General features: G+C 39.9%; 1 protein-coding gene and 1 pseudogene across 8 annotated transcripts; one reads left to right on the forward strand and one right to left on the reverse strand.

The window, feature by feature from the left end:
* The first annotated feature begins 47,161 nt into the window (after nucleotides 1-47,161).
* Nucleotides 47,162-47,603, forward strand: LOC107130321 (NADH dehydrogenase [ubiquinone] 1 beta subcomplex subunit 3 pseudogene; annotated as a pseudogene).
* Nucleotides 47,604-83,742: 36,139 nt separating this feature from the next.
* DDHD1 (DDHD domain containing 1) lies at nucleotides 83,743-207,778 on the reverse strand. 8 transcript variants are annotated; one of them, XM_015453797.4, is made up of 15 exons: nucleotides 206,769-207,778; nucleotides 148,214-148,387; nucleotides 147,561-147,581; nucleotides 140,538-140,639; nucleotides 138,139-138,267; nucleotides 136,638-136,785; nucleotides 118,753-118,859; nucleotides 113,150-113,256; nucleotides 102,958-103,220; nucleotides 101,153-101,228; nucleotides 98,495-98,644; nucleotides 95,378-95,630; nucleotides 94,168-94,359; nucleotides 91,574-91,657; nucleotides 83,743-86,721 (listed from the first exon to the last, which is right to left on the reverse strand). In XM_015453797.4, the coding sequence occupies exons 1-15, from the start codon at nucleotides 207,601-207,603 to the stop codon at nucleotides 86,540-86,542; spliced, it is 2,823 nt and encodes a 940-aa protein (XP_015309283.1). In that variant the 5' UTR covers nucleotides 207,604-207,778; the 3' UTR covers nucleotides 83,743-86,539. The 8 variants fall into 8 exon arrangements, with proteins under 8 accessions (XP_015309283.1, XP_015309284.1, XP_015309286.1 ...); XM_015453798.4 differs by lacking the exon at nucleotides 147,561-147,581; XM_015453800.4 differs by lacking the exon at nucleotides 140,538-140,639.
* Nucleotides 207,779-230,635: the final 22,857 nt, after the last annotated feature.

The following is a 230,635-nucleotide window of genomic DNA, read 5'->3' on the forward strand; positions in this document are numbered from 1 at the left end:
GGAGTAGGCCTATCAGAAGTGAGTATGGAATGCTCACCAGCCAGGAGAAGAAAGGAATAAATGCCAAGGAGATGCTCGGGATTGGTGAGCACAGAGTGAAACCAGACCAGGAAGGACAGAAGTTTAGACTCTGAAGTTTAAAAAAAAAAAAAAAAGAGGAGCCATTTAAAAATTGGTTTGTGGGCCAGGCACAATGGCTCATGCAATCCTAGCACTTTGGGAGGCTGAGGCGGGTGGATCACGAGGTCAGGAGTTCGAGACCAACCTGGCCAACATGGTGAAACCCCGTCTCTACGAAATATACAAAAATTAGCCTGGCGTGGTGGTGCGCACCTGTAATCCCAGCCACTGGGGAGGCTGAGGCAGGAAAATCCCTTGAACCCGGGAGGTGGAGGTTGCAGTGAGCCAAGATCGTGCCACTCCAGCCTGGGTAACAGAGCAAGACTCTATCTCAAAAAAAAAAAAAGTTGGTGTGTGGTAGTAATATTATGAAAGCAATGTTCAAGTAAGATTAATCTGGTAAAAACATGCATGATGGTTTGAAAGAGCTAGGGACTAGAATCTGAAAGGTTGGTTTGGAACCTGTTCACAACCTTAGATGTAAGGAAAAAAACTTTTGGTTGGTAAGAAAAATAATAGGGGGTAGAAGATGCAGGGGATTTCAAAAATAGTATTAACAAAAAGTTTCTGAGCATTTTTGATGTTCCAGGCACTGTCAAGTTACTTTAAATGTTCCTTATGATAACCCTTAGTTTTTATTACTATCCTTATTTAGTGTGAGTTCACTGATGGACAGATTGGTTATCTGATTATACAACTTCTCCTAAGCCACACAGTTGGTATATGGAAGATCTGGGACTAAAACCTAGGTCTAAAAACAGATGGTCATAAATGCTTCAAAGTGTTTACGCTGAGGTAACTGGAATAACAGGGGTACTCCTGGACAGGGAAATGGAAGTTTAAAGGAGATGATTTCAGGGAGCCAGGTAAAGATGAAGAGCTTTTAAAAAGAAATATTGAACTTGGGGTGAAAGCATCACATTCAGTGGAAATGCTTAGAGGACAATTAGATAAGAAGGCTGGCAGTCTTGTGAGAGGATCAGATCACACAGAGAAGTCATTAACATAGAGGTGAGCCCTAATGGATGGCTCAGAGTCCCCAAATGAGGCTGCCCCGTGGGTCACTGTTCCCCACAGGCAAAAGTAGGAAGAAGAGTTATCTAAGGTAATAGAGAAGAAAGGATCAGAGCTGAGAAAGGAATTGGATTAGTTAGGCAAGCCAAAAAAAAAAAAAAAAAAAAAAAGAAGAAAGAAAGAAACTATTTCAAGAAAGAAAGGTTGGTCAACAGTATCAAATGACACAGAAACGTTCAGGAAAATAGTGACTGGCAAAAATTACTCTTAACCTTGCAGAGGACAATTCTAGAGCTGATGGAAAACAGATTTCCAAGAGTTAAAGAAGAAAAAGGGAGGTTTGCCAGGCAAAGGAAAGCAAGAAATAAGATGGTAATTTGGAAGTACACCAGAAACAAAGACACTTCTCAAAGCAAAGGAGACCTAAGCATGAGTAAAGACTATGAAAAATGTAAGGGGGATTTAGATTGATTCGTGATTATCAGGAAGAACAAAGAAAGAAAAAAAGAAAATATAAGGGGAAACATTTGTTTAAAAGATTCCTCATCGGGATAATTCCAAAGATTCAGGAGGAAATAGGAAAAGCCCTTGCCAAGCTAGAAGAAATACACATCAGTTTTCAAGAATAGAATTGGGTTGTTGGAAGGCTGTAACCATCTTATAAAAGTGGAAAGGCACAAGAGGCTAGAGTAAGTCGGTCACAAATGTATTTAAACAAATACTGTCAATATTAGTCAACGAGAGGGTGGGGCTGCTTGAGTTATTGTGCTGATCGGATGGAAGCCCTTCCCAGGTCAGATCTGGGCCAGGATGTAAGAAAGGAAGGATGTGATTGAGATTAGTTTCAGTACAACTGGGGCGGAGAGAGTCAGAGGCCGTAGAGAAATCAGCGGTGACAGCACAGAGGTGCATTTGCCAGCTAGAGGTGCTGCTGCCACTTATGAGAGTCACTGGAAATCCACAGGCCAAGAAGCCAGTCCTCACAGCTGCCTTCATCCTACAATGCTTGATCAGTGTTTCCTTATTAATAAACATGCTAGGCTTCTCCCTGATTTTTAGTGTTATTTATTGTCTAGCTGGTTCCTCCTAGTTTTGGGTGGCAGGTAAACTGCTGACTCTCAAACCCATTCTGAGAAATGTTCCCTACCGTTTGTCCTTTGTAACACAATGTTCTCTTTAAATGCATAAACCCTCTATTCTTTCCCAGGAGTTGCAATTCCACTAAAAGAGCCAAACCAGAAAGTCATCTAAAATTTCAACTGCCCTAGGGCCAACTCAGTACACCTTGGAAGGACAGAAGTGCATTTTATCTACTAGCTCTTAAGAGGGTGCTCTCAGGTGACAGAGAACAGAATAGCAGCTGAACATTGCCATCTGGTGCCTGGGAGGTGTCACTGTGTAAACCTTTCCTCTCTCTTGAACTAAATTCAACAAATAATTCTTTAAGAATTTAGGCCCAGCGCAGTGGCTCTCAAGCCTGTAATCCCAGCACTTTAGGAGGCCAGGCGGGGGACAAGGGGCTGTGGCGGATCACTGGCATCCAGGAGTTTGAGATCAGCCTGGCCAACATGGTAAGACTCCGTCTCCACCCAAAATACAGAAAATTAGCTGGGCATGGTGGTGTTCCGCTGTAGTCCCAGCTACCTGAGAGGCCGAGGTGGGAGGATGACTTGAGCCCAGGAGGTGAAAGCTGCAGTGAGCTGTGATCGTGTCACTGTACTCCAGCCTGGGCAACAGAGTGAGACTTTGTATCAAAAAAAAAAAAAAAAAAAAAAAAGCAAAAGAAAGAAGAAAATGAAAGAAAGAATTTAGGCTGGGTGTGGTGGCTCATGCGTCTATCCCAGTACTATGGTTTGGGAGGCCAAGGTGCAAGGATCACTTGAGGCCAGGAGTTCAGACCAGCCTGGGCCACAGAGTGAGATACTATCTCTAAAATAAAGCAAAATAAATACAAGAATTCAGTAAGCAAATGAAAATGTGTCCCTACACCTATTAAAAGATAAACCCTTGACCAGGGGTGGTGGCTCAGGCCTGTAATCCCTTGGAGGGATTACTTGGAGCACTTGGAGAAGCCAAGTCAAGTGGATTGCTTGAGCCCAGGAGTTCAAAACCAGCCTAGGCAACATGAGGAGACCCCCCCTCGCTATAAAAAAATTTTAAAACTTAGCCGGGCATGGTAGCATGCACCCATTGTCCTAGCTACTTGGGATGCTGCAGTGGGAGGATCACTTGAGTCTGAGTCTGGGAGGTCGAGGCTGCAGTGAGCCATAATCGCACCACTGTACTCCAGCCTGGGTGACAGAGTGAGACCCTGTCTCAAAAAAAAAGATAACTCTTCGTTTTTAAGTTCCGTATCATTTCCATCACCATATAAACAGATTCTACTATCTCCCATTTAAATACATAAAGAAACGAATCTCTTGATCACATATCTCCCTATATTTTTACTTCTGTGGTTCCCGTAAACACAAAACCACTCAAATGAATGGCCTATATATATTTTTACTTTCTCAATTTTTGATTACTTTAAAACTCACCCCCAAATTTGCATCTGAAGAAAACATGTCACCTCAAAATATGCTTCTTTTTTTTTCACATCTGCATGAATCAAAACTGGCTCTTTGACATAAAAATTATTTTTGAGTTGAAGGCAATTCAGATGCAGCAGAGGAAAAGCTCTCTCTATCCAACCTCCTTTTCTGCCTAAAGACAGGGTATAAATTCTCCTTTGCTGGAGACCACTTGAGACTCTTACCAACCAAACATGGCACCAGAGGGATCTGCAAACAAACTTTATTCTGTTAGTTTCTTCCAATATATTTACCTTTCCTTAGAAGTCTAAAATTGCTTTTCTTTGTCCATTCTCTACAAATGTATTGTTCTTTTCGAAGATGCTGTATATGCTTTATAAGCCATCGATTTGAGTTACTTTTCATTGAAATTTCTCCCAGATGATGTGTGCTATATGCATTAATCAAATTGTTAGCTTTCCTTTTGTTAATCTGTCTTTTGTTATAGGTATCCCAGCTAAGAACTACGAGGGGTTGAGGGAAAATTATTTTTCCTCCCTAATACCTCTTTCCGTCACTCCACTGAGTCAGTTTTTTAATATCACCAATAATTTTCATGTTGCAAAAGAAATCGTGCCCTTTCCATCCTTTTCTTTGAATTCTCTCAGCCACTTGCCCACTCCCTCTTTCTAAACACACACTCCTCTTGGAGTCTGGACATTGCCATCTCTGAGCTTTTCCTCTACCTCTCTGTCCTCGCTTTTCAGACTTCCTTGCTGGCTCCTCCTCTAGCTAATCTCTGAAGTTGTCATGCTGTAGTACTCTGTCCAGGACCTCTTTTCTTCTCTACGTACATTCTGTCTCCAGCTGATCTCCTCATACCTTGAGGCTTGAAATACTATCTCTCTGTTGATGATTTCCCAACCTCTAGCCCAGACCTGTCCTTGAAGCTCCAGACCTGTAGATCCATGTGTAGTAGTAGGCACTTCAAACTAAAATGTGCAGTGTGAGACTCTGGACTTTTCCTCCAATGTCTACTTCTGCCCCAGTATTTTTCATCTCATCAGATAATATCACCATTCAACCCATTTGCTCAACTTATAAACTCGGAGTCAACCTTGATTTTCTACTTTCCTTTGCTGCCCGTCTGCAATGACTAGTTTAACACTACATCCTGTTGGTCTGTCTCTAAAACAGATCCCAAATTGATCCACTTTTCTCCACCTCCACCACCCCACCCTAATCTTAGCTACTGTCTTCTCACTTATATTATTTATTCAGTATCCTCCTAATTGGCCTCTCTGATCTTTCCCCCTCCAATCCATTTCTCTACACAGCAGCCAGAGTGATCCTTTAAATCTGTAACTCACAACGTTTACTCTTCTCTTAATAACATCAGTAGCTTTCCATCACACTTAGAATAGAATCCAAACTCCTTTATCATGGCTTGAAAGGCCTCACAGGATCTGGCCAGTCTACCTTGCTGACCTCTTGCTCACTGTATCCAGTCATTCAGGACTCCTTACTTTTCCATCTTAGCACATACCATTCCCTTAGCCCCGAGGCTTTTCCCTGCCTCTTCCTGTGGCTCCATGTTTCTCAGCCCCAGTATCATCCCTCAGCAAGGCTTTTCCTGGCCAGGTAGTCTGTAGTAGCCTTTACCACACTGCATCCCCACTGCCCCATTACTTTCTATTTCCTCATTTGCTTGTTTTCTCCTATAAAACTTATCAAGAATTGAAAATTATCACATTTGTTTGTTAGCTTATGTTATTGTCTGGCTCTGTGTCCCCACCCAAATCTCATCTCAAATTGTAATCCCCATGTGTCAAGGGAGGGAAGTGATTGGATCAAGGGGGCGGTCTTCCCCTACTGTTCTCGTGATGAGGCATGAGTTTTCATGAGATCTGATGGTATTATAAGTGTCTGGCATTCCCCTGCTTGCACTCACTCTCCTGCCACCATGTGAAGAAGGATGTGTTTGCTTCCCCTTCCGTTATGATTGTAAGTTTCCTGAGGCTTCTCAGCCAAGTGGAACTATGAGTTAATTGAAGCTCTTTTCTTTATAAATTACCCAGTCTTAAGTATTTCTTTATAGCAGTGTGAAAACGGACTAATACAGCATATTTGTCTTCATCCCAGCCAGCCTTCCTTTCTACCATTATAAGAGCTCCTTGAAGGGAGAGACTTTCCAGTTCCATGCACTGGCACTGTTCCAGCTCTGTGGGCACAATTCATGTCATGATCACGTAAATAGAGGTCCCTAAGGCTTCCAGTGTTGGTCTACTTTGTTCACAGCCATATCTCCCAAGCACTTAGCACAGTACCTGGCACATGACTGGTGCTCAACAAAAATTTGATGGATGAGTGAAAGAATGAAAGGGTACTTATCTTGGATTCTATGCCACTAAGAAAATTAAACTCTTAAAGACTATTAGAACCAAGAGCATCAGCGGGACATATAAATATTCATGTGCTTCTCAGCCCCACATGCTTATTTTGTAGTGTGCTCTGATCTTTGAGCTGTAACCAAATATATCAATGTGCATAGATCCTGTCCTCATCGTCCTCGTAGACACTGTCCTTCAATCTTGTCTACTATCTTTGATTAGTCAACCCTGGCCCTTTGCAACCTAGCCTCACTCCTCATTCTCCTATGACTTCATCTCCTATTTCCTATTGAAATTGAAGCCACCAGGGAATAACTCCCTTGATTTACTCTACCAAACCTTCCGGCCTGTCGAAATCCACACAAGATGGTCTCTCCTCCTTTCCTGCTATTAGGCAGAAGAGGTGTTCATGTTCTTATCAAAGATTAATCCATCTGTGCCCACATCCCATTTCCTCCTATTCTCAATAGATTCTCCCGTGTTTTCTCCTGCATCTTTAAACTCTCTCCTTGACCCAGAGGCTTCTTATCTGCACTTAAATGCGCTCAAGTCTTTCCCATCATTTGAGAGGCTAGAGAAGAACTCAGAAAGCCCTCCTTAGACTTTACTGTCTCCTTTCCTGTTGTTCTTCCCTTCATAGTCAAACTTCTCCAAAAAGTTTTAAGCATTGTTTATACTCACTGTCTCCATTTCCTCTTACTGTCTTACTATATTTAATTTTTTTATTTTTAATTTTTGTGAGTAAGAGTAGGTGTATATATTTATGGAGTACATGAGATATTTTGATACAGGCATGCAGTGCGTAATGATAACATGGAAAATGAGGTATCCATCTCCTCAAGCATTTATCCTTTGTGTTACAAACAATCCAATTACACTCTTTTAGCTATTTTTAAAATGTACAATTATTATTGACTTTAGTCATGCTGTTGTGCTGTCAAATAGTAGGTCTCATTCATTCATCCTTTTTTTTTTCTTCTGAGATGGGGTCTCACTCTGTTGCCCAGGCTGGAGGGCAGTGGAACAATTCCGGCTCACTGCAACCTCAGCCTCCTGGGCTCAAGTCATGCTGCCACCTAAGCTTCTAGAGTAGCTGGGACCACAGGTGCACACCATCATGATAATTTTTTGTAGAAATGGATAATTTTTTGTAGAAATGCGGTTTCACCATGTTGCCCAGGTTTGTCTTGAACCTCTCAGCTCAAGTAATCCGCCCATCTTGGCCTCCCAAAGTACTGAGATTTTAGGTGTGAGCCACTGCTCCTGGACTTCTCCATTCTTTCTATTTTTTTGTGTGTCCATTAACTGTCTCCACCTCTCCACCTCCCCTGTCACCACCCCCCATCAACCCCAGCCACTACCCTTTCCAGTCTCTGATAACAAACCTTCTATTCATGGACTCAGTGTCCATGAGTTCAATTGTTTTGATTTTTATATCTCACAAGTAAGTGAGAACATGCAATGTTTGTCTTTCTGTGCCTGGCTTATTTCACTTAACACAATGACCTCCAGTTCCATCCATGTTATTGCAAATGACAGGATCTCATTCTTTTTTTTTTAATGGTTGAATAGTACTCCATTGTGCATATGTACCACATTTTCTTTATCCATGCATTTGTTGATGGACACTTAGGTTGCTTCCAAATCTTGGCTATTGTGAACAGTGCTGCAACAAATGGGATTCTGCAGACATCTATTCAATATACTGATTGCCTTTCTTTTGGGTATATACCCAGCAGTGGGATTACTGGATCATATGGTAGCTCTATTTTTAGTTTTTTGAGGAACCTCCAAACTGTTCTCCATAGTGGTTGTACTAATTTACATTCCCACCCAGAGTGTACGAGGGTTCCCTTTTCTCCACATTTCACCAGCATTTGTTATTGCTTGTCTTTTGGATATAAGCCATTTTAACTGGGGTGAGATGATATCTCATCATGGTTTTGATTTGTATTTCTCTGATGCTCAATGATATTGAGCACCTTTTCATATGCCTGTTTGACATTTGTATATCTTCTTTTGAGAAATATCTACTCAAATTTTTTGCCCGTTTTTTGATTGGATTGTTAGATTTTTTCCTATAGAGTTGTTTGAGCTGCTTTTATATTCTAGCTATTAATCCCTTGTCAGAAGGGTAGTTTGCAAATATTTTCTCCTATTCAATGAGTTGTCTCTTCACGTTGTTGATTATTTCCTTTGCTGTGCAGAAGCTTTTGAACTTGATGTGACACCATTTGTCCATTTTTGCTCTGGGTCGCTTGTGCCTGTGGGGTATTTCTCAAAAAATTTTTGCCCAGACCATTGTCCTGGAGAGTTTACACAATGTTTTCTTGTCATAGTTTCATAGTATGAGGCCTTATATGTAAGTCTTTTTTTTTTTTTTTTTTTTTTGAGACAGAGTCTTGCTCTCTCACCCAAGCTGGAGTACAGTGGTACAATCTTGGCTCACTGCAACATCTACCTCCTGGGTTCAAGTGATTCTTGTGTCTCAGCCTCCTGAATAGCTGGGATTACAGGTGTGCACCACCACAATTGGCTAATTTTTGTATTTTTGATAGAGATGGGGTTTTGCTATGTTGGCCAGGCTGGTCTCAAACTTCAGGCCTCAAGCAATCCACCTGCCTTGGCCTCCCAAAGTGCTGGGATTACTGGTGTGAGCCACCACACCTGACCAGATTTAAGTATTTAATCCATTTTGAATTGATTTTTGTATATGGTGAGAGATAGGGGTCTAGTTTTTCTGCATATGGATATCCACTTTTCCAAGGATTACTGAAGAGACTATCTTTTCTCCAGTGTATGTTCTCGGCACCTCTGTCAAAAATGAGTTCACTGTAATGTGTGAATTTTTTCCTGGGTTCTCTATTCTGTTCCATTGGTCTATGTGTCTGTTTTTATGCCAGTACCCTGCCATTTTGGTTACTGTAGCTCTGTATAATAATTTGAAGTCAGGTAGTGTGACTCCTCCAGTTTTGTTCTTTCTGCTTAGGATAGCTTTGGCTATTCTGTGTCTGTTCTGGTTCCATATAAGTTTTAGGATTTTTTTTTTCTATTTCTCTGAAGAATGTCATTGGTATTTTGTTAGGGATTGCATTAAATCTGTAGGTTGCTTTGGGTAGTATGGACATTTTATTTTATTTATTTTTTTGAGATGGAGTCTTGCTCTGTCACCCAGGCTGGAGTGCAGTGGCATGATCTTGGCTCACTGCAACCTCCGCCTCCTGGGTTCAAGTGATTCTCCTGCTTCAGCCTCCCAAGTAGCTGAGATTATAGGCATGCACCACCATGCCCAGCTAATTTTTTGTATTTTTAGTAGAGATGGCGTTTCACCATGTTGGCCAGACTGGTCTTGAACTCCTGACCTCAAGTAATCCACCTGCCTCGGACTCCCAAAGTGCTGAGATTACAGGCGTGAGGCACCGCACTCAGCCCAAGACTTGTTTTTTTGATCTAATATATGGTCTATCCTTGAGAATGATTAATGTGCTGAGGAAAACAAAATGTATTCTGCAGCCATTGGATGAAATGCTCCGTAAATATCTATTTGATCCATTTGGTCTATAGTGCAGATTAAGCCTGATGTTTCCTTTGTTGATTTTCTGCTGGGATGATCTAGCCAATGCTGAAGGCGAGGTATTGAAGTCCAGCTATTATTGTAACAGGGTCTATCTCTCTTTTTAGCTTTGATAATATTTCCTTTATATATATATGAGTACTTTAGTATTCGGGGCATAGATATTTACACTTGTTATATTCTCTTGCTGAATTGACCTCTTTATTATTATATAGTGACCTCATTTGTGTCTTCATATAGTTTTTGTCTTGAAATCTATTTTGTCTGATATAACTATAGGTACTCCTGCTCTTTTTGGTTTCCATTGGCATGGAATATCTTTTTCTCTTTCTTCATCAGTCTATGTGTGCCTTTATAGGTAAAGTGTGTTTCTTGTAGGCAACAGATCAATTAGTCTTTTTATTTATTTATTTATTTTTTTAATTCAGCTACTCTGTGTCTTCTGATTGGAGAGTTTAGTCCATTTACATTCCCTGTTATTACCGATAAGTAAAACTTACTCCTGCCATTTTGTTATTTGTTTTCTGGTTGTTTCGTGGTCTTCTGTTCCTTCTTTCTTTCCTTCTTGTCTTTCTTTAGTGAAAGTAATTTTGTCTGGAGATATGATTTAGTTTCTTGCTTTTTATTTTTTGTATATTTGTTGTATCCTTTTTGATTTGAGGTTACCGTGAGGCTTGCAAACACTATCTGATAACCCATGATTTTCAGCTGATAACAACCTAACACTGTTGGCATAAGCAAACAAACAAGCAAAAAGGAAACTAATAAAAACTCTATCCATTAATTGCATCCACCCACTTTTTAATTTTTGTTGTTTCTATTTATATCTTACTGTACTGTCTATGCCTTGAAACATTGTTGTAGTTCTTGTTTTTAACTAGTTCATTATTTGGTCTTTCTACTTAGGATAAGAATAGTTTATGTATCACAGTTACAGTGTTATAACTTTCTGTGTTTTTCTATGTGCTTACTATTACCAGTGAGTTTTGTACCTTCTGGTGATTTCATATTGCTCATTAGTGTCTTTTTGTTTTTGATCGAAGAACTCCCTTTAACATTTCTTGTAGAACAGGTTTAGTGTTGATGAAACCCCTCAGCTTTGTTTGTCTGGGAAAGTCTTTATTTCTCCTTCATGCTTGAAGGATATTTTCACTGGATATACTATTCTAAGGTAAAGTTTTATTCCTTCAGCACTTTAAACATGTCATACCATTCTATCCTGGCCTGTAATGTTTCCACTGAAAAGTCTGCTGCCAGATGTATTGGAATTCCATTGTATGTTATTTGTTTCTCTTCTCTTGTTGCTTTTAGAATACTTTCTCTATCCTTGGTCTGTGGAAGTTTGATTATTAAATGATTTGAAGTAATCTTCTTTAGGGTAAATCTGCTTGGTATTCTAGAACCTCTTATACTTGCATATTGATATCTTTCTCTAGGTTAGGGAAATTCTCTGTTATTATCCCTTTGAATACACTTTTGACCTCTGTCTCTTTGTCTACCTCCTCTTTAAGGCCAATAACTCTTAGATTTGCCCCTTTCAGGCTATTTTCTAGACGCTGTGGGTGGGCTTCATTGTTCTTTATTCTTTTATCTGCTCTGACCGTATATTTTCAAATAGCCTGTCTTCGGGCTCACTAATTCTTTCTTCTGCTTGATCAATTCTACTATTAAAAGACTCTGATGCATTCTTCAGGATGTCAATTGCATTTTTCAGCTCCAGAATTTCTGCTTGATTGTTTTTAATTATTTCAATCTTGGTAAATTTATCTGATAGAATTCTGAATTCCTTCTCTGTGTTATATTGAATTTATTTGAGTTTCCTCAAATCAGCTATTTTGAATTTTCTGTCTGAAATGCCATATGTTTATTTCTGTTTCTCCAGGGTCAGTCCCTGGTGACTTATTTAGTTTATTTGGTAAGGTCATGTTTCCCTGGAATATCTTGATCCTTGTAAATATTCATCTGTGTCTAGGCATTGAAAAATTAGGTATTTATTGTAGTCTTCACTGTCTGGGCTTGTTTGTATCCATCCTTCCTGGGAAAGCTTTCCAGATATTTGAAGAGACTTGTGTGTTGTGATCTCAGCTGTATCTGCTTCAGGGGCAACCCAAGGTCAGTAATGGTGTGGTTCTTGCAGACTCGTACGCATACCATGTTGATGGTCTTTGATAAGATCTGGGAGAATTATCTGTATTTCCAGGCATAGACTCTTGTTCTCTTCCCTTATTTTCTTCCAAACAAATGGAGTCTCTCTCTCTCTCTCTCTGCCCTGCACCACCTGATGCTGGAGGTGGAGTTACACAAGCACCCCTGTGGCCACCATCACTATGACTGTTTGGGTCAGACCTAAAGCCTGCAATGCACTTAGTCTTACCCAAGGCCTGCTGTAATCACTCCCTGACTACTGACTATGTTTGCTCAAGACCTTGGGGCTCTACAATAAGCAGGCAGCAAAGCTAACTAGGCATGTGTCCTTCCCTTCATGGTGGCGAGTTAGCCCAGTCCCAGGGCAGGTCCAGTGGTGCCATCTGGGAACCAGAGATTAGAGTCAAAAACCTTGGAAGTCTACCTGGTGTTCTATTATATCGTAGTTCAGCTGACACTCAAACCACAGATGCAGTCCTTCCCACTCTTCCCTCCCCTTTTCCAAAGGCAGAGGAGCCTCACCCTGTGGCCACCACCACCACAGGCCCACGAGGAGTACTGCCAGACTACTGCGGTATTCTCTTAAGGTACAAGGGCTCTTTAGTTATCTTGTGGTGAAAACTACCTGGCCTGGGGCTCATCATTCAGGACAGTGAGCTCCCCTCTGGCCCAGGGCAGGTCCAGAAATGATTTCCAAAAGCCAAGTTTTAGAATCCGGGACCCCAAGAACCTACTTGGTGCTCTACTGTACTGTGGCCGAGCTGGTACCTGAGATGCAAGACCAAGTCCCCTTTACTTTTCCCCTCTGTTTTTGTCAAGCAGGAGTCTCACCCATAACCACCACAGCCAGGAATGTCCTGAGTCTCACCTGAAGCCAGCAAATCTCAGAGGCTCACTCAAGGCTCTCAACATAGTACTTGGGTAGTGCTGCTGGTTATCCAGGGCTCAAGGGCTCTTCAGTTAGCAGGTGATGAATTCTGTCAGGACTGGGTCCTTTCCTTCAAGGCAACAGGTTCTCTTCTGGCCCAGGGCAATGTCTAGAAATGTCACCTGGGAACTAAGTTCTAGAAAGAGGGCTTCACAACTCTGACTGGTTCCTTCTCCTGCTGTGGCTGAGCTGGTATTCAAGATGCAAGACAAAATCCTTAGCACTCTTCCCTCTCCTCTCCTCTCCTCAAGTGGAAGGAAGGTGCCTCTTTTGGAGCTGTGAACCGTGCAGCCTGGGGTGAGGGGAGGGGTGATGCCAGCATTCCACTAGATGCCCGGGCTGGTGTCTCAGTAGGTTGCATCACCCCATCTAGTGGTTCTGAGCCCAGTTTAGCACTAGCACTCATGTAAAAGTTGCAGTTCTTATGGCCTAGACTGCATTTCCAGTTTATTAAGAGCCCCAGAACACTTTAGCTTGTGGTGGTGATTGCAGGGATTGGCAATTCCCCTCCAACTAAGGCTGATTTAAATGCTCCCTCTGCAGGTGGACATCAGCTGAGTTTGGTCCAGTTTTCCTTTCTGAATTTTAGTCTTTATAAAGGTGTTTTCTTGTATAAATAGTTGTTCAATTGGTGTCCTTGTGGGGTTGAAGGGGGCAGGGAGGATAAGTGGAGACATTTATTCTACCATCTTGCTCCACTGTCTTATGATTGAACTCATTTCTTCATTGTTTACACTTCCTTACTCCACTGAAATGACTCATGTTGTGGTTTGAATTATCTCCATGTCACTGAATTCAAAGGACATTTTAAAACCCCATCTTTATTGATTTCTTGGCAGTTTTTGATACTGGTAACCACTTCCTATTTGTAACATTTCTCTTGCTTTCTGTGTCACCATATTTTCCTGTTTCTACTTTGCTTCTTCTCAGACTCCTTTGCTGGGTTACCTTTATCATCATGATCTTGATTAGGTAGAGTCTTTGAGGCTGTATCTGAACACCCTTCTCTTATTCAAGGATCTCCTTCTAGGAGTTCCGTCCATCACAAAATCCCATTGTTACACTGAAGAAACAGTGTCTGTCCCACTCACCACCCTACTCTTGTTTTTTATTTGTTTGTTTGTTTTTGTTTTGAGGCAGGGTCTCACTCCATTGCCCAGGCTAGAGTACAATGGTGTGATCACAACTCACTGCAGCCTCAACTTCCTAAGCCCAAGAAATCCTCCTACCTCAGCCTCCAAAGTATCTGGGACCACAGGCCTGTGCCACCATACCCAGCTAATTTTTAAATTTTTTGTAGAGATGGGGTCTCCTATGCTGCCCAGGCTTGTCTCAAACTCCTGGGCTCAAGCAATCCACCCCAGTCAGCCTCCCAAAGTGTTGGGATTACAGATGTGAGCCACTGTGCCCAGTGGCTCGTTTTATCCTGAAGACTTACCAGTGTGTGGCACAAAATTAGATACCTGATAAATGTGTGTTGAATGATTGACTGAATGAATGGCTAGTACCCTTTCATTTATGACTTGATCAAGCATTATCTGATAAATTCTCAGATTTTCAATCATCTTTGTGCCATCTACTTTTGACATATTTTTATTTTACATTCCTTCTAGTCTTCTTCCTTTCATAAAGTTTACTTTTTTCATTTCATCTTTGGGACAATGGCATTCTCCATGTAATACCACAGACTACTCTCCCTTAATTTTGTCTGAGTTTAGCTTTTAAAGTCTATTCCTTCCTACCAAAACATTCATCTTAATATTCTAACTATAGGAAAGTCTCCTTTTATAATAGGGCTTTGTATTTTCAAGTCACAATATTCCTTGATATCCATCCTTGAAGCCTATAAAGGCTTTTAATTGCAGGCTTCCATTGCCCTTTCACTTTTGAAGAAGGTGAACATATGAAAACATACTCAATAACAGTGCATTTCTGAGATTTAATCGCTCCTCATAAATTTATTTTTAGTGTGTGAGAAAATGGTAAAGAAGGCACTTCCTCTCTTTCCCCATAACTTTAAGTCTCTGTCCATTCGTTGACTACACCGATGGGGGAGTCACTAATTTTATTGCTTAGAGCCCAGATTATTAGTTGGGATAGTGCTGCTAATCGGCAACCTAAAGTGTGTGCCTATAGTGTGTGCCTATAGTACCCTAAAGTGTGTGCCTATAGACAGTCTGTTGTCTTGTGGTAAGTATCCTATACCTGGGGCAGGCTCAACACCTTCCTCCCTTCCACGCCATGTGGCTTCCAGGGTCTCAGGACCCTTTTATTTGGGCAAAAGAAATGAGATCTTGCCTGCACTTTCAGCAGAAACTACATTCTCCAATCCAGGTAGGGACCACTTCCCTCTTTGTGGGAGTATCAAGCGCTTGCTCAGCTATTAATGAAGTAGAACATTGTTTTGCATTTTGAGTTTTCTTTTCATGTGGCCAGAGCCAATTGAGTAGGAAGGATGCTTGGCAGTGCAGGATCTGGGCATTTCTGGGTCTCTTGTTTAATATGCTCAAAATAAGAGTATAAACTTTTACCTCCAATCTCTAATAACACACTTGTTTCTTTAGGAACTCTGAATTATAATTTCAGAGCTTATGCCATAAGGGTTTCACTTCTTGGCAGAATCTTTAAAATGAATAATAGAAAAGTCTCAATAAGTCTTCCAGTCTGTCTCCCCCAAACCAGAACAGGATCATTTCCTACATTAGGTCCAGCTAATGTTTTATCTGATTTAATTTTTAATATTTTGGATGATGACTTTCACAATTTCCCTGAGGAGGCCCTTTCATAATTTAATATTTATCTTCCAGACAGGGAGTGTTTCCAGTAATCAGCCTAAATTTTTAAATTTCATTTTGTTCTCTTGGAGATTAAATATTTCCTCTCTGTGAAAAGTTAACATTTTCAAATATGGTATTAATATACCAAACAGTTCCCCAGTATGCAATCTATTTCTTTAATCTCTTCAAAGAAATTAATAGTTCTAACCATTCGTTGTTGTTCTTCAGAGATGGGGTCTTGTGATTTTGTCCAGGCTGGTCTTGAACCTTCGGGCACAAGCTCAAGCAATCCCCTAACCTTGGCCTCCTGAGTATCTGAGATTGCAGGTGGAAACCACTGTGCCTATTCCTAGCCATTTATTTCTATTGCTTTTCTGAATACAGATCATTTTCTTCTATCCTTTTATCATCTATATGAACTAAATTTTCTACTGTGGTCTCCTTTTTTTTTTTTTAAGTGTCTTTTATGTGGTTTTTTTGTGATAAAATGTACACAACATAAAATTTACCATTTTAACTTTCTTTTTGTTTTAGCTTTTTAGAATTGAAATTTTAAACATTTACAAAAGCTGAAAAATACTGTATTATTCAACTTGAATAATTATTAATATGTGGTCAGTCTTTTAAAATTATTTTAACCTTCTTTGTTTTATTTTTTGAGGCAGGGTCTTGCTCTGTTGCCCAGGATGGAGTACAGAAGCACAATTACAGCTCACTGCAGCCTCAACCTCCCTGAGCTCAAGCGATTCTCCTACCTTAGCCTCCCAAGTAGCTGAAACTACAGGCCCATGCCACCACGCTTGGCTGACTTTTGTACTTTCTAAAGAGGGAGGATTTTGCCATGTTGCCCACGCTGGTCTCGAACTCCTGAGTTTAAACAAACCACCTGCCTCGGCCTCCCAAAGTGCTGGGATTACAGGCATGAGCCACCATGCCCAGCCAATAAGCATTTTAACCATTTTTAAATGTACATTTCAGTGGCATTAAGTACATTCACATTATTGTACCACCATCACCACTCTCCATCTCCAGAGTCTTTCATCTTCCCAAACTGAAACTTTATTCTAGTAAACTCTATTCTAGTAAAGTCCTCATTCTCCCAACCCCAGTTCCAGTGGAAAGTAGAATCACTATTCTATTTTCTGTTGCTATGAATTTGACTATTTTAGGTACTTTGTCTAAGTTCATTCTTGTTTTTTCAAAAGAAATAACACTTCTGAACTCTAACATGTAGTAATTTTAGATGACAAAAATAACAATAACCTTATTACAGCCATATTGATTCAGGATGATATGAAAAATATTAAACAACTGGCACGACAGGGGCACTGGGCAATTGGAACGAAGCCCAGCCTAGTCAGAGTGGATGACTGATGGACCAGACCAGAGCGCACAGCTGCACAGCAACCCTTTATCTATTACATAACTCACCCTAATGCTGCTATTTGCTTTGTGGCATTTTTAGATATTTTCTTTTCATTTAATAGTTACACAGCTGGCTTTATTGGCTCACTGGATTTTTTGCAGACCTAGTGAAATTATAAATTCCTTAAAGTACTTGGGGGAGAGAAATACAATATATGTATCTCTATATATGTATACATATATCTCAAGGAGAGTGCTGTCGTGACCAGCCACAGAAAACTCCACTGGAGTAGTCCTGTGGATGACAGAATTGAAAACTTGGAGTAAAAAAGCATTTTGATGTGTAAATTCTAACAGGAGTTAAGAGTTAGAATTTATGGTGATAAGCAAAAGAAACACATTTTTACAAAGGCTCCTAAGAGATAGTAGCCTGGGGAAAAGTCAAATCACGACTTTCATATAAATATATAGTAGACATAGGTTAAAAATGTATTTAACTCATTAATGAGTAAAGCAGCAGAATGGTTCAGTTGATTCAAAGAGAATCTAGAAAGCTGATCTATAGGATTGGTGGAAAAAAAAAAAAAGCTCCTGGAGGAAGATGGCAGAATGAGATACAAAACTGGTAAATGTCCTACAGGGCAATAAAGTCATAACCTTTGAGGTTATCTTATTAACGGGACAAAAATCATTATCAGTTTTTTACAAGGTAATATTGAACTTTACAGAGTCCAGGCTCTAATCATCAGTAAATGGTAAATCAAACAAGATTATATCTTCTAGAGAATCTAGAGTCTTAGGCAGGTGTGTTAGATAATGATCTATTATGATATTGAAAGGCCATATAGTACTTTCTGTTTTATTTGCAAGTTTTGGACTTTAAAAAAAAAAAGGTGTATAGAGGCCAGGTGCAGCGGCTCACACCTGTAATCCCAGCACTTTGGGAGGCCGAGATGGGCGGATCACCTGAGATCAGGAGTTCGAGACCAGCCTGGCCAACATGGTGAAACCCTGTCTCTACTAAAAATACAAAAATTAGCCAGCTGTGGTGGCGGCCGCCTGTAATCCCAACTACTCGGGAGGCTGAGGCAAGAGAATGACTTGAACCTGAGAGGCGGAGGTTGCAGTGAGCCGAGATGGGGCCATTGCACTCCAGCCTGGGGGACGAGAGAGAGACTTCGCCTCAAAAAAAAAAAAAAAAAAGTATATAGAAAACATGATTCCTCAAATTTCCCCACTATCATTACTGAAGACATGTTGACTTGGTGGAAAATTCTTCCTACCAGAATGAAGTCCCTATAGATTGGGAGAAGACCTGAATGGAGGCTGACCACATTTTTTGTATCTCTAATCATGTTGGCCAGAAACTCCAGCATTAGATAGTTACAAAGCCTAACCTTAGACAGTTATACTATCTGCCTTTAATGAGTCATAGTATCTAGATCTGACATTTGGGTACCAGATATAATTTCTTGTTATGCTACCAGTGCCATGGAAATACCACAAAAACAGTGCTACAAACATCCATGTATCCTTGACTTAGATTCACTAATTGTTAACATTTTATACATTTGTTTTATCACTTTTTTCACACTCCCATAAATATATTTTCTTCTTGAATCATTTGAACATTACAGTATATATCATGAAATTTCACTTCTAAACACTATACTGTATACTAAAAACAAGGACTTTGTTTTGTAGTGGATACTACAAAACTCTATCCAGATCCCTATTCAGGAATGAAGAGCTCATTCTCTCGTAGTTTTTGGAGTATCACCGGCAGACTGCCCTTAGCTTCTTTGGAAATTGTCTTGGCTGAAGAGACTCTGAGCTCAAGCTCACATCCCACCACCCCATTAGGGCCATCTGCATCCGATGACTGATGTGCAGGTCTAAGGCCTGGGTTGCTTTCTTACTCCAGAAACCTGAAGGGCCAGACCAGCTTCAGCTCCCCAAGGTGCCAGCTGAGGTCTTTCTTGAGTCTGCTTTGCAGCTCAAACTTTCTCTCTGCCCAGTTCTGCCTGGCTTTCTTCCAGTCTCTTGCACAGGTATTGATCCCAAGAACATTTCCTCATAAAATTCATGCACAACAATCTCCACTTTACACTCTGCTTCTTAGGAATCTCACCTGTGCATTTGGTGCCAGAAGGAGCTTGAAAGAGCTGAAACTGTTATTGGTTTTAGTGAGTCATTCCAGAATCTTAGCATCATGACAATTAAAAAGATTTTCTCATGCTAGACTCAAAACTCTCCTGTTTCAACAGACTCCCAGATATGTTAAATGAAAAAAGCAAGATACAGAATGTTGTATATCATGAGGTTCCATTTTCAAAAAGCAAAATGGAGCAATACAGTTACAGACATGCTTACTTTTAATAGAATATCTTTGTAAGGAAATAAAACAAATATGTGACAGAGGTTGCCTCTGGGAGAGAAGGCTAGGGGCTTGGGAATAGAGGAAATAGAGGACTTATTTTTTTATTGTAAGTCCTTCAATAATATTGTAATTTCTATCATGCACTGTAAGACTGCCTTTTTTTTTTTTTTTTTTTTTTGAGGAATGTAGGAAACACAGTAAAACAAAATGGTAGTGGTTGTTAATTCTGGGTTGTTAATTCTGGGTGGTAGAAATGTAGGTTTTGTTATTTTTTTTTTGTAGTTTATAAAATTAAAATTTCAAAAACCAAAAGGCTATGAAAAAAAATTTTTTTTAGAGGCAGGGTCTTGCTCTGCTACCCAGGCTGAAGTGCAGCGGTGCAATCATAGCTCACTGCAGCCTCGAACTCCTGGGCTCAAGCAACCTCCTGCCTCAGCCTCCCAAGTAGCTAGATCTATGGGTGTGCACCACCATGCCTGGCTAATTTTTAATTTTTTTTTTTTTTGTAGAGATAGGGATCTCGATACATTGCCCAGGCTGGTCTCAAGTGATCCTCCCATCTTGGCCTCCCAAAGTGCTGGGATTACAGGCATAAGCCACCAGGCCCAGCCCCATCTGTTTAAACTTAATTAATTAATTCATTAATTTTTTTTTTTAGATGGAGTCTCGCTCTGTTGCCCAGGCTGGAGTGCAGTGGCACAATCTTGGCTCTCCGCAAGCTCCGCCTCCTGGGTTCACACCATTCTCCTGCCTCAGCCTCCCAAGTAGCTGGGACTACAGGCGCCCGCCACTACGCCTGGCTAATTTTTTGTATTTTCAGTAGAGATGGGGTTTCACCGTGTTAGCCAGGATGGTCTCGATCTCCTGACCTCATGATCCACCCGCCTCGGCCTCCCACAGTGCTGGGATTACAGGTGTGAGCCACCGTGCCCACCCAGAGGGTAGGTTGTTTCTTATCCACTCCTTTGGTTTCTATGACAAAGGATTTTCCCAATAAACTCAGCCTCTGTTGGTGCCTCTTATTCCTCCCTATGGATAGAGATGGAGTGGGCCACTCAGCTAGTGAATATGGGAAAGGATCTTGAGGCTGGTGGTGGTAGAGGCATAGCCTGGCCCCACTGTCTTCTCCTCCCTTGGAAACACATTCTGTTCTTCCTCTTGGGGTGACTTCCATGGGGGCCCGTCCAGTGGGCCAGAATTCTACTGTGTGTAGAATTTCCAGCACAGTGGAGACTGAGTCAATGAGGCTGCCTGATTTGGGTTTTTACTGGGGATACCCATGTTTCTGCACATCTAAGCCTCATTTTTCAAAAACTGTGTTGATTGGAAAACTGACATTTTGATCTCCATCTGATTCCTTCCGGCATATCTTAACTCTCAGTTGGTTCTAAACCCAGTCAGGGAAAAGAGAAGTCTTACTTCTGGGTCCCCCACCTCAAACCTGAACATCATTTAACAAATCTTTTTGTGGCACGTATTGTGGAAAAGACAGTTGAGACCTGAAGCATGAAGCAGAGTAAATGCCAAGAAGAAGATATGGTAAGAATTTCCAGGTTGAAGGAGGAAGGCCCTGTGGTGGGGGGACATGCAGATGTGAGATCTTGAAGGCAGGCTGGGGAGCTGGATGCAGAGAGGGAGGAGGATATGCGTCCAGTGGGGGCTGATGTAGGCAGGCAGGGGCCACATTTATCCTAAGGCCAGTGGAAAAGCCATGGGAGAACTCTGCATTGTGAATGATCACTTCGGCTGTTCTGAAGGAGACCAAAATGAATGTGGATAGGCGAGTCAAATCTAGAGGATTTATGATCTCTGTGTGGCTGGAAGTGACAGCAGTGGATGTGAAGAGGACAGATTTGAGAGATATTTAGGAGGCCAACTGATCCAAACTTTGTGATGGATTGGATGTCGGCAATAAGAAAGATGGAAACGTTACAGTAAGTCCTGGGTTTTCAGCTTGCATAACTGAGAGAATGGGAAGCACCGTTCAATGACTTCAGGAGCAAAGGAAGACCCCAGGTATTGAGAGAGAAAGAACATGTGTTCAGTTCGGATATGTTGAGTCTGTGGTGCCTTTGAAACGTCCAAGTGGAGAGAGAGAGAGAGATGATACATTTATATATGATGTGATATATATAGTAATGTATCATATATATTACTATATATAGTGTAAACTATATATATGCTAATTATACTATATTATTTATACTATATATAATATATAATATACTATATATAGTGTAAATTAAAGACCAGGATGTAGGGAGATGACCTCGGGAGAAAATATAGCTAGATGGAGATGAGAAGGTGACCCAACACTGAGCCATGGAGTTCTCTAACAAGTAGAGGTCAGATAGGGAGAAGTAACCTGTAAGACAGACTGAATAGAAGCAGCCAGAGAGGCGAGAAGAAAGCAGGAGAGTGTGAAAGGCAAAACAAAGGATGTTTCCAGAGAATGTCTGTTGTACTGAACTGGATAGCTAACAAAATGGCTCTGCACCATCCATCCTAATTGTTATCCCTGTTTATGCAGGTTCTCGGAAATTGCTTTAATTTTTGCTTCCTACCTGTTTCAGTCTGTTCAGACTGCCATAGCAAAATCCCTTAGACTGGGTAATTTACAAACTAGAGAAATTTATTGCTCACAGTTCTAGAGGCTGGGAAGTCCAGGATCAACTTGCTAGCAGATTTGGTGTCTGTTGAGGGCCCATTTCTCATAGATGGTGCCTTCTTGTTGTGTCCTCAAGAGGACAGAAGGGGTAAACAGTCTCCCTTGGTCCTCTTTTATAAGGGCACTAATCCCATTTGAGGAGGCAGAGTCCTCATGACCTTATCACCTCCCAAAAGCCCCACCTCTTAATACTAGCACATTGAGGATTACGTTTCAACATGTGGATTTGGGAAGGACACGAACATTCAGACCACAGCACTACCTATGCTAGAAAATAACTTGCTTCACATTCTGTGTGCTCAATGCTCACTAATGATAACTCCATCCAAATATGCTGGAAGTTTTTGGCATTACTTCCTCCACTTTAGGAAAGAGAATGAACTTCTGAAGCTTGTAGGCAGGGCCTCTCGGGGGCAAATAATAGGTGGAAAGCAATGCAAGCTCCAAAGCTCTGGAAACCTGGTGGGCTGCACTAACTGACAGGCTAGAAAGGATAAAAGAAAATGGTTTGCAAACACTTTGTTTTGCATTTAAGAGTCTGAATTTTGTGAGCTGATGCAGCCCTGATATGATTTGGCTCTGTGTCCCCACACAAATCTCATGTTGAATTGTAATCCCCAATGTTGGAGGTGGGGCCTGGTGGGAAGTTATTGGATCATGGAGGTGGATTTCTTATGAATGGTTCAGCACCATCCCCTTGGTGCTGTTCTCATGATAGTGAGTGAATGAGTCCTCAAAAGATCTGGTTATTTAAAAGTGTGTAGCACCTGCCCCCAGCCTTGCTCCTACTTCTCCTGACATGTAAGACGTGCCTGCTTCCCCTTCATCTTCTGCCACCATTGTATGTTTCCCAAGGCCTTTCCAGATGCCAAGCAGATCCCAGCATCATGCTTCCTTCACAGCCTGTGGAACTGTGAGCCAATTAAACCTCTTTTCTTTATAAATTACTCAGTCTCAGGTATTTCTTTATAGCAATGCTAAATGGACTAATACATGTCCCAAATGCTATAAAAATGACAACCTGGAGTACTTACTGTGGATTTCCCATTACCAACAGTTTATGACTCAGAACAACAGGGTGTCATCATTTGAGGGAAGGCATGAAACATGAGGGGTTGTTATGGTGTGACAGGGGCCTGGAGTGACAGGGCAGGTAGAGTGACATCTACTCACCTTTCTCAGTATGTCTAGATGACACTTGCTGGGAATATGAATGAGAATTAGTACAGCCCCTGTTTTCTCCCTTGTGCTCATTTTTGGTTCAGGGCTTTTTGGGGGTGGAAAAAGTGTCAGCCATCAATACTCTTTTGTATTTATTTGTTGCTATTAGAGCAAGAATTGTAAAAACTGGGTGGCACAATCAGTTGTAAACTTCCCGAGTTTTGGAACTTTTGTTTTGTTCACTGCTATAACCACAGTGCCTTCTGAGGCATTGTGGACTCAGTAAGTATGTATTCTGTAAATGAAAGAATAAAGGATACTCTTAATCAATTACATAAATAGAGAAATATGCTATCAACTGAAACAGAACCACTGAAATTATGCCCCCTGCCAAGGACGCAAAGTGAACTAAAATGAAGAGCTTGCTATAGCCAGTTGGATCCTTGCCATTCTGCCTGCTGTGCAAATGGCAGAGCTTGATTAGATTAACTCCTCAGTTGATGTCATGCATACTAATAAGGCAGAAAACCACAGAGAGGGAACAACTAGCACAGGCTGTGTACTCAGGAGACACTCAGCAAATTTTTTTCTCATTTTTCTCTTTTTAGAGACAGGGTCTCACTCTGTCACCCAGGCTGTAGTGCAGTGGCGTGATCATAGCTCACCACAGCCTTGAACCCCTGGGTTCAAGTGATTCTCTGGCCTCAGCCTCTCTAGTAGCTGGGACTGCAGGAGTGTGCCATTGGCTAATTTTTCTTTTATCTTTTTTAAGAGACAGGGTCTTGCTATATTGCCCAGGGTGGTCTCAAACTCTTGGCCTCAAGTGATTCTCCTGCCTCGGCCTGCCAAAATGCTGAGATTACAGGTGTGAATAATCACATTTGACCCTCAGTTTTGGCTCACTGATGACTATTTGAATCCTTACCAAAGTATTTAAATCTAAATGCCTGATGTTTTGTCTTCTGGGATACATCATGAATTAGCCTTGCTTGCAGCAGCTTCTGAGGACTAATATATTCTTGAAAACTGGAAAAAGGCCAACTTAATGTCTTACTGAATGAAGGATGAAAGGGACGACCTTGAAAATTATTAAGCTTGCAGCAATACCTTGAAAAGTAGTGCAGTAAATCAGCAGATGTCAATTTAGAAATGCTGAGAAGGGAACAAAGCATAAGGCATGGCTTTGTAATAAACGATTCTTGTCTGACTTATCCAATTTCCTTCTGGGCAGATGTTTAAGACTGGTTGAAGGAAAGGGAGCAATAAATAAAACAATTTTTTAAACCTATCAAGAATGTTCATTTTGTCTTGTATAGTAATTTTAAATGAGAAAAACATATTCTAGGCAGATATATTGGTAGGAGAATTAAATTCCAAGAAAAATCATTGTCAACTGCATAGAAACGGGTTGACAATGGGACTTCAAAAGTATTGAGTTCTACTGACTCTACCTTCAATTATGCAAAGCATATTCATTGAAAACTTACTTTTTTGCAGGCACTATTCTAGATGCTGGGGACATAACGCTGAACAAAACAGATTACAATCCTTGCTCCCATGGAGCTTACATTCTAGAGGGAGAATGGCAAATATACATATGATATATTAGATAATGTTAAGTGTTAAGAAGGGGAAAATAGGCAGGTAAGTGAGATAGAAAATGTAGGCACAAGGATGGGCGCAGTGGCTCACACCTGTAATCCCAGCACTTTTGGAGGCAGAGGCGGGTGGACCACTTGAGGCCAGGAGTTTAACACCAGCCTGGCCAACATGATGAAACCCTGTCGCTACTAAAAATACAAAAATCAGCCAGGTGTGGTGGCAGGTGCCTGTAATCCTAGCTACTTGGGAGGTTGAGGCACAAGAATTGCTTGAGCTGGGGAGGCGGAGGTTGCAGTGAGCTGAGATCACATCACTGCACTCCAGCCTGGGCGACAGAGTGAGACTGCATTTCAGAAAGAGAGAGAGAGAGAGAGAGAGAGAGAGAGAGAGAGAGAGAGAGAGAGAGAGAGAGAGAAATGAAGGAAGGAAGGAAGGAGAGAAAGGGAGAAAGAGAGACAGAGAGAGAGAGAGAGAAAGAAAGAAAAGATAAGAAAAGAAAAAGAAAGAAAGAAAATGTGGGCACAAAGTGGGTGTATATATTTATGGGGTACATGAGATATTTTAATACAGGCATAAGATGCATAATAACCACATTAGGGTAAATGGGGTATCCATCACCTCAAGCATTTATCCTTTCTTTGTGTTATAAACAATCAAATTATACTCTTTTAGTTATTTTAAAATGTACTCTAAATTATCGTTGACTGTAGTCACCCTATTGTGCTATCAAATACTAGATTTTATTCATTCTATCTAATATATTTTTTGTATTCATTAACCATCCCCACTCCCTCCAACAACCTTTCTCAGACTGTGGTAACCATCCTTCTACCCTCTATCTCCACGAGTTTATTGTTTTAATTTTTAGATCCCACAAATAAGTGAGAACATAAGAAGTTTGTCTTCTTGTGCCTGGATTATTTCACTCAATACAATGTCCTTCAATTCCATCAGCATTGTTGCAAATGACTGATCTTATTCTTTTTATGGTGGAATAGAACTCCATTGTGTATATGTACTACCTTTTTTAAAATCCATTTGTCTGTTGACAGACAGTTGGATTGCTTCCAAATCTTGGCTATATTTGTCAATAGTGCTGCAATAAACATGGGAGTGCAGATATCTCTTTGATATACTAATTTCCTTTTTTTCAGGTATATACATAGCCATGGGATTACTGGATCATATGGTAGCTCTATTTTTAGCCTTTTGAGGAATCTCCAAACTGTTCTCCACGGTGGTTGTGTTAATTTACATTCCCACCAACAGTGCACAAGGGTTCCCTTTTCTCCACATCCTTGCCAACATTCGTTGTTGCCTGTCTTTTGGTTAAAAGCCATTTTAACTAGAATGAGGTGATATCTTATCGTAGTTTTGATTTACATTTTTCTGATGATCTGAGCACTGTTTCATATACCTGTTTGCCATTTGTACATCTTCTTTTGAGAAATGTCTGTTCAGATTTCTTGCACATTTATTTATTTTTACTTTTTTTAAACGGATAAAGTAGGATGCAGTTTTGCATATTTAAAAACTGGATTATTGGCCAGGCATGGTGGCTCACCCTTGTAATCCCGAAACTTTGGGAGACTGAGGTGGGTGGATCGCTTGAGCTCAGGAGTTCAAGACCACTTTGGGCTACATGGCGAAACTCCATCTCTACAAAAAATACAAAAATAAGCCGAGCATGGTGTCGCGTGCCTGTAGTACCAGCTACTTAATAGGCTGAGATGGGAGAATGGCTTGCAAGATTGGCTTGCAAGGATGCCTTGCATATCTGGCTAAAGATTTGTCTATTTTCTTCAACTTTTCAAAAGCCCAACATTTCTTTCACTCATCTTTCATATTTTTTAAAATTTCAAATTCTTTTATTTCTGCTCTGTTCTTTATTATTTCTTCTATTAATCTTGGGTTTGGTTTGCTCTTTCTTTTCTAGTTGTTTATTTGAAGTTTTTCTACTTTTTTGATGTAGGCATTTATTGTTATAAACTTACCCCTTAGTACTGCTTTCACTGTATCCCATAGACTTTGGTATGTTGTGTTTCCATTATCATTTGTTTCAAGAAATTTTTCAATTTCCTTCTTAATTTCTTCATTGACACACTGATCATTCAGGAGCATATTGCTTAATTTCCATGTGTTTGTATAGTTTCCAAAATTCCTCTTGTTGATTACTAATTTTATTCCATTGTGGTCAGAGAAGATGCTTGATATTATTTCAGTTTTTTTTCGAATTTTGTTAAGACTTGTTTTGTGGCCTAACATAGGATCTATCCTCGAGAATGATCCATGTGCTTGCTCAGGAAAGCCGTATGTATTCCGTAGTCATTGACTGAAATGTTCTGTAAATATTTGTTAGGTCCATTTGGTCTATACTGCAGACTAAATCTGATGTTTCTTTGTTGATTTTCTGCCTGTGTGATCTGTCCAGTGCTTCAAGTGGGGTATTTAAATCTCCAGCTGTTATTGTATTGGGGTCTTTTTTTTTTTTTAGCTCTAATAATATTTGCTTCATATATGTGAGTTGTCTGGTGCTGGGTGCATAGATATTTACAATTGTGATATCCTTTTGCTGAACTGATCCCTTTATCATTATATAGTGACCTTCTTTGTCTCTTCTTAGCATTTTTGTCTTGAAATCTATTTTGTCTGATGTAAGTATAGGTAGTCCCGTTCTTTTTTGGTTTTCATTGACATGGAATATCTTTTTCTATCCCTTTATTTTAATAGGTGAGGTGTGTTTTTTTAACAGGCAACAGATCAATGGATTTTGTTTCATTTTAAGTCCATTCAGCCACTCTATGTCTTTTGATTGGAGAGTTTAGTCCACTTATATTCAATGTAAGTAAGGACTTACTATGGTCGTTTTTAAAATTTGTTTTCTGGTTGTTTTGTGGTCTTCTCTTCTTTCTTTCCTTCCTGTCTTTCTTTTAGTGATGATGATTTTCTCTGGTGGTATGTTTTAATTTCTTGCTTTTTATTTTTAGTGTATCTGTTGTATGTTTTTTGATTTGTGGTTACAATGAGGATTGCAAATGATATCTTATAACCCATTATTTTAAACCTATGACTTATTTATTTATTTATTTTTGAAGACAGAGTCTCACTCTTGCTTAGGCTGGAGTGCAGTGGCATGATCTCGGCTCACTGCAACCCCCACCTCCCAGGTTCAAGCAATTCTCATGCCTTAGCCTCCCGAGTGGCTGGAATTACAGGTGTGGGCCACCATGCCCAGCCAATTTTTGTATTTTTAGTAGAGATGAGGTTTTGCCATGTTGCCTAGGTTGGTTTCAAACTCCTGGGCCCAAGTGATCCACCTGCCTTGGCCTTTCAAAGCACTGGGATTACAGGCATGAGCCCCTGTGCCCAGCCACTCATGATTGCATAAACAAACAAACAAACAAAGATAAAACTAATAAAAACTCTACACCTCTACATTTTAACTTCATCCCCTACTTTTTAACTTTTGTTTTCATTTATACCTTATTATACTATCTATGCCTTGAGATGTTGCTGTAGTTATTATTTGTGATAGGCTCATCTTTTAGTCTTTCTACTTAAGACATGAGTAGTTTGCACACCACAATTAGAGTGTTATAATATTCTGGGTTTTTTTTTTTGGTGTACTTACTATTACCAGTGAGTTTTGTACTTCTGGTGATTTCATATTGTTCATTGACGTCCTTTTTTTCAGATTGAAGAATTCCCTTTAGCATTTCTTGTAGCACATGTCTAGTGTTGATAAAATCCCTCAGCTTTTGTTTTTCTGGGAAAGTCTTTATTTCTCCTTCATGTTTGTGGAATATTTTCACCAGATATACTACTCTAGGGTAAAAGTTTTTTTCCTTCCACACTTTAAATACGTCAGGCCTTTCTCTCTGGGACTATAAAATTTCCACTGAGAAGTCTGCTGCCAGATGTACTGGAGTTCTTTAGTATGTTATTTGTTTCTTTTCTCTTGCTGCCTTTAGGATCCCTTCTTTATCCTTAAGCTTTGGGAGTTTGACTATGAAATGCTGGAGGTAGTCTTCTTTGGGTTAAATCTGCTTGGTGCTCTACAATCTTCTTGTACTTGAATATTGATATCTTTTTTGGGAAGTTTTCTGTTATTATTCCTTTGATTAAACTTTCTGCCCCAATCTCTTTCTTTTGAGGCTATTTTCTAGATCTTGTAGGCATGCTTCATTCTTCTTTATTCTTTTATCTCCTTTTACTGTGCATTTTCAAATAGTTTGTCTTCAAGCTCACCAATTGTTTCTTCTGCTTGACCAATTTTGCTATTAAAAGACTCTGATGCATTCATCATATGCCAGTTGCATTTTTCAGCTCCAGAATTTCGGCTTGATTCTTTTTAATTATTTCAATCTCTTTGTTAAATTTATCTGGTTGGATTCTGAATTCCTTCTCGGTGTTATTTTGAATTTTTTTGAGCTTCCTCAAAACAGTTGTTTTGAATTCTCTGTCTGAAAGGTCACATATCTTGGTCTCTCTGGGACTGGTCACTAGTGTCTTATTTAGTTTGTTTGGTGAAGTCATATTTTCCTGAAAGGTCTTAATGCTTGTAGATATTTGTCAGTGTCTGGGCATTGAAGGGTTAGGAACTTATTGTATTCTTCCCAATCTAGGCTTGTTTGGACTTTTGCATCTTGGGAAGGCTTTCCAAGGGACTTGGGTGTTGTGACCTGTCTTTGGTCACTGCAGCTGTACATGTGTTAGGGGGTACGCCCATGCCCAGTAATGCCATGGTTCTTGTAGACTCATAGAGGTACCATCTTGGTGGTCTTGAATAAGATCTGGGAGAATTCCTGGGATTACCAGGCAGAGACTCTTGTTCTCTTCCCTTACTTTCTCCCAAACAAACAGTCTCTCTCTCTCTCTCTCTCTCTCTCTCTCTCTCTCTGTGCAGAGCTATGAGACCAAGGTTGTGAGACTCAGTGCTGTTCTGCCTTCAGTGTCCACTGCCTGGCTACTGCCTATGTTCACTCAAGGCCCAAGGGCTCTATAATCAGCAGGTGGTGAATCCATCCAGGCTTGTGTTTTTCCCATCAAGGAGGTAACTTCTGCCTTGGACAGGTCCAGATATACTGCCTGGGAGCCAGGGCCTGGAGTCAGGAACCCTAGGAATTTACCTGGTGCCGTGGATCCAAGCCACAGGATAAAGTTCTTCTCACTCTTCCTTCCCCTTTCCTCAACAAGTGAGTCTTTCCCCACGGCCATCACTGTTCCAGGCCCACAGTGAGCCCTACATGACTCCTACCAATGTTCACTGAAGGCCCAAGGTCTCTTCAGTCAGTTTGTTGAATGCTGCCAGGCCTCAGTTTCCCCTTCAGGGTAGTGGTCTCATCCTCAGACCTAGGGTGGGTCTAAAAATGTCTTCCAGTAGCCAAGGCCTTGAATCAAGGATCCCAGCAGCTGGCTTGGCCTTCTACTCCACTGTGGCCAAGCTGGTACTCAAGCTGCAAGACAAAGTCCCCTTTACTCTTCCTTCACTTTTTTTCAAGCAGAAGGAGCATCTCCCCATAGCCACCACAGCTGGGAATGTGCTGGGTCACACCTGAAGCTAGCGTGGCTCTGAGTTCTGCCCAAGGCCCACAGCAAGTTCTGCCTCGCTACCACTGCTGATTATTTGGGGCCCAAGGGCTCTTTAGTCAGCTAATGATGAATCCTGCCATGATTGGGTGCTTCCCTTTAAGGCAGGGGGTTCCTTTCTGGCCCAGGGGTGTCTAGAAATGTCATCTGGGAACTGGGGCCTGGAATAGGGACCTCAGGATTCTACCTGTTACCCTGTCCTGCTGTGGCTGAGCTGGTATCCAAGTTGCAAGACAAAGTCCTCTTTACTCTTCCCTCTTCTCTGCTCAAATGGAAGTAAGGAGTCTTTCCTGGAGCTGGGAGCTGCACTGCCTGGGGTTGGGGGAGGGTGACTCAAGCACTCCTTAAACCCCCAAGCTGTGTCTCACTAGGTTGTATGTACCCCAAGTCCACTGACTCTGAGCCTAGCACAGCACCAATACTTGCCCAGGAATTACAGTCCTTATGGCCTAAACCAGCAGTCCCCTGTCTTTTTGGCATCAGGAACTGGTTTCATGGAAGACATTTTTTCCGTGGACCAGAGGTGGGAGAAGGTTTTGGGATAAAACTGTTCCACCTCAGATTGTCAGGCATTAGTTAGATTCTCATAAAAAGCATGCACCCAGATCCCTTGTTGTATGGTTTGCAATAGTGTTCACGTTGCTATGAGAATCTAATGCTGCCGCTGATCTGACATGAGGTGGAGCTCAGGCGGTAATGCTTACTCGGCCACCGCTCACCTCCTCCTGTGTGGCCGGGTTCCTAACAGGCCATGGACTGGTACCGGTCCATGGCCCAGGGATTAAGGACCCCTGACCTAGACTGCCTTTCAAGTTTATTCAGGACCCCAGAGCATGTTAGCCTGCAGTGGCAGGGCTTGCCAGAACTCAGGTTCCAACCACTGGGATGAATAAGTCCACTCTGGCTAGGGCTGGTCTAAATGCTCCCTCCTGGGTGCTGGCTGACTTCTGCCCTGGGTTGCTTTCTGCTGTGACCAGACAGCACTGAGTTCCAATGCAAAGTCCCACGGTCACTGTGCTCTTCCTCCCCTAAGCACACAGATTCTCTCTCTGCACCATGTGACCACTGCCAGGGGATGGGGAATGGGTGGTGGAGGCAATTCAAGATGGTCTTCTGTACTCTCTTCCGTGCCTCTTTCAGGAATATGAAGTTAAAACCAGGTACTGTGATTGCTCACCTGATTTTTGGTTCTTATGAAAGTGCTTTTTTCGGTGTGTGTGGATAGCTGTTAAATTTGATGTTTTTGTGGGGTAGGGGGTAATTGCTGGAGGCATCTATTCAGCCATCTTGCCCTGCCTCCCTCTCAGGTTTACAATTTTAAATAGAATGGCTGCAGTACAGTGTTATAAGAAGGCAATATGTGTGTAGAGACTTGAATAAGGTGAGAAAGGGAGCCACACAGATGTTTGGGGAAGAGTATTTCAGAGATGAAAATAGCATATGCAAAGGTCCCAAGGCAGGAACATGTTTGGTGTTTTGCATTGAGACTAGAACAGAGTGAGTAGAAGTTGAGGTCAGAGAGGTAGCAGGGGCCAGATCATGACAATTTACTATTTTTGGCAATGACTACTGAATGTACAAGACTAGATAGCTCTTTGTATTTGGGGACAGTACTCCATAATGTAAGTCTTGGTAGGAGGTAGAATACCCTCAGCCCCAACCTTTCAAGTTGAAAGGACCCTCTCTCTACTTCCTGGTAGATAAAGGAGCAAATAGAATTGGTTATTCCTATCCAGGACTTGGAGCCATCAAGGAGAAGAAAAATCAACCCTGCAGGCTGAGGAATGGTGGTGCTGACAGCTCTGCAGAAACAGTGCCTACTGCACAGTGTGTACAGCACCAGCAGCAGTGCCCTGTCCAGTGTCCTTGTGATATCACTGTGGCTATGCCTTCCTGCCCAGCCTTCCTTAGAGTCTGCCCATATTCCGAGTTTACTTATTTAACCTTCGTACCTTCTGTAAGCTACTTGATAAGCCAACAACACAACAAAACCTTTCTGCTTAAGTTAGCTAGAATTGCTTCGTATGCCTTGGAACCAAAAACACTGACTGCTACACACAGAACTCAGGATTATAACTTGAGACATTCTTTACCAGATAATGTATTAATTAATGAGGAGATGGACATACAGGGAGAAAACAAACTAATGCTAGATTCATTACTACTGCCTAGAACTGGGATTTATATTAAATTACCAACTAACATAAAATAAGTCTATATAGTGTGGTAGCTCATGTTTCCAAAGAGGGCTGCAACACCATCTCCCATCTTGCACAATCTATTACGCTGTGACTCTGCCACTCCCCGCACTCCCCCAGCAGGACGGGAATATGTTTCCTCTCCCCTGGAATCTGGGCTGGCCCTGGGTCCTGTTTGGACAAATAAAATGTAGCAGAAGTGATGTGGTATAATTTCCAAGGCTGGGTCTCCATCTTGGAAGCCAGCTGCCATGTGAAAATCCCATTCTATGGGAGACAGACAACTAGAGAGAAGACTGAAGACACTTGGAACATTCCAGTCCTGGCCAAACTCACAGCTGAATGCAGCTCAATGAGTGAGCTCAGCTAATGTTACATGAAGCAAAAGGACCAGCCAGCTCAGCCCAGTCCAAATTTCTGATCCACAGAATCTTGAGCTAACAAATCATTGTTGTTTTAAGCTACTAAGTTTCGGGTTTTTTTGCTACACAGCAATAGATAACTGAAACATACAGATATTGTCACAGTAAAAATTTTTAAGCACTTAATTGCATATAGTTTCAGTCATGAGCTAACAAAGATGTGTGTGTGTGTGTGTGTGTGTGTGTGTGTGTGTGTAACATCTGTCTACCAGGGCCTTTACTTTGTAGTAGATAGAACTCTCCCAAGCACAAAAGTAAAATACTTAGACTATGGGAGAAAATCACAGAATTGAGATATAGTTAATACCGTATTTAGATTAAATATAGGACAAAGATAAGTGGTATGTGTCTGTCTGTGTGTTGGGGAAAGGTCAAGGAGATTTCTGGTACAACTGAAGGGGAAGAAAGGAGAAAAGGAAAAGCAGCCAACAGAAAAGTTCACTTTTCTTTCAGAACCATATGCCAAGCTCAGGGCTTTGAACTCGAGAAGCACTAGAATTAAGTTTATTGGACTAAACCACGTTCAATTATAGATCATATAAAATGTCATTCATCTACTACTACATCCTTCAGTAGAAATTGTCAGAAACATGATTTTGCCAGTTTTGCTCACTGATCCATGCCCAGTGACTGAAACTGGGCCTACCTCATAGGTAGTCACTGAAAACTTATGGCAGAAAATAAACACAAAGGCAAACAGCAATATACTTAAAAATGTTTACCTAATAAATATCAGAAGTGTAATAGAGGTCATCCAACTTAGGGTTTCCAAACTGACGACTGGTTAGATCAGAAGAGGTGGAGTGAGTTGATGGAAGAGCATTCCAGAAACCTGTAAAATAGATACATATCGTTACCAGAAACTCAAAAAGGGTTAGGAAGGCTAGCACTCCAAATAAAGCCAATGTTTGTAAAAACTATGCATAAAAGCGTTTTTAAACCTGTGTTTCTTAGCAACGGTTTCCTCTAACTTAGACCTCTAATTTTACCTGCAACTTTTTCTTTTCTCCTATTTCCTTTACTCAGAAAACAATCTTCATATTGGTAAGTATAAGATATACATGTGAAGAGCTCAGGCACGTTGAGCATCTCACGTCCCTTGGCTTTACATGAGTTTACGCCTCTGGACCCTGCAAGAAAGCTTTGGTCAAGGGTAGCATGGCCTCACTGAGTGTCCGCAGTTGGATCTTCTTCAGTGGGTCTGGAGGGCCAGTCACCCTGATCGGAGGTGAGTCTGTGTCTTACGGGTTTATTCTTGAGCCCAGGTATTATTTGGGCTAAGCAGCTTCATAACGAGCCCTATTAGCCCCCTTTGAGGAAATGTGCTTTTATAAGCTGGTGGTAAGTCTCAGCAGTATTCGACTGGCCCTTTCCAACCCATCACTCTGTCCTCTGGCAGAGGTAGCACACCCCACGCCTGAGGGCTCTCCTCACTAGGCAGCCTTGCCAACCAGGCCCTGCCAAACAGGCTGCACAGGAGGGGTGGCTGGATGGAATTTCTCCTTTGGTCAGATGGGATGCCAGTCTCCACAGCATCACGTATGCACAAGATAAACACAGAGAATCCTGTACTTGTCTGTTCTGTACTGGGGAACAGTCAGAAAACCACCAAGTGACCTCTCAGCCTCTGGAATGAGGCAAGTTTTGAAACTGATGCATACCTTCCTCAAAAGGCCAATGGTACACCGGTTGTGGATAGACATGCTGAGCCTTTCTCCTTTTTATAGACCTCTGCTGCATGAGCATCTCCAATACAGTTTAAAATATTACTGGTCATCAAAAGTACCAAAATGAGTGAGCTTTTTCCCCAAGAACTCTGGAATGCTGCTTTGGTTAAATGACCTTGGCAGAAGCTAGGAAGTTTACACATACGCTGCCTGCTCCATTGAAATGAACTCATACTCTGCTCTATCTTGCAACATTCTTATGGATAAATGCCCAGAAATGAACTCATTAAGTTGAATAATTTTTCAGGCTATTGATCTATTGTCTAACCTTAATTTATCCTTTAGCAAATGTCACATATTGGTTGGCCCACTGATTAAAAGAAACACTTTTTGAAATGTACAAAAAGTTAAAAGATTTATACATTGAATTATATGGCATCATATCAAAATTAAATGTGTCATTTAAGCACTATTTTCAGAAAATATTAGAAGTAACTCAAATGTCTATTCATAAAAGTTTTGTTAAATAAATTATGATATATCCAGATGATGGAATACTATGCAGCTGTTCAAAAGAATTAGGAAGCAACAGGTAAGGAAAGGTTTTCCAAACATGTTTAAAAAATATTCAGTTAAAAAAAGCAAAGCCCAGAAAAATATGTCATGCTTTGATAAAGAAGGCAGAAATGTAAGAATGGGCAGGGTGTGGTGGCTCATGCCTATAATCCCAACACTTTGGGAGGTTTAGGTGGGTGGATCACTTCAGCCCAGGAGCTCGAGACCAGCCTGGGCAACATGGCAAAATCCTGTCTCTACAAAAAATAAAAAAATTAGTCAGGTGTGGTGGTGTGCACCTGTGGTCCCAGCTACTTGGGAGGCTGAGCTGGGAGGATCACTTGAGCCTGGGAAGGGAAGGTTGCAGTGGGCCATGATTGAACCACTGCATTCCAGCCTGGGCAACAGAGCAAGACCTTGTATATATATATATATATAAAAAGACATTTAAGAATACATATTCATAATTTGCTTCTATGTGTTTTAAACAACTCTGGAACTAAGTATATGTAAGAAATTAAGAAGAATGGTTACCTATGGAGTGAAGGAACTGGGAAAATGGGAGCCATGGGTTAGGGTGGGTTTCACTGTATAATTTTTTATATATTTTGGTTTTGACCCATGACAACATATTACCTATTTAAGAATCTAAATTAGACCAGGCACGGTGGCTCATGCCTGTAATCCCAGAACTTTGGGAAGCTGAGGCAGGTGGATCATCTGAGGTCAGGAGTTCGACATCAGCCTGGCCAACATAGTGAAACCCCATCTACTAAAAATACAAAAAAAAACTAGCCAGGCATGGTGGTCAGCGCCTGTAGTCCCAGCTACTCAGGAGGGTGAGGCAGGAGAATTGCTCGAACTTAGGAGGTGGAGGTTGCAGTGAGCCGAGATCACGCCACTGCACTCCAGCCTGGGCAACAGAGTGAGACTCCATCTCAAAAAAAAAAAAAAAAATTAGCCGGGCGTGGTGGCGGGCACCTGTAACCTAACTTCAGCTACTCAGGAGGTTGAGGCAGGAGAATCACTTGAACCCAGGAGGTGGAGGTTGCAGTAAGCTGAGATCACATCATTGCACTCCAGCCTGGGCAACAGAGCAAGACTCTGTTTCAAAAAACAAACAAACAAACAAACACAACAACAAAGAACACAAAAACCAAAAACCAAAAACAAAAAACTAAATTAAAAAAATACATGTGTATGAGACAAACTTCAGTAATTCAGTTTCTAGTCAATGGGAATCTGTGGTGAGTGGATCATGTTAAAGGCAGGGGTGATGATTTATTTCTTCATTCCATGGGGAAGACAGAGGCTCAGAAACTCCGGAATAGAAGCAGGGCTCTTCTCCCGAGTCTCCAGCTCATGTAGAGAAGCGAATGGGAAAAAAAGGACATGCCCCTCTCCTTATCCCTGCTTTATCCATGTCCTCCAAAGGAATTTCAGTGTTCTTGCAAGTTTTTAACAAAAGCCTAAAACCACTGGAGATGTGTGCATTCAGTAAACATTTGTCAAGTACCAAGTATGAAGATTCAAACATAAAGAGTAGCCCATCCCAGTCCTTTAGAGAAACACAGTCCAGGAGTTGGGGCGGGCAGGCAGGCACAGGTAGGCCCGTCACGGGACAGCAGAGAAGCGGCTACTGCAGCCTTTGAAGGTGAATAGATGTGTGGGTGGTGAGGGGCGTGTCGGGGGTGTAGGCAATGGGGAAAGAGTTTTTCAGCAGGACAGGTGAGCTGAGTTTTCTAAGACCACCAGGAGTAAAGTGAAAAGGAAGGTGGGAGGGAATTCCAGAGACAGGGTCACAGAGTCACCATCCTCCTGCCTTGTGGGGTGGGGGAGAAGTAAGGGGAGGGCAAGGAAATGACCATGGGAGGATAGGAGACAGAGACCAGATTATGAAGGGCATTGAATGCCAGGCTAAGGAAGCTGGATTCTGATCTAGACACTAAGGGGACTTACATGTTAGGTTTGGGTTGTGAAGATAGGTGAACCTGGAGATGCTGAAAATTCAAGGTACCACTGAAAGAGGGAGATGTAATAATTTGCCTGTGAATTATTGCTTGTGATTGTTTCTGATTGCCCTAAAATGTACAACAGGCTTGCTAGGTTCTGGAAATATACTATGTGCAATATTTGGTATTAGTATTTTTGAGAATGAAGACAGAGAATGATTGTCTTGGTCAGAGTGCTAACAGAAAGCAGATGCACACTCAGCGGAGGACAATTCTAGGAAGGTTTATTTATAGAGGGACGTGACAAAGTTGAGCATAGGGCAAAGTCCCTGTAAGGGATGCTGTAGTAACCTGGGTTTGTAGCAGCCTGGCCAACACCACAGCCCTACGCCCAAAGGGACAAGGGCAGGGAACCCATGCCTGAATCCAGGAGCCAGAGAGCTGTGTGAAACAGGCCAGTGGAGAGGAGCAATGAACTTCTGTTAGGAGACGCAGCCAGCCCGACAGATCTCGCAGGGAGCAAACCAGGGCAAGAAATATTCTGACCTCCTCCTCCTCCCTCCTTTTCATTTCCTAGCAGTCAGAGGGCTCAGAGGCCCAGAGATGTGGGTCAGTCTTCAGGATACAGAAGGAGGGAGCTCAGGTCTAGAGGGGCAAATGAAAGGTATCTGGCATACATATTATAAGTGCATTTCCCTCGACTTATCCTTTCTTTTGTCCACCCCCTTGCAAAGAAAAACAAAAGAGAAAAATTTTGCTAGGCAAGTATGTAAGTTAGGAAAAGCCAGCCACGGTACCAAACTGACCTTAAAATGTATGATGGCTCAAATACCGTAGAGTTTATTTCTTGTTCAGGTAACAGTACTGGGTACACCTCACAGGCCAGCAGAGTGCCTCCTTCATTTGGGCACCCGGGCTGACGGAGGCTCTGCTGTTTATAACTGGTGGCTTTCAAGCTTTCAGGGTTGCCCTGGGGGTCATCTTCATTCCAGCCAGCTGCAAAGAGCAAAGAAGATGAAGCATGGGAAGTTGTAATGGGGCAGACCTGGAAGTGGCACACATCACTCCAGCTCATTCCATTGGCTGGACTCAGCCACGTGGCCACTCCTCCCCGTCAGAGTGGCTGGGGCATGTGGTCTAGCCATGAGCTCAGGAAGAAGAGAACATGGTAAGGAAGCAGCTAGCATCTCTGCCACAGCATGTAAGTAATGTCCGTCAGCAAGATCGGTTTGCACTAAGTAATAGACTAAACTCTTGAAAGACCCACACTACTCTGAATGGTTTCAGCTCTTAACAGTGAAAATTGTCAAGTGTAGTGCAGTGCATGGACCAAATCACTAAATAGCTGAATTGGCTGAAAATGTAAAATTTTAATTTCAAAATGTATAGCTTCTTTATTTTACTTTCCTTACAGTAAAACCTCTCTCCGCTTCCAATTTATTCCTCGTATTTGATGTTGTCATCCTTCCATAATGTATGTGAATGAACCCAGTCAGGTCTTTGAAAGTTGCTAAGAGCACATCAGAAATAGACAGTACCGGCTGGGCACAGTGGCTCACGCCTGTAATCCCAGCACTTTAGGAGGCTGAGGTGGGCGGATCACTTGAGGTTGGGAGTTCGAGACCAGCCTGGCCAACATGGTGAAACTCCATCTCTACTAAAAATAAAAAAATTAGCTGGGCCTGGTGGCACAGGCCTGTAATCCCAGTGACTCAGGAGGCTGAGACAGGAGAATCGCTTGAACCAGGGAGGCAGAGCTTGTAGTGAGCCAAGATCATGCCACAGCACCCCAGCCTGGGCAACAGAGTGAGACTCTGTCTTAAAAAAAAAAAAAGAAAGAAAGAAATAGACACTACCAATAATCAAAGAAGTTGACAGCGTAAGAGGAAAAAACTTGTCTGTTTAGATGACCTGGAAGTATGGTTATGGAATTGTAATAGAGTCCATCATGGATCCATTAACAACATTAATCATCCCTATGACTTTTACCACATAAGCTGTCCTCTTGAAGCTCCCAAACACAGCGATTCACCCCTTCCACGTGGGTTGCTGTGTGCTACTATTGCTCCCATCAGTGTGAATCGTACATATATACCCAGTTACAGGTTCGTCGCCCTCTTGAGAGCAGGTTCCCACCTTATGGCTTTTATAAATCCTTAGCCTCTAACACATTACAAAGCACATGCAGGCAATACATTTGAATGAAAGAAAGAATGAATGAGCATTAATGACTGCAGTTTTATTTTGGGTCTCCAGAAATACTGACAGATGTAGTAATGATCATTATCTTTAAACTTCACATTCACAGGTAAGCCTATCTCAGCTTTCCATTTGGTAAAAAAAATAAGCAACCCAAAATGGCCTGTGTCCTGGGATCCCTGCCTTTTTTTTAATTTTTATTTTTTTAAAGGAGACTAATTGTAACAATCATTACAGCCTGCCTTCACTTTTATTCAACCACATTACAGAAGGTACAAAGGTACCCTCACAATTCAAACAAAGTTATAACAAAGAAATTAAATAAGTGAAGAAAGAATATATTTGATTTGCAAACAGGTTTCAGGCAGTAGCAACATAACAAAGCACCAATATTTCATATGCAAAACTGTTAATAGTAATACCACAGTTCTTTATATAAACAAATTAATAGTTTGATTTTGATTAAGCAATTGGTGGTCAAAAGATACTTTTATGTAACTCGGTGACAGCTACATCACAGTTTATAGAAGCAATAGGAATTCTATGCCATTTTTTTCTTTAACTGTGTGTTTGTGTGTGTTTAAGTAAAGAAAGGCATAAGATTAAAAAAAAAAAACTTAAACAGCATGAGGACAAAAATGCTTCTGTCCTCTAATCTAATGCTTTGTTCCTCTAATCTAGTCCCTATCACCAGAGGCATCAAATGATACTCCTTCTTGTATACCCTGAATTTAGAATTCTCAGCATTTATAAGCAGGGTTGTGTTTATTTTTTAATTTTATTTTTTTGAGACAGGGTCTTACTGTGTAGCACAGGCTGGAGTGCAGTGTCACTATCACGGCTCAGTGCAGCCTTCAACTCCCAGGTTCAAGCAATCCTTCTATCTCAGCCTCCTGAGTAGCTGGGACCACAGGTGCACATCACCATGCCGAGCTAATTTTTTTTTTTTTTGGAGACAGAATTTCATTCTGTTGCTCAGGCTGGAGTGCAGTGGCGTGATCTTAGCTCACTGTAACCTCTGCCTCCCAGGTTCAAGCGATTCTCCTGCCTCAGCCTCCCAGGTAGCTGGGATTACAGGCGTGAGAGCCACCATGCCCAGCTAATTTTTGTATTTTTATAGAGATGGGGTTTTGCCATGTTGGCCAGGCTGGTCTTAAACTCCTGACCTTAAGCAATCCTCCTGCCTGAGAAAGCGTTGGGATTACAGGCGTAAGCCACGGTGCCAGGCCTGCAGGTTATTTTTAAAAAGTTACACATGCGGTTAGCAATATGAAAAAATGGTCTGAGTCATCAATTGTTAGGTAAATAATGGAAACGATCCTTCTTGATCACTTATAATCAGAGGCCCAAGGGATGGGGGTCTCTGATACAGATGTATCCCGTGTTAGTTTGCTAAGGGTGCCTTAACAAATTACCACGAACTGGGTGATTTAAAACCACAGAAATGTCTTCTTTCATGGTTCTGGAGGCCGGAAGTGTGAAATGAAGGTGTTGGCAGTGCCTCTCTCTCTCTGAGGCCTGACAGGAGGATCCTTCCTTGCCTCTTTCAGCTTCTGGTGGCTTCGGGTGTTCGCTGGTTGGTGGCAGCAAAACTCCCATTACTGCCTCCAGCTGCACACAGACTGCTCTTTATGTGTCTCTGTGTTTCAAATCTCCCTCTCCTCTTAGAAGGGTACCAGTCATTGGATTTAGAGCTCACTCAAAATCCAGCATCATTTCATCTGTGTGCAAATGGAGTCCCGTCTTTGTCACTTCCAGAAAGCCTGTGAAAGCTACCCCTTCCCAGCTACCCTGCCATGAGGAAAATGCCTTGCTCCAAGCCCCAGCCACTCTGCCATCCTCCTTAAGGCTCACTCACATCATCCTCTGTGCTGGGCCTGAAGCACAAAAGCTTCTTTACGTTTCATTGTGGGAAGAAGAGCACTAAGGACCACTCAGACTTTTAGAAACAACCAACATCCAACAAATTTAGCACATACAACACAACGAGTAATTAAGCTGGGAGCGGGGGGACTCTGTTGTAACATTTCCTTCTGCCCTCCACAGGAGCAATGGGCTTTGAATATAGAGAGAAGTCTCCACTCCACCCAGCCTTCATTTATTTACTCAGGATGCCACTTGGATTTCAGTTTTTATCCCTAGGGCATCCTAAGGGCCTTTGGAATCACTGTGAAATTTGGAAAGAAACATTGGGTGTTTCACACCCGGTATTCATCTGTTCATTCTTAAGGGACAGGCAGGCACTATGGTAAGATGTTGGATGCGAGAAGCCAATTTCCACCCCAAAGCACTCCACACACTCCAGTGATGGATGACAGACATGTAAACAGACAGATAGGACAGGAGGTGGGGAGTGTAAGGATGGGTATCTGAAAGCAATATTGTGGGTTGTCCCTGCTTCTGGAGTATGACAGTTACTACAAGGGTGGCTTTCCCCAGGCAATGCTGTTGCTGCCTGTTTTGAAGCTAATCGCATCTTTTGATAGTTTAGAGTCCTGGATGAACTACGAACTCATTCATAAGGTAATGAGACCTACTAGTTTTGAATATCCTCAAAAATAAATGATTGTAATTAATCCAATGTAGAAGTTACAACAAAAAAGCTAAAATAAGAAAAACACAGAAACTGACTCAAAATGGTTTCTAAAATAAGGAATGTATTAACTCATATAATAAGAAGTCCAAAGATTGACAGGCTCAACAACATCACCCATTACCCCTAGTTTTCCTGCCTCTCTTTGCTATTTTCCATAGGCTTCATCTGAACGCTGGTTCCCTTTGTCTTCCTATCATGACCCATAGCAATTTTGGCCGCATAAGTCCTTGTGTGTATCCACTAGGTGAGAGAGCAAGTAAACATCCTGGTAGACCAATTTAGTTCACATGCCTGCCCCTGGATCCATACCTCTCACCGAAGGGAATGCCATGTGCTGTTTTGTTCAAATCTAGATGACTGAACGCTGGCAAAAGAGGAGAGAAGGAATTACTGAAATTAGTTTAGGCCAATCAGAGTCCATGCCTTGAGTGGGAATTGGGGATACAGTCTTCTTCTCCTGAATCTCCTTGGCTGTTGAAGACGCGTGCGGGACTGCTGGATGGATTAATGAAGCTCAGGTTCTGTTAGGAAGGAGGGAAAGGAGAACCATAAAGGATAACTGCAAACCCTGATCTACAATAATGAGGAAGGGCTTCCAGTAAAAATCAGTGAGGGCTGGTGAAGACCCCAGGATGGAACCTACAGCCTGAGTCCCAGACACATTCTCCTACATGGTGTATCACGAGGGGGCACTCAACACTCCCTGGTTAGAAGTGATGGGCACAGGATGCTTAGGCTGGCTGTAGGAGTTTCCAGGGGACACTGCGGAGTGGTAGGGGGAGGTGAGATTAAATGAAGAAGTACACAATCTTGCTCTAGTTGTAGGAAACAGTCTGTCAGGGAAGCAAAGTAGGGAAAAATTACCTGTGACTTGTGAACAGTCTCACAGTTGTTGATTGCTGCTGACTAGGGAACAGAAAGGGCATCACACATATACCAGACACACCCACACCCTTGTGTTACAAGGAACCAAAAAGAATTTTTGCCAGCGGAGAACACCAGTTTAGTCCCTCCTGCACTGAAACCTCCTACCCGTTGCTCTTCTGGGAATACCCATCTCATGTCTGGTTCTGCCCTTACTAGTTGTATGTTCTTGGAAAGTTGTTTAGCCTCTCTCTATTTCAGTTTGCTCTTACGTAAAAATGGGATAATAATAGTACCTACACTCATAGGGTTGTTGTGAGGGTTAAGTAAGTTAATAAATGTTAACAGTTAGAAAGTTACCTAGAACTTAGTAAGCATAAAGTGATGATAATGGTGATTGGCTGGGCATGGTGGCTCACACTTATAATCTCAGCTGTCTGGGAGGCAGAGGTGGGAGGATCACTTGAGCCCAGGAGTTGGAGACCAGCCTGGGAAACATAGTGAGATCCCATCTCTCCAAAACAAAACAAAAAAAGAAGGCAAAGGATGATGCTGGTTAAAAGAAGAGTAATATAAAATGAACTCTCTGTGTGTGTGTGTGTGTGTGTAAAAAGAGAGGAGCAAGAAAAAAAGAATGGACAAAATAGAGTAATACTGCAATTGAGCTATGGACATTTTGAACAAACCTAAATCTGCGTGTTGTCATGAACCAGTGACTCCTGTGTACCTCCCGTTTTCTTCCTTTTTGAACAGGAATGCCTCTAGCTGCTATCCTTCTCCTGTTCCACCATTGTACATTGGGTGTGTGAGGCAAACAACTTGTTTCATTTTTTTTTTTTCATTTCATAGTTTTGCAAGTCCGCAGGAAGAGGAATTGTGCTCCAGGAGCTGGACTTAATGAGTTACACCTGAGGAGCCTCATCCGTACACCTGGACCTGATTTAGATGATGAGGTTTTGGCCCTCAAAGTGACTCTGTAATGGAATAAGACTTTTGGAGGACTTGAGATGGGGTAGATGTATTTTGCATATGGGAAGGACATGGATCACTGGGGGCCAGAGTGTGGATTATGGCAGACAGGCTACATGGCTCCCAGTGAGCCCCACTGATATGGTTAGGCTCTGTGTCCCCACCCAAATCTCACCGCGAATTGTAATCCCCAGGTGTTGAGGGAAGGACCTGGTGGAAGGTGATTGGATCATGAAGGTGGTTTCCCCCATGTTGTTCTCATGATAGTGAGTGAGTTCTCATGAGATCTGATGGTTTTATAAGGGGCTCTTCCCTCTTCTCTCTCTCCTGCCACCTTGTGAAGAAGGTGCTTGCTTGTCCTTTGCCTTCCATCATGATTTTAAGTTTCCTGAGGCCTCCTCAGTCATACAGAACTATGAGTCAATTAAACCTCTTTCCTTTATAAATTACCCAGTCTCAGGGAAGTTCTTTATAACAGTGTGAGAATAGACTGATATACCCACCTCCTAGCATTCTCACCTTGTATAATCTCCTCCCCTTGAGTGGGAATGGAACCTGTGACTTGCTTCTACCAATAGGACATGGTATAGGAGATGGAAGGTCACTTCTGTGATTACTTTAGGTAAGACTGTAACTTCCATCTTGCCAGAAGACTCCATTGATTTTGCCCCGGCTGGCTTTGATGAAGCTGCCAATGTGGAGAGGCCCATGTAGCAAGAAACTCAGGGAGCCCCCTGAGAGAAGGCTAGGAAGGAGCTGAGTTCCTCCACCTGACAAGCAACAATGAACTGAATCCTGCCAACAACCATGTGAACTTGAAGGCAAGTCCTTCTCCAGTTGAGCCTTCAGTGAAACCCCAGGCTTGGCTGACACTGTCATCACAGTTTTGTAAAAGACCCTAAAACAGAGGATCCTGCTCACCTGTGCCTGAATTCCTGGCCCAATAAATGGTGTTGCATCTACCAGAGAGCCAGCTAGAAAAAGATGTCAGTGGAGGCCTACTTATCTCATCACTACAATAAATTCTGGCTGGATTGCAGATATAAATACTCAGCACAAAATAATAAATCTTTGAGTAGAATATATCGTGAAAATTTTTCATAATTTCAAGGGAAATACTATCTAAATGATAAACTTTCTAGAGGCCAAGAATGAAAAGGTAAATTCAAAAACATAAAACTGGAAAGACTTCTGTATAAAACAAACACTGTAAATATGGAGGGAAGAAGCAGCAAATCGGGGAAAAACCCCTCCCATATATACATGAACAAAACGCGATTTTTCCTGATATGTAGAGTTCAACAAGTCAAACAGCAATGTGATAGAAAACAGGCAGAGAACATGGTTCACAGAACAGAACATGCAAGTGGCTCTCAAACACAGGCAAAGATGGTCGACATTTGATAAAGATGAAACCAAATTAAAATTATGATAAGGTATCATTATTTAACCTATCAGTTGGGATAGGTAAAAAAGTTGGAATATTCTGTGCTAAGGGATGGGGAAACAGGCCCTCTCCTTTTGTTTGAGACACAGTCTCACCCTGTCACCAGGCTGGAGTGCAGTGGTGCGATCTCGGCTCACTGCAACCTCTACCTCCCAGGTTCAAGTGATTCTCCTGCCTCAGCCCCAGAGTAGCTGGCACTACAGGTATATGTCACCACACCTGGCTAATTTTTTTTTTTTTGTATTAGTAGAGACAAGGTTTCTTCGCCATGTTGGTCAGGTTGGTCTCGAACCTGACCTCAGGCCATCCGCCTGCCTCAGCCTCCCAAAGTGCTGGGATTACAGGCGTGAGCCACCACACCGGACCGGAAACAGGTACTCCCATACCTATGCATATAAATTGGTACAATCTCTATGAAGGGCAATTTGACAAAATATCTATCAAAATATCCAAATTTGACATAGAAATCTCACCTCTAGAAATTTTACCCACACATGATATATTTGAAAAGATTGTCACTGAAGCACAGTTTGTAATAGGGAAAGATGGAAAATAACCAACATGTAAATAAACAGGGTACTGTTTAAATGTCTAGTGAAAATGAACACATAAGGCAGTTCTGTTTGTACCGACACGAAGCAGTTTTCAAACAGAGAGGAGAATATTGTGTATTGTATGCCATTTGTATAAAAACAATTACATATACCAGACGTGCTTATACATGCAAAGAATATTTCTGGAAAAATACACAAGAAACTTGCTTCCAGGAAGAACTAGGTGGCAGGGGAAAACAGAAGTTAGACACTTATTTTACAGTTTTTTGAATATTTGGGACGAATATTATGAATAGATTCTCTATGCACAATTGTTAATACGAAAATGAAAAGGAGGTAATGTTTTGACACCCAAAGCCTCTCTCCAGGACTTAAAAGGGAGGGGTGTTTTCTAGGCAAGAAAGAACCAGTGAATGCCCCTCTGTGGGTGCAAAAGGAGAGAACGCCCACTGCATTTGAAAAGTACATCTTAAAATAGTGCGTTGCAAAGCTCAGTGGGCTCAGCCCTTTATGATTGTTGGTTAGAAGACTGTCAGGGATCATTTTCCAAATGCCAGCTTACAATCCCCTGTCATCCAGAAAGTTCTTATTCCTGGGAGAATTTTTAGAATTTAGAGAATGGCTAGTAGGGCTGACAGCCCCACGCAAAGCCGGTGGGGAAGCTTCAGAGGAGTGGTCCCCGTGCAGCTATTTCTCATCGTTTTCTTTCCTCGTTCCAGCCAGTGCTACCGGTCCTCTTTCCTGGGTCCAGCCTTTGACATAAACTGTGCAGCTGAGACCCCTGACCTCTCTCCCCGCTTCCCTGTCTTACTTAAGCCTGGAACAGCTCTTGCTGGCACCTCTGCAGCTGTGACTCATTGCAAATGCTTTGCATTCCGGGATGTTCTTCAGGGTTTTGGGTCTCCCCTGTGGCTCAAAGAACCAGGCAAGTTGAAAGGGAGGAGTAAAACAGGCCCTGCAGCTGCCAAAACATTGCAGATGTGAGGCGGGAAATTGTTAGGAAAACGGAAAAGGTTTTGTGCTGGAAGGACCCCAGCCAGTTGCTCCCTCGCTTGGGCCTGCTTGTAGCTGGAGCAGAGCTAGGGGATTCCTCTGTGGAAGCTGAGTCAACTGTGGGTTGTCCCAGCCCCCATGAGGTTCCATTCACAGACCCAGAGGCACCACACCCCATCTGGAGACCATCTTCATGTGTCCATGAAGGACTGGGTTAAAGCCACTCTGGAAAGCAGAAATGAGGGTGTCATCTAGAAGTATTGTTTGTCTCAAGTGTTGTTAGTTTACCTTTACGTCACTGGAATGATTTTGTCAGCTTGTTCCGCCTCCTCACCACCTTCAGCTGTACACAATTTATGTTTATAGTCAGGTCAACTGACATCTACTCTTATGACAGCTGTGTTCTTCCCTGCCCCTTAAAGCTATGAGACCGTATGTTGAAGGTCTTTAGGTAAAAGAAATTAGTGTCTAGCTGTCCAGGTTAATTCAATGGAGATGGGGGAGGGTAAGCTGTGCCCTCTCATCTTCACTTCTTTCCTGATCCTCTATAAAGACTCCAGTGAGGCATCATTTTAAAAACCTTTTAAATAAACTTTATCAATGTAAACTTACGTATAAGAAAACACACCCGGGTTGGCTCCGGTTGTAGAGCTGAGTGTCCTGAGAGGTCAGATTGCTGTCAGACATGGCTCATGAACATGGACACAGTAAAATGGAACTTCCAGATTGTAAACAATGGAAGATAGAGGGGACACCATTAGAAACTGTCAAGAAGTTGGCTGCACGAGGGCTAAGGGATCCATGGGGCCGTGATGAAGCTTGGAGATATGTGAGTGGCTTTGCAAACAATGGTTCCTCTACTGGTGCATTATTACAAGGATTCAAATGGGGATTTGCTGCATTTGTGGGAGCTGTAGGAGCTGAATATTATCTGGAGTCCCTGAATAAAGATAAGCATCACTGAAGATAATACCTGGAAGTATCACAGTGGTTTCTTAACTCTCCAAAATAAGATTTCTTCACTGTAGCCTACTTGTCTGGCTTGTCCCTTAAAGAAATTAGTAAGATTTAATAAAGTAAAATATATGCAAAAAAACCTCACTCCTTTTTGGTGTATAATGTTATGAATTTTTTGACAAATCTACATACCCATGTAAAGCATAATTTGAAGCCAATGGCTTAATAGACATGAAAACAATGAAATAAATGCACATGGTGGGGTCAACAGTATTTCATATTCACCTACATTTCTCTCACCCTGTGGGTGCAACATCATCACATGTTAAGGCTCCTTTGCTATCAAACAATATTCAATATAGTTTTACTTGGATTTCATAGGAGGAAACAACTTGGATTGAACAGAAAAAAAATATGAAGTAAAGTGGGAAGAGAAAAAATTGCCAGTTTTAAAAAAATTTTTGTTTTACTTTAGTTCAGGGATACATGTGCAGAACGTGTAGGTTTGTTACATAGGCTAGATTTCAAATAATTTTTTTTCTGTATAACAAGTATTAGCTCTTAAAAGTTCTTTCCGAAATTAAGAAATTTCGGAAGTAATGATGCTTTTTTTTGTGAACCACACATTTCAATTTTATACATTGACTGACTTCCACAAAAAAATGAGGATTATCATACTTCCTCTCCTTACATTACCCTCTCCTCAACTTTCATGTTTTTATTTTTATTTATTTATTTTTGAGACTGAGTTTTGCTCTTGCTGTCCAGGCTGGAGTGCAGTGGCGCAATCTTGGCTCACTCAAACTCCGCCTCCCAGATTCAAGCGATTCTCCTGCCTCAGCCTCCTGAGTAGCTGGGATTACAGGCACCTGCCACCATGCCTGCCTAATTTTGTATTTTTAGTAGAGACGGGGTTTCTCCATGTTGGTCAGGCTGGTCTCGAACTCCTGACCTCAGGTGATCCACCCACCTTGGCCTACCAAAGTGCTGAGATTACAGGCATGAGCCACCGTGCCCGGCCCACCAAAACCTTTTATGTGGCTTCTGCTCCTTTATTTCTTTCTCGAAGTCTTCTCTTAATTGCCAGGATATCATCAAGTAGTTTCTCTAAGAGGGGCTCATGGATGCTGTGTTTCCTGATGTTTTTCTTGCTTGCGAGAGTCCTCTTTGCCCATGTGTGGGAACTTACTTGCATAAGATCCTTGGGTTACACTCCATTAGCCATTGGTTCACTGTCTTCTGCCATTAAGTTCTGAGGTCAGCCTGTCCCCTGCATATAATGTGTTGTTATTTGTCTGAATGCTTGAAGAATTCTTTATTTTTGAATTTCAATAGGTAGGTCAAGATATGTCTTAATATTGAATGTTCTATGTTGAAGTAGTTTGAAACACAACGTGTTCTTTAATTCTGCAGAGTCGCTTTTCTTTGTTTCAGGGATGTTCTCTTGAATATTTTTCTGTTCAATTTGTTGGGCTTTCTACTTCAGAGACACAATTTGTCATTATATTACTTCATCTTCATCTAGTTCTCACTTCTTTCTATTGTAGAGGAGGAAAAGTAATTTTCTCTACCTTTCATAGTTCTTAGTGAGATTCTTATAATCAAAGACAGATTAACAAGAGAAAAACAGAGGTTGATTAACATGTATACCTCAGGAATACATGGGAAATACACAGAGAAATGAGTCAATCTCAAAGAAGTGGCTTTGAATTCAGCCTTATATACTATAGTTCACTGAAACAAACAGGTGCGGGGAAGTCCAGTTATGGAGAGGTAACCAGGGAAAGCATGGGTAAACTAGGGTAAGGTTTGTTATGTGGATTTAAGTTGGTGCCTTCTCCATTGACAAGAGTCTTTTGTTATTCAGAGTCATCCTCTCCTCCTGGTACAGAGAGAAGTCATCCTTACAAATGGAATTTTCCTTTATATTTTCCTTACAAGACAGTAATTTGTTTTCAGAGCTAGTCCTTTGCTGTTGCTCAAAATAATCCTTGTGCCAAAAAGGCATATTTTGGGTGGCATATTCTGGTCTCCTATAGCCATATTTCAGATGTTATATTTTGGTCTCCTACACCACTTTATTTATTTGAGACAGGGTTTCACTCTGCCACCCAGGCTGGAGTGCAGTGGTGCAATCTCGGCTCACTGCAGCCTTGACCTCCCAGGCTCCAGCAATCCTTCCACGTCAGCCTCCTAAGTAGCTGGGACTACAGGTGCATGCCACCACACCTGGCTAATTTTTGTATTTTTTGGTAGAGACGGGGTCTTGCCATATTTCCCAGGCTAGTCTCAAACTTCTGGGCTCAAGTGATCCTCCTGCTTCAGCCTCCAAGTAGCTGAGACCACGCCTACCACACCCAGGTAATTTAAAAAATTTTTTGTAGAGACAGGGTCTTGCTATGTTGCTCAGGCTTGTCTGCAACTCCTGGTCTTAAGTGATCCTCTCTCCTTGGCCTCCCAAAGTGCTGGGATTACAGGTGTGAGCCACCTCACCTGGCCTAGTTTGTTTTTTTTGATTTTTTGTTTTTTTTTTGAGACAGGGTCTCACTCTGTCACCCAGGCTGGAATGCATTGTTGCAATCATGGCTCACTGTAGCCTCTACCTCCCACCCTCAAGTGATCCTCCCACCTTAGCCTCTCAAGTACCTGGGACCACAGGTGAGAGCCACCATGCCCAGTTAATTTTTTTTTTTTTTTTTTTTGTAGAGATGGGGGTCTCCCTGTATTGTTCAGACTGGTCTTGGATTCCTGGACTCAAAGCAATCCTCCCACCTCAGCCTCCCAAAGTGTTGGGATGACAGTCATGAGCCACCATGCCCACCTAAATTGCAGCCTTGGTTAGACTCTTTGGGCTCTGCTTTCCTGAAATTTTGTTAAATATCTTGTACTAGTTTTGTTTTGCCCAGCTGGAGGCTGTATCCTATTCTTAGGTTGGAATGGCTGAGTGGGGAGAAGGCATACTCTCAAGTTTAGGATTATTTAGTGAAGAAGTTAAGGACATGTCACCCCAAAAACATATGCTGCTTTGTTGTTTATTTTGAGCTGAAGGCACTTGAAAAACAGCAGAAGCAGGAAGGGCTCTCCGATCTACCCTTTTCTACATAAATACAGGCCATAAAATTCCCCATAAGAAAGGAGCCCTCCCTGTACAAGGAAGAGAAAAACATCCTTAACACCAGAGACTGGGAATCAACACCGAAATCGATCTGTATAAACTTACTAAAGCAACCCTTATCATCCACTAGTTTTACCTCCCTCCCAATATATTTCCTGGTCACTTCCCCACAATTTACTGTCCCTACCCCAATCCCCTTTGTCTGGTCAAAACTTCAAAAAGTTATCATTGCTTTGACTAGAAGGTACAAAACCTTTTCTACTCTGTTCAACGTCTTCGGGTCTTCGTTTTCTGGTGAAGGGTTCCATGTGCATCTAAAAATTTAATAAAACTTGTATACTTCTATCCTATTAATCTGTCTTGTCAGTTTAATTCTTAGGCCTATTGGAGATCCTAGAGGGTAGAGGAGAATTTTTTCCCTCCCCAACAGTTCTGGTGATGAGGAGGGAATTTCACTGCTTGCCTTGGTTACTGTAGCTGAGAGATCTTGGGACCTTTGACAAAAGCCAGCAGAGGGTAGAAATTCTTACCACTTCAGTGTCCTAGATCTCTGCCTGCAGGGTCTGGTTGAAGCAAGACTGATGAGTCTGTTTTTTTCTTTCTACACTTACATTAGCGGAGAAAATATTTGTGTGAAGTCATTCTTTGGGTGTGGCAACTTTGGCATTTTCTGTTTCAAGTATTCTTGTTTTCTATTTGATCCCACTCTTCCCAGAGATGGTCATTGTTTTCCTTTGTCTTCATCTTTTGTGTCATATGCTACTAGGGGGAACCCAGGTCTAGGGCCTGTAGTCCTGTGTTCGAACTGGCCTCATGGACTGGTGAGTGCACACTTCTCACCAGATTGGTGTCTGTTTAGATAATCTTTGTATGGGTCCCTGAAGCAAAAACAAGATGAGATTCTTTTACTTGTGTTATGTCCTAAAAGCTTGGCTTTGTGACCAGTGAGAATATTCTCTCTGGGCCCCTCTAGTTCAGGGCAGTAAGTGTTGGCTTGCTTTGTGTCAGGTGGCCGGCCTACAGGGTGGAAGCCTGAGACATGTGATGACAGGTAGCATTCTCTTTGTTGGAACATGCCAGCTTCCAGGGCAGGTCCCAGTCCATAAGGGCCATTTGTTTTCTCAATCTTCTTTGTTTTATTAGTACTGGGAATATCCCATCCTAGGGTTGCCCCCCTGGTGCTACAGATTGGTGGGTCTGTGGCTGGAGGTGTCCCATGTCTTGTGACAGACCAGAGACACCATTTTCGTAAACACAATTCACACTGCTGGTGACAGCAAAGGTCTTTGCTTTCCTAGGCCACCTCTGGGTGTGAACTTTTTAGGATCATGTGGGTGCATCTTCTACACTCACTCTAGGGATGCCTTTTGCATCCAGGGTAAAGATTTATTCTAAGCCTGGAAAGTTATTTCACAGTCTTTCCATGAAAAGGTTTATTGGTTTCAGTTGCTATTGAAATAAACACATTCTTGGATATCCTATTGGTCAATGGCCAGATGGTGGATCCTTTGAAATGGAAAAACTTCCCTATTTGAAAAAAATTTTCTCATCCAAAACAACTGTCCTATTGGCACTATGGAAAGATCACATTGTAAAGAGGACGTAGAGGAGGGTAACAGCTAGCTTTAGGGAAGAACAGATTTAAAACAAAAGTTAAAGTCCACACACACTACAAATCCTCCTTCTCCATCCACTTATGCTTCCCTGCTCCCCCAACTCCCTGTCCCTGACCCTCCAGAAGATCTTTTAGATCTCTGGGCCCCTGGCTTGAATCACCCTCCTCAAAATACGGCCCCTTCTCTTCAGCAAAATCCTTTAACTCGTAAAAGTTTTCCAGCTTTTTAGAAAATCCCTTAAACATTCAGCTGCCTGCTTTAACTTCCCTTTCCTGGGAAGATTACAGAGCACCCTCTGGCCTGATCTTCAGGCCTGGGGTATACAGGTTGCCTGTGTAAATGCTGATAGCCAGGAAGTCAATCTGGCCCAGGCTCCAAATAGACTCCTCCTACTTCCCAGGGTTCTGCAAACTCCGTCAACTCCAGATCTTTCTGTGCCGTGACCCCTGTGAATGTTATACTGGATCCCCACCACAAAGGATTTGTCTCCAGACTGCACTAGACCCTTTATTTTATTTTAAAAAATGTATATATTTTTTGAGACGGAGTTTTGCTCTTGTTGCCCAGGCTGGAGTGCAGTGGTGTAATCTCAGCTCACTGCAACGTCCACCTCCCGGGTTCAAGTGATTCTCCTGCCTCAGCTCCTGAGCAGCTGGGATTACATGTATGTACCACCATGTCCGGCTAATTTTGTATTTTTAGTAGAGACGGGGTTTCACCATGTTGGCCAGGCTGGTCTTGAACTCCTGACCTCAGGTGATCCGCCTGCCTTGGCCTCCCAAACTGCTGGGATTATAGGTGTGAGCCACCGTGCCTGGCCTAAATGTTTTTTATTAGTACAAATTTATGGGGTAGTGTGAAATTTTTAAATGTATATATAATGCATAGTGATCAAGTCAGTATTTAGGCTGTCCATCTCCTGAGTATAACATATTTTTGTTTACTACACTCACTCTGCTATGAAACCTTAAATTTCTTCCTTCTGTCTAATTTTGTGTTTGTACTCTTTAACCCACTTCTCTTCATCATCCCTCTTCCTCCCACTCACCCTTACCAGTCACTGTTATTTATCTTTTCACATTCTACCTTCATGTGATCAAATTTTTTAGCCCCTACATATAAGTGAGAACATGTAATACTTGTCTTTTTGTGCCTGGCTTATCTCACTTAAGATGATGACCTCCAGTTCCACCCATGTGGCTGTAAATGACAGGATTCCATTCTTTTTTATGACTGAGTAGTACTCCACATTTCTTTATCCATTCATCTGTTGATGGATATTTAGGTTGATGTTGTATAGCAGCAGGTGTTTTAAATTACAAAGCCCTTTGGTCCCCACTTTCAGAAGATTCTACCAGATTTAGAGAGGAGTTAGAAGGATTGGTAGCCACTCATAATCCCACTCACAGGGACCTCAACTGGCCACTAAGATGTGTTCTTCCTACCTGTGATGATACTGTAGTCATTAGACAGGCCCCCTGACTCTAGGGGAACCAACTCTTCCCTACCCACCTCCACCCAGGAAATAGGTGGCTGGAACTACTTCTAGACCCTAGTGCAAGAGACCAGGAAATGGCTCAGCTAGAGGCCAGTATTCCATGCCTAATGGAGATGATGAGAGGCTTTTCTCCCCAAGGTGAATTGGTCTCAGGTTGAAGCATACACTCAAAGGAAGGAGAATCTCCTAAGGTTCTTATGGAATACTTTATACAAACTTTTAAAAGCCACACTGCATTAAACCAGGAAACCCTAGAACATAGAAATCTTTTAATTTCTGGCTTGGTTGGAAATCTTCTCCCTGATATGAAGAGGGAAATTCAGAATACTGTGGCTGCCTGGGTGAGTCAGTCTCTGAGTGTTATTACAGAAGCAGCTATGCAATTCTTTGAAAATAGCTTGCAGAAAATAAGAAGAAAAAAATTAAAACTGACAGCTCTGCCTTCTAAATCTAGTATTTACAGAAACAAAGCTGTGACTCTAAGAGTAACTCAAAATCCCCTCATTTTTCTTACCGACCACAGTGCCTGCCTTGTTTGCCTCCAGATGTCTGCAGATGTTTAAAAAACCAGGACACTGGAAAAACAACTGTCCTGCACTTCAAAGAAAGATGAAGAAGAAAGAAAAAGTGGGGTCCGTAGATCCCACCATCCTCAGAAGTTTCATTTTCCCCTTCTGAGGGATAATACCCCATTAACTGATGGGGTCAGCTGATCCTCAGCCACACCCCCAAACCCATCATTAAACTTTAAGCAGAGGCTTGGGAACTGGATTTCTTAATTGACACTGGTTCGACTTCTTCTACCATAACACCCAGAGGATTTATTTTTACCTGTCACCTCTGAATCTATTTAAGTTGTCAGAGTCTGTGGGCAACCTATTTCACTGCCCATGTCTTAGGCCACCCCAGTATAATTAGGCCCTCTCAACATTGTGCTTTTGTACTTTCTGACTCCTTACCAGCAAATCTTTCCAGAAGAGATTCTAATGCAAGTTTCACGTAAGCATATGATGTAATGAGAAAGATGTTTTTATTTTCCTGCCCTCGGAACAAACCTAAAACTTTCTACTTTCCTTAATGGAAACCCATCTCCATTTAAAATGCAACCTTAAAAGATGCCCGAACTAGTCTTTGGGCCTTGCATGTAAATGACGCTGGCTTGCTACTAAGCACAGGGCCTGCGCACGCCGCCTGGGAATGAAACAAACCTTTCCCACCAGTAGCCCACAATCTTCTCTTACGAGATGCAATGCGAGGAATCAAACATATAATTGACTGTTTTTTACAGCAGGCTGCTGGGGTCTTTATTTCTTCACCCTGTAGCACCCCAAGCTTGCCAGGAAAGAAAGAAGAGAAATTTGATTCTGATGGGGTTGGGAAGTGGGGTGGGGGAATCACTTCTATCCAATTGTACAAGATCCAAGAGCCAAAAGCAATTCCTTTGTAATTCCTTGCTACCCTACCCCATAGTCCCTAATCCAGCTACCATTCTTACCTGGATTCCTGCTGACACAGCCTGGTTTACAATAATTGACCTCTGCTCGATTCCATTGCACCCTGACTAGACATTTCTCTTTGCATTTACATATGAGAGAGACAATTAACATGGACTCACATTCCTCAGGGATATCGTTAGTCTCCCTTAATGCTTTCCCAGGTCTTTAAAACCCACTTAGACTCTTTAGCCCTTACCCAAGGCTCCACTCTTGTGCCATATGCTGATGATCTCCTCTGAGCCTTAATATTAGCATTGTTCATACCCACTGCCCTTGGCTTACCTAATTTTGACAACCTTTTCCTCTGTATTGCCATAAAAATAATGAGATAGCTGCAGGTATTCTAAGACAACTTTTTGGATCTCAAATATGTCCTATAGCATATTTCTCATGTCAGTTAGAACCTGTGGTAGCAAGTGTGCCCTCACGCCTGTGTGTAGTTACTGCAGCTGCCACCCTAATTGGCAAAGGCAGTACTCTTATACTAGAATCCTCCATTTATCTCTATGGTCCCTGTACTGTGTCTGTCTGCTTTCTTATAAGTTTATAAAACACAGGACCTCTCTACATGATGACAGACCACTTCAGAAAAGCCCGTTAACCATCCCTCCATCATGTTACATCACTTTAACACTTTCAATCCAGCTACTCTACTGCCTCTCCCTGTTGACGAAGAGCTTCATTCCATTTCTCATCATTCCTTGACGCTGTAGAAATGGTCTCAAAGCCATGAGCGAACCTCTTAGCTACCCCTTTGGACAACCCAGACTTACTTCTATTTTGTGATGGCTCTTGTAGATGAAATTTCCAGGGAAACATAACAATGGCTAGTTTTCCCACATGAAACACTTGAGGTGTGCTCTTTGCTCGCTGTAAGATCAGCCCAAGCTGCTGAACCAATAGCTGTCACTCAAGTTCGCACACTGGCAAAAGAAAAAATGGCCACTCTTTACACTGACTCCAGATATACCTTTGGAGTCTGCCATACGGTTGGCATAACCTGGAAATGCCTTGAATTTTTAACTTCTGCTGGTGCTTCTATTGCCAATGGGCATATAATTGTTGATCTGTTACAGGCTATTTTCCCCCTACTAAAATTGCTATTGCTTATTGTTCAGCCCATACTAAGGAGTTTGGTATTATATCTCTTGGGAACAATAGGGCTGACAAAGCTGCTAAATACACAGCCAAAAATGGGCCACTTTTTTTTTTTTTAATCTAGTTTCTAAACCTACCTTTATCTCTAGCTGATACTATTCATTATCAGGCAGATGCTCCATGATCTGAAAAGACAAATGGATACAAAAGCATTCAAAACAATGATCAGATGGATTATATTGGGCCAAAAGGTTTTCCTACGGCCCCCATTCTTTCAGCCTTTTGGCTTGCACTTTTCTCCCATCAAATGGGATGTATGTGCAGAAGGAGGATAGTTAAGGACCTACAAGATAAATGGAGGCCAGGTGCAGTGGCTCACGCCTGTAATCCCAGCACTTTGGGAAGCTGAGGTGGGTGGATCACCTGAGGTCAGGAGTTCGAGACTAGCCTGGCCAACATGGTAAAACCCCATCTCTATTAAAAATACAAAAAATTCACTGAGAATGGTGGCGGGCACCTGTAATCTCAGCTGCCTGGGACGCTGAGGCAGGAGAATTGTTTGAACTGGGAGGTAGAGATTGCAGTGAGCCGAGATTGTGCCACTGCACTCCAGCCTGGGCAACAGCAGCAAAACTCTGGCACCCACAAAATTTCTGGCCAAATTATTTCCCAGTGTACTGCTTGTAAATCTCACCAAATTTCTGGAGGAAACCAATATTCCTCAGGAAGTCCTCGAGGCCTACATTGCCTCTTGTGGCACTCCAAGTGGATTTCATAGATTTATCTCCATCTTTAGGTTACTCTTACTGTTTGCTTATTGTTTCTATGTTTAGTGGATAGACTGAATGCCATCTGACTAGATGTGCTGATGCCACAACAGCGGTGAATAAACGAATAGCTAAGATTATTCTTTGTTTTGGCATTCCTTTATGAATTGAGCCAGACCAAGGAATTCATTTTACAGCAGAAATAAACCACTTGCTTGCAAAAACTTTGGGATATTCATTAACATTTCATACCCTGATCATCCTTTATCTTCAGGGCAAGTGGAACAGAAAAATCTAGACATGAAAAGGACTTTGGGGAAAGAAGCATTGGAGGGACTGGGTTGTTTTCACTGCCCTAGTGAGCATGAGATTGAGTGTGGTGTGGGGAGGGCTTTAGGAGCTGAGGTGGCTGTGCTTGGCGGGGGGTTGGGGAACCACAATCCTCCAGAGAAAGCAGAGAAAGTAGAAGTTCCCCTACATCTTTAAAAAATATTTTATTTAAAAAATTTTTAGAGATAGGGTCTTGCTCTGTCACCCAGGCTGGAGTGCAGTGGTGTGACCTTGACCTCCTGGGCTCAAATGATCCTCCTACCTCAGCCTCCCAAGTAATTAGGACTACAGGCATGTACCACCACACCCAGTTAATTATTTTATTTTTTGTACAGATGGGCATCTTACCATGTTGCCCAGGCTGGTCATGAACTCTTCCTGCCTCAGCCTCCCAAACTGTTGGGATTATGGGTGTGAGCCACCATGCCCAGTCTCCCATGCTTTCTAAATCAAGTCTTCAGGCAGCAGAAGCCTCATCTTCAAACGGAGACAAGTGGTGAGTTACTGGCCCATCTGAATGACTTACTGTTTGTTCACTGATTAGCAGAAGAGTCCAGGACAAATGCCTGTGAGAATAAATGTGGAGTCATCAAAAAGGAGCACGTACTGGCTGCAGCAAAGGGAATTCTAAAGAACAGAGGCTCAAAATCAACACATTGTTGAAAATTGTATGATGCATTGTCTTCAGTGGTAACAGGTTGTAAAAGCACTTTTTATGAATCCATTAATATTATGGATTATTAAAATATTGGCTAGTTAAAAACAAAAAACTTTAGGAAAATTCTGTCAAGAGACCGCACTGAAATGGCCTGAAACGTTCCCCTAAATACATAAAACCTGGAATACCTGAAATAGAAGGCATGAATTAACCCCTTTTGAAACAATACTTGGTTGTCCTGTGCCTAGTGGTATCTCTAAGCCTTCTGTTCTTGAATTGAGTGAACCATTATGGAGACTTAAGCGAACAATTTGATGCTATGACTAGTTATATACAGGAACTGACTAGTATACTTCGAACATATCAGCAGGTAAAAATGACACGGCCTCTGCCAACTGACAATGCTTGCCATCTCTTTTGACCAGGAGATCTATGTACATCACGGTTTTTAGAAGACATCACCTAGCTAGGAAGGACCTTATGAAGTACTGCTAACAATTTATGCCACTATCTGAATAAGATAAAAATCCTCATGGACTCCTGCAAGCCATGCTAAGCTAGGTCAGCAGTCTTAGGACAATTGAGAGACCCCAGATCAACACTCTCGGGACAATTTGGAAGACCATCCCTGCAAGTGACCTTAAAGTAAGGATTTCCAGGGTTAATCCCCAGGCCCTGGAAGCAGACAACATCATGAAGTAGACAGTTTTTTTCTAAGGTCATTAAGAAACTTCACTTCCACTGATTTCCTCCCCCATTACGTCTTCCTACTCCAAAACAAAAACAAAAATATCTCTTCCTTTTAATGAAGACTCCTTTTCTTTGGCCATTTATTTAAAGGCTGACTGGAGATTGCTCCTCTCAATCTATCCTGTTTTCACTCTGATTCTCCACTATGGGCTCTCTTCCAAACTCTATTAAGCTTTTATAAACTCTTCCTGTTTTCTCAACAGGCCAAGCAGAAACCTGACATTCTCCTACACCAGTTTCCCAAACCCTGGCATATTAGTTAATCAGATTGCTGGCTATGTCCAACATCTAGATCACACAAAAACTAGGCCAGGTGCGATGGCTCATGCCTGTAATCCCAGCACTTTGGGAGGCCGAGGCGGGCGGATCACCTAAGGTCAGGAGTTCGAGACCAGCCTAGCCAACATGGTGAAACCCTGTCTCTACTAAAAATACAAAAATTAGCTGCTGTCGTGGTGCATACCTGTGATCCTAGCTGCTTGGGAGGCTGAGGCAGGCGAATTGCTTGAACCCAGGAGGCAGAGGTTGCAGTGAGCCAAGATTGAGCCATTGTACTTCAGCCTAGGTGACAGAGCAAGACTCCGTCTCAAAAAAAAAAAAAAAAAAACCCAAAAAACCTGAACCAATTTTAATTCCTGTCAAGGAATGACAGGTACTTGCAAAAAGCTGGTAGACCAAGACTGGAAAATAGATCTATGACAAGATATGGCATTTATCACCAAGGAAACAACGTCACTCTACTTCTCCTTTTGGTGAATTACTTGGGTATGGAAAAACTTTCAGGGAAGCTCAAGGACTGTCCTGTGCTCAGGTAAAGTCATTAGAAGGGAATTTTCTCCTTTGTCTTGAAAACAGGAGTGGTGCTGGGCCTTTCCTGTGTGACATACCAAGGCAAGACATACCCTGTGGTTTGATTTCACAGGCAGCATCCTCAAGCCTCTTATGAAGGTCATAAATGGTCCTGACACTGATTCTTATGGTACAAACAATTGTCAAATTACCAGATGTTACAGCTGAGCCACAAGCCACCCTTGTGTAACCTTGGGTAGCTCATCTGCTTTCCTCACTAGGCTGCCAAGTAAGCTGGTGACCCACGAAAGCTGGTTGGTGGCATAGTTTGAAGACCTGAGAGCCAGAGAGCCAATGGTGTGGATTCCACTGTGGATCTAAAGACCTGGGAACCAGGAGTACTGAGGGCAGGAGAAGATAAATGCCTCAGCTCAAGCAGTCAGGCAGAGGGAGTGAATCCTTCCTTCCTCTACTCGGGCCCTCAATGGATTGGATGGTGCACATTCACATTGCGGAGGATAATTTCCTTTACTCAGTCTATCAATTCAAATGCAAATCTCTTCTGGAAATACCCTCACAGGCACCCCCCAGGAGTCATATTTAACCAGATATTTGGGCATTCCATGATCAAGTCAAGGTGACACATCAAATTAACTGTCACAGGATCTGACAAAACTTTTCTTAATACCTCTTATTTAAATGGCAGGATGGAAGTCTGTGTACTGGGTTATTCAGCAATTAAGAGGACCATAGCTGGTTGGTTAGCCATTTTGTTAAGATTAGTGTATGTTCTTTAAATTAGAGGAAAGCCTGGTTACAATGATTGCTTCTGACCCTATCTTGTGCAATTCTTTGAGTCTGGAGAAGCACAAAAGACTATCTAAAAAAGTGTGTAGCAGCAGAAACCTGGAAGTGTAAGCTCACTGGATGGCAAAATCATTACTTGAGAGAGATGATTCTCAAGTGATGAGCCCAAATTAACAAAGTGAAATTTTAAATATTTTATATATATATTTATATATTTTATATATAGAAATATTTTAATATATTTATATAAAAATATATTTATAGATATTTATTTATATAAAATATAAAAAAAAATATATATATTTTTGAGATAGGGTCTTGCTCTGTTGCCCAGGCTGGAGTGCAGTGGCAAGACATCTGCTCAGTGCAACCCTTCCGGGCTCAGGTGATCCTCCCACCTCAGCCTCCCAACTAGCTGGGATTACAGGTATGTGTCACCATGCCTGGCTAAGTTTTTAATTTTTTTTTTAGAGGTGGGGATTTGCCATGTTGCCCAGGCTGGTCTCAAACTCCTGGGCTCAAGTGATCTACCTGCCTTGGCCTCCCATGTCATGAAGACATAAGCCATTGTGCCTGGCCTATAATAGATATTCATAATTTAGGTGGTCCAGCATCCAAACTCTTTTATTTATTTATTTATTTATTTATTTTGAGACAGAGTCTTGCTATGTCACTCAGGCTGGAGTGCGGTGGTGTGATCACAGCGCACTGTAACCTTGATCTCCCAGGCTCAAGTGATCCTCCTACCTCAGCCTCCCGAGTAGCTGGAACTACTTGTGGGTACCACCACACTTGCCTTTTTTCTTTGTAGAGACGAGGTCTCACTGTGTTGCCCAGGTGATCTTGAACTCTTAGACTCACGTGATCCTTCTGCCTTGGCCTCCCAAAGTGTTGGGATTACAGGTTTGAGCCACTGTGCCCAGCCTAAACTCACCTTATATGTGCATATATTACTTGCAAATTCTTCTAGCTTCTATGTGGAATGTTGAGAATTGAAATACTTGAAGATATTTTGCATTTGTGAGAAATAAAAATATTGAAGGTAATTAAACCCTTTTGTTAGCCTGTATTAGATTGGTGCAAAAGTTTACCTTCAATGGCAAAAACTGCAATTACTTTTGCACCAACCTAATATATAAACTGGTTCTACAACTCCCAGGATCCATTGGCATCAAGAATTGAGAGAGGTTCTGGGGAAATGGAGGCCTTCTCACCTTTAACTCTCCTTGGCACAGCACAAAGGACCAAGGCTTCTCCCTGGGAAATACAATCTGGGTACTCAGTACTGGCAGGATTTAGAGTCAAACAAGAGCTTCATTCAGGCTAATGAGAGTTGGTACAAGTAATATTGCTGTAAGGATTCTTCTGACTACTGAGCATGCATATTAACCAGCTTAACTTTTGTTCCTTGTTTTTGCAGTTATGGCAAGTGATCTGGGTTAAGCCATCTTCCTTCCTCCTTTTTCTGTTTCGTGACACTTATTTCTGTAGTCTAATTGAGCTGCACCAACAGAACAGACTGTGAGCTCTTATGGTGGGAGTGGGGAGGTGGAAGGAGAGAGGCTTGGCTTATTGAGTTTTCTCTATCACCTCGGACAACTGCAATCACAGAGGAAATTACTGTTGGATTGAATTGAACCAAACTGGCATGGAACTATCTGACCCATAAGATGAAAACCACATACAAACAAGGAATGCTTGTGTTGGGGTTCAGAGAAAGATCCCTAAAATATGACCCTTTGTCATGCTGAATGAAAGAAGCAGGCTCAAGGTCTCTCTGACCTCCCTGCCCGCTTCTCTTTCAATAGTCTCTCTCTCCCAAAGCACAGGATGTAGCTCTTCTCGGAAGTTCCCTTATCTACCTAGAAACTGGACCCATGAAAGAGAAACACAGTTGTCTTTGATCTCCTCCCTGAAATTTCATAAACCAGAGATTAAAACTCGTATCACCAAGGAAGAGGCTGAAAATTAAACACCACATCTAGAGCTCAGCTGAACTTTTTTTCCAAACTATTTTCTGTTCTCTGGTTCCATTCAATTCCCCAAAATAATTATGTGGTAGTCATTGCCTGAGCATTGGACCCATTCATTTCCCCTAAAAATCATTTGTTACCTACTATAGTTTGGATATTTGACCCTCCAAACTTCCTGTTGATTTTTTTTTTTTGGACACAGAGTCTCACTTGTTGCTCAGGCTAGACTGCAGTGGCACAATCTTGGCTCACTGTAACCTCCACTCCTAAGTTTGAGTAATTCTCTTGCCTCAGCCTTCTGAGTAGCTGGGACTACAGGCGCACAACACCATGCCCAGCTAATTTTTGTATTTTTAGTATGGACAGGGTTTCACCATGTTGGCCAGGCTGCTCTCGAACTCCTGACCTCAGGTGATCTGCCTGCCTCGGCCTCCCAAAGTGCTGGGATTACAGGCATGAGCCACTGTGCCTGACCTTCATTTTGAAATTTTATCCCTAATGATGGAGGTAGGGTCTAATGGGAGGTGTCTGGGTCATGGGATGGATCCCTCATGAATGGCTTGGTGCTGTCCTTGAGGTAATGAGTGAGTTCTCACTCTATTAGCCCTCAAGAGTTTCCCCAAGAGCTAGTTGTTCAGAAGAGCCTGGCATATCCCTCCCATTTTCCTTGTTTCCTCTCTCATCATATGATCTCTGCACACGGGTTTTCCTTTACTTTTCACCGTAAGTGGAAGCAGCCTGAGGCCCTCACCAGAAGCTGAGCAGGTACCAGTGCCATGCTTCTTGTATAGCCTGCAGAATTGTAAGCCAAATAAACCTCTTTTAGTTATAAATTACTCAGCCTTGGGTATTCCTTTATAGCAACACAAATGGACTAAGACACTACCCCTCAAAATGGCCATATTTCCCCCATCTCCTTTCCCCCTATGAAGAAAGGTATATAAGCATATGGACCTCATTAGGTTGTTAATCATTCTCCTGCAATTCCCCTGTGCTTATGCATATTAAATAAACATGTATACCTTTTTCTCCTAATAATCTGCTTATCAGCATTCATTTTCAGTGAACCTTTAGAGGGTAAAGGGGAAACTTTCCCTTGGTCTCTATACTTGCTAGATATTTAAACAATTAAATTAATAGATAAAGCGACTTTCAACAGGGAGAGAAGCTGGGAATGTGTTTTTCCTTGATCTTCATATTATAGCCTGAACTATTGTATAATAATTTATTAAAAATTAAGGGATGCCAGGCACAGTGGCTCATGCCTATAATCCCAGTACTATGGGAGGCTGAGGCGTTTGGATCACCTGAGGTCAGGAGTTTGAGACTAGCTTGGCCAACATGGTGAAACCCCGTCTCTACTAAAAATACAATTAGCTGGTGTGGTGGCAGATGCCTGTAATCCCAGCTGCTTGGGAAGCTGAGGCAGGAGAATCGCTTGAACCCAGGAGGTGGAGGTTGCAATGAGCTGAAGTTGCACCATTGCACTCCAACCTGGGCAACAAGAGCAAAACTCCATCTCAAAAAAAAAAAAAAAAAAAAGAAAAAAAAGGAGGGGGGTGGTTGCAGAGGAAAGCCAGCTTAAGGAAAGTCAATTAAATGGGCATTAAAAAAACTCCCATTTTTAAATGAGTGTGGTGGCTTATGCCTGTAATCCAAGCACTTTGAAAGGCCAAGGTGGACAGACTGCTTGAGTCCAGGAGTTCAAGCCCAGCCTGGGCAACATGGAGAAACCCCATCTCTACTAAAAATACAAAAATTAGCCAGGCATGGTGGCGCATGCCTGTAGTTCCAGTACTTTGAGAGGCCGAGGAGGGCAGATCACGAAGTCAAGAGATCAAGACCTTCCTGGCCAACATGGTGAAACCCCATCTCTACTAAAAATACAAAAATTAGCTGGGCATGGTGGTGCATGTCTATAATCCCAGCTACTTAGGGGGCTGAGGCAGGAGAATCTCTTGAGCCCAGGAAGTCGAGGCTGCAGTGAGCCAAGATCATACCACTGCACTACAGCTGGGTGACAAAGAGAGACCCTGACTCAAAACCCAGAAAACCCCCAAAATTCCTATTGTCACATTAGGTATGTGTTGCTTCGAAAAAAATAATCAACATTCCAAAACCACAAGCCCTAGAAGTTAAACTTGTAATTATACTTACCTAAAGAAAGAAAATTAAGGACTTCATTCCACCTTTGCTCACCAAATTTAATTCTCCTTTAATTTTTAAAAATTCTTCATATGGAGAAGAATAAAGATAGCACATTAATTTTTATTTAAACAGTTCCTGAAATGCTACAGTGGGCATGAACTGGCATTATTGCACCTAATACAGCAAAGGAGAGAAATGCATAAAGATAAAAGTAGTTACTTAAAAACCAGAAAACAGAAAAATAGTACTAATAAATAAAACCAAAAGCTAAAAAAAGAAGCTTATCTTCATTGTTTCAAAAGAAGAAAACAAATATACTAAAAATAGGCAATAGAAATAGGTTAATTACCACAGATATAGGGAAAATTAGCAGACTTAAGCTAATTTTACTTAGTACTACGCAAAATAGTTTCTATGATGAAAGTGGATGATTTTCTAGTAGATATTAATTGCCAATGTTGTCCTCACAAGAGATAGACAATCAAAATACAGCATTCGTTGTGAGAGAAATGTGGAAAGTTGTCGGCCTCCTTACCAAAAATAAACAATGCTCCAGTCACAGATAATTTTACTAGTAAATTCTACTAACATTTAAATAACAGATAAAATCAAATGTTCTAGAGTATGCCGAAAAGAACAGCCTCAAGGCTCTCATGACAAATCCAGCCTATAATTGATTTCAAAACTCAACAAAAGTAACAAAAAACCCCACAGACCAGTAGCACTTATGAATATGTAGAGGAGGGAAAAGTTTTACCTTCTTAGGTTTAGTAGCTGAGGCCTTTGAATTAAACTGTGAATAGATGGATTAACAAGAGAAAGGCATACACATTTTATTGATGTTAATATTTTTATGTGCATGAGGGCTTCACAGAAAAGAAGAGAAAACCCAAAACAGCAGTTAGACTTAGAAGTTTATATACCATTTTAACAAAGAGTGATACATTGTGAAGTGACTAGATGAAAAAGGGAGTTGGGCTTCTACAGATGATGAATTGTGAAAAGGTGACTAGAAAACATATGGGGAACTAAAGAAAGATAAGAGTTATTTTAGTAAGGTCTGTTTGTGCAGACTTTTTTTTTTTTTTTGAGACAGTTTTACTCTTGTTGCCCTGGCTGGAGTGCAATGGCACAATCTCGGCTCACTGCAAACCTCTGCCTCCTGGGTTTAAGTGATTCTCCTGCCTCAGCCTCCCAAGTTGCTGGGATTACAGGTGCCCACCACCATGTCCAGGTAATTTTTGTATATTTAGTAGAGACAGGGTTTTGTCATGTTGGCCAGGCTGGTCTCAAACTCCTGACCTCTACCTGCCTCAGCCTCCCAAAGTGCTGGGATCACAAATGTGAGCCACTGAGCCTGGCCTGTTTGTGCAGATTTATTTGGGTGCTGATTTTCTGTCCCTGGTGATAAGGTTGCTCTCCTTATCATGGTACAACAGAGGAGATACCTTCACAAGGAAAATTTATGTTACTTTACAAAGAGAAATTTATGCCCTGCTTTTGGGAAATAAAGATTATTCAATTAAAAATGATTGTTTCTTTCTTTATGTATGGAGAAAAAATGGTTGGACAGTTAACTGAGTGAACTTTTTTTTTGACAGTCTCACTCTTTCATCCAGGCTGGAATGCAGTGGTGTAATCATGGCTCACTGCAGCCTCAACTTCCTAGGCTCAAGCGATCCTCCCACCTCAGCCTTCCGAGTAGCTGAGACTAAAGGTGTGTACCACCACGCCCAGCTAATTTTTGTAGAGACAAGGTTTCACCACGTTGCCTAGGCTAGTCTTGAACCCCTGGGCTCAAGCAATCCTTCTGCCTCAGCCTCCCAAAGTGTGGAGATTACAGGCGTGAGCCACCGTGCCTGACCTGAGTGACTATCTTAAAATACGAGATTGTGTCCCCCTACTTCACTCTGTATACTGTTAAATAATTCAAACCTAAAGCTGTTAGAACTTTAAATTATTTTGAGACTCGGGAGCAATGTGACTATGTGGCCTGAGTCACAGCATGAAACTGCAACTTCTCTTTGATTATAGATTAAATATCTTCCAAATTCTTGTCCTGTAAATGATTGAGAAAGATCAAATAGCATCAGAGATCAAACCTCTCAAGACCATTACCCCTCCTTATAGGATGTGAAAGCAATCTTCATTGGAATATAGCAAGCTGTAACCAGTCAAATCACTATAATGTATGTACTGACTTTGTATGGGGAATGTTGCAACTCTGTTAACCCTTTTCCCGTTTTGAAAAAACACGTGTGGCTCACTGCCAGGACTCACTTAATTTTATATAAACACACTCTTTGAGGCTGAAGCAAATCTGATTTTCAATGTGAAAATAAAATATTAAAAAACTTCTTGGAGTTATTTCTAAACAGAACATCAGAATTGTCTGAATCATTAGAATTGTCTATTTTGGAAAAATCATTCATCAAATTAATCTTTGGCCAACAACAGTTTGAGAATGATGTTAACATCACATATAGGAATGCTACGTTTTCTAGGATTTGAAATTTTCAGTGACTGAGAATGACTATATTTTATAAATGAAAACACCACTACTAAAAACAGAGTGCTGTAAATAGAATGATGTCTTTTGTTTCCAAAGTCGATATACTAGAGTGATGCAAAAATAATAAAGTGAGATATTCTGTGGCAAAGTTTTCTGGGGGTAAAAACTGTAACCACAAGCACTGCTGGTGAGTATTTTTGGGACAAATGGGAAAAGGGTTAAACATCTCTGTCTCTGCCTATATAAGAGAAATCTTAACTTTCTCACTTTGGGATGCTGACCCATTCTTTTGGAGTCTGTGTTTACTGGATGGTCATCAAGATTTGTGCTTGAATAAACTCCATAGTTAATCTTATGTTTTGAATCTCATTATTTAAGGTTGACAATACCAAAATAAATTTGAGATAAAGATTTAAATGTAAACAAACTAATTCACAAAAGTACTAGACAAAAACATGGGAAGATTTTTATGAGCAAATTCTTTTTTTTTTTTAATTATACTTTAAGTTCTAGGGTACATGTGCACAACATGCAAGTTTGTTACATATGTATACATGTGCCATGTTGGTGTGCTGCACCCATTAACTTGTCATTTACATTAGGTATATCTCCTAATGCTATCCCTCCCCTCTCCCTCCTCCCCACAATAGGATGCGGTGTGTGATGTTCCCCTTCCTGTGTCCAAGTGATCTCATTGTTCAATTCCCACCTATGAGTGAGAACATGCAGTATTTGGTTTTCTGTTCTTGCAATAGTTTGCTGAGAATGATGGTTTCCAGCTGCATCCATGTCCCTACAAAGGACATGAACTCATCCTTTTTTATGGCTGCATAGTATTCCATGGTGTATATGTGCCACCTTTTCTTAATCCAGTCTGTCACTGATGGACATTTGGGTTGATTCCAAGTCTTTGCTATTGTGAAGAGTGCCACAATGAACATACGTGTGCATGTGTCTTTATAACAGCATGACTTATAATGCTTTGGGTATATCCCCAGTAACGGGATGGCTGGGTCAAATGCTATTTCTAGTTCTAGATCCCTGAGGAATCGCCACACTGTTTTCCACAATGGTTGAACTAGTTTACAGTCCCACCAACAGTGTAAAAGTGTTCCTATTTCTCCACATCCTCTCTAGCACCTGTTGTTTCCTGATTTTTTAATGATTGCCATTCTAACTGGTGTGAGATGGTATCTCATTGTCGTTTTGATTTGCATTTCTCTGATGGTGAGTGATGATGAGCATTTTTTCATGTGTCTGTTGGCTGTATGAATGTCTTCTTTTGAGAAGTGTCTGTTCATATCCTTTGCCCACTTTTTGATGGGGTTGTTTTTTTCTTATAAATTTGATTGAGTGAGCAAATTCTTAGAAAGGTCTTTGGAGGAAGCAAGTATTTAAAAAATCTCAGGAGAAACTGGAAGTCTTGAGAAGCCGAATTTTCTGACCATGCTTTGGAGACTCGGTTAGCTTGAACTTAAGTGTGTTGCCTATTTCTAGTCTCATGACACAGGTCTTGAATGGAGGAACGTATAACCCAGATGTCAGCTGAAGCACCTTTTCCTTTGAAATTCAAATAAAATTAGCTTGAACTCTTGTGTCCCTCCTCAGGAAAATCTGGGTGATTTATGCATTTTCCAGTTACCTCAGTATTTGGAGAATTTATATTTATTTTAGAGATTGAGTCTGTATTCCCCAGGCTGGATTTAAGATCCTGGGCTCAAGCAATCCTCTTGCCTCAGCCTCCCAAGTAGGTGAGACTACAGATGTGTGCCACTGTGCCTCCCCATGTGCTGTTACTCTCCTGCATTGCTTTGTCCCAACTGAGGACTCTCAGCCTTTTCCCCCTCAGCCCCCCTCAAAACAATAATACTTACACAAGGCATTTGTGTATGAAACAAACTTTACTGAAGGCTGCTTGGTTTCCCTTTCCCTTTTCAGAGCTTTTTTCTTTTCACATGTTCCTATCTTAAACTTACCTGCTTCTGTGATTTTCTACTCTTCACTTCTTTCTTTATATGCAGAACTATTTTTAAGTTTGGGGTACATGTGCAGGTTTGTTACAAAGTAAACCTGTGTCATGTGGGTTTGTTGGTACAGATTGTTTCATCACCCAGGTATTAAACCCAGTTCCTATTAGTTACTTTTCCTGATGCTCTCCCTCCTCCCACCCTCACTCTCCACCCTCCGATAGGCCCCGGTGTGTGTTGTTCCTTTGTATGTGTCCATGTGTTCTCATCATTTAGCTCCCACTTATGAGAACACGTTGTATTTGGTTTTTCTGTTGCTGCATTAGTTTGCTAAGGATAATGGTCTCCAGCTCCATTCATGTCCCTGCAAAGGACATGATCTCATTCTTTTTTATGGCTGCATAGTATTCCATGGTATATATGTACTACATTTTCTTTATCCAGTCTATCATTGATGGGCATTTAGGTTGATTCCACATCTTTGCTATTGTGAACAGTGCTGCACTGAACAGACACATGCATGTGTCTTCATGATAGAATGATTTATATTTCTTTGGGTATATACCCAGTAATGGGAATTGCTGGGTCAAATGGTAGTTCTGTCTTTAGGTCTTTGAGGACCTAAATATTGTCTTCCAAAATAGTTGAACTAATTTACACTCCCACCAACAGTGTATAAGCATTCCTTTTTCTCCACAACCTCACCAGCATGTTATTTTTTGACTTTTTAATAATAGCCAGTGCAGAACTATTTTGATTCTTCTTTTCCAGACCTGCCCTGCCCCATCTCAAAACTCATTAGTGTGTTTTGCAAAACAACGGCTCATCTAAGGAATATGAACCTTGAGCTATAAGGAGAAGTGCAGTCAAAGGCTTTTCTTTTCAGCCTTTCTGAAGAAAAGCATGGGGAAAGATAGTTAAATCATCCTACTTTTAAAGATTGATCCTTTATTCCTCTAATTCTGAGTAAGCCATTTCTTTCCTAATCGCACATCCTACAATCTCCTATCTGCCTCTGGGTTAGTAAACATGTTAATATTGCTCAATACTCTCAAAAGAATAAGGAACATTTAAGTTCCTTGGTATGTAGATTAGTATGTAAAATTATCAGAGATTATTCCTGTTATTTCTGCTACTAATGCTTTTTGTTTCTTAAAAGATAAAACACAGTTTTGAATAGGTAACTCATGCAATTAAATATTCAAAAGGCACACAAAAAAAGTATATATAGCTAAAAGTAAGCATACCTTCTACTCCTGTCCCTCAGTTATCTAATTCTCTTTTGCAGAGGTAACCACTAAGACTAATTTCTTGTTTCATCTTTCAGAGGTATTATATCCTGTGTCTTCCTAACTGCCTATAAATGGCACACATTCTAAACACTCTACAATCTACACATCCTGTTTTGCATTTGGGTTTTCATACAGCTTGGGGACTGTGCCGTACCTGTACATATAGAACTGCCTTATCTTTCTTTAATCTTTAGGCTATACACAATTCCACTTTATAGAGGCACCATTATTTCTTTAGCTACTCCCGATCCATGGAATTTACATTGCTTTTAATCTTTTGCTGTCACTAACAATTCTGTAACTACTTTATATGTAAGTCATTTTTCAGGAGTGGTAATATTTGAAGGACAGATTTGTAGAAGCAGAATGGTTAGGTGAAAGGGTATGGGCATTTTCAGCTTTGATAGATATTGCCAAACTACCCTCCAAAAATGTTGTACCTACTCATATTTCCACCAGCAAATGTTTGGGAGTAACTTTTCTTGTACCCTCACCAACAGAGAATGTTATGAAGCCTTTAGAACTTTGTCACTCTTATAGATGAAAAGTGGTAGGTCACTGATTTTTATCTTAGATTCTTCTTATAAATGATTTGAAATGCATTTATCATATACTAAAATTGGCTATGTATCTATTTCTCAGCTTTCTCATCTATTCTATTGGTCTCTCTTGTCTCTTCATACACTATTACTCTAGTGTTTTGATCACAACAGCATTATACTATGTTTTACTATCTAGTTGGCCAATTGTCCTCATTACTCCTTTCCCTCTTGGAAATTTCCTGAATATTCTTATTTTTTCTATACAAATTTAAGACACAGCTTGCCCACTTCCAAAAAAGATCCTGTTGCATTTTTGAGATTGTATCGTATTAACAGATTATTTAGGATACTATCACTCACTTGGTAAAGCTTACTGTTGAAGCTTATCATTTGTCCATATGCTTTGAGTTACATCTTCCTTGTGCTTATCACAACAGTGATGCCTTACCTAAAATGTTGTCTTATTAATTCTTTACAACAACCTTGGGAAACAGGTAGGGTAGTTAGAAGATTAGGGATTAGCTCAAGATTATATATGATAGATTATCCTAATCCAGTTTTATGTCTACTACTTGGTAATACTTCCACAGATATTTCATAACAAATTAAAAAGACAAAATAGACTTTCCTACTAAGGGTTATATTTCCCTATTGCAAAAAGCCAGCAATATGCAAGCACAATTCTGCAGTGTATTTCTTGTGTGACAATCTGTGGCCAAGCACTGTGGAATGCATTCCAATCGTGGATTAACAATCTCAAAAGAATGTTGAAACCAGAGTTGGCTTGAATGTTGTACAATGACACCAAGGATCTTGGCCCAATTCCCAGGTTTTCCCTTTTAGGTTTTCTAGAAAGTTCGATTATGCCTGGGAATTTGCAGAATATGGCACTTGGATCAGTGACTTCCTGAATATGACATTGAGATCAATGGCATTTGTCTGCCTGAAAGATTTTGGACTATGATTTTTAGATATATTGCAGTTATAAATAAGTTCTCTTATTTATAATGGTACTCAGGAAGCCTTGACACAGGGTACAAAGAGGAAGAGGAGTTTGTGAATTGCTTATGGAAGGCAAAGATCTTGAAAGAAAGTTATTTTGTGAATAGTGAGTTGCATACCTGGGCACACTGACATTCCAGCTGGAGGATCTTCAAGTCTTTAAAAAAAGATCTAGTGGATTAAAATCTATCTTTAATGCCTCATTTGACAAATGGCCACTCACCAAGCGTCAGCCAGACTGGGTCCCTCTTCCCATCGTCCCTCTTCCCATCGTCCTAGTTCAGTTGAGAGCTGACAAAGAGCCTGCATTAGTTACTGAATTATTTTTGAGGATAAAACTATGTGTTGACTTGAGCGTATTTTTGGATTACATTTCCAAAACAAATAATGCATTCATTTTGCTGTAGTCAAACTTTTCTCAATGCCATGAGTAATTAAGAGCTGACTTAAAATTTTAAAAAGATGTATAGCAGTATGATATACATACCTGGGTAAGTTTGAGTTTTCTGCCACCATATAAATGAGAACATTCGTTAGCTTGTCCCTCTGCAACAAAGACTACTGTGTTCTAAACTAGAATGTTATGCAAGAATCTGAACAGCATACAGTTTACTGAAAGCTCAGCCTGTATAGTGACAACCAAAAACTAGGACAAAGGTTAAAAGCAAAAACTTGGGGCAAGTTCTAAGCAATAAAGTTAAAGGCATATGGGTGATCAAATATTTACCAAAGCAGAGACCAGGTTGTAAAATCTGGCTAGTAAAAGTGTAAAGATGAGTTGTGATTGACATGGCTATTCAATTCAATGAACTCATTGGTTTGTTGAGCATTAAGAATGTTGCCAAAATCATGAAATTATACCGCTTTGAACAGAGATGAGGTGGCATGATGGTGTAACATATAATGTGCCTTTTATTCCCACTATAAAGGCAACCCCTCAAGCTATAAATATTAACTATTTGTACATGAGAAATTATTGAAAGGTGAAGCAAAATAGGCAGCAAAAAGAAACTGTTACATTAAATTAAGCATAAAGCATATCAAGTTAGGAGAGCATTTTCAATTCTAGGAAAATGACCAAATACAGATTTCATAATTCTCCACATATATTTATATTTTAGAGACAGGGTCTTGCTCTGTTGTCCAGGCTGGAGTGCAGTGGTGCAATCATAGCTCACTTGCAGACTAGAACTCCTAGATTCAAGTGATCCTCCCACCTCAGCCTCCTGAATAGCTAGGACTACAGGTGTGTGCCACCACACCTGGCTAATTAAAAAAAAAAAATTGTAGAGAGGAGGTCTTACTATGTTGCCCAGGCTGGTCCTGAAGGCCTGGGCTCCTGTAATCTTGTCTTGGCCTTCCAAAGGGCTTAGGATTTCAGGCGTGGCTACCACATGTGGCAGATTGTCCTTATATTTATAGAATTTGTCTCAACTGAGTTATATGAGGAACACTTTTTACAAACAGACCATGCTGAGTCTTAACATGTACCTTAAGTATCATTAAGTGCTGTGGTTACAAGACTCAGCAAATCTCAAATAAACAGAAATCTGAGTCTGACAAACCTCTCAGAGAAACGTAAAATATGATTCCAAAACTAAAGGGTATTCCAGTTCCTTTTGATGACAATTTTTAAAATTTAAGATTTGCGGACTCATTAAGGACCTCTGTATAGCTGAGAACCTGAGTGTCTTAGTTTTACATACACATACAAATAAAACATATATGACACGTATGCCACATATATGTCATATGTGTGATTCTGAAGAACCTTTGAAAGATTTCAGGGTCTTTTTTCTGGAAAAGACTTCACACTGTTAAAAATGTGGCTCCAGGATGATTATGACAGATTATAATACAGGATATTTTCAGACTTAAACCTGGGGAGTGTGAATTGAACCATTCCCAGGACTATGTTATTCCTAGATAAGAATATTTAGCTGTTGTATGTACTGGAAGGAATACAGGTAAGATTATATTCACTGTGAAAATCACTTGTCAAGATACCAGCCATTCTGCTCAAAGCCCAGAAGAGGCAAAGCAGGATGTGCTCATCTTGGTTTCTTCTTCCACGTGAAAGGTTTCTCTCTATTCCACTCGTGCAAACTATAGTTATTTTACTAGTAACTGAGATCACTAGCGGGGGAGTAGGCTAGACTTTTGACTGAGTTACAATTATCAGGCCTCTATATACAGACGTTTATGTGGAGTCTGGTCTCAAGGCCCATGTAGAAGGTGTTCCCAAACATTAAGCTGGGAGAGGCAGCAGAGTACAGGATTAAGCATAGACATACCACGGCTCCACCATTAACTCATAGCTGTGTGACTGTGGTTACCTAACCTTTCTGTGCCTTGGTTTCCTTGTGGAAAGTTAAGAGCTAACAATGGTATTTCCCTCATAGGGATACTGCGGACATTAAATGAGGGGATGTATCTAAAGCACCTACAGTGCCAGGTAGATAGCAAACCTTCAGTAATGTTAACAGTGATGTTAATACAAGCTGCACAATTAAGGATTTAATAAATTTTGCAAGCTAGTAAGCTCTCACTCCTATACACATAGCCACATCCTTAAATCTTTTTACAGTTGATAGGGGGAAAAAATGAGAATTCTTTGAAACAGGTGGTGTTAGCAAATATTTAAAGCCACTGATCTTGTTGAGAAAAATGCTCAGTCTTTGATGTATCAGCAATGAGTATTCTCTACTTTGGCATTACTATAAGGAGCCAGACTCGACCCCTAAATAAGATGCCCCAGTAGTCTCCATAGATTAAGTAACTTTCCACCATTACTATCTGTGGGAGGGGTTTATCTCCCACATTAGTTCTCCCTCTTCACTGTGTTGTGGTTTTCTCTCCCCACAGAAATAGTTTTTAGTACATTAGTCACACCTTAAAATGCATTTATAGACTGGTAGAAACTGGTGATCCTTAGCTTCCAAAATAGTTGCATTTCTAAAGTTAATAGCTATTTATTTAAAACTTGGAATACATTCCCTTCCTTATAAACAAAACACAACAACAAACGTTGTAGTATCCCTCACAAAAGCAAACTAATTGATCACCATTTTCCACAAACCTCATCTTTTTCTCCTTTGCTTGTTTTCCCTTCCATTTTATTTCAGTTGCAGAATGAGTGAATCATAAATTACTGTCTGGCTTAGAGACAAAATAGTCTGCAGCTTGAAGGCATTGAGAAAGCACTGGGAATGTGTCTTTTTTCCAACTGCAACTCATTGCTGACTTCAAAATAAATGAAAGTTCAATACATGGAAGTTTTCAGGGTGAGGGGACAGCAAATGCAAAGGTAGAGAGGGGTGAACATGCACTGTTATGTTTAGGGAACACCATAGGGCAAGGAGGAAATACTTCTTGGTTTCTGTAGGAAACTGCCACTGAGTTACTATGGGACCAAGTTGGGAAGTGCCTGCAATTATAAATATTTTGTTAGGGATTTTAGCACACGTTAATGTAACAGTTTTTTAAAATAGCACACCCCAGTTCTGCATTCAAGTTCACCATGACATATAATTTCTACTCTTCTGCCTTGCCCCACAAGCTACTAATTTTTCTTTCTTTGGCTGTGGAGAAAGAATGTTCCTTTAGTCTTTTGGTTCCAGGTAGGGTTTGCCCTTTCTCAAGGCTTCTCCCAATTCAGCAATTCTCATTATTTTGGTCAGAGTTTCCCATGCAGGCAAAGATTTTTGTATTTTTAAAATTCATGGTTGTTCCCAGCACTTAGAGCCTGGTTTATATACCAGTGTAGACATAATTCAGTAAATTTAAGCACCTACAGTGTACTGTGGAGGGTCTGGTGATGATTAGGATTTCTCCCCTGCTTTAAAGAACTTACACACACAAGTGGGAGACTATAATGAAACCCCAAATCAAGGCAAAAATGAAGCCAGTGCAATTATTGAGAAGCACATTTTTTTTAATAAAAAATATTTTCAACTTTTCATTTAGAAACAATGGGTAAATGTGCAAGTTTGTGACAAGGGTATATTGTGTGATGCCGAGGTTTGAGGTACAGATCCCATCACCCAGGTACCCAATAGGTAGTGAGCATAGTACCCAATAGGTAATTTTTCAACCTATCCTTCTGCCCTCCTCACCCATACAGTGTTCTACTCTGCAGTGTCTGTTGTTCCCACCTTTGCATCCTCAGGTACTCAATGTTTAGCTCCCATTTGTGAGAACATACAGTACTTGGTACCTTCTGTTCTTAATTTGCTTAGATTATGGCTTCCAGCTGCATCCACGTGGCTGGCTGCAAAGGACATGATTTTGTTCTTTTTAGGGCTGCATAGTACTCCATGATTTATATGTACCACATTTTCTTTATCCAGTCCACTGTTGATGGGCAGCCAGGTTGATCTGTCTTTGCTACTGTGAATAGCACTGTGATGACCATATGTGCTTTTGGTAGAAGGATTTATTTTCTTTTGGGTATAGACCCAGTAATGGGATTGCTGGGTTGAATGGTAGATCTGTTTAAAGTTATTTGAGAAATCTCCAAACTGCTTTCCACAGTGACTGAACTAATTTACATTCCCACCAACAGTGTATAAATGTTCTTTTCTCTGAAGCCTTACTGGCATGCTACTAGACTTCTTTACAACAGCCATTCTAACTGGTGTAAGATGGTATCTCATTGTGGTTTTGATTTGCGTTTCTCTGATGATTAGTGATGAGCATTTTTTCATATGATTGTTGGTTGCTTGTATGTCTTCTTTTGAGAAGCGTCTGTTCATGCCCTTCACCCATTTTTTAATGGGGTTGTTTTTTGCTTGTTAAGTTCCTTATTGATTCTGGGTATCAGATCTTTGTTGGATGTCTAGTTTGCAAATATTTTCTCCAATTCTGTATGTTGTCTGTTTATTCTGTTGATAGTGTCTTTTGCTATGCAGAATGCTTTAGTTTAATTAGGTCCCGACTTGCCAATTTTTGTTTTGTTGCAATTGCCTTTGGGGATTTAGCCAAAAGTTCTTTGCCAAGGCTGAAGTTGATAAGGGTATTTCCTAGGTTTTCTTCTAGGATTGTTATAGTTTGAGGTCTTACATTTAAATCTTTAATCCATCTTGAGTTAATTTTCATATACGGTGAAAGGTGGGTGTGTGTGTGGGGGTCCAGTTTCATTCTTCTGCATATGGCTAGCCAGTTATCCCAACATCATTTATTTAATAGGGATAAAATCCAACTTCCCTCATGATAAAAACCCTCAACAGACGAGGCATCAAAGGAACATACCTCAAAATAATACGAGCCATCTACAACTGACCCACAGACATCATACTGAATGAGCAAAAGCTGGAACTATTGGCCGGGCGCGGTGGCTCAAGCCTTTAATCCCAGCACTTTGGGAGGCCGAGACGGGTGGATCACGAGGTCAGGAGATCGAGACCATCCTGGCTAACATGGTGAAACCCCGTCTCTACTAAAAAATAACAAAAAACTAGCCGGGCGATGTGGTGGACGCCTGTAGTCCCAGCTACTCGGGAGGCTGAGGCAGGAGAATGGCGTGAACCTGGGAGGCGGAGCTTGCAGTGAGCTGAGATCCGGCCACTGCACTCCAGCCTGGGCGACAGAGCAAGACTCCGTCTCAAAAAAAAAAAAAAAAAAAAAAAAGCTGGAACTATTCCTTTTGAGAACTGGAATAAGAAGAGGATGCCCAGTCTCATCACTCTCATTCAACTTAGAGCAATCAGGCAAGAGAAATAAATAAAAGGCATCCAATTGGGAAAAGAAATCAAACTAGCTCTCTTTGCTGATACGATTTTACACCTAGAAACCCCCAAAGACTCTGCCAAAAGCTCCTAGCCTGATAAACAACTTTAGTCAAGTTTCAGAATACAAAATCAATGCACAAAAATTAGGAGCATTTCTATACACCAATAATGTTCAAGCTGAGAGCAAATCAAGAACCCAATACCCATTTGCAATAGCCATTAAAAAAAACTGAAATACTTACGAATACACCTAACCAAGGAGGAGAAAGATCTCTACAAGGAGAACTACAAAACATGGCAGAAAGAAATCAGGGATGAAACCAAAAAATGGAAAAACATTCCATGTTCATGGACTGGAAGAATCAATATAGTTAAAAAATGGCCATATTGCCCAAAGCAATTTACAGAATCAATGCTGTCCTATCAAACTACCAACTTCATTTTCCACAGAGGTTAGAAAATTTTCACAGAATTAGAAAACAACTATTCTAAAATTCAGATGGAACCAAAGAGCGAGCCTCAATAGCCAAAGCAACCCAAAGCAGAAAGAACAAAGTCAGCAGCATCACACAGATGTGGCTTCAAACTGTAAGACCACAGTAACCAAAACAGCATGACACTGGTACGAAAACAAGACACATAGACCAATGGAACAAAATAAAGAACACAGAAATAAAGCTGCACACCTACAGCCAATAGATCTTCAGCAAAACTGATACAAACAAGCAATGGGGAAAGGAACACATCATTAATGGGGGCTCACAAGCAGTAATTAATTTCAACCAGGGGATCACAAGACATTATCTTCAAAGACAACTCCATTAGGAATATGGAGGTAATTTTTTGTTAAATGATTATTAATTTGAACTCTTTTGGATCCAAGACAGAGATCCACCTCAGAATAGTGTAAGCAAATAAAAGTACAACTGATCTGGAGGCGATACTCACTTCAGTTCTCCAGGAACATTGGCTCATTTCTTGTGTAGGCTTCCTTTTCATGGCAGATGCACATAATCCATGTCCCAGGAAAGGGTGGAGTTTTGCCATGGATGGCTCCATCCTCATATCACCCCATGTGCCACTGGATTGTGTTTAACAGCCATAGAAGGCTCCCTGCACATCAGGGCCACCAAATAAAATCCTATGGAAGGCTTCTGCCCTATCTTGTTAGGGTCCTGTGCCTATTTCTTGTCTAATCACTGTGGCTTATGGGGTGGTAAATAAGGTCTGATCTGAGTCATGTACTCATCTCCTGGCCATGGTGCACAGTGCTATGATTGAGCTGTTGGTGCTTACAGGGACTCACACAAAGCAGAAAATAATTTTAACTAGGAGCAGGAAAGGGTTCAAGAAGACGTATGGAATTGGGTAGGAGAGGATCCAAAAGGAGGGGAAATAGGATGCTGGGCAGACAAAAACAGGTAGCCACTACAATAACTAAAATGCAAGCATTTTAAGGCAAATGGAATGTAGTTTATTTTAGCAAAAATATAATTTGATTGTTGAAGGTAGGCAGAGGAGAAGCAGGCAGGAGAGTCAGGTTGGGCAGGCTGTGGGGAGCCTTGAGTGACAGACGGCATCATCAAAGGGCTTTGGTTGTCTTCAGACCTATGTGTCCCTATCCCCTTTCTCAGAAACAATGCCTCTGAAATGTCTAAGCTGTCACACTGTCATGATCATGCACAAATGTCTTTCCTTTCACACGTTTACCTTTTCTTTCCTCTAATAGTCAGTACACTGTCCCATCTCAATTCTATATGTAGTCCCTATAACCTGGCCACTTATTTCTCATCTAAGGTCAGTACCACCTCAGGGAATTGCTTTTGTTCAGCACTGAAATTCCTGGACTCTTAAAAAACAAGCACCTAAAACTTGACTTTTTAAGTCACTTTGGTAGCAAAGGTGGGGGAATGGGAAGGTGAGTGGAAATGTAGTAGGAGTAGGTCTCTATCTGCACAGGTTCTTGGAGTTAGCCTGAAGACCTCAGAGCTTTGGTCATTGACTGAAGTCTGGACTGAGAAATTGTGAATGCACCATAATCAGAATATGCCTATCTTTTCTTATATATAAGTGTACTTTATCCTCTGATGTTTTAGAGGGAGTTGTGGCCACCAGCCTTCCTAGTAGAACGGAATGTGGTAGCCATAGCTGATGAATAGGGAGATCTTTTAATCTTCATAAACTTTTTGGAAGAGTTACCACGAACTGTATGATGAGGATTATTTTCCCCAGAATGCTTAGAACAGACTAGTCTGAGGTTGCTCACCGTAGGGCACAACTACTTCTTTCGGGTGAGCAAGATAACAGATCAATTCAGCTAGAGAAACACAGTATAATGCAGGATAAAACATTTACCTCTCATTTCTTCGAAATTATTAAATGTGCGTGCATCAGTTCCAGCTGAGAAAAATCAGAATTGGACAATGCTACAATAAAAGTTTAAAGTTTCTGTCATCCAAACTGATCACTGCAGAGAAAACAGAAATAATGCATGCTTCAGTAAAACCGAAGATCCTGAGAAAACTAACCTGCCTTGGCTATTGAAAATAAGAAGTAACAAAGAAAAGGAAAAAGAAAAAGCCTGCCTTCAGAGACTTGTGATTGCAGTCACTGACAACTTTTAGTAGTGTTAGGGAGAGTGAACGTAAGAAGTCTCAGGAGCTGAAAGAAAGGAAACAAGGGTCTCAGGAGAGTCATGGTGCCAGCTGCTTCTGAGAAATGTCCCTATGAGCAAAAATTCTCCATCTTCTTACTGGCAACGTTGGGATTATGGCAGCCTTAGAACCAGAAAATGGTTATAATTTTTTGTCATGAAGCTCAAAGGGAAACAAAAAGTTTGAGACATCAAGCAGGGACCAAGGTGGGTGTGGGTACAGTCAAGGGAAGGTATGAGTGACGCTCCTAGATATTCAATGTCTTCCAGGAGAAAGCACTAAAGGTCGAGTGTTAACATACTTGTTTTTCATCTTACTCCAACAGAAGACCAGATGTAATCTTCCTAAAGAATATTCCCCAACATATCCTGACAACTCTTGGGTGGAGAGGAAGCAAGTTGTACCATGCTACATATAAATGAAAAACCATAAGGTAGCAGACAATACTAAGCATGCACCCACCCCTATTCAAACACAAAGGCAGAGTAAAAGTTCACGCTAACAATCTACCAAGGGACTATTTTTGGGGCACACACACACACACACACACACACCCAAAAAAACAAAACACAAAAGTAAGAACTCTTCTTGTAGTCTCCAAAAAGGATAGTACTTAAATTTTAAATTTCTGAGTTAACCTATGTTGAAACAGTTTTGGAAGTGACCTATTTGTCATGAATTGATAAAAGGCCAACACATAAACACTACGGAAAGGAATGTTAAACATTAGTTAATACTGTGTAACTTGTTTCCTTAAGTTTGCATTTGTCACCAGAATAGAAAACTAACAAAATATTTCCTGGACATTTTAATTTTTTTTCTTGATTTTCTTTTTGTTGTTTTGTATTTCTTTTTCTTTTTCCTAGGTATTTTGAATCTGAGGCATAAGAGGAAGTCTGTCCAGACCTGATAGTGTACTCTTATGAGAGTCTGGAAGGAAGAAGGGACCAACTGGGAACTCAAGCCTATAGCCATGTGTTAACAGCTTGTTGAGTAAAGGATCAGATTACAGAGCTGTGTGTGTGGAGGGGAGGGTGGGGGACAAAAATGAAGACAGGCAGTTTCTGCCCTTTAGGAGGAGTTTCCTATCAATTAGGGGAAACAGTCTGATATAAGACATAGTTGGGAATCAGGGGACTAGGTTCTAATTCTGATTCTGTCATTGATTGGCCATGTGATTGTATAGGGTGGAATTGGTCACTTACGAACTGAAGGAATCACATGAGGAGGTGAAACTGTAAAATTAAGGAATTAAATGTGATAGCATTTCTCTAGGTAAATGCCAAATTAAAAAATATGGTTAAATAAATTTGGAGGCCCCCACGCAGCACCAGATAGATTCACAGAGCATTTAGTGTAGCAAAGGCTACCAAAGCCCTGCTGTAAGGGAAACTAAGTCAATTCCTAAACTTAGTTTTTGACATGACACCTGTTAATATTTGCAGAATATTATTTAGAAAAGAATGGTCTCTATGCCCCTTCCAGCTTTAAAATTCCATCAATATTTTTTACTTTACTACTTCCCTCAGTTGTCGCTGTATTTAGTCTTTCATGGAGTCTGCTGCCCTTCACTTTACTTTTCATGACCTTTACTGCTATTTAAATGCTGACATGATACTATAACAGGGTTGGATTAAATGATCTCTAAAAATCTGTACAAACCCGGAAATTTTACAGTTCTTTGAAAACTATCACAAGCATCTACTGAAGACCGAAAGTATATAACCCAGGCTGTCACCAACTCAGCACTAACATTTACTAAATGAGACCTTTGAGATTCTTACGTTTTAAGTTCAGCCAGAGTACCATCAGATTCCTGGCAGAGCCTTGAGGCACAGGAATGACAGAAGAGTACAGATAAGGGATAGAAAACTTCAGAATAACTACAGAGGTCAACTACCCCAAACACAGTTTAGTAAAACTTAGTTTCTTTTTTTCTTTTTCTTTTTTTTGAGACGGAGTCTCGCTCTGTCTCCCAGGCTGGAGTGCAGTGGCCGGATCTCAGCTCACTGCAAGCTCTGCCTCCCGGGTCCACGCCATTCTCCTGCCTCAGCCTCCCGAGTAGCTGGGACTACAGGCGCCCGCCACCTCACCCGGCTAGTTTTTTTTGCATTTTTTAGTAGAGACGGGGTTTCACTGTGTTAGCCAGGATGGTCTCGATCTCCTGACCTCATGATCCACCCGTCTCGGCCTCCCAAAGTGCTGGGATTACAGGCTTGAGCCACCGCGCCCGGCCCTTTTTCTAGCATATGATTGCTACATTCTTTTTTGCTCTGCCTTGATCTTTAATATCTTACGTTGTTTTAGAAGAGCAATTTTAATACATACACTCAAATTAGTTTTCTCTATTGTCCACATGCCTTACTCATTAGCTGAGAAGAGAGAAATACCAATCTAATTGATCAAAAAGAAATTTATTTACTTGTCTTCTACTACAGACTTTACAGTAAAATTTCTTGGCTTGATCTGATTCCACTGGAAGGGGCTCATGTACTAACACTGGAATGAACAGAGGCACCAGCTCTGATACTGCACTGACAATTTCTTTTCCTTTTGTCTACTGGTTAGGTGATGCAAAGCTGGAGTATGGTGTGTTAAGTTTCTTGTAGACTAGGATGCTTTAGCTCCCAATGAGGAAACAGAGAGAAAAAAGAGACTAAGGATGAATGATTACACGTCTGAGGCCTTTAGTGTGAGTATTCAGCATGAAGCATGTTCAGTGTGAGTACTTCAAAACATAACAGATGCCATTTAACAGAAAGAAGTAAAACATAAGATTCCTAAGGCTTGCTTCACATACAAAAGAGCAGTTATGAGAACATCCAGTGTGTGTGTGTGTGTGTGTGTGTGTGTGTGTGTGTGTGTATACATATATACATATATTTTTTTGATACAGGGTTCAGCTCTGTCACCCAAGGTGGAGTACAGTGGTGCAATCTTGGCTCACTGAAGCCTTTACCTCCCCTCAATCCTACCTACTTCAGCCTCCTCAGTAGCTGGGACCACAGATGTGTGAAAACACACCCAGCTAATTTTTGTATTTTTTGTAGAGACTGGGTTTCACCATGTTGTCCAGGTTGGTCTTCAACTATTGGGCTCAAGCAGTCTTCCCTGCTTGGCCTCCTAAAGTGCTGGGATTACAGGCATGAGCTGCCACACCTGGCCAAAATCCAGTGTATTTTTAAATTGTGTCCTAAAATACAGTAACACTGGATTATAAACAAAATTACTCTTGAAAAGAAAGTATGAACATAAGGCTTAGCAAGACTAATTTTAAAGTAAAAACAAAGCTAGATTTAATCTAAGACATTCTTACTCTAACCGTCAATAATTCTTGGGAACCTAACTAAAGTTCAGTGATCTAATCAGTACTCGGGAGAATCATCATAGCATGTACACAAAATAGAGAATAAAATTTTAATGGTATCAAAAACAAAACTTTTTTTGGCCGATTTAGCACTTGCTGGAATAAAGTTGCAAAATGTTACTCAGTAACTGACTTAGCTTCTAATCAAGCCAGAATGACACACAGTCTGTATATTAAGTATATACAAATACATCCAATATTAACATGCACAGACATAGAAACAAGGATACTACAAAACCAAAATCACCATCTCTACTGATGAAATAATGAACTGAAAACAAAACATCCATCCAGTAGTCCAGAACATCTTATTTTTGAAAAGGTTTCGAATATTGCTCTTTCCAAGAATTCAAATAAACTCCAGATGGTTAAATTTGACTGTTTTCTCCATATGAAAAAAAGAAAGCAGGCATATTCCCCTGGCTATAGGAACACACCTTTTACTCAGTGATATCAAATTAAAAGGTTTGACATAATTTCACTCTTCTCAGGTAAAAAGGGCTCTTCATATTCTAGTGGTTACGAATAAATCCCATAAAGTTCTTATGCATTTGAGTGTCATACCACCTACAGCAACATATGCTCAAGTACCTTTAACGATACAGTCATATAGCATGAGTTTAATTTTCCTGAGAACTAAATTAGATCTACAAAATAAACAGGCTATGAAAATGACCTGAGTTCATAGGAATCTCTAAGTTAGAGATTACTTTAGCTTTGCTAAGATTTCATCAAAAGCCTTTTATAGCAAGGGTTTCTTAGTGAGTCACATACTTGGTCATGGAGCCTTGGAATTTTTTTTAAACATTAAAAACAAGTGCTTTATGTTGTTGTGCAAATTCAACAAAAGGCCAAAGCAGCCAACAGTACTGAAGTGCTAAGTAAAACCTACAAGTAAGTCACAGATTCTACTATGTTATGAAGAAAGGAGGAGGTGAGAGATACAGCTGACCAACTTTGCTCCCAGTTTGACAATGATTATTGAGAAGCTAAGCAATTCCTTGCAAGATAAGAAAAGACAGCACCTTAAGTGGAACCTAGTGGAAACCACTCAGAAGTGAGGGTTGTGTGCAACAGGGATGGCTACTGATCCCCTCTAGGTAACTCCTCTTTTGTGTGAGAATCCAAGAACCTAGAAATCAGGCAGGGAAACACTGGGTTCATGGTCATTTATCCTAATTATGAATTGCAACTTCTGTTATTATTGTTTGCAAACTACTAAAGATCACATGTGAATTAAGTCATTGAACAGCATATAAAAGAGTATGGTCTGGCTTCAACCCAAGCTTTTCTTTTTTAGAGACAGGGTCTGGCTCTGTCACCCAGGCTGGAGTGCACTGGTGCGATCAGAGCTCACTGCAGCTTCGAACTTTTGGGCTCGGGTGATCCTCCCACCTCAGCATCTCGAGTAGCTGGGACTACAGGTGTACACCACTACAAGTGGCTAATTTTTGTCATTTTTTGCAGAGAAGGGGGTCTCACTATGTTGCCCAAGCTGGTCTTGAAATCCTGGGCTCAAGTGATCCTCCCACCTTGGCCTCCCAAAGTGTTAGGATTACAGGCATGAGCCACGGTGACCAGCCCAATCCAAGCTTTTCTGATTTGTGATGTAATCTAATTCAAGGCACTTTAAATGTTTTGGTGCCTTGGTGTATTAACATGTAACATGAGAACAAGATTTATTTACTTACCTCAAGGAGCTAGTACATGGGTTATTGAATGTACTCCTCTTAAACTTTGAGCCCCTCAGATGAAAAGCACTGTGGAAACAATTACAGCTGAAGAAAACCCTTCCAATGCCTCAGAATCCTGACTTACTGTGCCTTGTGTCTCAATGGCACATTTAGAAACAATGTGCACTAGTTAGTGGCATCCCATTCCTTCATATATGTTGTTTGGCACACAAATGTTTGCACATTTAAAACAGCTGTCATACTACCTATTCAAAAGCATTTACTAGTTTTCTAATAAAGCTAATGAAATGTACCCATTATGGAGTACTCTGTGTCAAGTTTAGAGAAACTTTAGCTTCCCCTGAAGTACATGTAACATAATAAAAAGTTTATTTAAAAAATTGAACTAGTGTTGTATGAAGCCATAAGTTTTTAATGAAAAAAGAAAATAATGTATGCCACAGTGTCTATATATTCATCTGAAGAGTACAAAGATGGAGTTCTGAGAAAAAAGGGTTTAACACTATAGAAAATAAATCTGGCTCTTAAATTATGTTCAAAGCAAACATTAAAAGTCATGTCTCATACATTGAAATAAAGCAATTAGAGGTAATAAATTATAAATACAGTAGTTCAAATATTGTTTTAAGCATTAGTTTTTCCTAAACAAGTTAAATTCAAAACATTTTAAATCTGTTATATTTTTTCAAAGGGATGTAAAAATGAAAGCCTTCATAGAAATCTAAAACAATGATACCACCTTGCGATCTCCATATAGAATATGCTGAACCTTGATCATTTTTAATTTATAACATACTTTGGTTAATACATTATGTTCCATATGCCTTTATATTTGGGAGGAATCAGATTGTGATTTGTAGCCTTTACATGCAGTTTACCCAAACCTTCTTCACATCCAGGTCTTGCTTGATTCTCTGGAGAAGGTTTTGTCAGACTCATAATTAGAATGATAGAAACTGTAAATAACTTCTTCAGAACTGAAAACTTTTTTTTTTTTAAATAAAGTGCTTTTAAATTCAAATATCTGTTGCCCTAAACAAAACTAAAATATACTTTAACCCTGAAATCTCCATATCTTGACACACACATTTTAACAGGAAAAAAAAATCAGTTTTAGGCCATTCATGTCCTTCGAGAGTTCAGATTGGATCTAAATTGGGTTTTGCATCATTATCGTGCTCATGTTTGTACATGAAGGTTAAAAGAAAAAGGGCAACATCCAAAGATGACCAATAGGCAGTATGCGACGTGACAGCTGACCAATAACGGCTCTCCACAAGGCCTTCTCTGAGTTCAAAATCAATCCTGTGATCCAACTCCACTAAAAAGAAAAGAAGTTAAACAAATGAATACAGATTACAATAAAATATGTTCTATATAGACTTACTAGAGTTGAGAGTAAAAATTTAGCTAAATAGAAGTGATTCTGTCACTTTTTAAAAAAGTGACTTTCCATTATCATCTTATAAGAAAAACACTTAAAAGAGTCTCAGTAGTATAGGATTCTATTTGTGAAGTTCTTTCCTTTGTATGCTAAAGTTAATATGAAATAATAAAGGAAGACAAAAAAAATCCCTTGGTATATCATAGAACATTTTCAGAGTTAAAAATACTGCTTTCAAAACTTGGCATTACCATTTAATCCTTGTGCCTAATCTGTAAAATAAGGAAAACACCCCTCTTGAAGATTTAAGGGCCAGGCTTACATGCAATAATGCCCGTGGGAGTGCAAGAGATCATTCAATCTCCTCCTTAGGGAGGCCCTATATATCCACTGGTTGTGTGGGGGATATGTTAGAAGATAACCATCTGTGTACAGTCCTAGAATGCTTTCTTCTCTACTAGGCTGAATGCCTCACAGGCAACCCCCATAAACCCTAGTCTCCATCCAATCAGCAGGGTCTAACATGTGCCTGGGACATACAAATGCTCATTAAGTGTTTGTTCAACAAAAGAAGAACATGCAGGGTGGCTGGGAAAGTTAAACGGGGAGGAGCAGTGGTGATTCTTGGGAGGAAGGACTTTGCTTGTAACACTGCTGTCCACAAACAATTCAGTGAATTCAATCAGCTATTTTCTAAAACCCACAGAAAGTCTTTGCAATACCTGTTAGAGAAAAATCACCTTAATAAATCAAGGCTCTAAGAAAATTTCAGTGAACTCATTTAATAAATCCTTAGAGATAAACACTTAAGAAAAATGACATCTTGATCTTTAGGAACTCCTTTAAGACTGTTAATAAGCCATACAGTGTTCTGAAGGGTCTATGTTACAAACAAAACAAAAATACTCAAATCGTTACCAACCAGACACTGTAAAGTCTGCCCCTGAACAAGCACCACAAGGATTTTAAGAGTAAAACTGGCACAAATTAAGAAGGAGATTGGAGAAAAAGTTGGGTTTTGATTTATAATGGGAATTTGGCAATCATATATAGGAAATCATAATACTCTAGGGAAATACTTCATATAAATGCTTAGTTAATGCTTATTTTAAATAGGTATTTTGTGAAAATACCATTTGGTAATTTAAAAATGCTTATACAGTTGTTATTTTTCTGTTCAATTATGCTCTTCTTACAAGGTATGTTCATAAATCTAGCTACACATTTTCAGAGAAGGTTTACACTTAAGTGGTATAAATACCAATTAGGTTATAAAATACTTGTGAAATACATTGACCTGGGATTTTTACTAAGTTTTTTGGGCTGCTTTTTTTTTTTTGTTTCGAGACAGAGTCTCGCACTGTCACCCAGGCTGGAATGCAGTGGCACAATCTTTGCTCACTGAAACCTCCCTCTCCCCGGTTCAAGTGATTCTCCGGCCTCAGCCTCCCAAGTAGCTAGGATTACAGGTGCCCGCCACCACACCCAGCTAATTTTTTTGTATTTTTAGTAGAGATGGGGTTTCACTATGTTGACCAGGATGGTCTTGAACTCCTGACCTTGTGATCCACCTGCCTCAGCCTCCCAAAGTGCTGGGATTACAGGCGTGAGCTACCGTGCCTGGCCTGGACTGCATTTTAAAATTTAAATTACAATAAGCTAATCAATAACAAGTCAGAAATAGCTGAAATCCATGTGGACTAGTGAGTTAGTAAATGTCCTAATCTTTTGTATTCCATGGGACATTTGTATTAGATTTGTAGGTACATTCTGACACAACAGACAGGAAGATAAAAATAGAACAAGAAACTGGAATGCTCAAGCACAATGAAGATGAGTCAAGATGAATTACAAAGGAAAAAGAAGATGAAAAACAGATGGGAAATGTGTTAATATTAGTGAAGACCAAAAAGTTATAATTTTTAAGAATTCACTTTCAAATGCCACTCCATAATGTTTTCCTAGTCCAACACTTTTCAGTTATAATTCTGTTTTTTAAGTCAAAGAAAGGAAGATATTTCCTGTTTATAACACGTGTTATTTGGCTCCACTTTGATTTTATGTTCCTGAAATTCTTCTTAATGTGCTATTACTGTCTTACAACACTGCCTTTGAGTAGACACTCAAATGTTAAATTTCATTCTTGTCCTATATTATGTGCCCGTATCATTTTATCACTTAAAGGGACTTTACTCGGTGTCACTAACCAGATTGGCTCCCTCTATCCTTCTATACTTATCTATAGGTTGTCTCCATCAAAATGGGTATTAGGAAGCTAGCTTGTACTTGATGAACCTGTTTCAGTTTCTTGTCCTCCCTGAAGAAGTTTATTCCAGGCAGTCTGGCTGTCAGTACAGGGGACCTCACATGTATGTTGGTTATACAGGTGGATGGATGAAACTAGGTGGGCCTATGTTCCATCTTTTCTCTCTCTTAGGTAGATCACGGAGTTCCCAAGGGAGTGAGGGTCTATCTGGCAGCACCATTCTATATGTGTTGTGAGATCAGCTCTTGGCCAAAGTAGACTCAAATCTACATGGAGTAGCCTAGGACCTACTTTCTCATTATTACCATCTCAAGAATGGGTGTTGTCATACAGGTTGGTAGTTTTTCCCTGCTTTCTCTAGCTGAGCTAGGTCAAAAAAAAAAAAAAAAAAAAAGGAGAACATAAAATCATCACTCCTTTTTCTCTCTGGAATGCCCAAGTGACAGAATTTCTCTATCCATAAAAAAAAGAATCAGGTTTCTAAACAGTTGAAGAGAAGTAAAAATGAGAAAAGAAACTGTGTTTTTAAACAATCATCAACTCTGCTTAAACTGTTTTAAAACATGGATTATTTTCTTTCTGGGGTGTCACATACATGGGCTTATTTCTTTCCCTGTTCTCCAAAGTAGAGTATCTGCCACATTCCATGTGGAAGTGCTTGACAATCAAGGAATCTCCATAGTGTGAAGGTCAAGTGTCATCAGTAGTGTGCTTTCATCAGAGAATTATTGTGTGCACAAGGCTTGTCAACAGACATATAATTAGTAATTATAATATATGGTAGAATGTGATGAACCACAAAGCAGAGATACAGTGAAGGACTCTCTGTTCTAAGGAATGAAAGATGGCTTTCACCTGGAGAAATCATAAAAGGCTCTCTGGAAGGAGGAGGATTTGGACATGTAGAGATGAAAAGACATTGCAGGGAGAACAAACAGCATGAGTAAAACCGCAGAGGTGGGAAGCATGGGGCACGAAGGGAAATATGTTAGTTTTCTTGAGAAAAACCAGGAATGATTAAAACAGAGTAGTTCTGACTTTGACTAGAAAATTTTGTCAAACCAAATTGTGAAGGGTCCAACAAATCTAGCCATTCATTTCTCCGTATGAATGATTGAGACCTTTCTCCAGGTGAAAGCAATCTTTCATTCCTTAGAACTGAGAGTCCTTTAGTATACCTCTGTTTTGTGGTTCATCACATTCTACCATATATGATAATTACTTATGCAGTTATCTACCTTCCCTACTAGAGTTTATGCTCTCTAGAAAATAGATAATTTTCACACTAGCATCTTTATAGGCAGAATTGAAATTTGTTTCATCTTATCTTTTCTAGTGATTACCATGGTCTCTTGGCTCAAGGTAAACAGTGAAGTAAACAATTGTTGAGTGAATAAAAACAGGAAGTGCAAAAAGAAGCCATATAGATATTACCACCAGAATCATTTTGTGTAGTTATGATTACAGGTTTAACTGCTTAGGTAGCTAGGTAGGATGGTTTTGAGATATTGGATATATGGGCTACTTGGTTGCAGGACAAATATATGAGTGAATTAATTTTCCTTTCTCCAACCAAAAATGCAAACAACATAAATAAAATTCTTTCTTTATGAAAGAGGCTGGCTTGGGCAGAGACCAGAGAGAGCACTTACGTAAGATAATTTCTTAAGGGGAATTCACTGAGTTAGATCAACACAAACTGAAGTAGTAAAAGAGTTTTTTTTTTTTAATTGAAAAAAATTTATGAAAATTGGTGATCAAATAAAGAAACTGTAAAATGAGATGTGGTTAAAACATTAAAAAAAAACAAAAAACAAAAAACAAACAAACCGCAAAATGCTGTAACATGATTTGTCAAAGACAAAATCCAGTATTTTTTTTTTTTTTTTAAAAGAGAAGCTGTGGAAAAAGGAATCAGAAGTTCGTCATAAAAATAATTTTAAACTGCTAAAGTTAATCCATAGTGATACATTTAGAATATACTGAAAATTAAGAGATTAAAAATATCTCTTACATCTAAGAATACTGTTTTTTAAAGTGAATGTACTCCCCTAAACTACATTAAATATTTGTGTTGAAAGCAATCAGCTATGACATACCTACAACGCTAAGTGGTAAATTTACTGATACCTGAAATAACCAAGAATGATTACATTCTTTGTACTATTAGAAACCCTTTTATATCTAAATGTATTAAATGAAAAGAAATAGCAAACCTCTTTGGAGCCTTTAGGACAATAAAGAAGAAAGAAAATGACCTTATGCTTTTCTTCAGGTTCCTTCTTTGTAGAAGTATACATGAGTATACTTTAGCACATTAAGTGGCTACTCAATTTTCAGGTTTTAGAACCACTACCATTTAAGATTAGAACATATGGGAAGAAAATACACATAAAATAGTCTATAATGGTAACACTGAAGCTGATCTCATAGAAGAACTGATCCAATTTTTCAATGAGCAGAAGAACTCTAAGTAGATCATTTTTATAGTATTCTGAATGCTATTCCTGACATATACCATACCGAGGGCATTATCTTTATTCTGCATTACATTTTCCGGAAAAAGAAGTTGTGGGAGATTAAAGAACGATTCTTGAAGTCTGAAATCTGTGAAAAAAAAACACAAGATGCTGTAAAGCGTTGGCTGATGATTAAAAATGGCCTTCAATGATGTAGTGGCCAAAAGTTAGAACACCACTCCCAAATAAGTTGACTAAATCTAGCACACATAAAGTCGTACACATCTAAATTTTTGTAAGGAGCTCTTTCATGGAAAATGTATGCATAAGTAACTTGAAATATAATCTCATAATATGTTAACACCCAGATATTCCCCAAATTCATAGCTAATTTAGTTCCTAACCTAGTTGCAAAACAATGCTAAAAGAAACAGATCTTTGCATTATATGTTAGAAAAGAAGTCTAGACTTTTCAAAAGAAATGAAGAATAGCTATGTAAGATGCTTCAACTGGATGAAAATAAAATAGGTTTCAATTGACAACACTCATTCTTCACATAAAGAAACAGATCATGAATTCTAAGCCTGTGCCCCATTTTACCCTCAAATAGCAAGTGAATCAAAGTCGGTAGCTTCAGAATAAAGGTTATCTAGAAGAAATGAGGCAACCAATGTAAGTAGAAGGAAGGAGGGAAGTCAGAATCACCTAATTACAATGACCACATTTCAGAAAGAAGATTTAATGAAGAAAAGTTTTATGATTTGCACGATATAGCCAAGACACAGCACTTACGACGAGAAATTATGATGATTACACAGATTGCGTTATTGAAGCAAGCCAAATAATTAGTAAAGCAAATCTTGGGAACAGGATTTAAAAGGCAGAATCTTATTATAATTAATAGTCTAATTTTAATAGTTATATCTATATCTAGAGGTGAATATGTATAATATGTATAATATGTTAAGTATGGGTAATATATGAATATGTGTAAGACTCAATGATTACTTCACATTGCGTCTTGCTGACAACAAATTTACCATCTGGACTATCAAAGAATTTATGTGTAAGAATGACATAGTATGTATTTTGTTAAGCTCTCAAAATAAAAAGATGCAATACAGCTATGCACTTCTACTAACTGCTGTTCTGGAAGAAAAAACTGGGTGTTTCTCTATTATTTTGAAATTACGACGTTAAACAGAAAAAAAAAAAACTAAAAAGGTTTTATTCCCTCAGATCCTATAGATTCTATATATAAGCTTTCATTACCTTTTTCTGGGGGGTTAAACCCCTGTTCTTCTTGCTCCCTCCCTCACTCTATGTTTACCAGCACTACTGTTGTGTATTAATGACATTACAGAAAACCATGACTTTTTATCTGCTACCTTACAAAATTCTTTGAAATTAATTTTTCTCAGGAGTTAGTTTTCTTGACATCTGCATGTCACAACAGAATTTTGTATTTTCACAGTCACATTTTTGATATTAAGTAGAAACAAGTCAGAAATAGTATGAGAACTCTTATAGGAAAACTAAAATATATTTAATGCAAATATCAAAGTCTAAAAAAGAATTTTCCAGACTTGCAACTATAAAATTTTAGATACCGAGTCTGGCACAGATAGAATTTAATTAAAAATGCTGTTCCCCAAGTAGGAATGTTCAACCCTATTAATAATTCATCCTGGAGTGGAGTTGACTATGGAAGAATTAGTCAGCCTCTAGGAGTGTCACACCTGAACTTTCTAAGGATGGATGGCAATGAATGCCATCATTTTACAATTTAGAGTAGCAGACACAGTAAGAACACAACATGATAAGTAACAAATATAATCTGTTAAAAAATTTCTAGAGAAAGAAAAGTTTTCTCCCTGCTATAGTTACAGAAAAGGAGTAGCTAGTTTCAGAATTTATATTTCTTTATAGGTGTCGATGAAAAAATAGGACTTGATGTTTTAGTTTTATTTTACTAGACACCTAAAAATAATGTTGAAGTTCAGACTCTTGGAAGTAAATATATACTAAGTGTATTAGTGTTTCACAACTACTCAACATTTCAAACTTTATAAGTCCACTGGAGAAAGCTTAAATAAAGATCCATTATAATGCTAAGTCCAACATAACTATCCATTTATTTACTCATTTTTTCAATATCTGCTTTACACTAGGTAACTGGGATAGAATTGGAAGCCATTCAGCAGATCCAATAAAATTTCTAAGCTTTGAATAGAAGCAGGATGACTTTGGTATAGCAGTTTTTAAAGTCTCAAGACCAGATACCGCACAGATCTAAAGCAATAATTACATGATTTTTGAGACTGAGAAGATCATATTAGTAAGAATCTACTTTATGAACTTTAGGGGGTACTTACCCTAAAGAGATTTGTTTTATGTTTGATGTTTAAGACCCTGTGCCACAAGGCCCTAATTATTAATATTCTATTAATCCACCAATGCAGAAAGTAAAACTGCATTTTCCTGCAAATTACTGTTAAAAATATAAGCAGAAGGAAAGCATTTTTTTCTTTCAAAGCTAAGGCACACTTTAGATCTTAGAGTTGACTAGCTAGTATTAATATCTTATACCTCCCCCCTGCCCTCCCCAAGTTTTAAAAGATACAGTATAAACTTAAGGAAATAATGTATGAACTAACATGCAGAATCAAGGAAGCCAGAACTGCTATGTGGAAGGGTCTGTGTTGCCACGGTGGTAGCAGAAGGTGAGGCGACTGGTTTCTTCTCATCTTCCATTGAGTCTTTTGATGTTTCAGATGACGGTGTTGTAGATGAACGTCCAAATCTTGAGAACAACATTCCTCCAAGTCCCTTTCCAATGCTAGCAGCCCCTGTATTTCACAAAGCAGGGTAGTCATTCTGTTGAATTACACCACACGCTAAGCTAAAGAGCACCACCCATAATTACAGCCAACTGGCAGAGGGATCAAACCCTAGTCATGTTTTTCCAGGGTGGGAACATAAGAAAATTATAACTTATATTGCAGGTTTCTAAATAAAAATGGTGAATAGAAAGACAGTTGTATAAGCTCTAGGAATATAACATAGGAATATATAAACAAAGGAATCAAGATTCTATTTTATTCAAGTGATCATGGTTTATTAAAATATTTGGCAAGATTAAAATCTTTAATAAAAGAACCATGCTATTGATATGAGTATAGATTTACTATTGATATACTTACTACTGAATTTAAATGGATATGTAAGAAAAAGCCATCAACAATGTATTAATATGAGAAAGTGAAACAGCAAAAGAGTCCAGCAGATACAGCCTATTTATAGTGCCACCTTGTGGGACTTTATATTAAGGCAACTTGTAACCAAAGGCAATGGATAGATTCAAATAGCACATAATCCAGTTCCAGTGATACAGCCAAACACTGTGCTAGTACTGGAGATCATTCAAAGAAAAATTAAACATCCTTGTTGCCCTCAGGAATCACATAGTTTGAGAGACTTTTAGAATAGATCAGAGAACTGGTTGGTAGGCGCACCCTCTGACACAAGTGCTTTCTTATTTCACAGATGAGCAAGTAGAGCATTAAAAACTATATTATTTGTTCAAGATCTCGCAGCAAGTGGTAGGATCAAGATTAAAACGAGGAACTTAGAACAGCTTTTACTGTCCATCCAGCTATCTCATATTCTAAAACTATAAGATCTGATCTAATCAGAGACCTTTGAGCTTTTTGGGCCTCAAATATGAACACTGGGAGGGTAGTTAATTCTAGACACAGGGATTAACTATTGGGAGTTTCCTAATACATAGAATGCTTCTAGTTCCCCAAACTTCATGTCTATAAAAGTGCTTATATGCATAGATAAGGAATACTTAAGATAAATTACCTAGTATGCTTGCTTTGCCTATATTTGTTATAGATTCTCCATAGTGTCGGCGGGACAAGACTGGTGAGGTCACGGGGCTTGGTATGGTTGAAATGCCTTCATTCTCTGAAACTGAGGTAGGTTCTTTAGCTGGGTTGAGAAAGCTTGGCTTCATATGTTCATAAGGTAGAGGATTTGAAGTATTGTACCAGTGGATCTGGACAGGTGAAATGTTGCTGTAGTGTTTCAGTATTAATGGTTCTAATCTATAAGCCTTGATTAAAAAAAAAATTCGAAGAAACACAGCGTTAAAGCACAATGCTTGGATTTTAATAAACTGTTCTTACTCTACTGCATGCTATGTAAGCCTCAGAGACGGAATTTAATTAAAAAACAACAGTTATTTCAAACATGTATTTCTATTTGTTCACTGTTAATATACAGTTGGTCTAATGATGAGATTATGAAAAACAGTCTAGGCTAATAATGTCTATCAATTAATTTTTCAGAGAAATATTTTTATTATGTTCTGATATCATGTAACAATTAGATTTATTTAGTCTCATGAGCAAAGTTGAAGTAGTAGATGGTAATCCTGGGAAACAGCAAACAAAGCCAATTTTTAATATTTTAGGAGCTCTATTTAAGCTCTACCCTTAGCTCTATTTTAAAATAGATTGATATAGTAACAGCATAAATCAGATGCCAACATAAGAGCATCTGTCTGATGTGAAGTAGCGATGAGACAGCAGAAAAGGCAATGGATATGGCATCGGCATCCCCCAATTCATATTCTGGCTTCTACCACTTACTTTTTAATTTATATTTTTCAAAAATTTTATTTTTTAAGATGGAGATAGGGTCTCACTATGGTGCCCAGACTGGTCTCGAACTCCTGGGCTCAGGCAATCCTCCCACCTCAACCTCCCAAAGTGTTGGGATAACAGGCACGAGCCACTGTGCCCGGCCTCTGTCACTTATTAATCGCATGATGCTTGTCAAGTCACTAGGTCTCAGAGCCCTTAGTTTCCTGAGATGTAGAAAGGAGGTAACATCACCTCTCTTTTTTTTTTTTGTGATGGAGTCTCACTCTGTCGCCCAGGCTGGAGTACAGTGGGGCGATCTCGGCTCACTGCAACCTCCGTTCCCGGGTTCACGCCATTCTCCTGCCTCAGCCTCCCGAATAGCTGGGACTACAGGCGCCCACCACCATGCCCTGCTAATTTTTTTTGTATTTTTAGTAGAGACGGGGTTTCACCATGTTAGCCAGGATGGTCTCGATCTCCTGACCTCGTAATCCGCCCACCTCGGCCTCTCAAAGTGCTGGGGTTACAGGCGTGAGCCACGGTGCCTGGCCAACACTTCCTTTCTTACAGAGATGTGAGAAAGAACAGATAACATTTGTAAAAACTGCCTTGCACCTTTCTGACATAAACTATTTAACAAAGTATTAATTTTTAAAAAAATCACAGAGAAAGTATAAAATGAATAATAAAAATGTATGAGTTTGGAACCCTTCTTTAAAGTTACAACAAAGTTTAAGATATACAAAGGACAGGGCTCAGAGCAGACCTATGGACTGAAATTCACTTTCAAGTTATGAGACCATGAATAAAATGAGTATATGTTAATGAAATGCTTATTGTCTAGCTGGGTGTATATATATATTTTACTTAATCCTAACAATCCTAGAAGGCAAAATATTATTATCTACATCATACTGATAAGATACAGTCTCAGAAATAACTTGGCCAGGATTGTGCAGTTTGTATTTGAATCTTATATTAAACTTCCAGTTCAGTGAAGTTATATAGCAGTTGTAAGTCTTTATATGGGAGATTTTCTAAAATTCAAATGGTTAGTCAATGTTATATTTATTTGGTACTAGCTAAAAGGATCCTTTAAAAGACTTTCCACAATTATATAAAGCTATTTTTTCAGAGAATAAATGCTATTTAAAATAGTTTAATATTCAGTTAAACCAGCCTTGTCCCAAAGAAGTTTTAAGGGGACATTTTTCTTGTTTAAAAATCTTACTTGGCATTACACTGTTTACCAGGATGCAAGGTTCTTCCATTAAAAAAAATATTTACAGCATAAACATAATAGAGAATAGAAAAATCCAACATTTTACAATTCTATTAGGCTATAATAAAGTTTTATTTTGATGTTTAATATTTGAATATTTTCATTTTTCAGAGAGCCTACAAAACACATTCCAATATTGTAGCATATTTTAGATAAAAAAAGTATTTAGAGCAGGATTTTTAAGATTTATGGTTTCTAGGTTACTGGTATTACAATTGGTTAAGGTTTGAAAGTCCAGTAGACTCCTGTCTCTTATATTAATTGTCTGGGAATAATATTTTTACATTATGTTCTTGTATTACAAATGCAACATAACCAGACCATCTCTAAGGTATTTTATCTCATGAGCTCTAAATTAACCAAAACACACGTTTAATAATCAGATAAATGAAGTGTTATTCATTGATTCCATGGCACCTTGTAAGATGTCTTAGATAGATTTTTATTTTTTGGAGACGGAGTCTCACTGTGTTGCCCAGGCTGGAGTGCAGTGGCACAATCTCAGCTAATCGCAACTTCTGCATCCCAGGTTTAAGCGATACTATTGCCTCAGCCTCCTGAGTAGCTGGGATTACAGCCTTGCCCAGCTAATTTTTTGTATTTTAGTAGAGACGAAGTTTCACCATGTTGCCCAGGCTAGTCTTGAACTTGAGCTCAGGCAATCTGCCTGCCTTGGCCTCCCAAAGTGTTGGGATTATAGCCATGAACACCGCGCCTGGCTTTTTTTTTTTTTTGAGATGGAGTCTCACTACTCTGTCACCCAAGCGGGAGTGCAGTGGCATGATCCTGGCTCATTCTAACCTCCACCTCTCAGGTTCAAGTGATTCTCCTGCCTTACAGGCACGCACTACCATGCCCAGCTAATTTTTTGTATTTTTAGTAGAGACGAGGTTTCGCCATGTTGGTCAGGCTGGTCTTGAACTCCTGACCTCTGGTGATCTGCCCACCTCAGCCTCCCAAAGTGCTGGGACTACAGGCGTGAGCCACAGCTGATAGATTCTTTTTAGGAACAATTTGACATTGAGAAAAAGAGTCTATATTGCAACTCACCACTGGATCTGTAGGATGAAAAATATTTAGTAACCGGTTACAAATCTCTCTAGGCAAAATATGGTCTTGACTTCCAGTATTTCCTGGGCGGATGCCACGCAACGCCAAGAAAACTGCTAATGGGGATCCCATACAGAAGAAATTCTCAACCTAAAATGATAAAGTCATCTTAAAGTTTAAAAATGGTGAAGTGTTATTTTTCAACAAAATTTGGGCATGACAATATATGGCAAAATACAAATAATAAAATTATCTCTGAGTATATTCATTTTTAATAAGAGTTATCCAGATGGGCTCTGCTACCCCTTAACCATTCTAGAATAATCTATTTCCATGAGATACTTCATTATCTTTAAATCTAACACAAGTTGAATACAAGGAAGATAAGGATCATTTTCTTAAATATTTGTATACACTAATCAAATATTTATTGAGGTACTACTTTGTGCGAAGTAATACGCTAGGTGCTGTGATGGATATAAAGACCAATAAGGCACAGCTTCTGCACCCAAAGTTTACAGTCCTGTGGGTAAAGCAGAATAAAATATGTGCATAACAGAGGGAAAGAATGCTTTAAGAGAGTGAAAAAAATAATTCCAACTTTGAAGGCTTTACAGAGGAGGTAGCATTTGCATTGGCCAGTAAAAGACGAAAAAGTTTTCTACAGCTGAGGCTGGATATTGGTGCTGGAAAGAATAACATTCCAGACTGAGAACCAAATGAACTAAAACCAAGAGGGAAATAATTTGGTTTATTTTATTTCATTATTATTTTTTGAGACGGAGTCTCGCTCTGTCACTCAGGCTGGAGTGCAGTGGTGGTGCAATCTCAGCTCACTGCAAGCTCCGCCTCCAGGGTTCACGCTGTTCTCCTGCCTCAGCCTCCCGAGTAGCTGGGACCACAGGTGCCCTCCACCGAGCCCGGCTAATTTTTTTTTTGTATTTTTAGTAGAGACAGGGTTTTACCGTATTAGTTAGGATAGTCTCGATCTCCTGACCTCGTGATCCGCTGGCCTCGGCCTCCCAAAGTGCTGGGATTACAGGCGTGAGCCACGGTGCCCGGCCATAACCTGGTTTATTTTTGAGAATAAAAAGTCTGATAGGCTGGGTGCGGTGGCTCACACTTGTAATCCCAGCACTTTGGGAGGCTGAAGTGGGTGGATCACAAGATCAGGAGTTCGAGAGCAGCCTAGCCAACATGGTGAAACCCCATCTCTACTAAAAATACAAAAATTAGCTGGGCGTGGTGGCAGGCGCCTGTAAAACCAGCTACTCGGGAGGCTGAGGCAGGAGAATCGCTTGAACTGGAGAGGCAGAGGTTGCAGTGAGCCAAGATCACGCCACTGCACTCCAGCCTGGGCGACAGGGCAAGACTCCGTCTCAAAAAAAAAAAAAAAAATAATAATGATGGTAGAGATGAAACTCAAATTCTACAATGGGATTACTCCAAAGACCATACTCTTATGGCTTTTAAAAATATGTTATAACTTACCATATGGTTTTAAATGTATGGTGTGTGTGTGCATGTGTGTGTGTGTATATATATATATCTTAAACACTTTGTAAGTAATGGAGATAGATTCAATTAAAAAACTCCTCATGTTTTAAAGCAATTTCTGCATCATTCCACATCTTAACCTGTGTGTTAAGTTCTTGTGATAAAAGAAACACATTTCAAGAAGAGGTAATATAGTATACTAGACATGAGCAAATATTCAACAAGAAATGAGTATTAGGAAACTTATGACATTTCCCACTTAACACTGCAAACAAGTTATTTGTTATTCAGCTACAGGGTATGTCCTTTCCGATAGTCTAGTCAATGCTGACACCTCTGCCACATTTTCCTAAAACACTGCTTTCATCAGGTAATTATGATACTTAAAAATCCTGCAAAGCTTCCCAATGCCCATATCAAATACAAGTTGATTATTTCTAGCTATTCCTGCTCTCTTACTGTCTCCTTGTTCTGACTCCTGTATATTCTAGCTAAACTAAGTTTGCTCGCCCAGCTCCAAGCTAACCCTGTGCACCTCTGTCTTGTGCTTTTGTCATACATTGTTCATCCACTGAAATGCCAGCTTTCCATCCCTGGAATCATTTTACACATATACTTCCTCTGATTTTTTCTCACCACTGACCAACTAAGTGGTCATTATGATTTCTTAATTCTAAATAGTAAATATTTCTCATCAGTCTCTATTTTTCTTTACCACTATTCTAGATTAGTTGATGTTTCTTGGGGTATATGAAGTTATACCCCTCCATGCCTCTGTTTATGCCATTCCTCTTACACAGGATAGCATCTCTCCTTTCTTTCGCTTGGCAATATCTAATTTACTGAGACCAAGTACAAATATCACTCCTTTGTAAACCTTTGCAGGCAAAGTTAGAACCTCCCTCTCGTACATATATTGTTCTGTATACTGATAATAGCATTAATAATACTGTGTTGTACAACCTGAGGACTGGGGAACTGACTTGTCTATTCTTTTCTTTGTACAACCAGAAACTAGCAGTGTCCAACATATAGTATATGTTGAATAAATATTTATTTTGAAAGAACAATAAACTTTCATTTGAATCCTAACGGCATATTTCAAATGACGTTAAAAAAATACTGAGATCAATGTTGAAGAACACATTGCTCTTTCCTTACCTTAAATTTTAAGGCAGGTGTTTGTGTCATAGATGATGCTTTCAATCCATGCAGCCGTTCTTCTATTTCCTTCAGCCTAAGAAGGGGCATGAGATTATATACACATACATATTTATAATTTCATAAATATTAGATGCTTGCTAGCTTACTAAAGTATAAAGATGCAGATGATGATGGCCCATTATCTCTCACATTAATCCTGGTTGACAGTATTTAATAAATGTCTCTGCCACAGTACAGAAAGTGTATAAAAATTTATGAAATAATAAGTAAAACTACCCCCAGTTGTCATGATACCTGCTGTTAATAGCTTTTTTTGTAGTAAAATGTGAGTCACATACAAGCACATATACACCTTTAAAAAAATTATACCAAATGGTTAATACCATATATACTGTTCTATCTCTCTTTTCTATACTTAAGACTTTAGAGATCTTTTCATTTCATTGCCTCCTGACCTATTTCAATTTTTTTTAACAACTATGACTGTCCAAAATACAGGGGAACCATAGTCTAACCCTTCTCTGTGATGAACATCATTTTCAATTACAATGTTTCATAGCTACTTACATTTAGTAAATATGGAATTAAGTTATTATTATTATTATTATTATTTTTTAAAGCTATAGTTGGCCAGGCACAGTAGCTCGTGTCTGGAATCCCAGCACTTTGGGTGGCTCAGGTGGGTGGATCACTTAAGGTCAGGAGTTCAAGACCAGTCTGGCCAACATGGTGAAACCTCATCTCTACTAAAAATACAAAAATGAGCCGGGCGTGGTAGCAGATGCCTGCAATTCCAGCTACTGGGGAGGCGGGGGCAGGAGAATCACTTGAACCTGGAAGACAGAGGTTGTAGTGAGCTGAGATTGTGCCACTGCACTCCAGCCTGGGCAACAGAGCAAGACTCCGTCTCCCCCCCCCAAAAATCTGTTATTTTCCATGCTTTTTTTTTTTTTTTAAGTTTTACTGGATTTATACATCTAAAATGCTGCTCCAGTCTTGCCAAACATGACATTTTATTTCAAAGCTATCAATTATTTTGACACTATATTTATGTGTCTAGCCTATGGTCCTTAAGATTCTAAATGAAATCCTTAGTTAACATCTATAAGACAAAAACAAAACGAGTAAAACTTTTAGTCAATTAGCACATTTGTTTTAATACACTAGTAAATTATCAAAATGAATGATTTTTCTTTGTTATATTAGAATTAATCAGATAAAGAGAACAAAGAAGATAAGGCATGTAACTAGAGATGAAGATAGGAATGTAGCAAATAATTAAAAGATAGTATCGGGAAGGCTACAAATGATTAAATAATTATAAAATCTATTTATAATTATATAACAAATATAATTATGTTTATATATATAACATACGTAAAAAAATATTTGCCAAAAAAAGTGCTTAAAAATTATTTTCAGAACAATAAGAAAGGTAGAAACCCACCTCGAAAGGTCAGTAAAACTACGAAAGATTATAAACTGGTAAACATTTTCAATAAGGATTCTATGCAGTGACTAAGCTTGGAATAAACTTTACATTTCACTCCTAACAAATTGTGAAGAAAAGATGAAAGGAAAACAAGGAGAATAACAAAAGAATTTATTTTATACTACAGGAAAATGCATGTAATTAGCACGAAAATCAACAGTCTCTAGCTTGATTACGCATGGTATGTAGTAATCGTTGTATCCTAAACAATGCATTATTTCTTTATCATGAAATTCTTAGTTTTCTCCTAAGAGGTTCAGTAATTCCATAAAGACATTTAAAAATTTTTCAAAAGATTAGGATATTTTACCGTCGTTTTGTTATATAGAGTTCATCGAGAAGATGTCGTTCTTCATAGCTCATCCATCGTTCATCAGGCAACTCTTCTTCCTTTTGCAGCAACTGTTCATAGAGTCGAACTGGATTCCAGCCAGTCATTATGTCATAAGTAATTACACATCCCAAGGAATGTGATACTATTGAGACTTTACCCCCTTTTTCTTCAAAGTCTGGATTCCGAGAACAGAAAAGGGAATATAATCGATTCAGCTCTTGCTGAAGGCCTTTAACTAGCTGTTTGAAATAAGAAAACATTATCATATTAGAGTTGGCACTGACTACTATACACTTATTCTAAACTCAAATACATTAAGGTAGAAAAACATACATTACTGATTAAACATACCTAGGTTATTAAAACTAACTTAGGTCTTTCAAAATCTTGCAGGAATGAAGGTATACATACTATTATAATCCATATCATCACTAAGAATATAGGCAGATATTACATAGATCCTTTTGTAGTCCTTAAACCTAAAACTGTATAAGCCAGTAGTTCCCTAGATTAAAAAAAAAAAAAAACAAAGTTCTACGCAGATACCAGTAAGATTTTCAAAGACCCCTGCAAATTTCTTTTTTGTTGTAACTTACCTACATGCAATTCTAAATTTTTGTACCTTGCAGATTTTAGTCAGTAAATTTTAGAAAATGAGTATCTGGGCTTATGATAATAGGTATACTAACATATTATAAATTATTGTGCTTTTAGATAGAGTAATATAATAAAAGGCCACTGTATGATTGAAGAAAAAACTAAAGTTGATCTACTGGATATTTCAAAATTCCCACTAAGTTGGCAATACAGATATAAAAGTAAAAAGTTGCTTTCTATGTCTGGAAAGCAGGGCTATTTTAAGTTTAGAGGTTAATAATGTGGGGAGTATTTTCGTAATTTTTCTTTTTAAAACTTCTTTCTTTGAAATTAAGCTTTAACAAATATTACTAAAATATTCCATAAAGTCAGAATAAGGTTCTCTTGTTACTCAAACCCATCCTGGGCCCTGACCTGTGTTTTAAGGCAGTCTTCTCTTCTTCCTACCACTGCTTACTTCTATTTGATTATGAATTTCCTGCTGGATGTTCAATTTCTCATTTCAGTACTTCTTAATATACCAGCTGCTACTATGACATATAAATATTAGTTATTTGTTGCTTCCATTTTCAGGCTTGTTACTATGTCTCAAGAGAAAACTAGCCACTATCAACTTTTATTGAAAATTCTTTATCTGCTGACACAACCTGAAAATCATTCTTTATATACTTTATGATTGGCACGGTTAGCAGTGACATGAATAAAGGGATGATGGTCTCTGTTGACATCTCAGAGCTTCACAATGCAATACTGGTTAAAGCTAAAGGTCTAGTCAAAGCTCTGAAACTATCATGTCTGATGAAATATATTCAGCTGATGAAGAAAGAAAAGGATAAGACAAGCTTGCAGCATGTGGAAGGATGATAGGCTGCCTTTTCTCTAGGGAGAAATGCCAAAGTTTTATTTTAATTAGACTCTTTTTTTCATCAGGAAGTAAAAAAGAATTACACGCTTTAGTGCAATGGTTCTCCAATTTGCAACATGCATCAGAATAACCCGGAGGGCTTGTTAAATACAGATTTCTAGGTACCATCCCAGACTTTTTGATCCCGAAGTGCTGAGATGTGGCCTGGGAATTTGCATTTCATTATGCTCCCAGAAGATGTTGATGCTACTGGCCTGAGGACCACACCTTAGAAACTACTGATTTAATGGCAATGTACATAAACATCTTCTAAGACATGGGTTGTAAGTAAAACTCTAATTAATATAGTTTCAGGAATATGCAGTGTGAAATACTATATTGCTGTTTGAAGGGAGCTATAATATGCTTTGGATTTGGCTTTGATAACAATATCAACCAATCCTTAAAATTTCATTATTTTCCTGATTTACAATCTACATGAGGTAGGTACAGAGAAGGCTAACACTTAGATAAAATAATTTCCTTTAAAAGCAACAGTTCTTAATCGTTTTTATTTTTGAAGACCTTGATTTTAAGACTTGTACCATGTAAATCTCAAAGCACTAACAGATACATACTTTAGTACTCTGATAAAACGTACCCAATCTTTTTGTTTTTATAAAATACCAGCCTACTCCCATATTAAAGTTTTTTTTTTAAAAAGGAAATAACACTACCAGTAATCTATTTCATATTCAAAAATTTTAAAACATCTCTCACTACACCAAATACTTCATTAGTTTGTCAATCACATATGGGTAAAAAAACAAGATCAAATTATCTAAGGCAGAGAAAGTCTATTTGACACTAAAATATTTCACTATGGAATGAGGCATAGCACGGACAGTTTCTGAAGAGCTGATGATGTCATCTGTTTTAATAATTATACACTTGAATAGAAATGGCCTTTGTATTTCCTTATTAGAGCATATCTGGATATGGTAGCATTTTCTTTTTCTATTGCTTATGCATATATATGGGACATCTGTGGTCAGACATTATGATTCTGAAAGCCAACTTTTTAAACAGCTTTGTACTACCTCTAAATGCTTCTGTATCTCATCTGCTCATCAGTGAAAGGAGAAATTCATATCTATGTTGTATCCAACAAGTTTACTCTAATTGGAATTTCTTTTCCTTCTTGTTTCTGATCCAATTATATTCTCCCAATTAGGATCCCTTTGTGACCAACTGTATTCATTTGGGACATCTCAGCCAAGATTAACAATATACCCTGGGATCTTAACTTTATTATCTATTAGATATACAATATGATCTAATCAAGTCAGCAAACCTCTTAAACAGTAAGCACTGGATAGCTTTTTAAAAGTTTAAAACAATTTCTAATTTCCATGACCACTGCTCAAGAGTAAAAATTTATGAAGGAAATGAACATAAGGAGGAAAAACCAGGGAGTTTCAAGAGTTGAGTCCAAACACACAAAATATGGCTGAGGAATAGAGTTAGTCCTTTGCTCTCCCTGCTTCAAGAAATTGTGATGAGAAAATGTAATTTAGAGAGTTCTAGTCATATATATCAATTAAATAATTCAAATAATGTCAAGATACAGCTAGGACAATTCTCTATATAATTCTTCATTTTAAAAAGCTATTGAAAAGAGAGTTCAGATTTACACAAGATGTACAGTTCTCTCTGGATTCCTTGTGTTACTTTAGGGTTGAAGTAAGGGCCAAAGGCTCTCTGATGATCTCTTGATAGTCTGAAATTAATTTTTTTGGTTGATTTTTTAAAACTGGTCCTCAGAAAGTCATCTGAGAAGTACTGATTAATATACACAACTTTTCCCCTAACCGTGACTTTTCAGGAATTATTAGGAAAACCATTAATTAGGGTTCTCCCATGAGCATGTAAGAATGTGGGAGTTAAAAGGGACCTCAGCGATGATCTAATTTAAACTGCTATGAAGCTAGGAGTCCCTTCAGTAGCATCCCTGAGAAATGGTCACTCAGTCTCTACTTTAGTGCATATCTCCATTTTTAAAGTGTCCACTTCTATCTTTAGAGACAGCTTTGTTACTACACAGCTCCGTACAGTAAACAAACATGTTCCTTCCCATATTTTCTATCCACTGACATTTACTTTTTAGACTTAACAGAATAAGTCTATTAAAAATATGGTGGCCCTTGAAATACATAAATACAAATATACACATAATCAATCATAACTTGAATGTCTAAGGACCATGAATTGTACTGGAAACTTTATACACATTTCATCTTTAATCCTAATGACAAACTTTATCTACATATTTTATCCCATTTTATAAGTGGGGAAGATAAGAAAGTGAGAAATTTGATCTCAGAACACAGAGCTGGTTAAGTGGCAGGTTTTGTTGTTGTCGTTGTTTTTGTTTTTGTTTTTTTTTAGATGGAGTTTCCCTCTGCCACCCAGGCTGGAGTGTAGTGGTGCGATCTCAGCTCACCACAACCTCCGCCTCCCAGGTTCAAGTGATTCTCCTGCCTCAGCCCTTGAGTAGCTGAGATTACAGGTGTGCACCACCATGCCTGGCTAATTTTTGTATTTTTAGTAGAGACGGGGTTTCACCATGTTGGTCGGGCTGGTCTCGAATTCCTGACCTCAAGTGATCTGCCTGCCTTGGCTTCCCAAAGTGCTGGGATTATAGAAGTGGCAGGCTTTGAATCTCCATCTATTTGACTACAAAGGCTCAGAGAAGAAGGGAGGAAAAGGCTCTTTGAAATGCCTCACCAATAAACCAAACAATGTTCATTCACCAGGCATGTGACTTACTCCAAATCATTCCTTCTCTAAGGAAACATATACTTTTAAATAATTTATCCTAGAATATTGCCTAACACCAATCTCATGTTAATGGATTTTAATTTACAGAATCAACTTCTCTTTTTAAAAATAGGAATACGCCAGGCACAGTGGCTCACACCTGTAATCCCAGCACTTTGGAAGGCTGAGGTGGGAGGATCACTTGAAGTCAGGAGTTCAAGACCAGCCTGGGCAACATCGTGAAACCCTGTCTTTACTAAAAACACAAAAACTGGCTGGGTGTATTGGTGCGTACCTGTAGCCCCAGCTGTTCAGGAGCCTGAGGCATAAGAATCACTTGAGGCCAGAAGACGGAGGCTGCAGTGAGCTGAGATCGTACCATTGCACTCCGGCCTCAGTGATACCCTGTCTCCAAAAAAAAAAAAAAAAAAAAGTTTGCCCTCCTCTCACTTAGGAAGCATCCCTTTTGTTCTTCACAATGCCTTAAGCAGTGTTTTCCCAGAATTCCTGGGATAGTATCAAGTAGGGGAACTGTTAAAAATACAAAATCACAGGCTCCATCTCAGAACCACCGAATGAGAATCTCTGGGAGATCTGGGAAACTATTCCTTTTCTTTTTTTTTTTTTTTAAATGAGATGGGCTCTCCCTCTGTGGCCCAGGCTGGAGTGCAATGGCGTGACCTCGGCTAACTGCAACCTCCGCCTCCCGGGTTCAAGAGATTGTTCTGCCTTGCCCTCACGAGTAGCTGGGACTACAGGTGTCTGTCACCATGATTGGCTAATTTTTCTATTTTTAGCAGAGATGGAGTTTTGCCACGTTGGCCAGGCTGGTCTGAACTTCCAGCCTCAAGTGATCTGCCCGTCTCGGCCTCCCAAAGTGCTGGGATTACTAGCATGAGCCACCATGTCCGGCCTCTTTTCTTTTTTTGAGACGGAGTCTCGCTCTGTCACCCAGGCTGGAGTGCAGTGGCGCGATCTCGGCTCACTGCAAGCTCCGCCTCCCGGGTTCATGCCATTCTCCTGCCTCAGCCTCCCAAGTAGCTGGGATTACAGGCACTTGCCACCACGCATGGCTAATTTTGTATTTTTAGTAGAGATGGGGTTTCTCCATGTTGGTCAGGCTGGTCTCAAACTCCCAACCTAAGGTGATTCACCTGCCTCGGCCTCTCAAAGTGTTGGGATTACAGGTGTAAGCCACCGAGCCCGGCACGGCCACCTCTCATTTGAAAATAATTTCAAATACAGAAAATGTTGCAAAATAAAAATAACACAAAGATCACTCATATAACCTTTACCCAGGTTCACATATTGTTAGCATTGTATCCCACTTGGTTTATTCACTTGTTCTGTTTCTATGATAAACACATAAACCCTTACCTTTTTTGGGAATCATTTGAGGATACATTATATATGTCACGGTCTTTTACCCCTAAATTCTTCAATTTAGATATGGCATTAGCTATATGTCTCTTTAGCATCCTTTAATCAGGAACATTTTCCGCAGCCACTATGCCTTTATGATACTGATTTTCTTTTTCTTTTTTTTTGAGACGGGGTCTCACTGTCACCCAGGTTGGAGTACAGTGGTGTGAGAACAGCTCACTGCAGCCTCGACCTCCCAGGCTCAAGGAATCCTTTCTGGCCTCAGCATTCCGAGCAGCTGGGACTACAGGCCCAAACCACCATACATGGCTAATTTTTAAAAAATTATTTTTGGCAGAGACAGGGTCTGGCTATGTTGTCCAGGCTGGTCTAGAACTCCAGGGCTCAAATGATCCTCCTACCTTGGCCTCACAAAGGGCTGGGATTACAGGCATGTGCCACTGAACCCAGCCTGATAATGATATTTTTAAAGAATACAGTGTCATTCCTACTTTTTATTACAACATCCTCATTTTGTGTTTGTCTGATGTTTCCTCATTGTCAGAATACTGTATAAGTGATATGTTCTCCTCTGTATGTCATATCCAGAGGTGCATAATGTCCATCTGCTCCTCAGGAATACCCAGTTTAGGTATTGCTTGATTTCTCCAGTGTATAATTATTGTTGCTCTTTCTTAAATGAATAATCAGTTTGTGGGGATATACTTTATGACCATGTAAATATCCTGCTCCTCATCAAAATACTGCCTTCAATTTAGTATCCATCAATTTGTGTCCAGTCTTCTCTTACCTAATCCTACCATGATAGCTGTAAAATGGTTTTCCAACTCCAGGATTCCCTCCATCAGCTGGCCTTTGGCATTCTACTGTAAGCAAGGATTCTCCTTTCTCCCCATGTATTTATTTATAGTCAATATGAACTTCTAATAATTTTTTCAATGATTTATAAATAATACTTTTGGTGCTCAAATTGTTCCAGATTTGGCCAGTGAGAGCTGCTTAATTTGGCACTGTGTTCCTGTGACCTACCCCATAATTCTTTTGAGCATCTTCCTACCTTCTGTCATAACAAGTTGTTCCAGCCCCAGAATCAGCCATTTTCCTGAGGAACCCTGATTTTCCTCAGTGGGAAATAATAGTGCTAGAGGAAGAGATCTGGGTGCTAGGTGTGCTCGATTAGGGTGTCTTTGCTTATTGGCCACTTCGGTGGGCAAGGTTAGGAAGTACATGCGTGAACAGGCATACCCTGTTTTATGGCACTTTGTAGACACTGCATTTACAAATTGAAGGTTTGTGGCAACCCTGAGCTGAGTAAATCTACTGTTGCCACTTTTCCAACAGTGCTCACTTCATGTCTGTGTGTATTTTATAGCAATAAAGTATTTTAAAATTAAGGTATGTATACTTGTTTAGACATAATGCTGTTGCACACTTAACAGAATACAGTATAGCATAACCATAATTTTCTATGCACTGGGAAACCAAAAAATTGGCATGACTTGCTTTATTGTTTTTATTGCTTTATTGTGACATTCACTTTATTGCGGTGGTCTGAAACCAAATCTACAGTATCTCTGAGGTATGCCTGCATATATACATATTCACTTACATATATAAGTAATACTCACAACACACATGCATATTTTAGAAATTGTTGAATTTACAATGATACCCTCAAATTCCAGTACCCGCCACCCCTACCCTGGGTTTATTTTTGCTGTTATTTTTAATGAGTATAGAAATGATTCTCATCAGGGATGTTTGAAAATCACTGCTAAAGATTGCTGATGAATTTCAGTCACAAGTTCTCATGCTCTCCCATGAAATTCATCTGGATCAAAAGACAAACTAATTCAAAGGACCAGGTGTTCCCTTTGCCCCCCATTTATCATAGACATTGGTTCCCTCTTCCTACTACCTATTTTATTCAGTTCCATTCTGAGGACAATTATCTTTCCACATGTAAGAGCATTACAGAAAGTGACCATTTGCTCAGTCACCACTAGCCAATGACCAGAGCTTTGAGCCCTCTTAGGGGTACCACCAGCCACATATATGCAGGTATGTGTATGCGTATGGTAACATGTGCTCTGATATCCTCCTCCCTGCACTCTCACTGGTTTCACTTCTAATATTATAGTCTGTGCTATACAACTCCAGAAGGGAATCGTAAACATACCAAAAATTTACAAGTATAATTCATTATTTTATGTTCTACTCTCTTCCCCTACAAAAATCTGCTTCCCCTTCCTCCATTTATAGTTAATATGAGAACCATCTACGAGTTGCCTAAGCTAGAAATTGTAAGCATCATCTGTCTCTTCCCTTCCTGTATCACCCATAACAAATCATTTCAAGACCACTTAATTCTATCATATTTTGAATCTATCTCTTCTCTTTATTCCTATTAACACTATTTTGGGTTAGAACTTTGTTATCGCTCACTTGAATTTATAAAGATAGAATTGGGGTATGGGATATAACTGTTTTTTCCTTTTTTCATCCTCAAGAACATAAAAATATTGGAGAGAAATGAGACACAAACAACACTATCTGTTATTCCTTTGCCAAGTCTATGCCACTTTACTAGCTTAAAAAAACAAAATGTGTCAAAATGTGCTCAGAAAATATTTGGCAAATTACATTTATAAGTTAATACATATAAAACAATAAACCTGTTAACTCTGAAATACTTTACATGTCTATTATAAAGATAGTTATAGGTTATGGAACCTTAAGAAATCTAAGATCTTTATACAGAAAACATATACACAAAATCCTACTGTCAGGCTCCACTCCATACTTAGTTTTTCAAAGCTTAGTTAGGAATATTTTTAGATTAAAAAAATTGATTAAAAAAAGCTCCCACAGAAAACATCAAACCCTTCTTTCTCTTATGAAAGCAAAGGTATCTATAGGCAGCAACATGTCTGTTTCAGCATTGAAGAATTTTACTCAGAATTCAAAAACTAAAATGATTTGATATTATAGTACCTGTAATAATAGTAATTCTTGACTGCCGTGTGCCACATGTTAATATAACTATTACCTCAATTAATCTTTACAAGAATGCTATGAAGTAGCTACTTGTTAGAATATCCACTTTGCAGATAGAGAAGCCATACAGAAATTAAGTGTTACAGTGGGACTGGAATCAGGCAGTCTATCTCTAGAGCGCATATACACTTTGCAAAAAGTAATTTCTACTGCATGGTTTTTAGAACAAAAATTGGGGCCACATATGACTATGATGAAATATGGAAATGTAATTTATCTTAAGTACTATAACAATAAGCCTAAATGCTTTTTTCAGAGGGAAAAAAAGAGTAATTGCAAAAATTTCCATGGATTTCTCTTCCTTCCACACATTTCATAAATATGGACCTATGTACTGTAATATTTTAACCTTTCTTGAAGGCAGAGACTCCCCCTTATACAAGATCCTTGTACAGTATCTTATATATAGTTCTCAATAAACACATTTTCAATAAACATGTAGACCATATTCTTAGCTCAAAACACCTTTAGCCAGCTGATTCAGTATACATAAATATTATCAAATCTTACCTGGGATTCCTGATAAATAAATTTTACCAACGTGACAGATCTTACTTTCAAACACTTGTACTAATTTTCCCTGTCTCCCTGCTAATGAAGGGTAAGAGTCTGCAGTAAAGTGGCCCCCTGTTAGCCTGTGTTTGGCACAGAGTAGGGGCTCACTAAATATTTACTGATTAAAGGCCCAGGAAAGTCAAAATAATCAGCCAATAAATAACAGAGAGACTGGCTATCTCATGAACACAGAGGAGAGAAGTGGTAAACAGTGTAAGCTGTGAAGCTATATTGCCTGGGTTCAAATACTGGCTCTGCCACTTATTAAGCGAGACACAATGAGCAAGCCTTAAAATCTCTCTTGGCATCAGTTTCCTCATTCTTCAAATGAGGATACTAATCATACCTACTTCACAGGATTTTTTAAAATAAGGATTAAACAAGTTAACACGTTAGGCAATTAACAAATGTTAGTTATTCCTACTAAACAGAATTCCTTTCCCTCTTATCAATAAAGTGACAAAATGCATTTGGTGGAGATTCTCTCATCTTCTTGAATAAACCTTCACCTCTTGCCCTAGTGTTACTCTTGGGAGGCATCGGCTCCACTACCATTTGAAAACTGTACGAATTCATTACAGAAGTGAAGCAATAAATGTCCATCATATACAAAAAATGTAAAGGACATTTTATGTCTAAAACTCTTTTGTGAAGACAACAGTCACAGATATAATCAGATTTATGAACACTGTTACTTCTCAAAGAGCTATTTTCTAACCAGTCCCCCACCTGAGACTATCTGTTTCATTAACGGTCCTAATGTCTTGTTTGAAGACTATCAAATTTATTAAAAGTAGGCTATTTCTAATGAATTCCTGTAATTTCTCATTTGCTTAAAAAAATGTAAAAATTCAGGACATTTGTAAGTTATCACTAAAAAATACCCACCAGCAAGATAATCATGATACTTACTTCATCTCTATAAAGCGGACTAGTATAATACATTATGTCCATTGCACTGCTGTTCAGCATATCCCTTAAACCTCGTACTTTGTCAGGAGTAATGGAATCAACAGTGTCTACAAAAACAAGCAAAAAAACCAAGTAAATTGAACTTATAGAAAGTCTCTGTTATACGGAAATAATAGCGAAGAAAATTACATTGCCTGAAATAGTAACTATTTAACATTTAAATATTCAAGACCAGCTTTGGCTCTAATGAATCTTCCCTTCCTGTAAAATACCACAAGAAAAAAACAGTAAAAGACAAAATAGGAGATGAAAAGAAACATTAAAGGATGAAAGCCGTTATCAAATCTATAAAGCGTCACCCTTTTTTGTATATTATGGCTTTTGTATGAAATTCAGGGGTACCCAGAGCAAAACGAGGCCACATATTTTAGAACAAGTGTCAAAACACAATCCCAAGTCTTTTTGTACCTCCTTTTCTGTTTCCTCTCCTTTTTGAGATGGAGTTTTGCTCTGTCCTCCAGGCTGGAGGGCAGTGGGGTGATCTCGGTTCACTGGCTCAAGTAATTCTCCTGCATCAGCTTCCTGAGTAGCTGGGATTACAGGCGCATGTCACCTGCCCAGCTACTTTTTGTATTTTTAGTAGAGATGGGGTTTTACCATGTTGGCCAGGCTGGTCTCTAACTCCTAACCTCAAGTGATCTGTCTGCCTAGGCCTCCCAGAGTGCTGGGATTACAGTTGTGAGGCATGCACCTAGCCTGTTTTTTTGATCTATGCACCTTCAGCTTGGCAATACACATGTAGACTGCCTAGAGCCACTGGTGGCAACCAGCAACAAATCAAAAAGTCATCCTACAATTTGCATCTATCTTTAGTGAGCCAAAGATTCTGTGGGCAAGAACTGTCAGATCACAAATATGCACAAAGGCAAATAAATCAGCAATTTTATCAGTAAACAAGATAAAGGTGGTATAATTTACTCTCTTGAAAAAAATTGCTACATAAACTGATTTTCAAACCAGTACACCCTTCCACGAGTTATGCTAACCTATGGAAATTCTACCATGGAAAGATTATTCTATTAGACACCTAATAAAATTATTAGAGATACGGAAAATTTTACATTTCTTATAGAAATACAAAGCACTATACTTGGATGAATACTGTGATTTGAAAGCACAAGGAGAACAGAAGGCATATAATTTTAGTGAAACAAAATTTCTTTTATTCCTTTTCACTTTATTGGCTTAGGTTATTTTATTTATTCCTCCACTATGTAATAATAACAGGAAGGCAAAGACAAGCAAAAGTTCTTTTTTTTTTCAAAATTGTAAAGGGAAATATTGTTGCTGTTTGTGGTTGTACAACATATTTACAGGCTGTACCTATTTTTAAATTGTAAAAGTGAAAGGTGTACTACCATGCTGATCTGAAAATACTTCAAATGTCATTTTAATGCATTTCCAAAAAAAGTTTTTACTGTGAAATACAGACACATATAAATAAAGGTATTTAATTATGAATGGGCAGTTTAAAGAATAATTCATAAAAAGAAAAACATGTTCATACCATCTAGTTTAAGAATACTGCCAGTATCTTACAAACCCACCATATATTCTGAAATGATCACAGGCCTCTCTAGCAGAGAGAGAGAAGTAACTACAGGTAAGAGGTTTGTATTAATTGTGCTTTTCCTTTTCCTTATAGATTTACTACATGTCCAATAATATTAATAACTGTACCCAATTACTTCTACAGAATTTACTATGTGCCAGAGCCTAAGTATTTTACCTCATTCTGACCACTGTGTAAACTGAGGTATTATCTATGGTTTGCTTGCACCCTTCCACCTAATCTTATGTTTCTGAGATTCATCCAAGTTGATGCATATAGCTGCAATCCACTCTTTTTCACTGTTGTATAATATGCCACTCTATACCTATATCAAAATTTATCCATTCTCTTTCTAGAGTTATTTGAGTTTCTGGTTTTTTGCTACTACTTATAAATCATGATCCTAAATAACACTGTTTTACATGTCTCCTGGTGCACATGTTTAAGAGTTTCTTTAGAGTATATCTCTAAGAAGTGGAACTACTGTGTCAAAGGGCACATGCACCTTCAACTTTATAAGATGATGTTAAATCTTCCAAAGTGACTATACCAAGTTTCATTCCCAACAATAGTGAATGAAAACTCTCACTACTATACAACCCCAACAACACTTGGTATTGTCACTTTCTTAAATTTTTGCTTGATGGGTATGAACGATACTTCACTGTGGCTTTAATTTGCATCTCCTTGATTACTAGAAAAAAATATACATACATAAATTTAAAAAATCTTTTCTTTCCCACTTAAGTTTCTTGTCGTTTATTCTGGATATGAAACCTTTGGTGGTTATATCTGTTGCTCTGTTATAACATCTTTTTCTCAGTTTGTGGCTTGTCTTTCTTTTTTTATGGTCTACTGGTAAAGAGAAGTCCTTAATTTTAATCTAATCAAATTTGTTAGTTTATAGTTGCATTTTTTTTGTATATTAAGAATTCTTTCCCTGCACCTTGAGGTTGTAAAGGTAGTGTTTTGTATATTTTTCTAAAAAGTTTTAAGGTCTTGGCTTTCATATTATCATGTTTTTGATCCATGTGAAATGTGAAGTAGAGATCATTTTTTACTTTTTTCCCCCATAGGACACCCAGTTACCACATGCCATTTATGGAACGGGCCATCCTTTCACCAACGATCTGTAATGCCAGGTATGACAGGTTTCCTGTTTAGGGAATCTCTAATCCGGTACACAGGTCTATTTGCCTATCCTTGTGCCAAGGATATTTACAGAAGTTTGAATACAGTACTAGGTATGGCTACCTAGTAGGTCAAGACTCTACCCCTCAAATCCGTCATTCTGTGTTTCGGCTATTTTCAGACCTTTGTTCCTTTTTTATTTCTTTTTTTTTTTTTTTTTTAATTTTATGGGTACATAGGAGGTATATACATTTATGGGGTACATGAGATATTTTGATACAGGCATGTAATACATAGTAATCACATCATGGAAAATAGGGTATCCACCCCCTCGAGCATTTATCCTTTGTGTTACAAACAATCCAGTACTACTCTTTTAGTTATTTAAAAATGTACCACTAATTTATTATTGATTATAGTCACCCTGTTGTGCAATCAAATACTAGGTCTTATTCATTCTATTTTTTTGTACTTATTAACCATCCCCACCTCCCCAGTATCCTTCCCAGCCTCTGATAACCAGCCTGCTCTCTATCTCCGTAAGTTGTTTTGATCCAACAAATGAGAACATCTGCTGTTTGTCTTTCTGTGCCTGAGTATATAATGACCTCCCGTTCCATCCATGTTGTTTCAAATGACAGGATCTCATTCTTTTTTATGGCCAAATAGTCATCCATTGTACATATGTACTACATTTTCTTTATCCATGCATTTGTTGATAGACACTTAGGTTGCTTCCAAATCTTGGCTATTGTAAACAGTGCTGTAACAAACACAGGATGCTGCAGACATCTATTCAATATACTGACTGCCTTTCTTTTTAATGTATACCCAGCAGTGGGATTACTGGATCATATGGTAGCTCTATTTTTAGTTTTTCGAGGAACCTCCAAGCTGTTCTCCATAGTGGTTGTACTAACTTACATTCCTACCGACAGCGTACGAGGGTTCCCTTTTCTCCACATTTCACCAGCATTTGTTACTGCCTGTCTTTTGGATATAAGCCATTTTAACTAGGGTGAGATATGTCATTGTAGTTCTGATTTGCCTTTCACTGATGATCAATGACGTTGGCACCTTTTCATATGCCTGTTTGCCATTTGTATGTTGTCTTTTGAGAAATACCTACCAAATCTTTTGCCCATTTTTTGGATAAGATTATTAGATTTTTTTTCCTATACAGTTGAGCTCCTTATATATTCTGGTTATTAATCTCTTGTCAGATGGGTAATCTGCAAATATTTTATCACATTCCGTGTGCTGTCTCTTGACTTTGATTGTTTAGCCCTTTGTTCTTTGATAATCATTTCAGAATCAGTTTGTCAAGTTTCATGGAAAAACTCTGGAAATCCTGATTGGAATTACATGGAATCTATAGATCGATTTGGGAGAATCCACACCTCTAGAATAACGAATTTTCCAATCTAAGGAAATTATCTTTAAGTTGTGTTTAAGGTCTTTTAATTGTTTAATTTGTAACATAAATATACTTCTTTTGCTAGATTTATTTCTTGGAACTTTATATTTTTGATGCTATTTGTCTGTTCTTGGTATACGGAAATGCAATTATGTTTATATATGGAATTTCTATGTCACAACCCTAATAAATTACTTTATTAATTCTAATAATTTTTTTTTTCTTTTTCTTTTTTCCCAGATATGGGGTCTCTGTTACCTAGGCTGGAGTGCAGTGGTTATTCACAGGTGTTATCCCACTAATGATCATCACAGGAGTTTTGGCCTGCTTTTTCTCCAACCTGGGCTCTTTCACCTCTCCCTGCCCCTGAAAGGTCATCATATTGATAGTGAACTTGGTGTGAACACCTGCTTGGCATAGTGCACTACAGCACAAAACTCCTGGACTCAAGTGATCCTCCTGCCTATGCCTCCGAGTAGCTGGGACTACAGCCACATGCCACTCTGCCCGGCCTAATAATTTTTCTGTATATTCTTTTGTATATTCTGAGTAGACAACCATATGACCTACAAATCAAAACAGATGTTTCTGAGTCTTTGTAACTATTATTTCTTTTTCTTATCTTACTGCACTAAGACTTTCAAGCAGAATGTTTAAATTATAAGAGTGGATATCTTTGGCTTATTCCTGATTTAAAGGAAATGGTTTTAGCCTTTCATTGCCAAAGAACACAATGATGTGTGCTGTAGGTAGATACCCTTTTAAAATTATTTTTAAATTTACACACAATAAAATTGACTCGCATGTGTAGTTTTACGTAACTACTGCCAGGATCAGGATATTGAACTGTTCCATCACCCTGAAAAACTTCTACATGCTGTTCCTATAAATTCAAATCCTCCCTGCTTCCCCTAACTCCTGCTAACCAATGATCTGTTCTCTGTCCCTGAAGTTTTGCTTTTTCCAAAATGTCATGAAAATGGAAGCATAAAGTATATAAACTTTCAAGACTGGCTTTTTTTTTTTTTTTTTTTTTTTTGAGACAGGGTTTCACTCTGTTATCCAGGCTGGAGTGCAGTGGCACAATCTTGGCTCACTGCAACCTCTGTCTGTCTCCTGGGTTCAAGTGATTCTCGTGTCTCAGCCTCCCAAGTAGCTGGGATTACAGATGCCCTCACAATCCACAGAGGGCATGCATGAAAACAGTGCTATCTATGAAATCTATATAGTGGTTCAAATGATATTAGTCAGTATAATTATTTTAGAAATCAATGGATTTTATTTTCTCAAATAATCTAGAACAAAGGGTGAGTATACCTCAAGACAATTAAATGGAAGACACTATGTTCTCAATGAACAAGAAGTATTTTCTAAAACTTTCTGCATTTGTTTTGGTAAAAGTTTGTCATTGGCTAAATCATTCAATTTTTAAACAAAATATACCTCCATCAAGAGTAAGTTTTGACCGCCACTCAACAGGCAGAAATTCAACATGTGTTGCATGGTTGGAAAAATGCCTTTCTTCTATTTTTCTTGCAGCCTCTCTCATCCTAAACAAACAAACAAAAATGCAAACAAAGCTTTATGAGAATAACTTCACATATAAATGTATATGAGATAGAATGTGTTTAATCATAACACTTCCATTTGCTTATAGCTTTGTCCTAAATTTGCCATCTACGATTTCAAATATTCCAAGCTTTTACATTATATTCTAAATAATTATACATAAGAATTTTCAGTAGACAAAATGGCATAATGAATACCTCAGTGCCATCACCCAGCTCCAAATATTAGCAAGTCATGACCTATCTTGTTTCATCTATTGCTCTCTTCATCCTTTCCATAATATAAATTTTAAAATTTTATTTAAAATATGAAGATACTATTAAATTGACTCTTTTCCCCCTTTTGGTGTCAGTTATATAAATTTTAGCACATGTGCAGATTTGTGATTAGTATTACACAATTCAGAACAGTTCATCCAGAAAAACTCCCTCATGCTATTCCTTTAGGAGTCACTCCCTTCTCCCATATTTAAAAACAAATCCTAGATATTGCATTATTTTGTCTGTAGATAGTTTAGTATATATTTCTAAAATATAAGAAAAACATAACCTATTCAGTATTATCATACCAAAGAAATTAATCATTGCTTAATTTCAGCAAATACGTAGTTCAGTGGTCCTATTTTTCCAGTTGGACTATAAATATTATTTTATAATATTAAAATTTTTTTACGCTTGTTTAAACTGAGCTCTAAATACAATCCATGCACTGCAATTAGAAGACATCTGTCTACTACAGGCCCCTTTCTCTATTTTGCCTTGTAAAGGCATACCTTGTTTTACTGCATTCATTTTTTTAAAAAAATTGCACTCTGCAGATATTACCTTTTTCTCCACTTTTTAAAAAACTGAAGGTCTGTGGCAACCTTGCATGAAGCAAATCTATTAGTGCATTTTTCCAATAGCATGTGCTCACTCTGTGTCCATCACATTTTGTAATCCTCACAATATTTCAAACTTTCTCATTATTATTACATCCACTCTGGCGAACTGCACCTGTATAAGATGAGCTTAATCGATAAATGTATGTGGTCTGACTTCCACTGACTGGCTATTTCCCAACCTTTCTCCTGCTCCGAGGGCTTCCGTATTATCCCTGAGACACAACAATATTGAGATTAGGGCACTTAATAATTCCATACTGGCCTCTAGGTGATCAAGTGAAAGGAAGAGTCGCACATCTCTCACTTCAAATAAAAAACCAGAAATGATTGAGCTTAGTGAGGGAGGTATGTCAAAAGCCAAGCATGCCAAAAGCTGAACCTCTTGCACCGGTTAGCCACTTTGTGAATGTAAAGGAAAAGTTCTTGAAGGAGATTAAAAGTACTACTCCAGTGAACACACAAATAAGAAAATGAAAAAACCTTATTGTTGATAAGGAGAAAGTTTTAGTGGTCTGGATAGAAGATCAAAACAGCTACAACTTTTCCTTCATTTAAGCCAAAGCCTAATCCAGAGCAAGCCTTAACTCTTTTCAATTCTAAAAGACTGAGAGAAGCAAAGAAGCTACAGAAGAAAAGTTTGAAGCTAGCAGGTTAGTGCATGAGGTTTAAGGAAAGAAGCTGCCTCCATAACATAAAAGTGTAAGGTAAGTGCTAATGTAGAAGCTTCATCAAGTTAAGAAGATCTAGCCAAGATAATCAATGAAGGTTGCTACCTTAAACATATTCTCAACGTAGACAAAAAAGCCTTCTAATGGAAAAAGATGCCTAGGACTTTCATAGTTAGAAAGAAGAAGTCGATGCCTGGCTTCAAAGCTTCAAAGGACAGGCTGACTCTCTTGTGAAGAGCTAACACAACTGGTAACTTAAAGTTGAAGCCAATGCTCACTGACCATCCCAAATATCCTAGGGCCCTTAAGAATTATACTAAATCTACTGTGCCTGTGCTCTATAAATGGAACAACAAAGCCTGGATAGCAGCACATCTTTTTTTACAGCATGGCTTACTGAATATTTTAAGCCCACTGTTGACACCTACTGCTCAGAAAAAAAAAAAATGATTTCTTTCAAATGATTACTGCCTACTGACAATGTACCTGGTCACTCAAGAGCTCTGATGGAGACGTTCAAGGAGATGAATGTTGTTTTCATGCCTGCTAACACAACATCCACTCTGCAGCCCATGGATCAAGGAGTAATTTTAACTTTCGAGCCTTACATTTAAGAAACAAATTTTATAATGCTATAGCTGCTACAGATAGTGGATGAATCTGGGCAAAGTAAAGTGAAAATATTCTGGAAAGAACTCGTCATTCTAGATGCCATTAAGAACATTTGTGATTCAGTAATTCATGGGGGGTGAAAATCTCAACATTCCAGAAGTTTGGAAGAAATGGATTCCAACCTCATAAATGACTTTGAGGGGCCCAAGACTTCAGTGAGGAAGTGACTGCAGATGTATTGGAAATAGCAAGAGAACTAAAATAAGAAGAGTGTGAAGATGTGACTGAATTGTTGCAATTTCATGAGAAAACTTCAGAGGATGAGTAGTTGCTTCTTATGGATGAACAAAGAAAGTGGTTTGAGATGGACTCTTGGTGAAGATGTGAATATCGCTGAAATGGCAACAAAGAATTCAGAATATGCCATAAACTTAGTTGATAAGGCAGTGGTAGGGTTTGAGAGGATTGATTCAAATTTTCCAGTTAAGTTCTACAGTGGGTAAAATGCTCTCAAACTGCATTGCATGTTACAGGGAAATCTTTCTGAAAGGAAGAATCAATTGATGTGGCTAACTTCATTGTTGTCTTATTTTAAGAAATTGCCACAACCACCCCAAACTTTGACAACTACCATCCTGATCAGTCAGCAGCCATCAACATGGAGGCAAGACCCTTCAACAGCAAAAAGATGCTGTGAACTCACTGCAGCCTCAGATAACTGGTTAGCAACGTTTAGCAGCACAGCATTTTAAAATTAAGATATGTACATCGATTTTTAAAGACATTATGCTATCACATACTTAACAGTTTACAGTGTAGTGTAAACATAACTTTTATATGCACTGAGAAGCCAATTTGTGCAACTTGTTAATTATGGTATTTGCTTTATTGCAGTGGTATGGAACCAAATCCACAATATCTTTGAGGTATACCTGTAATTTTGTGTTTATGTTTCCTATAAAGTTACTCAGAGTCCGATTTTCATTCATTGCATCCCTATGGTGTTAACATGTTCTTTGTCCTGTTTCCTATAATTTGGTAGTTAGTTATAAGGGCTTCATCAGATTCAAGCTCTGTTCTGGTGAGACTACTACTCCACATGTACATAGGTACATACAACTCTTCTCTTTTTGGTGATGATAGTAGTTACTGATGATCATTGTTTAAATCCATTAGTTTTCATGGTGGCAAAAGCGCCTTTTATATTCCATCACTCTTCATTTGTTTATAGACTTATACTTCTAGAAAAAGAAATTTCCTTACATTAAATATTTAGCTGCACTGGGGTATAACCAAATAGTTTCTGCATGAACTGAGGCACAGTTAACCTAGAAAAGGCAGGATAAATGGTTAATTCTTCCCCTTTATTAACAGTTCTCAAAATAACAAGTTATTAGGTTTTATATATTTTGATATCATTACTAATTCACAGATTTAAGCAAATTTGGTGCATATCAATCCACTGTAGTTATTATCCTTACCAAGGTTCAAATTGTCTCCTATTTTAGGTCTGTGAATCTCTTCAAGTTGCTTTTGACACAACTTCACTAGTTTTTTTTTTTTTAAAACAACTGTGGCTTTTAATATATTCAAAGACTTATGCAACCATCACCATTATCTAATTTCGTTAACACTTTCATCACCCCAGACTCATTAGCAGTCACTCTCTATCCCTCTTCCTCCCACCCACCGGCACCCACTAATCTACTTTCAGCAGATTTGTCTATTTGAGTATTTCATATAAATAGAATCATACAATATGCGGACTTTTGTGTCTGGCTTTTCAGTTAGTGTAATGTTTTCAAGTCTCATCTATGTTGCATCATAAATCGGTACTTCATTGCTTTTCATTGTTGAATAGTATTTCATTATATGGATATGCCACTTTTGCTTACCACTCATCAGCTGATGGATGTTTGGGTTGCTTCCATCTTTTTGGCTATCATGAATAATGCTTCTACGAACATTCTTTAACAAGTTTCTGTGGTCATACATTTTCAGATCTCTTGGGTATACACATAACGATATCGCTGGCTCATACACTAACTTTAACTTTTGGGAGAACTGCCAAACTCTTTCCAAAGCAGCTGTACTATTTTCTAATCTCACGAGAAACATGTAAGGGTTGCGATTTTTCTTCATCCTAGCTAATACTTGTTAATTTCCATCCTTTCGGTAAGAGTTATCCTAGTGGGTATAAAGTGGTACCTTTAAAGTGGTAGTGTTCAAGGTCACATCTCTCTAATAACTAAAGATGCTGACCATCTTTTCACAAGTTTATTGGCCATTTGTATATCCTATTTGGACAAATGCCTACTCAAATCCTTTACCCATTTAAAAAAAACTGGGGTCTTCCTTTTTTAAAAACTGTTGAGTTGTAAGAGTACTTTATATATTCTGGATCCTAGACCTTTATCAGATACGTGGTTTGCTAATATTTTCTCCCATTCTGAGGGTTATCTTCATTTTCTTCAGTGTCCTTTGAAGAACAAAAGGACTTTCTACTTATAGTAGCATGCCATCTGCAAACAGAGATAGTTTTATCTCTTCCATTCTAATCTAGATGTCTTTTATTTCTTTTGATTAATTGCTGTGGCTGAAATGCACAGTACAAATGCTGAACAGAAGTGGTGAGAGTGGATATCTTTGTCTTGTTCCTGATCTCAAGGAGCAGCTTTCAGTCTTTCACTATTAAAGAATAAGTTTAGCCACAGGCTTTTTGTAGATGCCCTTTACCAGATTGAGAAAGTTGCCTTCTGTTTCTAATTTCCTGAGTGCTTTTATTATGAAAGTATGTTGAGATTTTGTCAAATGTCTTTTCTGTGTCTGAAAGTCACATGATGTGGTTTTTTTTTTTTTTTCCTTCATTCTACATGTGGTGGATTACCTTGATTAAAAAAAAAAAAAAAAGTTGACCCTATCTTGCATTCCTGGGATAAATGCCACTTAGTCATGGTATATAACCATTTATATATGTTGCTGGATTCAGTTTGTTGGCATTTCATTGAGATTTCTGTGGTCTGTATTCAGCAAGGGATACTGGTATAGTTTTCTTTTCCTCATGATGCTTTCATTGGTTTTTGGTATCAGGGTAATACTGGCTTCATAGAATGAGCTGGGAAATCTTCCTTCCTTTTCTATTTTTTAGAGAGTTTGTAGAGAAGTGGTGCTAATTCTTCTCTATTTTTTTTAAAAAGACATGATCTTACTATGTGGCCCAGGCTGAAGTGCAATGGCTATTCACTGGAACAGTCGTGTACTATAGCCTGGAGCTTCTGTGCTCAAGCAATCCTCCTGCCTCAGCCTTCCATGAAGCTGAGACTGCAGACACATGCCAATGCACCCAGCTTAATTCTTCTTTTGATGTTTGGTAGAATTAACCAGTGCAATCTTCGGGTCCTGGGCTTTTGTTGTTTTGGTGGGAAGTGTTTTGATTATTAATCCAAACGCTGTACTTGTTATAGGTCTCCTCAGACTTCCTATTTCTTACTCGTTACCAGATCAGTTTTCCCAGTTTGTGTCTGTCTTGGAAAGTGATTACTAAACAGTTTTGGTAGTTTGTTTCTAGAAATTTGTTCATTTCATCTAGGTTATACACTCTGTAGCACAGAATTGTGCATAGTATTCCCTTATAATCCTTTTTATTTCTCTAAGGTTGGTGGTAGTAATGTCTCCTCTTTTACTTTTGATTTTAGTAATTTGAATCTTCTTTTTCTCTTGGTCTAGTTAAAAGGTTCTCAACTTTGTGAATCTTTTCAAATAACCAGAGTAATACACAGAGATCTTCTTTATTTTACAACTGCATACTACTCCATTATATAGACAATAGCTGTAGTTTATCAACCTATCTCTTACTGATGAACATTTGAGTAGTTTCCTACGTGATGCTGCAATCAAAAGCCTTGTGCACGTCCTTTTATTTTTGCTGATATTTTTTTGGGATAGAGTCCTGGAACTAGGTTTTCTGGGTCAAAGGATAAATACATATGTAATTTTGATAGATACTGCCACATACTCATTTTCATTGCATTCCATCAGCTGTATAAGAACATCTATTACCTACAGCCTGGCCAAAAAAGCATGTCGTCAAATTTTGAACGTGTGCTAATCTGATAGTTAAGAAATGACATCTGTTTGGGTGCGTTGCTCATGCCTATAAACCCAGCACTTTGGGAGGCCGAGGCAGGCAGATCACTTGAGGTCAGGAGTCTGAGACCAGCTTGGCCAACATGGTAAAATCCAGACTCTACTAAAAAAACACAAAAATTAGTTGGGTGTGGTGGTGCGCACCTGTAGTCCCTCCCAGCTATTTGGGAGGCTGAGGCAGAAGAATCGCTTGAACCCGGGAGGTAGAGGCCGCAGTGAACCAAGATTGCGCCACTGCACTCCAGTCTGAGTGACAGAACAAAACTCTCTCCAAAAAAAAAAAAAAAAAAGACTTTTCATACGGTGAACAGCCATTTCCTTTTCTAGGAACTACTTGCTTATATCTTTAGCCCGTTTTCCCATAAGGTGGTTGAACATATTTTTATTTTTAGCATGATTTCACATATTAAGAATCCTTCATCTATAAGTTGAAAATGTTTTCTTTCAGTTCAACTTAGTTTTTCTTTGCCATATTTTTTTTCTAGATGATATAATATTTATCAATATTTTTCCTTATTTCTTGTGGATCAAGTCATAGAATAGTTTTCTCTATTCCTAAGTTCTAGAAGAATTCAAGCTCTCCTTTAAAAAAAATCCCTAATACTTGTATAATTTCATTTCTTTTCCTTCCCCCTGGCCTTTTTTTGTTTGTTTGTTTAGAGATGAGGTCTTGCTATGTTGCCCCAGCTGAAGTGCAGTGGCTATTCATAGGTGTGGTCATAGGGCACTATAGCCTCGAATTCCTGGGCTCAAGCGATTCTCCTGCTTCAGCCTCCCAAGTAGCTAGGAAAGTAGCTAGGACTATAGGCATGTGCTACCATGTCCTGGTTTCATTTCTTTCACTTAAATGTAATCCAATTGAAATTTATCCTTGTGTGAGCAATGGATCCAATTTATTTTTTTTCTATATGCAAATCTAGCTATCCCAATAGTACTTGTTGAAAAGTCTATCTTCATTTTCAGTATATTTTAAAAGGCATTACATTATAATTATGTTTATTGATTGCATATCCCCAAAGTTGGCATTTTAAGAAGCCTAAATAGATTCTACTTTGCCAAAATAAAGATGTGCTTCCCTTATCATCACTGAAAATAAAATGATAGCCAAAACTTTAGACTTGAAGGCAGGTTCTCTTTATTATCCACAGAGTCTAAAAGTTCCTTTTTTACATCAGATACTCAAGTAACGGTCGCAGGAACATTTTTAAAGTTTCTTTGTCATCTTTTCAAAGGTTCAGTTTTAAAATTTCTAATATTTTTCTACCCACTCATTCAATTTTGATGGCTGTGTAGTTTTTAGTAAATCATTGTGATACAGTAATTAGGAAGTGGTACGTGTGTTGCTGTTTGAATTTGCACACAAAAGAGTTCATTTAGATTAGTGGTTCTCAACCATGGACAATTTTATACTTTGAGGGACACTTGGCCATGTTTGGAGATATTTTTGGTTCTAACAACCAAGGGTTTTATTTGCATCAGTGAGAAGAGGCTAGGGATACTGTTTATACATCTTACAATGTACAGGCCAGCCCTCATAATAAAAAATTATCCAGTCAAAAATGTCAATAGTGATGTAGCTGGGGAACGCTAACTTTGAGTTCTCAACTCGGAAACACTACACCTGCTTAAAATGTTGTTTTTTTCTAAAGCAAACTTATACAATCCTTCCCTCCACAGGATCGCTATCATAATTCTCAAATGATCAAAAACTGATCAAACAGGTATGTCTACTGAATCATTTGGAGTACTGGAGTGACTGTTAAGAAAAAAAAGAAAAGGATGCAAGAAAAATGAAAAAATAGTGAGGGAAGGAGAAGGGAGAGGAGGGGGATGCCAAAGAGAGGAAGGGGGAGACAGGGAGAGGGAAGAGAGAAGATAGATATGTTCTGGCTAGATGCCTAAATTTGCCTTACTAAAAGCAGTAAAATCTATTTCTTAAATATCTCATAAGAACTACTGAGACCAACAGGGGATAGAGAAAATGAGAAAAAGGAATGATTAAAAAATATAATACTATACCTCAGACAATGACCCACTACTGTGCTGCTACGCATGCACAAAAATCATGATTTCAGTCCTGTTATAAGCTTATTTCAACTTCCATGTTCTCTGAGCAATGAATGTTTACCTCATATTGTAAGAAAGAAGATAGAGATTAATAGCATTTAAGAATTACTGTACAACTAGGGATCATTAAATAGCTGTAAAAAATAAGTCTTCATAATTCCTCTCAATTAGAAAAAAATTGGTAAACTAATTGGTTTTAAGAAAATATATGTGTGATATAAATATAGAAAAAAATAGAAAAAGATATAAATAGAAAATCATGAACAGTAATCTCCAAGATACTTTTTTTTTTTAAGAGATGAGGTTGACCGGGCGTGGTGGCTCACGCCTGTAATCCCAGCACTTTGGGAAGCTGAGGCAGGTGGATTGCCTGAGGTCAGGAGTTTGAGACTAGCCTGACCAATATGACGAAGCCCTGTCTCTACTAAAAATACAAAAATTAGCTGGGTGTGGTGACGTGTGACTGTAGTTCCAGCTACTAGGAAGGCTGAGATAGGAGAATTTCTTCAACCCAGGAGGCGGACGCTGCAGTGAGCCAAGAACATGCCACTGCACTCCAGCCTGGGAAACAGAGCAAGACTCTGTCTCAAAAAAAAAAAACCAAAAAACCAAACATGGGGTCTTGCTTCATTGTCCAATGCTGCAGTGCACTGGAAACTCACAGGCATGATCATCGCACACCACAGTCTTGAACTCCTGGGCTCAAGCAATCCAAAATACATTTTTAAAACAAACAAACAAACAAACAAACAGGGTCCAGAAGTCTATAGCATGCACGTTTTGTGTGGAAAAAAATTTGTATATGCCTAAAGAAAATCTAGAAGACTATAAATGGGGATACAAGGACAAAGGAAAATGAGAGAAGATGGAGAAGAAATGAGAATCAGCCTTTTTACTCCACATTTTAATATTTTGTTTTGTGAACTACATGTGTATATTTCCTGTTCAAAAACATAAGTTTTGTTGATATTCTTGTCACTATTGTTTATTCTCCCATGTTTTTCTGTACTTATGGGTTTATGCCTTTCTGCTTTTTAAAATTCTTTTTTATATCATGTTCAAAGAGGTTTCAGGAGGGAATAAGATAAGCTCATGTGTTCAACCCACTGTGTTTAATTGAAAACCTCCTTATATTCTTCTAAGATTATAGCTTTAAAATGACTAATTTAGGGCATTAGATCTACAAGTTCTATGACTAGTTCCCTTATAAGGAAACTCCACAAAAAGTAAATCCAGTTGTATTTAAAATGCCTTCCATTTATCCCTTTTAGTAAACTATATGTGACATTCCCAGAAGTTGTCTAAAAATTTGCTTCTCAATCTGTGTTAAGTAGTAAACATATTTTTCTGGAACAAAGGTGATTAAAGCTAGTTTGAACTAATCATTAGCAGGTTTGCTAAAATAATGTTAAGAGGGAAAACTCTCTATTACCAGGAATCTAAGACATGATTTAAAGAAATCCTGAGAGAACAAAAGGCTGTCAAATCAATCACAAGTACACACAAGCTTCAGGATGGCCCTGATAAGGATGAAGTTTTGTACAGGCCTGAATACTGAACTTAGGAATGACAGCAAGCAGGGAAATGGTAAGAAATCATATAGATTTTCCTATCTTTTAATCATTTATTATGCAGAATTCCTTTTTATATGAATATTTTCCATTGATTACTAAGTTATATGTAGAATTTTCCATCAAATTAACCTGTCTATGAAGAAATGATGGCAATCCTCCCTGTAGTGGACACTTGGGGTTTTTTTTTTGAGCCACCTTGGATTCATTCATCCTACTTCCAATAATAGCTCGTGATTTTTATCTGTGAATCTAGCTCTTCCTATAGTTAAGATGAAGTCAACTTCCATCTGATTCTAGGTTGGGAATATGACCAGTTTAGCCAATCATACCCTGCATGGCTACATGCATAGATTCAGGAAGTTGGATGCAACATCATTAGTCACTGAAATGCATAGACTAGCTGGGACTTTTGGAAAAAAAGACTAATTCTTTCTTCTTGAATTTGAGCACAAGATTATATAAACAACATTTGGAATCAAAGGAGATGTGTGATAATGGCTCCACAATGAAGGTGATAGAGCAGATAAAACTGGATTTTGATGACTTGTTTGGCAATTTAACTCCTAGACTCCTCAGTTTTATGAGTTACTAAATGCTGCTTTTGGCTTAAGCCTTTTTGGGTTAGGATGTCCCTCACTTGTACTCAAAGAAATCAAACCGATACCTTCTTATTTATCAATGGCTCCAGAGAGAATATGCAAGTAAACCTAGTTCTCAGGTTCCTAGACATCCAAACAAAATATCTGCATACTAACATAAAAACATAAACATCACAGGAAGTAATATACAACTCATCAGAAAGTAAAATCAGGATCAGAGGGAAGAGATTCCTGTAATATAAGCCATGGAGATTGAAAAGGATCAGACTTGGCCTGGCACTATGTGACAAGGTTTTTTCTTTAAAAAGTTGAATTGTGAGGTCTGTTCCAAGATGACTGAACAGGAACAGCTCCAGTCTGCAGCTCCCAGTGTGACTGATGCAGAAGATGCGTGATTTCTGCATTTCCAGCTGAGGCACCTGGTTCATCTCATTGGAACTGGTTGGACAGCGGGTGCAGCCCATGGAGGGCAAGCTGAAGCAGGGCGGGGCATTGCCTCACCTGGGAAGTGCAAGGGGTCTGGGATTTCCCTTTCCCAGCTGAGGGAAGCCGTGACAGATTGTACCGGGAAAATCAGGACACTGCCACCTAAATACTGTGCTTTTCCAACGGTCGTAGCAAATGGCACACCAGGAGATTACATCCCGCGCCTGGCTCAGCGGGTCCCACACCCACGGAGCCTTGCTCACTGCTAGTGCAGCAGTCTGAGATCAAACTGCTAGGTGGCAGCCTGGCTGGGGAAGGGGCATCTGCCATTGCTGAGGCTTGAGTAGGTAAATAAAGTGGCCGGGAAGCTCGAACTGGGTGGAGCCCACCGCAGCTCAATGAGGCCCACCTGCCTCTGCAGATGCCACCTCTGGGGGCAGGGCATAGCTGAACAAAAGGCAGCAGAAATTTCTGCAGACTTAAACATCCTCCCCCATCTGACAGCTTTGAAGAGAGTGGTGGTTTTCCCAGCATGGTGTTTGAGCTCTGAGAACAGACAGACTGCCTTCTCAAGTGGGTCCCTGACCCCCGTGCAGCCTAACTGGGAGATACCTCCCAGGCAAACGGGGTCTGGAGTGGACCTCCAGCAAACTCCAACAGACCTGCAGCTGAGGGACCTGACTGTTAGAAGGAAAACTAACAAACAGAAAGGAATAGCATCAACATCAACAAAAAGGACATCACACCAAAACCCCAACTGTAGGTCACCATCATCAAAGACCAAAGGTAGATAAAACCACAAAGATGGGGAGAAACCAGAGGAGAAAAGGTGAAAATTCTAAAAACCAGAGCACCTCTTCTCCTTCAAAGGATCGCAGCTCCTCACCAGCAACAGAACAAAGCTGGATGGAGAATGACTTTGTCGAATTGGCAGAAGTAGGCTTCGGAAAGTTGGCAATAATGAACTTCTCTGAGCTAAAGGAGGATGTTCGAACCCATCACAAGGAAGCTGAAAACCTTGAGAAAAGATCAGATGAATGGCTAACTAGAATAAACAGTGTAGGTGAATGACCTTGAAGACCTGATGCATGCATAAGCTTCAGTAGCCAATTTGATCAAGTGGAAGAAAGGTTATCAGTGACTGAAGATCAAATTAACGAAATGAAGCGAAAAGAGGAGAGAAAAAAGAGAAAAATAAATGAACAAAGCCTCCAAGAAATATGAGATTATGTGAAAAGACCAAATCTATGTTTGATTGGTGTACCTGAAAGTGAGGGGGAAAATGGAACCAAGCTGGAAAACACTCTTCAGGATATTATCCAGGAGAACTTCCCCAGCCTAGCAAGGCAGGTCAACATTCAAATTTAGGAAATACAGAGAACACCACAAAGATACTCCTCGAGAAGAGCAACTCCAAGACACATAATTGTCAGATTCACCAAGGTTGAAATGAAGGAAAAAATGTTAGGGGCAGCCAGAGAGAAAGGTCAGGTTACCCACAAAGGGAAGCCCATCAGACTAAAAGCAATCTCTCGGTAGAAACCCTACAAGCCAGAAGAGAGTGGGGGCCAATATTCAACATTCTTAAAGAAAAGAATTTTCAACCCAGAATCTCATATCGAGCCAAACTAGGCTTCATAAATGAAGGAGAAATAAAATCCGTTACAGATAAGCAAATGTTGAGAGATTTTGTCACCACCAGGCCTGCCTTACAAGAGGTCCTAAAGGAAGCACTAAACATGGAAAGGAACAACTGGTACCAGCCACTGCAAAATATGACAAATCGTAAAGACCATCGATGCTAGGAGGAAACTGCAGCAATTAATGGGCAAAATAACCAGCTAACATCATAATGACAGGATCAAATTTACACATAACAGTATTAACCTTAAATGTAAATGGGCTAAATGCCCAGTTAAAAGACACAGACTGGCAAATTGGATAAAGAGTCAAGACTCATCAGTGTGCTGTGTTCAGGAGACCCATCTCATGTGCAGAGACACACGTAGGCTCAAAATAAAGGGATGGAGGAGGATCTACCAAGCAAATGGAAAGCAAAAACAAAAACAAAAAAAAACCAGGGGTTGCAATCCCAGTCTTGGATAAAACAGACTTTAAACCAACAGATCAAAAGAGACAAAGAAGGCCATTGCATAATGGTAAAGGGATCAATTCAACAAGAAGAGCCAACTATCCTAAATATATATGCATCCAATACAGGAGCACCCAGATTCATAAAGCAAGTTCTTAGTGACCTACAAAGAGACTTAGACTCCCACACAATAATAATGGCAGCCTTTAACACCCCACTGTCAATATTAGACAGATCAATGAGACAGAAGGTTAACAAGGATATCCAGGACTTGAACTCGGCTCTTTACCAAGCAGACCTACCAGACATCTACAGAACTCTCCACCCCAAATCAACAGAATATACATTCTTCTCAGCACCACATCACATTTATTCCAAAACTGACCACACAGTTGGAAGTAAAGCACTCCTCAGTAAAGGCAAAAGAACAGAAACGACAACAAACTGTGTCTCAGACCACAGTGAAATCAAATTAAACTCAGGATTAAGAAACTCACTCAAAACCACACAAGTACATGGAAACTGAACAACCTGCTCCTGAATGACTACTGGGTACATAACAAAATGAAGGCAGAAATAAAGATATTCTTTGAAACCAGTGAGAACAAAGACACAACGTACTAGAAACTCTGGGACACATTTAAAGCAGTGCATAGAGGGAAATTTATAGCACTAAATGGCCACAAGAGAAAGCAGGAAAGATCTAAAATTGATACACTAACATCATAATTAAAAGAACTAGAGAAGCAAGAGTAAACAAATTCAAAATATAGCAGAAGGCAAAAAATAACTAAGATCAGAGCAGAACTGATGGAGATAGAGACACAAAAAAGTACTTCAAAAAATGAATGAAACCAGGAGCAGGTTTTCTGAAAAGATCAACAAAATTGATAGACCGCTAACAAGACTAACAAAGAAGAAAAGAGAGAAGAATCAAATAGATGTAATGAAAAATGATAAAAGGGTTACCACCACCGATCCCACAGAAATACAAACTACCATCAGAGAATACTATAAACAACTCTACACAAATAAACTAGAAAATCTAGAAGAAATGGATAAATTCCTGGACACATACACCCTCCCCCAAGACTAAACCAGGAAGAAGTTGAATCGCTGAATAGACCAGTAACAGGCTCTGAAATTGAGGCAATAATTAAGAGCCTACCAACCAAAATAAGTCCAGGACCGGATTCACAGCCAAATTCTTCCAGAGGTACAAAGAGGAGCTGGTACCATTCCTTCTGAAACTATTCCAATCAATAGAAAAAGAGGGAATCCTCCCTAACTCATTTTATGAAGCCAGCATCATCCTGATACCAAAGCCTGGCAGAGACACAACAAAAAAAAGAGAATTTTAGACCAATATCCCTGATGAACATCGATTAGAAAATCCTCAGTAAAATACTGGCAAACAGAATCCAGCAGCACATCAAAAAGCTTATCCACCATGATCAAGTCAGCTTTATCCCTGGGATGCAAGTCTGGTTCAACATATGCAAATCAATAAACGTAATCCATCACATAACCTGAACCAAGGACAAAAACCATATGATTATCTCAATAGATGCAGAAAAGGCCTTTGACAAAATTTAACAGCCCTTCATGCTAAAAATTCTTAATAAACTAGGTATTGATGGAATACATCTCAAAATAATAAGAGCTATTTATGACAAACCCACAACCAATATCATATTGAATGGGCAAAAACTGGAAGCATTCCCTTTGAAAACTGGCAGAAGACAGGGATGCCCTCTCTCACCACTCCTATTCTACATAGTGCTGGAAGTTCTGGCCAGGGCAATCAGGCAATAGAAAGAAATAAAGGGTATTCAGTTAGGAAAAGACGAAGTCAAATTGTCCCTGTTTGCAGATGACATGATTGTATATTTAGAAAACCCCATCGTCTCAGCCCAAAATCTCCTTAAGCTGATAAGCAACTTCAGCAAAGTCTCAGGATACAAAATCAATGTGCAAAAATCACAAGAATTCCTATACACCATTAACACAGAGAGCCAAATCATGAGTGAACTCCCATTTACAATTGCTACAAAGAGAATAAAATACCTTGGAATTCAACTTACAAGGGACGTGAAGTACCTCTTCAAGGAGAACTATAAACCACTGCTCAATGAAATAAAAGAGGACACAAACAAATGGAAGAATATTCAATGCTCATGGATAGGAACAATCAATATCGTGAAAATGGCCATACTGCCCAAAGTAATTTATAGATTCAGTGCCATCCCCATCAAGCTACCAATGACTTTCTTCATATAATTGGAAAAAACTACTTTAAAGTTCATATGGAACCAAAAAAGAGCCCACGTTGCCAAGACAATCCTAAGCAAAAAGAACAAAGCTAGAGGCATCATGCTAACTGACTTCAAACTATACTACAAGGCTACAGTAACCAACAGCATGGTACTGGTACCAAAAGAGAGATATAGACCAATGGAACAAAACAGAGGCCTCAGAAATAACACCACACATCTACAACCATCTGATCTTTGAGAAACCTGACAAAAGCAAGAAATGTGGAAAGGATTCCCCATTTAATAAATGGTGCTGGGAAAACTGGCTAGCTATATGTAGAAAGCTGAAACTGGATCCCTTCCTTACGCCTTACACAAAAATTCATTTAAGATGGATAAAAGACTTAAATGTTAGACCTAAAACCATAAAAACCCAAGAAGAAAACCTAGGCAATACCATTCAGGACATAAGCATGGGCAAGGACTTCATGACTAAAACACCAAAAGCAATGGCAACAAAAGCCAAAATCGGCACATGGGATCTAATTAAACTAAAGAGCTTCTGCACAGCAAGAGAAACTACCATCAGAGTGAACAGGGAACCTACAGAATGGGAGAAAATTTTTGCTATCTACCCATCTGACAAAGGGCTAATATCCAGAAACGTTAACAAATTTACAAGAAAAAAAATCAAACAACCCCATCAAAAAGTAGGCAAATGATATGAACAGACACTTTTCAAAAGACATTTATGCAGCCAACAGACACATGAAAAGATGCTCATCATCACTGGTCATCAGAGAAATGGAAATCAGAACCACAATGAGATACCATCTCACACCAGTTAGAATGGCGATCATTAAAAATCAGGAAACAACAGGTGGAGAGGATGTGGAGAAATATGAATGCTTTTACACTGTTGGGAGTGTAAACTAGTTCAGCCATTGTGGAAGACAGTGGGGTGATTCCTAAAGGATCTAGAACTAGAAATACCATTTGACCCAGCAATCTCATTACTGGGTATAAACCCAAAGGATTATAAATCATGTGAATATAAAGACACATGCACATGTATGTTTATTGCGGCACTATTCACAACAACAAAGACTTGGAACCAACCCAAATGTCCATCAATGATAGACTGGATTAAGAAAATGTGGCACATATACACCATGGAATACGAGCAGCCATAAAAAAGGATGAGTTCATGTCCTTTGTAGGGACATGGATGTAGCTGGAAACCATTATTCCGAGCAAACTATCACAAGGATAGAAAACCAAACACTGCATGTTCTCACTCATAGGTGGGAACTGAACAATGAGAACACTTGGACACAAGGTAGGGAACATCACACACTGGGCCCCACTGGGGTGAGGGGATGTGGGGGGCATAGCCTTAGGAGATATACCTAATGTAAATGATGAGTTAATGGGTGCAGCAAACCAACATGGCACATGTATACATATGTAACCTGCACATTGTGCACATGTACCCTAGAACTTAAAGTATAATAATAATAAAAAGAAGTTGAATTGTATTTTTACTTTAATCCATTAGCTGACATTAAGAGATGTTACAATAAAAAGTGAAATAAAACTCAGCATTGCATTATTATTATACAGGTGTTGCTGAGGACATACTTCCTAGTATCATAACACCGTTTACTTTATAAGGACTCAAATGAACCTTTATAAGCCTCAGAATCAAATAAACTGGACTTGTCAACAACAGACTTGTTCTCCTGGCATCATCTATAACCGATTATATTTTTCTTTACACTGGCTGCTAGCTCACAGCCAAGTTTGCGGTGGAACCCTTAACCCTAACATGACCTTTTAACAAAGTCATTAATGTTTTTGAAACACGCAAATATCATATATACCCCTAAAACATCTTAAAAAGTTTTAGGATAAAACTGAATATAAATAAACTAATGAGGTAAATAACCTGTCTGGTGTGTTGGTAAATAATCCACTGTTTTCCACATAAAATTCAGAGTTCAGTTTCCTTGGGTAGCAATTAATCGGATAGGTTAAGCTGCTAATTGGCTATTTCTTAGCCTTTTAGAGTTGTGCAACTTTGCAGTATTCTTAGTTTCTGAAGTTCAGAGAGTAAGATATAACCTAAAACTAGATATTTTTCTTGCTTTCAACCTTAGACTATAAATTAACTTAATATATTAGATTTAAAAAGGCTTCCTTATCCCTCCTCTTCTCCATACTGTGGGGAGAAAAAAATCAAACATCATCATCATCCAGTAGACATAATCCCTCTCAAAATTTGGTCCAGATACTTGATCTATGACTTAAGAGGTATTCGAACAGTTGGCACTGGAGGAACATGCAGTGGAATTAGTATACTGTTAATATCTCTTATACTCTAGATGAAAGTTTGGATTCTAGACTAGACATAGAATGTATTCATCAAAGAACTTACATGGCTGTATTTTTTATAATTCTTCCTTGGTCCATTTTCTGCCCAATGCCATGCACAACAAATACAATATGGGTAGTCTGTGATGGCTTGTCTTCTAATGTGGCTTCTTCTACATAACCTCTATGCAGTCTGGTCCCACTACTTGATGCTGTAGAAAAATTTTAATTCTAAATTTACTATTTAATCTGAGAAATAGCATTTTCCACAGTATGTTTTAAGAAAAAAAAGAAGTAAAAGGAATATTATGAAAAAATTTCACTGGCTGTGGGGGGGGAGGAAATAAAAACTGTAAGAAGGTATATATTGATCAGCTGTGATATAAAGTGAACTGGACACAAAACCAAAGCCAGAAACCATAAAGAGAAAGAAATGGAAGGAAAGAAGGACAAATTGAATATATAAAAATTTAAAGCTTCTATATTATAATAAGAAAATATCAGGAAAAAAGAAATGGCAAACCGGAAAAAATATGCAAAATATAACACATAATTACTTAAGTATACAAAGAGAGCTTACTAATTAAAAAGTAGAGACAACCATTCAAATAGCAAATTAAGCTAGTTACACAAGGTAATTCAGAAAATAAATACAACTGAGTAATAAACATAAAAAGATATTCAAAGCACATTATTGAAATTAAAAATGTAAAATATGGTATAAAAATTGTATCAAACTCTAAAATTCTTTTTACATTTATTTTTTGATAATGCTCTCCCATCTTCCCCAGGTATCATTCTCTCTTTTCTTTCATGTAGTCAAACGTGTCTAAAGAGTTGTCAGGCCAGGCACTGTATTTCACGTCTGTAATCCCAGAGCTTTGGAAGACCAAGGCAAGAGGATGGCTTGCAGCCAAAAATCTGAAACCAGCCTGGACAACCTAAGGAGACTCTGTTTCTACAAAAAATTAAAAAAATTAGTTGGGCATGGTGGTGCATCCCTGTAATCCTAGCTACTGAGGAGGCTGAGTTCAGAGGATTGCTTGAGCCCTTGAGGAGGCTTGAGTTCGGAGGACTGCTCTGTCCCCCTAGGGGACAGAGTGAGACCCCATCTTAAAAAAAAGAAGAAAAAAGAGTTGTCTATTCTCATTGCTTCCATTGCTTCATCTTCTACTTATGCTTCAACCCATGCCGATCTGGTTTCTGCCCCATCAATCCATCTAAGTCACCAATGACCTCCAGGTCACTAAATATGATGGAAAATTTTCAGTCCTCATCTTCCTTGACACTATATTTCAACTGCCACAATTTAGGTTTAACAGCTTTTGTGCTTTCAGAAGTATAAAAGATATTTATTAATCTTGTCAAATCATTCTAAATATATAGTTATTCCTTGACGAACACATGTCACCTCAACTTAAAAAGTTTCATTTAAAAAGGAATGTCACTAAATTTAATACATTTAAAACATACTAAAAACAGAACATGAATTGTCTATTTTGAATATAAGAGAAAAAGTCAGATTCCCAAAATTTTGATAAGCTATAGTAATATTTAATGATTACCTTTAGAAAATCCCAGTTTTTGGGTAACTGTTCTTGCAATTTTAGATGTTGTTGCATCACTATAAAGATATACTTCATCCACACTGTGCCAGTCCACATGGTTTCGACTCAACTTGAAACTATGAACAGCTATTGTAAAAAGGAAAAGCTAATTTGAAAGTCTCCAAGACAAACTTTATTTGTTTGAAAAATTATAACACTCAGATTTTTAAATCAATGTTATCTAACAAACTCAGATATGAAACTTAATTCAATAAAACACTATTTCACATAAAAGTTATGTGAAGCAAGTAATGGATAGGGACTTTATTTTATAAATGATTAATCCTGCTATAGGGAATGGCAACCTTTTAAAGCACTGAGTGACTTAACCATCATAATTTTAACCTCTAATATACAGTTTCTATGTGTTTTGATAATTAAACAACTGCTTTTCCAGGCGATGTGGCTGACTCTTCATTGGGTCTAAGGCATATATACCTCAAGCTCTCAATAGCTTTGACACAGCAACTTCACTTCAGTTTCTTCTACTGATTTTACTAAAAATATCAAATGATTTGTAAAAATTTCACTAAGTGCTAGACAAAATAAGACTCAGGGGAAAAAAATTACCTTTAAACTGGGAAAAGAATAATCTATTAGAAAATGAGGTATTTTTGGAATGGATGGTGAAGCCAATAATTACCGGATATTGCTCATCATAGCACAAATCCAAAACTGAAAGATATTTTAGTATACAGAATTAAGGAAATGTTTTTCTGCCACGATGTTCAAATCAATATGGTTGGCTGGGTGCATTGACTCACACGTATAATCCAGCACTCTGGGAGGCTGAGGCAGGAGGATCACTTGAGCCCAGGAGTTTGACAGCAGCCTGGGCAACAACAGTGAGGCCTCATCTCCACATAAAAACTAAAAAAATCAGCTGAGCATGGTGGTATATGCCTGTGGTTCCAGCTACTTGGGAGGCTGAGGCAGGAGGATCGTTTGAGCCCAGGAGGTCAAGCCTGCAATGAGCTATGATCATGCCACTGCACTCTAGCCTAGGCAACACAGAGAGAGAGATCCTGTCTCAAAAAAAAACCAAACAAACAAACAAAAAAACAAACAAAAAAAACACCCAGTATGGTTGCTGCATTTCTGTAACTGGGGATATGCCTGGCGAAAATGAGGCCTGAAAGAAACTCCGAACCTATATTCTTTAGGAATTCATAAGTCCCAGGAGCCAGGGACTGTGTCTTGATCATTTCTTACATCCCTAGCACCAAAAAGAATATCCTATCACAGTGTCTGGCACATATACCACAAATACAGCAATGTTTGTGGAAGTAGTAAAAAAATTGATAAAACATATCCATCAATTCATAATTTGATAATTCTTATGTTTTGAGGGCCTCAAGCTTTTCCTTTATAGCTCTGGTATATAGGTAGAAAAAATTAACATACCCATCTTCAGATTTTCTTAAAATTCTTAAAAGAATTTTATTCTTTCTTAAAGAATTTTATGCTTGATTTATTTTCTTAAAATTCTTTCAAGGCAAAATATTATCTCCCATTTTACTTACAAAAATACAGAGGTACAAAGACATAAACTGACCTGCCACAGAGTTAGCTACAGGCAGAGTCTAACTCTTCTGATTTAAAGATGGGCTGAAAATAACCTCAAGCTAAATATAAAAAAATATAGCTCTGGTCAAGATCTATGATCATAAGACATTTTTATGAAAACCTATTGCCTACTAGGATACAAGGACATTATAAGGAACAGTACTTCTTAGTTATATTAAATATGCAATTTCAAAAATCTATGAAAAACCAATTTATATTTTACTTACCTGCCACAGCACATTACTAACACTGTACACCAGATCAAGATTCAATTAACATAATGAACATAAATTATATCTTCAGCTCCAAAGAAAATAATAAGGTCAGCTTTTTAAATAAAACAACTTTTCATAAACTAAAAAAAATCTTTTGCAAGGGTTTAACAATCACTTTTCTAATTACATATCTGATCCATGCCATGACTTCAAGCTTTTGTATGTTTCTAAACCACATTTTTGTTAAAATAGTTGTGAGCAACAGATGCTTAAAACGTTAAACTATAAGACCAAGATATTTAGAGATTAATGTTAAGCCAGAAAAATGCTTTTCCTCCTTAAATCATCCACATATCTTAAAGTAAACCATTTTAATGTTGGGGAACATCTGAACATCCTGTTACTGGACTACATACACTGTTTACCAATATTTATACACATAATAAAGTAGCAGTAAACAAAATAGTACAATGGACACATTTTTAAAAAACTAATACTTTCTTTGCTTTAAATGCAACTGAATGCTATAAGCCAGGAATATAACTACATGGAGAAATAAAACTACAATTACTGTACCTTGGGAACGCTTTCGTTTAAGACCTGCCGCATCTGTACTCTCCTTATATCTTCTCCATTTGAACAGAGAAGGGAGGGAGAAGGGAGGGAGGTGGTAGACAACTAAGAAAGCAAAAACACTGAGCTTCAAAGTAAATTTTAAATGAGATTTGCCATTTTGCCTTTTTGTTCTAGTATTAACTTTAAAAAACAAGTTGTATTTGAAAAACATTATTCTAAATGCTTTATTTATATAATTTCTAAGAATCGGTAAAGCAAAACATTAGTATAATGTTTATCAAATAGCTGCTGTACCTTTACTGAAAGAAAAAAGGCAAATGATATCTAAATTTATTAAAAACAACTGTGATTATCATGTTTAATGTCTTTGCATAGAAAGAATTTTTTAAAAAGAACATAACATTTTCAAATGCTAAGAGATTTATAAACTCCACCTTTACAATACTAAGGTTATTTACTCTCACCAAATTTGTGACTGACATAGCCAACAGCTGATGTACAAATTGAGAATGCAATAAATAACATTTTACATATCTAATGCAGCCTTCCTGAGAAGATACCACAACATACATTCTACTAGATGCTTTCCAATACTGAAGTATAATGGAACCTTCCCTTAGGGGGAAAAAAAAATTCTTTTCTCAACTCCATTCAAGTTATTAAAAGACTTTAAAAAACAAAACTTTTACTAAAAAACAAAAATCAAACTGGAAGCTCTGCTTTTTAACTTTGCCTTTGAAAAGACTGTAATAAAATAATGAAAAAAGTCATTAGTAAAAATGTATGCTGTGACAACTTGTAAGCACTAAACAGACAACGTAGAGTAAAGCGAGGCACAGACTTGATATTTGGCAAATCAGTAGATAACCTTAAAGTCAACATTTTCCCTGTCAAATTTTGGTAGTTATATAAATTTGTTTATATTTTAAGCAAGCAATTATTTAAAAGTTCACTTGAACTTGAACCTTACAAATTAGTTTCTCACCAGTTAATAAATTACAGAATCTTTATGATTAGCTCAAATTTATGTTCAAATACATTTGATTTTCATCCTCACTCCCTTCTATATTAATGTGACATTTGAAGGTTAAATACTGCTCAAATACAAAAATACTTAATTCCTGTTTTATAATACTAGAAATGTAACAAATCTGTTGAATATGCAGATATAGTATATGCAAAGATTTGTGTAATAAAAGTAATTGAGAAATGCTTACAAGACACTTAATAACTATATCTATATGTAATCAGATGGCTACAAAAACTGTAAACTAGAACTAAAAGCTGGATTGCTACGCCAGGATTATAAAAACATTTCCTTGTCATGGAGAGGTAGAAAATGACAACTGATGCACTTTTCTTCACTGAAAATGTTTCTTCTTTCATGTGCCTTCTGGTCAGTTACTGAGGAGCAGATGTACCACTTAGACCAGGAAACAGTTTTAAACAAAAAATTCATTAGGAAAAAGATGCTAATATATCAAAGTAAACCAAACTGACATAAACTTGATACTTTACTGCTTGAAACAAAAACTAGATTTTGTAGATCTGGTAGTAAAACTAACGTGAACTAATTCCATATTATTAAAAGAGAACGAAATGGGAAATATATGGACCATTTGACCACGTTTTAAAATTATGTAAACACTTTCAGAAAGCTAGCCAAGATACACAAATGAAGGCTTTCTTCTCTAAAACAACAGTATAATTTAAGGATTAAAAAAAGACAAACACCCCTATACATGGAGAAACAAAGAAAAACTTTTTTTCATCCTCCAGAGAAACATATTTAAAACTTTTTCACAAAATTAAATAGACATGGTTCTTTCTTTTCAAATATAATTCTTATTTTCACTTGAAAGTCATTTGCTTTATTTATTACACAACCTGTAGCATACAGAGCTTAATTTTTTCAACCCAAAGCACAGAATTAGGGGTACTATGATAAGTACAGTAGAGGAAAAAAAGTTTACTATCGATCCAAACAAAGATCACTGTTAAAGAAAATTCAAATGCCAGAAAGCACTATTTAATTTTCTTTTTTAAAAATAAACTTTTAGTTAGAAATTCTTACGTAGCATTAGCAAAAGATGCATAAACTCAAAACACAACTGCAAATGCTGATTAATGCTAACATTTAAAATTTTAATATGTTAAAGTCTTACATAGCAATGAAAAAGATTTAAAATACCAAAAATATTTCCAATAAATTTCCTTACTATATCTTAAGGAAACTTTCTGCATTATTTCATTCTGAAAGCACTAGAGTATTGCAAAAGAGGGTTACTGCTGCTGCTGACATACTAATTCCTACAACAGAAAAACTAACTTTTCCCTTTAGCAAAGCTGGCAACCTGAAAAATTCCAACCCCAGGGAAGCAGTCTTACACATGTCAAACCTGCCAACTATAATGAGAAAATTCCTGGCAATATTTCTTGGACCTCAGAGAAATAAAGCTAGATAAATTTATAAAAATTAAATAATAACTAAAAGCTAGAAGGTGGGAATCCTCTTAGTCACCAAAGAGGAGAAAAGGAAAGCTAGTTAGAAGGTGAGCACCCATCCATCTTTTTAATTGAGCTTTGAAATGCTATCTTCACAGTATGGGGTATATTTATTCAGCTACAGTGATAGGAATACATACTTCATCCATCAGCTTGTTAAATGTCATAAATCTTTACAGAGACACCAACACCTGTGCTGCTATGGCACCTGAAATTACCTGAAACTGTAAAAATTCCAATCTTTTACTTTCAATCTATCTGTGATTTTTATAGTCAGGTCTTGCATTCTCAAACAATCTGTCACTTTGCCTTTTAATTGGAGTATTAACTATCTTATATATACAAATACATTTATATTTGTTGTTACTGATATGGGTGAATAGGTCTGTCATTTTTCCACTTATTTTTCTCTTTGTCCCACCTGTTTTTTGTATCTCTGTTCCTCTTTTCTTGGTTTATTTTGGGTTAATTGAATATTTTTTAGTATTTCATTTTAATCCTTCTACTAGACTTAAACTTTGTAATTTAGAGTAATTTTAGACTTAACAGAAAATAGCAAAAATAGTACAGGGAGCTATGACATATCCTTCATCCAGCTTCCCCTAATGTTAGCATTTTGCATAACTATAGTATAATTAACAAAACTAAGAAATTAACACTGGTACAATACTATTAACTAATACACAGACTTTATTCAGGTTTCTCTAGTTTTTCTACTAGTATCTTTTTCTGTTCTACGATCCAATCCAGGGTACCACATTGTGTTGTGTTGTCATGTCTCCTTAGTTTACTCTATTCTGTGACAAATTCCTCAGTATTTACTTGTCTTTCATGACCTTGACACTTTTGAAGAATGCTGGTCAGTCAGTTATTTTGTAAAACCATCCTCAGTACGAGTTTTCTCACGACTGAATTGAGTTTACTCATTTTTTGGGCAGAGTGATGTGCTGCACTTACCCATTCAGTTCAACCCTTTTTTTTTTTTTTTGAGATGGAGTCTCGCTCTATCCCCCAGGCTGGAGAGCAGTGGCGCTATCTTGACTCACTGCCAGCTCCGCCTCCTGGCAGTTCAACCTATTTTTTACTGATTACTATGCAAGTTTGGATAGGTAAGATGTAAAATGAGTGAAACACTAATCTAGCAGATTTAAGTATTAATGTTTACCAAATTACTTGTTGAAGTCTTGATTTCTATTTTTATGTTTCATCCCAAGTGAAACAATAGGCTTTCATTTGTTAAACTACTAGATAAACATTTTCTAGCCCAGGAGGTAGGGTAAGAAGAAAATCAATTTTCATTTTAACTCTCACAGAGAACTAAGTTTGGATTAAAGTATCGAAATCACAAAGTCATTATCTTTTTGTGGGGTATCTTTATTTGTATGCTACAAAGAACTACATAGTGTGCCAAATTTTCATGTCTTGTTAATTCAATGCTCATTTTGAGATTAGTAAGGGAAGTTAATAAAGAGGAAAATATTAAATACAGTTGGCATCCCTGATCTGCAGATTCAACCAACCACAGACCAAAAATATTTGGGGACAAAAAAAAAAAAAAAAAATATTATCAATCAAAAACCAATACAGTATACAACTATTTACATGGCATCACACAGTATTAGGTGTCATAAATAATCTAGAGATTATTTGAAATACACAAGAGAGGACTGGGCACAGTGACTCACACCTGTAATCCTGGCACTTTGGGGGCCTGAGGCAGGAGGAACACTTGAGCCCAGGAGTTCAAGACCAGCCTGGGCAACATAGTGAGACCCTGTCTCTACAAAAAATTAAAAAAAAAACAAAAAATTAGCCTGGTGTGGTAGTGTGCATCTTCTTGGGAGGCTCAGGTGGGAGTGTCCTGGAGCCCAGGAGTTAGAAGCTGCAGTGAGCTGTGATTATGCCACTGCACTTCAGCGACAGAGCAAGACCCTGTCTCCAAAAAATAAAATAAAATAAAAATAAAATATACAAGAGGATGCTCATAGGTCATATGCAAATACCACTCCATTTTATTAAAGGGACTTGGATGTCCTCAGATTTTGTTATCTGGTGGTGGGGGCGGGGGTGGGGGGGCGGTGCGCCTAAAACCAATCCCCTACAAATACCAAGGGACAACTGTACATCTAATCTGTTTGTGGCAAGAACAACCCTAACCAAACAGCCAAGGTCGGAAGAAAAAGGAATTATTATTTATTTTAATGTCCCTGTCAGCAAGAACTATTAGTTTCTTTGATATTCCCTAGAGCATTTAATAAATATCCCTGAATATAGTATTTTTAAATGTTTTAAATTATTAAGTGAGGTTTTTCCGGAAAGCCTTATATGAATAATTCCACTGCATTGTGATTATCTACTCACTTTATTCCAAGTATCTTTTCAGAATATGTAATATTGACTGTCTAATACTATGACTTCTTGTAGTTACTCTTTTGTAACTGTTTTCATCTGTTGACTTTGTTTACTCTAATAGGCTTAAAACTCCTTGAGGGTAGAAGAAACCTTGTCAATTTCTCTCACAAAAGTGCCTACCACATTACTACACATGGGATCATTAAAAATCTGACAATATGAATAGTCAAGGCTTTATACATGAGAAAATTTAGGTGGAAAGGGTATTTTCCTCCCTCAAACTAATGAAGTATAAAATTTCAGAAGCTTAGAGGTAACAGTACATTCAAAAGATTATAATATTTTTTAGTCTTTGTAGTTATAAGTTTGAATTATTTTCCCAACAATGGTGGGTTTTTGGATAGCAAATGTTCTTTCCTTAAGACTTGTTATTAATTTCAAATGTACTACGCAATTTCCCATAATTTTCAAAGTCAAATGTCACAAGATATAAATATGTTTAATACTGAATAAAAATAAAGTGACTAAAAATTATGACAAAGATATGTTCAAAGATATGTTCAGTTGTATCTTTGCTAATAACAGAACATGCTGAATCTTATATGCTACAGTACACTATAAAAATTTTTTTCTTCTAATGAACCTCAAAGAATCATTTTGGAAAGATTACAATGCAAAAATGTTCTACTAATTTAATAATTTTCCATTACTAATTAAAATTCTAGTACTCCATGTATATCCATAAAGATAACAAAAAAATTACAATATCCGAGAGATTGCTACCCTAGAACTGACATATACACTCACACATACACATATGCAAAGACATTCTAAAAATGTACTCACACAAATAAATCATCTTCTTACACCAGTCTTATTTAAATTCAAACACTTTCAGAAAAACTGAAGTATCTTGCTACATTTAACATTTAGGCAGGAAGCAGAAGTAAAAAGGACATATTAAATTTGAATTTTTATTGTAGTAAAAAACAAGATTAGAAACAGGTAGAATCTAGAGATGAAACAGAGCTGATGATTAATCTCCACAGGATGACTTAGCAAATGGAAAAAAAAAAGTTCTGAACACAGAATGAGAAAGGGGAACCATCTACTTGTATTTTTCATACCCATCCTCTTTTTCCTCCAAGCTCCTAGATTTTTTTCATGCATTAATAATAAGAAATTCAGGTGACTAAACTGGGTTTGTGATGGTGAAATTGACATTTTTGTGGCAGAAGACTTAGGAGAACTAATAGACAGAAAAAAAAATCTGTAAGTCAGACTTCTCCAATGGCAGTAAGATTATTTTATGATAAAAGGTTTGCCGTTCAAATACTATGAAGCAGACTTTTGAAATTATTCTGATCAATAGTGATGAGAAGTTATAAAATATTTCAGTCACTACCATAAGATCACAAACATACAAAACTTTCTATTTTTGCTATAAGGAGATCAAAGTATTACATGGCAATCTCTAGAAACAGCTCCTATACTGGGCTGCTCCTTATTTATTGATATGTAAGAACCTTTACATTTTATAGTGAAATGACGACATATTTGATTCTATAGATTAGGAAAATAATATATTTAGAATTTCCAGAGTACGGTATCTGGCACATAACAGACCACTATTATTATATAAATTTGTTAGCTTTAATTGCCAATTTATTCAGAAGTCACAAGTTTTCCTCAGTCATGTAGACTTTTAACCAACTAGATGTAAATGATATTTTACTTTGATATAAGCTAAACTATACAGATTCTTGTGACAAATATATACATATGTTCAGAGAGGTAAGAGAGAGCAAAGAGTGGAAGAGAGAAAAAACTTGGAATGTTACTAACAATAAGAAAAAAAAATCCCCTGCCAACTTAAAGCTTACTGTTGACATTAATTATGTTATATAAACAATTGCTTCCAACCACATAATTCGTCTTTTTCAAGCTTCATTCTGTAAATTACCTGATCAATATTAAGTTTTTCTGCCTTAGAGATGTTTTAGGAGGGGACAGGAAAAAAATAAATTCATATTTTAATTCACTGGATTCGGCAGAGCTTGTCAAGAAACCTCCCAAATAAAGGCTAGCATGGATGAAGAAACGCTTTTAGAAGAAAAACTTCAGAGAAAACTACAAATTCTAATCTACCTGTACAGTTATACTCACCAGAATAGCTGATCCCACTGCCTGCAGTAAATGGAACAATAGAAGTATTTTTAACTTTACCACATATTTTGAAGTTTACTCAAGATTTAGACACATAATGAAAACGTGGCAATCTTGGCTATTATATAGTATTTTTAACTGTTACAAAAATATGCAAGTGCTGAATAAAGAAATGTAAGGAGTAGATTGTTCCAAATTAAAACTTGATACGGTTTTCAATAGGGGATAGCTGAGAGATACACAAAGATAATTAAAGATTTTTTTTTGAACTTCAGGAAAAGAACACTGAAATATTAATGAAACTTGTCTTTTGATATAATGACAAGGAATTTTTTGGTTAAGTTCAATTTCCTTTGTTAACTAAAAAATTACTAAAAAAGATTAAATAGGGAGTACATAGTAACAATTTGTACATTTATAGTAAACTGTGTTAATATCATGACATTGACCATACATATTAAAATAAAAATTGAGATAGTTCAGATATTTATAGCAGTTAATTTTAAAATTCTAGAATAATCAAATGTTTAAAAAAATCAAATTTTCTAATTCGAAACCTCCTGAATTATTATGTCAAATTCACAAACTACTCTAAACTTTATCAACAACTTACTTGGTTTGTAGAATATATTAAATGTATCAATCGATCTTACCATCTTTGCCATCTATGGATTTTGACACTTCAATATCAAAATTTTCCTGCATCTGCTGGCCTCTAAAACAATTGAGATGTTCTTGCTCAATTAAATTACTTTCTTCCTCTTCTAGAGGCTGCCAAGTGCCATCAATAAACCACTGTCCACGCATTACTGGTATTTTATCAGCCTCTGAAAAAGAAAAATCACAGAATTATACATTTTAAGATTCAATTTCCCCAAAAGAGACATAGTATCTACAATCTTATATTTTGCTACTGCTGTCACAAAAACAGATTTTCATGACGCAATACAATCATATAAAGTTTTATTTGTATTTATTTATTTTGAGATATTTATCTTGCTCTATGCTGCCCAGGATAGAGTGCAGTGGGGTGACCACAGCTCACTGCAGCCTTGATCTTCCAGGCTAATTTTTATATTATTCTGGTAGAGATGTGATTTTGCTATGTTGCCCAGGCCAGTCTCAAACTCCTGGGCTCAAGAGATGCGCCCACCTTGGCCTCCCAAAGTGCTAGGATTACAGGTATGAGCCACTGCGCCTGGCCCATTTAAAGTTTTAAAATCCAGATTTTGAGCCAGAGTGTATCATATTCTATAGCATATACTTTTACTTATATTAAATATTACACCTAAAAATCACTTTAGCACTAGAAAAATAGATGAGCAGCTATGTATATAATTGAGACTCTGAGTAACCAAAATTAGCAGCCTAAGGCGTTAAAACGAGTTTCATGCAAGGCTCTGATGATAGTTCCAATGTCTTAGAAATTATTAATATAAAATCCAGAATAGTGTTTAGAAATAGTGTGTGTGGTAGTAGTGTGTGGCACTTTTTAGAGCTGCCTTGGAGACTAGAGGCTTCTAGTAAGTATACAAGATAAATGAAACTATTATATTAGCAAATATTTAAATCTACTTTAGGGAAAAAAAATTTTTTCTTGGCTAACTTTTGATTAAACACTGTCCCTAGAAACCTAAGACTTCTAGTTGTTATTTAAAATAAACCACAACTGTCAGCTAAGCTATCTTGAATTCTTTAACACGATTTTTTTTAATATAGCAAAAATAAAATAAAAATAACAAAACCCTAAAAGTAAAAAGCAAAATGAAACAAATGAATCTAATCATGTAGAATGCTGGTAGTTTAATCACACAAAGAGAAATTATTTCAAGTGAATTTAAAACTCTGTCATTTGTACATACATCTTTGGAAATGAAATATGGAGAAAAAGAACAGCAAACATCTTAAACCTTTTGCAATAACCATATTGTCAGTAATACTATTTGTATTACTAATTTGAAACTGTAGGTTAAGATGAATGTATTAATTTTATTAATATCATTAGGAACCTAGACTTTAAGCATAAAACAAAAGAGATACAAGTATAAAAATCAAATAAAAAAGCTTGTAATCATAAATTTTAACGAAAAATTTCAGTATGGACTAATGATGTATTTTCTCTTTGAAAAAAAGGTCCTAGTAAAGGCCTAGAATTGAAGACAAACCCAGTATAAGTGAACACTCCTAATACAAAGATTGTGAACTGTAAATATCATTTCCCATTAAAAGAAACCAAGAGTCCTTGAAAAAAAATGGCTAACCTTCAGGTTTGAGACAAGAAATACACTAGATGATCTTGAAACATCTCGTCATACCAGATTTGTACTGCGATGTATTTAAAATTTTCTATTATGTGTTTCTGTTGCTACTTACATTCTCCTATATTCTGCTACAGTGATTCTGGTATATTTAGGTGTTTGCTGTGTCATTTGGTACCTAGATACCAAAAAATATTATAACTTCATTGTGAATTATGGTTTTAACCACTATAAACATACTGTTATACTGAATAGTTTTTGCCTGGATTCTACTTTATCAAAATGGAAACTCCTGATTTCTTATTTTTTCCATTTGCCTGTAATATCTTTACATATTCCTTTATTTTTGATGGCTGGAATCACTGTTTTATACGTCCCTTATGTAAGGCATAGAATTGGGTTTTGCTTTATAAAGCCATTTGAAATCTTTTTATTTTAATAGATGAGTTAAGCCCATTTATGTTTACTAATATGATTGACATATTTGAACTCAGCTCTATATAGTTACCATGTTTATTATTCACACTTATTCTTTTTTTTCTTTATGTTATATTTCTGCTATTTTTGCTTTTTTTGTACTTTCTTTTGGTAGTTAGGAAAATTCTAATTTTTTGTTCCAGTGGTTCTCTCTCTCTCTCTCTCTCTTTCTCTCTCTCTCTCTGTGGTGGTGGTGGCGTGTGTGTGTGTGTGTGTGTATGTATGTGTTTCAGAGTAACCCAAATCTCCTTTTTGCTTACTTTACCTTTTATTATCTGGTCAATCCATTTAAATGGTATTGTATGACTCTCATTTATTACCCATATTGTGGAGAATGACCTTAATTCTATCTCTCTTTCTCTGTTCACCCATTTATTTTTAGTTTTATTCTTTTTACTTTGTCAGAACATATAAAAATTATACCTATGTCCCCGGCACTGTTTTAAGTCTTGGGTCTACATTTAAATATAGTAAATTATCACCACATATTTCCTAAATTCTTGTGTGTTCAAACTGTTTATCTGATACTCTAAAGACAGGTTGGCTAGCTTGTGCTTTATTTCTTTGAGTTTTTAAAAATGGTGCTCCACTGTAGCCTTCCTTTGAATATTGTTCTAGGCCAGGCGCAGCGACTCATGCCTGTAATCCCAGAACTTTGAGAGGCTGAAGCAGGTGGATCACTTGAGGCCAGGAGTTTGAGACCAGCCTGGCCAACATAGCAAAACCCCATCTCTACTAAAAATATAAAAATTAGCTGGGCATGGTGGTGCATGCCTATAATCCCAGCTACAGGAGGTTGAGGCATGAGAATCACTTGAACCGGGGAGGTGGAGGTTGCAGTGAGCCAAGATCATGCCACTGCACTCCAGCCTGGGTGACAGAGGGAGACAGAGAAAAAAAAAAAAAAAAAAAAAAAAAAAGAATATTGTTCTTAAGGAATCTGATGTCAGCCTTTTAATAATATAATCCTTTTTCCCCTCTCAAGAGGTCCAGGAAAAAAGTCTTTAAAATCTAATAGTTTTACTAGGCTATGACTCAGTTGTTCTGTATTAATCTGTCCATGATGGGGCCTTTTAATACGTAAAATTTCAAATTTCCTATTATTTCTGAAAAGTGTTCTTGAGTTAGGGTTTAATTAGTTCTGTTCTAGTGATTTGCTTTTCTTCTTCAGGGACTCCAATTTTAAGTATGTTAGGTCTTCTTTTGTCTGTATTGAATTTAAACTACTTTTTACATTCTCTTGGTTGTTTTCCTTCCTTTTATCAATGGCTCTTATTAGATTTTTATTTGAATCTATTCTCCTATTGGCACCTTGTAATTAATATATAGTAGTCCCCCCTTGTTCATGGGGGATACATTCCAAGACCCCCACTGGATGCCTGAAGCCTTAAATAGTACTGAACTCTATATATAATGTTTTTGTAATATACATGTATTTATGATAAAGCTTACTTTATAAATTAGGCACAATAAGAGATTAACAACAACTAATAATAAAACCCAACAATTACAACCATATGCTAGCATCACTACTCTTGCACTTTGGAGCCATTATTAAATAAAATAAAGGCTACTTGAACACAAGCACTTCAAAACCACCACAGTTGATATGATAACCGAGACAGCTACTAAATGACTAATGGACTAGTGGCATAAACAGTTGCATATCCTAGACAAAGGAAAAACTCCCATCCTGGGCAGGATGGAGCAAGATGGCTGGAGACTTCATCACACCAATCAGAAAAGCATCCAATTTAAAACTTGTAACTGTGGCTGGATACAGTGGCTCATGCCTGTGATCCCAGTACTTTGGGAGGCTGAGGCAGGAGGATCACCTGAGGTCAGGAGTTTGAGACCAGACTGGCCAACATGGTGAAACCTCGTCTTTACTAAAAATACAAAAATCAACCAGGCGTGGTGGTGCACACCTATAGTCCCAGCTACTTGGGAGGCTGACGCAGGAGAATTGCTTGAACCCAGGAGGCGGAGGTTGCAGTGAGCTGAGATCATGCTGAGAGACAGGACTACCTGGATTTCCTAGGCCGACTAAGAATCCCTAAGCCTAGCTGGAAAGGTGACTGCATCCACCTTTAAACGGGGCTTGCAACTTAGCTCACACCTGACCAATCAGGTAGTAAAGATAACTCACCAAAAAGCTAATTAGGCAAAAACAGGAGGTAAAGAAATAGCCAATCATCTATTGCCTGAGAGCACAGTGGGAGGGACAATGATCGGGATATAAACCCAGGCGTTTGAGCCAGCAACGGCTACCCTCTTTGGGTCCCCTCCCTTTGTATGGGGGCTCTGTTTTCACTCTATTAAACCTTGCAACTGCCCTCTCTTCTGGTCCTTAATTAAGGCTCAAGCTGAGCTTCTGCTTGCTGTCCACCACTGCTGTTTGCTGCCATCGCAGACTCGCCGCTCACTTCCATTCCTCTGGATCCGGCAAAGTGCCCGCTGTGCTCCTGATCCAGCGAGGCGCCCACTGCCGCTACCAATTGGGCTAAAGGCTTGCTGTTGTTCCTGTACAGCTAAGTGCCTGGGTTCATCCTAACCGAGCTGAACACTAGTCACTGGTTTCCAAGGTTCTCTTCCGTGACCCACGGCTTCTAATAGAGCTCTAACACTCACCACATGGCCCAAGATTCCATTCCTTGGAATCTGTGAGGCCTAGAACCCCAGGTCAGGGAACATGAGGCTTGCCACCATCTTGGAAGCAGCCCACGACCATCTTGGGAGCTCTGGGAGCAAGGATCCCCGATATTTGGCGACCAGGAAGGGACCTCCAAAACGGTAATATTGGACCACTTTCGCTTGCTATTCTGTCCTATTCTTCCTTAGAATTGGAGAAAATACCGGGCACCTGTTGGCCATTAAAAACGATTAGTGTGGCTGCCGGACTTAAGACTCAGGTGTGAGGCTATCTTTGGAAAGGCTTTCTAACAACCCCCAGCCCTTCTGGGTTGGGAGCATTGGTCTGCCTAGAATCAGCTTCCGCTTTCAATTTTCCTGGGGAAGCCCAGGGCCGACTAGAGGCAGAAAGCTGTTGTCCCGAACTCCTGGCATTAGCTGGTTGAGATCATGGCTAGTCTCTATTCAACAGTCACCCGTGCGTGCACCCCTACCTTTCCTTCTGACCCATACCCTGGGTCCCGACCACGACTTTCTTGAAAGTGTAGCCCTAAAATTCTCCTTACCTCAATCTCCTTTCTCTGATCCCTGCCTCCTAGGTACTAATGGTTCAGACTTTCAATTCCTCTAGCAAGTTGTATCTCCAAAGGGATCTAAGGAAGCTCTACGCTGTGTCCTTAGGCATCTAGGCTATAAACCCAGGGATTCTTATCCCTGGTGTCCCTCCGGATTTAGGTATACAGCTCTCGACATGGACAGTTATGTGGGACCCGTTCCCTACCACCCTTGCCAGGGCCCCAAGTTTGTAATGGCTAAGAGGAGGGGAGAGAGAGGGATAGAGGAGAAAGAGAGAGAGAGACACGAAGGAGAAAGAGAGAGAGACACGGAGGAGAAAGAGAGAGAGACACGGAGGAGAAAGAGAGAGACACGGAAGAGAGAGAGAGAGATGGAGGAGAAAGAGAGAGAGACGGAGGGGAGAGAGAGAGATGGAGGAGACAGAGACGGAGGAGGAAGAGAGAGAGAGACGGAGACAGAGAGAGAGACGGAGGAGAAAGAGAGACAGAGGAGAGAGAGAGAGAGATGGGGAGACAAAGAGAGAAAGAAAGAAATAGTAAATAAAACCAGTGTGCTCTATTCCTTTAAAAGCCAGGGTAAATTTAAAACTATAATTGATAATTGAAGGTCTTCTCCGTGACCCTGTAACACTCCAATACTACCTTGTTGTCAGTGTAAACAAGGGCGTAGCCTGAAAACACTGAGACCACTGATAACCTGTAGTTTTCCTATCAAAAATCCTTAACGTAGTAACCCACAGATACATTCAATCTGTAGCGGCAACTGCTTTGCTAACAGAAGAAAGTAGAAAAGTAACTTAGAGGAAACCTCACTGTGAGCTTCCTAGTTCAGAATTATTCTAAGTCACAAAATCAAAAAGGTAGCTTACTCACTCAAAAATCTTAAAGTATGGGGCTATTCTGTTTAAAAAAAGGTAATTTAACACTAACCACTGATAATTCCCTGAACCCAGTAGATTTCCTAACAGGGGATTTAAATCTTAATTACCATACAAAGGTCTGACCAGACCTAGGAGGAACTCCCTACAGGACAGGATGGTAGATGGTTCCTCCCACGTGATTGAGGGAAAAACCAAAATGGGTATTCAGTAATTGATAGGGAGACTCTTGTGGAAGCAGAGTTAGAAAAATTGCCAAATAATTGGTCTGCTTAAAGGCGCGAGCTGTTTGCACTCAGCCAAGCCTTAAAGTACTTACAGAATCAAAAAAGATATCTCAATCCTGACTCAAAAGGTTACCTACATTCTCTCTGAAACGAATTTGCATAAGAAATGTTGTTTATGGGAATGCATCTTGATGGGGCGGCTGGGTTTTACGAAATACTCCGGAACCCAGCCCAGCTCTAGGACTCACCCCTGAGCACAAAGGCAATGTTGGGCACGCTGGTAAAGGACCACTAGAATCCAACAGCCTGGACCCCTTTCTTTGTGGTCAAGAAATGAGGAAAAGGGGTATAGGGCTACTACATTGGTGAGCATAACTAATCCGATAAGCAGAGGTCCATGGGTGGTTACGCACCCTGGAAAGGAATAAGCATTAGGACCATAGAGGATGATCTAGGACTAATGCTCATCGGAAAATGACTAGGGGTGCTGGCATCTCTATGCTCTTTTTTCAGATGGGAAATGTTCCCCCCAAGGCAAAAACGCCCCTAAGATGTATTCTGGAGAACTGGGACCAATTTGACCATCAGATGCTAAGAAAGAAATGAATTATATTCTTCTGCAGTACCGCCTGGCCATGATATCCTCTTCAAGAGGGAGAAACCTGGCCTCCTGAGGGAAGTATAAACTATAACACCATCTTACAGCTAGATCTCTTTTGTAGAAAAGAAGGCAAGTGGAGTGAAGTGCCATATGTACTAACCTTCTTTTCATTAAGAGACAACTCGCAATTATGTAAAAAGTGTGATTTATGCCCTACAGGAAGCCCTCAGAGTCTACCTCCCTACCCTGGTGTCCCCCTGACTCCTTCCCCAACTAATAAAGACCCCCCGCCTTCAACCCAAACAGTCCAAAAGGAGATAGACAAAGGGGTAAACGATGAACCAAAGAATGTCAATATTCCCCGATTATGCCCTCTCCAAGCAGTAGGGGGAGGAGAATTTGGCCCAAGCAGAGTGCATGTAGGGCCTTTCTCTCTCTCAGACTTAAAGGAAATTAAAATAGACCTAGGTAAATTCTCAGATAACCCTGATGGCTATATTGATGTTTTACAAGGGTTAGGACAATCCTTTGATCTGACATGGAGAGATATAATGTTACTGCTAAATCAGACACTAACCCCAAATAAGAAAAGTGCCACCATAACTGCAGCCCGAGAGTTTGACGATCTCTGTTATCTCAGTCAGGTCAATGACAGGATGACAACAGAGGAAAGAGAACAATTCCACACAGGCCAGCAGGCAGTTCCCAGTGTAGACCCTCACTGGGACACAGAATCAGAACATGGAGATTGGTGCCGCACACATTTGCTAACTTGCATGCTAGAAGGACTAAGGAAAACTAGCAAGAAGCCTATGAATTATTCAATGATGTCCACTATAACACAGGGAAGGGAGGAAAATCCTACCACCTTTCTGGAGAGACTAAGGGAGGCATTGAGGAAGCATACCTCCCTGTCACCTGACTCTATTGAAGGCCAACTAATCTTAAAGGATAAGTTGATCACTCAGTCAGCTGTAGACATTAGAAAAAAACTTCAGAAGTCTGCCTGAGGCCCAGAGCAAAACTTAGAAACCCTATTGAACTTGGCAACCTCGGTTTTTTATAATAGAGATCAGGAGGAGCAGGCGGAATGGGACAAACAGGATAAAAAAAGGCCACCACTTTAGTCACGGCCCTCAGGCAAGCGGACTTTGGAGGCTCTGGAAAAGGGAAAGGCTGGGCACATCGAATGCCTAATGGGGCTTGCTTCCAGTGTGGTCTACAAGGACACTTTAAAAAAGATTGTCCAGATAGAAATAAGCCGCCCCCTTGTCCATGCCCCTTATGTCAAGGGAATCACTGGAAGGCCCGCTGCCCCAGGGGATGAGGGTCCTCTGAGTCAGAAGCCACTAACCAGATGATCCAGCAGCAGGACTGAGGGTGCCCGGGGCAAGCACCAGCCCATGCCATCACCCTCACAGAGCCCTGGGTATGCTTGACCATTGAGGGCCAGAAAGTTAACTGTCTCCTGAACACTGGCGCGGCCTTCTCAGTCTCACTCTCCTGTCCCGGACAACTGTCCTCCAGATCTGTCACTATTTGAGGAGTCCTAGGACAGCCAGTCACTAGATACTTCTCCCAGCCACTAAGTTGTGACTGGGGAACTTCACTCTTTTCACATGCTTTTCCAATTATGCCTGAAAGCCCTACTCCCTTGTTAGGGAAAGACATTCTAGTAAAAGCAGGGGCCATTATTCACCTGAACATACGAGAAGGAACACCTGTTTGTTGTCCCCTGCTGGAAGAAGGAATTAATCCTGAAGTCTGGGCAACAGAAGGGACAAAATGGATGAGCAAAAAATGCCCATCCTGTTCAAATTAAACTAAAGGATCTTGCCTCATTTCCCTACCAAGGGCAGTACCCCCTTAGACCCAAGGCCCAACAAGGACTCAAAAAAATTGTTAAGGACCTAAAAGCCCAAGGCCTAGTAAAACCATGCAATAGCCCCTGCAATACTCCAATTTTAGGAGTACAGAAACCCAATGGACAGTGGAGGTTAGTGAAAGATCTCAGGATTATCAATGAGGCCACTGTCCCTCTATACCCAGCTGTATCTAACCCTTATACTCTGCTTTCCCAAATACCAGAGGAAGCAGAGTGGTTTACAGTCCTGGACCTTAAGGATGCCTTTTGCTGCATCCCTATATATCCTGACTCTCAATTCTTGTTTGCTTTTGAAGATCCTTTGCACCCAACGTCTCAACTCACCTGGACTGTTTTCCCCCAAGGGTTCAGGGATAGTCCCCATCTATCTGGCCAGGCACTAGCCCAAGACTTGAGCCAGTTCTCATACCTGGACACTCTTGTCCTTTGGTACGTGGATGATTTACTTTTAGTTGCCCGTTCTGAAACCTTGTGCCATCAAGCCACCCAAGTGCTCTTAAATTTCCTCACTACCTGTGGCTACAAGGTTTCCACATCAAAGCTGTAAAACTACAAACGGTTCTTCAAATGGAGCCCCAGATATAGTCCATGACTACGATCTACCACAGTCCCCTGGACCGGCCTGCTAGCCCATGCTCCAATGTTAATGAAATCTCAACTACACAACCCCTACTACACCCCAATTGAGCAGGAAGCAGAGCAGTCACCCGCCAACCTCCTCAACAGCACTTGGGTTTTCCTGTTGAGAGGGGAGACAGAGAGACAGGACTAGCTGGATTTCCTAGGCTGACTAAGAATCCCTAAGCCTAGCTGGGAAGGTGACTGCGTCCACCTTTAAACACCGGGCTTGCAACTTAGCTTACACCCGACCAATCAGGTAGTCAAGAGAGTTCACTAAAAAGCTAATTAGGCAAAAACAGGAGGTAAAGAAACAGCCAATCATCTATTGCCTGAGAGCACAGTGGGAGGGACAATGATCAGAATATAAATCTAGGCATCTGAGCCAGCAACGGCTACCCTCTTTAGGTCCCCTCCCTTTGTATGGGAGCTCTGTTTTCACTATTAAATCTTGCAACTGCCCTCTCTTCTGGTCCGTGTTTGTTAAGACTCGAGCTGAGCTTCCGCTTGCCATCCACCACTGTTGTTTGCTGCTGTCGCAGACCCGCCGCTGACTTCCATCCCTCAGGATCCGGCAGGGTGCCCGCTGTGCTCCTGATCAAGCAAGGCGCCCATTGCAGCTCCCAATCGGGCTAAAGGTTTGCCATTGTTCCTGCACGGCTAAGTGCCTGGGTTCGTCCTAATCAAGCTGAACACTAGTCACTGGTTTCCAAGGTTCTCTTTCGTGACCCACGGCTTCTAATAGAGCTCTAACACTCACCACATGGCCCAAGATTCCATTCCTTGGAATCTGTGAGGCTAAGAACCCCAGGTCAGAGAACACGAGGCTTGCCACCATCTTGGAAGTGGCCCGCCGCCATCTTGGGAGCTCTGGGAGCAAGGACCCCCGGTAACAGTGCCATTGCACTCCAGCCTGGGTGACAGGGAAAGACTCTGTCTCAAAAAAACCAAAACCAAAACCAAAAACAAGTTGTAATTGCGTATTTCTGGAATTTTCCATTTAATATTTTTGGACTCTGGTTGACTGGCTAACTGAAACTGCAAAAAGCAAAACCACAGCTCTAAAGCTGGATTACTGTAGTCTTCTGAGATGGCTTTGCCTTTGTCTTCAATTTCTTTCCTGTGTTCAATAAAATTTTGTTGCACTTCTTCCTTTTTCACTTCTTTTTTTCTCATGTCAGAGTTTAGATTTCTGCTTCTAAGTTTGTGGTTTTTGTAGTATGTTCACAGATTTGAGAATATTTTATTTGGTTGAAGCACTGAGATCCCCTTTCCCTTTGTATTTGCTTTTTCGGGGAGAAGTTTTATCAACTGAAACACTTTCATTCAAATTTCTATATTCCTCTTAAAGTAGCTTTGTCTAGCATTTGGTTCATTTCTATTCTTCAGCATTTTGTGAATAGGGTTCTTGGGCTCTTAGTTTAAGAGCATTCACTTCTGCAGATTAGTAAAGAGGAGCGCCTATAATGGACGGTGCTATGGTGGAGTTGTTGGGTGGGGGATGTGTTGCCGTGCCTTGTTTCTCTTTCATTTCTCTAGAAGCCTCAATTTTATCCCCACTTCCTTCTTTCCTCTTGCTGCCATGCCTCCATGAGGTATTATCTTTTCTCTGTCTCTTCTTGTAGGAGCAATGCTACTCTGAAGCTGCCTACTTGTGGTCCCGCTCACTTTCATACAGCTTAATGTAGCTAGTTCTATAAATTACCAAGTCCTAGACCTGTCTTTGTATTTGGCAAAGTTGGGGACTTTTTCTGAGGGTGATTTTGTCTGTGCTTTATTTTAACCTCTGGTCTCTTCTTCTCTTTTCTCAGTCTCTCAAGCCTTTCCTTACCCAACTCTTTCCACTCACAGATTTGTAGCAGCAACAGGAACCATTGAATGTATAAAGGTAATTAAAAATTCATGGTATCATCTGTCTTTCAGTAGTGCTGAAAGTGAGAGTTATGTATGGTTTGTGTGTATGCATGTGTGTGTGAAGTCCTTTTGTTCTTACAGCTTTTGGGGAGGATATGTGGAGATATTTAGATTTGGACAGTTGCCATTATCTTCCAGACCCAGAAGTTTATCTCATTTAACAGTAATCTTAAAAGGCTATTAATCTCCCAGCTTTACAAATGAATAAGCTAAGTCTTAGTGAAACTAAATAATTTGCTTAAAGGCACATAGCTACTAGTAATGTGAGAACCAAGATTCCAACCAAAGTTTGAGTTCAAAGTTCATTCAAGCTCTTTCTACTACATAATACAAACCTATACTCTCAAATAGAAAAAGCACATTTTTAGCTCTCATTTAGCTCTTGCCTCCCAAGCAATAGAGGTTCTTTAGTGGTGTTCAACCACAAATAGTCATGAAACCCTTAGCTTCCTGGAAAACAAATTGAATAAAACAGAATACACACCTGTTTCTCCACCTGTATTCTCTATCACAGTGAATGGAAAGCTGACAGTATTTAGGTGGCTACCCAAGGCAGAAAACTGGGAGTCACCCAACATGCTACCTCCTCAAGTACTTCTTACAACTGTGCACTAAGTGCTGTTTATTCCATCTCCTAAATCACTTTCAAATTCATCCCTTGCTTATCAGGCCTACAGTCATTATCTGAGTTCACACTAATCATTTCTTGTATTATTTCAGAAGCCTCTTATGTAAACTGAGTATCCCTAGTTTCAACTCTACAACACTCTCACCACCATTACCCAATGCCTACTCACAAGCAAGTGTATATGTAAGTACATGCACATACATTCAGATTCCCTTCATTTACTGTCTCCCCCTTAAAACCCAGAATGTGTTGTGCTGGTTCTTACTTCTGTAATTTGCATATGCTGTTCCTTCTATCTGGGATGCTCTTGCTTATTTTCTACATTTAGCTAGCTTTTATATTTACTTCTTCAGGAAAGTCTTTCATCACCTTCTATGATGTCACTGAAATAATTCTGTACACATCTGTCAGTATTTTTCTTAACTGTATTCTATTTAGTCTTCCTCCCTTCTATGGGATTCTTAGATACAGGTGTTATGTCTTCATACATCTTGAGAACTCAAAAGATAATAGTAACTATCATAGCCAGGCATGGTGGCTCAAACCTGTAATCCCAGCACTTAAGGAGACTGAGGTGGGCAGATCATCTGAGGTCAGGAGTTCGAGACTAACCTGGCCAACATGGTGAAACCCTGTCTCTACTAAAAATACAAAAATTAGCTGGGTCTGGTGGCACACGCCTATAATCCCAGCTACTCGGGAGGCTGAGGCAGAAGAATCTCTTAAACCCAGGAGGGAGAGGCTGCAGTGAGCCAAGATGGCACCACTGCACCTGCACTCCAGCCTAGGTGACAGAGCGAGAGTCCATCTCAAAAAAAGAGAAAATAACTAAGTAATTATCCTAATTACAATTATTAGGAAGAATGGTCTTTATTGGAATCAAAAGAAGAACACGGGTTCTTCTTGACTGAAAAATAGTTCTAAGGTCCATTTTCTACTTTGTAAATGCTTGAGTGGATCTCATGTGTGAGCAGGAATACATTTGCAATAAAGATATTTATGTGGCTGGGCACAGTGGCTCACGCCTGTAATCCCAGCACTTTGGGAGGCTGAGGCAGGCGGATCACCTGAGGTCGGGAGTTTGAGACCAGCCTGACCAACATAGAGAAGCCCCATCTGTACTAAAAAATACAAAATTAGCTCTGGGCATGGTGGTGCATGCCTGTAATCCCAGCTACTTGGGAGGCTGAGGCAGAAGAATAGTTAGAAGCTGCGGTGAGCCTCCAACGAAGCTGCGGTGAGCCAAGATCACACCATTGCACTTCAGCCTGGGCAACAAAAGAGACAAACTCTATCTCAAAAAAAAAAAAAAAAAGATATTTATGTATAAAAAGCTACACTTACACCAAGAGGGAGTTTCTATGTATAAGATTCCTAAAGGTCTGTTTCTGAGAACTGTTTATATCCATATTAAACTTTGCAACATACATGTGTACAGAGAAAGTCTTAAGGACCACTTTCCTCATGTGGCCACGCTGCTACAGCTTACTCACTTAGGTCCAAGCCATGCCTATGGTTCAAATCTGACCACACCTGACTTAAAGAGGAAAGAAGTCACAGAGCATGGGAAATTAGGAATGGCGGAGTATTGGTATTCTAGGGAAGAAGAAAGCAAGGATTAGAAATAAGTAGAAAACATAAGAAAAGGGGAAGGAGATATATGAAAGACAAGGAAGATAGAAAAGAAAGAGGTAGAAAAGTAAGGAAAATGCAGACATTCATTCTTAACGTTTATTGTAAACATACTATCTGGGAACTATGAATGTATTTCTCACAGAATTAATGCTATAAATTGTGTCTAAATTCCAGATCAGCCCCATTTGAACTATTAAATATCTAATGTATTAATGCACTGTTGCCATCAAACCATCCTTTATGTTTTCTTATAGAAAAACGTATTCTAAGTTATAATTTAGACCATCAAGCATTTATTTCTCCACTGGGGCAAAGACTAGATCCCATAAATATTTGCATTTATTTTTTTAACAGTAGCTAGGACTGGGTAAGTATTGGTGGTAACGACTCTTCCTTCTTCCCTGTAGTTAACGTGCTTGCAGCAGAGGCATCAGGCTTTTTCTGAATTAGAAAGACAAAAGGCAGCTTGGGACCTGTGTACTGCAGATTTTGAGTTTTCCTGTACAGGACATGCAAAAGCTGTTATGCACTACTAAGAGGAGGCTAGGTATCTTGGTGTTTTGGTAATTATCTTTAAAGCTGATTACCCCTCCAAAAAATACATTAGACGCAGCAAATCAAGAATTTTTCACTTAATGCTTGATATGTAATATACACTGAATTAAAATCCATTTTACAGAACTACAGAGTTGTACAGAAATACAAAGTTTCAGCTATTCAGGTACAATTTCTTTGCTTGACAACCTCATTAAAATTAGTCTGGTTACTGCAATGTAATATTGTGGATAATTAACATATCCCAATGCTAATTGTCCAATTCAAAGCACAGAACACTTCCTAAAGTATTTAACACTTCCCTTAGTAAACAGAATAGGGTAAATATAATTTTATATTTTCAAGCCACTACCTTAATTTATTATGAAAGGGAGCTTTGTTGTGGAAGCTATATATACTGCTTATATTGAAAGGATTTTGACCATAGAATAGATGTGTGAAACACTGTCTGTGTCTCTACTGTCAACTTTGTCTACTGCTAATCTGTATCAATCTTAGATGAATATAAGAAGTTACACAGGGCCAGGTGTGGTGGCTGACTACTGTAATCCCAGCACTCTGAGAGGCCGAGGTGGGCAGATCATGAGGTCAAGAGATCGAGACCATCCTGGCCAACTTGGTGAAACCCCATGTCTCTGCTAAAAATACAAAAATTAGCTGGGCATGGTGGCACACTCCTGTAGTCCCAGCTACTTGGGAGGCTGAGGCAGGAGAATCACTTGAACCTGGGAGGCGGAGAGTTGCAGTGAGCTGAGATGTTGCCACTGCACTCTAGCCTGGCAACAGAGTGAGACTCCATCTCAAAAAAAAAAAAAAAAAAAAAAGTTATACAGTTTAATGTGACATGAATCGAGCTATGTAAAATTAATTCCTATATCAAAGCCTTTTCAAACAGATATTTTCTCAAATTACCATAAACAAAACCACTTTCTACAGTGACTAAGTTTTTTTGCATGCTCTCCATGCCTATGATATTCAACACCTATATCTCTTATTCTGCATTAGTAATATAACTTACTCATCAATCTGCTCATCAAAACGTTTATGTCCTTATCTACTATTTTCTGTTCCTATTTGTGTAAGTAACATATGGAGTAGTCTTTACAGCATCTATCATCTATACCAGTATAATTTGTGGAGCCTACACATTCTTTATTATTGCAAGACAATGGCAGATGTTCTTCACACCTATCACTAAGCCCTGCATGGCTTTAACACAACTGGTTGCATGCTATTCATGATACTGAAAATCCTGAAGACTGCCTGAATATAAAAAAAGATATATTAGAGTCACTTGGTAGAGAAATACGTAATAATTTCAATGTGACTTTCACTTTTTTTTTTTTTTGGAGACATGGTCTCACTCTGTTGCCCAGGCTGGAGTGGAGTGGCGCCATCTCAGCTCACTGTAACCTCTGCCTCCCAGGTTCAAGCAATTCTCCTGCCTCGGCCTCCAGAGTGCCAGGAATACAGGGGTGCACCACCATGCCTGGCTAACTTTTGTATTTTTTTTTTTTTAGTAGAGTCAGGGTTTCACTATGATAGCTAGGCTGGTCTCAAACTCCTGACCTCAAGTGATCTGCCTGCTTCAGCCTCCAAAAGTGCTGGGATTACAGGCAGGTGCCACCACGTCCAGCCATCTTTCACTATTTTTTTTTAAAGGGTTAGAACTAGAAGAAATTATTTATAATGCATATAACCATTCTATATTTTCTTTCTAAAAAAATCCTGTACAAGCCAAAAAAAAAGTATGAGAAACTCTATTTTAAAATATGGGCAAAGGGGGAGAGGCCAAGATGGCTGAATAGGAACAGCTCTGGTCTGCAGGTCCCAGTGAAACCAATACAGAAGGCGGGTGATTTCTACATTTCCAACTGAGGTACCCAGTTCATTTCATTGAAGAAATGAACCCACAGAGAGTGAGCAGAAGCACGGTGGGAGTGTTGCTTCACCTGGGAAGTGCAAGGAGCCAGGGGATCTCCCTCTGCCAGCCAAGGTAAGCCATGAGGGATTGTGCTACCCAGCTGGGTTACTATGCTTTTCCCATGGTTCTTGCAATCTGCACATCAGAAGATTCCCTTGTGTGCCTATACCACCAGGGCCCTGGGCTTCAAGCACATAACTGGGCAGCTGTTTGGGCAGACACTGAGCTAGCTGCAGGGGTTTTTTCAACACTCAGTGGTTCCAAGAACCCCAGTGAGACAGAATGGTTTACTTCCCCGGAAAGGGGGCTGAAGCCAGGGAGCCAGTGGGTCCCACTCCCACAAAGCCCAGCAAACTAAGAACCACTGGCTTGAAATCCTCACTGTCAGCACAGCAGTCTGAAGTCGACCTGGGATGCTGGAGCTTGGTGGGGGGGAGGGGCGTCCACCATTACCGAGGCTTTAGTAGGCGGTTTTCCCCTGACAGTGCTAAGGAGCCTGGGAGGTCTGGACTGGGTGGAATTCACCACAGCGGGGCAAAGTGGCTGTGGCCAGACTGCTTCTCTAGATTCCTCCTCACTGGGCAGGGCACCTCTGAAGAAAAGACAGCAGCCCCAGTCAGGGGCTTACAGATAAAACTCTCAACTCCCTGGGACACAGCACCTGGGGGAAGGGGTGGCTGTGGGCACGAGGCTTCAACAGATTTAATCTTTCCTGCCTGCCAGCTCTCAAGAGAGCAGTTGATACAAGGTGATTCTCCCAGCACAGTATACCAGCTCTGCTAAGGGACAGACTGCGTCCTCAAGTGGGTCCCTAACCCCCATACCTCCTGACTCGGAGAGACCTCCCAATATGCGTTGACAGACACCTCACACAGGGGAGCTGTGGCTGGCATCAGGCCAGTGCCCCTCTGGGATCAAGCTTCCAGAGGAAGGAGCAGGCATCCATCTTTGCTGTTCTGCAGCCTCCACTGCAGGTGAACAGGGTCTGGAATGGACCTCCAGCAAACTGCAGCAGACCTGCAGGAAAGGGGCCTGACTAACAAACAAAAAAAAAGCAGGAAAGGGGCCTGCTTTCTGTTTGTTAGTTTTGTTAGAAAAACTAACAAACAGAAAGCAACAACATCAACAAAAAAGACCACCACACAAAAACCCCATCCAAAGGTCATCAGCCTCAAAGATCAAAGTTAGATAAATCCACAAAGATGAGGAAAACTCAGTGCAAAACCAGTGAAAATGCCAAAAACCAGAAAGCCTCTTCTCCTCCAAATGACTGCAACTCCTCTCCAGCAAGGACACAAAACTGTACAGAGAATGAGATTGACGAATTGACAGAAGTAGGCTTCAGAAGGCAGGTAATAACAAACTCCTCTGAGCTAAAGGAGCATGCTCTAACCCAATGCATGGAGGCTAAGAACCTTGATAAAGGTTACAGGAACTGCTAACTAGAACAACCAGTTTAAAGAGGAACATAAATGATGTGATGGAGCTGAAAAACACAGTCCAAAAACTTCATGAAGCATGTGCAAGAATCAATAGCCAAATTGATCAAGGGGAAGAAACGATATCAGGGATTGAAGATCAACTGACTGAAATAAGGCATGAAGAAAAGATTAGAGAAAAAAAGAATGAAAAGGAATGAACAAAGCCTCCAAGAAATATGCGACTATGTGAAAAGACAAAACCTACGTTTAATTGGTATACCTGAAAGTGGTGGGGAGAATGGAGTCAAGTTAGAAAACACACTTCAGGATATTATCCAGGAGAACTTCCCCAGCCTAGCAAGGCAGGCCAACATTCAAATTCAGGAAATACAGAGACCACCACTAAGATACTGCTCGAGAAGAGCAACCCCAAGACACATAATTGTCAGATTCTCCATGGTTGAAACAAAGGAAAAAATGTTAAGGGCAGCCAGAGAGAAAGGTCAGGTTGTCTATAAAGGGAAGCCCATGAGACTAACAGCAGATCTCTCTGCAGAAACTTTAGAAGCCAGAAGAGAGTGGGGGCCAATATTCAACATTCTTAAGGAAAAGAATTTTCAACCCAGAATTTCATATCCAGCCAAACTAAGCTTCATAAGCAAAGGAGAAATAAAATCCTTTACAAACAAGCAGATGCTGAGGGATTTTGTCTCCACCAGGTCTGCCTTACAAGAGCTCCTGAAGGATGCACTAAATATGAAAAGGAAAAACTGATATCAGCCACTGCAAAAACAAAACAAAATATAAAGACCAATGACACTATGAAGAAACCGCATCAAATGATGTGCAAAATAACCAGCTAACATCATGATAACAGGATCAAATTCACACGTAACAATATTAATCTTAAATGTACATGGGCTAACTGCCCCAATTAAAAGACACAGACTGGAAAATTGGATAGAGTCAAGACCCATTGGTGTGCTGTATTCAGGAGACCCATCTCATGTGCAAAGACACACACTGGCTCAAAATAAAGGGATGGAGGAATATTTACCAAGCAAATGCAATGAAAAAAAGAACAGGGGTTGCAATCCTAGTCTCTGATAAAACAGACTTTACCAACAAGGATCAAAAAAGACAAAGAAGGACATTACATAATGGTAAAGGGATCAATGTAACAAGAAGAGCTAACTATCCTAAATATATATGCGCCCAATACAGGAGCACCCAGATTCATAAAACAAGTTCTTAGAGACCTACAAAGAGACTTTGACTCCCACACAATAATAATAGGAGACTTTAACTACCACTATCAATATTAGACGGATCAATGAGACAGAAAATTAACAAGGATATTCAGGACTTGAACTCAACTCTGGACCAAGATGACCTAATAGACATCTACAGAACTCTCCACCCCAATCAACAGAATATACATTCTTCTCAGTGCCACATAGCACTCATTCTAAAATTGACCACATAATTGGAAGTAAAACAATGGTCAGCAAATGCAAAAGAATGGAAATCATAAACTGTAGAGGACTACGTGCTCGCAAACTAGACGTTCCTGATAAGTCCTGCTCTTGCAAACGAAGCAGGGCGTTCCTTCCCTGTAAACAGAGAAGACAAAGGAGCCAGCTGCAAACAGCAGACCCTGGGGGCTTGTTTATGTGTAAACATCTTGAAAATCCAGAAAGTCAGGGAAAGGTCAGAAAAACAACAATGTGTCTTGTGACTTGGCAACATTCCACAAACGACTGTATAAAATAAAGCAGAGCGGCGCCATTCGAGGCGGCCGCCATGTTTGTCTTGTCTTGTGTGTTCATTCCTTTGTTTAGGAAACACGCAGACCCCAACAATAAACAGTCTCTCAGACCACAGTGCAATCAAATTAGAACTCAGGATTAAGAATCTCACTTAAAACCACACAACTACATTGAAATCGAACAACCTGCTCCTGAATGACTACTGGGTAAATCATGAAATTAAGGCAGAAATAAAGAAGTTCTTTGAAACCAATGAGAACAGACAATGAAAGAGAATTTCTGGGACACAGCTAAAGCAGTGTTAAGACAGAAATTTATACCATTAAATGCCCACATCAGAAAGCGAGAAAGATCTAAAATCAACATCCTAATATCACAATGAAAAGAACTAGAGAAGCAAGAGCAAACAAATTCAAAAGCTGACAGAAGGCAAGAAATAGATCAGAGCAGAAGTGAAGGAGATAGAGACATAAAAAACCCTTCAAAAAAATCAATGAATCCAGGAGCTGGGTTTTTGAAAAGATTAACAAAATAGATAGACTGCTAGCTAGACTAATAAAGAAGAAAAGAGAGAAGAATTAACAAAATAGACACACTGCTAGCTAGACTAATAAAGAGGAAGAGAGAAGAATCAAATAGACAATAAAAGTGATAAAGGGAATATCACCACTAATCCCACAGAAATACAAACTACCATCAGAGAATACCATAAACACCTCTATGCAAATAAAATAGAAAATCTAGAAGAAATAGGGGTCGCTTCCAAGATGGCCAAATAGGAACAGCTCCGGTCTGCAGCTCCCAGCGAGATAGACACAGAAGTCAATGATTTCTGCATTTCCAACTGAGGTACCTGGTTCATCTCATTGGGACTGGTTAAATAGTGGGTGCAGCCCATGGAGGGCAAGCTGAAGCAGGGCGGGGCGTCGCCTCACTCGGGAAGCACAAAGGGTCAGGGTATTTCCCTTTCCTAGCTAGGCGAAGCTGTGACAGATTGTACCTGGAAAAATGGTATACTCCTGACCAAATACTACACTATTCCCAGTCTTAGCAACTGGCAGACCAGGAGATACCCTCCTGTGCCTGGTTTGGCGGGTCCCACACCCATGGAACCTTGCTCACTGCAACAGTCTGAGATTGATCTTTGAGGCAGCAGCCTGGCGGGTGGAAGGGGTGTCCGCCATTGCTGAGGCTTGAGTAGCTCACAGTGTAAACAAAGAAGCCAGGAAGCACAAACCGGGCAGAACCCACTGCAGCTCAGCAAGGCCTACTGCCTTTATAGATTCCACCTCTGGGGGCAGGGCATAGCTGAACAAAAGGCAGCAGACAGCTTCTGCAGACTTAAATGTCCCTGTCTGACAGCTCTGAAGAGGGCAGTGGTTCTCTCAGCAGGGCATTCGAGCTCTTAGAATGGACAGACTGCCTCCTCAAGCGGGTCCCTGACCCCTGTTTGCCTGACTGGGAAAACACCTCCCAGTAGGGGCCGACAGACACCTCAAACAGGGCGGTGCCCCTCTGGGATGAAGCTTCCAGAGGAAGGATCAAGCAGCAATATTTGCTGTTCTGCAGCCTCTGCTGGTGATACCCAAGCAAACAGGGTCTGGAGTGGACCTCCAGCAAACTCCAACAGACATGCAGTTGAGTGACCCGACTCTTAGAAGGAAAACTAACAAACAGAAAGGAATAGCATCAACATCAACAAAAAGGACATCCACACCAAAACCCCATCTGTAGGTCACCATCATCAAAGACCAAAGGTAGATAAAACCACAAAGATGGGGAGAAACCACAGCAGAAAAGCTGAAAAATCCAAAAAAACAGAGCGCCTCTTTTCCAAAGGATAGCAGCTCCTTGCCAGCAAGGGAACAAAACTGGATGGAGAATGAGTTTGGTGAGTTGACAGAAGTAGGCTTCAGAAGGTCAGTAATAACAAACTTCTCTGAGCTAAAGGAACATGTTCTAACCCATCATAAGAAAGCTAAAAACCTTGAAAAAAGGTGAGACGAATGGCTAACAAGAATAAACAGTGTAGAGAAGACCTTAAGTGACCTGATGGAGCTGAAAACCATGGCACGAGAGCTTCGGGACACATGCACAAGCTTCAATAGCTGATTCAGTCAAGTGGAAGAAAAAATATCTGACTGAGGATCAAATTAATGAAATAAAACAAGAAGACAAGATTAGAGAAAAAAGAGTAAAAAGAAACAAACAAAGCCTCCAAGAAATATTGGACTATGTGAAAAGACCAAATCTACTTTTGATTAGTGTACCAAAAAGTGACCGGGAGAATGGAACCAAGTTAGAAAACACTCTTCAGGATATTATCCAGGAGAACTTTCCTAGCCTAGCAAGGCAGGCTGACATTAAAATTCAGGAAATACAGAGACCACCACAAAGATACTCCTCGAGAAGAGTAACCCCAAGACACGTAATTGTCAGATTCACCAGGGTTGAAATGAAGGAAAAAATGTTAAGGGCAGCTAGACAGAAAGGTCAGGTTACCCACAAAGGGAAGCCCATCAGACTAAAAGCGGATCTCTCGGCAGAAACCCTACATGCCGGAAGACATTGGTGGCCAATATTCAACATTCTTAAAAAAAAAAAAAGAATTTTCAACCCAGAATCTCATATCCAGCCAAACTAAGCTTCATAAGTGAAGGAGAAATAAAATCCTTTACAGACGCAAATGCGGAGAGATTTTGTCACCGTCAGGCCTGCCTTACAAGAGCTCTTGAAGGAAGCACTAAACATGGAAAGAAACAACTGGTACTAGCCACTGCAAAAACATGCCAAATGGTAAAGACGATCGACTCTACGAAGAAACTGCAGGAATTAATAGGCAAAATAACCAGCTAGCATCATAATGACAGGATTAAATTCAAACATAACGATATTAACCTTAAATGTAAATGGGCTAACAGCCCCAATCAAAAGACACAGAATGGCAAATTGGATAAATAGTCAAGGTACCATTCCTTCTGAAACTATTTCAATCAATAAAGAAAGAAAGAATCCTCCCTCACTCATTTTATGAGGCCAGCCTTATCCTGATACCAAAACCTGGCAGAGAGACAACAAAAAAGAAAATTTTAGGCCAATATACCTGATGAACATTGATGCGAAAATCCTCAATAAAATACTGGCAAACCGAATCTAGCAGCACATCAAAAAGCTTATCCACCACATACAAGTCAGCTTCATCCCTGGGATGCAAGTCTGGTTCAACATATGCAAATCAATAAACATAATCCATCACATAAACAGAACCAATGACAAAAACCACATGGTTATCTCAATCGATGCAGAAAAGGTCTTTGATAAAATTCAATATCCCTTCATGCTAAAAACTCTCAATAAACTAGGTATCAATGGAACATATCTCAAAATAATAAGAGCTATTTATGACAAACCCATAGCCAATATCATCCTGAATGGGCAAAAGCTGGAAGCATTCCCTTTGAACACCGGCACAAGACAAGGATGTCCTCTCTCACCACTCCTATTCAACATAGTACTGGAAGTTCTGACAGGGCACAAGAGAAAGAAATAAAGGGTATTCAAACAGGAAGAGAGGAAGTCAAATTGTCTCTGCAGATGACATGATTGTATCCTTACAAAACCCCATCGTCTCAGCCTAAAAACTCCTTAAGCTGATAAGCAGCTTCAGCAAAGACTTAGTACACAAAATCAATGTGCAAAAATCACAAGCATTCTTATACACCAATAATAGATAAGCAGAGAGCCAAATCATGAGTAAACTCCCATTCACAACTGCTAGAAGCAAAATAAAGTATCTAGGAACACAACTTACAAGTGACGTGAAGGACGTCTTCAAGAGGAACTACAAACCACTGTTCAACGAAATAAAAAAGGACACGAATAAATGAAAAAAAAATTCTATGCTCATGGTTAGAGAGAATCAATATCATGAAAATAACCATACTGCCCAACGTAATTTATAAATTCAATGATATTCCTATGAAGCTACCACTGACTTTCTTTGCAGAATTAGAAAACAATACTTTAAATTTTATATGGAACCAAAAAAGAGCCCGTATAGCCAAGACAATCCTAAGCAAAAAGAACAAAACTGGAGACAACACACTACCTGACTTCAAACTATACTACAAGGCTATAGTAACCAAAACAGCATGGTACTGGTACCAAAACAGATATACAGATTAATAGAACAGAACAGAGACCTCAGAAATAGCAGCACACATCTACAACCATCTGACCCTCGACAAACCTGACAGTAACAAACAATGGGGAAAGGATTCCTTATTTAATAAATGGTGCTGGGAAAACTGGCTAGCTACATGCAGAAAACAGAAACTGGACCCTTTCCTTACATCTCATACAAAAATCAACTCAAAATGGATTAAAGACTTCAATGTAAAACCCAAAACCATAAAAACCCTAGAAGAAAACCTAGGGAATACCATTCAGGACATAGGTATGGACAAAGACTTCATGAATAAAACACCAAAAGCAACTGCAAAAAAAGCCAAAATTGACAAATGGAATCTAATTAAAGAGCTTCTGCACAGCAAAAGAAACTATCATCAGAGTGAACAGGCAACCTATAGAATGGGAGAAAATTTTTGCAATCTACCCGTTTGACAAAGGTCTAATATCCAGAATCTACAAGGAACTTAAATCTACAAGAAAAAAAAAAAACATCAAAAAGTGGGCAAAGGATATGAAGAGACACTTCTCAAGAGAAAGCATCTATGTGGCCAAAAAACGTGGGGAAAAAATGGTCATCATCACTAGTCATTAGAGAAATGCAAATCAAAACTACAATGAGATACCTCTCATGCCAGTTAGAATGGCAATTATTAAAAAGTCAGGAAACAACAGATGCTGGTGAGGCTGTGGGAAACAGGACTTTTACACTGTTGGTGGGAGTGTAAATTAGTTCAACCATTGTCAAAGACAGTGTGGCAATTCCTCAAGAAGCTAGAACCAGAAATAGCAATAGAAATCCAGCAATCCCACTACTGGGTATATCCCAAAGGATTATAAATCATTCTACTATAAAGACACATTCACACGTATGTTCACTGCAGCACTATTTACAATAGCAAAGACTTGGAACCAACCCAAATTTCCATCAATGATAGACTGGATAAAGAAAATGTGGCACATATACACCATGGAATACTATGCAGCCATAAAAAAGGATGAGTTCATATCCTTTGCGTGGATGAAGCGGGAAAACATCATTCTCAGCAAACTAACACAGGAACAGAAAACCAAATACCCCATGTTTTCACTCATAAGTGGGAGCTGAACAAGGAGAACACATGGATACAGGGAGAACATCACATACCAGGGCCTGTCAGGGGCGTCAGGGAGCAAGGGAGGGAGACCATTAGGATAAATACCTAATGCATGCGGGGCTTAAAATCTAGATGATGGGTTGATAGGTGCAGCAAACCACCATGGCACATATATACCTATGTAACAAACCTGCACATTCTGCACATGTATCCCAGAATGTTTAAAAAAAAAAAAAAAAAGAAGGCAAATGATACTGTGTAAATTACCCATTTACTACCTCTCAGCTCTAAATCTACCCTTCCTTGTGTGCTCTACAATAATGGAGCTGAACTCTGTAAATAGTTCTCCCTTGCCAGCTGGTCCAATTAGGCTTTACCAGTAGATGACACTTGAAGGATGCTGGAAGAAGAAGGTGTTTCTCCTTCTGGTTCCAGTGTGCTTACCTTATTGGGCTCCTGCAGGATGCAGATTTTAATTTTTGGCAGTCTCCAGGTGCTAACAGCAGTGGCACCTTCTCATGAGCTGCTTCCCTGGCACCAACCACCCCAGACCTCCTGGCAGTTTCATAGTGAAATGTCACCTGCTATGTAACTCCCCTTGGACTACTTTTTTAGCACCTACTCAGGCAGCTTGCAATGAGTTCCACAGCTAGGCACCTCCCTGGGGAAGACTATCCCTGCTAGCACTCCAGAGGGCAGATTTCTAACAGTCCCCATGGGGCAGCACTTGGTGACCACTGCCACTCTCCAATTAGGTATGAATCTCAACCTTAAGAAGGAATGGTCTCTTCCTTGGGTGTTCTATCTTGGTCCCAGAGACAGTGGCTGCTACCTGTATCTACTATTTCTGTATTCTTTACAAACTTCTCTTTGCTCTATTACTTTGTTCCTCTGCTAATAATAATTTTTTTTTTTTTTGATGGATTCTCACACTATCGCCCAGGCTGGAGTGCACTGGTGTGATTTCAGCCCGGGTTGAAGCAGTTCTCCTGCCTCAGCCTCCCGAGTAGCTGAGATTGCAGGCACCTGCCACCATGCCTGGCTAATTTTATTTTTATTTTTAGTAGAGATGGAGTTTCACCATGCTGGTCAGGCTGGTCTCGAACTCCTGACCTCGTGATCTGCCCACGTCTGCCTCCCAAAGTTCTGGGATTACAGGCGTAAGCCACTGCGCCCAGCCAATAATTCTTTATGTTATACTCTCTCTGTTGAAATTAGAGTGGTTTCTGTCTCCTGATTAAAATATAACAACATTTTTACAGAAGGAGAAATGCAAATAGTTAATAAAACTGTAATAAAAAATATGCTCAGATTCACTGGTAATGAGAGAGCGAGAGAGAATTTGAAACACTCTATTCCTAAAGCATATAATCTAGAGAAATTCTGGCACATTTGTACAGAGAGACAAATGTGCCAGATAATTGCTGTAATTATTATTTTTTTTTGAGATGGAGTCTTGCTGTGTTGCCCAGGCTGGAGTGCAGTGGTGCCATCTCAGCTCATCGCAACCTACACCTCCAGGGTTCTAGTGATTTTCCTGCCTCAGCCTCCCAAGTAGGTGGGATTACAGGTGCTTGCAACCATGCCCCGCTAATTTTTGTATTTTTAGTAGAGATGGGGTTTCACCATGTTGGCCAGGCTGGTCTTAAACTCCTGACCTTAGGTGATCCACTGACCTCAGCCTCCCAAAGTGCTGGGATAATAGGCATGAACCACCATGCCTGGCTAATTGCCGTAATTATTACAGCAATGTTTGTAATAGCAAAACAAACAAACCTGCAAACCACCCAAATGTCCAAAGAGGAAAATAAACCGTGGCACATTTATGGAATGAAATACTACTATGCAAAGTAAAAACAAATCAATGGAACTATACACATCAGTATGAATAAATCCTGAAAACCTACATTAAACCAAAATGCAAGTTTTAGGAGGATACAAACAGAATGAGACTGTTTACACAAAGCTAAAACAAGCAAAAAATGCCAATGGGAATAATAATGTATGGAAATAAACACATATTTGGAAAGGTGGTTACTTCTGGATTAAAAAAAGGAGAATGGAGGAGTCAGGAGATTTTGATTGTATCTGTAAAGTTTAATTTCTTAAGGTAGGTGAAAGAGGTACTGATTATAGTTTTTTACATGTTTGAAATATTTCATTATAAAGTCAACAATTAAAAATAAACTGACAATAATCAGATGGGTGATAAAAATATATTAAGTTGGTCAGGCATGATGGCTCATGCCTGTAACCCCAGCACTTTGGGAGGCCAAGGTGGGAGGATCACCTGAAGTCTGGAGCTCGAGACCAGCCTGGCCAACATGGTGAAACCCCATCTCTACTAAAAATACAAAAGAAATTAGCCAGGCGTGGTGGCGGGTGGCTTTAATTCCAGCTACTTGGCAGGCTGAGGCAGGAGAATCACTTGAACCTGGGAGGCAGAGGTTGCAGGGAGCCGAGATCATGCCAGTGCACTCCAGCCTGGGCGACAAGAGTGAAACTGTCTGAAAAAAAAAAAAAATACACACACATATATATATACACACACACACACACACACACAGAGAGAGAGAGAGAGAGAGAGAGAGTTAAAAATTAAACATTTAATTGGTAAATGGAATGAAAGGTAGTAACTTAGGATCTAGTATCAAAATGCTACCTTGCATTAGAATACCTGAATGCTTGTTCATTCACTAGCTAGAAACTGTAATCTGAAAGAATATAATGCAGGACAAAAGTAATTAATCATCATCCTAATAATCATTTAGCTTGGCTGCTAAGTTGGATAGTAGTTAGCAATTACACAGAATTTTATCTTACATAAAAAATAGCTATACCTCAAAATATAACTGGGATCGCATTTGAAAGTAAGTCATGCTAAGAATACTAAATAATGCTTCAACAAGGGATAATGTCAATAGTATTTACAAACCACTATGATAGAGGTAAAGAATCTGGACAATGTCAGTATACCCTAAATACCATTTGCTAATTTTGATTCAGGAAACAAGGTTGTAAGGGTTTTAAAACCTGCATATATGTCTCAGTGCTTCAGCAGTATAGCTGTAAAATTAATGAAAAGATTCCTTGTCCTTGTATTAGTTAGCTAGGGCTGCTGTACAAAATACTACAGATTGAGTGGCTTAAACAACAGAAATGTATTACCTCATGGTTCTAGAGGCTAGAAGTCCAAGATTAAGTTGTCAGCAGGTCTGGTTTCATCTAAGGCCTCTCTCCTTGGCTTGCAGATGGACACTTTCTTGCTGTGTCTTCATATGGCCTTTCCTCTGTGTGTGTGTGTGTGTGTGTGTGTGTGTGTGTGTGTGTCTTGTGTCTCTGTGTGTCTAAATTCCCTCCTCTTGAAGACACCAGTCAGACTGGATTAGGAAGTTTAGGACCTACCCTAAATGTCTCAATTTAACTTTATCACCTATTTTATAGGTCTTATCTTCAAATACTGTCGCATTCTGAGGTATTAGGGCTAGGACTCCAACATAAGACTCTTAGCCTTTTTGCAAATTTTAATTCACAGAGGTAGCTTTTATATATTCTCAATTCTTTGCATCTCAATTTGGAGAAGAGGTTTTAAATCATAGGCCATTTTATATCAAGTCTTCCAAGTTTAATGTTTTGGTGGATCTAGGCAATGTAGACTTTTATATGCTTAGGGAAAAATTTCTCTCTAGGTATTTAGCTAAGAAAAAAAATATTTGATATAATCTGCATAGATATGGAAGAAACACCTTGCTAAATAAAATGGAGTACACAACAGTAAAACAGATGTCTCAATTTTCAGTGCTGATTTTAGCTTAGGAGATACAATCAATTCCACACTGATTATAGCCATTCTATCAGATTATTAAAATCAAAAGAATATGTATTGACATAGTTGAAACTTTTATATTGGCACAAGTGTCATTCAAACTTTTCTATTTTCTCTTTCTACTCTACATATTTTCCATGATTTAAACCTGTGGTTTCCAAACCTCGTCTATAATCAGAATCACCTGAGAAATTAAATTAAAAGATGGATTTTTTTTTTTTTTTTTTTGAGATAGAATCTCGCCCTGTTACCCAGGCTGGAGTGCCATGGTGCAATCTTGGCCCACAGCAACCTCCGCCTCCTGGGTTTGCGTGATTCTCCTGCCTCAGCCTCCTGAGTAGCTGGGATTACAGGCACCCGCCACCATGCCTGGCTACTTTTTTGTATCTTTAGTAGAGACAGAGTTTCACCATGTTGACCAGGCTGGTCTCAAACTCCTGACCTCATTATCTGCCCACCTTGGCCTCCCAAAGTGCTAGGATTATACGCATGAGCCACTGCACCCAGCAAAGATGGATTTTTTAAGATTCCTTCCTAAACTTAATAAACCAGTCTCTGGAGATAGGGTCCAGAAATATGTACTTTAAGTTCTCCAAGTCATATACACCACAAAACACAGTCCTTGCATAAGTGATCACTGGTTCCCAACTAGTTAAAAACAGTTAATTCTCTAAATCTGATCACTTACCCAAGGTAAAAATATTTTCAGTATTCTTATGTATACACATTTACAAATTATGTATATATATTACTGTTCTAAAATGTTTGATTATGATATACAAAAATAGAAAAATTGAAAGGGTGAAACAGAAATATGAATTTAAACATTTTTATTGTAATACATCTAAATGTAGTATCTGCATACCCTATTTTATTCTTTTTGAGACAGGGTCTCACTTCCACCTCCCAGGCTAGAGTACAGTGCAGTGGAGCAATCACGGCTCACTGCAGCCTTGACTTTCCGGGCTTAGGTAATTCTCCCACCTCAGCTCCCAAGTAGCTGGGACTATAGGCATGTGCCACCATCCCCAGCTAATTTTTTGTATTTTTAGTAGAGATGGGGTTTCATCATGTTATCCAGGATGGTCTCGAACTCCTGGGCTCAAGCAATTTGTCCACCTTGGCCTCCCAAAGTGCTGGGATTACAGGAATGAGTCACCCACTTGGCTGATGTAACATCCTTCTTTAAGACTCAAATCAAGCATCAATTTCTCCGGAAAGCTCTTTACTTGACGTAGAAGTGATCATTCCCATCTTTTTTACCTAGTAAATATTAACTGAGTATTTGTTGAATTAAAGAATTAAAGTTTTGAAAAAATGTATTGAAAGAAAACAATTCACATTATAAAAGAGAAGCACAGCATTTAGGAAGATGGCAAACAAATGTCAGACTGTCAAAATAGTTACTCGTCAGGAGGATTAACTAGCTATAAATAAAACAATCACATCAGAATTTAAGCTCTAAGTGGGGTTGAAATCAAAAGAGAAACTAAATTCTTTTTTTAAAAAAAGAATACATAAAAAGGAGAAAAAGATTTGTGTAGTCAAAATTCATAATGCTAACAAGCACAGATGTAAACGTTTGAACATTTTTTTTTTATAAAAAAAGTAGAAGAAACATTTAAGAAACTCTAAAGTTACCAGACACTTACTTGAGAAATTTATTTAGAAAATTATCAAACAGGAGGAATACATAGCAGTAAAGTTGAGTGAGGAAATTTTACACGGCTACAAAATAAGCCAGGATATTAAGTACTATTGGCAACCTAAGCTTCATATCTGCTCGAATCGTGTAAACAGTGAAGTTGCAGACTGTACAACAGTAGGAAAAAAACTGGGTTAAGGACTCAGGAGGCCTAGCCCAACATTCCAGTTCACCCCTTAACCTCTCTGAGCCTCAGCTTATCATCTATAACATGAGGATATTGTCTCACTGCAAGGTTACAATGGGGATTAATAAAAAAATGTACATGAAAGTACTCTGTAAACTACAAAATCTCATCCCAAATTATGGCATTATTTTAATTTGTGGAATATTGTTTGAAGTTTCTAAAACCACATGCAGTAGTTACACATAGCTACATCAACACTAACCATCAAGAATCCTTAGCCATTTGGTACAACTAAACCCCATTTTATCCACCAACTCTTCTAAAATAAAAACTTTATGCCATGACAGCTGGAGAAGCAAGTCCAGAGAACCAAAAAACAAATACATACTAAGACCTGAAGATGAGATCAGACACACAATGACTGGCAAGTTAACTCAGTGCTCTGATTTACTTCCTGGTGTTATCAGTAAAAAGTAGATCTTTTTATGTGAAAATAGATCTTAAGAGTCTGTGTTTACATTGAGTTGTATAGTTGTATGAAACAAGACAGAATAAGAAAAGGTGGAATGACATGGTTTGGCTATGTCCCACCCCAAAATCTCATCTTGAATTGTAATTCAAATTGTAATCTCCACCTGTTGGGGGAGGAACCTCATGAGAGGTGATTAGAACATGGGGGTGGCTCCCCCATGCTGTTCCGATAGTGAGTTCTCACGAGATCTAACGGTTTTATAAGGGGCTTTCCCCTGTTTGCTCTATATTTCTCTCTCCTCCTACCATGTGAAGAAGGACACTGTTTGCTTCCCCTTCCACCATGACTGTAAGTTTCCTGAGGCCTCCCCAGCCATGTGGAACTGTGAGTCAATTAAACCTCTTTCCTTTATAAATTACCAAGTCTTGGGTATTTCTTCATAGCAGAATGAGAATGGAGTAATATATGGAGACTAACGGTCTGTCTTAGTCCATGTAGGCTGCTATAATAAAATACCATAAAGTTGGTGGCTCGTAACAATGGAAACTTATTTCTCACATCTCTGGGGACTGCTAAGTCTAAGATCAAGGCACCAGCAGATATGGTGTTTGATGAGGATCCACTTTCTGGTTCATTGTGCCTTCTCACTGTGCCCTCACATGGTGGAAGTGGGGAAGGGGCAGGGTGTTAATGCGATTCATAGGACTCTGCCCTATGATCTAATCACTTCCCAAAGACCCCATTTCCCCAATACCATCACCTAGAGGTTTAGGATTTCAACATATAAATTTTGGGGAGATATTAACCTTCAGCCCACTATAGAAGCATAGAAATTAAGTGCAATAGTTGGTTCAGTTAGGCCATGTGTATTATGTCAGCAAAAAAGGGCCAGAAGCAAACAGTTCTGATACAAAAGTCTATCACTTCTACCTACAGCCCTTAACTGCATAATGTCAGGCCTCTGAGTCCAAGCTAAGCCATCATATCCCCTGTGACCTGCAGGCACACATCCAGATGGCCTGAAGCAACTGAAGAACCACAAAAGATGACATTCCACCATTGTGATCTGTTCCTGCCCTACCCTAACTGATCAACTGACCTTATGACAATACATCCTCCCCACCCTTGTGATAATGCACTGTGATATTCCCCCACCCCTTAAGAAGGTACTTTGTGATATTCTCCCTGCCCCTGAGAATGTACTTTGTGAGATCCACCCCCTGCCTGCCTATCCCAAACCTATAAGAACTAATGATAATCCCACACCCTTTGCTGACTCCTTTTTTGGACTCAGCCTACCTGCACCCAGGTGAAATAAACAGCCTTGTTGCTCACACAAAGCCTGTTGGTGGACTCTCTTCACATGGACGCACATGACATTTGGTGCTGAAGACCCGGGACAGGGGGACTCCTTTGGGAGATGAGCTCCCTGTCCTTGCCCTCACTCTGTGAGGAGATCCACCTATGACCTCAGGTCCTCAGACCAACCAGCCCAAGGAACATCTCACCAATTTTAAATTGGGTAAGCAGTGTTTTCACTGTCTTTTCCAACCTCTCTCGCTATCCCTCCACCCTTCAATCTCTCCCTTCCTTAATTTCGGTTTCTTTCCCTTTCTGGTAGAGATAGAGGAGACACGTTTTATCCGTGAACTCAAAATTCCGGCACCAGTCATGGACTTGGAAAGACAGTTTTCCCTTGGTGTTTAATCACTGCAGGGATGCCTGCCTGATTATTCACCCACATTTCAGAGGTGTCTGACCACCATGGGGATGCCTGCCTTGATCCTTCACCTTGGTGGCAAGTACCACTTTCCCTGGGAGGCAAGCACCACCTCTCCTGGGTGGCAAGTACCAAACCCCCATCCCACACCCCCCCCTACCCGCCCCGTCTTTACCCTCTCTTTTCTCTGGGCTTGCCTCCTTCACTATTGGCAACCTGCCACCCTCTATTCCTCCTTCTTCTCCCTTAGCCTATGTTCTCAAGAACTTAAAACCTCTTCAATTCTCACCTGACCTAAAACCTAAGCGTCTTATTTTCTTCTGCAACACCACTCAGCCCAATACAAACTTGATAATGGCTCTAAATGGCCAGAAAACAGCACTTTCCATTTCTCCATTGTATAAGATCTAGATAATTCTTGTGGTAAAATGGGCAAATGGTCCAAGATGCCTGACGTCCAGGCATTCTTTTACACACTGGTCCCTCCCTAGTCTCTGCTCCCAATGTGACTTGTCCCAAATCTTTCTTCTTTCTCTCCTGTCTGTGCCTTCAGTTTCCACCCAAGTTCTGAGTCCTTTGATTCCTCCTTTTCTATGGATCCACCTGACCTCTCCCCTCCTCCCCAGGCTGCTCCTTGCCAGGCCGAGCCAGGTCCCAATTCTTCCTCAGCCTCTGCTCCCCCACCCTATAATCCTTCTATCACCTCCCCACCTCACACCCTGTCTGGATTACAGTTTTGTTCCATGACTAGTCCTCCCCTACTTGCCCAACAATTTCCTCTTAAAGAAGTGGCTAGAGCTAAAGGCATAGTCAAGGTTAATGCTCCTTTTTCTCTATCAGACCTTCAGACCTTTCCCAAATCAGTTAGCATTTAGGCTCTTTTTCATCAAATATAAAAATCCAGCCCAGTTCATGGCCCATTTGGCAACAACCCTTACACACTTTACAGCCCTAAACCCAGAAGGGCCAGAAGTCCGTCTTATTCTCAATATACATTTTATTACCCAATCAGCTCCCAACATTACAAAAAGCTCCAAAAATTAGATTCTGGCCCTCAAACCCCAAAACAGAACTTAATTAACCTTATCTTCAAGGTGTACAATAACAGAGAAGAGTTGCAATTACTTGCCTCCACCGTGAGACAAACCCCAGCCACATCTCCAACACACGAGAACTTCAAAACGCCTGAACCGCAGCGGCCAGGCATTCCTCCAAGACCTTCTCCTCCAGGACCTCCTCCCCTAGGATCTTGCTTCAAGTGCTGAAAATCTGGCCACTGGGCCAAGGAGTGCCCGCAGCCCGGGATTCCTCCTAAGCCGTGTCCCATCTGTGCAGGGCCCCACTGGAAATCAGACTGTCCAACTTGTCTGGCAGCCACTCCCAGAGCCCCTGGAACTCTGGCCCAAGGCTGTCTGACTGACTCCTTTCCAGATGTTCTCATCTTAGTGGCTAAAGACTGACACTGCCCGATCTCCTCAAAAGCCTCTCAGACCATCACAGACACTTTGGGTAACTCTTCCAGTGGAGGATAAGTTCGTTCCCTTCTTAATCAATACAGAGGCTACCCACTCCACATTACCTTCTTTTCAAGGGCCTATTTCCCTTGTCTCCAAAACTGCTGTGGATATTGACGGCCAGGCTTCTAAACCTCTTAAAACTCCCCAACTCTGGTGCCAACTTGGACAACATTCTTTTATGCACTCCTTTTTAGTTATCCCCACCTGCCCAGTTCCCTTATTAGGTTGAGGCATTTTTACTAAATTATCTGCTTCCCTGACTATTCCTGGGCTACAGCCACACCTCATTGCTGCCCTTTTCCCTAGTTCAAAGCATCCTTTGCGTCTTCCTCTTGTATCCCCCTACCTTAACCCACAAGTAACAGGACACCTCTACTCCCTCCGTGGCAACTGATCACACACCCATTACTATCCCCTTAAAATCTAATCACCCTTACCCGGCTCAATGCCAGTATCCCATCCCATAACTGGCTTTGAAGGGACTAAAGCCTGTCCAGGATCTTCACCTTATTAATCAAATGATCCTTCCCATCCAACCTATGGTGTCAACCCATATACTCTCTTATCGTCAATACCTTCCTCCACAACCCATTATTCTGTTCTGGATCTCAGACATGCTTTCTTTATTATTCCTTCACACCCTTCATCCCAGCCTTTTGTCGCTTTCACTTGGACTGACCCTGGCACCCATCAGTCTCAGCAACTTACCTGGGCTGTACTGCTATAAGGCTTCAGGGACAGCCCCCATTACTTCACTCAAGTCTTTTCTCATGATTTACTTTCTTTCTATCCATCTGCTTCTCAACTTATTAAACATTTTGATGACCTTCTACTTTATAGCCCCTCCTACAAATCTTCCCAACAGGACACCTTCCTGCTTCTCCAACATCTATTCTTAAAAGGACATTGCACACCCCCCTCCAAAGCTCAAGTTTCTTCCCCATCTGTTATCTAACTCAGCATGACTCTTCATGAAAACATGCATGCTCTCCCTGCTGATCATGTCCGGCTAATCTCCCAAACCTCAATCCCTTCTACAAAGCAACAACTCCTTTCCTTCCTAGGCATGGTTAAGTAATTTCGCCTTTAGGTACCTAGTTTTGCCATCCTGACTAAACCATTATATAAACTCACAAAAGAAAACCTAGCTGGCCCCATAAATCCTCAATCCTTTCCCCACTCCCCTTTCCATTCTTTTAAAAACAGCCCTAAAAGCTGCTCCCCACTAGCTCTCCCTAACTCATCCCAACTCTTTTTCATTACACACAGCCAAAGTGCAGGGTTGTGCGGTCAGAATTCTTACACAAGAGCCGGGACCATGCCCTGTAGCCTTTCTGTCCAAACAACTTGACCTTACTGTTTTAGGCTGGCCCCCACATTATTCCTGATACCATACCTGACCCCCATGACTGTTACCTCTCTGATCCACCTGGCATTCACTTCATTTCCCCATATTTCCTTCTTTCCTGTTCCTCACCCTGATTACACCTGGTTTATTGATGGTAGTTCTTCCAGGCCCAATCACCAATCACCGGCAAAGGCAGGCTATGCTGTGGTGTCTTCCACATCTATCATTGAGACTACTGCTCTGCCCCGCTCCACTACCTTTTAGCAAGCTGAACTCATTGCCTTAACTCAGGCCCTCACTCTTGCAAAGAGACTACATGTCAATATTTATATTGACTCTAAATATGCCTTCCATATCCTGTACCACCATGCTGTTACATGGGCAGAAAGAGATTTCCTCACTATGCAAGGGTCCTCCATTATTAATGCCTCTTTAGTAAAAACTCTTCTCAAGGCTGCTTTACTTCCAAAGGCCACTTTACTTCCAAAGGAAGCTGGAGTCATTCACTGCAAGGGTCATCAAAAGGCATCAGATCCCAGCACTCAGGGCAACGCTTACACTGATAAGGTAGCTAAAGAAGCGGCTAGCCTTCCAACTTTTGTCCCTTACGGCCACTTTTTCTCCTTCTCATCAGTCACTCCCACCGAAACTTCTACCTATCAATCTCTTCCTACACAAGGCAAATGGTTCTTGGAGCAAGGAAAATATCTCCTTCCAGCCTCACAGGTCCATTCTATTCTGTTGTTATTTCATAACCTCTTCCATGTAGGTTAGAAGCCACTAGCCCATCTCTTAGAACCTCTCATTTCCTTTCCATCATGGAAATCTATCCTCAAGGAAATCACTTCTCAGTGCTCCATCCACTATTCTACTACTACTCAGGGATTGTTCAGGCCCCCTCCCTTCCCTATACATCAAGCTCAGAGATTTGCCCCTGCCCAGGACTGGCAAAATGACTTTACTCACATGCCTCGAGTCAGGAAACTAAAATACCTCTTAGTCTGGGTAAACACTTTCACTGGATGGGTAGAGGCCTTTCCCACAGGGTCTGAGAAGGCCACCAGTTATTTCTTCCCTTCTGTCAGACATACTTCCTCGGTTTGGCCTTCCCACCTCTATACAATCTGATAATGGACCGGCCTTTATTAGTCAAGTCACTCAGGCAGTCTCCCAGTCCCTGGGCATTTAATGGAAACTTCATGCTCCTTATCACCCTCAATCCTCAGGAAAAGCAGAAAGAACTAACGGTCTCTTAAAGACACACCTCACCAAACTCAGCCTCCAACTTAAAAAGGACTGTACAGTACTTTTACCACTTGCCCAGCTCAGAATTCGGGCCTGTCCTTGGGATGCTACAGGGTACAGCCCATTTTAGCTCCTGTATGGATGCTCCTTTTTATTAGACCCCAGTCTCATTCCAGACTCCAGCCCTCTAGGTGATTATCTTCCAGTCCTCCAGCAAACTAGACAGGAAATTTGCCAAGCTGCTAATTATCTTTTGCCTACTCCAGATTCCCAGCCATATGAAGACACCCTAGCTGGATGATCAGTTGTTAAGAATCTGACCCCTCAAACTCTACAAGCTTGATGGACCAGACCCTACTTAGTCATCTATAGTACCTCAACTGCCGTCCGCCTACAGGACCCTCCCCATTGGGTTCACCATTCCAGAATAAAGCGGTGTCCGTCGGACAGCCAGCCTGAAGTCACAAGTACTCTCCCCTACTTCCCTTAAACTCACTCGCATTTCTGAAGAACAGTAATAACCCTTATGAGCCCAATACATCCCTTCATTCTATTAGGTCTATTCGTCCTTACCCTACTTTTTGCAACAGGGCTTTATGCAGTCACTCCTACTACTTGGACTGTGCCCCAAAAACTTGTCATCCCTACTGTCTTCTGTCTAGTCATACTCCTATTCACCATTCTCAACTACTCATAAATACCCTGCCCTTGTTTACACCACCAGTTTACACTTTTCCTCCAAACCATCGTAGTGGTTATCTCCTGGTACTATCCCCAATCCACCACTCTTGACTCCCTCTTAGAGTGAATAGATGATCTTTGCTGATAGGGCACACTCCAGTACGTTCACCCTGATGAAGTTTTCTTCTTTACTTTTATACTCACTCTTATTCTCGTTCCCGTCTTATGCCACCCTCTACCTCTCACCAGCTGTCTCCACCACACTATCAATCTCACTCACTCTCTCCTAGCCATTTCTAATCCTTCCTTAACAAACAATTGCTGGCTTTGCATTTCTCTTTCCTCCAGAACCGTGGAGGCCTGCACTTACTCACTGCTAAAAAAAAAGGGGGGGGGGGAGTGGGACTCTATATTTTTAAATGAAGAGTGTTTGTTTTTACCTAAATCAATCTGGCCTGGTATATGACAACACAAAAAACTCAAGGATAGAGCCCCAAAACTTGCCAACCAAATAATTATGCTGAACCCCCTTGGGCACTCTCTAATTGGATGTCCTGGGTCCTCCCAATTCTTAGTCCTTTAATACCTGTTTTCCTCCTCCTTTTATTGGGACTTTGTGTCTTCTGTTTAGTTTCTCAATTCATACAAAACCGCATCCAGGCCATCACCAGTCATTCTATACGACAAATGCTCCTTCTAACAACCCCACGATATCACCCCTTACCCCAAAATCTTTCTTCAGTTTAATCTCTCCCACTATAGGTTCCCATGCCACCACTAATCTCACTTGAAGTAGCCCTGAGAAACATCGTCCATGATCTCTCCATACCACCCCCCAAAATTTTCACTACCATTTTGTTTTGTTTTTCTTATTAATATATGAAGACAGGAATGTCAGGCCTCTGAGTCCAAGCTAAGCCATCATATCCCCTGTGACCTGCAGGCACACATCCAGATGGCCTGAAGTAACTGAAGAACCACAAAAGATGACATTCCACCATTGTGATCTGTTCTTGCCCCACCCTAACTGATCAATTGACCTTATGACAATACACCCTCCCCGCCCTTGTGATAATGCACTTTGTGATATTCCCCCGACCTTAAGAAGGTACTTTGTAATATTCTCCTCGTCCTTGAGAATGTACTTTGTGAGATCCACCCCTTGCCTGCCTATCCCAAACCTGTAAGAACTAATGATAATCCCACCACCCTTTGCTGACTCCTTTTTCGGACTCAGCCCACCTGCACCCAGGTGAAATAAACAGCCTTGTTACTCACACAAAGCCTGCGGGCAGACTCTCTTCACACGGACGCACGTGACGCATAACACATCTCAATTCTACTCCGTGTGGCAGCTGCATGATCTGTATTAGCTCACTAAAGAGTTATCCATTTTAACATTCCTGAGCAGGAAGGCACATAGGATATGTAAGCACTGGGTTGTGCCTAACAGAGAGGTAAAGATGGTCAAGAATGGAGAGAGTAAATCAGTTAAACTGGAAGAACAGACTTCTACTTCCAGCAATGACAGAGTAACACATAATGGATTTAATATCCCACCTTAAATAACTAGAAAATCGACAAAATATATGCAACAATGAATTTTCAGATATTGTACAACAGACAGAAGAGGACAGTGATCACTGAGAGAATTCCTACCACTGTAATGTCAGGCCTCTGAGCCCAACCTAAGCTATCATATCCCCTGTGACCTGCAGGTATGCATCCAGATCACCTGAAGCAACTGAAGATCCACAAAAGTGAAAATAGCCTTAACTGATGACATTCCACCATTGTAATTTGTTTCTGCCCCACCCTAACTGATCAATGTACTTTGTAATCTCCCCCAACCTTAAGAAGGTTCTTTGTAAGTCTCCCTACCCTTGAGAATGTACTTTATAAGATCCACCCCCTGCCCGCAAAACATTGCTCCTAACTCTACCGCCTATCCCAAAACCTGTAAGAACTAATGATAATCCACCACCCTTTGCTGACTCTCTTTTTGGACTCAGTCCGCCTGCACCCAGGTGAAATAAACACCCTTGGTGCTCACATAAAGCCTGTTTTGGTGGTCTCTTCACACGGATGTGTGAGACAGCAGAAGCTTAGTGCTAGATTTTCCAGGCAATAGCACAGGGAAAGTTAATCCAAACAAAGCCTAACACTCTAAGTTTTGAAAGAGCTAAGAGTTCAGGAACGCCAAGACCTAGAATTTGTGAGGCAAAATGTAGTACAGGGCATTTTGGCACTGTAGAAAGACAGTGCCAAATATCTCTAGAAGAGTTCCCTTTATTCTTTAGTTGAATACTGGCTTATGCACATAAAGGAGAAAACTACCTGAAGCCAGGGAAAAGAACCACTGGAAAGGAGCAGGTGGAACAATCTCCAGAGCTCATATAGGACAACAAATAGTTCATGTTCCAATCAGCAGTCAGAATATAACGACCTAATCCAAGAGGCATTGAGCAATGTCCTCAGAAAGGTAATGCCTCAGTAGCAGAGATAAATTATCCCCACATTAAATGCTGCTGTGACTACCCTAACAAAGCTCAAAAGAAAGCCTTAGATAGAACGAATTAATTTGAAGTATCTTAACTGTCCATTGGAATAAAGCCCAACAGTACTAAAGGAATCCTACACAATCCAAAAACATCTAAAGCATATACCTAACAGGTATCCAAAGAAGCATGAAAATTTAACACATACCCAGGAGAAAAGTCAGTCAATAAAAACATCCAGAAACAACATGGATGGGAAAACTGGCAGAAAAAGATGCTAAAACAACCATTCCTCACTCCCTAGATTCAAGAAGGTAGAGGAAAACACAAACATGAGGAGGAAGAAAACAGAAGATACAAAAAATACCTAAAATGAACTTCTAGAGATGAAAAGTACAATATCAAAAATAAAACATATAACAAACGAGATCAATTGTAAATTAGAAATTACAGAAGAAAAGATCAGTGAAATTCTTCAAAGTCATAATATAGCACTAGGACATGTTAATTCAAGAAAACAGCAATAGAAACTAAGATGAAATACAAAGAAAAAAAGAAAATACAGGGCAGACCAGGTGCAGTGGCTCACACCTGTAATCCCAACACTCTGGGAAGCCGAGGCAGGTGGATCACTTGAGGTCAGGAGTTTAAGACCAGCCTGGCCAACATGGCGAAACCCTGACTCTACTACAAATACAAAAATTAGCTGGGCGTGGTGGCACACACCTGTAATTCCAACTATTTGAGAGGCTGAGACAGGGGAATCGCTTGAACCTGGGAGGCGGAGGTTGCAGTCAGCTGAGACTGCACCACTGCACTCCAGCCTGGGTGACAGAGCGAGACTCTTTCTCAAAAAAAAAAAAAAAAAAAAAAAAAAAAGAAAAGAAAAAAGAAAAAGAAAAAAGAAAATCATAGGGCTATAGGGCAATATCAAAATGTACAGTTGCTAAGCAGTATCAAAGCATACTGACTTATATGTAGTAGGAATCCGAGATAAGGGGTAAGATGAACAGAAAAATAAATTTGGAGAATAGCCAAATTTGATGAAAGTGATAAAGCCACAGTTCCCAAAATCTCAACAAATCCCATGAAGATGAATTATGAAGAAACACCACAGCAAGACACATCATAATCAAATTGCCGCAAGTCATCAGTAAAGTCAGGGGCTTGGGGGAAGGAAGCTGTCAGGGAAAAAAAGATGACATTTAGAAGAACAAAGATAAAAACAATAGCAAACTTCTCGTCAGAAACTATAGAAGTGAAAGACAATGAAGTGATGTTTGAAGTTGTGAAGGAAACAAAAATGTCCACCTAGGATTCTATATCTAGCAAAATGATGTTTCAAAACTAAGAGAAATAGAGTTCAAAGAAATTGTTTTTTAAAAATTGCCTACTTAAAGGCTGGGTGCGGTGGCTCATGCCTGTAATCCCAGGACTTTGGGAGGCCGAGGTGGGCAGATCACTTGAGGTCAGGAGTTCAAGACCAGCCTGGCCAATATGGTGAAACCTTATCTCTACCAAAAATTAGCCAGGTGTGGTGGTACACATCTATAATCCCAGCTACCCGGGAGGCTGACGCAGGAGAATTGCTTGAGCCCTGGAGATGGTGGCTGCAGTGAGCCAAAATTGTGCCACTGCACTCCAGCCTGGGCAACAGAGCGAGACTCTGTCTCAAAAAAAAAAAAAAAAAAAAAAAAGATTGTATTTTGGTGTTTATAACAAATAGTAATGACATGTGTGACAATGGCAAAACGGCTATGAGGAGGATAAATGAAAATATGCTAATAAGACAGCTGAGGTCACAAGGTAACTAACTAATAATATCTAAGGAAAAATCAGATGTAAGTATTTGTTTGCTTAGGGGGAAGACACCAGATGCCATATAAGCCAGTAAAAAGATTTCAGCAAAAATGTTTCAACAGTTTGCTAAAGGTCCAGTGTGGGCTACAGTAAGAGTATAAAATTTCTGGGGCTTCAGACACAAGAGCAAACTATACCTTGTTGCAGGTTCTTCTCCACAGATATTACCAGGAACTCATAAGAAAGACTGAGGGATGGGCAAGAAACCTGAAAAAGTATCGCCTTCATAGTGCAGGGTTGGGAGAGGGGAACAGTGGCAGGTATGGAAAGGTCTGCCTGGATCCTTACAAGGTCTTGTCTAGATCCTTACTCCCTATCTCACCTAAGGAATGAAAGCCTTAAGCTGCTGCTAGAACAGCAACAACTAAAGAACCATAGCAGCTGGGAAAAGGTAATAGAAGAAAACAAAAACAAAAACAAAACACACACACACACACCCCCACATAGGCAAACTATCAGAGGCAGGAAATTGTCCTGAGCCTAGAAGATGATGTAATTCATGGCTGGGGTAGGGCAGAATTGCTGAGAAGGCTCCACTCTTGAGACCCAGAGACACTGTGCCTAAGAATAAGGCAGAACCAGAACAGAGAATATCCCTTCCACACTCTCGCCCATACCATCACCACCAAGTTAGGGAGTTAGTTTCATCTATTTCTGGGGGAGAGTAAAAGCATGAAGAACCGTCTTTGAGATAAAGGTGGAAAGGGAAAACCTGATGCTAAGAATAAAGCAGACCTGAAGGAAAATCCTTGGTGAACCAGCCCTCTAGGTATGGTAATGCTATGGGAATTTAAAGCCTGTGGTGCACTGATAGTAACTACAGCAATAATGAAACCCAAATGCAGATCAACTCCCAACTAGGTTGCTCAATCCCCCACACTAAACGTCTAGCAAAATACAAGGTGTGCCTTGAGCATTACTTGAACCTGGAAGGCAGGGGTTGCAGTGAGCTGAGATCACGCCACTGCACTCCAGCCTGGGCAACAGTGAGATCCTGTCTCAAAAAAAACCAAAAAAACAACAAAAAACAAGGCATGCCTATTTCTAGGCATAAATACTCTACTACCCAACACAAGATGTCCAGCTTTACATTAAATTATGAGACATTCAAAGAAGATGGGAGAAACCAACCCACTGTCAAGAGACCACAAAAAAAAAAAAAAAAAAAAAAAAAAAAATCAACAGACCCAAACCAGAAATGCCCACAGATGCTGGAACTATTAGAAAAATTAAAATAACTATGATTAAAACACTAAAGGCTCTAGTGGAAAAGGTAAACAACATGTATAATTAGATGAGAAATTTCAGCATGGAAATAGAAACTACAAGAGAGTCAAACAGAAATGCCAGAAACTAGAAAAATGGTAAGATAGATAAAGAATACCTTTGATCAACACAGCTGAGGAAAGCATCAGTAAACTCAAAAATAAGTTAATAAAAATTTCGCAAATGGAAATACAAAGGAAAAAAAAGAGTGGGTGAAAAAATTAAACAGAATAGAGTATCCATGAACTGGGGAGCTATATCAAATGATCTAACATATATATGTAATTGAAATACAAAAAGCTTAGAAAGGCCAGGTGCAGTGGCTCACGCCTGTAATCACAGCACTTTGGGAAGTCGAGGTGCAGTGGCTCATGCCTGTAATCACAGCACTTTGGGAAGTCGAGGTGGGCAGAGGACCTGAGGTTAGGAGTTTAAGACCAGCCTGGTGGTCTTAAATTAGACATGGTGAAACCCCGTCTCTACTAAAAATACAAAAATTAGCCAAGTGTGGTGCTGTGTGCCTATAATCCCAGCTACTTGGGAGGCTTAGGCAGGAGAATTGCTTGAACCTGGGAGGTAGAAGTGGCATGAGCTGAGATTGTTCTACTGTACTCCAGCCTGGGCAAGAGAGCGAGACTTTGTCTCAAAAAACAACCAACCAACCAACCAAAAAACCCAGGGAACACAAGCCAAGATAAATATGAAAAAGTATCCCTAAAAACTAATATTAAAGATAGAAGAGAATCATTAAACAAACTGTAATCCCAAAGAAGGCAGGAAAAGAGAAGAAAGGGTATGAAGAACAAAGGGGACAAATAGAAAATTAGTAGCAGGATGTTCATTTTAAAATCAAACTTAGCATTAATCATACTAAATGTAAATGGTCTAAAATGCCAGTTAAAAGGTAGAGGTTGTCAGAATAAATTTTAAAAAGCAAGACTCAACAGATAGGTAAAGACGCATACAGGTTTAAAAGTAAAAGGGCAGGAAAAGATATAAATTACGAATACTAATCAAAAGGAATCTAGAGTGGCTATATTACTATCAAATAAAGTAGACTTCAACAAAAGAAACATTACCAGAGATAAGGGGGATATTTCAAAGTGATAAAGGCAATATTTCATCAAAAGGATGTAATAATCCTAAATGTATACACATCTATAAACAGAGCTTTGAAATACATGAAACAAAAAATAAAATAACTTTATTAACAGGCTAACTGCATCCACAATTACAGTTGGAGACTTCATCCTGCTCCTCACTCACAAAATAATACAGAAGATCAATAAGATACAGAAATTTTAAAGTAGAAGGACAGTGTGGCAATACATAGGTAGAAAGAACAATAGAGATTAAATAAAACTACCAATTTGCCAGAAGAAGGTTAACTCCCCTAGAATCTCTAGAAATGCAACCTTGGACTGACTGAACTGGTAATTCTCTGAGTGTAAGTGAAAACAAGTGAAGATGAGGCAGCTTCCAGCCATTTAGACGAGGGGGTTTATGAACTAACAGAATTACCAAAGTAAGGTCTTCGAACCCTTTGCAAACAAAATTTCTTCTATTAAAGAGGAAGATTCTCTGGCCCTAGCTCAGATCTCTTGTACCAAATCTCCAGGGATAAGATCTGAGAATCTGTATTTTAACAATCTTCCCAGTAACTGTTACACTCAATTAAATCTGCAAACTACTGGTCACACAAAAGTGCTAGAAATTAACAACACAGGTTGCCATTCTGCAGACTACAGAATCCAGCAGAGGCAATCAGAGGTTGAAGAGTATTCCACTAAGCCTTCATCTTACCTAGTAAGGTCTACATTTTCTTCAGACTCAGAGTTCAAAGGGGGAATTAAGGTGAAGTATGAAACTTCACTGTGACTCCCAGAACTCTTGGAGTGATTAAGTAGTTTTAGATGAGTACACGAAAATATATACAGTACATGTGTGTACGTATGTGTATATATCAAGTATAGGCTGAAGTAATTTTGATAGAGTCATAGCTTTCCACCCTTCCCCCTAACTCCAAATAGAACAGGTTTACCACGTATTTTTTTTTAATTTCCAGATAATAGGCTTCTAGTTCAAGAGCAAATATACCAGCCTGGCTTAGCTAATGCTTATTGACCAAGGTACTGTGCTAAGCATTCTGCATATATGTACTTCAATGAAATCTTAATAATAATCACCCGATAATAACTCTTGGCAGCAGAAATGATCCCCACTTACAAAGGAGAAATAAATTAGGCCACAGAGATTATAAATTGCCCGAAGGCATATAGCTATGGTAAATCAAGGATTCAAACTAAGGGAATTAGACAACAAAGATCTGTTTATCTGTTCCCATGTGGTTTTTATTGCCAATGCTGGATAAGGAATGGCTGCCATGTCCTTTGACTAAGGAGAGAGTCAAGATTATTTGATACTGTTAGATTTTACACTAATTGCCAGAACCTAGCTGCCATCCTTACTACTACTGGTTTAACTGCAGATCAATTAAGAGAATTCTCATACTTTTCATGCTAAGGTCTCCATCATAAGAAGAATTGTCGGCCATTTTTTTCTTGCCTGCATGGCAAAAAAAAACAAAAAACAAAAAAAAACAAGAACATTACTGGCTTTGCCTTAACTGAAAACTGAGCAGTCTTTTAGAAAACTGTAAAGTTCTCTATTTTATCAAAAATCCTGGTAGCTGGGAGAGTCGTCTAAATGAGCTCTGGGGATAAAGTTGGTATCTCTCACATTTGGTGACAGGATCTGCATAGCAACAAAAACAGATGCTCAAGAATTTAGAATGCTTTTACAGGAAAGAATTCCTCCTTTCCCACAGGCAATAGATTTGTAAGAGAATGACTGGTGAACTTCTCCCAGGTCCAAGCCAGAACTCAAGACAGCACCGACCTTTCTGGGGCCTGAGAGACCAGACAAAAATTACAGCTTCTCATAAAGGCAGGCAATAGTTACAGAGAAACTAGGGCTGTGCCCATTTTGAGAGTTGATTATCAAGATGGCAGGCCAAGAATATGCCATGTGAGGAAAGAGACTACAAATTGAAACAGGAGAGCGAAGAATGTCAAGTGGATTGGAAATTTGGAAGGATTTGAACAGGCAAGGAAGACGGAGAAACAATCATAGCTAACAGTTTTATAGAACTTACTATTCATCATGGGATATTTTTAAGATCTTTAAATATTTTACCTATCGAAAACAATCACAAGAGGTAGATATTATTATCCACATTTTATAGAAGAAGAAAGTAAGACACAGGGAATTTCAGTTGCTCAAGGTCACAGTGTACAGCAGAGCTGGGATTTGAGCCAAGACTGGATCCAGTGGTCCTTGACATTCTTAAAATACGAAACAATGTTGCCTCCCCAGAAAAACCAGTAAGAATTGAAATGGAGGTGGCAGAGATGAAACTGATGAACTGTGGTAAGGTGAGTGGTGATTTGAAAACAAATGCTGTAAACCATGTTTGTTAGAAATGCTTGTTCCTCGGTGCCGTAAAGAAATAGCTCTTGAACATAAATTTAATTTCCTCAGCAAGGCCATTTTTACTTTCTGCAGAAAGCGTACACTCGCCAGCAGTTCTGCCATGAGAGTACGCGGAACCAAGGAGACAGGGTCATTTATAACCTGACGCATTCACCTCACTGCTGTGTCTGGTTTCTATTGGCTGGAATGGGACTTCATATTCTGTATTTGTCCTGATTGGCTAGCAACTTAGAACTTTTTAAAAGAAGCAAAGGCAGAGGAGAGCAAAGGCAGGAGGAAGTAACTTGTGGAATGCTGAGAAAAGTAAAAACACCTTCAAATAAGGAAGAGGAACAGGTTATGACTTAATGCTTGCTTGGACCAGTATAAGCATGCGAGGGCAAATATTTAGGCTAAATTGTAGGAGCTAAGAACATAAAGTACATTGATTTCTTTATTACGGCTAGCAGATATTTATGAAAGTTAGCACAGGTCTTTGAATAAATTTTGCTTCTAAGAGAAATTACTCTTTATTCTTAATTAGATGGGGAGGAAAGTCTTTGAAGAGGAATTTCCTCTTTACTTTTTACAAGGTTCAACCTTTATGTGTGGCCTATCATACTCCTTAATGGATTGTAGGTCTTTCCATAAAAGGCAGAATCCTGCCAGGCAATTAGAATTCCAAATGATTCAACCCAGTATTCCAAGATTAGGGGCATTCACTATACATGAGATATAGTTGCACCTTTCTCCCCTACCAAAACAAATGTAATAGATAATGTAGTTTATACAAAATAGCATAACAAGCTAAACAGTAAATAGGTTAAAGAATAAACTGCAACTATATCCAACCAGATATTCTAAAATATAAAGTCCTAATATTTTCCAGTGAAAGGCAAAGAGCGGAATCATGGGTAACTTGTGCTAATCTTAAATAAGAAGCATAATAGTGATTGGCTATACAATGAGAACATTAAGCAAAGGCAAGTATCTTTTCCTAAATCTTACAGACAGGTACATTTGTCTCATATGGTGTTAGCCATATAGGAAAGGTTCATTTCAGCAGCAGATAGCTACATTGGAAGAATATGAGTCACTGAAAGTGCTTCAGCAACCACACTGAAATTTCCTCAGTTTGGGTGCTAAACAACATCTTTGGTTTGAAGTAGATTCTCTCTTTCCTACAAGTGTCTTTTGATTTACAGCAAAGACTTTGTTTAAAAAAATCATAAACAAACTTGGGTGTACTTAATGTCAACACATAAACCAGATGTTAAAATGCAAGTTTTACTGAAGGTCTAAGTAGGTGTATCATGTACACATAAGATACCCCGGGCCTAGTTAGAAGCAATTCTACAGAATGAGAATAACGGACTCAGCCAATAAAATATGAACTAAAAGTTGCTATTAAGTAGTTGTAGTAAGTTGTAAAATATAAGAGTGGGATTGCATTTAACTAAATATCTACACTAAGGCTTAGAAGTAATTCTGACTCTGCTCCCTGTGCATCATCTAAAATTACTGAGCAGAGGCCGGGCGCGGTGGCTCACATTTGTAATCCCAGCACTTTGGGAGGCTGAGGCAGGTGGATCACCCGAGGTCAGGAGTTCAAGACCAGGCTTACCAATATGGTGAAACCCTGTCTCCACTAAAAATACAAAACTTAGCCGGGGGGGGTGGGGACGGCGCAGGCCTGTGATCCCAGTCACTCAGGAGGCTGAGGCACAAGAACCCGGGAGGTGGAGGTTGCAGTGTGCCGAGATGGCGCCACTGCACTCTAGCCTGGATGACGAAGGGAGACTCCATCTCAAAAATAATAAAAACATAACATTACTGAGCAGAGCATTCCATGGCACATGCTTTAAAATCTTCAGTTTTAAGAAGGCTGGGTATGATGGATCATCCCCGTAGTCCCAGCACTGTGGGAGGCTGAGGCAGGAGGACTGCTTGAGCCCAGGAGTTTGAGAGCAGCCTGGGCAACATAGGAAGACCATGTCTCTACAAGTAATAATTTAAAAAATTAGCTGGGCATGGTGACGTGCACCTATGGTCCTAGCTTCTTTGAAGTCTGAGGTGGGAGGATTGCCTGAGCCTGGGAGGTCAAGGCTGCCGCGAGTTATGATCACTCCACTTTACTCTGGCCTAAGCGACAGAACAAAATCTTGTCTCAAAAAAAAAAAGTTTTAACATAGTACAACTAGTTATTTGTCCCATATCATGTTTCTCAAAGGATATCCTGCATCAATGTTCATAAAGATAGTCCACTGAGAAGCAGCCAGAGACAATTAGTAATATCAGAGAGATTTCCATCCATATAGTTAATATTACATTCCAGCACATAAAAGCTTAACTCTCCATTATTTGGAAAAGCCATCCATTCAGATGGAATTTGTATTTCTCAAGGATTTTCCAGTATCTGAGGTCTTGGAATACAGAAGTACCAGTAACAGTGTCATTTAATCCAAGGGCTTGGATTGTTTGTTTTCGATTACTATTTATGAGGTTGTGGTGGGCTCAGGTGATCGTAACTCCTGATGCGAGTAGTACAGAGGTGTTTAGAAGAGGTACCTCCAGGGGGTTTAAGGGGGTAATGCCTGTTGGTGGTCAATGACCTCCCAAGCAGGGTGTTGGGACAAGGCTCGAGTGGTAAAATGCTCAGAAGAAGCCAATGAAGAAGAAGACTTCTGAGATGATAAACAATGTTATCCTATACCGAAGGCTTTTTTGGACGGGTATTGTGTGGTGACCTTGGTAGGTGCTTTCTCGTACAACATCGTGTCACCATTGATATAAGGTTAGTGTGTTGGTTAGTAGGCCTAGTATTAGTAGGGTGGTAGAGCAGAAGTGGTACCATATAATTAAGCCGGATGTTATAAGCAGAGCTGATAGGGCTCCTGCTAGTGGTCAGGGGCTGGGTTTAACTATGTGATAGGCATGGAGTTGGTGAGTCATTAGGTGTTGTTGTGTAGATAGAGGCTAATTAGAAGTGTAAAGACGTAGGCTTGAATTAGGGCGACTGCAATTTCTAGAATAGTTAGTAGTACTAAGAGTGTGGAGGTTAGTAGGGCAGTAAAGAAGCTGATAGTTGATAGTACTAGTGTGATGCTTCCAATTAGGTGCATTAGTAGGTGACCAGCTGTGATATTAGCAGTTAGTCGTACAGCTAGGGCCACTGGTTGGATAAGTAGACTAATAGTTTCGATTATCACTAGTGTGGGAATAAGTGGTGTGGGTGTACCTCGTGGTAGAAGATGGGCTAGGGAGTTTTTGGTTTTAAAGCGAAGTCCTATAATTACTGTGCCTGCTCATAGAGGAATTGCTATGGCCAGGTTTATAGAAAGTTGGGTGGTTGGTGTGAATGAGTGGGGTAGAAGTCCCAGGAGGTTGGTCATGATGATAAAGGTGGTTAGGGATATTAGTATTAGAGATCAGGTTTGTCCTTTGGCATTGTGAGTTATTATTGTTTGTTTTAGGGCGAGTCGAGTTAGGTTTTGTTGAATGATGATTAGTCGATTATTAATAAGATATTTGGAGGATGGAATTAGTAGTATGGGAAATAAGATAATGGGGATTGTAGCAGGTTGACCTAGGATTGTTGGGACTGAGAATGAGGTAAACAGGTTTTCGTTCATTTTGGTTGTCAGTGATTATTATGGGTTTGTAAGGGGGAGTTGGCAGCAATTTGTGTTTAGTAGTTTTAATTGTATAATAAGATATAGTGTAGGGAGCATCGCCATGATAGTACTGAATCATGTTGATGTATTTAACTGGGGCATTTCACTGCAGAGAGTGTGCCCCTCAATCTTTAACTTAAAAGGTTAATGCTAGTATAGCTATACAGTGGGTTTGTAAGGTATTTTAAGGATCGGTAGGGTAGAAGCATGGGAAAAAGAAAAGGAGAGAAAGTTGCCTATAGGGTAAACACAGGTCCTATTTCAAAGATTTTTAATGGAATTAGTTCTGCAACAATTGGTATGAAGCTATGGTTTGCGCCACAGATTTCTGAGCACTGTCCATAATAGACGCCTGGTCGTGTAGCTGTGAATACAGTTTGATTTAAGCGCCCAGGTACTGCATCTGTTTTTAGACCTAGTGTAGGGATAGTTCATGAATGCAAGACATCTTGAGATGTGATTATTATATGGACGGGGGCTTCAATTGGGAGGACCACTCGATTATCAGCTTCTAGAAGTCGAAGATCCCCTGGATTTAGAAATAGTGGGGGTAATATGTAAGAATTAAAGATCAGGCCCCCGTAGTCTGTGTACTCATAGGTTCAGTATCATTGGTGTCCGATTGATTTGATAGTAAAGGATGGGTTGTTGACTTCGTCTGTTAAATATAGGATGCGCAGGGACGGGAGGGCAATCAGGACTAGGATAATTGCGGGTAAGATGGTTCAGATAGTTTCTATTTCTTGAGCGTTTGTAATGTTAGTGTTGGTTAGTTTTGTTGTAAGTGTTGAGGATAGGGTATATAAGACTAGGAAGCTGATTAAAAATATAGCTATAAAAGCATGATCATGAAAAGTAATTAATTCCTCTATAACAGGGGATGTGGCATCTTGTAGGGCTAGTTGAGCTGGATGAGCCATATAAGATACATAGGATTTGACCTATAATTTAGCTTTGACAAGGCTACGAAATAGTTTTTCTAATATGTTGTTGAAAAAGTTATAGGGGCTATAAGATTGGCTTGAAACCAGTTCTAGGGGGTTCGACTCTCCCCTTTTTTGTTTAATTTGATATAGGCTGGTTCTTCAAATGTATGGTAGGGTGGGGGGCAGCCATTTAGTCATTCTAGGCTAGTGTAGGGTTGTTCGATTAATAGTACTTTACGTTTTGAGGCAAAGGCTTCTCAGATTATGTAGATTATTAAGATTACTGCTACTAGTGAGATAAAGGAGCCTATTGATGATAGGATGTTTCATGTGGTGTAGGCATCGGGATAATCAGAGTAGCGTCGGGGTATTCCGGACAGGCCAAGGAAGTGTTGTGGAAAAAAGGTTAAATTTACGCCTACGAATATAATGATAAAATGGGCTTTGGCGCAGGTTTGATTTAATGTGTAGCCTGAGAATAAAAGGAATCAATGAATAAAGCCCCCCATAATAGCGAAGACAGCTCCTATTGATAGAACATAGTGAAAGTGAGCGACAACGTAGTATATGTCGTGTAGTACGATATCTAGGGATGAATTTGCTAAGATAATACCGGTTAAGCCTCCTACGGTAAATAGGAAGATAAAGCCTAGGGCTCAAAGTATTGCTGGGGATCATTTGATGTTGCCTCCATGGAGTGTGGCAAGTCAGCTAAAAACTTTCACACCGGTAGGGATTGCAATGATTATAGTGGCAGAAGTGAAATAGGCTCGTGTGTCTACATCTATGCCAACTGTAAATACATGGTGAGCCCATACGATGAAGCCTAAGAATCCAATTGATATTATGGCCCAAACTATGCCCATGTACCCAAACGGTTCTTTCTTCCCAGAGTAGTGAGTTACAATATGAGAGATTATTCCAAATCCGGGGAGAATAAGGATGTAGACTTCGGGGTGACCAAAGAATCAAAATAAGTGCTGGTATAGGATGGGGTCTCCTCCTCCAGTAGGGTCAAAGAAAGTGGTATTAAGATTGCGGTCTGTTAGCAGCATGGTAATGCCGGCGGCTAAGACTGGTAGAGAGAGGAGTAGAAGGATTGCTGTGATTAAGATTGATCAGACAAATAAGGGGGTTTGATATTGGGAAATTGCGGGGGGTTTTATGTTAATAATAGTGGTAATGAAGTTAATGGCTCCCAAGATAGAGGAAATACCTGCTAAGTGGAGGGAGAAGATGATTAAATCTACGGATTTAATGACCCCCGGCGGTCATTCAATAGACTTTATTTAAACATACAAGAGCAGTGATTATAAAGATTATCTAGAGATAGCTTAGTGTAAGAAGACATTAAAATAAACATTAATGGGCCAGGTGTGGTAATGCATGCCTGTAATCCCAGCACTTTGGGAGGCTGAGGCAGGAAAATCACTTGAACCTGGGAGGCAGAGGTCTCAGTGAGCCGAGATTGCACCATTGCACTCCAGCCTGGGCAATAAGAGCGAAACTCTGTCTCAAAACAGCAAACAAACAAACAAACAAACAGGCTGGACACAGTGGCTCACACCTGTTATCCCAGCACTTTGGGAGGCCAAGGTGGATGGATAACTTGACGTCAGGAGTTCAAGATCAGCCTGGTCAACATGGTGAAACTCCATCTCTACTAAAAATATAAAAATTAGCCGGGCATGGTTGCACATGCCTATAGTCCCAGCTACTAGGGAGGCTGAGGCAGGAGAATCGCTTGAACCTGGGAGGCAGAGCTTGCAGTGCACTGAGATCACACCACTGTACTTCATCCTCGGCAACAGAATATCTCAAAAAAAAAAAAAATTAATTAATGTACAATTCAATCTTGTTGACAATTTGCTGAGGCTAAAAAGCAGTACATAAAATATAATTACTTTTATATATCAATTTTGCTACTGTTTTTCTTCAGTTCTCTGGTACAGGCAAGTTCCAATTTTTTACCACCTTGAATGTCACTTGTCTCCTAATCTAGGAGTATCAGAAAGTATCTGCATTGTGGTTTTCATTCTATTAATTTACTCAATTATCAGTGATTCAACACTTCTTATGGGCACAATTTCCCTTTACCAATGTGGACGCAAAAGAGTAGAACTGTAGATTATATACAGTAACTATAAAAAAATTTTTTCCTTGTTCTACTTTTTAACTGAACTTTTAGAGTGTATTGTGGAAAAAAAGAAGGGACTCTGTATATCTGTACCCTTCATCAATGCTGACAGTTTTTTTTTTTTTTTTTTTGTATAACATGCACAGTTTAAATTCCAGTACATTCACGAAAAAACAAAGGTCTTAGGTCAGATTCCCTAGTTATTAGGAATTCCATAACTACGTACTTCCCAATTTCTTTTGCCAATATTTTTCATCTTAGGCTTCCTGTGAATAATAAGTTCTCCTTCTAGTGCTCCTCTCTGACTTCCACTGTCCTTCCCCAGTGTCCATAATTCTCAGAGGATTCCTTGACCAGCACATCCAGATTTTTCTTGCTCTCTACAAAAAAGGATCAACTGTAGGTTCCAGACATCAAGGTTTCTCAGCAAAACACAAACTATAAAGAGTGATATGGAGATAAAAGACCCAAAATAAAATTTGGAAGAGAGAAGCATACACAAGATCTCTTTTATAAGAAAAGGGTAAAAGAGGAAAGAAAAGCAGAGGGGGTTTACAGGGGTAAGAAAACCACACTGATTGCTCTAAGCATTTGCATAAAGCACTTGCAAAACATGCATTATAACAATTTGGACATACATAAGGTGAATCAATAACTGATATTAGATCAGTTTTTAAAGTAATGACGCATTTCAAAGGGAAAGAGAAGCCCCAAACGCCATGGTCAGGTGCCAGGTCCTGCCCTCCATACATGTCACTATCCATTCACATCCTTGTTCTGTTTTAGCAGGTCACTGTGCATTCTAAAACGCACTCTAAAGCAGATCTGATCTGGGATGAGGTGGGTTCTCAGAAAACTGGGGCCTTGGTACTGTAAACCTGAGCAGTCAGGGTTCAATGCAGTCCAAGGCTGCTTTCCAGTCCAGGCTAGTGGGGGATAACACAGTTATAAAGAGTAAAAGATAAAAGTCTCCAACACTTTTTCAGGGTCAGGCACTATCCCTATAGTTCTGCTTTACTGGAGACAGAAATTGATCAAAAAAAGAGTGCCTTCTGCCCCCGGGACTCCATTATTTTCCATGATGCCCTGTGCCACACAAAGGATTGTTATTATGAATAACATGGTCACATCTACACCAAGTTTGTAAACATCATGTAATTAAGGGAAAAGCTCTAATTTTTTTTTAATCTCATTTTACTGGGAATATAATTTTCCCTTTGTTGCAATATACCACAAAAACCACCAGTTTATTTCTAAAGCATTTGAAACTGAAAATGGTTTAAAATTACAATAATGCAAGTAGGCTGCATAAGTATACCAGAAGGTGGGGGGTGACAGAGGGGAAAAAAGAAATCTGTGGTTTATAGACTCCTGGATACTACATATAAAAATGTAGTATGTCAATAACTTTATTAATTTAGTCAATGAATAGAAATCACACAACTCCCTAGTGCAAACTGCACACATCACTGCCATCAGAATTGTTGAATTATTCTTTTTTTTTTTTGAGATGGAGTCTTGCTCTTGTCGCCCAGGCTGGAGTGCAGTACCACGATCTCGGCTCACTGCAACAGCTGCCTCCCAGGTTCAAGTGATTCTCCTGCCTCAGCCTCCTGAATAGCTGGGATTACAGGCACCCGCCACCATGCCCGGCTAATTTTTGTACTTTTAGGAGAGACAGGGTTTCGCCATGTTGGCCAGACTGGTCTCGAACTCCTGACCTCAGGTGATCCACCCACCTCAGCCTCCCAAAGTGCTAGGATTACAGGCGTGAGCCACCGCGCCCGGCCTAGAATTGTTGAATTATTCTAAGCTCATGAAATATCTCTAGAATGTTCCATATGCCTTCCTATCTGCTATTACTAAATGCTTTGGCCACTTTCTTGCCAATATTCCTTACAGACATTCTTTCACCTCTGATGAGGTACTGACTAATAACAAGAAATTGTGGGCACTCAACAACTGTGCACTGGTTAACTTTACTAACCTGTATATGCACTTCTAAAAATAAGGTGTATAGTTTTTTTGAGATCCACATATAGTTAACACCTAGTACAATGTGCCAACCACTGTAATAAGGATGTTACATGTAATAATCCTCAAAACAAGTCTATGAAATGAGTACAAACAGGAAGAACACTGCGAACAAGAGAGCTCACAACCATTACTCAGCATGATTAGTTTTTATCTAGAATGTCCACATGCAGCCAGAAGAATATCTAAACATACAATAAAACAAAAAAAAGTTTACAACTAATATTTTTTCATATGTAATAATATTGGCTCATTAATAGAAGACAAATTCTGTTCTCCTTTCTGATTCATGTACCCCAATTAGTTCAGATTTTATCTGCTAGTCAAGTTCAAAAGGAAGAATAAAATAAAATCTTTCTTTTAGAATAGGTATAGCTAACTTGTTGGCCTTGACACCCAGATGCAGTGGGCTAAATTAGGACACAAAAATCTAAATGGCCAATGGATTCATACCACCATTCTACACAGGAACTTACTGGACTTTTTTTATTTTTAAACTCTTTTATTACCACTAACCAGTTTCCAAAACAGCTAAAAAGGAAAAGTAAAATGTGAGCAAGGTCAAAAGCTGCAACATATAGTATGAGTTTTTCTATTTGAAGAAAGGCTGAAGAACCCATAGGGGGACTGGACCCTCCTAGAAAGTGTGAAAACGTACACACAGAGACTTAAGAAACCAATTAAAGTTATATGAGATTCTGTGAGGAATGGCAAATTACAGGATAGATAAAAAGCACGATTGTGATTTTATTATAGCTCATATGAGGGCTTGGACATCCATAGGACTGTATCTTGTAGAGAATTATTTAGAAAATGCTAAAATAGAGATAAAAACAGGTGTTGCTCTTACGCTAGTTAACAAAAATTTATAAGCTATAATTGGCCTAATGGCTATTTGCTTTAGGAAAGAAGACTGGAGAAAGACAAGTCCACATTACCTTTAGGTTAACTTTTGTAGGCTCCCACCAGTTCTTACTTGATTTATGACACTAGCATTCTACTGATATTCTGCTTCCAACTCTCCAGCTCAACCTTTGCATTGTCATTAACCACATGTAAGTATAAAGAACCTTCTACTGTTTGGTTCCTCATTACTCACAGGATAAAGGCCAAACTCCTTAGCACTGCTTATCCACTCTGTCCCTTTTCCAGCCATTCTCCCAAATGTGCCATTCATGTGCAGGTGCTCCCTTCACAATCTCCATCCTGTCCCTGACCAAACACCAGCCCTCACATACCTCGGTCTCTGTGGTTGGTCAAAGCCCAAACCCAGCCCCATGTGTCTCAGTGCCTGCAGGTGTAGACTTCACTTCCTTAAAATGCCATGCAGTTTCAGACCTGTGTCCTTGTGTATGTACCCATCTAGCTGGAATGCCCTTCCCTCTATTTCTCTGCTTCATTAAATTCATCCTGTAAGACTCTGTCTTAAATATTCTGGGACGCTTTCCTGATACCCTCACCCTTGGATGGGTCAGAAGCTCTTTGCATAATGCAATGTATTCCCCCACTAGACTAATGAATGAACTGCTTCATCACTTTGTAGCTGAGTGACCTTGGACAAGCTCATTAATTTCGCTGAGCCCATTTCTTCATGTATATAATGTTAGTATTAATTTGCCATCACTGTAAAATAATGAACGTCAAAAATCACTTTGTAAACAGTGAAGCACTATGCAGGCATTAACAATTTTATCAAAAACCAAGAGAGCACACAGTATTCTTGGTGAATATACTTCAGTTTAATCTAAGGGTAAGATTCATCTCTCGGTTTCCGTCCCCTCTCCAAGGATACCCTGTATTTTTATCCAACTTTCTGACTCCACTAAGTCTTGGTACTTCTATCTTCAGGAAAAAAAAAAAATGATGATGTTTAAGTCATTTGAAGGAAACACCGAGCGGGAAGCTCTCAAAGGGTAAGGATTTTCCTTTTCCCCATCTTTCTTAATGCCTTCACAAGAGTACCGTTATGGACATACAAATACTCTGAATATGAAAGAACTGAATGAATATAAACATACCCTGTCTTTAGTGAGCTTATAATCTAAAAAAGTGAATGATGTAACAGATCTCACTGAATCTCACCTTATAAAAATGGTAATGAATGCCTTTAGTATCATCTTAATGTGCAGTAAGAAATTAAATTTCCTGCTATTATTTTATTTGGTGATTTGACACACGTTGGAATTGCTATCTTAGTAAGTCATGCTTAACATATGAATGTTTTAACATTATCAGAATCACTGATTGCAATTCAATACCTAGTTATTGAGTACGTATTGCACTAGGCCCTATCAGAGTACAAAGGTAAAGGTGATGGGCTCTGCCGATGGTAAGGTGCTAAACATACAGAAATGAAGCTGTCATCAATCCATCTAATTATTTAATAGAGGGCAGAGTACTGTATGGAGGATTTAAGGGTTGTGACAATCATTGAAGACACCTGAGTTAGGGCACTGGGCCCATGAAAATTAGAAGTGTATATTACATATAATACTGGTGGTCAATAACTTCTGTGACTATTGAATATCTACTATATATTACATATGTAGTATTTGCTGCATGCACTGGCAGATATTTATGGTCACCTTCTTCCTATTCAACTATAAACCCATCTGTGTTATTGTCTAATAAATACTGTTAACACTCGTATCACACGTAAGTACCAACCACAGTTCCAAGCCCTTGAGGTATATTTTCTAATTTACTTTCACAACAATCCCATGAGGTAGGTACAATTTCTCCCCTTTTACAGATGAGGAAGACGGGGCACAGAAATAGTAATTTTTCAAGGTTAAGATGCAAAGACGAAAATATGTAAATGAGGACCTAAGAGACAGAATCCAGTATTCCATCGAGGGAGCGGAGCCACTTGCCAGAGCTGCTTCACGCAGTGCTTTCCACCTCTCCGAACACACCCAGTGGGAACCACCTATCTCCTTTCCCGCCAGGGATTCTTTTTCTTTTCCTGAATCCATAACTAAGCTGTTGATTCTCGAGCAGATCCTCTCAAACCTTCCTACTCCAGAAAACGTGCCGCTATTTAAATCATAGGCTGTTCAGGGTAAATGAGACCGAACCAGATCCCCAGGTGGACAAAGCTGGTAGGATCACGAAATTAAACCTCGGGCTGCGGATCCGTTCCTGGATCACTTCCAGGGGATGGCAGCAGCACCCGGCTCACCCAGGAGGCGCTACTCACTAAGGTATCCAGTCCTCCTGACCCCAGGCAGCTTGGGTTTTGCCATCTGCTCGTTTACCCTTCACCTGCCGACGCTCCCTGCGCAATCTCCATCCTGCCCCGGACAAACGCCAGGCCTCACGCGCCTCCCTCTTCGCGGCGACCAGTCCCAAACCCACACCGGTGCACATCGGCCCATGCAGGGACAGCCCGTCCCGCCCTAACCCCAGCCCGCTACTCACGGTTCCAATACACCGGGTAGCACTCTCCTTGGGTCACATCCACCTCGTAGAGGCCACCCCGCACGCACACAGGCTCGATGTTCACCAGTTCCACCATCTCGGGCTCGTGCCCCGTCGTACTCTGGCAGAAGCCACAGGCGCGGTCCTCATCGTCATCTTCTCCGGAACTGGAGGCTGGGCCCGTGGGAGAGCACACATGGTCGCCGTCCCGGTCCTCGCCCTGGCGCCGGGCACCCGTGGCCTGCAGCAGGGTCCGGAAAGCGAGCTCGATGCGGAGCGAGTCGTAGCCGATGAAGGGCTTCCAGGTCTTCTTGTCCTCCTTGTAAAACCAGCGTACCTCCTCCGGGCCCAGCTCCGTCACTACCTCATAGCGGTGCCGGGCCGCCGGGCCGCCAAGCCGGGTACGTTTCCTTTCCCCGGGGACCCCTCCTGTCGCCCCGCCGCCCCCCGAGTTCGTCGGGACCAGCGGAGCCTGCTGCGGCGGGTGCAGCGACAAGGAGCTGCCGCCGCCGCCGCTCTCGCCCTCGCTGTAGTAGCGCAGCGAGGAGCCCGACTCAGCGGAGCTGAAGTCATAGTTCTCGTCACTGAGGCAGGGGTCCAGCGCCAGGTGGTGGTTGTGGTCCTCAGTGCCCGGCGCCAAATGCAGCCCAGGATCCCCGCGAAGCAGGGCCAGGGGCACGTCGCCGTCGCCCGGGTCCCCGCCGGGCAGGTGCTCGAAGCAGCAGACGCCGCCGCCGAACGCCGGCCCCGCGTCTGAGCCCAGCTCCCAGGCGCCGCCGCCGCCTCGGCCGTTATGCTCGGGACTCCGCGGGGACCCGCGGCCCGGGTAATTCATGCTGTGGAGACGCCGCCGGCTGTCCGGCGGCGCGCGGAGCCGTGACCCCCAGCGCTTCCGCCACACATTCAACGCCGCCGCCTTCTCCACCCAGAGTTTTTAATCTTTCAAATCCCGACCCGAGCTGCGGCGGCAGCGGCAGCTGCTCCGCCCCCACGAGACCCGCATCCGCCGCAGCCGCGTTCTGCGGCCCGCCCCATTGTCACGCAGCCCGACGTAGGCGGTGCTTCGGTCCCGGCCCCGCCCCCCGGCCGCGCGCGCCGCCCCGGAAGCCCGGGCTGTAGAGGCGCCGCGAGCTGGCCTCCTGCCGTGCCCCTCTTGCCCGGAGTGCAGGCTTGCCTCAGGTCGCCCGCCGCTGTTGGGCCTCCTCGGCTCCCTTCCTCTTTCCCTGCGGTCTTCATGCACAGCTGCCTCGGTCCCCCCCTTCTGGAGTTCACAGCCCAGATGTGGATAGGCTTTATCCCACTCATCCTTGCAGTGTGGGTCATGAGCCCAGAGCCTTAAGCTGCGTGTCAAGAGGGCCCCGGGATGTTGGATTCAGCATTGCTTTTTTTGACCTTAGGCCCTACTGCGGCCTCACCTGGACATTTTGTCACCAGGCCCTGGTCCCTCCAGACAGAACCAGGACGCATAAGTGGATGGATACGAGGGCACTCCACCCCACACCCATCACTCACCTTGGTGTCACCACTCCCACTGGGAAACTGGAATCTAAACCTCACTTCATATGCCATCTCATATTATTACTTATATTTTAATGCTTGGATTTCCTGTTTTCTCAACCTCATTGCAAGGCACTTGACGGAAACCAAGTCTGTATGTCAGCCTCTCCCAAACAGTGGGTGTACAATCAGTCTTAATTGATTATAATGATGTCAAGTCCAGCCAACTGTGGTAAAGAGTATTCGATTGAGAGCTAGAAAGCAACTAGGTTCTAGATTTAGCATTGCTAACCAGCCACAGGCAAATCACATAATCTCCCAGATCTTTTTAGTTTCCTCATCTGTAAAATTAAGATTCTTGGACCAGATAATATCTAAAGTTCCTTCTAGCAATGGAATTCTATGAACTTTAAGGTTTCTTCCAGATTTTTATGCATCTCTGATTCTGTAACTCATATTCTGGAATCAAGTTGAATACAGAGGCTCCCTTATGTGGGTCTTTTTTATTTAAAAAAATTGTTTTGTAAGCACATCACCCTATGTTGAGAATCCAGAGAAAAACTATCTCCAATCTCAGTGTTTTCATTTTAAGAATAGACAATCTTCACTGTTTCTTTTACTCTCTTTCTGGTGGAATCAGATTGGTAGGGCAATTTTTCAGGCTCCTGAGATGTAACCAGTCAGACATTACACTGTCATTATTTAAGTCAGGACCCATCTGAAGTTTGTACAGTGCCTTTGTAGGAATTTGAAAAAAGGCATTGCTTCCTGTGGGCAGATACAGAGCAGTGTTGGAGTTCATGGCTTGTCAAGTAGAATACAGGCTGGATTTTCTGCCCCAATTAGTGCCCTTAGCTGGTTAACCTTGTGCAGTGAACAACCTATCCAATTGTATACTGCAGCTCTGACTGAAAGCATCTAAGATCAGAACGCTCTTTACCACTCAAAAAAAAAAAAAAATTTCTGAGTACTTGCTTCCCAGTTGCTCCTCCAATATTTCTATTGACAATATGCAGAAAACGATATTGGATATGAGTTTTGGTCTATTTACTAGCTGTAAAAGCATTCATTCTACAGGGTTTGAATGAATATGCTAACTTCTACTATAAAAGAGAATGGGAGAGAGTTCTTTCTTTCTTCAAGGAGCTTACAGCCTAGAGGGGGATACAGACAAGTAAACAGATACCTTATATTATAGGACAGTATGAAAAGTACTATGAAGGGTATTGTAAATAAGGAATATCACAACATTTAAAATAATTCTATTCCTTTATGTTTCTTGATAGAATGTAGCCTAACTATATAGTTATCTGGTCAGATTATTTTGGCCAGATTTTAACTCTTGACTACACAATTTCCATTAACATTATCCGCTGTTAAAAAAAAAAAAAAAAAGTACTTTTGCTTTGCATTGAATGAATGTTTCTATTATTTTTAAGTGTTGTGCTTATTTGGTTATTTTGAGAAGGTTATACTTTTGTGGTTCACTGGGGAAATGCTACACTCGTTTTAGGTAGAGTGATCATTTTTGAAGGAAATGTTGATTCTCAACACAACCCAAGTGGCAGAAGAAGGGAATCCTAGATTCTCTGCTGACCTTGTTATCTTGGTCTAGAGCCAGGTGTGTGTAATCTTTTGTCTTCCCTGGGCCACATCGAAAGAAGAAGAATTGTCTCGAGTCACACATAAAATACACTAACACTAATGGTAGCTGATGTGCTTAAAAAATCCTGAAAAAAAATCTCATAATGTTTTAAGAAAGTTTATGAATTTGTGTTGGGCCACATTCAAAGCCGTCCTGGGCTGCATATGGCCCATGGGCTGCAGGTTGGACAAGCTTGGTCTAGACCTTGTTGAGGGGAGATGTCAATCAACATTTGTGGGCTGAGATTGCTTCTGCCCCTTGGAAGTGAGCTGGGGCTATGGCAGACCCATATACCGGGTCCCAGGCTGACAATGCTCAGAAGATATTTGAAAGCACAATATCTAACTTCATGTGACTGCATGTATTTATTTCCTTTTCACTCCCTGGCCATATCAAAGCAAAGATCATGATGTTTTTCTTCTCAACTTTTCTGCTTTAAAAAGTCTTGTTTTATCTAATGCTTCCTGTTCGTACTCTCCTTTTGCTTTCTAGAGCATCTTCACAGGTAATATCATCCTGACCAGAGGGAGATGGGTTGGGGCATCTATTTTAGTCCACACCTGCCAGAATAGGTGTCAGGTGGCTCCTCACCACTCTACATCATTAGTGTGTACAATGGACACAGTATTATCTGAACTTTCATGGCTCTATGTAAAGCATTCCACTGTATTTTAATAATTATGCAAGACCAGGCCTCTTTCACGTAAGGCAAATAAGTGTGATTGATTCAGACTTCTGGCATTACTGGGCCATGCTGCCGCAAGAAACAGGTGCATGTGGAATCAAGCCTGACGGAGTTATTGGTGTGGAGAAAAAAAAAAAGAGGTAAAACCAGTTGGTTTGTACTACTAAAGACTAAAACAGCTCATCTGTGTATCCTACCACTTTCCTGTCCCCATTAGGCATATGGCAAGACCTATCTGGTAACAATGACCATCTCCTCCATGCGTCTCAAAGATGTTATAGTGCAATTGCGTGCTGTCTTTCCTTTTTCTTCTTGTCTTAAAGTTTGTCCCTGTTGTTCATTTTATTATTTTAGAGATAGGGTCTTGCTGTTGCCCAGGTGAAGTATAGGAGCCCAATCCTAGCTCACTGCACACTCGAACTCCTGGCCTCAAGTAATTCTCCTGCTGCAGCCTCCCCAGTAGCTAGTATTACAGGCACAAGCCACCGTGTTGCTCATTTTAACCTGTCTTCGCCTTTGTAACATTAGGGATCGCTTGATGCCGAGTAATTTATCCTAAGCCAACATCCCACACCTGCACTTGAAATAGCTTCATCCAAAGTGTATGATGGAAGACATCTATTTAGAATGAAAGAAAGAAGGCAGACATAACCATGCCACCATCTGCTGTATCTCCTGTTTGATAAGCTATCCACCATACCTTAAATTTTATTTCACTTTTTGGTTTTAGGATTACACTTATCCAATTTTTAAAGATGGGAGTGTTTTCTTTGATGCTCTGACTAAATGAAACAACAACCTAGACTGAAGCAGGGAACATTCACTGGACATTTCAGGCACTGTGCTAGGCTCTACAGTGAAGCATTCACAGTCTAGTGGTGTCTATAAATGAAACCACAATGCCAACTTTTAAATTCCTGTGAGGAATATAATTGTAATGCCACTATAGCTGCATCACTACCCCAGGGGTCATTCTCTCCCTAAAAACAGATTAATAGACAAAATGAAATTACAATCCAAAGGAAGCAAGGTGGGTAGAAATAACGTAGGGATTCATAATGAATAAAGTCATTAATCCTTCCATTTATTCATTCAACAAATATTTATTGTCTAGTGCTATTGTGAAGAAGGTTTTGGTTTTATTTTTAACTGAAATCACACTTAAAATTTAGAATTATGAAATGCATTTACTTAAAGATTTATAAGAGGCCTATCCACAAAACCATACTTGCGAAAACCCTATAAAAATGCTTTCTATTCCTTTTGGAAATAAAGATCAATGGTGCTGAAGGTATATATTCTAATGAAAGAAAGTATGAATCAATACAACATTGATGCATACTCTGTGGAGGCAGCCACAAAATCCTCGTCATCTTGTTTATATCAGACAGATTTGGCCATCTTCCTGCCCTTTCATTATAGAAAAATGAGTTGGGCCATAGCTATCAGCTGCTGTGAGGCCCACATTATGCATCCATTGTAGATGCATTTAATGACTTCTGTGCTCTAGGGTTTTTTCCTACCTCCACAGGTAAGTTGAAAGTATATATTTGTTCACAGACTCATATGAGCCTTCAATAAAAAGTAATTGATAATCATAATATGGTGCTGAGCAAGACTTAGAGGCAGCACCTTGTATATGTGTATTTTATTCTGATTTTCATAAATAAGTTAAAAAGGAAAGAAAAGAGAAGCTTTGTTCCAATAAGGATTTATTTCCACGAATGTAACTGTCAGTAATTTGCTGAGCATTTAAAGGACTGAAGGGCAGAATTGATTGACTGTTTTTGCAACTACTGCTTTAAAAAGTATGTTTATCCTTACATCATAAGTCAGCAATTCATTTAAAGTTTCAGCTTGAACAAAATATGATTCTAGGCCGGGTACGGTGGCTCACACCTGTAATCCCAGCACTTTGGGAGGCTGAGGCGGGCAGATCACAAGGTCAGGAGTTCGAGACCAGCCTGCCCAACATGGTGAAACCCTGTCTCTACTAAAAATACAAAATTAGCTGGGCGTGGTGGTGCATGCCTGTAATTCCAGCTACTAGGGAGGCTGAGGCAGGAGAATCACTTGAAACTGGGAGGCAGAGGTTGCAGTGAGCTGAGATCTTGCCACTGCACTCCAGCCTGGGCACCAAGAGTGAAACTCCGTCTCAAAATAATAATAATAATAATTATATATATATATATATATATATATATACACACACACACACATATATATATATGATTCTAGACTCACAAGCTTACAAATTCTTTTTGTGGGTCTCCCACTGTGTTATTTGAACCATACTAGATAGCCGTTAGGGTAATACCATTAATAAATGTAAATGGCATGGTAGGAAAGCAAAGTTCTTCAGAAATTTTATCTTCAAGATTCAGCAACATGTATTTTAAATATGAGAAATTAGTAACAATGGCCCTGCATTTGTGACTCCTTTCTTCACTTCTAAAGTTTACAACATCAGATTCACACTAATTCTTAATCATCTGTAAGAACTCACAAATAGTCCTTCTTTTGATTATTCATATTACTCTGATTCTCGGGTTAACAATTATAAACTTTGATCACTCATGTGACTGTACTTCTCAGGTTAGAAATTATAAACCTCTGGGCCAGGTGGATCAGGCCTGTAATCCCAGCACTTTGGGAGGCTAAGGCAGGAGGATCGCTGGAGCTAGGAGTTCGTAACCAGCCTAGGCAACATGACGAAACCTTGTTGCTACCAAAAACAAAACAAAAAACAAAAACAAAGATTAGCCGGACGTGGTGGTGTGCCTATAGCCTCAAGTACTCAGGAGGCTGAAGTGGGAGGATTGCTTGAACCTGGGAGGCGAAGGTTGCAGTGAACTGAGATCATGCCACTGCACTCCAGCCTGGGTGAGAGTGATACCTCATCTCAAAAAAAAAAAAAAAAAAAAAAGAAGGAGATATATATATATATATATATATATATATATATATATATATATATGTATATAATTATAAACCTTAAGAAGATATAGAGGGACAGTGTATTCGTTTCCTGCGGCTGCACTGCATGATTTAAAACAACAGAAATGGCCAGGTGTGGTGGCTCATGCCTGTAATCCCAACACTTTGGGAGGCCGAGACAGGTGGATCACCTGAGGTCAGGAATTCCAGCCAACATGGCAAAACTCTATCTCTACTAAAAATACAAAAATTAGCTGAGCGTGGTGGCAGGTGCCTGTAATCCCAGCTACTCGGGAGGCTGAGGCAAGAGAATGGCACGACCCCGGGAGATGGATCTTGCAGTGAGCTGAGATTGCGCCAGTGACTCCAGCCTGGGTGACAGAGTGAGACTCCACCTCAAAAAAAAAAAAAAAAAAAAGACATGCAAAAGAACAAATATATGTGAGAAAATTGGAGAAAAGGGAAAATTGAGGTTAGAAAAATAAAAAATCAGGGAATAAATCATCCTGGGCAAAGCCCTATATATTTGTAAAATACAGATGGGCCACAATTAGATTCTGCGCTTTCCAGCAGATTAGCTATGTGATTCATAGTTTCAATCAGATGAAAGTTAGTTACTGATATTTGTTCTTCATATGTAAGCAAGGGAATAAAGCATTATTCAGTAGAGGGAATTACTTATTTTCATTTTTAGAATTTTAGATGAAATATAAATTAATAAATATATATATTTTTTGAGAGAGAGTCTTGCTGTCACCCGGGGTGGAGTGCAGTGGTGCAATCTTGCCTCACTGCAACCTCTGCCTCCTGGGTTCAAGCGATTCTCGTGCCTCAGCCTCCCGAGTAGCTGGGAGTACAAGTATCTGCCACCACACTAGGCTTTTTTTTTTTTTTTTAGTAGAGGTGAGGTTTCACCATGTTGGCCAGGCTGTTCTCAAACTCCTGACCTCAAGTGATCCACCCACTTCAGCCTCCTTAAGTGATGAGTTTACAGGTGTGAGCTATCCGCCTGGCCTGATAAATATATTATTGTAATACTTTGCTAAAGATATTCTTCTCTTTAACTTCTCAGATAAGTCATGGATTTTTCTAAAAAGTACCTTTGGGAAGCCAATGGGAGAGAGATTATCTTTCCTAAACCCTTACTGACATAGATATAGGTATTAGACAATATAATCCAAAGTGTATTATCTCTGTTTTGAAAACCAAGCAAGAACAAAAAACCAAAACCAGAAAAACTGAAAACAGAAAGCTATTCTATAGTAGAAAATATCTTGATCTAAGAATGAAAATAGCAGAATGGTTAAATAGCCTATGGTACATCATGACTATGGAACACTATGGAAAGAAGAGCTAAGCTGGGCATGGTGGCTCACGCCTGTAATCCCAGCACTTTGGGAGGCTGAAGCGGATGAATCACCTGAGATCAGGAGTTCCAAACCAGCCTGGTCAACATGGTGAAACCCTGTCTCTACTAAAAATATGAAAAAATTAGCCAGGTGTGGTGGCGGGTGCCTGTAATCCTACTTACTCAGGAGGATGAGGTAGGAGAATCGCTTGAACCTGGGAGACAGGGGTTTCAGTGAGTCAAGATCACGCCATTGCACTCCAGCCTGGGCAACAAGAGCAAAACTCCATATCAAAGAAAAAAATAAAAATAAAAACAGCAAAAAGAATGTACTGGAACAGAAAGAACTCAAAGACATATTATTTATTAGAGGAAAATGTCAAGTTACAGAATAACCCATGGTTTGATCTTATTTTTACATTAAAAACACAAACATCCCCACACTATCTGTGTGTGTATATACATATATGCATATATTTTTATATGTTTACCAACATATATGCAAGTTGTTGAGAAAAGGATATGTTTGAATGGATATGTTCCAAACTATCTGCATAGTTAATTCTGGATGGTGAGGGGGAAGTAAAGGTAGACCTTAAGTTCTATATCTGAACTTTATATGATGAGCACATATTCATATGTTACTTGTAGAATTAAAAATAGCTTTTAAAAATAAGTAAAATAGGCCAGGCATTGTGGCTCACGCCTGTAATCTCAGCACTTTGGGTGGCCAAGGAGGGGAGATCACTTGAGGTCAGGTGTTCAAGACCCGCCTGGTCAACATGGTGAAACCCTGTCTCCACTAAAAATACAAAAATTAGCTGGTTGTGGTGGTGGGCACCTGTAGTCCCAGCTACTCGGGAGGCTGAGGCAGGAGAATCACTTGAACATGGGAAACGGAGGTTGCAGTGAGCTGAGATTGCGCCACTGCACTCCAGCCTGGGCAACAGAGCAAGACTCTGCCTCAAAAAGAAATAATAAAATAAAATAAGTAAAATAAAAGGGAAAATACAATTTAATATTGACCACACCTACCTGCTTTTAGAGATTTTTCTTCAAGCAGCCCTTTCCTTTATGGACTGCATCAATTTAGACAATTAACATATTTGAATAAAATCACTGTCTACAGGTGTCATACAAATCACATGCAGATTGCAGACAGAGTTAGGTTCAGTTTTCAGTCTTGTGAAAGACTGAGTGTGAGCTTTGAGTCTCAGATTCACCATCAGTCACATGGGAATAATAACAATACTTGCCTCACTTTGTTGTGGTAAAGATTATTTAAGACAAAATGAGCTTATGTGTATGAAAGCTCTTGTGGTACCTCCCGTGATTGTCACTTGCCATAGCTGACAGCAAACATATTATGCAACAAAAGACTTCCTATTTTTCAAAAGTTTTCTCCCCTTGCTTTCTTTTTATGTGTAAGTCTTACAAAGTAGAATTGGTGAGAATCAGCGTCTAAAACACCTTATTTGCATTTCTTTCTATTCCTCTGATACCTTACTCAACCTTGTTCATCTCAGAACTGTTGGCCAATCTACACAGAGATGAGGAAAAGGGACTCAACCTCTCAGTCCTCAAAGGGCCTGTAATTACCCACGTTCTCTTCTCTGAAGCTGTTCTTAAACCCTTTTTGGCTTCTCCATGTTAGTACAACTTCTTGGAAAGGCCACAGACCTGAATTCTAGATCACGTGCAGTCCTTGTTGCAACTTTGTGCTCTCCCCTACTTAATAGTGCTGGCCTTCTTAATACCAGTGGAGGAATCCATGGAGTTTTAAAAACTAAAATTTAACCCACTCTTTTTTTTTTTGAGACGAAGTCTGTGTCTTGTCCCCCAAACTGGAGTGCAATGGCGCGATCTCGGCTCACTGCAGCTTCCACCTCCCAGGTTCAAGAGATTCTCCTGCCTCAGCCTCCCGAGTAGCTGGGATTACAAGAGCCTGCCACCACGCCCAGCTAATTTTTGTATTTTTAGTAGAGACAGGGTTTCACCATGTTGGTCAGGCTGGTCTCGAACTCCTGACCTTAGGTGATCTGCTGGAATTATAGGCGTGAGCCACCGCTCCTGGCCAATTTAACACATTCTTTAATGTGCTTTGTTTGAAATCTTCTTTAGAAGAGTCCAGGAACCCATGAGATTCTTTTGTGCCTACAAATTCCGATCTCCTTTAAAGGTCATGAAAACTGTGAGAACCCCATTAGAGCTAAATAAGTTTTAAGGTAAGTGAAACTTTCTTGGAGTTTTCTGATTGATGACCTGGTAGTCTAAGTCACAGGTGAAAACATAGAATTCTTAGGGAGAAAAAAGATGCAAATAGAATTTTATGCTCAGTAGCATATTTCAGCTCTTATAAATAATTGTCAGACAATATTTTCCTACTTGTAAAATGAGGGACAATGAAAATGATCCTTCTCTCAAGAGCGATGAGTTATTAGAGTAATTGACAAAAGGTCAACTCCAATGAAGACATATGTATTGAATGCCTACTATGTATCAGCCAAGTACTGTCATCCCTCAGTAGCTGTGGGTGATTGGTTCTAGGACCCCTTACAGATGCCAAAATTTGTGAATGCTCAAGTCCCTTACATAGAATAGCACAGTATTTGCATATAACCCATGCATATTCTCCTGTATACTTTCAATCATCTATAGATTACTTATTAATATAATATCTGTATTATAAAACATAATGTAAATGCTATGTAAATACTTGTTATACTGTATTGTTTAGGGAATAATGACAAAAAACGGTCTGTACATGTTCAGTACAGAGACAAGCATCGTAGTCCTACCTGCATTTTTTATCTGTGGCTGGTTAACTCTAGATGCAGAGTCCATGGATACTGAGTGTTGACTGTACTCTTTCAGAGTACTCTTACAGAGTACTCTTACAGACAATAATAGACTGACCCATATAGGACTTATGATATAGTGGAAAAAGTAGAAAATATGCAGTTGCAAAGTGTGAAAGAAGCCATAAGAAGGGCCTTGAAGGGTGCTATTATGATATTTGGAGGGATGAACAACCCATCAGTTGGGTGTGAGGATGAGAACATTCATTTGCAGAAGCCATCCCAGAAAAAGAGATACTGTCTTCATCTGTTTTATTTTGCTATGACTGAATACCACAGATTGAGTAATTTATTAAAAAAAAATTAGAATAAAAAAAGAAAATGAAATTTTTAAAATATGAAGAAAAAAGAAAAAGAAAAAGAAACGAAATGTATTTAGCTCATGGCTCTGGAGGCTGGGAAGTCCAAGAGCCTAATACCAGCATTTGGTGAAGGCCTTCTTGCTGGATCATAACATGGCAGAAAACATCACATGGTGAAAGGAAAGAGCATGCATGTCAGCTCAGATCTTTCTCTTCCTCATTTTATAAAGCTTGAACAGTCCCATCATGGGCCCCCACCCTGATAACCTTGTCTAATCTTAATGACCTCCCAAAGCCCCACCTCCAACCAACATGAATTTGGGGAATAAGTTTCCAATATATGAAATTTGGGGAGCACATTTAAACCATAGCAGAAACCCAAGCCAGGACTTGAAAGACGAATAGAAGGTAACTGAAAAGGGGAGTGGAGGTGGAATGCAGAAGAAAATTCCAGGCAGAAAGAATCATGTACCTACTGATCCAAAGTCATGAAAGAGCTAGATGAACTGGAAAATAGAGAGTAAGCCAGGAATGATGAGCAAGTGTTGATTACTAGAAAAGTCAAACAAAATAAAACAATAATTATCTAGAGCAAGGCATGTTGGTGCACGCATCTAGTCTCAGCTACTTGAGAGGCTGAGTTGGGAGGACTGCTTGAGCCCAAGAGTTCGAGACTAGCCTGGACAACTTAGCAAGACCCCATCTAAAAATCATCTAAATATAGCAGATGCCATAACATATTTAAAGGGTGGGCTTAAGTCCCTAGCAATAATCAGAGCTACGACCTTCCTTAAATCAATGTGACTGGAAGCACTTTGATAGCTCCTTCAGCATGTAGCACAGGGCCTTGCACATAATTGCCACTCAGTCCATATAATTGAATGAGGACATCTCTAGGTATTTATTTCACTCCATGACCAGTACTGATACCATTATTCTCATATAGTCTTCTCATGGGCTCATCCTCAGTCACTGTGCTGATTTTGATGGAAAGGACATCACAAGGCTCAACCCGCTTTAAAACACTTCCTCAACAGGGCGTTTCCTTCCTACGTGGTTTGACATACATTCATAACAAAGGTAGGAACACTGTCGTTGTTTGTTTGTTTATTTGTTTATTGAGATGGAGTTTCACTCTTGTTGCCCAGGCTGGAGTGCAATGGCACGATCTGGACTCATTGCAGCCTCTGCCTCCCAGGTTTAAGCGATTCTCTTGCCTCAGCCTCCCAAGTAGCTGGGATTACAGGCATGCACCACCATGCCCAGCTAATTTTGTATTTTTAGTAGAGACAGGGTTTCACCGTGTTGGTCAGGCTGGTCTTGAACTCCTGATATCAGGTGATCCACCGGCCTCAGTCTCCCAAAGTGCTGGGATTATAGGCATGAGCCACCGCACCCAGCCTGTATGTATATTTTTAAATGTGTGCAGCTGGTATGACCAGGCTTTTCACTAGATATACATGAGGTCATATTAACTTTTTAATGCTCCAAATATAACTTGAGCCCCCACTTAATTGATTCCTAGTCAAATATTTCCCAAATATTCCCTGTTGTCCCCCAAAGGATAGCTTATATCTGCTTACAGTCTGTCCACTACAGTAACCATCCAAGCCAACCATGTTCCTTTTCTACCAGCCTAGCAACACTGTGTTCACCCATATGCCCTGCCTGTCCTCTAAGTAGCTTGAAGGAATCTCGTTCCTTGGTAATGATGCTGTACCCTTCTGATATTGGTGGTAGCCTTGCCAAGAGCATGGTCTTCTGATTCCCTCTGGCTCTACCATCCAGGTGCCAAGCTGAGCAGGAAGGAGGGGACACCCCCAGCTCTGAGCCATGCCTTTCACCTGAAACTTCAATTGATCCTCCTGCCTCAGTCTCCTGAGTAGCTGGGATTACAGGCATGCACCACTACACCTGGCTCATTTTTTGTATTTTTAGTAGAGATGAGGTTTCACCATGTGGGCCAGGCTGGTCTTGAACTCCTAACCTCAAGTGATCCACCTGCCTCGGCCTCCCGATGTTCTGGGATTACAGGCATTGAGCCACTGCACCTGTCCAGAGTCTGCAACTCTTAAGTGACAACTTCTTTACTTCTATCACCCAGGTTTCAAAACTCTTAGGGCCAGGCCCAGCTAAAGCACTTTAGGCACAAAGGAAACTCTGCCATCCAGAGGGAAAAAGGTAGCTCCTTTGCCATTAACCTAATAAACTCTTAATTATTTAGCAGATTGGTAAAGACATGAAGGGTCTAAACTCTGAAGACCAGCCAATGTCAGTGTGTTAAATACCTGAGACTGGAAAACTCTAGGTAGTTTCGTATGAATCTGGTAGAAAAATGGGAAGAACAGAGGATGAGAGGGAAAGCTTCCAAAAAGAGATTCTAGACATAAATTATACACAAGACAAACTCTGGCCTATCAATTAAGCTGTAAACTTTTTGACTTTCTAACATCACCCATAAGTTAATATCACAACAAACTCTTAAAGTGTTGTCATAAATATGACTGACATAAGATTACAAACCTCAATAAATAAAGAGGTCCTTTTCACAGACTGGAAATCATAATAGGCTTCCTTTAGAAAAGTGGGCAGAAATTATGAACATAAATTAACAAAAGGGGAAATGAAAACTTGAAAATTGTTAAGAGAATAGGATAAAGACTTCATCTGGTACAGTAGCAAAAAATGTAAAGTAAAACAATAATTGCATGCCACTTGTGCCAAAGTTTGTACCTGAGCAGAGAGGACCCCTAATGGCATGCTCATAAGAGTAGAATTTATTCTGTACATAATATGAAAACATGGAAGGATATTTTATCAGGAGAGTAACATCATATCTGCCACCCCCCCCCACTTTTTTTTTTAAGGAAAAGGAAGATTAAGTAGTCAATGTGATATAGGATGAATTAAAGAAGATGAAACTGGCCTGGCGCAGTGGCTCACACCTGTAATCCTAGCACTTTGGGAGGCTGAGGTGGGCAGATCACAGGGTCAGGAGATTGAGACCCTATTCTGGGTAACACGGCGAAACCCCGTCTCTACTAAAAATACAAAAAGTTAGCCGGGTGTGGTGGCAGGCGCCTGTAGTCACAGCTACTCGGGAGGCTGAAGCAGGAGAATCAGTTGAACCCGGGAGGCAGAGGTTGCAGTGAGCTGAGATTGTGCCACTTGCACTCCAACTTGGGTGACAGAGCGAGGTTCCATCTCAAAAAAACAAAAAAAAGATGAGACTGCCTACCATAATTGTAAAGACGAGGGAACATTTCCAGAAATGGTCTGTGTAGACATACTGTTGAAGATCTAGCTTTGGATAAACCCATAAGAAAGGATTGAATTACATGCTAACTTCCTGCATTCATTATACTGTCTGTCACTAGACCTTGCTTCCTGATAAGGGATGCCATTATACCACAAGACTCTCTATAAAATAATATCACACAAGAACATCCAATAACTCATTTTTAAATTAAATAGAGGTGTCCTTTTAAAGAAATTTCTTTCACAAATATTAGGAGGTACCAGCTTCAAGAATTAGAGGACTTCTATTTTCAAAAAGTGCTTTTTTTGTTGTTCATGAAACATGAGGAACAATTTTTTTTTTCTCACTCTGCCTTATGGTGCTGAGAGGAACAATTTTATCAGCCTCCTTAAAATGGCTATGCCATCCATTTTTAACAGTCCTGCTTTATTGCAAAGGTAGTGTAATTAAAGGAGACTTCCTTAAGTTTGGCTTTTCCCCAAAGACAAATAATTTTCTGATACTTATTTTTTAGAATATTTCAACCTTATCTTAGAAGATGCCTTTTCCTGAGTGAACATAAATATTGTTTCCTTCTATCAAAGAAGTAACTGAACAGCAATTCTGTTTAATTGGCAATAACATTGAGCAAAAACTTATTTTGCCTGCCCAGATTTCTTCTGTTTACTTTCTATGTTTTAACTGTGTTCCCCAGAGCTCACTAAGACATGGTGATGCAATGGTGGTTTACCCTTTCCCCAACTAAGGCTTGCTGTCACCCCAGCCATCAGTGTACTCAAGTGACAAAAGAATTAATTAATTTTTAAAAATTATTTATTATTATTGCATGGAGGCCTTTTTCAGAACTCCTCCAGGCAGAGCTCTAGGTATGGAGAAACAGAATATTTGGATTATAGTAACTTTCTCTTTCTCATTGTAGGTAGGTGCTTTGGGCCTTGTTGGTCCTAGCTGTCCTTAGCAATGTCCTTCATAGACGGAGGGGAAAAAAGTTAGTCTTCTTGGTAGAGATCAGGGAAAGCGTGTGTGTTTCAAGATGTGTAGCTAACAGCGGCATGTGGGAATGAAGGAACGGAATAAGTATGGGACAGGAAATTAGGAAACCTAGATTCCAGACTCAGCTCTGCCACTAGTTAGACATGTGACCTGTGGCAACTCTTTCACTCTCACAGGGTCTGGTTATTTCTTATCTGCAATATGAGGAAATTTGTTACCAGTGGCCAATCTGTACAAATCTGCAGCAACCTCAATTCTTGCCTCCTCAGAAGAAAGAATTGAACTGAGGGGCATAAGGCAGAAGGAGAGACTGAGGCAAGTTTTATTTATTTATTTATTTATTTATTTATTTATTTATTTTTGAGATGGAATTTCACTCTGTTGCCCAGGCTGGAGTGCAGTGGTCCCATCTTGGCTCACTGCAACTTCCCCCTCCTGGGTGCAAGCGATTCTCTTGCCTTGGCCTCCCAAGTAGCTGGGATTACAGGCACCCGCCACCACGCCCAGGTAATTTTTGTATTTTTAGTAGAGACGGGGTTTCACCATGTTGGCCAGGCTGGTCTCAAACTCCTGATCTCAAGTGATCCGCCCTACTCGGCCTCCCAAAGTGCTGAGATTACAGGCGTGAGCCACCGTGCCCAACTGAGGCGAGTTTTAGAACAGGACTGAAAGTTTATTAAAAAGCTTTGGAGCAGGAAAAAAAGGAAGGAAAGTACTCTTGGAAGAGGACCAAGCAGGTGACTTGAAGGACAAGTACCCACTTTGACCTGTTGACTTAGGGGTCTTGCCTCCCTTCTCCCCTGATTCTTCCCTTGGGGGTGTGCTGTCTGCATGCGCAGTGGCCTGCCAGCGTTTGGAAAGGGAGCATGGGCAGTGTGTTTACTGGAGTTGTACACATGCCCACTCCAGGCATTCTTCACTTACCTGCCAAATGTCCCTAGGAGGTCATATACCAGTTAAACTGCCCCATTTTGCCTCTTAGTGCACATTGTGAGCCCACTCAACCAGTTCCTGAGATATTATTGGGAAGCTGCTGATCACCACTTTCAGGTTTTTTCCATCTGTTGGGAAACTGCCTATCCCTGGTGCTCACTGCAACCGATTATTATTTTAGGGAGAGACTTAGCAACCGCCTGACCATCACTTGATGATCGCCTGATATTCTTGGTAGGGGGTGGGGAGGGTGCCACCTCCTGTCCTGCTCATGTCTGCCTGACTACCTACTGTAACAAACTGAGCTAAGGTCATTTTTAGCTACAGCCTTTTTTTTTTTTTTTGAGACAGAGTTTCGCTCTTGTTGTCCAGCCTGGAGTGCAATGGCACGATCTTGGCTCACTGCAACCTCTGCCTCCTGAGTTCAAGCAATTCTCCTGCCTTAGCCTCCCAAGTAGCTGGGATTACAGGTGCCTGCCACCACGCCCGGCTAATTTTTGTAGTTTTAGTAGAGACAGGGTTTCACCATGTTGGCCAGGCTGGTCTCAAACTCCTGACCTCAGGCGATCCACCCTCCCCGGCCCCCCAGAGTGCTGGGATTACAGGTGTGAGCCACCATGCCCAGCCTACAGCCTTTTATGATGGTTTTTCCAACCACCAAATCAGCATCCATGACTACATAAACTTTTTGGCCCTTTGACCAAATGGGGACATCTGGCATACTGCTATCAACCAATATGTAAGTAATTGAACTTTGATATATCACGTCAACCCAGAGGGAAACTACAGCTGTTGAAGTAGCAGCAGTGTCCCGGGGGACTGGGAAAGGGTGGATGTGGCCTACAGACCACTTCCATGATCTCATGTGTTATCTCTTTTTTATACTTCCATATTTTCACAATTATCTGATTTTTGTGTTTTATATTATTTTATATTCTTCTTCCAACCCTGACCCCTTTCTTTCCTTTACAGTGTTTGAGCTTTAGTGTTCTTGCAAAAGAATTTTCAGAAGTTGGGGTCTGAAATAAATGTATTATACTTCTTGCTAACTGAAATGTGTTCCTAGCCAGCTTCATTCATCAGCTCACACTGGGCAAAGCCTCTGGAGCGTGAGGTGGGAGGTGCTGCTTCTGCAGGAGTTCCTGGCACTGGAGTCCTAGGGATAGGACCCTTATACAATGTCATCTCAGCACATGGACCCTGTGGTTCACCTGGTGTAAGGCAGAGGCTCTCAGTGTACTTCTATGTCCAGCTTGTGCCCTATCTTTTTGTTTCTTAAACATGTGTTTCTATTTGGTCACATTGCACCTTGTTCTGTTAACCAACATAGTGGATGTACATTTCAGGCTACACATTCGATTGTATAAGAGACATACTTTATTTTTTCTCTGTTCTGCCAGGTAGTTGAAAATGAAGCTCTGGGTCTGAGTTCTGGGATGTTCACCTGTGCCAAGTAGTCAGAATGGAGGCGAGGAGCTGGGAGCACCTGTTTTATGTTGTCGTCATTTATCCATTCTGGCATTTGCCAAAATTGTCAGTGTTCCTGTCTGATCTTCGATGGTGGATCAATGGATCACTGTTTTGTCTTCTTTGTCCCAAGCTCAAGGCTTCTTCAGGCCTGCTAGCCTTCTCTCAGCTACATTTGTAGTATTTTTTGAGTAACATAGTGACCTATAGAAAATGTGAGGCCCTCTGAGCAGGGGGAAACATCATGCAGCTATTTACATTCTGTCATATCCAGCTGAGTGGGGAGAACTGAAGGACCTGGCAGGCTTCCTTAGGTTCTACCTTGAGACAGTGAAGATGGAATGTCCTAGCTGCCAGGGCTCAGGGAAGGGCAAGTGGAACTAAGAAATACCGGGTAGGGTAGGGGAAGAAAGGATGCGAGGAAGGAGAGGAACTCTAGGTTAATAGCTCAAAATATTATTCGACTACACAAATATTAATAAGTCTATATTTTGGGTCTCTGATTTTGGGTGTAAGACAGCAATAATAAACCTGTAAACTATTTGACTTACTCGTTCTAAAGATGTAGCTAAGATAAGATATTGTCTGAAAAACTTCAATGCTGTTCATATTAATGGCAAAACTAGAAAGCAATGATGTTGTCTGGTGCTTCTGGTTTCCTTTTTGTCTCTCTCTCTTTTTCAATTGCTTTCTCTTCCCCAGGCATTATCTTGGTCTCTTCGGACCCAGGGTTAAAAATTGAGACACATTCATTCATACTAAAATTTTCTGTCTTGTAGAAATGTTTAAATTTTAGCTGGGCACAGTGGCTCACACCTGTAATCCCAGCACTTTGGGAGGCCAAGGCGGGTGGATTACCTGAGGTTGGGAGTTCGAGACCAGACTGGCCAACATGGTGAAACCCTGTCTCTATTAAAAATATAAAATTAGCAGGTGTGTGCATGGTGGCATGCACCTTTAGTCCCAGCAGCTTGGGAGGCTGAGGCAGGAGAATCGCTTGAACCTGGGAGGCAGAGGTTTCAGTGAGCCAAGATCACACCATTGCTCTCCAGCCTGGACGACAGAGCAAGACTCTGTCTCAAAAGAAATCATCATAATAATAAATAAAAGAAGCACTTAAATTTTTAAAAAGGCAGCCCCCACATTTAAAATAAAGGAATGGATCATTATAGAGGGGATTGAAGATAATTGGAGTGTGCCTGAGATTTTTCTGGGAAGAAGAAAAAAAAAAAAGGAAAAAATACAAAAAAGAAAAAGATAATTGGAAAGGAGAGATTTTTACATTTTTCTCACTATTGGAGTAATCACTGCATGGTTCCGAGTAAAGGAAAGTGTGCTCTCTCTGCTTTCCCTGGAAGCCTGGAAAAAATCAGTTAAGGGAGGGACAACTCAGAGAAGGGAGCAGCTCCAATACAGAAGAGCGCTGGTATACAAGGGTACCTATCAGGCCACAGGGGCAGAACTGCAGAACAGCTGTCAGAAGGAGCCTGTCAGAGTCAGATATTAAACAGGGCTGGTACATGGAAGTGTTCAGACAGGTTGGGAAGTGGGAAGACTGAGGGTTTCTCAGGTAAAGTCCAAAAGAGGGAATGGGAAAGGACATTTGCTGTATATATGCTTGGCATGTGCTGTGAGTTTAAAGATACTGAGCCAGAATGGTTAGAGGCTCCTGATGATGATGAGGGAGGTGGTCTCTTTAGTGTTCTTGAAAAATTCTTACCATGCAAGTATGATCTTTATTGCTTTTGGAAATATAGTCAGAATTGATTTTCAAGTGTAGCCATTTGGTATATACCTTTAGGTATTTATGTCTTAAATTAATGCCTTTCAAATGTAACTTTTTTTTTTTTTTTTTTTAGACTGAGTCTGGCTCTGTCACCCAGGCTGGAGTGCAGTGGCGCAATCTTGGCTCACTGCAACCTCCGCCTCCTGGGTACAAGTGATTCTCCTGCTTCTGCCTCCCGAGTAGAGTAGCTGGGACTACAGGCATGCACCACCACGCCCGGCTAATGTTTGTATTTTTAGTAGAGATGGGGTTTCATCATGTTGGCCAGGCTGGTCTTGAACTCCTGACCTCAAGTAATCCGCCTGCCTTGGCCTCTCAAAGTGCTGGGATTACAGGCGTGAGCCATCGCACCCAGCCTAACTTCTTTTTTAAAAATTATTTTTTATTTTACACACACACACACACACACACACACACACACGCACATATATATATATAATTTTTTTTTTTTTTGTAGAGATGGGTCTTACCATGTTGCCCAGGCTAGTCTTGCACTCCTGGGCTCAAGCAATCCTCCTGCTTTGGCCTTCTGAGTAGCTGGAATCACAGGTGTGCACCACCATGTTCAGCTACTTTTTGTATTTTTTGTAGAGACAGGGTTTTGCCACATTGCCCAGGCTGGTCTGGAATTCCTGGGCTTGAGTGATCCACCTGCCTTGGCATCACAAAGTGCTGGGATTACAAGCATGAGCCACTGTGCCCAGCCCAGATGTAACTTCTAATGACCTACATTCTCAATGCAAAAATTGTAAACAATGTTACCTCTAAGATTTTCCAACAGGGTTGAATCCTTTCATTCTATCTTGGCTCAGCAGAATGGGCCAAGCCCAGTACACAAGGAATTATTTCAAATTTTCTCAGGCTACCATTGTCCTGCCTGACTTGCCCACATCTGGTTTAATGTCTCCTTACTAGATTTGGCTAGTCTCATTGCATCTGTATCTGTTTAGCCAGATGATTGGTCAGGATTCTGGGCTTTGGCACCATTCTCCTGCCTTCCTGATTGTAGATTTTCACTCTAGGCCAGATAATGGCTGCATGTCTCAAGCCTTAGGACCTCCTCTTGGTATGTTATTGCCCAGGCATGAGGACCTTGATTAGGGCTAATTGGGGTGATGGCAATCAGAAGTGGGAGTACAGGCTGGGCACAATGGCACTGTGGGAGGCCAAGGCACGAGGATCACCTGAGGTCAGGAGTTCGAGACCAGCCTGGCCAACATGGCGAAACCCCATCTCTACTAAAAATACAAAAATTCACCAGGCGTGATGGTGTGCGCCTGTAGTCCCAACTAGTTGGGAGGCTGAGGCAGGAGAGTTGCTAGAACCTAGGAGGTGGAGGTTGCAGTGACTGTGAGATTACACCAGTGCACTCCAGCCTGGACAACAGTGCAAGACTGTGTCTCAAAAAACAAACAAACAAAACACGAATAAGTGGGAGTAGAACACAAAGAAAAATGTTTTAACTATGCTCTAATTTTCCCCATCTGGGGGCCAGGTACAGTGGCTCACGCCTGTAATCCGAGCACTTTGGGAGGCTGAGGCGGGAGGACCATCTGAGGTCAGGAGTTGGAGACCAGCCCGGCCAACATGGTGAAATCCTGTCTCTACTAAAAATACAAAAATTAGCCAGGCGTGGTGGTGGAAGCCTGTAGTCTCATCTACTTGGGAGGCTGAGGCAGGGGAATTGTTTGAACCTGGGAGGTGGAGATTGCAGTGAGCCTAGATAGTACCACTGCACTCCAGTCTGGGCAACAGAGCAAGACTCCGTCTCAAAAAAAAAAATAAAAAAAAATAAAAAATAAAAATAAATAAAAGACAGTTTCACAAATGCAGCCCGGTCTTGCAGAGAGCAGTCTTACCTTGTACCTAGCAAGGGGCAGTTTGGCACAGTGGACAGAGCCTGGGCTTTGGAGCCAGAAAAGCCTGAATTGGAACCCTGGCCCCTTACATTTATGGCTTTGTGCTCTTGTACAAATCATCAAATCTTCCTCAATCTCAGTTTTCTTCAAGCATGAAATAGGAGATTATCTCAGGGGTTATTGTAATGATTAAAGGCAATGCATATAAATCTCTTGGCCAATAAATGGTTGCTCTTATTTCAATGAAGGTCAAATTCTAGTGACTCTCACAGTCACTATGAGGCTTGTTATCTGGTTATGATGGATAATACACATGTATTTCTGGATTCCAAAGCACAACTCAGGATGCTTTGTGATTGCCAACACGTTCCACCAGAGTCCTGTTTCCAGACCTTCCTTATTTTTGCCAAGTAGAGATAAATGCTGATGGAAACTGTTACTTGTCACATTCCCAGCACCCAGGCATCTCCCTAATCTCTCTGTTTCTCTGCAAGCAGGGCTGTCAGGGAAGGCAGATCAAGAGCTCAGACAACAAGGGACTACAGCTTTGGTCTCACTCCTTTGTCTATTCAAAGAGATGTGCCAGATGCTTCGATCCGGCTTGGAGGAACAGGCTAAAGGAGCCCAGATAGTTTAATAGTAAAAGATCCCCTTAAACATTGGTTTTAAGCAAAAGACTATATGTTTGTATGATAAAATATTACCACTTAATTGTGGTCCTGGCCAGAATTAATCACAATTTTAATCAGCAATGCTGTAATGTAAGTAAGAAGGGGGTCCTGGGAAAATGCTCTGGACTTTTAAAATATATCTCAGTGGAATGTGTAGAAAAACTTCTGGGTGTTACCGCTGACATGGATTCTCACTTACTACATGGGTTCTTATTTCCTCATTTAATCCCCCAATTTATTTCAAAATATGACTCTGCTTCCCGCTAGTGACCATCAGAGTGACAGTGATTTCATAAGGTCAGTCTGGAAATCAGAATAAGCTTTGTTTTCACTCCAGTTCCTTGACTGTCTTGCAGTCAGTCTCAAATGAACAGTTTGTTCATTCAGTGCCTCAATTGCCTCAAGTCAAGGTGTTATAAAGTTTTGGTGCCACCAAATAAATAACACTCAAATATAAAACTTTAATTATCAGCAAGGCAAGTTACTTCTACAGAAGGGTAGAAGTTGCTCCCTTACAGATGGAGCAATGGTGAGTGTACACTTGGACAAGGAAGGGGAAGGGGTTCTTATCCCTGATGCATGTGGCCTCTGCTGCTGTATCATTCCCCTATTGGCTAGGGTTAGACCACACAGGCTAAACTAATTCCAACTGGCTAATTTAAAGAGAGTGACAGGGTAAATGGTTTGGCGGGAAAAATGCTTATGACAAAGCGGGTAATCGGAATGAGTCAGGGTGGAGCAAGTAATTGAAAAAGGTTACTTTATGAGAAAGTTAAGTTTAAAAGTAGAAGGCAAAGAATTGAACATACTGAAATATTGATTCTTTGAAAAGAAATTTAGAACTCGTATCTAACAACCCCTCCTCTTGCATTTCTTTACAGCTCTTTCTTTTCAAACTTTTTAATATATCTTGGCTTAGTTGTTCTCCTTGATTTTCTAAGAGAAGCTTCTCTGGATAAGGTGGAGGACAGTTAAGGGAGGTTTTAGTAAGTGCCATTTTTATGAGCCTCTGCACCAACCCACAGATGCATGGTGTGACACAACACCAGACAAGAATAAGTATACCCATTATGGCTGCGAGGGAAGTAAGAATTGTGGCTATTATTCTTTTCCATTTACTGAACCACTTTTCTAACCATTCTGTAAAGGGGTCATTTACCCCTGAGTTGATGGGTAACTCGTTGGATAGAGCAGTCAGACCTTGCAATGCCTTTGTTATACTTCCAGTAGGGGCAGTGTTGTTTGGAATGAAGGTGCAACACTGAGTTTTAATCACAATGCAGACTCCTCCTCTTTCTGCTAATATCATGTCTAAGGCTATCCTATTTTCCCAAGCCATCTGGCTGGTAGCCCCTGATTGCTCAGCTATTCCTTTAACAGTACCTCTAGTGTTGTTAATAAATCGCTGTTGGTTGTAATAGATGTGGTTTTTCCAATCTACATTTTATTAATTGTCACCCAACAAAATATTGACTCAAATCCTGCAGCTATTTGATTTTGGGCTTTAAATTGATTTGGTATTCCCTGTGGGACTCCAATGGCATTTAAATAGATGTAAGAATTGAAAGACCCATAAGGGGCTTCTCTGTCTTATTTTTCCTTCCTCTGGTTGATGAAATGCCAGGCT

The sequence above is a fragment of the Macaca fascicularis genome, chromosome 7 (genome assembly GCF_037993035.2).
Source record: "Macaca fascicularis isolate 582-1 chromosome 7, T2T-MFA8v1.1".
Taxonomy (NCBI): Eukaryota; Metazoa; Chordata; class Mammalia; order Primates; family Cercopithecidae; genus Macaca; species Macaca fascicularis.

Excerpts from the sequence above, each read along its gene's own strand:
- DDHD1 (XM_015453797.4), bottom strand. The coding sequence starts at position 207,603 with ATGAATTACCCGGGCCGCGGGTCCCCGCGGAGTCCCGAGCATAACGGC. Across the intron at positions 140,640-147,560 it reads CAGTGGGATCAGCTATTCTG|TTGTCTACCACCTCCCTCCC; the intron begins GTGAGTATAACT and ends TTGCTTTCTTAG. Across the intron at positions 86,722-91,573 it reads GAATAAAGATAATGCCCTCG|TGGAGTTGGATCACAGGATT; the intron begins GTATGGTATATG and ends TTTTCTTTTTAG.